Source organism: Pongo abelii, chromosome 18 (assembly GCF_028885655.2).
Source record: "Pongo abelii isolate AG06213 chromosome 18, NHGRI_mPonAbe1-v2.0_pri, whole genome shotgun sequence".
NCBI lineage: Eukaryota > Metazoa > Chordata > Mammalia > Primates > Hominidae > Pongo > Pongo abelii.
Window position 1 is genome coordinate 3,057,925 of NC_072003.2, and position 223,453 is coordinate 3,281,377.

Genomic DNA, 223,453 nt, shown 5'->3' on the forward strand with positions numbered 1-223,453 from the left:
TCAGTGTGGCACCATCGGGCCCCTCCTGCTGTTGCCTGGGAAGCCTTACCCGGCAGTGAGGGGTGGCTGTGGAGCAACAGGGCCGGGAGCGGGGGAGCATTTTTGGTGCCCCCTTAAGTGGAGTTGGGGGAACAACAAGGGTGCACCTGGGCCTGAGTCTTTCAGTGGCGCTGGCAGTCGGCCAGGAGGGAGATGCATACTGGGGAGCTGGAGCCTGCATGCTGGGCCTGGCCACATCACTGTTTTCCTCACCCTCTGGTTTTATTTTGAAACATTTGGAGCATAAAAGTTGCAGGAGCACTCAGTGCATACTGTGTAGCCCTGGCCTGGGTTCCCCGGCTCTCCTTCCCTCTCTCGCTCCTCTTTTTTCTGTCTCCCTCCCTCTGTCTCTCCTCCACACAATTCTCTTTTGCCAGACCATCCAAATGCAGGCAGCAGACTCCAAAACCATTCTGCCTCCACCTCTGAGCACACCCTTCCCAGTCATAGCCATGTTAACGCGAGTGTGCCTGAGAGGATCGCCGCTGGTTCCGTGGTGTCACCCAGCATCATCCACACCACATCCTAGTGAGCAGTGAGGACAAAAATGGCCAGGTTAGGACCCCATGTTGCCTTTTTTTGCCACCCATATCCCGGAGCCCCTCTCCTGTTCTTTATTTTTTATTTTTATTTTTATTTTTTTTTTTGAGACAGGGACAGGGTCCTGCTCTGTTGCCCAGGCTGTAGTGCACCAGAACTTCCAGGCTCAAGCAATCATCCTCCCACCTCAGCCTCCTGAGCAGCTGAGACTACAGGCAGGCACCACGAGGCTTGGCTACTTTTCTGAGTTTTTGAGGAGATGGGGTCTCGCTGTGTTGGCCAGGCTGGTCTGAAACTCTTGGGCTCAAGCGATCTTCCCATCTCGGCCTCCCAAAGTGCTGGGATTATAGGTACAAGCCACCGTGCTCAGCCCAGTGTTAGCAATTTGATATTAAAATTGAAATAATAGGCCAGGTGCAGTGGTTCATGCCTGTAATCCCAGCCTTCAGGAGGCTGAGGCGGGCAGTCCAGCTGAGGTCAGGATTTCAAGACCAGCCTGGCCAACATGGCGAAACCCCATCTCTACTAAAAAAAATACAAAAATTAGCCAGGTGTGGTGGTGGGTGCCTCTAGTCCCAGCTACTCGGGAGACTGAGGCAGGAGAATGGCTTGAATCCGGGAGGTGGAGGTTGCAGTGAGCTGAGATCACACCACTGCACTCCAGCCTGAGTGACAGAGTGAGTCTCCATCTCAAAAAACAAATAACTGTTTAAAAAATTGCAATTATGGCCGGGCATGGTGGCTCACGCCTGTAATCCCAGTACTTTGGGAGGCCGAGGCAGGTGAATCACCTGAGGTCAGGGGTTGGGGACAAGCCTAGCCAACGTCTCTACTAAAAAATACAAAAAATTGGCCAGGCGTGGCAGTGGGCATCTGTAATCCCATCTACTCGGGAGGCTGAGGCAGGAGAATCACTTAAACACGGGAGGTGGAGGTTGCGGTAAGCTGAGATCATGCCATTGCACTCCAGCCTGGGCGACAGAGTGAGACCCCATCTCAAAAAAAAAAACAAAAAAAGCAATTATGGATATCCATTCACATTTTAAATCCAAACATAAATTTAAAAACATTAATTTTTTAAATTAAATTGAAAATTTTAAAAATTCTGCCACTTTCTTGCTCCTTTACTTCCTGGGGACTTTGATGTACAGGCCCAAGCAGGGTTCCCGGGATCTAGTGGTAAACAGGTCACAACCCCATCCCCCGCAGAGCCACAGAGGAAACATACAAATCCCTGACTGATGAGTCTATGAACCTGAGGCTAAGGGCCACCGAGGAGTCTGGGTGCCCCGGGGTGTATGACAGAGGCCAACCCAGTGGGGGCCAGCCTGGGCAACATAGTGAGACCCTGACTTTACAAAAAAATACAAAAATTAGCTAGGTGTGGTGGTGCATGCCTGTAGTCCCAGCTACTGGGGAAGCTGAGCCAGGAGGATCACCTGAGCTCACCTATAGTCCAGCTACTCAGGAGGCTGAGGCTGGAGGATTGCTTGAGCCCAGGAAGTCAAGGCTGCAGTGAGCCATGATGGCACCACTGAGCTCCAGCTTGGGTGACATGATGAGACCCTGTCTAAAAAATGTATAGAAAGTGGATTTTTGGAGGAGGGGGTTGCAATAGGAGCTTACTTAGTTCACTCCATGCATCGACCTGGTATTGCAGTAGCTCCAAGAACGGTGCACCCCTCCCATATGTGTGGTTGCTGAGTGTAGATGTCATTAATTTTAATTTTGAAAAGGAGAGAAAAATTACAAATTACCTCCAGTAATTCCACTACTTAGAGGTAAATTTAAAATATATATATATTTTAGAAAATTATTTTTTATAAAATATATTTTTTATAAAATTAAAAAATGTGTGTATATATTATATATAATATATATGTTATATATATTATATATGTATTATATATATAAAAAATATATACATATAAATTTATATATATATATTTAGCCAGAGTTTTGCTCTTGTTGCCCAGGCTGGAGTGCAATGGTGTGATCTTGGCTCACTACAAACTCTGCCTCCTGGGTCCAAGTGATTCTCCTGCCTCAGTCTCTCCAGTAGCTGGGATTACATGCATGCACCACCACACCTGGCTAATTTTGTATTTTTAATAGAGACGGGGTTTCTCCATGTTGATCAGGCTGGTCTCGAACTCCCGACCGCAGGTGATCCGCCCGCCTCAGCCTCCCAAAGTGCAAGGATTACAGGCGTGAGCCACCGCGCCCAGCCAAAAAATACATATTTTTAAAATTTTTTTATTTTCAGAAAATCAAGATGATGCCACACATTTGTTGAGACAGAGTCTCGCTCTGTCGTCCAGGCTGGAGTGCAGTGGGGAGATCTCGGCTCACTGCAACCTCCGCCTCCCGGGTTCAAGTGATTCTCCTGCCTCAGCCTCCCGAGTAGCTGAGACTACAGGCGCGCGCCAGCATGCCTGGCTAATTTTTGTATTTTTAGTAGAGACGGGGTTTCGCCATGTTGGCCAGGCTGGTCTTGAACTCCTCACCTCAAGTCATCCTCCTGCCTCGGCCTCCTAAAGTACTGGGATTACAGGCATGAGCCACCGTGCCTGGCCCACATATGTTTTTTCATAATGTGTTACAAATGTCTTCCCTCTTATGAATGCTGCACAACATTCTTTTTGCTGCTTGATGCCCACTGCAGGGATGCGTGAAATCCACCAGCTCCAATGGCCAGACACATCCCAGTTGCTTCCAGGTTGTAAGCAATCCTGAAATAGCCTCGTATGTTCCTAGGACAGAGTTCTAGAAGTGAGATTGCACACTGGAAGAATGCAAGTTACATTCAACCCACGTCCTGCGAATGCCAAACTCTCAGGCATTTGTCAACACCTGGTTTTATCATCAAGAAGAAAACAGTAATAACGCATCCTCCGCTTGGCCCTTGCATGCACAGCCTCTGCGCTTTTCACCTCGAGGTCTCATTTTCCTTGGACAGCACCGAGCACTGGGCAGGGCCTCATCCGGGTTCAGGGCCGGAATCTGGAGACCTTCTGGCCGATGCTCCTGACTGCCGGGAGAGGGAGCGCGCGGACTCAGCGGCGGCCCAGCAGCCTCCTCAGGACCCAGGCAGTGCTGGGAGCCAGGAGTGCGGTTCCGCCCCGCAGCCTCAGTCCCGCTCCGCCCACCCGCCTGACCCCCACCCGGGCTCCTTACGGCCCAGACACCGGCTCTAAGGTGCCTTCTGCAGGGATGGGAGGTGGGCGACTGGGAGGGGTGGAGGGGGCCTGTGTGTTGACCCTGCGGGTGGCAGCCGTTGGGAAATTGCAATGGGGTCCACACTGTCGCTGCCCAGGGCGCGAGCCGCAGCCTCTCCTCCCGTCTCGCCTCCTCCGACAGGCGCCCGACTCGGACACACGGCGTCCCTGTGGTTACCACATCCACTGCTTTTTCGTCTCCTCACCCCACCCCTTAACATAAACTCGACACCAGGGAAGGCATCTTGGACGATTTTGGTCCCCGAGGGTCCCAGTGCGAAGGGCAGGGAGAGAGGGAGCGGTGTGGTGCAGGGGGATACAGAACGCGGAGGACACCTGGGGGCTGAGGATGCGGGGACGAAGAGCGCGCGGAAGAGCCGAGGTTCCGGAGTTGCGGGGTGCGGATTTCAGAGGAACCGCAGGGGATGTGGACGGACTCAGGGAAGGAAGGGGTCCCAGAGAGGACGCGGGCGGTTGCAGGACTCAAGAGGTGCGGGACGCAGGAGGCCGTGGGTCGTGAGGGAGCCCAGGGCACCTCGACATGGACCCGCCAGACCTGTGGCTCCTCCAGCGGCCGCTTTAGAGCGAGAGGAGGTGGGCAGGCCGTGAGGCGGGTCTCCCAGGGAGGAGCGGCGCCCTCCCCGAGCCAGCCGAGGACGCGCAGCCAGAGGAGGGTCGGGCGGGGAGAAGGGTGCGGGCGGACTGGGGCGACCCCGGGGTGTTAAGAGAGCCGCAGTGAGCCCAGGGCACGGTGCTGGGACCGCTCTGGCCGCCGCCGCCAAGCGTCACAGGAAAACAGCAACCAGGACCCCGCGGCTCCTGGCGCTTGGAATCAGCCTGCTACCGCACCGCGTTGCTGGAGAATGTGTCCTCGGCGCGCCGAGAGCCAGGGACGGACAGCGGGAAGGGCGGGGCCCGTGGGCAGGGGAGGGACCAGTGGGCGGGGACCGAATCAATTCGCGAGGGGTGAGCCAATGGTCGAGGGCTAAACCAATGGGCAAGGCCTGGACCAATGGGCGAGTGCTGGATATCAATGAACGGGGGCTGAACTAATGGGCGGGGCGGGGCCAAGGGGCGGGGCGGGGCCAGGGCTGGGCCAATGGGCGTGGCTGGACAAATGGGCGAGCGACGGGCTAATGGGCAGAGCGGGGCCAAAGGACGGGGTCTGAGCCAATGGAAGGGGGCGGTACCAGTGGGCGGGGCTGAACCAATGGACGGGTTGGACCAATGGCAAGGGCTGGACCAATGGACGAGGGATGGGCCGGGGCTGGACCAATGGCCACGGGCTGGGCGGTGGCTGGACCAATGGGAAAAGGAGGATTTCGCCTCGTGGAATGCTCAGGGGATGAAAGGAGTATTCCTTTGTCCAGCTTCTGCTTTGACATAATTTCTCACCTACAGAAAAGTGGCAAGAATCCCAAAAGGAGGCTGACTGGGGTGGCTCACGTCTGTTTTCCAGTGCTTCGGGAGGCCAAGGCGAGAGAATTGCTTGAGCTCAGGAGTTTGAGACCAGCCTGGGGAACATAGGGAGATCACGTCTCTAGTAAAAATTAAAATTAAGACCGGGAGGGGTGGCTTACGTCTGTAATCTCAGCACTTTGGGAGGCCAAGGCGGGCGGATCACCTGAGGTCGGAAGTTAGAGAACAGCCTGACCAACATGGAGAAACTCCGTCGCTACTAAAAATACAAAACTAGCCGGGCGTGGTGGCGCATGCCTGTAATCCCAGCTACTCGGGAGGCTGAGGCAGGAGAATCGCTTGAATCTGAGAGGCAGAGTGCAGGAACCAGCCCCACAGGGTTGGTGGGTCTCTCCCCGTGTGCGGCGACGAGAGAGTGTCGAAATAAAGACACAAGACCAAGAGATAAAAGACAGCTGGGCCCGGGGGACCACTCCCACCAATGCGCGGAGACCGGTAGTGGCCCCGAATGTCTGGCTGCGCTGTTATTTATTGGATGCAAAGCTAAAGGGGCAGGGTAAAGAGTGTGAGTCATCTCCAATGATAGGTAAGGTCACGTGGGTCACGTGTCCACTGGACAGGGGGCCCTTCCCTGCCTGGCAGCCGAGGCAGAGAGAGAGAGGAGACAGAGAGAAAGACAGCTTACGCCATGATTTCTGCATATCAGAGACTTTTAGTACTTTCACTGATTTTCTACTGCTATCTAGAAGGCAGAGCCAGGTGTACAGGATGGAACATGAAGGCGGACTAGGAGCGTGACCACTGAAGTACAGCATCACAGGGAGACGGTTAGGCCTCCGGATAACTGCGGGCGAGTCTGACTGATGTCAGGCCCTCCACAAGAGGTGGAGCAGAGTCTTCTCTAAATTCCCCCGGGGAAAAGGAGACTTCCTTTCCCGGTCTGCTAAGTGTCCTTGACACTTTTCGCTACCGCTAGACCACGGTCCGCCTGGCGACGGGCGTCTTCCCAGACGCCGGCGTCACCGCTAGACCAAGGAGCCCTCTGGTGGCCCTGTCTGGGCATAACAGAAGGCTCACACTTGTCTTCTGGTGACTTCTCACCATGTCCCTCCAGCTCCTATCTCTGTATGGCCTGGTTTTTCCTAGGTTATGATTATAGAGCGAGGATTATTATAATATTGGAATAAAGTAATTACTACAAACTAATGATTAATGATATTCATATATAATCATATCTAAGATCTATATCTGGTATAACTATTCTTGTTTTATATTTTATTATACTGGAACAGCTCTTGTCCTCGGTCTCTTACCTCGGCGCCTGGGTGGCTTGCCGCCCACAGCAGAGGTTGCAGTGAGCTGACATCGCGCCATTGCACTCCAGCCTAGGCATGAAGAGCGAAACTCCGTCTCAAAAAAAAAAAAAAAAAAAATTAAAAAATTAGCCGGGGTGGTGGTGCGCACCTGTAACCCCAGCTACTCGGGAGCCTAAGGCGGAAGAATCGCTTGAACCCAGAGGCAGATTTGCAGTGAGCCGAGATCGCACCATTGCACTCCAGCCTGGCAACAAAGCGAGAGTCCGCCTCAAAATAATTATAATAATAATAATTGCGGCCGGGCGCGGTGGCTCACGCCTGTAATCCCAGCACTTTGGGAGGCCGAGGCGGGTGGATCACAAGATCAGGAGATCGAGACCATCCTGGCTAACACGGTGAAACTCTGTCTCTACTAAAAATACAAAAAATTAGCCGGGCTTGGTGGCGGGCGCCTGTAGTCCCAACTACTCGGGAGGCTGAGGCAGGAGAATGGCGTGAACCCGGGAGGTGGAGATGGCAGTGAGCCGAGATCACACCACTGCACTCCAGCCTGGGCGACAGAGCAAGACTCCGTCTCAAAAAAAAAAAAAAAAAAAAAAAAAATTGCGGTGGTCTCAATGATGTAAAATTAAAGATAGTCATTCATTTTCACAAAGATTGACAAGAAAGATGACAATTGGAAACTCAAGAGACCCAGAGGTGGCAAAAGAATATTGAAAAGGAATAACAGGCAGGACGCAGTGGTTCATGTCTGTAATCCTAGCACTTTGGGAGGCCGAGGCAGGTGGATCACCTGAGGTCAAGAGTTCGAGACCATCCTGGCCAACATGGTAAAACTCCGTCTCTACTAAAAATACAAAAATTAGCTTGGAGTGGTGGCGTGTACCTGTAATTCCAGCTACTTGGGAGGCTGAGCCAGGAGAATTGCTTGAACCAGGGAGTCGGAGGTTGCAGTGAGCCGAGGTGGCACCACTGCACTCCAGCCTGGTGAAAGAGCGAGACTCCGTCTCAAAAAAAAAAAGAAAAGAAAAGAAAAGAAAAGGAAGAACAAAATTGGAGGACTCCACTCTCGGATTTCAAAATTTACAAAGCAACAGCAATCAAGACAGTGTGGTACTGGCATAATAACAGATACATCTGGCTGGGCACGGTGGCTCACGCCTGTAATACCAGCACTTTGGGAGGCCGAGAGGGCAGATCACCTGAGGTCAGGAGTTCGAGACCAGCCTTGCCAACATGGTGAAACCCTGTCTCTACTAAAAATACAAAAATTTAGCCGGGCGTGGTGGTGGGTGCCTGTAATCCCAGCTACTTGGGACCCTGGGGCAGGAGAATCACTTGAGCCCGGGAGGTAGAGTGCAGTGAGCCAAGATCGCACCATTGCACTCTAGCCTGGGCAAGAAGAGCAAGACTCCGTTTCTAAATAAATAAATAAGTAATAGATACATCAATGGAATAGAATCAAGAATCCAGAAACAAACCACATTTATGATCAATTGGTTGTCAACAAGGGTGCCAAAGGTAGGGCGCGGTTGCTAGCACTTTGGGAGACTGCGGTGGGTGAATAACTTGAGTCTAGGAGTGTAAGACCAGCCTGGGCAGGATAGGGAAGCCCCGTCTCCACAAAAAATATACAAAAATTAGCCGGGTGCGGTGGTGTGCACCTGTAGTGCCAGCTCTTGGGAGGCTGAGACAAGAGGATCAATGGAACCCAGGAGTTTGATTGCGGCTGCAGTGAACTGTGATCTCACCACTGCACTCCAACCTGGACGACTGAGGGAGATTCTGTCTCAAAAACCAAACCAAACAAACGAAGAAACAAAAACAGCATCCTGGCCCGGCATGGTGACTCATGCCTGTAATCCCAGCACTTTGGGAGGCCAAGTCGGGCGGATCACCTGAGGTCAGGAGTTTGAGATCAGCCTGGACAACGTGGTGAAACCCCGTCTCTCCTAAAAATACAAAAATCAGCCGGGCATGGTGGCGCACGCATGTAGTCCCAGCTATTGCGGAAGCTGAGGCGGACAATCGCTTGAACCGGAAAGCAAAGGTTGCAGTGAGCCAAGATAGCGCCGTTGCACTTCAGCCTGGGCATTGCAGTCAGACTCCTCTCAAAAAAAGCTGGGGAGGGGGCTGGGCGCGGTGGCTCACGCCTGTAATCCCAGCAATTTGGGAGGCCGAGGCGGGCGGATCACGAGGTCAGGAGATCGAGACCACGGTGAAACCCCGTCTCTACTAAAAATACAAAAAATTAGCTGGGCTCAGTGGCAGGTGCCTGTAGTCCCAGCTACTCCGGAGGCTGAGGCAGGAGAATGGCGTGAATTCGAAAGGCGGAGCTTGCAGTGAGCCGAGATGGCGCCACTGCACTCCAGCCTGGGAGACAGAGCGAGACTCCGTCTCAAAAAAAAAAAAAAAAACCCGGGCGTGGTGGCAAGTGCCTGTAATCCCAGCTGCTCAGGAGGCTGAGGCAGGAGAATCACTTGAACCCGGGAGGTGGAGGTTGCAGTGAGCTGAGATTGTGCCACTGCACTCCAGCCTGGGCGACAGAGCAAGACTCCATCTAAAGAAAAAAAAAAAAGTAATTAAGTTCTGCTACTTTTTTTTTTTTTTGAACAGGGTCTTGCTCTGTCGCCCAGCCTGGAGTGCAGTGGCATGAGCGCAGCTCACTGCAGCCTCCAACTCCCAAGCTCAAGTGATCCTTCCACCTCAGCCTCCTGAGTAGCTGGGACTACAGCGCATCACCACATCCAGCTAATTTTTTCTTGTTCCTCTTTTCTTTTTTTCTGTAGAGAGAGTCTCACTATGTTGCCTAGGCTGATCTGAAACTCCTGGGCTCAAACGATGTTCCTGTCTCAGCTTCCCAAAGTGCTGGGATTACAAGCAAGAGTCACTGTACCCGGCCAACATGGATGAACTCTGAAAGTGCTATGCTAAGGCTAGGTGAAAGAAGTCAGTCACAAGAGACCACATATTTGTTGCATGATTTCATTTATATGAAATGTGCGGAATACGCAAATCTATAAAGACAGAAAATAGATCATAATACTTAGGGCTGGGGTGATTAGCAAATTGGAGGGTGATGGCTAAAGGTTTCTTCTTGGAGTGATGAAGTTTTAAAACTGACTATGGTGCTGTTTGCACAACTCTGTGACTATACTAAATATCATTTATTTGTACACTTTAAATGGGAGAAATGCATGGTATATGAATTATATTTTTAAAGCTCTTGCCAAAAAAAAAAAGTAAACTGATTGTGTGTTCACATAGTTTTATGAAAAAGTACAATATTTTCCCAAAGAAATTTAGTGAGAAGAGTGACATAGTTATACATTTTTGCAAATATCTTTGTTGCTGGCTTAAAAGACTACTGGCTCTCATACCTGCTTCTACATTCAATGTGTTACATCACACGTCATGCAGACTTTGGAATACTATGTAATATTTCTGCCTTTTTTTTTTTTTAGACACAGTTTCACTCTGTCGCCCAGGCTGGAGTGCAGTGGCGCCATCTCAGCTCACTGCAACTTCCGCCTCTGGGGTTCAAGTTATTCTCCTGCCTCAGCCTCCCGAGTGTGGGTGGCATGCCACCCAGGCGCCGAGGCAAGAGACCGAGGACAAGAGCTGTTCCAGTATAATAAAATATAAAACAAGAATAGTTATACCAGATATAGATCTTAGATATGATTATATATGAATATCATTAATCATTAGTTTGTAGTAATTACTCTTTATCCCAATATTATAATAATCCTCGCTCTATAATCATAACCTAGGAAAAACCAGGCCATACAGAGATAGGAGCTGAGGGGACATAGTGAGGTGTGACCAGAAGACAAGAGTGCGAGCCTTCTGTTATGCCCGGACAGGGCCAGCAGAAGGGCTCCTTGGTCTAGCGGTAACGCCAGCGTCTGGGAAGACGCCCGTTGCCGAGCGGACGGTGGTCTAGCGGTAGCAAAAATTGTCAAGGAACAATACCCGCTACTTAGCAGACCGGGAAAGGGAGGCTCCCTTTCCCCGGGGGAGTTTAGAGAAGACTCTGCTCCTCCACCTCTTGTGGAGGGCCTGACATGAGTCAGGCTCGCCCGCAGTTATCCGGAGGCCTAACCGTCTCCCTGTGATGCTGTACTTCAGTGGTCACGCTCCTAGTCCGCCTTCATGTTCCATCCTGTACACCTGGCTCTGCCTTCTAGATAGCAGTAGAAAATCAGTGAAAGTACTAAAAGTCTCTGATATGCAGAAATCATGGCGTAAGCTGTCTTTCTTTCTGTCTCCTCTCTCTCTCTGCCTCGGCTGCCAGGGAGGGAAGGGCCCCCTGTCCAGTGGACACGTGACCCACGTGACCTTACCTATCATTGGAGATGACTCACACTCTTTACCCTGACCCTTTAGCTTTGCATCCAATAAATAATAGCGCAGCCAGACATTCGGGGTCACTACCGGTCTCCGCGCATTGGTGGGAGTGGTCCCCCGGGCCCAGCTGTCTTTTATCTCTTGGTCTTGTGTCTTTATTTCGACACTCTCTCGTCGCTGCGCACAGGGAGAGTCTCACTGACCCTGTGGGCTGGTCCCTACACCCGAGTAGCTGGGATTACAGGGATTACAGGCGCCCACCACCACGCCAGACTAATGTTTGTATTTTTAGTAGAAACGGGGTTTCACCATGTTGTCCACGCTGGTCTCGAACTCCTGACCTCAGGTGATCCACCCGCCTCGGCCTCCCAAAGTGCTGGGATTACAGGCGTGAGCCACCGCGCCCGGCCCAGGTATTTTTTTGTTGTTGTTGGCTTTCTGATGTAAGAAAGAACTGTCCCTTCTCCCCCGTTGACTTATTTCCATCAGTTTGGACTCGTATCGTAGTCAAGGTTATAATCCGTTGCTATCATTGTTTACTTGAATGTCACACTGGTTCCGCTCTGGGGTAGGGTCACTGGGGGCGTCAATGAGATGCATGAGAATCGCCTTCCCACGGGGTCAGGAAACTGACACGCCCAAGGGTGCATCTCAGCAAACGCTCCGCTTCCTGCGGGCAGCCTCACATACTGGGGACCGTCCTGAGGTCTCAATTAAGCGCCCCCTACTCCAGCCCCTTTACGCCAAGAGCGTCCTGTCCAGCTCCCCCATCCTAGCTCCGCCCCTGGACGCCTCCGTCCAGTCTCGGGATGGCCCCGCCTTTTCCGTGAGTTACGTCCCCGCCCCCATGCGCTGATAGGCCAGGCCTGCGGCTCGGCGCCGCGCAGGGAAGACCCGGAGGAGCGGATTTACCTAAGGAACGGGCCGCGCGGTCTTGTTGCGCATGCTCTGAAGGAGCCCGCCTGAGCGTTCCGCAAGGCCGGCTCCCCCGCGGGGTCGCGCGCGCGGTCACGGGGCTCGCTCCCGAGGGGCAGGTCGGGGCTGGGAGCGGGAGCCGGGGTCGGGGTGGCGGCGGCGGCCTGGGCCGCGAGGTCGACGCCCGCTGCTGCAGCGGCAGAGGCCGAAGGACCTGCCGCGGCTCTGTCGCCGGAGAGGGAGGGCCCCGCTGCCGTCGGTGAGGACAGGCCCCTGCGGGCGGGGAGAGTCCCGTGTCCCCGGCGTGGACGCGCCCCCAGCCCGGCTCTCCCGGGGGTCCCGAGGGCTGCGGGTGCCAGGGAGGGGGTCTGCGTCCCGGCCCTCAGGCAGCCTCCTGTGGGGTCTCCCGCGATTCCCTCCTTGCTCCTCGCCCCTCCATCCCCACCCCCCCGTCCCCTGGCCTAAGCCCGACACCCCCACATCAAGCATCCCCGCACTGGCCCGCGGTTCCCTGGCGGTGTCCGCCCCGCCCAGCGCTGCCTTCCTGGACCCGCAGCATCAGCCCCGTCCCACGGTTGCAGCTCAGGCGGTCCCAGTGACCTTGCAGTTTTGCGGCTCGGGACGCACCCCACTCCCGCTTCTGACCCGATAGATCTCCAGTGACGGCTTTCGAATTTTGTTGACCCACAGCCGACACTGAGAAATGCCTTTTACGCGTGTACTCTGTGCCTGTGGGTCTGGATGACTGAAGCACAAGTTTAAAGGGAGACGCTTGTTTAAGCTCACATGACGCAGCTGGATCTGTTCGGATTAAATTCCGTTCCATTCTCTTCCACCCCTTTCCAAAAGGCTGCTGCTAACCCATGGAGCCTGCACATAACGGGTCTGACGTAGTTGAAACCCTCGCTCTAAACCCTGCCTGTTGTTCCTTTATTCCTTGTACTGGGAGGAAGCTGGACTCCCATAGTCAGATAATCATGTGCAAACTCCAATTCCAAAGAAATGGCTTATTTTTATTTTCACATTTCTGCTTTCCAGGGCCAATATGCTTTCCAGGGCTTGATCTAGATTTCCTCGTGTGATTCTATCATGTTTGTCTTGTTCCTTTCCCAAGTGCTACTGGCGGGACGTGTGGAAGGAACGAGGCTGAGGTTGGGGCTAGATTGCGGAGCGTTTATGACGCCCAGCTGATGATGCACTAAGGCTGGAGATGGAGATGATTTAATTGGGGAGAGACATGCTGAAAGTTAAGCTTTAGGAAGAGTGGCTTGTCAGCACCCTATGTGGAGAATTGGAGTGGCTGCTTGCCAAAGCTGGCAAGATCGTTCAGAGGCTTTGGTTTAGGCTAAAGAGGTCGTGGTAAGGGATGATGTCCTGAGGTGGTGGGAGTGGAAAGGAGAGGGAAGATGGGTATATCAGGCATAAAGGGAGAGAGATTTGAGGACGTATTAGGCTATGGGAAGGAGTAAATAAACTTATAATAGAGGGTGATTGGGGAATACCGGGCTGGGGGGGGTCTCATTGGCCAAGCTCTCCCTTTCTTTGCCCTCTGATTTCTAAGTTGCTTTGGAGCTGTGGCTCTCGGGCAATTTTGTACCCCAGGGAACATGCTGCAGTGTTGATGGTCACAACGTGTGGTAGGGCATGACAGTGGGATCTGGCAGGTAGAGACCGGGGATGCTGCTGAACACTCCACGCTGGACAGGACAGCCGCCCACAGCAGAATCATCTGGCCCAAAATGTCAACGGTGCTGAGATTGTGAAGCTCATTTTTAGAGTAAATTTTAATTATCTGGGCATCTCTGCCACCTTCAACCTCTTGAGGAGGAATGTCTGTGTGCACCCACTGAGCGTGTGATGTCACTTTAGTGGTTCATGTCTGAGGCAAGTGCACCTCCAACGCTCATGGTTCAGTTGCGGGTAGGTGGGAGGTGGGTAGACATTGGAGTCATCCAGGAGCTTTTAAAAAAAAAATTGTAGAAATGGGGGGGCAGGTCTCAAACTCCTGGGCTCAAACAGTTCTCTCACCTGAGCCTCCCAAACTGCTGAGATGACAGGTGTGAGCCACCGTGCTACCGGCCCATTCAGAAGCTTTTTAAACAGAGGGCCTTCCCTCCTCCCGCTCCTATCACTCAGGACCCCTACTGCACCTGGATGCAGAACGCCTTGTTCTTGTGTAATGGTCGACAGGTCATGGAATAATTTCACTTGCAGTATTTCATTTGCCACTTTTCTTTCTTCACAGGTGAAACCAGCCCAGAGAAGTTACGGGATTTGCCCCTGGGTCTCCTGCCCAGCAAGCCAGCGCTGTGACCCAGGTGTGGGGGATGATGGTGAAACCTCTCACTCACATGTGAAGGTAATTCTGTTGCTCCATCAGCTGCCGACAGAGCCTCCTGGTTTTCGAGCCTTAGTGAATAGAGTTTGGACCCCTTGGTGTCTGAGAGACACCTGACAGCTGCTAACAAGTGACCCTTAGGTCTACACTGAGCCCTTGTGGTCACCAGCAGGACTGTAGTGTCCCAGCAGGCCATCTGGCATTGCATTCAAATTGCTTCGCACCCTCAATTCTGGGAGAAGGGGAGAGAGGATAAGAGAGTGATGCACCATGAACTGAGACTTTGGAGCTTTCCATGCAAATCTGCTGGCCTGTGCTCCATTCACTTAAGAAATCTGTACTGAGTGCAGCCAGGCATGGTGGTTCACGTCTGTAATCCCAGCACTTTGGGAGACTGAGGTGGGCAGATCACCAGAGGTCAGGAGTTTGAGACCAGCCTGGCTAACATGGTGAAACCCTGTCTCTACTAAAAATACAAAAAATTTAGCTGGGTGTGGTGGTGCACACCTGTAATCCCAGCTACTCAGGACCCTGAGGAGCAGAATCGCTTGAACCTGGTTCAAGGATTCAGTGGAGGTTGCAGTGAGCCAGGATTGAGCCACTGCACTCCAGCCTGGGTGACAGAGTGAGACTCTGTCTCAAAAAAAAAAAAAAATTTGTACTGAATGAAGATTGAACATTACAAAAGAAACACATTAGGGCCCCTGTATCTACTGCAAAACAATGGGTATCTGCTGTAAAAAAAAAAAAAAAAAAAAAGCACTTAAACTAGAGTAACAAAAGTTTCTCATTTTTATTAAATGAGAAATTTATTAAATTTATTAAATATAATATAAATGTATTAAAATATACTCATTTTTATTACATGCACTGAAATTTTTTTTTTTTTTCCTGAGACAGAGTCTCATTTTGTTGCCTAGGCTGGAGTGCATTGGTGCGATCTTGGCTCACTGCAACCTCCATCTCCCAGGTAGGTTCAATCAGTTCTGCCTCAGCCTCCTGAGCAGCTGGAATTACAGGCATGCACCACACCCGACTAATTTTTTTGTATTTTTAGTAGAGACAGGGTTTTACCATGTTGGCCAGGCGGTAAACTGGGATTACAGGCCTGTGCCACCAAGCCCAGCTAATTCTTGTATTTTTAGTAGAGACAGGGTTTCACCACGTTGGCCAGGCTGGTCTAACATTCCTGAGCTCCAGCTTACTGGCTGTCTAACGGTAAGTAAAATCTTTAACATGTGTTTGCTTTATATGGGTATAAAAGAGTTGTATTTCCTTTGTTTTTGTCTAGGGCACTGTTTTCCAAACTGCTTAGTCATTGGTCCTAAAATCATTAGGTTCCAGTCAGCAATTTTAAAATTACATGGGCTGGTCACGGTGGCTCACACCTGTAATCCCAGCACTTTGAGAGGCCAAGGTGGGCAGATCACGGGAGGCAGAGGCAAGAGAATGGCTTGAGCCCGGTAATCGGAGGTTGCAGTGAGCTGACATCTAGCCACTGCTCTCCAGCCTGGGAGACAGAACAAGACTCTGTGTTGAGAGAAAAAAAAAAAAAGAGAATCCAAAGAAGAATCTAGAAGATTCTAGATCAGGAATATTGAAATGAATGTGCAAATGGAGGCAAAACTGGCCTCTTCTACAGTGGCCAAGGAAACATATCTTTGATTATAAGACTGATCTCATCATATTTGGCCTGATTATGTAGTGCAGCAATAGTGCTGATTCACCAGATAAGCCTACCTGAGTTTGCCTGCCTGGAAGTCTCCATAAGGAACCTTAGACTTTTTAATGTCTGTTGTTTCGGCCAGGTGCCGTGGCTCACACCTGTAATCCCAGCATTTTGGGAGGCAAAGACGGGCTGATCACTTGAGGTCAGAAGTTCGAGACCAGCCTGGCCAACATGATGAAACCTCATCTCTACTAAAAACAAAAGTTAGCTGGGCGTGTTGGTGCATGCCTGTAATCCCAGCTACTCAGGAAGCTGAGGCAGGATAATTATTTAACCTAGGAGGCAGAGGTTGCAGTGAGCTGAGATCATGCCACTGTACTCCAGCCTGGGCAACAGAGTGAGACTCCGTCTCAAAACAAAAATAGAGGCCAGGTGTGGTGGCTCACGCCTGTAATCCTGCACTTTGGGAGGCCGAGGCAGGCGGATCACAAGGTCAGGAGATAGAGACCATCCTGGCTAACATGGTGAAACCCCGTCTCTACTAACAAAATTCAAAAAATTATCCAGGCGTGGTGGCAGATGCCTGTAGTCTCAGCTACTCAGGAGGCTGAGGCAGGAGAATGGCGTGAACCCAGGAGGCAGAGCTTGCAGAGAGCCGAGATCGCACCACTGCACTCCAGCCTGGGCTACAGAGCAAGACTGTGTCTCAGAAAAAAAAAAAAAGCAAAACAAACAAAAACGAAAAAAGAAATAAAAAAATCTGTTGTTTGATATCCTGAGACACAGAAGGCAAGTCCAAGATGCCTTCTTCATCAGATTTTACCTGTGGTACTTAAAATTTGGGCAAATTCCTCTCTTCTTGAGGTTCCCCAAAATACCCCTAAGGTTCCTGAAACTTGTTAAATTGCTAATACTTTCAAAAAAGAAGAAATTGGCCGGACATGGTGGGTCACTCCTGTAATCCCAGCATTTTGGGAGGCCGAGGTGGGTGGATCATGAGGTCAGGAGTTCGAGATCAGCTTGGACAACATGGTGAAACCCCATCTCTAGTAAAAAAAAATACAAAAATTAGCCAGGTGTGGTAGCGTGCACCTGTAATCCCAGCTACTTGGGAGGCTGAGGCAGGAGAATCGCTTGAAACCAGAAGGCGGAGGTTGCAGTAAGCCGAGATCATGCCACTGCACTCCAGCCTAGGTGAAAGAGCAAAACTCTGTCTCAAAAATAAAAAAAGAAAAAAAAAATTTAAAAAAAAGCCATGACTTTCCCAATGATACAAAGTAAGCCTGTTAATAATTTTTTTTTTTTTTTTTGAGATGGAGTTTCGCTCTTGTCACCCAGGCTGGAGTGCAATGGTGGGATCTCCGCTCACTGCAACTTCCACCTCCCAGGTACAAGCGATTTTTCTCCCTCAGCCTCAGCCTCCTGAGTAGCTGGGGTTACAGGCATGTGCCACCACGCCCAGCTAGTTGTTGTTGTTGTTTTTTGAGACAGAGTCTTGCTCTGTCACCCAGGCTGGAGTGCAGTGGCGTGATCTCGGCTCACCGCAACCTCTGCCTCCTGCGTTCAAGTGATTCTCCTGCCTCAGCCTTCCGAGTAGCAGGGATTACAGGCGACTGCCACCACGCCCAGCTAATTTTTTGGTGTTTTTAGTAGAGACGCGGTTTCACCATGTTGGCCAGGCTGGTCTTGAACTCCTGACCTAGTGATCCACCCACCTCAGCCTCCCAAAGTGCTGGGATTACAGGTGTGAGCCACTGCGCCCGGCTAGTTTTTGTATTTTTAGTAGAGACGGGGTTTTGCCATATTGGCCTGGCTGGTCTCCAACTCCTGGCCTCAGGTGATCCACCTGCCTCCCAAAGTGCAAGGATTACAGGCATAAACTACTGCGTCTGACTTTTTTTTTTTCTTTTTGAGATGGAGTTTCACTTTTGTTGCCCAGGCTAGAGTGCAATGGTGGGATCTCGGCTCGCTGCAACCTCCACCGCCCGGGTACAAGCAATTCGCCTGCCTCAGCCTCCCGAGTAGCTGGGATTACAGGCACCCACCACGACGCCCGGCTAATTTTGTATTTTTAGTAGAGACAGGGTTTTGCCATGTTGATCAGGCTGGTCTCGAACTTCTGTCCTCAGGTGATCTGCCTATCTCAGCCTCCGAAAGTGCTGGGATTACAGGTGTGAGCCACCATGCCTGGCTGTTAATGATTTTATGTGACATTAATGAGGAAACCTGTATGATATTAAAGATTAAATGAGATGATGTAGATAAAATACTTGAGGTATTTTAGTGCCCAGCACAAAGCAAACCTCAGGTGTTTCTTAGGTTCGTCACTTAGCTGCAGTCTTCTGTTTCCCAAGGGCATCTATTCTAGTGTTTGTCAAAGTCTAGTTCATAGGCTATCAGTATCAGGAGGATTTGTGAAAAATCTAGATTCTTGTTCCTCCCTCTTCTTTTGGCCTCCCTCTTCCCCTCCCCGATCCTCTTCCCACCCCCCAAAATCTGGAGTCTTTTTTTTCCCCCGAGAGATGGAGTCTCACTCTGTTGCCCAGGCTGGAGTACAGTGGCACGATCTTGGCTCACTGCAACCTCCACTTCCCGGGTTCAAGCAATTCTCCCTGCCTCAGCCTCCTGAGTAGCTGGGATTACAAGTGCCCACCACCATGCCCAGGTAATTTTTGTATTTTTTAGAAGAGATGGGGTTTTGCCATGTTGGCCAGGCTTGTCTTGAACTCCTGACCTCAGGTGATCTACCCGCCTTGGCCTCCCAAAGTGCTGGAATTAGAGGCGTGTGCCACCATGCCTGGCTTTGGATTCTTTTTTTTTTTTTTGAGACGGAGTCTCACTCTGTCGCCCAGGCTGCAGTGCAGTGGTGCAATCTCGGCTCACTGCAAGCTCGCCTCCCAGGCTCACACCATTCTCCTGCCTCAACCTCCTGAGTATCTGGGACTACAGACACCCGCCACCGTGCCCGGCTAATTTTTTTGTATTTTTAGTAGAGACGGGGTTTCACAGTGTTAGCCAGGATGGTCTCGATCTCCTGATCTCATGATCCACCTGCCTCGGCCTCCCAAAGTGCTGGGATTACAGGCGTGAGTCCCTGCGCCCGGCTTTTTTTTTTTTTTTTTTTTTGATAGGGAGTTTTGCTCTTGTTGCCCAGGCTGGAGTGCAATGGCGCGATCTTGGCTTACTGCAACCTCCACCTCCCGGTTTCGAGCGATTCTCCTGCCTCAGCCTCCTGAATAGCTGGGATTACAGGCATGCACCACCATGCCCATCTAATTTTTGTATTTTTAGTAGAGACAGAGTTTCTCCATGTTAGTCAGGCTGGTCTCAAACTCCCGACCTCAGGTGATCCGCCTGCCTCGGCCTCCCAAAGTGCTGGGATTAGAGGCGTGAGCCACCATGCCTGGCCTTAAATGTTTTTAAGTTATAAACATGTAAAATAAAATTCACCAATGAATAACAGATATGACCAGAATAGAAAGGAAATAGGAGGAAAGACCAGTGGATTGAGGGCTAGAAGGTAGTGTCTTGTCCAAGTAATATTTTGGTCTTTTTTTGGAAACAAAAACTTGTTTAGAAAGATAGTCTTTACTGAATTTGTTAATTGGATTTTGCTTCTTTTTTTTTTTCTTTTTTGAGGCAGAGTCTCCCTCTTTTTCCCAAGCTGGAGTGCAGTGGCATGATCTCGGCTCACTGCAACCTCCAAAGCAATTCTTCTGCCTCAGCCTCCCAAGTAGCTGAGATTACAGGTGCTCACCATCACTCCTGACTAATCTTTTGTATTTTAGTAGATGTTAGCCAGGATGGTCTCGATCTCCTGACCTTGTGATCCACCCGCCTCAGCCTCCCAAAGTGCTGGGATTACAGGCGTGAGCCACCGCACCCAGCCGCTCTCTTATATATGATTTATTCATTTGTTTTAATTTTTTGTTTCTTTTTTTTTTTTTTTTTTTGAGACAGAGTCTTGCTCTGTCTCCCAGGCTGGAGTGCAGTGGTATGGTCTCGGCTCACTGCAACCTCTGCCCCCTCTGCCCCCTGGGTTCAAGCGATTCTCCTGCCTCAGCCTCCCGAGTAGCTGGAGTAGCTGGGACTACAGGCACGCGCCACCACACCCAGCTAATTTTTGTATTTTTAGTAGAGACGGGGTTTCACCATGTTTCCCAGGCAGGATGGTCTCGATCTCTTGATCTCGTGATCCGCCCGCCTTGGCCTCCCGAAATGCTGGGATTAGAGGCGTGAGCCACCGCGCCTGGCCTATTTTTTGTTTCTTGAGATGGGTTCTTGTGATGTTGCTCAGATTGGCTTCAAACTCCTGGGCTCAAGCCATTTTCCTGCCACAACCTCCCAAGTAGCTGGGACTACAAATACGCACCACCACGCCCAGCTCTAAGTACTACTTTTTGTAAATATAACATTTTGGAAGTCCTCTTGAATTTTTTTTCCAACTTGGAAAAATTTCCAAACTCTTGTTTGAAAACATTGCCACCCGTGTAATTTTACCAAGGCAATAGGAACATTTCAGGAGCAACACCACCATCTTGTGGCCATGTCGAGTATTGCTTCTGAGGATTTAAATTTGCGCTTCCCCGTCCACGGGTGGTCCCGCCTTATGGAAAGACTCCAGGTGGCCTCTGGTGGGGGCTTCCTGCTATCCAGAGGGATACAGTAGCAGACATGATTGAACGCAGTGTGTGCTACAGAAAAGGAAGCGCCTTAAAGGCATTAATTCAACAATGGAAGTAGTTGTGCATTTGAGTGTCAGGATTGGGGTAATTTACTAGTATTATAGTCTTAACATTCTGAAATCGTTTCTATATATTTTTAGAATATGATATTAGAACTTAGAAAATTTCAAAACATATAATGCATGCCACCCCTTCTTTGATGAGTAAACCAAACCCAAGAACAAGAAGCTTTTGCTGTTTAGTAGAGCACCTGTAATCCCAGCACTTTAGGAGGCGGGTAGGTAACTAGAGGCCAGGAGTTCGAGAGCAGCCTGGCCAAAATGGTGAAACTCCGTCTCTACTAAAAATACAAAACAAAATTTAGCCATGTATGGTTTCAGGTACCTATAATCCCAGCTACTCAGGAGGCTGTGGCCTGAGAATCGCTTGACCCAGGAGGCGGAGGTTGCAGTGAGCTAAGATCACGCCACTGCACTCCAGCCTGGGTGGCAGTGAGACTCTGTCTTAAAAAAAAAAAAAAAAAAAAACTTTTTCACCAAGAGACCCTTGGAATCTGAGTCATTCCAACCATTGTTTTTTTTGTTTGTTTTTGTTTTTTCGAGATGGAGTTTTGCTCTTGTTGCCCAGGCTGGGAGGCCTCAGCCTCCCAAGTAGCTGGGATGACAGGCATGTGCCACCATGCCCAGCTAATTTTGTATTTTTAGTGGAGACGGGGTTTCTCCATGTTGGTCGGGCTGGTCTCAAACTCCCAACCTCAGGTGATCTGCCCGCCTTGGCCTCCCAAAGTGCTAGGATTACAGACGTGAGCCACCACGCCTGGCCTTTTTTTTTTTTTTTTTTTTTCTTCGAGACAGAGTCTCACTCTGTCGCCCAGGCTGGAGTGCAGTGGCGCGATCTCAGCTCACTGCAGCCTCCGCCTCCTGGGTTCAAGTGATTCTTCTGCCTCAGCTTTCCGAGTAGCTGGGACTACAGGCGCCCGCCACCACGCCCAGCTAATTTTCTGTATTTTTAGTAGAGACGGGGTTTCACGGTGTTAGCCTGGATGGTCTCGCTCTGCTGACCTCGTGATCTGCCCACCTCGGCCTCCCAAAGTGCTGGGATTACAGGCATGAGCTACCGTGCCCAGACAGGGATTGTTTTTCAATAACTTTCCTGAGATATAATTCACATACCATATGATTTCTCCATCTAAAGTCTACAATTCATTGCTTTTAATATATTCAGAAAGCTGTCCAAGCATCACCACCATCAATTTTAGGACTTTTTTTTTTTTTTTTTCCGCTTCTAAAGCCAGAGGGAGGATGGATGCTCCCTTTCTCTGCACAGGGAAGAGGGTGAGAAGAGCTTATAGAGGCATCCATCCTGTGCTTGGCAGGCTGAGGTGGGAGGATCGCTTGATCCCAGGAGTTCAAAACCAACCTGGAAATATAGCAAGACCCTGTCGTTACCAAAAAAAATTTTTTTTATTTAATTAAAAAACCAGGCTGGGCAACCTGGCAAAACCCCGTCTCTACAAAGAATACAGAAATTAACCGGGCATGGTAGTGTGCGCCTGTGGTCCCAGCTACTCTGGAGGCTGAGGTGGGAAGATGGCTTGAGCAACCTGGGAGGCAGAGGCTGCAGTGATCACGCCCACCACACTCCGGTTCAGGCCATAGTGAAATCCTGCCACTAAAATAAAAAGTAAAAGATACTCATTCTGGCAGGGCGTGGTGGCTCACACCTGTAATCCCAGCACTTTGGGAGGCCAAGACAAGCAGATCATGAGGTCAGAAGTTTGAGACCATCCTGGCCAATATGGTGAAACCCCATCTCTACTAAAAAATACAAAAATTTGCTGGGTGTGGTGGCACACGCCTGTAGTCCCAGCTACTCAGGAGGCTGAGGCGGGAGAATCACTTGAACCTGGGAGGCAGAGGTTGCAGTGAACTGAGATTGTGCCACTGCACTCCTGCCTGGGCAACTGGGTGACAGAGTTAAAAAAAAAGTCCATCTTAAATGAGTACATTTGGAATCAGATAAAAATCATATTCTGAATCATGGCGGGATAACTTTAGCTACTAGAAAATCTACCTTGTAGGGAGAACCTTATTCACTGATAATATTAGGGAAATGGGGTGTTTTGTGTATAGTTTGTTACAGATGGCTCGTGTGTGTGTGTGTGTGGTTAAATATACATGACGTAAAATTTACCATATTCGTCATTCATGTAAATTGCATCCTACAACCCTTGGTCTTTGTGAGCAGCTGCTCTCCCTGAGCCTCGATGTTGAAGTATCCAGGTCAGCGGTTCACGTTCATTGTTCAGTCGTCCCCACCGTCCATCTCCAGAAACTTTTCATCTTCCCCAACGGCTGCTCTGTGCCCATGAAACACTGGCTCCTCATCCTCCGGCCCCTGGCATCCCCATTCTACTTTCTTTCCCCATGAGTTTGCCCTGGGGACCTCATACAAGTGGAATCAGACAGTGTCCTGGCATGTCGTATGTTGGAGATTTTTTTTTTATGGTGAAAAGATATACATATATTTTGAATTAGCCAGCCGGACTTGGTTTAGATTATCTCCATTTTGTTGGCAACACCCAAAGCATCGTGATCAGGAGCCGGTGGAACATGTGCCTTCTTCTCTCCATCAGGCCCAGTCAGGGTGTTGACCTTGGCCACATCCATGTCACAGAGTTCTTCACAGCCTGTTTGATCTGATGCTTCTTGGCTTTAACATCCACAGTGAACACAAGTGTGTTGTTGTCCTCTGTCTTCTTCATGGCCGACTCAGTGGTCAGTGGAAAACTGATGATCGCATAGAGGTCAAGCTTGTTTCTCCTGGGGGCGCTCTTCCGAGGATATTGGGGCTGCCTCTGGAGTCGCAGTGTCTTGGGCTGCCAGAAGGCGGGTGACGTGCGGATCTTTTTTTTTTGTGGCTGTTGTGGGTTCTTTTTTTTTGTGGCTGTTGTGGGTTCTTTTTTTGTGTGGCTGTTGTGGGTTCTTTTTTTGTGTGGCTGTTGTGCGGTTCTTTTTTTGTGTGGCTGTGGACGCCTTTCAACTCTGCCTTCTTGGCCTTTAAAGCCTTTGCTTTGGCTTCAGCTTTACAAGGGGCAGGAACTCCCTTCTTCGCTTTCGGCGCCATCTTGTGAAGAGGCTGTTTTATGTTTATTTTTATTTTTGAGATGGAGCCTCGCTCTGTCGCCCAGGCTGGACGTGCAGTGGTGCGATCTCTGCTCACTGCAACCTCCGCCTTCTGGTTCAAGCGATTCTCCTGCCTCAGCCTCTCGAGTAGTTGGGATTAGAGGCGTCTGCCACCACGCCCAGCTAATTTTTGTATTTTTAGTAGAGATGGGCTTACCTATGTTGGCCAGGCTGGTCTTGAACTCCTGACCTCAGGTGATCCGCCCGCCTTGGCCTCCCAAAGTGCTGGGATGACAGGCGTGAGCCACAGCGCCCGGGCAGTGCAGATGTTTTAAAATGCGTAATTCTCCTTTGCTGTCCCTTTTACTTCATATTTTTGTTTCCCTCGTTACAATCCCTTTATATGCACCCATCTGGGGGATGTGGTGTTTGTGTGGCACAGCATATGGCACCCTGGAGCTCACAAATGGTTTTATGTCAGATATTTCATAACCGTTTGCATTATTCCATCTATTAAAAAGCCAGAATCGGCCCGGCGTAGTGGCTCACACCTATAATCCCCGCACTTTGGAAGGCTGAGGCGAGTGGATCACTTGAGGTCACGAGTTCGAGACCAGCCTGACCAACATGGTGAAACCTCATCTCTACCAAAAAATACAAAAATTAGCCAGGCATGTTGGCAGGCACCTGTAATCGCAGCTACTTGGGAGTCTGAGGCAGGAGAATAGCTTGAAACTCAGGAGGTGGAGGTTGCATTGAGCTGAGATTGTGCCACTGCACTTAGCCTGGGCAACAGAGAGACCCTGTCTCAAAAAGGTAAAAAGCTGGCCGGGTGTGGTGACTCAAGCCTGTAATCCCAGCACTTTGGGAGGCCGAGGCAGGCAGATCACGAGGTCAGGAGATCAAGACCATCCTGGCTAACACCGTGAAACCCCGTCTCTACTAAAAATACAAAAAATTAGCCGCGTGTGGTGGCGGGTGCCTGTAGTCCCAGCTACTCGGGAGGCTGAGGCAGGAAAATGGCGTAAACACGGGAGGCAGAGCTTGCAGTGAGCTGAGATCCGAGCACTGCACTCCAGCCTGGGTGACAGAGCGAGACTCCATCTCAAAAAAAAAAAAAAAAAAAAGTAAAAAGCCAGAACCCACTAGAGTCACTTACTTGCCAAGCTTATCAGCTATTGCTGTGTAGCATACGACCCATGATCTTACTGGCTTAAAATAATAGGAGTTCCCCAATGATCAGGGTTCTGTGGGGTTCCCAGGCTCCTTCATGTCTGCAGGCAGCTAAGAGACTGCTGGGCTGGAGGGTACAAGGTGGTTTCCCTGAACGTGGCCGTGCTCTGCACGTGGCCTCTCCTACAGCTGCCTTCCCTGCAGACTCAGGGCCCTGGCCCGTGAGGCATGGGAACGTGTACCCTGTGCTCCTGCCACGCTGTTGGTCACGCAACCCCCCCAGGCCAGTGAAGGTTCAGGCGGGTGGAGACAGAGCCCGGTTGCCAAGGGGCCTGTGGACTTTAACGGGCGGAGTGGTGGTGAGTCAGCATCTACTATCCAAGAGCCTAAACGGGCAAGAGTGGGAACGGGTCTTCAGCCTTCCACAAGCCGGCAGCCAGGGCCTTTTCTTGTATTGGAACTTCTTCCAGATCTGTTGAAGCACATGGGTCTTGGAAGCCCTTTAAACAGAAGTGGGAAGTGTTCGCCAGAGGACTGCGCTCTCTCCTGTCACCTCCTGTGACTCGGGTACAGCTCATGGGAATGTGGGGCTTTCCTTGTCAGGCCAAGCTTGACGCAGTCCCCACCTTCACTCGGACGGCCTGGGACGAGGCCCCTGCCCGCCTGCACTCCCATGGCACAGCAGCGTCCTGCAGGACCAGCTGGCGGGGTGAACAGTGTGCGAGTCACTGTGCCGGCCTGCATAGTCTGGGGGGGCCTCTGTCAGGAGCGACCTGGCGTCCCCATGCCTCGCCCTGGCTGGGAGGGAGTCCACAGGGAGGCTGGGAAGCACGGCAGTTCTCAGGGAGGTGCCTGACCTCCCCAGGAACAACGGGGACTTTCTCCAGAGGGTGGGGGCCTCGCGGGACCTGGGCTGGGGGGACCCAGGGAGGGTGCAGGGTCAGGGAACCGCCACGTCTATCGTCCATCCATTCCCATACATCCCCGTTCATCCTGTCCTGCCTCGTCCTGCCCTCATCCTCATCCTTCCTGGTTTAGCCTCACCTGGTCCCACCCAGTCCCATCCAGTCCCACCCAGTCCCACTCAGTCCCACCCAGTCCCACCCAGTCCCACTCAGTCCCACCCAGTCCCACCCAGTCCCACCCAGTCCCATCCAGTCCCACCCAGACCCACCCAGTCCCATTCAATCCCACTCAGTCCCACCCAGTCCCACCCAGTCCCACCCAGTCCCATTCAATCCCACTCAGTCCCACCCAGACCCACCCAGTCCCATTCAATCCCACTCAATCCCACCCAGTCCCACCCAGTCCCACCCAGACCCACCCAGACCCACCCAGTCCCACCCAGTCCCATCCAGTCCCACCCAGTCCCATCCAGTCCCACTCAGTCCCATTCAGTCCCACTCATCCCCGTTCATCCCTGGAGCGCAGAGCGAGGGAGCGGGAGGGGCGGGCTGCCGGTAGAAGGACTTGCGCCCAGGCCAATCAGCACTCGCGGGGGTGGGGTGGGGGTACGGGGCTTCCCGCCCTAACCTTTTCCTGCCTGGAGCCGCTCTGCTCGGGAGGCGCCTGCGAAGTTAGCTGGGGTTGCCCCTGCACCTCGTGTCACCCTGTGGGGCGGCATGAGTAGGCCCAGAAGGACGGCATGGAGGAACAGGCTGGGCCGGGGCTGGGGGAGGTGTGGTGGGACTGGCCCTCCTGGTACCTGTGATTTCCTGGGGACCGGGCCTTAATGGAGTTAAGGAGCCGACCAGGCCTTCGGGAGTGGAATGTGGGGCCCCAGGCCAGGGAACTTTGGATCAAAGTGGGCGACCAGTGGGAATTGGAGCTGCAACATGTGAGGTGGGGGTGAGGACGCTAAAAATGTCAGGGACTGCAGTCTCGATTCCAGGCTGAGAGGTGGGAAAGACCCCACCATCTGCCCATACTCAGTTGCCCCAAGAAAGTCCCACCCCACACCATGACTGCCACTGACTGCCCCCAGGCCCCTGCCCCGGCCCTGCTGGGTTCCCGGTTATCTGCCCTTTCTGCCTCTCCAGGCTGGAACCCGTGGTGACCACAGGATTAAGTTAGAGCCTGTATAGAAAATTTAATTATGCTGTTTCAAACAATAGAACAATTCTGCCAATGGTTTCCAGAACAAGGAACTTTAGATCTAAAGGATTGGGAAAAAATTGGCAAAGAATTAAAACAAGCAAATAGGGAAGGTAAAATCATCCCACTTACAGTATGGAATGATTGGGCCTTTATTAAAGCAGCTTTAGAACCGTTTCAAACAGGAGAAGATAGCGTTTCAGTTTCTGATGCCCCTGAAAGCTGTGTAATAAATAGATTGTGAAGAAGAGGCAGGGACAGAATTCCAGAAAGGAACGGAAAGTTCACATTGTAAATACGTAGCAGAGCCTGTAATGGCTCGGTCAATGCAAAATGTTGACTTAAACAAGTAAGGATTATTTGCCTCAGGGCCTGGGAAAAAATTCATGGACCCCGGAACCACCTGCTCGTCTTTTAATTCAATTAGACATGGCTCTAAAGAGCCCTACCCTGACCTTGTGGCAAGATTGCAAGATGCTGCTCAAAAATCTATTACAGATGATAACACCCAAAAGGTTATTGTAGAATTAATGGCCTATGAAAATGCAAATCCGGAATGTCAACTGGCCATAAAGCCATGTTGAATACAATCAATTACAGGAGGTAATACATCCTGAATCATCAAAATTGGGGGGAAAAGCTCCAGAATTACTGGGGCCATCAGAGTCTAAACCACAATGGCCAGCTTCTCCTCCCGTGGTTCAGATACCTGTAACATTACAACCTCAAATGCAGGTTAGACAAGTACAAACCCCAAGAGAATATCAAATAGAAAAGGATAGTCTCTATCTCGGTAATGCCAATCCAGATACAGTATCCACAATATCAGCCAGTAGAAAATAAAACCCAACCGCCGTTAGCTTATCAATACTGGCTGCCAGCTGAGCTTCAGTATTGGCCGACTCCAGAGGTCCAATACAGACCTCAAGTGGTGTGTCCCGTGCCAAATTGCACGGCATCGTACAAGCAACCCATGGCGGTGGTGGCTAATCCATCAGCACCACAGGGTGCGGTGCTATGTCCTCAGCCGCCCACTATGAGACTTAATCCAACAGCCCACCTAGTGGACAAGGTAGCACACTAGACGCGGTCATTGATGAAGCTAGAAAACAGGGAGATCTTGAGGCGTGGCAGTTCCCCGTAATTTTACAACCGGTACTGGCCAGGGAAGGGGCTTCAGGAGGAGCACCTGCGGTGGCTAATGCTAGATATGAACGCTTCACCATGAAAATGTTAAAAGACATGAAGGAAGGAGTTAAACAATATGGACCCAACTCACCTTATATGAGAACATTATTAGATTCCATTGCTCCAGCAGGAGTTGATGTAGCTACAGAATATGTGAAGGCTTGTAATCGGATTGGAGGAGCCATGCATAAAGCTATCCTAACGGCTCCAGCAATGACTGGGGTTGCTTTAGGAAGACAAGTTAGAACATTTGGGGGAAATGTTATAATTGTGGCCAAATTGGTCATCTAAAAAAGAATTGCCCGGCTAGCTCAGTCAGTAGATCATGAGACTCTTAATCTCAGGGTCGTGGGTTCACACCCCATATTGGGTGCCAGGTGAAGGAGGCCTGCCCCTCCACACCTATGGGTATTTCTCGTCAGGTGGAGATGAGACTGAGAAAAGAAGACACAGAGACAAAGTATATAGAAAACAGTGGGCCCAGGAGATGGGCACTCAGTGTGCGAGGACCCGCATTGGTACTGGTCTCTGAGTTCCCTCAGTATTTATTGATGACTATTTTTACTATCTTGGCAAGGGGAGTGTGGCAGTGCAACAGGGTGATGGTGGGGAGAAGGTCAGCAGGGAAACGTGAGCAAAGGAATCTGTATCATGAAAAAGTTCAAGGAAAGGTACTGTGTCTGGATGTGCATGTGGGCCAGATTTATGTTTCACTTTACACAAACATCTCAGTGTAGCAAAGAGTAACAGCAGTATTGCTGCCAGCATATCTTGCCTCCAGCCACAGGGCGGTTTTCTCCTATCTCAGAATAGAACGAATGGTCGGTTTTACACCAAGACATTCCATCCCCAGGGATGAGCAGGAGACAGAAACCTTCCTCTTACCTCAACTGCAAAGAGGTTTCCCTCTTTCACTACTCCTCAGCACAGACCCTTCACAGGTGGCAGGCTGGGAGATGTAAGGTTTTTCCTTTCCCATGAGGCCATATCTCAGGCTGTCTCAGTGGGGGGAGACCTCGGACAATACCTAGGCTTTCTTGGGCGGAGGTCCCTGCGGCTTTCCACAGTGCATTGTGTCCCTGGTTAATGGAGAATGGCGATGACTTTTACCAAGCATACTGTCTGTAAGCATATTGTTCACAAGGCACATCCTGCACAGCCCTAAATCCATTAAACCTTGATTCAACACAGCACATGTTTCTGTGAGCACACTGTTGGGGTTAGTTACAGATTAACGGCATCTCAAAGCAGAACAATTTTTCTTAGTGCAGATCAAAATGGAGTTTCTTATGTCTTCCTTTCCTACATAGACGCAGTAACAATCTGATCTGTTTCTTTTCCCCACACGAAAAGCCGCACCCCACACCATGACTGCCACTGACTGCCCCCAGGCCCCCGCCCCAGCCCTGCGCTGGTTCCCCATTATCTGCCCTTTCTGCCTCTCCAGGCTGGAACCCGTGGTGACCTCAGGATTCTTCATGCACCACCACAGCCCCGTCCCCGACCAGCCGAGGCAGCAACAGCAACAGCTCCAGCACAAGGTGGCTGCCACTGTGGGGCCCTGGCATCTCCTGAAGTGGGGGTGGCCTGGGGCCTCCAGGCTAGGATAGGGACTGGGTCTGCCTGAGCCCAGAAAGGGCTTTCTGCCTCCCAGGCCGTGATGTGGCGCTGTCCTCTGGAAAGGGCTCTGCGTGCCAGGCCCACGTGCCTGAGACAGGTGCCTGGCGTCCAGGCGAAGCACATGGTTTCCAAAAAGGTCGTGACAAGTCCCTGGGCATCTGAGCAGAAACGGGTCTCAGCTTCCCACCTCTTCAGCCTCAGGTGTATCACAGGTGTCTGTGCATCACTATCCTCATCTATAACTGGGTCAATAAGAACATCCTGCCATCATAATGTAGGGGCTGGAGGAGGGACTGGAAATGCAGGTGGAAACCCTTTGTCCGTGCTCAGCATGTAGCTGAGCTCTTAGTCCATTAGTCACTCTGATGGCCCCTTGTGGAGGGTGTTTATTGTGCACATTTTCCAGATGGGGAAAGTGGGGTTGGATGGGGGTGACGTACCCAAGGCTGCCAGGAGAGGAACTGGCAGAGCAGAAGCCTAGTTCCATCAGGCCCCCCGCCAGCCTTGGCCCCAGTGAGCAGTGAGGCAGCCCCATCTGTCCCACCTCCCTCCCAGATCCACATCTAGAGCCCCCCAAGGGCTTCCTCCACTGACGGGATTTTGCTTCCTTCCTTAGGACGGAACCGCTGGACTCCAGATTCCTTGCTGGGTGCTGAGCGTGGCCTGAGGGACAGGCCCTGGGTCCCAGGATGCCCCTGCCCGGGCCCAGCGAGCAGGAGGGCGAGAGTGTAAAGGCCGGCCAGGAGCCATCCCCCGAGCCAGCCACAGACGTCCCGGCAGCCCCCAGGGAGTTCTCCAAACTGGTCCTGCTCACAGCCTCCAACCAAGATGAGGATGGGGTGCGATCCAAGCCCCAGGAAGTGCACTGCGTCCTGTCCCTGGAGATGGCTGGCCCCGCCACCCTCGCCACCACCTTGCAGATCCTGCCAGTTGAGGAGCAGGGAGGGGTGGTCCAGCCAGCCCTAGAGATGCCTGAACAGAAGTGCAGCAAGCTGGACACAGGTGAGGTGTGGCCTGCTGCCCCTGCCCAGCCACCCCGTGGGTTCCAGTGCTCCCAGCAGGCCCTGTACACCCCGCTTCGAGCATAGTGTCTTGTCCTTGCTCCAAGCTGAGCCTCTTGGTCTCTGATCCTGAGCCTGTCCCAGGCTGCTGTGATGATCACACTCAGGTACCAGGAGCTTATGGGAGTTGCAGTGATGTGCAGAATTCCTTCAGCTCCCTAAAAACATCCACTACCACCCCCAAAATCAAAACCAGCCCTGAGAGTCTGCAGGAGGAGAAGGCACCTGCCACACTCAGGACCCCCACGCCCTCCCTGGCTCTCTGTGCCTGCGACCTTGAGCTTTGCTCTAGGTTAGCTAACCCAGACTTTCCCTTCCCCCAGCAGCCCCTCAGTCCCTGGAGTTCCTGAGGACACCATTCGGGGGCCGCCTCCTGGTGCTGGAGTCCTTCCTGTACAAGCAGGAGAAGGCTGTTGGGGACAAGGTGTACTGGAAGTGCCGCCAGCATGCTGAGCTGGGTTGCCGGGGCCGGGCCATCACCCGAGGCCTGCGGGCCACCGTGATGCGGGGCCACTGCCACGCGCCTGATGAGCAAGGCCTGGAGGCCCGGCGCCAGAGGGAGAAACTGCCCAGCCTGGCCCTGCCAGAGCGCTTGGGAGAGCCCCAGGTTCCCGAGGGCCCTGGAGGCCGAGTGGAGGAGCCACTGGAGGGGGTGGGCCCGTGGCAGTGCCCTGATGAGGAGCCACAGCCAGAGCCCACTCCTGGGCTGGTGCTGAGCAAGCCAGCCCTGGGGGAGGATGAGGCACCCCGAGCCCTGTCACTGCTGAGCCTGCCGCCCAAGAAGCGCTCGATCCTGGGGCTGGGTGAGTACAATCCACTCCCCTGCCACGTCCACTTGGGGCAGGGGACCCAAGGGCCCTTCCTGAGCCCAGATAGAAATGTGGAGTCCTACAGGGTCTTTTAAAATGTACTCGAAGCTAAAATGACTTTTAAAAATATAAATGTGGCCAGGCACAGTGGCTCACGCCTGTAATCCCAGCTCTTTGGGAGGCCAAGGCGGACAGATCATGAGGTCAGGAGTTTGAGACCAGCCTGATCAACATGGTGAAACCCTGTGTCTACTAAAAATACAAAACTTAGCCAGGCATGCTGGCGCACACCTGTAATCCCAGCTACTCAAGAGGCTGAGGCAGGAGAATTGCTTGAACCCAGGAAGCAGAGGTTGCAGTGAGCCCAGATTGCTCCACTGTATTCCAGCCTGGTGACAGACCGAGACTCCATCTCAAAAAAAAAAAAAAAAAATTTTATATATATACACATATATATGTATATATATAGTGGCTCACGCCTGTAATCCCTACACTTTGGGAGGCCAAGGCAGGTGGATCACCTGAGGTCAGGAGTTCAAGACCAGCCTGACCAACATGGTGAAACCCCACCTCTACTGAAAATAAAAAATTAGCCGGGCGTAGTGGCGGATGCCTGTAATCCCAGCTATTCGGGATGCTGAGGCAAGAGAATCGGCTGGACCCAGGAGGCAGAAGTTGCAGTGAGCCAAGATTGCGCCATTGCACTCCAGACTGGGCAACAGAGCAAGACTCTGTCTTGGTAAAAAAAAAAAAAAAAAAAAAACAGAAAAAAAAATACATAAATGGGGGCTGGGCACAGTGGTCATGCCTATAATCCTAGCACTTTGGGAGGCTGGGGCAGGAGGATCGCTTGAGCCCAGGAGTTCAAGACCAGCCTGGCCAATATAGTGAGACCCCATATCTACAAAAAATCAGCCAGCTGTTGTGGTGTGTGCCTGTGGTCCCAACCACTTGGGAGACTGAGGTGGGAGGATCACTTAAGCTAGGGAGACTGAGGCTGCAGTGAGTTGGGATCATGCCACTGCCCTCCAGCCTGGACAAGAGACCTGGACCCTGTCTCAAAAAAAAAAAATCAGAATTTTATCTGGTTCCCAGGCGATTCTGGTGTCCATTAAATTCAGTAAAGACAGCTAGGCCGGGTGCAGTGGCTCACGCCTGTAATCTCAGCAGTTTGGCAGGCTGAGGTGGGTGGATCATGAGGTCAGGAGTTCAAGGCCAGCCTGGCCAACATAGTGAAACCCTGTCTCTACTAAAGATACAAAAAACTAGCCGGGTGAGGCTGGGCGCAGTGGCTCACGCCTGTAATCCCAGCGCTTTGGGAGGCCGAGGCGGGCGGATCACGAGGTCAGCAGATTGAGACCCTCTTGGCTAACACAGTGAAACCCTGTCTCTACTAAAAAAAAAAAAAAAAAAAAAATTAGCCAGGCAGGGTGGCGGGCGCCTGTATGTAGTCCCAGCTACTCAGGAGGCTGAGGCAGGAGAATGGCGTGAACCTGGGAGGCAGAGCTTGAAGGGGGCCGAGATGGCGCCACCACACTCCAGCCTGGGCGACGGGGCGCGATCTGTCTCAAAAAATAAAAAAAATGGCTGGTGGGAGAGTCTTGGGTTTGGGGTCCTACGTTCAAATTTCAACCCTGCCTGATGGTAGCTCTGTAGCCTCAGAAAATTGGCTTCATTTCTGGAGTTTCAGGAGCTTTATCCTAAGGTGGCTGTGATAACCTGGATTGTTGTGTAAGTTGCACATTTGGGGCTTGGCAAGTGGCAGATGGGAGTTCTGGCTGTTTTATTACCAGTAACTAGGGGATGGGCTCGGGTTCGACGTCCTGACACAGGCTTAAGGATCTGAGGTGGCCCCTGCCCTGGGCACCTGGGGCGGGAAGGGAGTGGCAGGGAACAGGGAGACTTATTTTTCACTGTGATCTTTTGGAACCATTTGAGTGTATTATACCTTGGGTGTTTTATTCAAAAATGGGTAGATTTTTTAAACAAACCCTAAAAAAAATATGAGCAGGAATGACAGAAAACAGAGGCCACTGAGTCCGAGTCGAGGTTGGCCCCTCCAGGTGTGACCTCGCTGCAACATTGAGCAGGCCTGAGCCGGGGTGACTTCACTGACTGCTAGAAGAGGAATGAGACTCCCCGCCGGGGCCTGAGCCGGGGCGACCTCACTGACTGCTAGGAGAGGAATGAGACTCCCCGCCGGGTCGCTTGGTGGTAGGGGTTCAGTGGGAATGGGTTTGGGGCCTCTGACATACCTGGCTCAGGACGCCAGGGTAAATTTCAGCCTTAAAGGAGAAAGGCTCATGTCAGCCCCCAGAGTCTGCAGGGGCTGTCCCTCCTGGGCTCCTCTCCACCCCTGGTGATGTGACCACTTGGGTCCCTCCTCTAGGACAGGCCCGGCCCCTCGAGTTCCTGAGGACGTGCTACGGGGGCAGCTTCCTGGTACACGAGTCGTTCCTCTACAAGCGGGAGAAGGCTGTCGGGGACAAGGTGTATTGGACCTGCCGGGACCACGCACTGCACAGCTGCCGGAGCCGGGCCATCACCCAGGGACAGCGGGTGACCGTGATGCGTGGGCACTGCCACCAGCCCGATATGGAGGGCTTGGAAGCCCGGCGGCAGCAGGAGAAGGCCGTGGAGACGCTGCAGGCTGGGCAGGACGGCCCTGGGAGCCAAGTGGACACGCTGCTCCGAGGTGTAAATAGTCTGCTCTACCGCAGGGGTCCGGGTCCCCTGACTCTCACCCGGCCTCGGCCCAGAAAGCGAGCAAAGGTCGAAGACCAGGAGCTGCCAACCCGGCCTGAGGCCCCAGACGAGGACCAGGACATGAACGCAGACCCTGGTGAGCCGCCTTCCTTTGGGGCTCACCGCCCCTGCCTTGACTCTTGCCTCCAGAGGTCCAGGGAGGGAAGGGGGTGCAATCAGGCCTGCCCCAGCCCCTGCCCCCTCCCTTGACTGCCTCTTGAACCTCCCCAGGAGGCCCCGAGTTCCTGAAGACGCCCCTGGGGGGCAGCTTCCTGGTGTACGAGTCCTTCCTCTACCGGCGGGAGAAGGCGGCCGGGGAGAAGGTGTATTGGACCTGCCGGGACCAGGCCCGCATGGGATGCCGCAGCCGTGCCATCACCCAGGGCCGGCGAGTGACTGTGATGCGTGGTCACTGCCACCCGCCCGACCTGGGGGGCCTGGAGGCCCTGAGGCAGCGGGAGAAACGCCCCAACACGGTGCAGTGGGGGAGCCCAGGTACCTGGGGTTGGGTGGGGAGCTGGGTGCCAGGAAGCAGGCAGGAGCCCCACACTGCCTTTCCCTCTCCACCGTGCGGGTCCCACTGGCAAACGTCCTCTTCCCCTCTGTGAACATCCTAGAAGGAGCTATGGCCCTGGCCTCCTACTCCTTGGCCCCCTCGATGCCGCTTTCAATGGGTCTCACCTTCCTGCTTGGCCCAGCCTCACCCTTCCAGCCTGACCTGCCCCACAGTAGCAGCAGCAGGGATAGACCTCCCTGCCCTCCTCTTCCTCCGTTTGTCTTAAGAGTTCACAGTAGTAATACGGGGTGTTGACTGCACATGGCCAGTCTCGTTGCTGTGGTGTGAGTCTGTCTTAAGGTCTGAGTGGTTAAGGATTGAGGAGGTGATATTTACATGCAGCCGGTTTCTCCTCGGCCAGCGGTTCCATAGACACCCATAATGTCCTGAAACGCTGGCCCGAGGAGGGTCACGGCTGTCTCCATCTTTATCCACACGGTCGCCCCCCCGCAGCGCCTGGTGTTTTGACTTCACAACCACAGTTGCGTAAATGTCCCCATCCCGTCTGGCTCAGGAGCCTTTTCATCGTGGCCTCCTCCACTCACCTGCTTGTCCTTCACGGCCCCGCGGCGCTGGCCTCGTTCCAGTGGCTCTTCTCCATCCTGCAGCTTTTGGGTCATGTGAGTTGCCTCATGGCCCTGAAGTTCTCTCAGACTTAAGAGCTGTGATTCTCTTTTTGTTCCATCTCCAGAGAGAAGTGCTGCAAGGTACGCAGCTGTCCCCGCCTCGTCCTCACCCCTGCTCCTGACCCCACAAATAACTGAGCAATTGTTTCTTAGGGTCTTGGCTGCCCTGTTTCCTAAAATGTGCCTCCACTACTATTAATCGGTTTTTCCATTTCCTTGTCGGCCACTCAGGGCACTTCTTGCACAGGCTTCTTTTTTTTTTTTTTTTGGAGACGGAGTCTCGCTCTTTCACCCAGGCTGGAGTGCAGTGGTGTGATCTCGGCTCACTGCAACCTCTGCCTCCCGGGTTCAAGCAATTCTCCTGCCTCAGCCTCCTGAGTAGCTGGGATTACAGACACCCGCCACCTCGCCCGGTTATTTTTGTATTTTTAGTAGAGACAGGGTTTCACCATGTTGGCCAGGCTGGTCTCAAACTCCCAACCTCAAGTGATCTGCCTGCCTCGGCCTCCCAAAGTGCTGGGATTACAGGCGTGAGCCACCGTACCCGACCATGTTTGGTTTTACTTTAGCCTAGAAACCTGCTTGCGGCGACTTAGGGGGTGCTCTGTGGTCCCATCTTCCTAACACAGCTCTGTCTTCTCTGTGGGACGGCAGCTGCTGCGTTTGTTTGCCTGGTTTTGTGTGTCCAGGTCGACCCCACCTGGATCCGATCATCCACAACCGCAAGTTGCTGGAGCCGCCCAGTGCAGCCTGGCCTAGGGGCAGAGGCTGGGCCCAGCTGTCCCTCGGGGTTCACTGTGCCGACTCCCTGCTTCTGGGCCTGCCTTTCTCTTTCTTGGTTTTCTTCATGGTTTTGTGGTTGGAGAAGTCCTGCCTCGGGTCGTTTCCTGAGCCATTCCGGGAGGTAGCACGTTGAGGCCTTTCTTGTCTGAAATGTCTGTTGCCTCTCTCTGCCGGAGGGGCAGCTAGGCAGCCTGGCCTCCGTGGCGTCACAGGTGCAGAGCCTGCCCTTGAACGTCACTGCAGCTTTTGCGTGACTAATCCTGTGTGTGCCGTCAGCTTTGCTTGAGGTTGTGGGGTCTTTGCTCCCTCCCAGCTGCACCTGACTGTGCTGGGGGCACTAGGGGCCTTTTTAGGCTTCGGGCTTGTGTCCTTCATCGTGGGGTCATCCTCTCATGCTCTTCGTTAACTTCCCCCTCATCGTCCCTTTCTGTCGCTCCTGTTAATCAGATGTTGATCCTCCCAGATGAGGGGTCTTTTTTTTTTTTTTTTTTGAGACAGTTTCACTCTTGTCGCCCAGGCTGGAGTGTAGGGGCGTGGTCTTGGCTCACTGCAACCTCTGTCTCCCGAGTTCAAGTGATTCTCCTGCCTCAGCCTTCTGAGTAGCTGGGATTACAGGTGCGAGCCACCACGCCCAGCTACTTTTTTGTATTTTTTTTTTTTAGTAGGGATGGGGTTTCACCATGTTGGTCGGGCTGGTCTTGAACTCCTGACCTTGTGATCCGCCCGCCTCGGCCTCCCAAAGTGCTGGGATTACAGGCGTGAGCCACCGTGCACAGCCCCTTGCTGGATGTTTTCATCCGTGTGGAAGGGGACGAAGCGTGCCCCCTCCCGTGGCCTGGGGTCCCCACCTTCCTCCTGACCTGTTCTGTCTCGCGGTCCCCAGGCTCCTGTGCTGCTGTACCCTGCAGGGTCCTTCTGCCTCCCGAGCCTCCCCGCTCCACATGGCCCCTGCCCAGCCCTCTCCATCCCTCTTGAAGGTAGTTCCACAGCCAGACACCCTCCCGCCCCCGACCGGCCTGTCCTCTGGGGCTTGCTACCCATCTCCATCCCCTGCTTCCACTGCCACCTGATGTGTCCACGATGCCCCAGGCCGCCTCCCCACTTCTGTGGCCCCTGAGCCTGCACAGAGGAAAGGGCATCCTCTGGGCGAGGCACAGCCACCCGCCAGGGTCCTCCCTCTCACCACATCCAGGACAGTGGACGCTGCTCCCTGCCTCTTCCTCACAGTCCTGGGGTCACATCTCCACCCGCGCGGCTCTCAGGGGCCACCCCTCTCAGCCCCATCCAGCTCCTGAGCAGCTTTGTCCCCCGAGGGCCCTGGGTCATTCCTCTGACCAGCCAGGCACGGCGCACCCTGCATGTGAGCCTGGGCGGGTGCTGGGGACAGACGAGTGACACAGCAGACACTGCCTCCCTGAAGGCATCGCAAGGTGGGACGCTTGGCCTCCACCTGCAGGGGCCTCACCTGACCAGTCCCTAGCCTCAGGAGGGGGACCCCAGCAGCTGGAGCCCCAGAGGAGTTGGGAGGATGGTGGCATCTGTGTCCTGGGCTCCGGGGCCACCTCACTGTGAGGAGGGGGTGTGGGCGTTGGGGGAGGTCTCATCTCGGGGCCATGCTGATCTTGGCTCTGAGAGCTGGTGTCCGCTGCTCCTCCCCTCCCATTTCTCAACAGTAGGCCCCGAGTTCCTGAAGACGCCCCTGGGGGGCAGCTTCCTGGTGTACGAGTCCTTTCTCTACCGGCGGGAGAAGGCAGCCGGGGAGAAGGTGTACTGGACCTGCCGGGACCAGGCCCGCATGGGCTGCCGCAGCCGCGCCATCACCCAGGGCCGGCGGGTCATGGTCATGCGCAGGCACTGCCACCCTCCGGACCTGGGCGGCCTGGAGGCCCTGCGGCAGCGGGAGCACTTCCCCAACCTGGCGCAGTGGGACAGCCCAGGTGCGTGTAGAGGGCGCTGGACCAGGTCTCCCTGGTCTCCCAGGATCTGTGCCCCACACGCTGGCTGGAGGCTTCCCGTGGGATGTTGTGTGTTGTGCATGGTGGTCTGACAGCCTGGGCCATAAACTCCCCAAGGGCAGGAGGCTCCATCTGCAGGCTCCGAGCTCCTGCAGCTGGTCCTCTGGGCAGTGGGGACTGGCTGTCGGGTAGAAACCCACTCAGCTCTCTAGAGGAAGAGGGCGGCGGCCAGGGGCGGCACTGGCAGCCACAGAGAGTGCTTGGCATCTGCTGACGGGCCGTACGGTGGATCCCGGACACTCTTGGTCTACCCCCACGCCACCCACACTGCTTCTAGTCTCATGGGGTTCTCTCTGGCCACCCCAACATCATGTGACCTTTTAGTTCAGCTTGTTAAAAGTCAGATTCCAAATGGCTGAGGGGTAGGTGGACAGGGAGCCAGGAGGCCCTGGTGCCCAGCCCAGTAACAGCTCGGCCCCTGCCCTGGGGGTTGCGCCTGCAAGCATGCGGTCTGAGGGGTCGGGAGAGTCCTTCAGGAGCATTCAGGTTCCAGTGCTTGCCAGGCCACCTGCCCAGGCATCCCCAGAGCCCCTGGAAAGGGCCAGCCAGCGTGGGAGTTGGGGCTGCAGGGCCCAGAGGGGAGGAGGGCAGGGAACACCATGCGGACTGCTAGGGGATTGCAGATTCCTGGTGGGGCCTGGCTGGGGGGACAAATCAGACCCCCAACCCTGACACCCAGGCCCCTGTGGCCCCACTCACAGTGTCACTTTCCCTTTCAGATCCTCTCCGGCCTCTGGAGTTCCTGAGGACTTCCCTGGGGGGCAGGTTCCTGGTGCACGAGTCCTTCCTCTACAGGAAGGAGAAGGCGGCTGGGGAGAAGGTGTACTGGATGTGCCGGGACCAGGCTCGGCTGGGCTGCCGCAGCCGCGCCATCACCCAGGGCCACCGCATCATGGTCATGCGCAGCCACTGCCACCAGCCTGACCTGGCGGGCTTGGAGGCCTTGAGGCAACGGGAGCGGCTCCCCACCACGGCCCAGCAGGAGGACCCAGGTACAGACAGGGTGTGGGGCAGAGGCAAGGGTGTGGGCATCCTCATCTCTTCCAGCTCAGAACTGATGCCCCAGGCCAGGCACCCACTGAGGAGACTGTGCTTTTGTGCACACACAAATTATTCACATAAACAGAATGTAAAACCAGTCTTTGTTTTTTGTTTTTTGTTTTTTTTTTGAGATGGAGTCTGGCTCTGTCACCCAGGCTGGAGTGCAGTGGCATGATCTCGGCTCACTGCAAGCTCCGCCTCCCGGGTTCACACCATTCTCCTGCCTCAGCCTCCCGAGTAGCTGGGACTACAGGTGCCCACCACCATGCCCTACTAATTTTTTGTATTTTTAGTGGAGACAGGTTTCACCGTGTTAGCCAGGATGGTCTTGATCTTCTGACCTCGTGATCCGCCCCTCTTGGCCTCCCAAAGTGCTGGGATTACAGGTGTGAGTCACTGCGCCCGACCTTTTTTTTTTTCCCTTGAGTCAGAGTTTTGCTCTTGTTGCCCAGGCTGGAGTGCAATGGAGCCATCTCGGCTCGTTGCAACCTCTGCCTCCCGGGTTCAAGTGATTCTCCTGCCTCAGCCTCCCAAGTAACTGGGATTACAGGCGTGCACCACCACACCCAGCCAAAACCAATCTTTAGAAAGCATTGTGTGTCTCACTGTCATTCATGTGAATATTAAGGGCCGTGTCCTGTATAACAGTAACAAATCCAAGTTGGCCAGGCACAGTGGCTCACGCCTGTAATCCCAGCACTTTGGGAAGCTGAGGCAGGCGGATCACCTGAGGTCAGGAGTTCAAGACCATCCTGATCAACATGGAGAAACCCCATCTCTACTAAAAATACAAAATTAGCCGGGCATGGTGGTGCATGCCTGTAATCCCAGCTGCTTGGGAGGCAGGAGAATCACTTGAACCTGGGAGGTGGAGGTTGCGGTGAGCCAAGATCGCGCCACTGCCCTCCAGCCTGGGCAACAAGAGTGAAACTCCATCTCAAAAAAAAAAAAGAAGAAAAGAAAACAGCCTGGCCAACCAACATGGTGAAACCTTGTCTCTAAAAAAAAGTGTATAAATCAGCTGGGCGTAGTGGTGCACGCTTGTGGTCTGAGCTCCTCAGAAAAGGGGAGGATCACTCGAGCCCGGGAGGTTGAGGCTGCAGTGAGCCATGCACTGCAGTCCAGCCTGGGTGACAGAACAAGACCCGGTCTTTACAAAAAATTTTTTTGACAAAAGGATTTCTTTGAGAAAGTCACTATTTGGCTTACACAGAAAGTTGTGCTGGAGGCCTGGCCTCTCATCTTTGATGTCTAGTTGACCCCCAGTATTTTCCATGACAGCAGCTGAAGATCAACTCTTAGGAGCTCAAGTAGCTCCTGTTACCTGGGAAGGTAATTGATGCGTTGAATTCCCAGCGTTGCTTCACCCGGTTCTCTTTCTCCTCACAGCCTTGAGGGCATCGTTAACAAGGTGTGTCCTTGGTTCTGTCACCTTCAACAAGAGAAGAGTTATTAATTCATGTTTTCAATTTTTTTTCCTCAGAAAAGATTCAAGTTCAGCTGTGCTTCAAGACGTGTTCTCCTGAAAGCCAGCCGATTTATGGGTAATTGTATTAGTTATCTAATGGTGCGTGACCAATTACAACAAAACGTAGTGGGCTTTAAACAACAAATATTTGCTGTCTCGGCTTTTGTGGGTCAACATTATGGGAGTGGTTGGGCTGGGTTGCTCTGACTCCTGAGGTTGAAGAGAATTTGTCAGCCAGGGCGGCAGTCATCTGAAGGCCCAAGTGAGGCTGGAGGCCCTGCTCCTCACCATAGGGACCCCTCCTTGGGCCCACTTGAGCATCCTTCACATGACAGCCATGGGACAGAGAGAGAACAGGAGGGAAGCTGCCAGCAGCAGAATTCAGGTTTTTCTCAACCACAGTCAGGCCATAAAGCAAGAGTCCATTATTTTATTTTTTGAGATGGAGTCTCTCTGTTGCCCAGGCTGGAGTACAGTGGCATGATTGCAGCTCACTGCAAACTCTACTCTTCCGGGTTCAAGCAATTCTCCTGCCTCAGCCCCCTGAGTAGCTGGGATTACAGGCATGTACCACCACGCCCAGCTGATTTTGGTATTTGTAGTAGAGATAGGGTTTTATCATGGTGCCCAGGCTGAGTCTCAAACTCCTGACCTCAAATGATCTGCCTGTCTCGGGTCTCCCAAGCCCTGGGATTACAGGCAAGAGCCACTGCACCCAGCCTTGTTATTGGTTTGTAATTACATCCCACTATGGTCAAAGAACATACTTTGTATGATTTCAGTCCTTTCAGGGCTGGATGCAGTGGCTCCTACCTGTAATTCCAGCACTTTGGGAGGCCAAGGCAGGCAGATCATTTGAGGTCGGGAGTTGGAGACCAGCCTGGCCAACATGGTGAAACCCCGTCTCTACTAAAAATACAAAAATTAGCCAGGCGTGGTGGTACATGCATGTAATCCCAGCTATTTGGGAGGCAGAGGTTGCAGTGAGCCAAGATTGTGCCACTGCACTCCAGCCTGGGTGACAAACAAAAACCAAATCAAAAACAGAGAAATTTGGGAAACTCAGAAACATGTAGAAATTAAACAACACACTTATAAGAAACCAGTGAGTCAGACTGGGCACGGTGGCTCACGCCTGTAATCTCAACACTCAGGGAGGCAGAGGCAGGAGGATTACTTGAGCCCAGGAGTTTGAAACCAGTTGGGGCAACAGAGCATGACCCTGTGTGTAATTTAAAACAAACAATGAGCCAAAGAAGATAATTATAAAATACTTTGAAATAAAACTTATGGGATGCACTGAAAGCCGTGCTTAGAGGGAAATGTATAGCTAAAAACACTTCTATTAAAAAGGAAGAAGCCTGGGCAACATGGTGAGACCTCATCTGTACCAAAAACTCAGCCAGACATGGTAGCATGTGCTGGTAGTATCGCTTGAACCTGGGAGATCGAGGCTGCAGTGAAGCGTAATTGTACCACTGCACTCCAGCCTGGGAGACAGAGCAATATCCCGTCTCTAAGTGAATAAACAGGGCCAAGCACGGTGGCTCACACCTGTAATCCTAGCATTTTGGGTGGCTAGGGTAGGAGGATCGCTTGAGCCCAGGAATTCCATACTAGCATGGGCAAGACCCCATCTCCACAAAAAATACAAAAATTAAAAAAAAAAAGAACTAAAAGGCCGGGCATGGTGGCTTACACCTGTAATCCCAGCACATTGGGAGGCCGAGGGAGGTGGATCACGAGACCAGGAGTATGCGATCAGGAGTTCGAGACCAGCCTGACCAACATGGTGAAACCCCATCTCTACTAAAAATACAAAAATTAGCCAGGCGTGGTGGTGGGTGCCTGTAGCAGGAGAATTGCTTGAACCCGGGAGGCTGGAGGATGCAGTGAGTGGAGGATGCCGCCACTGCACTCCAGCCTCGGCAGCAGAGCAAGACTCATCTCGAAAAAAAAAAAAACTAAAGCAGAAGGAAGGACATAAATAATAAAAAAAACCAAAAGTTGGTTCTGTATAAGGATCAATAAAATTGACAAATATTTAGCTCTACCTAAAGATCAAAAAAATTGAAAAGCAAGAATACTGAAAATACTAAAATCAGGAATAAAGATGAGACCTAACTATGGACCTCATCCTGACAGAGTCTCGTTCTGACACCCGGGCTGGAGTGCAGTGGCGCCATCTCAGCTCACTGCAACCTCACCCTCCTGAGTAGCTGGGACTACACTCACGCACCACCACGCCTGGCTAATTTTTCTATTTTTAGTAGAAACGGGGTTTTGCCATGTTGTCCAGGCTCGTCTCCAACTCCTGGGCTCAATGAATCCACCTGCCTTGGCCTCCCAAAGTGCTGGAATTACAAGCATGAGCCACAATGCCTGGCCCCAGCTCATTCTCTAAGACCAGTATCACCCTGATACCAAAACCAAGCAAAGGAATCACAAAGAGAAAACTACAGACCAGTATTTCTTAGGAACACAGAATACCAGCAAACAGAATCCAGCAACATAAAAAAGGATTATATACCATGACCAAGTAAGATTTATCCCAGGAATGCATTAACATGCAAAACCAGTTAATGTAACACAGCATCTGTACAGATCAGCCTTAACATGGCAGGCCTAAGACTGCTGCCCTAAGAACAGCCTGTGTGCAAGGTTCACCCTTGGCTGGCATCTGGGAACTTTTTTTTTTTTTTTTTTTTGAGATGGAGTCTCACTCTGTTGCCCAGGCTGGAGTGCAGTGGTGTGATCTTGGCTCACTGCAAGATCACAGTGAGTGATCAGCCTCCCAAGTAGGTGGGATTACAAGTGGCGCACCACCACGCCCAGCTAATTTTTGTATTTTTAGTGGAGACAGGGTTTTGCCATGTTGGCCAGGCTGGACACCAACTCCTGACCTCAAGTGATCCGCCCACCTCGGACTCCTAAAGTGCTGGGATTACAGGCGTGAGCCACCACGCCCAGCTGGCATCTGGGAACTTGACCGGTAAAGAGCTCCTATGTGGATACAATACTATCCCCAAATAACAATTGCTCACTCTTTTCTGTACAAATCATGTGATATTTGCTGAACACTTGCTTTTCTTCTGAGCCTGGCATTTCGGTGACCATATTCAGTCACGCAGGCACAACGTACCTACATGACCAGCCCCCAGTAAAAACCCTGGACTCCTAGAATCAGGCAGCCTTCCCTGGTAGAGAACACTTTGCATATGTCACAGCTCGAGGCTGGACGATTCAGCACATTCTGTGGGAGGCGGGAGGCGACTCGGGCGGAGGGGACCCCAGGGGAGGGGACTCTGGGGGCTTGTACCTGGTTTCCTCTGGCCCTCACCCCAAACGCATTTTCCCGTTGCTAATTCTGCATCACATCTTTTCACCGTAGTAAATCTCAGCCGCTAGTATGATGGCAGCCTGAGTCCTGTGAGTCCTTCAAGTACAGTCACCAAGCCTAGTGTGTGATGGGGATGCCTGCACACCAGATCAGTAGAGAAAAGGACAACAGCCATGTGATCACTTAATAGACACAAAACATTTGACAACGTCCAACACCCTTTTCATGATAAAAACATTCAACAAACTAGGAATAAAAGGAGCTTCTTCAACCTGATCAAGAGCATCTGTAAAAACCCCCACAAGCAGGCCGGGCGCGGGGGTTCACGCCTGTAATCCCAGCACTTTGGGAGGTGGGTGGATCACCTGAGGTCAGGTGTTCGAGACCAGCCTGGCCAACATAGTGAAACTCTGTCTGTACTCAAAATACAAAAAATTAGCCAGGCATGGTGGTGAGCACCTGTAATCCCAGCTACTTGGAAGGCTGAGGCAGGAGAATCACTTGAACCCGGGAGGTGGAGGTTGCAGTGAGCCAAGATCATGACATTGCACTCCAGCCTGGGCAACATAGTGAGATCCCATCTCTACAAAAAATTTAAAAATTAGCTGTGTGTGGTGGTACATGCCCAGGTACTTGGGAGGCTGAGATGGAAGGGTCACCTGAGCCTGGGAGGTTGAGGCTGCAGTGAACTGTGATCATTCATCTCCACTCCAGCCTGGGGGACGGAGAGAGAACCTGTCTCAGAAATAAAAGTAGAGCACGACAGCTCCCGCCTGTCATCCCAGCACTTTGGGAGGCTGAGGCGTGCGGATCACCTGAGGTCAGGAATTCGAGACCAGCCTGGGGAACATGGAGAAACCCCATCTCTACTAAAAATACAATAGCCAGGCGTGGTAGTGCGCACCTGTAATCCCAGCTACTCGGGAGGCTGAGGCAGGAGAATCACTTGAAACTGGGAGGTGGAGGTTGTGGTGAGCTGAGATTGTGCCATTGCACTCCATCCAGCCTGGGTGACAAGAGCGAAACTCCGTCTCAAAAAAAAAAAATCACATACAATTATATATAGTACATAATATTTGATAATGATAATAAATGTTACTAGATTATTTACTATACTTTTTATCATTACTTTAGAATATACTCCTACTTATTTAAAAAGTCAACTGTAGGCCAGCCACAGCATTGGCTTACACCTATAATCCCAGTACTGTGGGAGGCTGAGGCAGGCAGATCACCTGAGGTCAGGAGTTCCAGACCAGCTTGGGAAACATGGTGAAACCCCGTCTCTACTAAAAATACAAAAATTAGCTAGGCATGGTGGCGCCAGCCTGTAATCCCAGCTACTTGGGAGGCTGAGGCATGAGAATCGCTTAACCTGGGAGGTGGAGGTTGCAGTGAGCTGAGATGGTGCCACTGCACTCCAGCCTGGGCAACAGAGTGAGACTGTCTCAAAAAAAAAAAAAAAAAGGTTAACTGTAAAACGGCCTCAGGCAGGTCCTTCAGGACTTTTTGGAGGTATCCAAAAGAAGCATCCAAAAGAACTCACTGTCATCGTAGGAGATGACAGCTCTAAGTGTATTATTGCCCCTGAAGACCTTCAGTGGGACAAGATGTGGAGGTGGAAGATGGTGACATGGATGACGATGACCCTGACCCTTTGCAGGCCTAGGCTAGTGTGTGTCTTAGTTTTTAAGCAAAAAATTCAAATCCTTGGCCAGGCACGGTGGCTCACACCTGTAATCCCAGCACTTTGGGAGGCTGAGGTGGGTGGATCACTTGAGGTCAGGAGTTCAAAACCAGCCTGGCCAACATGAAGAAACTCCATCTCTACTACTAAAAATACAAAAATTAGCCAGGCACAGTGGCTCACACCTGTAATCTCAGCACTTTTGGAGGCCGAGGCAGGCGGATCATGAGGTCAGGAGATGGAGACCATCCTGGCCAGCATGGTGAAATCCTATCTCTACTAAAAATACAAAAATCAGCTGGGCACGGTGGTGCGTGCCTGTAATCCCAGCTACTCAGGAGGCTGGGGTAGGAGAATCGCTTTAACCAGGGAGTTGGAGGTTGCAGTGAGCTGACATTCATGCCACTGCAGTCCAGCCTGGTGGCAGAGCGAGACTCCGTCTCAAAAAAAAAAAAAAAAAAAAAAAAAAAAAAGCCAGGCATGGTGGCACACACCTATAATCCCAGCTACTTGGGAAGCTGAGGCTGCAGTGCACTGAGATCGTGCCACTGCACTCCAGCCTGGGAGACTCCATCTCAAAAAAAAAAAAAAAAAAAAAAAAAAAAATACTGCCTCAAAAAATTAAACTCCAACTTAAAAATTTAAAAATCCTTAAAAATAAAAGCTTATAGAGGCTGGGTGCGGTGGCTCATGCCTGTAATCCCAGCACTTTGGGAGGCCAAGGTGGGCAGATCACGAGATCAGGAGATCAAGACCATCCTGGCTAACATGGTGAAATCCCATCTCTACTAAAAATACAAAAAATTAGCCGGGTGTGGTGGCGGGCGCCTGTAGTCCCAGTTACTCGGGAGGCTGAGTCAGGAGAATGGCGTGAACCTGGGAGGCAGAGCTTGCAGTGAGCCGAGATGGCACCACTGCAACTCCAGCCTGAGCGACTGAGCAAGACTCCATGTCAAAAAAATAAATAAATAACAGCTTGTAGAATGAGGTTCTAAAGAAAATATTTTTGCACAGCTGTACAATGTATTTGTGTTTTAAACCAAGTGTTATTAAAAAAAGAAGCAAAAAGTTTAAACATCAAGTTACAGTAAGCTTAGGTTAATTTATTACTGAAGAAAGTTTTTAAAAATGAGTGTAGCCTGAGTGTTGAGTGTTGTGCATTAAGTCTGCAGTGTATACAGTAATGCTTTAGGCCTCCACGTTCACTCACTCACCCACAGCAACTTCCCGCCCTGCAAGCTCCATTCATAATTCATGCCCTGTATAGGTGGACTGTACCTTTTTTTTTTTTTTTTTTTTTTTTGAGACGGAGTCTCGCTCTGTCCCCCAGGCTGGACTGCAGTGGCGAGATCTCGGCTCACTGCAACCTCCGCCTCCCATGTTCAAGCGATCCTCCTGCCTCAGCCCCCCTAGTAGCTGGGATTACAGGCACGCACAACCATGCCCAGCTAATTTTTGTATTTTTAGTAGAGATGGGATTTCACCATGTTGGCCAGGCTGGTCTCGAATTCTTGACCTCAGGTGATCCACCTGCCTTGGCCTCCGAAAGTGCTGGGATTATAGGAGTGAGCCACTGTGCCTGGCCCAGAATTCTTAACAACAATGAAGAGACAACCCAATTAACAAATGGCCAAAGGACCTGAATATACAGTTTCCCACAGAACATTTGATTTCTGCAATGAATTCAAAGATATACAAATGGCCAATAGAGATAGATTCTCAACATCATCAGTCTCAGGGAAATGCAAAACAAGACCACTGTGACATACCACTTCACACCCACTGGGATGGCTATTTAAAAAGACAGCTAACAAGTGTTGGTGAGGACATGGAGAAACTGGAACCCCCATACTCTCCTGGTGATGATGCAAAATGGTGCAGCCACTTTGGAAAACACTCTGGGAGTTCTTAATGTTCAACAGAGTTACCCTATGACCCAGCAATTCCACTCCTAGGTATGTACCCAGGAGAACTGAAAACACATGTCCACACAAAAATATATACAAATGTTCATATCAACATTATTTCTAATAGGCAAAAATTGAAAGCCCAAAATGTCTATCAATGAAATACAGTCTATTTATACGATGAAATATTGTCCATAAAAAGGAACGAAGTACTGACGCATGCTACAATGAGGATGCATCTTGAAAACACCATCTTAAATGAAAGAAGCCAGTCACAAAGCACACAGAGTGTATGTAATACTGTTCATATGAAATGCCCAGAATAGGCACATTTAGAGAGACAGAAAGATTAGTGGCTTCCTGGGGCAAGGGAAGCTGAGGAGTGACACTAAGGATTTGGGGTTTCTTTTGGTGGGAGGTGAAATGTTCTAAATGTGATTGCAGTGATGGTTGTACAACTCTGAATTGTACACTTAACAATGGATTTTATGGTATGTGAGTTATAGCTCAGTAGAGTTCTTAAACAAAAATCCCAGCCAGGTACAGTGGCTCATGCCTGTAATCCCAGCACTTTGGGAGGCTGAGGCAGGCGGATCACCTGAGTTCAGGAGTTTGAGACCAGCCTGGCCAACACGGTAAAACCCCATCTCTACTAAAAATACAAAAAATTAGCTGGGCGTGGTGGCACACACCTATAATCCCAGCTACTCATGAGGCTGAGGCAGGAGAATCGCTTGAACCTGGGAGGTACAGGTTGCAGTGAGCAGAGATTGCACCATTGCACTCCAGCTTAGGCAACAAGAGCAAAACTCCATCTCAAAAAAAAAAAAAAATCCCTTACAGTACTAGAAGAGAACCTGATCACATGAGTTCAGGAGTTCGAGACAAGCTTGGGCAACACAGGGAGAACCCCATCTCTACAAAAAAAAATTTTTTTTAATTAGCCAGACGTGGTGGCGTGTACCTGTGGTCCCAGCTACTTGGGAGGCTGAGGTGGGAGGATCACTGGAGCCCAGGAGGTCGAGGCTGCAGTGCGCTGTGATGGCACCACCGCACTCCAGCCTGAGTGACAGAGTGAGACCATATCTCAAAAAAGAAAATTATTAAAGGAGAACTTTGTGTTTCTTGATGAAGAAACTTGAGGCTTGGATGTGATACCCTGTGGCTTCCAGGGCAGGAATTGAAACTTTTTGGAAGTGTTGGGTGGTTCTCCCCCAAACATGCTGGTGTAGGAAGCAGGGAATTCCCCAAGTGTGTGTCACGAAGCAACCTCATGTTGTAAAGGAATCGATACGGATGGATGGATGGATGTGTGTGTAAAAATGATCAGCCAGGCAAGGTGGCTCATGCCTGTAATCCCAGCACTTTGGCAGGTAGAGGTGTGTGGATCACATGAGGTCAGGAGATCGAGACCATCCTGGCCAACATGGTGAAACCCCATCTCTAATAAAATAAAATAAAAAATTAGCTGGGCATGATGGCATGTACCTGTAGTCCCAGCTACTCAGGAGGCTGAGGTGGGAGAATCACTTGAACCCAGGAGGCAGAAGGTGCAGTGAGCCGAGATCGCACCACTGCACTCCAGCCTGGCGACAGAGTAAGACTCCATCTCAAAAAAAAAAAAATTAGCTGACCGGGCGTGGTGGCTCACGCCTGTAATCCTAGCACTTTGGGAGGCCAAGGTGGGTGCATCACTTGAGGTCAGGAGTTCGAGACCAGCCTTACTAACATGGCCAGACCCCGTCTCTACTAAAAATACAAGAAATTAGCTGGGTTTGATGGTAGGTGCCTGTCATCCCAGCTACCTGGGAGGCTGACGTGGGAGAATTGCTTGAACCTGGGAGGCCGAGGTTGCATTGAGCCAAGATCATGCCACTGCACTCCAGCCTGGGTGACAGAGCAAGATTCCGTCTCAAAAATAAATGATCTAGACTGTGGCATCCCCAGGAAAAAGGATTCCAGGAATCCTGAACTTTCTGTATTATCTATTTCCACCATGTTTTGATGTGTGCAATGAACATGTGTCTCTTTGTAATTAGGGACATCAAAGACGTCAGACTGGATGGCGAGTCCCAGTGAGGCGATGTGGGCAGAGGAGCTCTGAGCTGCCCACCCAAGGTGGCTTCACATCCACACAGGCGCTTCCCATCCACTTAGGTTTGGCTTGACAGAAACTTCTTTTCATTCTTCCAAAGCATCAATGGTCTTTGCGTCTCCTCAGGAGGTCTCCCAGGAGGAATTCTTGGATGGTGTCCTCGTGTCGGCGGAGAACAGTGCTCAGAGTTGGCGCTTGCAGACGCAGCTGTCGTGGGGCAGCGCACTGGCGCCTTCCTGACCTTTGGAAGACGTGACAAAGCTGCCTGGACACGGACGCCCCTGCTGTCTGGCCACAGCACCCCTGGGTTTGCAGAGCACGCAGTCTTCCCAGGGCTTTCCACCTGGCGAGGCCCCGCTCTGCTCAGCACGGAGCAGTGAATGCTGCTGTCTTGGAGCCTGGGCACGTTTGGGGAAGTTCCTGCTTCAAACTGAGCTGCCCCACATAGGCCAGGTCAAGCCACGCCAATCTTTTCTGGATAGGTGCTGGGTAGGCCTTCCTGGTCCCTGGCCGCCTGCTGCCAGGGTGCAGCCATCCCCAGCAACCCGAGCTGGCCAAACCAGAGGCCTCGCTCCGCGCTCCACACTTTACTTTCTGTGCTCCTTCTGAGTTAAATTAAACCCCCTCTCCATGATTCCCACGGCAGGCGTCATTCCCCGAGATGGGAGCCAGCCCAGGGGTCAGCAGGAGCCAGTGCTGGGCACACATGCCCTGGCTGAGGCCAGCGGCATCCTGGGTGGCCCAGGTCCATCCTGGGCAGCAGAGGCGTGTCCCCTTCTGTCAGGCAACTTCACAGAGTGTGGCTTCGCCAGTCAGAGGGAGCAGTCCGGAGAGGCAAGATGACCCCACCGGGACTGCAGAGCCTCCTGCTTACTAACAAGGACCTGTCCTCAGCCGTGAGGTCCTTCACTCCCACCCTGTAATTGTGGGCAGAATGCCAGCAACAGGGCTGTCCCCTGGCAAGGGGACACGGAGCCCACCATCCACTGCAAGGCTGTGACAACCCGGGCATCCCCGCTTCTCCTCTGCTTGTACGGTTCCCCCAATAAATCCTATTTTCCATCTCACCGTGTGGAGCTGGTACTTGTTCACATCCCCCTTGCCGCAACAGTTGGCCGCCGTGAAGCCACACTCTGTCATGTCTCCATGCCAGTGCCCAGGAGGAGACCCCTCCCCACGCCTGGGCAGTTGCGGTCACCTGGCCCAGACGTAACCTGGACCAAGAGTGGACGGAGACACCTGGAGTTGGGGCCTCTGGAAGGGCTGCTGAGGGGCCGGCTTCAGCCTGTGGCCTCTCCCAGGCCCGGATATGGCAGGACATTTGCGTCACATGTTGCTGAAAGAGGCAGCATGCTCTGTTCTGGCCCTTAGCCTGCGTTACCCCTGGACTCATTTGCATAAGCCTGGGCAAGTGGCACCCGGGGCCAAGGGCAGACTTGCCCACCCGTCCATCCTTTGCCTATGGCAGAGGACACACGACACAGTGGCTGCGCTTCGGGCAGTGTTTTCGGCCCTGAAGCATCCTGCACCGAGGCTGACCAAACTGCCCCCAGCTGGACTCATGGCCAAGGCTACAGACCCAGTACTCCAATCCCGACTCCTGCTGTGTGGTACAAATGTGCACGCCCACGGGAGGCAGCCATGCCCGAGGAAGGTACCTGCTGAAAGATGGTCCAGTTCATGCCGCCACCAGCTGGACCTCTGGTCTGCTCCCTGCAGAGGGGGAAGCTCCACGTGCCCAAGATACGAGAGAAACGCCCGGGTCCCAGCAGCCTGAGTCACTGCAGCCCCTGCTACCTGCCAAGCCTGCGCCCTCTGCACCTGTGGGCTCCTTGCCTCTGTGATGGAGCCTCCACGGCCAGCATCTTCCCGCCATAGTCACATGATGCCATGCCCTGTCACCTCGGCTGGGCTCTGGGCACCCCTAAGCAGGTATGAGGCGAATCAGAGGAAGGATATCGGCTTCTCTTCCCTTTTGGACATTTGCGTCATTGACCAGGGCTGGCCCACTCTTCCTCTGCCTCACGCCTGCTTTGACCTTAGAGGACAGATGGCAGCCCACGTTGCTGGGCTGAGATTCTCCAATGGACGTGAATTTGGATGATGCTGTTGCCTTGGGTGGCTTCACGGCCACCAACCCGCACCCTGGTGGCCACTCAGCCATGAAAAGGGCCTGACAGCCACTAAGTGAGCTTCAGAGCCTTCCCCTTGGAAAGTTCCAGGACCACCAGATGTCCCCTGCCCAGTCACTGTCACAGAGTTAAAGCGTGTGGGTGAACGCTGGCCGCAGAGTGTGCAGCCCAGCAGCGGCTCAGCGGGGCAGCTTCTGCTTCCAGCCCCGGCTGTGCTGGTGCTTCACCCACAAACCCTGCTGTATGACATTTGCACCACGTGGTGTGTGTCCGTGCCCTTTGACATGACAGTGCCCACAACGTCTCATGAAATTTAAAATAAATCCCCAAGGCATCAGAAAGGTATCAACAAAGAACTCTAAGTTTGAAAATGGGGGTGGGGCAGTGGCCAGTTCTGGGAGCCCCTGGCCCCCCGGGACCTGACCCACAGTCATAAGGTGGGCCCCAACCCCCAGTGGTCCCAGCCTAGCCTCCTGTCCCACCTCGTCTGCCAAGACAGAGTGGCACAGAACCCCTGTCACAAAGGCCAGCAGGTATGTCTCTGAGCTGGCTGTGGGCACTGACCGCCCTCTCAGGTCTGCTCCAGTGCCAGCTCCTCTGGCTTCCCGTCCCAGCCCCTTTCATGAGCGCCTTGATCCAGCCCAACCTTGGAGTTGGGGTTGGTGATTTGGGGGCTGGACCTCAGCCCTCTTCTGCTCTGCCACGTTTGGGGTTCACGGTTTGTCAGTCAGCCCTCCCTTCTGCAAATGAGACCTGGACGTCATGTCCAGCTGCCTCCTGGGCCCTGTCTGGCATCTCCCATGAGTACGATGCAGCGCAGGTGGAAGAGGGGATTGTCCCCCGTCCTCTTGTCTGAGGGAGGAGACCACGGATGAGTGAGACTGTCATCCTCGCTGCCCTGCCTATCCTGTGTCCCATCAGTCATCAGGGCCTGCCACCTGCCTGCTTTGTCTTTTTTTTTTTTTTAAGATGGAGTCTCGCTCTGTCGCCCAGGCTGGAATGCAATGGTGTTAGCTCACTGCAACCTCCACCTCCCTGGTTCAAGCGATTCCCCTGCCTCAGCCTCCCGAGTAGCTGGGACTACAGGCGCACGCCACCATGTCCAGCTAATTTTTGTATTCTTAGTAGAGACGGGGTTTCACCATGTTGGCCAGGATGGTCTTGATCTCTTGACCTCATAATCTGCCCGCCTCGGCCTCCCAAAGTGCTGGGATGACAGGTGTGAGCCACCGCGCCCAGCCCATCAGTGGCTTTTAATAAGTTCACAGGGTTGTGCATCCATCACAACTATCTCATTCCAGAACATTATCATCACCCTGAAAGGCATCCCCTTCCCCATTAGCAGTTCCTCTCCTCTGCCTGTTTTTATTTTTTTTAGTTTTATTTTTTTTGAGACAGTCTCACTCTGCTGCCCAGGTTGGAGTTCAGTGGTGTGATCTTGGCTCACTGCAACCTCCACCTCCTGGGTTCAAGCAATTATCTTGCCTCAGCCTCCTGAATAGCTGGGATTACAGGTGTATACTACCAACGCCCAGCTAATTTTTGTACTTTTAGTAGAGGAAGGGTTTCAAAACATTGGCCAGGCTGGTCTTTAACTCCTGGGCTCAAGCAATCTGCCCCCCTTAACCTCCCAAAGTGCTGGGATGACAGGTGTGAGCCACCACGCCCGGCCCCTCTGTCTGTTTCCTTCCCTTGTGTGCTAAAGGGGCTGATGGGGCCCCTTTCTCTAGAGTGTAATGCTGAGAGGATCTGGAGAATCCGGGGAAGGCACTAGGACAGCAAAGGAGACCCTTTCATGGGTCCCTGTATTCATAAACATTCCCATCCCTCAGCCCCTGACTCATGCAGGGCCCAGCCACTAGCAGGTGTGACCACAGCAGTCTCCAAGCCTGTCTCCCTGCCTGCATTGTTCCTCTGCAAAACCTGGCCCCATCATAGCTCAGCGAGAACAGGGCGCTTCCTCAGCGCACATCCCAGCACACACGCCTGCCCAGGCACACTTTCCCTGGCCTCCTTTTTGAAACAGTCTCACTCTGTCACCCAGGCTGGAGTGCAGTGATGCGACCTTGGCTCACTGCAGCCTCGAACTCCTGGGCTCAAGCAATCCTCCCACCTCAGCCTCCCAAATAGCTGGGACCACAGGTGTGCACCACTACACCCGGCTAGTTTTTTAATTTTTGGTTTTTTTTTGAAGCAGAGTTTCACTCTTGTTGCCCAGGCTGGAGTGCAGTGGTGCGATCTCGGCTCACTGCAACCTCCACCTCCCAGGTTCAAGCGATTCTCCTGCCTCAGCCTCCCAAGTAGATGGGATTACAGGCATGTGCCACCACCCCTGGCTAATTCTATAGTTTTGTTTTGTTTTTGTTTTTCATAGAGACAGGGTTTCACCATGTTGGTCTGGCTGGTCTCAAACTCCCGACCTCATGTGATCTGCCCGCCTCGACCTCACAAAGTGCTGGGATAACAGGTATGAGCCATGGCCTAATTTTTTAATTTTTTGTGAAGACAGAGTCTATGTTGCCCAGGCTGGTTTCAAACTCCTGAGCTCAAAAGATCCACCTGCCTCAGCCTCCCAAAGTGGTGGGATTACAGGTGTGAGCCACCGCTCCTGGCTCTAAAAATGCAAATCGAAGCACATAACACCTACCCCAGGTGTACTCTCCCTGTTTTTCGCATCAGGTGCGACTACCTGGTTCAAGGACCAGAAGCCAGACAAACCCAAGGGGGTTCTCTGGAGACAGATGGGATGACAGTCCCTGGCCTCAGGCTGCTAGCACCAGCCACGGTTGCCTCCAGATACCCGTTCCACCGGCCCTCCTGCCTCCAGCCCCCTGCTCTGCTTCCCAGCCTGCGTGGCCAACAGAAGACATCCGGCTGCCCAGGAAGGAGACCAATCACCCCGTCCCCATTCTGAAGCCCCAGAGGAATAGGCCCAGCTGGGGGCACTTAACCATAGCCCGGCCACTTTGTGCACACGGCCTACCAGGCCCCACTGACAAGGAGGGCGTTGGGCCTGAGCGGGCTGTCATTGTAGCCTTTGGGGGTCCACACCTTGCCTAATGAGCCTCGCCCCTCACCACCCCCCACCCTGCCAGCCCCTCTGCGCTCCAGCATAAAATTTCTGCAGAACAAATCACTAGAAATTTATCATCTCGAAACAACACCCACTTACCTCATGGCTTCTGTGTGGCAGGAGTCCGGGGAGGGGACTGCTGAACCTCTGCTCAGGGTCTCACAGGCTGCACTTAAGATGTCAGCCAGGGCTGGGATCTCAACTGAGGCCCGAGGTCCCCTCCTGAGCGCACGTCGTCGTGTGCAGAATCTATTTCTCGCAGCTGTGGAGCCGATGGCCACATGCTTCTTTGGCATCGGGAGGGGGCGGCTCCGTGGCGTCGAGCCTCTTTAAGGGTGCACCTGAGCTAGCCAGGCTCAGCCAGATCAACCTCCCTTCTGATTAGAAACCCCAGTCACACCTGCAGAGATCCCGTCACTGCAACCCCACAGGAGAAGTAAAAAGAAAAAAAGTAAAGTCCTTCCACCGGTGCCACAGAGCAATCCAATCCCAGGAGAGGTGGGCCATACTCCAGGGAGGGTGTCACGGAGCACAGAGACACCGAGGGGGGATCCTGGGGCCACCTCAGCATCCCGCCCGCCACAGCTCCCAGCCCACCCCTCGCTAATCACCAGTCTCCCTCCCTGACCTGGGAGGGGCGCCACACAGGGAGGCGGTGTTGGGGGCCCGCCTGTGGAAGGGCCTTGGCTCGGAGGGACCCCACTGGGCTGTGCCCCTGCCAGCCATGTGGTTCCAGACAAGTCCCTGTGGGCCCCACCCTCCCCTGTACTGCCCAGTCTAAGGCAGGAAGCCTCGGGGGCTGTGTAGGGTGCCCAAGTGGCCCTTCCTGGGGTCCTGAGAAGAGGCCTGCCTGGACCTCACAGATCTGCTGGGGAGGCGGGGGTCGTGGGAAGGCCCCCGGGGGGTAGGCCGGGGACCAAGCCGTGTCCCCTGTGAGGCCTGAGGACAGCATGGCAATGCCAGGACCCAGGGCCCCCACCTGCTCGGTGCTGCCCAGCCCTCTCCTCACCTGTTCCTGCTCCCACCAGCCCCTGAGCTTGCCTTTGAGGTGCCCATCCACCCCTGCAGTGGGGTGCCGCCCAGCGGGGAGGAGCGGCGTCTGCTGTCTCCCTCGGTGTCTCCCGGAAAGATCCCAGGCCCCAGGCCGGGGAGGGGCCGCTTCTGCCCAGTCCCTCCCTCCTCCACGCCTGACACCTGTGGGGCCAGAGCAGGAGCCCCACCTGTGTCTACACCGGCCTCCCCTCCTGGATTCACTGTCACTCAGGTGACAGGAACAGTTGTTCTGAGCACTTGTTATGTTCAAGGCAAACACTCCTGCCTTCTATGAAGCAATGTGGGGTGGGGGTCCTCCTTCTAGCCAAAGCTGAGGGCCCTTCTACTGCCCCCCTCAAGCCCTCGCGGTGGGCATGGCGGGGTAGGCGCTGGGGGGACTGGACCCCGCTGAGGGGGCTTCCAGTCACCCCTCATTCAGACTGAGTGGAGACCAGCTGCGGCCCTCCTGGGGACAGGGCACCCCCAGCCCTGCCAGTGAGCGAGCCCTCACCAGGCCTGCAGGCCTGAGGCAGGGGGAGCCGGGGAGCGGGGGGAGCCGCTGAAAGTCCGGAGGGTGGGCACTGCTTTTTAGGCAGCAGCAGGTCAAAGTCAGGAGGGTGAGGGTGGCCAGGACTCTGAGGGCAATGAGGGTCCCCGGGACATGCGAAGCCCCCCATCTGCCATGGTGCTGGGGGAGGAGCAAGTGGAGGAAGGGGTGGGTGGGGTTGGGCAGGTGGCTCACCTCCTTGTTCCGCCTTCCAGGAACCAGGTCATGGTCGTCCTCACTTGTTGGGAAGGGCAGAACTGGCTCTGCTCGCTCCCACACCAGCCCCCAGACCAGCTAAGGCTCTTGGTCTCTCACCTTCCAGTGGTGCCGTGCCCCCACACTCCGCTCAGGCCGTGCACCACTGACCAGGCCTGGCCTATCTGTGGACAGCCGCCCACCCCAGGGTGCAGGAAGGGGCCTCTCTCCATGGAAAGTGAAGCCTCAACCTGAGCGGGAGGAACAGGAAGAAAGGGCTTGGCTCACCCGCCCCCAGCCCCTGGAGCTGCCCGTGTGGGCCCCTTCCTGCCCCTGCACAAGAACACAGTGAGCTGTTCGGACAGACAGACAGAGAGACAGACTCCTGCATTCAGACAGAGCCCCAGCCCAGCCAGGGCAGGGCAGCTTCCAGTAACTCATGCAGACATTTTGGAGGCCGAGGCTGCTAGCGCCCCAGAAGCCATTCTGAGCCAGCTGGCCTGGGGCCCAAATGAAGCCAGCCAGCCCTGGGCACTCCCAGGCCCTGCCAGCCTTGGGGTCCTCATCTGAGAAGGGCGGGTCCTGCAGACCAAGCCACTGGGGTGACGGCCAGTCATCCAGCGTCCCCATGGGAAAACCCCTTCACATCCACCCAGGAGCTCAAGGGCTGAGTTGAACTCTGAGTTTCCAAATCAGGGCCCCTCCCTGGCTCTGCCCACGCTGGTGACCAGAGCATCTAGGACAAGCCGGCAGCAAGTGACCCCATCCCACTGGAATAAGCCTGGCTTTGGGCATCTCGCCCCCTGCTGTGTCCCACTGTCACCCATTCCCCAGGTGGTGGGGGAGGCGCAAAGGAACCAGGCAGCTCAGGAGGCAATGGCGGGTGGGGCAGACGGCAGCCTGGAGGGGTGGAAATCAAGGAAGGCTTCTCAGAGGAGGCAGCTCTGAGCTCCGCAGCACGAATTTATTAAGTGAAGGTGTAGGGAGAAGCACATCAGGCCGAGGGAACCGCAGTACAGCAGCCCAGAGCGGAGAAAGGACCAGACCTGGGGAACCAGGAGGAGATCACACTGGGGTGTGGGGGATGTGGTGGGGGTGAGGTCAGGGAGGGAGGCCTGAGCCAGCCCAGGCAGCACCTTGAAGTGTTCTGAGAGCTTCCAGAGCATTTTTTTCCCCCCTGCTCCCTCACCCAGCCTGGAGTGCAGTGGTGCGATCTCGGCTCACTGCAACCTCCGCCTCCCAGGGTCAAGCGATTCTTTTGCCTCAGCCTCTTAAGTAGATGGGATTACAGGCGTGTGTCACCACGTCCAGCTAATTTTCGCATTTTTAGTAGAGATGGTGTTTCACCATGTTGGCCAGGCTGGTCTCGAACTCCTGACCTCAAGTGATCCACCCACCTCGGCCTCCCAAAGTGCTGGGGTTACAGGCGTGAGCCACTGAGCCTGGCCAGTTTCCAGAGGATTCTTATCAGACCAGAGACACAATCTGATTTAATGTTTAATGACTCTCCAGTCATGTATCTGATAGTTCAGTGTTTAATTACCAGAGAAAAGACTGGTTGCTGGCAAGGATGGCAGAGGGTGAGTGTGAGAAGTTAGACGTCAATCGGGTGAGCAGTTGTCCAGGCAAGAGCAGGAGGTGCCAGCCAGGGCGGAAAAGAGACAAGAGATTGTTAAGAGATGTTACACATTAAGTTGTGTCCTCTAAAATTCACATGTTGAGGCAAGGTGCAGTGGCTCACACCTGTAACCCCAGCATTTTGGGAGGCCAAGGCAGGTGGATGACCTGAGGTCGGGAATTGGAGACCAGCCTGCCCAACATGGCGAAACCCCGTCTCTACTAAAAATACAAAAACTAGACGGATGTGGTGGCGGGTACCTGTGATCCCAGCTTCTCGGGAGGCTGAGGCAGGAGAATCACTTGAACCCAGGAGGCGGAGGTTGCAGTGAGCCCAGATGGCGCCATTGCACTTCAGCCCGGGTGACAGAGCGAGACTCTGTCTCAAAATATATATATACATATATATAAATAAATAAATAAAATTCACATGTTGAGGCCAGGTATGGTGGCTCACACCTGTAATCCCAGCACTTTGGGAGGCTGAGGCGGGCGGATCGCTTGAGCCCAGGAGTTCAAGACCAGCCTGGGCAACATAGCGAAACTCCATTTAAAATTAAAAAATAGGGGCCAGGTGCAGTGGCTCAAGCCTGTGATCCCAGCACTTTGGGAGGACGAGGTGGGTGGATCACAAGGTCAGGAGTTTGAGACCAGCCTGCCCAACATAGTGAAACACCATCTCTACTAAAACTACAAAAAATTAGCTGGGCGTGGTGGTAGACGCCTGTAATCCCAGAAACTTTGGAGGCTGAGGCAGGAGAACTGCTTGGACCCGGGAGGCGGAGGTTGCAGTGAGCCCAGATCACACCACTGTGCTCCAGCTCGGGCCATAGTGCAAGACTCTGTCTCAAAAATAAATAAATTAACTGAATAAAATAAAAAAATAAGGCCGGGCGCGGTGGCTCATGCCTGTAATCCCAGCACTCTGGGAGGCCGAGGTGGGTGGATCACCTGTCAGGAGTTCGAGACCAGCCTGGCCAATATGGTAAAACCCCATCTCTACTAAAAATACAGAAAAGTAGCGAGGTGTGGTGGTAGACGCCTGTAATTCCAGCTACTCAGGAGGCTGAGGCAGGAGAATCTCTTGAACCCAAGAGGTAGAGGTTGCAGTGAGCAGAGATCACGCCATTGCACTCCAGACTGGCCAACAAGAGTGAAACTCCGTCTCAAAAATAAATAAATAAATAAGCTGGCCGGGCGCAGTGGCTCACACCTGTAATCCCAGCACTTTGGGAGGCCAAGGTGGGTGGATCACGAGGTCAGGAGTTTAAGACCAGCCTGGCCAAGATGGTGAAACTCTGTCCCTACTAAAAATACAAAAATTAGCCGGGTGTGGTGGCACATGCCTGTAATCCCACCTACTCGGGAGGCTGAGGCAGAGAAGTGTTTGAACCTGGGAGGTGGAGGTCGCAGTGAGCCAAGATCATGCCACTGCATTCCAGCCTGGGCGACAGAGCGATTCTACATCTCAAAAAAAAAAAAAAAAAAAAAAAATTAGCTGAATGTGGCAGCACGCCCCTTTGGTCCTGGCTGCTTGGAAGGCTGAGGTGGGAGAATCGCTTGAGGCCAGGAGACTGAGGCTGCAGTGAGCCATGATCACACCACTGCATTCCAGCCTGGGCGACAGAGCAAGACCCCATCTCAAAAAAAAAAAAAAAAAAGAAAGAAAAGAAAGAAAAGGTGACGGGGGCAGGGGTGGAATTTGGACACAGAGCTGCACACAGGAAGAACACCATGTGAAGATGAAGGCAGTTAGAGCGAGGCTTCCACAACCAAGGAAGGCAACACAGAAGAAAAGAGTGGGATGCGCAAGGGAGGAGGGACTGGGCCAGGTGCCGTACCCGGCAAGCCCTGGGTCTTGGTGACGTAACCCACAGATGTTTGTTTTTCAGTCATTCAGAGATTTGTGCCGAGACTTCTGGTTGGCAGGCACCTTCCACCAGGTTACTCAGGGATTCAGCTCCTTCCACCCTCCCCTAGGTATCCCCTCCGCTCAGTTGGTGGATGGAGAAGAGAGAAGCTGAGGCTGTGGCAGGCCAGACCTGGCAGGGACTTTCCAGGGATCCTGTGAAAGTGTTCTAGCCCGATATGGTGTGGCTCACACCTGTCATCCTAGCACTTTGGGAGGCCAAGGTGGTGGATCACTTGAGCTCAGGAGTTCCAAACCATCCTGGGCAACATAGGTAGACTCTGTCTCTATTTAATTATTTGTTTATTTATTTTTATTTTCGTTTCTTTGAGACGGAGTTTCGCTCGTCACCCAGGTTGGAATGCAATGGCACCATCTCGGCTCACTGCAACCTCTGCCTGCCGGGTTCAAAAGATTCTCCTGCCTCAGCCTCCCGAGTAGCTGGGATTACAGGCGTACACCACCATACCCAGCTGTTTGTATTTTTAGTAGAGACGGGGTTTCACCATGTTGGCCAGGCTGGTCTCAAACTCCTGACCTCATGTTCTGCCCACCTCGGCCTCCCAAAGTGCTGGGATTACAGGCGTGAGCCACTGCACCCGGCCAAGAACGAACCAACCTACCTACCTACCTTCCTTCCTTCCTTCCTTCCATCCATCTTTGAGACGGAGTTTCACTCTTGTTGTCCAGGCTGGAGTGCAATGGCACGATCTCTGCTCACCACAACCTCTGCCTCCTGGGTTCAAGCGATTCTCATGCCTCAGCCTCTTAAGTAGCTGGGATTACAGGTGCGCACCACCATGTCCGGCTAATTTTGTATTTTCAGTAGAGATGAGATTTCTCCATGTCGGTCAGGCTGGTCTTGAACTCCCAACCTTAGGTGATCCGCCTGCCTCACCCTCCCAAAGTGCTGGGATTACAGGCGTGAGCCACTGTGCCCAGCCCAAGAGCCACATTTCTAACAAGCTCCCCAGTAATAATGGCGCTGGTTCAGGGACCGGACTTTGAGTACTGAGAGGTGTCACTCCTGCTATTGCCCTGCTAGCCACACCTCACGTAGGGGAAGTGGGGAAATGTCTAGTGTTTGTGCAGGAGCTGGAGGAACTGGGATCAGTAAACACAGGTAGGGAGTGCAGCTAGGAAGCAGGCAGGAGGAACACAGCTGTCCCAGGAAGGGGGACAGGACTAAGTATCATTGCTGCTGAGGATGGGTGAGGTCACAACTGGGACTTGCGGCCCCTCAGCAGGGGCCTCTTTCTGAACTCCTGGGAAGGCCCGGAAAGATCCCCCAGGGCTGCTCTCAGGGTCTCAGAGGGGCCCACGAACCCCTACCCCACCCATTCCTCATCCAGCTGTCACCCAGGAGAGGTGGTCCACTGACCCACCGCCCTCCTGAAGACAGAGTGTGGAGGTGAGGCCTGGCCTGGTTCATCTCTCCCAGGGCCTCCCCAGCGGCCTCCAGGGGGACCCCCTGCCCACAGATTTCTGGGGCCTCCTTTTGCCTTGGTGGCCCTGATGTGCCTCTGCCATGAGGAGTGGGCCCCAGATGGAACACTGTCCCCACCAGAGAGATGAGAAAAAGGAAGGAAGGGCCAGGCAAGGTGGCTCACGCCTGTAATCCCAGCACTATGGGAGTCCGAGGGAGGCAGATCACCTGAGGTCAGGAGTTCCAGACCAACCTGGCCAACATGGCAAAACCCCATCTCGAGACTGCAGTGAGCCAAGATGGCGCCAATGCACGCCAGCCTGGGCGACAAGACAGAGACTCTGTCTCAAAAAAAAAAAAAAAAAGTCTCTACTAAAAACACAAAAATTAGCCAGGAGTGGCGGCGCCCACCTGTAATCCTAGCACTTTCGTAGGCCGAGTTGGGGGCGGATCACCTGAGGTCAGGAGTTCGAGACCAGCCTGGCCAAGATGGCAAAACCCCGTCTCTACTAAAAATACCAAAATTAGCCAGGTGTGGTGGCACCCACCTGCAATACCAGCTATTCGGGAGGCTGAGGCAGGAGAATCGCTTGAACCCAGGAAGCAGAGGTTGCAGTGAGCCAAGATCACACCACTGCATTCTAGCCTGGGAGACACAGCAAGACTCCGTCTCAAAAAAAAAACAAAAAACAAAAAACAAAAAACAAGAAGACCAAGGGCAGCTGAGCAGCCCCAGGTGGAACCCAGGCGTCCTGACTGCACCGGGTCTGGCCCTGACCCAGAGCTCCCGGCAGGAAAGGGCTGGGCTCAAACACACCCACCCTGCACTGCCTTAAGAAGGGCAGGGCTGAGCCTGCTCCTCCCCTTCCTGGGGGGCTGACTGGGGCAAAGTGGCCTGGTCCCTCCTCTTGCCCAGGTCCCCCAACTTCTCACCTTCTCCCGACTTCGGCAGGGCAAATCCCGTGTTCCACCTTCCATAGGAGAGAAAGGCCAGGCTGGCCCCTGGGTTGCTTCCGCACCTACCTCTTTGGCTCCTTTCTCTCTGCCGCCCCCATGTGGTCAATATGAACCTGCGCACCTGCTTCCCTCAGAGATGACATGCCAAGCCTGTCAGGCCCTAGGGACCCCAGGCCGACCCCTGCCCCAGTCTGGCCTCAGTCTACCTGTCTGTGAAGTGGGCTGCTGGAGATCCTGCTTCCAAAGTGTCAGCTGGCGGCAACGACATTCGAGGGGTGAGGAGCCCCTCAGAGCAGGTGAGAGAGTATCTCTATGTACCCAGAGGTCCCTGAAGAATCAGAGACCCTGGAAGCGAGATGGAGGCATGAATCAGACCAAGCGGAGTTTGAAGCCCAGTTCCAACACTTAATAGCTGGTGACGCCCACGAGTCACCCAGTTACCACCTCTGCGCCCCATCTGCAGAATGGGGAGATGAGCCTGTCCCCCCTCGCAGGGCGTCAGGAGGGCAGACATGCCGCTGCTTGCAGAGCCCTGAGTGCCAAATGCTCGAGAAGTGGTGGGGGGTGGGCTTCTTAGTTCTGGAAGTTTCCATGAGTGACCTGAGACTGAAGTTTGCCGCAGGGATACTCCACCCCACTCCATCTCAGTGCCCCAGCCTCAGCACTGAGCACCCCCTTCCTCTCACCCCCTGCCCCCTCTGGAGGAGACAGGCCTGGGCCAACCGAACCGGGTGTCACAGTGCCAGGGACAGAGGGACAGTTCTTTCAGACCCCACTCTCTCAAGGGAAGGGGCTGATTCCTCCACCAGCGTCCCAACCCGGCCCCCTTTCCACACATAGAGTCCTTAATTGTCCCTGTCGCCACCTTGCCCCATCCTCAGAGGGCTGTGGCTGTGGGGGTGAAGCTCCCCACGCACCGCCATTGCCCAGGCCTGCCCCTAGGACATCCTCTGTGGACCGGAGCCTGGGAGGACTTCACTGAGCCCCCGCCAAGAGAAACCGGGCAGACAGGTGGTCCCGGATGCTCCCTCGTCGGGAAGTGCAGTTGGGTTCCAGGGAGCCAGCGGGTGCTGGAGGCCCCAGCTCAGGCCCCAGCTCAGTGAGCCGGGCCATCCTGGCCTCTGAGAGGGCTCCCGGAGGAGGCGACCAGGACCCTGGCCTAGAGTCTCAGCAAGTCCATCTCCTTCAAATGCCCCCACCTCGGCCCCACGCCCCTCCTCCAGAGCGCACTCGCGTGAGGCGCTAGCTGGAAGATCCTCGCGGGTCCCAGCACCGCAGTGGGTGCCTGGGCCTGGCAGAACCTCCCTGAACCCCATCTTTCTTCTCCATCGACACCGGGGCAGAGACGGTGTGGGGGCTGCAGGGCGGGGACAGGTCGGCCTGGGCTCGACAGCTTGGCGAGGGCCTGGTGCGGGCTGGGCAGGCTGGACTGAGGGGCAAAGAGGTCTGGTCTGGGTGGGGCGGGGCCGCTCTGGGCGCCCGGCCCCCACCAGTTCCTTCCCCCGGCCCCCGCCTCCGCCCTCCCACGCACCTGCGCTGGCCTCCCCCCAAGCCCTGGGGGCAGCGGGCGGGTGGCGCTGGGAGATCAGAGGACTCGGAGGAGTCGGGCCCAGGGGGAGGGGGCGGGGAATTTCCCCCCACGCCTGCCTGGGCCTGCTCCCCTCCCCCTCCCCCGCCAGGTGGGGGGCACCGCTGGGGGAATTCCACTGCAGTGTGAAGGCTCGGGAGAGCCTGGGCTGGGGGTCCCAGGGAAGGGTGGGGGAGGGGGAGGAGGAGGGGACAGACTGGGACCTGGGGCGCAGCTGCCTTTCTCCCCAGACACCAGCTGCCCCTGCCTGTCCCGGACTGAGCGTCCACGACTCCCGCCTGTCTCGTGGGCGCGGGAGCAGGGAGTGGAGCTTCCTCCGTCAAGCCAGCGGCATCTGGACCAGGGGCGGGAGGGGCGTGCGGATCCGAAGAAAGTGTGCGCGTGAGCGCCTGGCAATGAATGGGAGAGAGTGCGAGCGCGTGCGTGCACTGGGAGGAGGGCGCTTGTAACTCGGACATTCCGGGTGTCATGGGGCGCGTGCGGCCACGGGAGGTGATTCTGTATCTCCCATTTTAAGGGCCTTCCGTCCGCTTGCCCCGCCTGTCCCCCTCCGCACCTTCCCACTTGAACCCGCACCGACCTGAGGGAGAGGGGGCCGGGAGGCGCGGGACGCCCGGGGTCGGGGGAGCGGGCCTGGGAGGCGTCTGGACCTGCTGCCTCCGCTCCAGTGCTGGGCGGGGCTTCCCGGCCTCCCATGGGGGAGGGAGAGACCCAGGGGGAGGGACCCACGGAGGGATGCGAGGGGGGCAGGAGTCAGCGCGTTGGAGACCTCGGCGAGGGAGACGCCGAGAGCTAGGCGCAGTGGGAGGGGGCGGGTGTAGAGGCTGAGGCACCGCCCAGAGCTCGCTGAGACAGAGACTGAGAACGCCCCCGGCCAGATTCCCCCCGGAGAGACCCGGGTAGGGACAGGGACAGAGAGACGCCTCCAGGGGCAAAGGTCCTGGCAGGCAAAGACCCCCAGGAGAGATTTACCCACCCCAGACTGAAAGCGCGGCTCAGAGTCGGACGAGGGCAGACTGTCAGAGGACAACGCCCCCTAGGTCTCCTGAGAGACCCCGAAGCGACCCCGGGGGCAGACCGGGCCGTGTCCGGGCGAGGGTGACCTATCCTTGGTTGAGAGCGATGGGGACACAAGCCCTGCAGGGCTTCCTCTTTCTCCTCTTCCTCCCGCTGCTGCAGCCGCGTGGGGCCTCGGCTGGGAGCCTGCACAGTCCAGGTAAGTCCGGGCATGGCTGCCGGGCCGTGTTCACCAACCCCTCCTCGGCCTCCGCCCCCAGGGCCAGGCCCCCAAGGCTGGGGAGGGGGACAGAGCAGGTGGCCGGAGCAGCTGAGCAGCCCGAGGGCTCCCGCAGGGGCGGGTGCGAGATCGCTGGCTGGGGACCCAGGCGGGAGGTGGCGTAGGGGCGCGAGGATGCCCGGCGTGGGTCCGGACCTCCCCAGGCCCCGCCTTTGCCGTGCAGGCCTGTCCGAATGCTTCCAGGTGAATGGGGCTGACTACCGCGGCCATCAGAACCGCACTGGCCCGCGCGGGGCGGGCCGCCCGTGCCTCTTCTGGGACCAGACGCAGCAACACAGCTACAGCAGCGCCAGCGACCCCCAGGGCCGCTGGGGGCTGGGCGCGCACAACTTCTGCCGGTGAGGGGCGGGGCCTGCGCTGGGGGCGAGGCTGGGCTCACCATTGCAGGGATGGCCCGAGGCGGGGCCTCTGTGCCGGCGGGGTGCCGACTGGCAGCCCAGCCGCCTGGAGAACCTGGGGGCGGGGCCAGAATGAAGGGCGGGGCGGGGCGGGGCGCGCGGAACCCTGGCGCAAAAGGGGTCCTCCTCAGGTGCACAATTTCTGCAGAGTCTCAGTTCAGGGCCAGGAGAGAAACGGACCTGGGCACTCAAAGGACCCGTATGGGCGGGGCCTGGTCAGAGGGGGGGCCGAATGGTCAGGGCCTTGTCAGAGTGGGACTGTTGTCATACAACTTGTTTTGGGGTTCAGAGCCACAGCTACGGTCTGAGGCAGGATGGACCCAGCGGAAGGAGAGCCGCAAAGCTCAGGAGCTCACTTCTGCTTTTAAGTGGGGTTGGAGGCCAGGCGCGGTGGCTCAGCCTGTAATCCCAGCACTTTGGGAGGCCAAGGCAGGCGGATCATCTGAGGTCAGGAGTTCGAGACCAGCCTGGCTACCATGGTGAAACCCCATTTCTACTAAAAATACAAAAAATTAGCGGGGCATGGTGGCGGGCGCCTGTAATCCCAGCTACTCAGGAGGCTGAGGCAGGAGAATCGCTTGAACCCGGGAGGCGGAGCTTGCAGTGAGCAGAGATCACACCACCGCACTCTAGCCTGGGTGACAGAGCGAGACTCCGTCTCAAAAAAAAAAAAAAAAAAAAAAATGTGGGGTTTGAGGGACGGAAGTGGCTGAGGTCCATGCCGGGTGGGGGTGAAGACTACAGATGGCCTCAAAATCCTCATATATGGAGTCAAGTCTAGCAACAGCTGAAACCTAAAAACAGCTCTCAAGTCCCCTTTAATGACTTCCTGCTGTCCACTCGGAAGTCGACGTCCAGTTCCTTCATCAGACAGAGCTCTGCGTAGACAAAACTGGAGTTTGTGGGTGGACAGCAGGGAGCACAGCCGCTCACAGGTACAGAGCCTCGAAGGCCACTTTGAGCATAGGCTGCGGGGCCGGGCCTGGGTTTGCTATTCTTGGGGTGGTGGGACCCCCACCACCTCCCTCCCACCCGCAGTAACCCAGACGGTGACGTGCAGCCGTGGTGCTACGTGGCTGAGACAGAGGAGGGCATCTACTGGCGCTATTGCGACATCCCCTCCTGTCACAGTGAGTAGCGCGGGTGGACAGAGGTGGGAAGGCTGCTGCATCTGGGAGGAGGGTTGTTTTTGGAGTCACGGAAGTCTGACTCTGCCCCCTCAGTGCCAGGCTACCTGGGATGCTTTGTGGACTCAGGGGCACCCCCAGCCCTCAGCGGCCCCAGCGGCACCTCCACGAAGCTCACGGTCCAGGTGTGCCTACGGTTCTGCCGCATGAAGGGGTACCAGGTACTGCTCACGGGCCCAGACCAGTGACCCCTGACCTGGACCTAAAGACCCCACTCAACTCCCAACACTCGGTTGCCAAACCCAGCCACCGGTTTCTGAGCCTCCAGCCCGATTCCCACCCCGACCCCAGGCCCCCACCACTTCACCCCTACCCCAGCCCCTGCCCTGGGGTCACCCAGTCTGTGCTCCCAGCTGGCGGGCGTGGAGGCCGGTTACGCCTGCTTCTGTGGCTCTGAAAGCGACCTGGCCCGGGGACGCCTGGCCCCCGCCACCGACTGTGACCAGATCTGTTTCGGCCACCCTGGACAGCTGTGTGGCGGCGATGGGCGGCTGGGCGTCTATGAAGGTGAGGAGTGGGCGGGGACCAGGGGCCTGGGCGGGCCTCGAGGTGGGGCCTGGCCGGGCAGGGGAGCCGCCGTGTCGTGGTCCTCAGGGTCCTGACTGCCGGCCCCGCCCGCAGTGTCCGTGGGCTCCTGCCAGGGGAACTGGACGGCGCCTCAGGGCGTCATCTACTCCCCGGACTTCCCGGACGAGTACGGGCCGGACCGGAACTGCAGCTGGGCCCTGGGCCCGCCAGCCGCCGCTCTGGAGCTCACCTTCCGCCTCTTCGAGCTGGCCGACCCGCGCGACCGGCTGGAACTGCGCGACGCGGCTTCGGGCAGCCTGCTCCGCGCCTTCGATGGCGCCCGCCCACCGCCGCCGGGGCCGCTGCGCCTGGGCACCGCCGCGCTGCTGCTCACCTTCCGAAGCGACGCGCGCGGCCACGCGCAAGGCTTCGCGCTCACCTACCGCGGTGAGCCCCAGCTCGGCGCGCCCTGCCCGCTGTTCCCACCCCGCTCTCCCCACCCCGCCTCACGCCCCTCTCCGCAGGGCTGCACGACGCCGCTGAGGACCCAGAGGCCCCCGAGGGCTCGGCCCAGACCCCCGCGGCGCCCCTCGACGGGGCCAACGTGAGCTGCAGCCCCTGGCCTGGGGTTCCGCCGGCCGCGATGGGGGGTGAGGCGGGCGCGCGGGACGGGAGTGAGTCAGGGAGCCGCCCCCTCGCGCCCATCCTCACCGCAGCCGTGTGCCCGCAGCCCGGGTCTTCTCGACGGTGACGGCTGTCTCGGTGCTGCTGCTGCTGCTCCTGGGGCTGCTGCGTCCGCTGCGCCGACGGTGCGGGGCGCTGGGGCAGGGCCTGAGGGCGGACCCATGGTGGGGAGCTGGAGCCCCAGAAGGGAACAGAGCTAGGAAGGAACTCCTGGGTTCTTAAGGGAGAGAGGCTTTGGGTCCACGCACAGGATCGCGCGCGGGATCGCAGGTAGAGCAGGACGCTGCAGCGGCATTGGACGGGCTCGGCTGATGTCTGCTCCCTCTCTAGGAGCTGTCTGCTGGCTCCGGGAAAAGGGCCCCCGGCGCTGGGGCCTTCCAGGGGCCCCAGGAGAAGCTGGGCTGTGTGGCACCGACAGCCCCGAGGGGTGGCCTTGCCCTGCTCCCCCGGGGACCCCCAGGCTGAGGGTTCTGCCGCGGGCTACCGGCCTCTGAGTGCCTCCAGCCAGAGCTCCCTGCGCTCGCTCATCTCCGCTCTCTGACTCTGGGCCCCGAGGGTCCGCTGGACTCGCCACCAGCGAGATAGACACCTGAGATGCTGTGCTGCGCCCTACCTTGGTCTTGCGCCTGTTTAGGGGCAGCTCGGCCTCTGGTCGTCTTGGGGAGACCAGAAGTCGGACAGGAAATATCTGGTGCTATTATCTGGGACTTGGCCTGACCGTGGGGGTCCAGATGATCCAGGCCCTCTTCGTGGACCTTTATGTGGGGGTGGTCTCTGGTTTCAGAGGTCTTTGAACCCCTCTGGGGGTGGTCCTGGACTACCGTCCTCAGTGAGAGGTCACAGGTCAACAAAAACGGTCAAAAAGACCCCCACAGATTTTGAATAAAGGATCTACTTTGGTACGGGCCTCGAAAGCTCTTCCGCGGTGGGAGGAGCATGTTAATGACCATACAGGCGCCGAGGGTTGCGTGTGTCCATGCAAATGAAGGGCGTTGCACGCAGACTTTGGTGGAGCTGCCTGGAATGCAGAGAAGGACCGAGAACACAGACAGATGGGTGGGTGGGTGGAGTCCTGTAGAAGGCGGGGGTTGAAGGGGAGGAGGATCGTGGGCCTCGTTATGCTGAAGAAGGAGTGCCTTCCCGGTCCTGGCTCAGGGTGGACGGGGCGGAAGTCGACTTTGCTCCCCTGGTTTCCAATCTGTTTCCTGTCTATCCTGGGTAGGGCCCCGCAAGGGTGCGCCTTGTGGGCGATAACTGGGAGCGAGTTGGGCCGAGCCCACGCTCCGAGAAGCCTGGCGCGAAGGGCAGGGCCCCTCCCGACGGCTGCGGGCGCGTGAGGCACGCCTTCAGAGGCCTGGGTACCGTGGAGCGCCTTGCTGCACTCCGGAGTCCAGCCGGCGGAAAGATCACCTTGGAGCGGGGGCGTACCGGATCTAAGCCGGACCCGTCCGGCAGCACCTTGGACAGAGCCCGATCTGCAGGGTAGGGCTAGGTGGCAGGACTGTGCCCTCGAGGGTGGGTGCCCAAAGGTGCAGAGACCTGGGTGTCACGCGGAAAGCCCGGATGCACAGTTCTGAGGGACGCGAGGTGCCAGGGTCACTCTAGCGGAGCCCGCAGGACCCAGAACGTTGGGTCGCAAGCCCACAGCCACCCCATGCAAATAAGGCTGGGATCGCTCACACTATGCTAGCAGGCGAGGCCTGGGCGGCCTCGGGGCGGAGCCTCCCCGCCGGCCGCGCCCATTGGCTCTCGCTGCGCCGACGTCAGGAGCCCAGCGCGCGAAACGCTGGCCGGCCGGCGGGGACTAGGAGCCTGGGCGGAGCCTGGCGTCCCCTCCCGCGTCCGGCCGCGCCCGTCCTCCCAGCTGCAGAGAGACTACCGGCCACCGCCGCCGCCGCCGCCGCGAGCTGTCCCTGCGGCGCGTCTGCCTCGGCGGAGCCGACCGCAGTGCGCTCAGGCATCCGGTGCGTCCCCAGCCTCCGCCCCGGCGCGGGGGCGTCGGACTCGCGCGTGCGCAGCGCTTGAGGGGCGCGGGCTGGGACCCCCTAGCCAGCGCGTGCGCCGATCGAGCGCAGGGCGGTGGGTGGGCGCCGGGCGCTGGGCAGTGATGGGCCTTCCCGCGCTGCGGCCCCACTGAGGAGAAGGCTCGGGGACAGGAGGAGCACGGGCTGCCCGCGCGGTGCGGACCATGGCGTTCCTGGCCGGGCCGCGCCTGCTGGACTGGGCCAGCTCGCCGCCGCACCTGCAGTTCAATAAGTTCGTGCTGACCGGGTACCGGCCCGCCAGCAGCGGCTCAGGCTGCCTGCGCAGCCTCTTCTACCTGCACAACGAACTGGGCAACATCTACACGCACGGTGAGCCGCGTCCCGCAACGCGCTTCCCGCACCCGCGGCCGCCCTGCCCGCGTTGGGCCGGGGGCACTGAGGCCGAGGAGGGCCCCAGCGCCCAAGTCCTGGGCTGCCCTGGCCCTGGCACCGCCAGTGGCCGCGGTGACAAAGCTGCCATTGTCCCGGGTCGCGCTGCCAGCTTCCGCTTTCCCGGCGGGTGGGGGCCGGGTCAGGAGAGGGGAGCAGAGTGGGGTCTGAGCCTGCTTAATCCCTTTGAGCCCCAGGGGTAGGGAGCTTGGTGTCCCGCCTCTGTAATCCCGGCGCCCTGGGAACCCTCTCCCGCCAGCACCCAGCCGGGAGATGGTGTTGACTGCGGTGAGGAGGGCCCGGGAGGAGCCTCCCAGCGCCGCCGTCCTGACGCCCCCGCCCCAAGCCGCTCTGTCTTGGGGCTCCGCCTGGTGGCGGCTCCTTCTTCCCCCAACAGGCGCCCGGCCCCTCCTCCGCGCCCCGCGGAGCTCTGCTGACACAGCCCTGCCCGTCCTTGAGCTGCCCCAGGCGGGCAAGGGGCCCTGAGCGGCCGGGCCCAGCCTGGGTGCCTTTCCGGAGCTTTTGCCAGGCCACATTCCCACGAGGGTGGGCAGACTTCGGAGCCCCGTTTGGCCCCTGGGAGGCCAGTGCTAGAGGCCGGCAGGGAGGGGTGGAGACCTCCCAGAAAGGGCTAGGCTGGAATCAAACTCCCCAGGGAGAGGTCTGGGGAGATGGGACAAGCCCCTCGAAGCCCCCTTCCCTTCATTCTGCACTTGTCTTCCCCCGCCTGGCCTCACCCCTTTATAGAAGATAAAAAGGCCCAGTGCCTCCATTTGTCTGGACACTTATGGAGAGGGGAGGACTTGGGTTGGGAAGAGCAAGCCAAGTGGCCCCGGGCTGGCATCACTGCTCATGTGTCCTCTTCACAACTCAGCTTGAGGTTTCGCTGCCTTAGGCTTCTCCTGTGACCTGCTTGTGTGGGGAGAGCAGTGTGGGAGTGGGACGGCGCAGGCCTGTCCTCTGCCATTGTTTACCTGCTGGGCTCACCCGGGGCGGGTCACTCAGCCCCTCCAAGTCTGTTTCCTCACCTGCAAAGTGGGGATCATGGTCTCTACTTCCCAGACCATCCTGAGCCATGATAAGTAACCAATGCCAAAAGCCTTTTGCCCAGGACCTGCCTCTAGCCAAGGCCAGGCCGCCAGCTGGATGACAGCATTACCTGGACCTGTCTTGCTCTGTCCTGTGTTGTGTCTGAACCGTGGTCCCCTTGAGGACATGACTGAAGCCATCTGGTAGATGACTGTCTCCCTCCCTAGGGCTGGCCCTACTGGGCTTCCTGGTGCTGGTGCCAATGACCATGCCCTGGGGTCAGCTGGGCAAGGATGGCTGGCTGGGAGGCACACACTGCGTGGCCTGCCTTGCACCCCCTGCAGGCTCCGTGCTCTATCACCTCTTTATGTGCCACCAAGGGGGCAGCGCTGTGTATGCCCGGCTCCTCGCCCTGGACATGTGTGGGGTCTGCCTTGTCAACACCCTTGGTGAGTCAGGGCCCAAGGGATGGGAGCTGGAGCCACTGGCGGGCGAGGCACGGGGCACGCATCCAAGCCATGGGTAGGGAAAGGCGGGTGGACCCTCACACTGACGTGCCCTCTCCTGTTCTCTCCTCTTGTGCAGGGGCCCTGCCCATCATCCACTGCACCCTGGCCTGCAGGCCCTGGCTGCGCCCGGCTGCCCTGGTGGGCTACACTGTGTTGTCGGGTGTGGCCGGCTGGCGCGCTCTCACTGCCCCCTCCACCAGTGCTCGGCTCCGGGCATTTGGTTGGCAGGCTGCTGCCCGCCTGCTGGTATTCGGGGCCCGGGGAGTGGGTCTGGGTTCAGGGGCTCCAGGCTCCCTGCCCTGCTACCTGCGCATGGACGCACTGGCGCTGCTTGGGGGACTGGTAAATGTAGCCCGCCTGCCCGAGCGCTGGGGACCCGGCCGCTTCGACTACTGGGGCAACTCCCACCAGATCATGCACCTGCTGAGCGTGGGCTCCATCCTGCAGCTGCACGCCGGCGTCGTGCCCGACCTGCTCTGGGCTGCCCACCACGCCTGTCCCCGGGACTGAGCTTCCATGCCAGCCTGCCCACAGCAGCCTCCTAGAGTTAGCAACACCAGGTGTTCCTCCCAACTCGTCTGCAAGAGGCTGGCTCCCTGGATGCTTCCAGCTCACGAGATGTCTCAGCAGGAGCCCTGTTCACCCGTTCTTCCCTGTGGACTGACCTCTTCCACCCACGCCGTGGCACTCCAACTTCCTTCCCTGCCTTTTCCCTCCAAGCTCCTATTTTACTGTGTCAGCTGGAAGGAAACCTTTCCCTCTTGGGACCTCTTTACCCTCTGTGACCTGTGGGGTTGGACCAGAGGGACTCTGGGGTCATGTCTTGCTCTGAGAGTTCAAGTCCTGCTAGACTGCCAGCCCAGAGCCCTCACCCTATCCTGTTCCTCCCACCAGGTCTCTGGCCAGTCCCTTGGGCCCAGACTTCCTGATCTCCATCTTTCTGCCCTGCATACCAGCCCTCCCAGCAGCCACAAGGTTGCCCACCCTGGCTCCCTCTGCCCAGAGACTATGGAGTAGGGCATTCAGGGCAAAAGGACCAAGGGGGCATGGACCCTTCTTGTACCAGCTGGCCACAGGCAAAGGGCTGCAGCTGCTTCTTCCAGGAAACTGGTGCAGGGAGCTCAGTGACCTCGGATCCTGGGACCCCTGGGCCATGCCTGCCCTCCACCTTGAGTGCCATACTCCCAACAGCTCCAGGTGCCCACCGGGGGATGTGCCTGCTCAGGAAACCTCTTTGCTCCACACAGCATGGGGCTTCAGCTGCTGGCCCAAGGCCAGGAGCACTGGGTTCTGCAGCAGAGCTCAGCCTCAGGGGCCTAAGACCCTAGATGACATCAATAAAGGGACAGGAAGGGCCATGTTGCCACATGAGCAAGCTTGGGTGCTCCCAAGGTTCAAATACTTTTTATTAGACATGGCCAGGCAGAGAAGACCATGGGAGTTCCCAAGGGGCCCCAGCTTTCAAGGGCGATGGGAGAGACAGGATAAAAGGTTAAAAGTGCAGAGGCAGAGCCTGGGGCTCAGGTTGGGTCTAGGGTGTCCTCAAACAGGCTGAGGAGGTTCCGAGGCTCAAAGGAGGGGAAGGAGCCCCGAGGAGGCTCTGAGTCGATGTCACTTAGGTCCAGGGCATCCCTGGGAGGAGGGAGGAGAGAGTAGTGACACTCAGGATCCAAAAGCCAGCCCTGCCCACCCTAGCCCCTGGACCTGCTTACCTGGGTGTGCACCTGCTCCGGGGGGTGGAGGTGCTCCCCACAGTCCGGGACAAGACAGCCTCAGGGGAGAGTGAGGGCCTGCAGGAGGACAGGTGACACAAGGAGGATGTCCAGGGCTAGGGAGTACCGGATGAAACCAGCTCTGTCCCTGTGCAGGCTCCAGGCTCCCGCCTGACAGGCAGGGAGCCACGGTCAGGGACAATAAAAACTTGGTGCACTCTGAAAGCAGCACTTGGACAGCCTTCAAAGTCCTTCCATTTGGCTGCACTCCAAGGCCCCCTCTGTCCTTTTCAGAACACATGGACTTTGACTGAGGCGGATTTGAAGTAAACTTTTAGTAAATGTAAGCCTTTCTGGAACTTCTTGTCTGCTATCAAGTGCCCCCGAGGGATGAGGTGATGTAAGGAAGGGGCTAACGGCAGAGTCCCCAAGAGCTGTCTGCCCTGAGCGTGTGGTTTCCTAATTACAGCCTCTCACTCAGACACCAGGCCCCAGGGACCAAGGACTTGTTCCCGGGGCAGGGATCCCCAGACTCCAGAGGCTTTCTCTTCCCAGAGAAGGGACAATGTTTTATCCCTGGGCGCTGGCAGCCTCCACTGGGGTCGGGGCTGCGTGGCCAGCCACTCCCTGGGGTGCTGGTGCCCTAAGTGTGAAGCCATGCCTTGAACAGCCAGTCCACATGCCCAGCTGCATTGAGCCTGGCCAGGCCACACCCCACCAGTCTTGGTTCCCTTCCCCAGGTTGTGATGGGGGCCAGGTTTGTGGGAGAGGTCCCCATTCACCATGAATCTCCATGGAGCCCCGGTGATATCCCCCACCTTCCCCCCAGCCCCCCATACCCTGCACTTGAACCCACCCTAGGCTGTCGTCATCCCAGTTGCTGGAGAGGCTGCTGTCCAGGAGCAAGCTGCAGGGTGGTGAGCCAGGCGGGGTGGCTGGCGGGCCCAGGGGCTGTAGCCAGTTGGCAGGGTGAGCCAGCCCATGCCAGAGCCAGCAGAGCAGGGCAAGCAGGGCCTGTGGGGGAGAGGAGCTCAGGATGTGGGCGGGTGGACCCCCGGGGCTGGGGAGCAGGGCAGGCAGCTGCCACTGTTGGGAACTTACCTGCCACAGGGCCCACCCTCGGCTCAGGGCCTCCGCTGCCATGCACCACAGCACACCCCAGGCCCGCGGCTGCCTCAACACAGGCAGTGCCAGCAGGGCCTCGGCCGTAGCCCGCAGCTTGGGGTCCGGCTCCAGCATCATGACAAGGACAGAACGCAGCTCGGAAGACAGACCTGCCCAGGAAGAAGGGCCACATCGGGGTCCCAGAACACCGACTGCACCCTGAGCCCAGCAGCGCCTCCATGGCCAGCCACTATCTCCCCAGGAACCCATGGCAGCACCCCCTCCCACCCTCACCCACTCACCGGCAGTGAACTCAGGGGGCAGGTAGCCCTGGCGCAGCTGCTGCCAGCCCTCCCCACCGTGGGGCAGCTCCATGTTGCATGCCACTTCCAGGATGGTGAGGCCCAGACTGGAAGGGACAGCATGGGGACAGAAGGGGGCAGGGTTGGCCCTGGGACACAGACCCAGTCCTGGGCTGCCTCTTGGAGGTGGGTGGGAGAGGGCTGCTGTCTTCATCAGTCAGGGAGGGGCGGAAGCAGGGGGAAGGGAGGCCCCAACAGGCCTGATCATGAACCCTGGGCAGGATGGGGACATTATGGAATATGGGCTCCGTGCCCAGGGAGCCCACATGCCACAGTGGTGAGTCCTCCCAGTGCCCTGATGGACAGGCACCACAGTTACTGCTGGCAGGTATTACTATCCTGATGATCAGGGCAGTGGTTACCAGTGTGGACCCTGGAACCCAGCGCCTAGGGCCAGTCTCAGCTGTGCCACCTGCTAGCAGTGGGCTCCGGCAAGGCCCTTAACCTGGCTGTAAATGGAGTGACAATTGTTTCTCCTGTGGAGCTGTGAGGAGGCAGGTATAAAAAGTGGCTCTGGAGGGTTCGAGGCTCACAGGCAGCCTGACCAGAGACCCTCTCCACTGGAGGGCAGGGATGGCGTCTCAGCCTTGTGGCTCTGAGGCCGGGTGTCCTGGGCTAGGGTGGAGCTTCCCTCCTGGGGAATGGAGCTTCCGTCCCAGGAAGGGCCTCCCACAGCCTGCCAAACACCTGGCATGCCCTGGTCCCCACCTGAACACATCCGCTGCTGTCCCATAGGAGCCCTGCAGCAGCTCGGGGGCCATGTAGCGGGGGTCTCCCTCCTGGACCTCACCAGCTCCTGCTGTACCCAGCTCCACCAGCAGTCCGAAGTCACCCAGCTTGCAGCGGCCCCGGGGCCCCAGGAAGATGTTGGCAGGCTTGACATCAAGGTGCACCAGGCCCTGGCCGTGCAGGTGGGCCAGGGCAAGCAGCGTGTCCCGCAGGTAGCCCCAGACCTGGGCCTCAGGCAGGCTGGCGCCCCAGGCCTCACAGTGTTGCTGCAGGCTGGGCCCGCACAGCTCCGTCTGCAGGTACAGGATGCCGCCCTCCTCCCAGGCCTGCTCCAGCCGCACGCAGCATGGGTGCTGCCCCACCTTCTCGTGGCTGCCCACCTCGGCCAGCTTACGGGCCCGGTCCTTGGGGCCCCGGAATGGTGACATGGAACGCTTTACCGCATAGAGCCGGCCATCCTCCTTGGAGCGCACCTGGAAGGGAGGTGGTACCCACGCACAGAGTGAGGGTGAGCCACAAGTGGCGCAATCACGTAGGGGGACAACCTGGCAGACCCCATTAAGGGATCACACATGGGGCACAGTGGTGTAGCTGGCATCTGTCTCAGACCCCTGCCCAGGGCAATAGCAAAACCAGACAAACCTCCATCCCTGGGGCTGGGTCTGTGGAGACCCAGCAATGGAGGAGCCAGGGACGACCTGCACTGACCCCAGGGGACCTCTCAGATGGGTCATGAGGTGGAAAAACAGCTGCAGAGCAACACAGGCAGCCCGGGCTGTGGTGTGAAAAGCGGGCTCCCCTGTGAGAAAGCTGACCTGGGGGCCAATGTTGTTTGTACTTTTTAACGAAATTGTCTTCATATAGGACTCGTACAAGGGAAAACTACTCTTTAAAAGAAAATATAAATGACTGGAAACTGTGTTTAAGAAAAACAAGGTAGCAGGCAGGGGGTAGCTCAAAGCCTGCCAGCCTGGGGAGGGCTGGCCAGGCACTGCACTCAGGGCCGGTGCCAGAGGCTGGGGTGACTCGCCAAGGACCCTGCACAGCTGGCGCCAGGGCCGGAGGAGATGGCACAGGGGCTGCTGCAGGGCGTGCCAGGCTCTGGACAAGGGGCCAGTATGCACAGAGCAACCCCTGGAGGGGCCTGCATTGGGGATGATGAGAGCTGCCAAGTCAAATGTGGAGGGAGCCTGTGAGCCCAGCAGGGACAGGCTGTAGGGAACGGAAGGGGATCAGGCTGCCCAGGACCCTGTCCCGCCAAGGGAGGTGCAGAGACACAAAGGAGGTCCCCCAGATAGGCCTGGAAGCCGTCCCCTCACTCACCTTGAAGACCTCTCCGTAGGAGCCGTGGCCCAGGCGGCTGAGCCTCTGGAAGCTCTGCTGGAAGAAGGACTCTGGCCGGCTTGGGTCATACCCAGGGCTCTGCAGAGTCTCTGAGGCCTCGCCCCGGAATGACACCCGCCGGGGCTGCAGCTGGTGCCAGCCTGGGGTCCGAGGAGGGAAGAGGCGGCTGATGGGGATGCTGCCCTTGGCAGGGGGCGGAGGTGGGAGGCTCCGGCTCAGCCCCCTGGGCCTCTTGAGGGAGAATCCAGGTTCTGCGTGGCGGAAGTAGGCCGGGACTGGGATGGGGGTGCCACTCAGAGGTGGCGGGGTACCCTCCGTGGGCACGGGCATGGCCAGCGCAGGAGGCCCTGGGGGCAGAGACAGAGACTGAGTACAGGGCAGCATGTCCACTCTGATACCACCTGGCCCTGTGGCCCCAAAGAGGCCACAGAAGAGAGCTCTGTCTATACCACACACTTATTCTACTTTAAACGGCCATGGGAGCAATGAGCACCGACCAAGAAAAGGCAGAGGACAGATTCATACTTGCCTGCCCACCAGGCTGTTGTATTTTAGAGATGATAGAAACGTAAGAGGAAAACCACGGGGCCCGTGTTCTTAAGGGTCTTGCAGTCGGGTAGAGAGGTTAAGAGCAAGTCGGTTTGCAGTCAGACGGGCTGCGCCTGCATCCCTGCCCTTGTCACGGCCAGCTCTTTGACCCTAAACTACACAACCTCTTCTGAGACTACACGGGCCCACGATCCCTTATCTCCAATTCCAAAGTGAAAACCCAGAATCCCTCAAGTGTCTTTCTTTTTCATAACTGTCGTGCCAAAACCCAGTTAGTGGTGTCCACTTCCAGAATGGCAGTGTGTGCAGCTCCGTGGACCCCTGCCCCAGTGAAACAGCACAACTGGTGACGATTATTCAAAAGCAAGCACTGAAAGCCTTTGGGCATGGTGCCCAGGGCACACAGCAAACAAAGGTTTACACAAGAAAACCTGCCAAGGCCTGGGAATAACGGCAAGCCTGTTGGCACCTGAGCCATGACACTCCTGCCCTCCCACCTCCAGCACCCCTCTCCCCCCGCCTAGCACTGGGGGCAGGTGTGGCCAAGAAGAAGGGCTCCCTCTCCCCCAGCTCCCTGTCAAGGATTAGGGTGTTTGCCCAGGAGGGCCAGGTTCTCAGCACTTCTCAACCCTCCCGGCTCCACATGGCAAAGGCTAAATTCCAGCTGAGTGTGGCAGACAGGCCAGGGGCTCCTTTCTTCCACCTGCCCCCAAGCGTAGAATAGAGACTATATCTCAGGCCCGGCAGGCTGGGAACATGGAGCCCCAGCTCATTTGTAGGAAGGAGGGTCCACACTGGGAGAGAGCAACCAAGAAGGCCAGAGGCTCCTGCCCGACCCAGCGACCTTCTCCTAAAGCAACAGCAGCACGCAGAGAGGTGCCCCGCTGTCCTGCCCCCAGTTCCACAGCACGGCTCAGACAGAGATTTAGCCTAGGGGTAGATGTAGGTCATAAATAGAGCTCTCCCCACCCACCAAACCCCTGAAAATTGGCTTGATTTGAAACGGTGCGTAGGGAAGTTCAAGTTTAAAGGGGCTGTCAAAATCAGTGGAAGTTTTGGTGGTGAGCCGTTAAGAAGAGACTGGTACCCGCATTAGGGCAACCAGCTGAACCATAGGCCAGCTAGTTTACCACAGAGAAGTGGGGAAAGAGCTAGCTAGGAAGAGCCTGCCTGCAGTCAGAACAAACCTCACTGACCTCAAAAGCCACCCTGTCAAAGGAGCTCAAAATTAATTGGATCTGGCCAGGCACAGTGGCTCATGCCTGTAATCCCAGCATTTTAGGAGGCTGAGGTGAGTAGATCACCTGAGGTGAGGAGTTCGAGACCAGCCTGGCCAACATGGTGAAACCCCATCTCTACTAAAAATACAAAAATTAGCTGGGCGTGGTGGTGCGTGCCTGTAGTCCCAGCTACTCAAGAGGCTGAGGCAGGGGAATTGCTTGAACCTGGGAAGCAGAGATTACAGTGAGCCGAGATTGTGCCACTGCACTCCAGCCTGGGCAACAGAGCAAGACTCTGTCTCAAAAAAAACAAAACAAAAAAAAAGAAAATGTAATTGGATAGGACCGTGGAACACTTTATGCCACAAGGTATTGTTTGTTTGTTTTTGAGACAGGGTCTCACTGTGTTGCCCAGGCTGGAGTGCAGTGGTATGATCTCAGCTCACTGACGCTCCGACTCCCAGGTTCAAGTAATTCTCTTGCCTCAGCCTCCTGAGTAGCTGGATTACAGGCGTGTGCCAACACACTAGAATAATTTTTATATTTTTAGTAGAGATGTGGTTTCACCATGTTGGTGAGGCTGGTGCACCAAAGTATTATAAAAAACAATAAAGCGGCCGGGTGTGGTGGCTCACGCCTGTAATCCCAGCACTTTGGGAGGCCAAGGCAGGTGGATCACGAGGTCAGGAATTCAAGCCTGGCCAAGATGGTGAAACCCCGTCTCTACTAAAAAATACAAAAAATCAAAATTAGCTGGGCGTGGTGGCGGGTGCCTGTAATTCCAGCTACTCGGGAGGCTGAGGCAAAGAATTGCAAATTGCTTGAACCCGGGAGGAGGAGGTTGCGGTGAGCCAAGATCACGCCACTGCACTCCAGCCTGGGCAACAAGAGTGAGACTCCGTCTCCAAAACAAACAAACAAATAGAGCAACAAACTGGTCACTGGTGGAGCCTAATAGTTGGGTGTGATTGGGGGGAAAACATAGAGTGGGCCCTCCTAAAACTACACTTGTCCCAGGGTGGCTGTGCACATGCCCAAGGCTGCATCCTAAGGGGAGTGACATGAGAGGCCTTATAGTGCAGGGGACATAGGCTACAATACTACAGTCCAGCCAGCCACCAACAAATCAACAATCACAGACCCTGGAGGAGGGTGGAGAACCAGTATGCACAGTTACTACAACATATTCCCAAAAATGTCGTTTTCACCAAAAAAACTACAAGACATACAGACACAAGAAAGTATGACCCATACACATGAAAAAACAAAACAGGCAACAGAAACTGCCCAAATGTCACTTTTGTTTTTCTTGAGACAGGGTCACACTGTATCACCCAGGCTGGAGTGCAGTGGTAACATCTCAGCTTACTGCAACCTCTGCCTCCCAGGCTCAAGGTATCCTCCCACTTTTGCCTCCGGAGTAGCTGGGATTACAGGCTTGCACCATCATGCCTGACTAATTTTTGTATATCATGTAGAGACGGGGTTTCACCATGTTGCCCAGGCTGGTCTCAAACTCCTGGACTCGAGTGATCTGCCCACCTCAACCTCCCAAAGTGCTGGGATTACAGGGGTGAGACACCACATCCGGCCTCCAGATGTCAGATTTAACAAAGACTTCAAAGCAGGCTGGGTGAGGTGGCTCACGCCTGTAATCCCAGCACTTTGGGAGGCAAGGTGGGTGGATCACTTGAGGTCAAGAGTTCGAGACCAGCCTGGCCAACATGGTGAAACCCCATCTCTACTAAAAATACAAAAATTAGCCAGGCGTGCTGGTGCATGCCTGTAGTCCCAGCTACTCGGGAGGCTGATGCAGGAGAACTGCTTGAACCCAGGAGGTGGAGGTTGCGGTGAGCCGAGATTGCGTCATTGCACTCCAACTGGGCGACAAGAGCAAAACTCCATCTCAAAAAAATATATATAATAATAAATAACAAATTAAAAAGACCAGTCTCCAGTACCTGAGGGAGTAGAGGGGTGAGGGGAGCGATGCTACCTGGGCCTGGCTGGCAGGCTGCCCTCCATCTTGCGGAGACTCTTCCTCTGACTCTAATTACCTCAGAGTCCCAGCCCAGGGTTTCTCCAAGCCAGGAGCCAGGGTGTTGGGATCTTCGAGGTCACTAGTCACAAGCACAGCCTCCAGGCCCAACCCTGGCACACTCGGGGACCTGGGCCTGTGCATCTTAACCCAGTTCTCCCACCGTCCCTACGACTTACGTTCTAGCATGACTCGCCTGGCCCAACAGCCTCAGTGGTGGGATGGGGGAGGCAGGAGCAGGGGCTCCCACGTGAATCCAGGGTGTCCCTGAGCTAAGGCCAGGCGGGGGTGACCTCCGCAGCTTCCGGGGCCCTGGGCGATCGGGCCGTCTCGCCTCACCCTCTCACCAGGCCCGACACATCTGCTGGCCACCTTTCCCGGTAGACTGTAAGTTGTCCCAGGCAGGGCCGCGGCTGAGTTCACTCCGTGGGTGTGGGGAAACCCTGGCGAACAGAGCAGTGGGCGGGCTGTCACGGGAAGGGGCTGTCACCAGGGAAGAGGGGCTGTTGCAGAAGAAGAGAGGCTGTCCCGGGGGAGGGGCTGTTACCGGGGTAGAGCCTGTCACTGGGGGAGGGGCTGTCACGGGGGAGGGGCTGTCACGGGGGAAGGACTATCACGGGGAGGGCGGTGGCGCGGGGTTGATGGACAGCAGGCGGGGTCTCCGGAAGGGGCGAGTAGGGCGGGGCCGCCGCTGGGAAGGGGCTCGGGGCAAGGGAACCAGGAACTGGGGAGGACGGGAGGCAGGGGCTCGCGGGGGCGGGCCTGAGGGGACGCGAGAGGGCCGCCGGGGAGGCCTGAGGGGCAGGGGTAACGCCGACCGGGCGAGGCGGAGGGGAGCGGCGAGGTGACCACGCCGAGGCCCCCTCACGGCGGGGTCTGGGCTCACCTGGGGCGACTGGGCGGGGCGCGGGTCCGCGAGGGCCCAGATTCCGGGTCCGCGGAGGCCACGGGAGCCCTCGGGTGGCTCAGCGGGCCGGAGTCTGCCGTCGACTGTTCCGGACGCCCGGGCGGAGGACTCCCCTGAGGGGGAACGGCCCGTGAACGCGCGCGGAGCTGCTCGCGCCAAAAATTCCAAACCGGCCTCGAGGCTCCTCCCCCTCCCCAGTGCAGCCCGTCAGGGGTGCCCGGGCTCCAGGGCTCCTCCCCTCGTGCTGCGTGCGCGCCGCCGAGCCGCCCCGCCGCTCACTGCGCAGGCGCACAGGGTCTTCAGCGCTGGCCCGGGGCGTGGGCGGCGGCCTGGATCTGAGTCGCTGCGTGGGGCCTCACCCGCCCGGTCCCTAGGACGCCCACCGCCCTCGCTGGGCTGGCGTCGTGTTTGGGTCCATAAAAGGGACGGCCATCCCGGTGCTCGGAGCAGGCGTAGCCCCAGGGTTACTCCGGGTAGGACCAGGAAGTCCCTACGGCCTCCTGGGTTAGGGTTAGGGTTCTCACTCCGGCCGTGTTCTGAACCAGGGTCGCGATGGGAGGCCAGACGCCCGACTCCCAACCCCTAGTGCACGGCTTCGGGAGCCAGAAAAAGCCGCCTCTTCCAGGAAGCTTTCCAGATAAGCAGGACTCTGCTTGGCCTGACCTCGCCTGCCTGCAGCTTCCCTGCCAACAGGACTCAGCTACTTTTTTTTTTTTTTTTGAGACAGGGTCTTACTGTCACCAAGGCTGGAATGCAGTGGTGCAGTCGCCAGGTTCAGGCGGTTCTCCCACCTCAGCCTGCCGAGTATGTGAGATCACAGGCGCGCGGCACCGCACTCGGCTCATGTATTTTATTTTGAGACAGGGTCTCATTCTGTCGTCCAGGCTGGAGTGCAGTGGCGCGATCTCGGCTCACTGTAACCCGCCTCCCAGGCTCAGGCGTTCCTCCCACCTCAGCCTCCTGAGTAGCTGGGACCACAGGCGCGTGCCACCACACCCAACTAATTTTTGCATTTTTTTGTAGAGACGGTGTTTTACCATGTTGGCCAGGCTAGTCGCGAACTTCTGACCTCAAGCGATCCGCCCGCCTCGGCCTCCCAGAGGGCTGGGATTACAGGCGTGAGCCACCGCGACTGGCCGCAGGATCATAGTTCACTGCAGCCTCGAGCAGCCACTTCCGGGGCAGCTCCTCCATTCTCTTGAGTTTGAGACTTGCTCTCAGCTCAAATCCCTTCAGCGCCCTCCTGGCTGAACGACCTTGGGAATGCACTGAGCCTTTCTGAGCTTCGGATTAGTCTTCTCTCCTAAAAAAAAACAGCTGAGGACGCTGGGATGATCCCCTAAAGTGATTAGCAGGTGCCCTCGCCGAGCAAGCCGGGCTAGGGATTGTTCCTTCCCTCACCGAGGGGCTCTTTGTCTGTTTAACTGGGTGGGATGAGTACGCTTCCGGCCAACCCTCCCCCAAACGCTGTCCTCACCCACACCTCTCCTTCCGCCTTATTTTTGCTATTGCCCTGATCTCTGTCCGATGTTCTATCTTTTGTTTGTGAGTTTACTTGTTGACTACCTGCTCCTTCTAGCCCTGGCCTCCAGAACCACTCCCCCAAACCCTCCATCCCCCCTACAAGTCTCTGACAGGTCATGGACTGCAAAGCTTCCCACCCATTCAGTGCCTGCAACCTCTGTAAACATTCTGTGCATGGAGCAGCAGTGTGGGGAAGGATAGGCTGGGATCCTGGCTGGGGGCGGCAGTCCACCTGCCTGCACCTTTCCTTGTCCTTCGCATCTCTGGCAGCTGTGCCCCAGTGACTCAGGCAGGATCCTTGTTGATGACTCCAGACTGGCCCCCAGGAGGCCTGGGGCACACACAGGCCCCTCCCCAGCTGCCTAGGGCTACCTCTGCCAGCCCCATCTCCCCGACAGGTCCCCTTCCAACCGCCCATTTTTGAAAGTCTGATTCACAATGATAATTAAAAAAAAAAAAAAAAAAAAAAGCATGGAAACACATGCTTCTGATGTAAATTTCACTGTATGAGGAAAGGCTGTAATATAAATATATGTAAATGGAAATAAGTAGAGGGAGCAGGTAAGTGCGTGGGCTGTGGTGTGAGGGAAACTAGGGCTGTGATCCTGCCTGCCCCAGTTTCTGCGTGTGTAAAATGGGGATAAAAATAATAGTTTTTTAGCCTAGGCAACATAGCAAGGCCCTGTCTCAAGAAAGAAAAAAGAAAGGAAAGGAAAGGAAGGGAAGAAAGGCAAAGAAAAAGAAAGGAAAGAAAAGGAAGGAAGGAAAGGGAGAGAAAAAAAGAAAAGAAGAAATAAAGCAGTGAGGCACAGTGGTACACACCTGGAGTCCCAGCTCCTCAGGAGGCTGGAGTAGGAGGATCACTTGATCCCTGGAGTTAAAGGCTGCAGTGAGGGCCGGGTGCAGTGGCTCATGCCTGTAACCCCAGCAGTTTGGGAGGCTGAGGCGGGTGGATCACTTGAGGTCAGGAGTTCGAGACCAGGCTGGCCAACATGGTGAAACCCCTTCTTTACTAAAAATACAAAAATTAGCTGGGTGTGGTGGCAGGCGCCTGTAATCCCAGCTACTCGGGAGGCTGAGGCAGGAGAATTGCTTGAACCTAGGAGGCAGAGGTTGCAGTGAGCCCAGATCGCACCACTGCACTCCAACCTGGGTGACAAGAGTGAGACTCCGTCTCAAAAAAAAAGGCTGCAGTGAGCCTGGGCAACAGAGTGAGACCCTGTAAAAAATATAAAGTGATAATAATAGTAGTTCCTCCTTCCTCGGGGAGTATGAGCACCAAATGAGAAAATGCCTGTGAAGTGCTTAGCACAGAGCCGAACACACAGTAGGGACTTACTCATTGTTTTAAGAATAACAGGCTGGGCGAGGTAGCTCATGCCTGTAATCCCAGCAATTTGGCAGGCTGAGGCGGGCAGGTCACTTGAGCTCAGAAGTTAGAGACCAGCCTGGGCAATATGGCAAAACCCCGTCTCTACAAAAAATTCAAAAATTAGCTGGGCATGGTGGTGTGTACCTGTGCTCCCAGCTAGTCAAGAGGGTGAGGTGGGAGGATCGCTTGAGCCCAGGAGGTGGATGTTGCAGTGAACCGAGATGGCGCCACTGCACTCCAGCCTGGGCGACAGAGCGAGACTCGGTCTCAATAATAATAATAATAATAAAACAGTAAGACCCCCTCATCTGTACAGTCTGTTGCAGTTTTCAACGCTGCAGTCTGGGCCAAAAAGAGGCCCCAGGAGGAAAGAAGCCGGGACTCCTCTAACCACCTTGGGGTCACAGGGACCGAGGCACGGGCCCACAGGGTTCCGGACCAAAGCGCTTTGCCGACCTCCTTACGGGAGGAATCCTCCCAGCCACCGCCCAGGCACGTAGTTCCCGCGAGTCCCACCCGCGCGACCAGGCGCGGGCCGCGCGCGCCCCCGTGTGTCCCGTCGCCGCCACAGCACCCGCGGCTCCGCCCAGACTCTCCCAGGAAGACTCACTCATCCGGTTTCGGCCACAAAAGGAAAGGCGAGGCCGGGCGCGGTGGCTCACGCCTGTAATCCTAGCACTTTGGGTGACCGAGTCGGGCGGATCACCTGAGGTCAGGAGTTTGAGACCAGCCTGGCCAACATGGTGAACCCCCGATTCTACTAAAAACACAAAAATTAGCCAGGCGTGGTGGCGGGCGCCTGTAATCCCAGTTACACAGGAGGCTGTTACACAGGAGGCTGTTACACAGAAGGCTGAGGCAGGAGAATCGCTTGAACCCGGGAGGCGGAGGTTGCAGTGAGCCGAGATCGCGCGACTGCACTCCAGCTTGGGCGACAAGAGCAAGACTCCGTCTCAAAAGAAAAAAAGCGAGGGAATGACGACCACAAGTGCAAACGTGGCTATCCTAATGGGAGGGAGGGGACTGTGATGGGTGCTTCTGCGGAACTGGCTATGTTCTATTTCTTGACCCAGGTGCTGGGTGCATAGGGGTTTGTCTCATAAGTACGATTGCTGCTCAGCACATTCACATCTCATGTGCGCTAATCTTTGCATGCTATGCTTCACACTTGAATAAGGTTTTTTATTTTATTTATTTATTTATTTTCAGACGGAGCCTTGCTCTGTTGCCAGGCCGGAGTACAGTGGCGCAATCTCGGCTCACTGCAACCTCCACCTCCCGGGTTAAGCGATTCTCCGGCCTCAGCCCCCCCGAGTAGCTGGGATTACAGGCGCGCACCACCATGCCCAGCTGATTTTGGTATTTTTAGTAGAGGCAGAGTTTCACCATGTTGGCCAGGATGGTCTCAATCTCTTGACCTGGTGATCCGCCCGCCTGTCTCCCAAAGTGCTGGGATTACAGGCGTGAGCCACCGCGCCCGGCCTGTGTTTTGATTATTTTTGAGACAGGGTCTCACTCTGTCGCCCAGGCAATAGTATGATGACGATTCACTGCAGCCTCAACCTCCCAAGCTCAAGTGATTCTCCCACCTCAGCCTCCCAAGTAGCTGGAACCAGGGGGGTGCACCACCCAACCCTGGCTAATTTTTAATTTCTTGTAGAGAAGGGGGTCTCATTATGTTGCCCAGGCTGGTCTGGAGCTCCTGGGCTCAAACAATCCTCCTGCCTCAGCCTCCTGAAGTACTGGAATTATAGGCATGAGCACTGTGCCTGGCCACACTTGCATAAGGCTTTCATTTTTCTGACACTACACCAAAGGAATTGCATAAGGTTTGTTTTGTTTTGTTTTGTTTTAAGACGGAGTTTCACTCTTGTTACCCAGGCTGGAGTGCAGTGGTGCGATCTTGGCTCACCGCAACCTCCACCTCCCGGGTTCAAGCAATTCTCCTGTCTCAGCCTCCAGAGTAGCTGGGATTACAGGCATGTGCCACCACGCCCGGCTAATTTTGTATTTTTAGTAGAGACAGGGTTTCTCCATGTGGTCAGGCTGGTCTTGAACTACCGGCCTCAGGTGATCACCCCACCTTGGCCTCCCAAAGTGCTGGGATTACAGGCATGAGCCACTGCACCAGGCCTGCATAAGGTTTTAATAAACTGGCAGATGGGTGCGGAGAAGGAGTTTGTAGAGGCCAGCTTTGCTCGTGTGAGTTGCCTTGGGATGCCTAGGAAGGTATACTAGAGGCTCCGATGCTTGGGTTTGGGCTGAAGAGCTGCCAAGCAGAGTGGCCTGCAGGACGCTCAGCACGGCTGCGAGTGCAGAAGGTGTCTGCCCGGCTGGCGCCTGGCCACCGCTCCAGCTGTCCTCCCCAAATTCCTGCCCTCACGGGTGCCGCTGGTGTCAAGCAGCTGGCAGGGAGTCTCTTGCCATTTTAGGCAATGCACTTCCTCGGCCTGGGTCCTGCACTTCCAACACCCCTGTTCTCACCCTGCCCTTGGCCCTCAGCCCTAGCCCCTCACAGCTGCTCCTCTGTTCAGAGGCTGTGCTGCGTCCCCCTCAGGCCAGGGTGCCTAGGAGCAAAGGATAGCCCAGGTCAAGACTCCATCAGGGGCTCTCCCAGCCCACACGTAGTCTCTGTGCTGTCAGGCAGGCCCTGCCTGGATGGGTCTGGGGGTGAGCAGAGAGGACTGGCTGTGCTGGGAGTCGGAGTGGCGGCATTGCAGGGGCTGGGACACCCGACTGGGTCCAGCCTGGTCCTGAGTGGCTGTCAGGCTGGCCCGAGGCCCTGGGCTGGCTGGCATTTGCCAAGGCCATGCCAGCACCAGGCAGCCTGGCAGTGGTGGCAGGCACTGGTGTTCCCTCTGGCAGTGGCCAAGCAGGCGCCCATCCGTTACCTCCCACAGGGCGTCTCCTGGTTTCCCGCCTGCCTCCTGCTGGGCTATGCTTTCCCAGCGCCCTGCAGGGCAAGCCATGTGTCTGTGTAGGAGCTCTTAGCTGGCCCAGGTCTGAAGCAGACACCTCGTCCCATCTGGCATAACTGGGCTTACTGCCCACCTGTAAGCATGTAAGGTGCTTGAGAGCAGGGACAGCAGACGTGGGGACTGCCAGACTGCTGGGGTTCAGATCTCAGCCCCACTGCTCGGGAGTTGCACAATCTGAGCCAAGTCCCTTCCCCCTACCTCTGTTTCCCCATCTGCAAACGAGGATAAGCAGCAGTTCCTCCCAGTGGCCCCAACACAGAGTTGCTCTTATTGTCATTTGAGGGGAGAGTGAACACACTCAGGAAGGCCCCGAGCCACATGGAGTGGGTGTTTGCACCCTGTGTGAATCCAGCACCCAGCTGCTAGCCCCGGGGCTATTCGGCTGCCTTCCATGAATGTCCCCCCGTGTGGGGGACATGTGCCTGCTGCCATGGGCAGGGCAGGTGGCCTGGCAGGAAAGCCCCTCTCCGGGAGTCTGAATGGACCGTCCCAGTTACCTTGGGCACTCATAGGATGGATGAGGCCAGGGAGCATCCTTGAGCCCCTGTCAGCAGCCCACGAAGGTCCAGCCTCTGGGACCCCAACTCATGGCTGTCTGCCAGGCAGGACAGGAGGGGAGCGTTCAGGGCACTGTTCTGAGGCATTGGGCTGATGAGGCCTGCCGTGAGCAGACAGTCCTCGTGCAAAGGTGGGTCTGTGGTTGGGAGGTGGGCATCATAGTGTGCCTGTGGGTGTGAGCCCTGGGGGTGGCTTCATGTGTGGGGAGAGCAGCAGTGGGGCACAGCCTATGATGTGGGTGAGAGGGGAGGCAGAGAGGGAGGGGGCGCAGGGACCTCAGTGCTGGGCTGGCCTATGAGTCAGGGTACCTGGTGGTAATTAACCCTATAGTCTATTGGTGGCTGGACCTGGCCGCAGAGGTGTGGGCTCAGTAGCCTCTCTCAGAGAAGCCCCTGATGCCCCTTCCTCATTATAGCCCCTCTCCAGACCCCCAGCCTAGCTGGGCTGCCTGGCTTGGCAGGTTGGACTCCTTAGCCAGAGGTGCCAGGAGGGGCTGGCTGGGCCAGGGACAGGCCAGCAGACAGACAGGGTGTGGGGCCTTCTGGACCAGGGTGCAGGGGCTAGAGGTTGAGTCACTGCCGTCCCCAGCCAGCCTGGTGGGGTCTGCAGGCTCATTGGAGGGTGATGCCTGTTGTCCGGACCCCCATGCCCAGTGCCTCCCTGCCAGGCCCCCAGCACGGGGCCCCAGCTTCAAGTCCATCCACCCAGCCCCAGGCATGGAGAGCTGCTGGCAGCACCCCACATCCTCTCCTCAGCCTCTCCTGCAGTCCTGCCCCCCAACCCTGTGTGGTGGCTCCGCTAGTATGTGACCCCAAGTTAGAGTCACTGCTGAGGCGGAGATGAGGAAGGGCTGGAAGGCCTCCAGGGACTCTCAGAGAGGCTGGGCACAGCTGGCCCTGCCCCTCATGGAAGAAGGAGGGAGGAGGAAGGGGTGGCTCTGAAGCTGGGGGCTCTGGCCCATTCTGGCAGGCCGAGCCTCCATGAGGACAAACGCCCCCTAGTGGGGTCTGTGTGGTCTCAAGACTAGACGGGACGACGCCTGGCTTTTGTTGGGAACACCACCCGCCTGTCAGACAGGGTCTGAGATGCTGTCACCTCCACCCCTGCTGTCTGCAACACTCCAAAGCCCTGGTTCCCGCCCTCTCCCCAGCTGTGTTTGGGCTGGGCCTAGGGTGCCTGCCTGCCCCTTGCTGGGGGGACATCTGAGCCCTCTGGGCCTGGCGCCAGGGCCTGAGTCGCTGACAGGGATAGAGAAGTCTAGGGGGCCTATCCTGCTGTCAAGCGCCCATGATGGATGAGGGGCCAGAGCTAGACTCCTGCCACAGGGGGAGGTGGGGGTGACCCCCCAGGGTCTGCAGGCACAGCCTCTGCCTCTCGCAGCTGGGGGGCCTGGGTGAGGGTCCCCACCCAGCCAGGGGTGTTTAAAGGCCCAAAGGGTATGGGCCCTCCCACTCTGCCTAGAGTCATAGGCGCCTGGGCCTTCCCTGCAGCCCTTTTCCTTCTCTGCCTGACTTCCGAGAGGCTGCAAGTCGGTGAGGGCAGCTTGGGGCTGGGGGTTGGAGAATGGGCATCTGTGATGGGAGCTGGGGGTCCAGGTGGAGCCCTGGCCAGATGCTGGGGTTCTGGAGACAAGGAGGGCTGGGGTGTGGAAAGCCTGGTCTGGGCAGAGAATTCAGACAGTGAGGGTTTTTGGGGGCTGGAGGATAGATGCCTGGGCCCTGCCCCATCTCAGCCTCTGGGGTCCCTAGCCTTGAGTCAGCACTGTCTTGCTCCCCCAGGGCTGCCCCTGCTGCCTCCTGGCCTGGGGAAAGGTAGGTGGCCCCTCTGGCACTGCAGTCAGGAAGAGTCTCCCATCTCTCCTGCCCTGGGGGTGTGGGAGCTCTCTGGGACTCCCGATGGAGGGCCCAGGAGAGCTCAGGGCCCTTGCTGTCTTCCGGGCAGGGAGTCTCATCAATTGTCCACTCAAGGGTGGGGAGCACAGACACCCTGCACTCTCAGAAGAGTCCGCCAGGGCAGAACATGCAGCCCTGAGGAGGGGCCTGGGCTGGCTGAGAAGGGTGGGCGGGTGTGACAGGAGGGGCGGACCTACCGGCAGGCCAAAGGGGCCCAGAGGGGGAGAGGAGGGAGGGGACAAGGAGAGCTGAGCCTGCTGAGGGGCAGGAGGCGGAGTGTCATGGAAGGGTCTTTACTTCAGGGACCTGGGGGGTCCTAAGGGTAGGAGGAGGGGCTGCCCCTGAGCCCTGATGCATCTGAGCTTCAGGAGAGAAAGATGCGGGGCAGAGGTGGTGAGAGGAAGAGGAGGAGATTTCCAGGAAGGGAGAGGAGCCCAGTACTGAGAATGGATGGGAGAGGAGAGGAAGAGGGTGGAGTGGGCTCTGCCCCACAACCCCCCCAGAGCCCTGGCTCAGACACCTTCCTCCAGGCCCAGGGGCCCTCTAGCCTCCACTGCCCTGGCCCTAGACTGCTCACCTGCTCTGCCCTCTACCCTCCTGTGACAGCAGGGAAACCGAGACCTGGAGAGGGAGGTGGCATCCAGATTTGGGCCCCTTTGCCCCCTTGTAAGTTCCCCTGCTTCTCCCTGAACCCCACAGGCTTAGGGAGCCCAAATGGCTACAGATCTGGTAAAGCTGGTGGCAGGGTGCTTGGGGAGGGTGGCACACTGGCTCCCAGCTGCTCCGGCACCCTGGGCTCAACATCTCACTTCTCCCACAGTCTATGGCCCCCACAGTGGCCTGGGAGCAGGTGAGGCCTGGCATAGGGAAGGGAGGTGTCCGAGGGCAGGGCACAGGGCAGCGGGGAGGCAGGGCAGGAGCAGAGAAAGCTGGGCGGGGAGCAGGTAAAGGGGGAAGCAGTCATCTCAGAAATATGTGGGGACAGAGCATAGCCCCAGAGTGTCCCCCAGGCACCTTGGCTGGGGAGAGGGGAAGGCAGGCAGGAAGAAATGGAGCGGGGAGGGAAGAAAGGAAAGAGAGCAGAAAGGAAGGAGAGAGGGAAGGAGGGAGGGAAGGAGGCTGAAAGCACCCACCTGTGCCCCACAGCCCTCCACCCTCATGGGAGGGGACTGAGGTCCCACAGGCCCACTGCTTGGATAGGCTGTGGGCCAGGTGTGGGGTTCTGTGGAGATCCTGGGGGAGGGGTGTCCCTCACCTCCCTGTCTCTCCAGGCTATGATGGGGGCGTGAAGCCACAGAAGCCAGGTGAGCCCTGCCCCCGCCCCAGCTCTTTGTCTCCCCCTCTTTCTCTCACACTCCTCACCTCACTTCATCTGTCTCTCCAGGATTCGTGGTCAGGCATGGGCTGGGAACCCAGCCAGGTGAGAGCTGTGGGGTCCCCTCCTTCCCTCCCTCCCAGGCCTCAGAGGGAAGGGGCAGGATTGGAGAGTGATTGTTGGGAGGAAGTGCAGGGAGCCTCTCAGGTTTGCTGGTGTCTGGCTTAGTCCAAGGAGGGGTTCAAGGGTCTTGTACCCCCACCTCAGCTGGGACCCCAAACCTCCTCAGCTCACCTCTCCCTCTCCCACGAGCCCTTCCACTCAGAATGGCTACAGAGCAGGTAAAGGTGGGAGTGGGGGAGCTGGAAGCCAGGATTCTAGGGGTATCCCTGGGATGGGGATTCCTGAGCCCCTCATCTGATCCCCCTCTCTTTCCCAGACACTGAAGGGGGCATGAAACCCCAAAACCTAGGTGAGGCTCGCCCAGCCCCTGCCTGCCTCCCTCTTCCTAACTCCCTCCTGCCTTCTCGCCCCAGGGTTCAGGATCTTCCCAGGTGCTGCAGCCCAGCCAGGTGAGGTTGGGGGAAGCGGGTAAGGAATGGGAGGGGCCTGGGGGTGCCTAATCTTTGCCTGATACTGTGGGGGAGGGAATGCAGCCAGATCAGCATTTCCAGGGTCTTCGCCAGGCTCCCCCAGGCCTCAGAGAGGGCAGAACAGGTGGGTGTCTCACGGGAGGTGGACAGGAGGGGACCGTGAGGAGTTCTGATGTCTGGCTTGGCAGGGCCTCACCCCTGCCTCAGCTCAGTGTGGCTGTGGAGCAGAGAGCCCAGGGTGGGGAGGTGGGGCCCCTTCATCTGCCCATCTCTCTTCCCAGGCTTTGGAGGGGCTGTGAAACCCCGGAAGCCAGAGGCAAGCCCGCCCCATACCTGTCCCAGTGTCCACTTCTCGCCCTCTGTCTCTGTCTCTGCTCGACGCCCCATTCCCCGCTTCTCATGTCCCTCTGGCTCTATCTCCCCAGGATATGGAAACGGGCTGGGAGCAGCGGCCTTCCCAGTGGCCGGAGCCCAGCCAGGTGAGGAAATGTCGGGTGGGGCAGGACCTGAGCTTCCAGGAGGGAGGGGGAAGGGGTAGAGCAGAGTCAGGGCAGCAGGAGCTGGGAGAGCTGGGCTCTGGAGGGAGGGCAGGGCTCAGCCACTCTGTCCCTTCCCAGGCCTGGGAGTGGGCCTGGAACCTCCAAAGCCAGGTGAGGCACAGCCCTGCCCCGCCTTGCCCACTTATATCCAGGCGCCTCTGTGTCCCTCAAGCCTGCCCACCGCACCTCTCATGGCCCTCACCAATGTCTCCCCAGGAGTGGGGAGCAGAAGTGGTTTGGGTGTTGGCACTCTTCCAGGGACAGGAACCCCACCAGGTGAGGGTGGCTGGGCAGGGGCCGCAGGGAGGTGCGGGCAGGAGGGTTTAGGGTCCCAACCCTCATTCTTAGGGGAGGAGCTCTTGGGGTCAATGTCAGCCTCTTTCTAGCTCTCCCCCGGCCTGGGGAAGAGGGAACCTCAGAAGCGGATGAAGGGAGGACCCTGCCCGCGTGCCACCCCCATGCCATGCTCACCATGTCCTGTTCCTCTCTGTCCCCCTCTCAGTCTGTGTTACCCTCCCCAGGCACTGGTCCCTCTGTGGCCTGCCAATGCCATTCCTGTGGGTGGGGACTCCTGTGGAGGCCTCTGAGCTGCTCCCTGGGCATGCGCCCTTAGTGAACTGTCAGGGCGTGGGGCACAGCGGCCCTGGGTGGTGTTTGGACCATGGACCCGCACTCCACATGGCCTAACTCCAGCCTCTGCCTCCCTCACCCCACAGGCCCAAAACCAGGTCAGGGAGGGTAGGGTGGAGCTGAGAGCCTGGGCTTGGGTCTGGGGGCTCCAGGGAGCTGCAGGCTCCTTTAACTGGTCTCTCTCTCTATTCCTGGCATGGGGCGGAGGGTGAAACCTCTGAAGACAGGTGTGCCTGCCCTTTCCTGTGTCCCTGTCCTCCACTCCCCACACACACACATCCAGCCCCACCTTTGCTTCCTCCTTCTACTCGGTCTCCCAAGATCTGGTGATGGGAATGGGATGGGAGCTGGGTCCTTCCCAGGAGCTGGAGCCCAGTCAGGTGAGGGCAGCTGGACCACACTGGGATTCTAGGAGACACAGGGAAGAACCAGGGGATGTCAGAGGTCCAGAAGGCAGAAAGTTTATTTCTGGGGCAGGACAGGGGATGGGTGGGGTCCGTGAGCCCCTGCTCTCCCCTCCCCCATCTTGACTGTTTCCCTGCATCTATGGCCTTGTCCCACCCTCACGCCCTCCCCAGACCCACCCCTCACACACTGCTTCTCCTCCCAGGACACAACAATGGAAACGGACCGGGAACCCAGCCAGGTCAGGGCCGAAGGGGCTGGGGTGGCTGGGGGAGAGGTCAGGGGCCCAGGGCCACACTCTGGGTCCCAACAGATGGGCTCTTGGGGGTTCATTCATTCACCCAATCTCCCCTGAGCACCCGTCCCAAGCCAGGCCTCTGCTGGCTACGGAGGACACCCAAGCTGGTCAGCGGTGGCCACGGTCTGGACTCCCAGGCCAAGAACCAAATCCAACTTCGACTGCAGTCAGGCCTGGGAGGGAATTCACACAAGACAGAAAGGGAGAGGGCAGGGGTCACGAGAGATAGAAAGGGAGAGGGCAGGGCTCCAGGCTGCAGCTCATTCCCACTGCACTACCATCCACACTCCTGTGTCTGCCCTCAAACAGGTCCTGCCGCTCAAAATGGCTTTGGACCAGGTAAAGAGGGTGGGGACGGAAGCGGGGAGCCTGGGGCTGAGATTCTGGGCACAGGCCCAGAGGAAAGGATCCCTCACCCTCTCATCTTCCCCCCAGGCTTTGGAGGGGGTGGAAAACCCCAGAAGCCAGGTGAGCCACACCCTGTCCCTGTCTCCCTGCCCATTTCCTATGCATCCGCCGCTGCTTCCCTAGAGTCCCTGATCTCCCCATTCTCTTTGGCTCTGTCTCCTGGGATTTGGGAATAGGAATGGGTGGGGAGTCGGGGCCTTCCTGGGAGCTGGAACCCAGGCAGGTGAGGCCCTGGAGTTCTGGGAGCATGGAGGTCTTGGGGGTTGGGGGTTACTGATGTGGGGGCCTGGTCCTGGTCCTGAGCAGAGAGGAAGGGATGGGTGGACTCACAGGAAGTCTTTCCCCTTCTCTTCCCAGGCCTGGGAGGGGAACTAAAGCCTCAGAGAGCAGGCGAGCCCCAACCTCTAGCCTCCCAACTTGGTCTCACACAACAAACCTCATTCAACAAACCAATCCAGGCCTGGAGCAGTGGCTAAGACCTGTAATCCCAACTGTTCGGGAGGCAGAGTTAGGTGGATAAATTGAGCCCAAGAGTTCAAGACCAGCCTGGGCAACATTCCCAAGCTGGTCTTGAACTCTTGGGCTCAAGCAATCCATCTACAAAAAAAAAAAAAAAAAAAATACAAAACCTAGCCACTTGTGTTGGCACGTACCTGTAGTCCCAGCTACTCTGGAGGCTGAGAGGGGAGGATCACTTGAGCCCAGGAGGTCGAGGTAGTGGTGAGTGGAGATCTCGCCACTGTACTCCAGCCTGGGTGACAGAAGGAGATCCTGTTTAAAAAACAAACGGGCCGGGCACAGTGGCTCACGCCTGTAATCCCAGCACTTTGGGAGGCTGAGGCGGGTGGATCACAAGGTCAGGAGATCAAGACCATCCTGGCTAACACAGTGAAACGCCGTCTTTACTGAAAATACAAAAAAATTAGTCGGGCGTGGTAGTGGGCACCTGCAGTCCCAGCTACTCGGGAGGCTGAGGCAGGAGAATGGCGTGAATGCAGGAGGCAGAGCTTGCAGTGAGCCGAGATCGTGCCACTGCACTCCAGCCTGGGCGACAAAGCGAGACTCCGTCTCAAAAACAAACAAACAAACAACAAACAACCAAAGTAATCCGTGGACCACGCCTGTTCTGAGCCAACCAGGTGCTGGGGACAGGCCCTCCCCAACCAGGGCAACACTGGGGCACACAGTATGGGCTGAGGCTGCCCCAGAGCTGGGCTCTGGCCATTCTGGGTAGGAGGCAGTGGAGGCCAGGGAGGAGAGAGTGGCCCAACCCTCTGAGAAACTGAACCAAAAAGAGAGTTTTGAACAAAGAAGGTACAGGCTCCAGCAAGATCTCAGACCTGGCCGGGCGCGGTGGCTCATGCCTGTAATCCCAGCACTTCGGGAGGCCTAGGTGGGTGGATCACTTGAGGTCAGGAGTTCGAGACCAACCTGGCCAACATGGTGAAACTCCGTCTCTACTAAAAATACTAAAAATTAGCCAGGCGTGGTGGCAGGCACCTGTAATCCCAGCTACTCAGGAGCCTGAGGCAGGAGAATCGCTTGAACCCCGGAGGCGGAGGTTGCAGTGAGCCAAGATCACGCCATTGCTCTCCAGCCTGGGCAACAAGAGCGAGACTCCATCTCAAGAAAATAAAAAAAAGACCTCCGACCCAAGATGTGGCAGGAGCTGGAGCTTGACAGTTGGAGGCTGCTGAAGAAAGGAACCTGCCTTTCTGGCTGGTTGAAGTTGGGGGTAGGGACACCCCTGCCCGAGGTGGCTGGAGATGGCATCCAGGGCTCCGGAGGGCCTTAACCATTTCTCTCCTCCACAGGCCCCACCGCTCAAAATGACTATAGACCAGGTAGGGGCGGGGCTGGGGTTTGGGGAGGCCCAGAGCTGGGGCCCCAGGTTCCTCACCTGCTCCCTGTCTCTCCATCAGGCTATGGGGGGGCCATGAAACCCCAGAAGCCAGGTGAGCCCTGCCCCAGCCTGTCCCTCTGCCTCCCCAAACCCTGAGCTCCCTCCCCTCATTCATACCCCGCCTTGATCTATTCCCCCAGAATTCCAGTACAGGATTGGGCTGGGAGCCCAGCCAGGTGAAGGGGGTAGAGTCTGGGGTTCTGGGGTCTGCATCTGGGCGGCCTCTTCCTCCCAGGGGCGGGATTGGTGAACGATGGAGAGGGGTGACGGGGCGTCTCCAAGATCCTTGGCTTCTGGCTTGGCCCTGAAGGGGAACCATAGGCGCTGTGTCCCCAGCTTAGCTCAGCCCTCCCACCCCGACAAGCCCCCCACCTCAGAATGGCCCCGGAGCAGGTCCTGAGGGGATGAGAGGAGCTGGGGTCCAGATGCTGGGGTTCTGGGGTGGATCTGAGTTGGGGGCTCCTGGGTACCTCATCTGCTCCCCATTTTCCCAAAGGCTTTAGAGGGGACATGAAGGCACAGGGGCCAGGTGAGCCTGACTCTCCCCGGGCTTCTGTCTCCCCAACTTCAGAGCCCCCTTCCCCCTCTCATCCCCACCTCCATCCGTCCCCCAGGATTAGGGAATAAGAATGGGCTGGGTGCTCAGCCAGGTGAGAGAGATGGGGTCTGGGGGTCTACCCCTGGGGTGTTCTCTCCCTGCCTCCCTTCCCAGTCTCATGGGGGGCTGAGCTGGTGAATAACTGAAGGGCTGCTGGGAGGAAGCCTCCAGGATTCCCTCACCTCCACCTCAACCAAACCCCAAATCCCCACCCTACCCTCCTCTCCCCATAGTCTTGACAGCCCAGAACGGATTTGGATTTGGATTTGGAGCAGGTAGGAGCAGCGGTGGGGAGGGGCTGGGGGAGAACGTGGGTGGGGCCCCTCAGTCATTCACCAGCCCCCCTATATCTCCTCCAGGCCTTGGAGGGAATGTGAAGCCTCTGAAGCCAGGTGAGCCCCGCCCGGGTCTGCCTCTCTATGCACGAACCCCTGAAGCCATAAGCACTCTGCTCATGCTCCCTCCCTCTCCAGGATATGGGAAGAGGTTGAGAGCAGGGGCCTTCCCTGGTGCTGGAACCCAGCCAGGTGAGGACACCTGGGATAGGAGCCCAGGCTTTTTTTTTTTTTTTTGAGATGGAGTCTCGGTCTGTCGCCCAGGCTGGAGTGCAGTGGCGCGATCTCGGTTCACTGCAACCTCCGCCTCCTGGGTTCAAACCATTCTCCTGCCTCCAAACCATTCTCCTGCCTCAGCCTCCGGAGTAGCTGGGATTACAGACACCCACTACCACACCTGGCTAATTTTTGTATTTTTAGTAGAGACAGGATTTCACCATGATGGTCAGGCTGGTCTCGAACTCCTGACCTCAGATGATCCACCCGCCTTGGCCTCCCAAAGTGCTAGGATGACAGGTGTGACCCACCGTGCCGGGCTGAGCCCAGGCTTCTTAGAGAGAAGGGGGAAGGCAGAGAGCAGGCCAGGGGGCCAGGAGGGCAGAGTGTGGGTCTGAATCCTGGGGAATTAAGTGCCACTGGCTGGCCGGGTGTGGCTCCGCCTCTGTGTCTTTCTGTAGGCCTGGGAGGGGGAGCCAGGTGGAGGAGGGCCCTGGCCCCCCGCCGTGTCTCTAGGGCTGCCTCCTCCTGACGCCCCCTCCGAATGCCGCTGTCTCACACCCACCCTGTCCCTCCCCCTAGAATATGGTCTTGGAAATGGACCGGGAGTCCAGCCAGGTGAGGGCAGCTGGGCCTGGCTCCCGAGGGGTTGGGAGGTGGGGTGGGAAGAGAGAAGCTGGGGCCACAGGGATGGAGAGCTGGGGTCTGGGGATCAGCAGCACTGGCTGGAGTTGATGTCAGCCTCTCTGCCTCTCCCAGGCCTAGGAGCAGGGATGAAGCCTCAGATGCCAGGTGAGGGGACTGCCTGTGTCTGTGGCCCCACCTCCCCTGATCCTGGTGTTCTAGCTGGGTCTGCGTGAGACTCCCAGGGGAGGGGTGACCCCTGCCTCGTGAGTGAGGGGAGGTCTGTAGGAGCACTGAGGACCGAGGGGAGAGGAGGTGGGGGAGAGACTGAGAGCCCCTTTACTGGCCCCTGCCTCCCTGTCCCCCAATGGGTCAGCCTTACCACGTTCCCTTTTTTGCCCCACAGGCCTGGGAGCTCCAAACGGCTATGGACCAGGTAGGGGCGGGGCTGGGGTTCCAGGAGGTCCAGAGCGGAGGCCTTGGGTCCCTCACTTGCTCCCTTTCTCTCCACCAGGCTATTTGGGGGTTGTGAAGGCCCAGAAGCCAGGTGAGCCCTGCCCGGCCTGTCCCTCTGCCTCCCCCAAACCCTGAGCTCCCTCCCTCATTCATACCCCACCTCAGCTCCATCGGGATTCAGGAGGGGGCTGGGAGCCCAGCCAGTGAGGGGGTGTCAGGCTGCTGTCCCTGTCTCCCTCCCTGGCCTCCAGGGCAGGTGGGCACCAAAATGAGGGAGGAGAGGCGGCTCCAGGATCCCTGGTTTCTGACTTGACTCTGAAAGGGGATCCAAAGGCCCTTCGCCCTCTCCTTAGCTAGAATCCCAAACCCCCTGCTCACCCCTCCCTCCCCACAGGCCCCTCAGCCCAGAATGGCTACAGAGCAGGTACTGGGGGGCTGGAGTTGCTGGGAGTGCAGAAAGGAGGAAAGAGGTGGGGGCCTGGCTCTCCCCTGACCCTGTTCTGAGGGTTTTCTTGGGGGCTCCTGCAGCCTTAGACGGGGTAGAGTCTGGAGAGGAGGCGGCACAAGGTGGAGGGAGGTGCTGGGAGCTCCAGTTCCTAAATTGGGAGGAAAGGGGGGCCAGGCTCCAGCCCCCTTCTGTACCCCAACCTCTCCCTGTGCCGCCCCCACAGACCCTGCAGTTCCCACTGGTCATGGACCAGGTAAGGGAGGTTGGCATGGACACCGGGTGGGGGACAGTTGCCGGGTCTGGAAGAGGCCCCTCAGCGAGGAGTGGGCCATGGGTCCCTCACCTGCTCGCATCTCTCCAGGTGCTGGGGAGGGCATGAAACCTCAGAAGCCAGGTGAACCCTTCCCACTCCTCCTCACTCTCCCTACCTGCAGAAACTGCCTACCCCTCCACCCTTTTCCCCTCCCAAGCTGTACCCTGTCTCCCCAGGGTGCAAGAATGGGCTGGAGCTGGAGCCTTCCTGTGGGAAGGAGCCCAGCCAGGTGAGGGAGGTGGGTGGGACCTGGAGCAGACGGGAAGGAGGACAGGCTCCAAGGGACAGAGTTGGGTCTCAGTGGGGGAAAGGGTGGGGTGGGGTGGGCCTGTCCATTATTCTCCATGGGTCTCTGGGCTGGGAGGGAGCCAGAAACCTCCAAAGCTGAGTTCCTCTCTGTCCCTCTTCCTGCCTTCTCCAAGGTCCCCCACTCCAACCCCGCCCTCATGCCCTGCTCTCCCTCCTAGGATACACACCAGGGACCTGGCTGGGGCTCCTGCCAGGTGAAAAGGCGGGGCTAGGGGGATCAGCAGGGGAGAGAGGGGTTCACTACACCCCTCGGGTGGGCTCATGTCTGAACTGGCCTCTTTCTGTCTCTTCCTAGGCCTGCGAGGGACCTTGAAGCCTCAGAAGTCAGGCGAGTGGGGGACCCCTGGCTCTGCCCCACACCTCCTTCTAGCCCCCGCCCCCAGTGTTGCCACACTCATCTCTGCTTTCCCTCTCCAGGATATGGCCATGAAAATGGGCCCTGGCCAGGTGAGGCCACTGGGACCAGGGGTGGGGGCCCAGGAGGAAGGGAGAGGGAGGCTGCTGGAAGACGGAGGGGCCTCCATCAGGAGCCCCATCCCTGCCAGATCCCTACGTCCCTCTATCCCCTGCCTGGATCCCCAGGCCCCCCCAGCAGAGTGTGGCCCAAGGGAGCTGGGCTTTTTCCAGCCTGGCTAATGTCCGCCTTAGGTGCTGGGTCTGCCCTAGAAGCCACTACAGGCCGGTGGCTTGGCCAGGCCAAGGCCTCCTGGGTGGCGTCGGCGAGGACTGGCCTGGAGCATAGCCCCACCCCTCCCTTCCTTCCCATCGTAGGTCCCTGCAATGCGAGGGTCGCTCCGATGCTCCTCCCCAGGCTTCCCACTCCCAGGGTCCCTTCGGACAAAGAGGGTGGCTGGGGCCTGAAATCCCAGCCCCCTTCCGCAGTGCAGAATGGCAAGTTACCAGGTCAGTGTGGAGTGGGGGTGCCTGGGGGGCACTGGGAAGCACTTGGCCCTACGAGGGTCAGGGCCTGGCTGCCATGTCCCACTCTGTCCTCGGATGCCAAGGCTCAGAGAGGGCAGTGACTTGTCACACAGTGATCTGCTGAGGAGAAGCCTGAACTCTGGCCCTGGGACCCCATGTGGTCCCCAGTATGGGAGTCCTTTCCATCCCTGCCCCATGGCATCTGCAGTCTCTCAAGCCCTGGGCTGGGCTCACTCCTGCCCCAACTTTCCTCCTAGCACCAATGCCTGCCATCCAGTGGGGACTGAAACCTCAGAAAGCAGGTGTGAGTCTGTCTGCCCCCAGGCCCTACATCCCAGAGGGACAAACTCTCAGCTAGGTCTATCCTCTCTGTCCCCACCCCAGATCAGGGTCACCCCTCCATCACCCTTTTTCCCTAGGCTGCCTCAGCTATTCAGGCACCCTAAGGCCAGGAAGTCCCTCCCCGAGTCTACCCTCTTCTACTCTCTTGCTCTTTTTTTTTTTTTTTTTTTTTTTTTTTGAGACAGTCTCGCTCTGTCACCCAGGCTGGAGTGCAGTGGTGCAATGTTGACTCACTGCAGAATAAGCCTCCCAAATAGTTGGCATTACAGGCCTGCACCACCATACCTAGCTAATCTTTGTATTTTTGTAGAGATGGGGTTTTGTCACATTGGACAGTCTGGTCTCGAACTCCTGGCTTCAAGTGATCAGCCCACCTCAGCCTCCCAAAGTGCTGGGATTACAGGCGTGAGCCACTGCGCCCAGTCTCTTGCTGCTCTCTAAGTTTCTTCTGGTTCCATTCCCTGTGGACAGGAAAAGTCTCTGCTTCCCCTTCAGAGTCCCTAAGGTCGATCTTTGGCCCCCAAGGAGTCAGGGGAGGCCTGGGTCCTCCACACTGACTTCCTTTCTCCTCACAGGGCACCAGCCTCCAAATGGCTATGGACCAGGAGCAGAACCAGGTGAGGAGGCCCTTCCTGGAGTTCCTCCCCTCCCTTCCCCTCCTCTTCCCTCCTCTTCCTTCTGCCATCCCAGGAAGAGGGGAGGCCAGGACTGTGGCTCTCGCTGACCCCCATCTCTGAGTCGCAGTTTTCTCTCCCCCAGGTTTTAATGGTGGCCTCGAGCCACAGCAAATTGGTGAGTCCTCCTGGGCCCCCCACCCATGTAGGGCAGAAGCTGGCCTCTCCCTCATGCCTGAGTCAGTCTGTCTGTCCGCATCCCCCTGTCTATGAGCTGGTCACCTGGCCATCCTGATGCCGTCCCTGTTCCACTAGCCTGTCCCTAGCTCCTCTCCAATCTCTGTCCTGCAGGTTTAGGTTATGGGAATGGTGTCCTGGGAGCCAGGGTCTTCCCCGAGGCCCACCCACAGCCAGGTGCCTGGGGAGCAGGGGTGGGGGTGGGAGAGTTGGGTTCAGGGCCCCAGCCCGGCCTCTGATACCCTCTTTCCTTCTCCAGGGTTCCATGGGGCCAATGGTTTTAGGAATGGTGAGTCAGACCCAGGGGACAAAGTGCAGTGGAGTGGGGGAGACAACAGCCCGGGGGCTAGGCGGGAATGACCAGAGTCTCTTGCAGGGGATGGGGTGGAAGCTCTGGTGTACCCCAAAGCAGCAGCTCCAGCCCCTGAAGGAAATGGTAAGAAATGAGCCTTCAGGGAGCAGAGCCAAGAGCAACAGGGGCCGGGGGTCCCAGCTCCTGTGGGCTAGGGTACCCCTGCCAGCTCTCCTCTCCACAGGGCAGGCCGGGGTGCTGTGGAACTCTCGCTGGCCCACCCTCCAGGCCTGGGGGGCCAGCTTGAAGCCTGGATATCAGGCTGGAGTTGAATATGCTGAGGCCAGGAGCCAGCCAGGTAACGGGATGCCTGGATGAGTGTGTTGGGGCCATTAGAGGTGGCTTCAGCGAACTGGGCCCTGGGCCCAGGTCTACCCACAGCCCCACAGAGATGGAAGGTATAGCCCTCTTGGCGGAGGGGATGGAGTGAGTGGGAATAGACCAGGAGGGCATAGGCAGGAAGGAGCAGGAAGGAACGGGGCTGGAGAAGAGGCCAGCAGAGCCCGGGACCCTGAGAGCCAGTCCAGACACTGGACCAAGAAGGGGAGGTGATGGAGCTGGGAACAAGGGCCATCACGGACTCAGTTCTCCACACTCTGTCCCTCTCCCCAGGGTCCTCTGAGAAGCTGAGGCAGAGCTGAGCCCTGGGCCCTCTGGGGAGGGGGGGTCTCCCAGAGCCTGGGTTGAAGCTGGGGTGGATGGAAGCTCTCTGGTAACCTGAGTGCCCCTGGTCTGTCTGTCTGTGCCATAGGGGGCCCCGACGTGGAGAGGAAGCAATGGCCAGCTTGGAATTGGCTACAGAGGTGAGAGGGAGGCGCAATGGCCGAGCCGCCTGCCCAAAGGCACCCCGTGGTCACCCCTCCAGCCGCACTGGGGGACACCCAGCCCTTGGGAAGGATAGCAGGTTCTGCCACCTGTAGGTGGCTGCTGAGTGACTGACCCTAGAAGCTCAGGTCCCTGGGAGGGGAGGAGGGGGCAAGGCCTCACCAGGGCCCCGCCCCTCCCTAGCCCAGCTCTACGTCTTCCCAGGCCGCTGCCCTCTGGGGAAATGCTGAGCACTGCAGTGCCTCTGCGAGTCCTGAGGGCCTCTGCCTCACACCCTCACCTGCCCAGCAAGGAAGACAGACCCTCCAGCCTGGCCTCTGGTGCGGCCTGGCCGGGGGTCTCCTCCATGCTAGAACCACAAACATGCTTCCCTGCTTGCCCCGGCGTGGCATGCAAGGGGTTTGCTGACCAAGGTGGGAATGTCATGGGCCTGCAGCCACCACCCAGCACCTCATTCATTCATTCGACAAACATCAATGAGGCCATGTGCCAGGGACCATGTTCCCAACAGGAGAAACCATGAGAAGAAAACAGACTCGATCAACGCCTGCCCTCAGGGAGGGCATCACTTGGTCACCGCCTAGTGGGGGAACCACATCTAAGTTAGGGGACTTGTGCATGGAAAAGAACACTTCATTCTTTGTGTTTTCATTTATAACTGATTTATTAAAGTTGTTAGATAAAAATCTCATTTTCCTTAAGCCTTTATAGTGGCCTTCCAGATATTGTATTGACTAATAATTTGGATGTAAAACTCACTTTCACATTCTTTGATGAATGATCAATTAGTTTATAAATTTCACAGCTCGGCCAGGCATGGTGGGTCATGCCTGTAATCCCAGTATTTTGGGAGGCCAAGGCAGGCGGATTGCTTGAGCCTACAATTTCAAGACCAGCCTGGGCAATATAGTGAGACCCCCATCTCTATAAAAAATAACTAAGTAAATAAAAACAAATATGAATTTCACAGCTTGACTTTTCCCTAAATACTTTGCATGCCTTAAATGCCTGATTAACGAAATACCCTTAGACATCTCAAAAAACAATTAGAAACATAATCGACTTGACTCTCTTGATTCTCTCTTTTTTTTTTTTTTTTTGAGATGGAGTCTCGCTCCGTCGCCCAGGCTGGAGTGCAGTGGCGCAATCTCGGCTCACTGCAAGCTCCGCCTCCCGGGTTCATGCCATTCTCCTGCCTCAGCCTCCCAAGTAGCTGGGACTACAGGCGCCTGCCTAGCTAATTTTTTGTATTTTTAGTAGAGTCGGGGTTTCACCGTGTTAGCCAGGATGGTCTCGATCTCCTCCTGACCTCGTGATCCGCCCGCCTCGGCCTCCCAAAGTGCTGTGATTACAGGCGTGAGCCACCGCGCCCGGCGACTCCCATCTCCACAAATAAAAAAATTAGCCTGGCAGGGTGGCGCATGCCTGTAGTCTCAGTTACTTGGGAGGCTGAGGTGAGAGGATTACTTGAGCCAAGGAGGTCGAGGCTGCAGTGAGCCATGATGGCACTACTGCACTCCAGCCTGGGCGAAAGAGCAAGATCCTGTCTCAAAAAAAAAAAAAAAAAAGTTTCTATATTCCGATTTTGAATAGATTGACCATTTTGTCCTTTTTGTTCTGAGCTACCAGATTCTCACCCATCTGTCATTTACAATTGTTCTTAGGAACTTTAACACAAACGCTAAGTATATGATCACCAAACTTTGCTTTTGAATTGTGATATCGTTTTATCTTTGTTATAAAATAACTGAATGGAAATCTGTGCACCTTGACCCATACACACAGGATCCTCATACCTGAGTTGCAATGGGTAAACAGCAACGAGAGGACAATCTCACAATCCACATCGGTGGCGTCGGGGGGCGGGCGCGGTGGGTCATGCCGGGAATCCCAGCACTTTGGAAGACTGAGGCCGGCGGATCGCTTGAGCCCAGGAGTTCGAGACCAGCCTGGGCAACATGGTGAGGCTCCATCTCTATACAAAATATAATAATTAGGCCGGGCGCGGTGGCTCACGGCTGTAATCCCAGCACTTTGGGACGCCGAGGCGGGTGCATCATGAGGTCATGAGCTCGAGACCAGCCTGGCCAACATGGCGAAACCCCGTCTCTACTAAAAACACAAAAATTAGCCGGGCGTGGTGGCGGGCGCCCGTAATCCCATCTACTCAGGAGGCTGAGGCAGGAGACTCGTTTGAACCCAGGAGGCGGAGGTTGCAGCTGAGACTGCGCCAATGCACTCCAGCCTGGGGGATAAAACGAGACTCCGTCTAAAAAAAATTTTTTTTAATTTAAAAAGTATAATAATTAGCCGGGTGTGGTGGCGTGCACCTGTAGTCCCAGCTACTTGGGGAGGCTGAGGCGGGAGAACTGCTTTAGTCCGGCAGGTCGAGGCTTCACTGAGCCAAGACCGCGCCACTGCAATGTAGCCTGGGCGCCAGAGTGAGGCTCAGTCCCCAAAAAAGCCACCTAAAAAACAAAAAAAACACAAATTGGTGAGGCGGGGCGCCTCGGTGTCGCAGCGAATCCGCAGATCCTCAGGCCAGGTGGGGGCGCCCACCGCGCGTGTGCAGCGCCTGATATCCAGGCTAGCTGAGGGCGGGGAGCAGCTGCGGCACCTGGGACACAGCGATTGGCTGTGACCAGGAGAGGGCGGGAAGAAGAACTTGGCGGAGCGCGCTGATATCTCTGATTGGCTGCCAAGGGTAGCCCTTGACAGCTGCCGGGAGGGACCCGTAGGCGGCGAGCGCACTGGCCCCTGATTGGTTGAGTGCGGCGGCGGGCACCTGCGATTGGCTGGGCCAGTCGGAGCGCGGCGCGTGGCCACCTCCCGAGGTACGAGGTCACGGCGGGCGGCGCGCTCTGGGGCCCTGGGGTGGAGGCCGCAACTGGGGTGGCGGCCGCAGCCAAGCTGGCGGCGCGGCTGCCCCGCTCCAGCTCGAACCCGCGGCTCGCCCGCGCCCGCGCCCACTCGCGACTGGGCCGGGCCCGCTCGACGCTGCCGCCCACCCCGCTGCCCCCGCCGTCCCTGCCGCACCCGCCGCTGCCCGGCCTGCCGCCCGGCCTGAGCTCCGGGCCGCCGCCGCCGCCGCCCTCCGTTCTCGCCCTGGCCGAGCTGCCGCCGCTGCCCGCGCTCCCGCTGCGGCCCGAGCCGCTGGCGCCCTGGGGCGCCGGCGCGCATCTGGCACTGCCCGAACTGCCGCCCGAAGCCTGCTCACCCGCGCCCCCCGCCGCCGCGCTCGCACTGCAGGACCTGCCGCGCCTGCCTGCGCCAGCGCCGCCGCCCGCGCACCTGCCGCTGCCTCCGCTGCCCGAGGCCGCCGTAGCCGCATGCCCCGGGCCCGTGGGCGCGTGCGGCCGCCCGCCCCTGGTCTCCGAGCCGCCCCCGCAGCCGCTGCCGCCGCTGCCCGCGCGACCCACTCCCTTCAGCCTACTGGCGCCCCCCGAGACCCGCGACCCATGGCCGCTGCCCGCCTTTTCCCCGCCCCCGCCCCCGCCGCCGCCGCCGCCCCCGCCGCATTTCTTCCTGTCGCCGCCCTGCTGACCCGGCCCCTCCCGCGGCGGGTGAGTAGGCAGCCCCGGACAGGGCCAGTGCCCCTAGTCACCTTACCCGGGCATGGATTCAGAGGACGGGGGTTAGAGCCCAGTTTGGGGAAGAGAGAAGGGGACTCGGAAGCAGCCCAGGTTTGGTAGAGAAAGGAGCGAGTCTGAAAATAGACTCGTCTAAAGATTCGGGTCTTCCATTTTCACCTGCTGCCCTCCAGCAGGCCTCTTGCTAGGTTATTTGAGAATGTAACCTATCCCCTGGGCTGATAACCTGGCTAGTGATCAGGGCAGCGGGCGGGGCCCACAGCACATGTCCAAGGAAATGGGGATCAAGGGTATGAAAACAAAAGTTTAAAGTGCTGGGCCGGACGCGGTGGCTCACGCCTATAATCCCAGCACTTTGGGAGGCTGAGGCTGGCGGATCACCTGAGGTCAGGAGTTTGAGACCAGCCTGACCAACATGGAGAAACCCCGTCTCTACTAAAAATACAAAATTAGCCGGGCGTGGTGGCACATGCCTGTAATCCCAGCTACTCGGGAGGCTGAGGCAGGAGAATCGCTTGAACCTGGCAGGCGGAGGTTGTGGTGAGCGGAGATCGTGCCATTGCACTCCAGCCTGGGCAACAAGAGCTAAACTCCGTCTAAAAAACAAACAAACAAAAAAAGTTTAAAGTGCTTTAACTGTATCCAAATGTTTCATTTCTCTTATAAATAAAGGGTCTGGATGCCATGGCTAAGGCCATCCTCAGTGTATGGCTCTTGAAAATTCTGATCCTGCCTCAAAAGTCTTTTTTTTTGAGACGGAGTTTCGTTTTTGTTGCCCAGGCTAGAGTGCAATGGCATAATCTTGGCTCACCGCAGCCTCCGCCTCCTGGGTTCAAACGATTCTCCTGCCTCAGCCTCCCGAGTAGTTGAGTTTACAGGCATGCGCCACCACGCCCAGCTAATTTTGTATTTTTAGTAGAGACGGGGTTTCTCCATGTTGGTCAGGCTGGTCTCAAACTCCAGACCTCAGGTGATCTGCCCGTCTCGGCCTCCCAAAGTGCTGGGATTACAAGCATAAGCCACTGCGCCTGGCCTTTCAAAAGTCTTCAGAAGTCAAATTTTCAACTGAAACAGATCCAGGGGTCGGGCTGGCTGTGTGCACCAGGGAAGCAGCGGTGTGGATCGATACTGGACCCAAGGGTCACATGCAAGGGCTGTGAAGTCATCCCCACGGGACAGGAGAGCGTTCCCCACCCTCACCCGCGCTGGGCCCTGAGAGGAAGCTCCTGTTCTCTCCAGCTTTACCTGCACCCCACCCGCCAGTTTCTGTGCAGGCTCTACAACTTAATAAAGTTCTCTTTGTTCCCTAGGTGGCCTGACCTCAGGTAATCAGGCGAAAATTCTATCTCAGTGGGCTTTTCTCCAGCAGCCCAGGACTGGTATCAGAAAGCCAACCTTGACCCTGGGGGACCTCGGAGAGCCTGGGACCCACCACCAAGAAGGGCAGTGTACTAGTTCTTTGTGACTGCAGTAACAATTTTATTTTTAAATTTTTTTTATTTTTAGTAGAGACGCGGTTTCACCGTGTTAGCCAGGATGATCTTGATCTCCTGACCTCGTGATCCTCCCGCCTCAGCCTCCCAAAGTGCTGGGATTACAGGGGTGAGCCACCGCGCCTGGCCTGAACCGCAGTAACAAATTTATACACACTGTGTGGCTTCAAACAACACAAATGTATTCTTTACAGTTCTGGAGGCCAAAAGTCAAAAATAAAGGTGTGGGCAGGACCTTGTTACCTGCGCAGGTGCCAGGGGAGGATCCCTCCTGCCTCTTCCAGCTCCTGGTGGCTTATGGCTGCATCACAGGAGTTCCTGCCTCCATCTTCACGTGGCCTTCTCCCCATGTCTGTCTCCAGTCTCCCTGTTTTTATGTTGTAAGAGGTTGGATTGTCGTTGAATGTAGGACCCGCCTGAAATCTAGGATAATCTCATTTTGATATCCTTAGTTTAATTACATGTGCAAAGGCCCTTTTATCAAGTGAGGTCACATTCACAGATTCCAGGGCTTAGAGGGTGGAGGTATCATTTTGTGTGCCCCCATCCGGACATGCAGTGTCCTCTCCCCTTTGGGGCTGACCTACCTTCCTAGCTGTCTTCCCAGAACGTAATGTGTCTTAAATCCGTCTTGCTGACCTGGAGCCCGGGGTGCCCTTGGGCAGGAGCTGATGGCACTAGTACCTTGATAAAGTTCTTACTGGCACCGGGAGAGAATAAAGTGACTCTCCTTCCCCTTCTCTGACTTATGGCCAGGTGCCCATTCCCACTGGCTTGCTGCTCCCCAGTTCCCTGCACTTTATATTGTTGAGGCCTCCTCTCTCAGCTAAGAAACAGGAAGTACACAGATGTGTGTTCTTAAAGACAGCATTAGCCGTGGGGCCCCCACCCTCAAAGGGTGGGAGCGATAACTGCTGCTGGTTGAAACTGACAATTACTACTGATAATAAAGTTAATCGTTACCCAGTCAGTGGAGTCTGCCCAGGTTTACAAGTGAAACCTCCGTTATGCTTTTGACAAAATATGCTTGCCTTGAGTCAATGCCTACCTCGATCCCCAAGGCGCCAGTCCAGGGATGTGCCAGGGTTGAAGCAGAGCTGTCTCCTCTCTGCTTTACAGCCAGGAGGCACCTGAGGTTTGGGCAGCTGTGACTTGCCCAGGGAGCCCTGGGGTGGGGCTCACACGAGGTTCTGGGAGTCCAGCCTGCTGCCCCCTGCAAGTGGGGAGCAAAGGGCACTTCCCTTGCCAGGGACATGGCAATGAGAGTGAGCCAGCAGGTGGAGGGGGCCTCTTCCGTAATCAGATCCAGATGCAGTTTTCTGCAGAGGTTTCCCTGTACTGGGAGCCTCAAAGAATTTGGGACAAGGAGGAATGGGATGATGCTTGGGAGGCCCAGAAGAAGGAGAGGCCCTGCCCCGCTGCCCTGTCGGGAAAGAGGTTCAGGAGGCTCTTTTAGTCCACCCAGGGGGCTAGCTCCAAAGTCAGGGTCTGGGTTGGTGTCAGGTGTGTCCTGCTTCCCGCTGTGCACTTGGTCAGGTTCGCTCAGCTCCCTGAGCTTGTTCCTGTCTGTGAAGGTGGGCAGCAAGCCCATGAGGGTGACGGCTGCACCACCGAAATTTAGCTGCACTTTTTGGTTTGGGAGCTAGGGGACCGGCTTCTTTACCTGTAAGATCTGGGTCTTGGCTCCTCTGGGCACAGTGGGTGACTCTGCCCTTGGGGTTCTTAGTGTGCAGCCCCCACACCCACCCCCGCACTGTTCCTGGCACATGGTAGCTCCTGGTAACTTCCTTTCCTTTGTCGTCAGGCCACACTTCCCCCTCTAAGAGGCGCGGGTTAACCCACTTCGACCCTATCTAAGCTGATCTCTGGTTTCTTCTGCCCACCTGAGCCTCCCTGCCCCTCTTTCCTCCTAGATGGAACAAAAACGAGGTCCATTTTGTCACTCCAGGAAGGGACTGGTGGAGGGCCGGCTTCCTTTCCTCCCAGGGTAGTACGGTGGGGAAGGTTCCCCTCCCCCACCTCTTTTCCCAGACGTGGCGGATGGGGGAGGGGACTTTGCTGGACGTGTTAAAGTGCCATTGAGATGGTAACCACACCAAGGGGCCCCCACTTTTCCATATCAATGGCATTCCAGTCCCTGATTAGGCCCCAACCTTAACCCTTCCGTTCCCAAGATCCAACTGAATCCAGGTGCACGGGGGGCCTGGGAGAGGGTCTGGGACCTCCCAGCCTAGGTCTAGTGAGAGCTGAGGACAACAGGCTAATTGCTGCCCGTGTGTCCTGGGAATCCTCCCACCGTGGGCAGCTCCCCAGCCACCCTCTTCCAGCCTCTCCTAGGCTCCGAGATGTTTCCCCACTTTTACTCTCCCCAAGGGGCTTGGGGAGATACTTTGTTTTGGAGACTTGGGGTGGGAGGAGGCTGCAGCCACACAGGGCCACTGTGAAGGCAAGTCCAGTGGGTTGGTCACTGAGGTGGGTGTGTGCGCATCTGCTGAGCAGATGCCACCCACGCTGCTGGCTAGTCCCTGGAGTGTGGGCTTGCTTTCCTTCTTGCTCCGGTATGGAGATGTTGGGCCAAAGAGGAATTGGGGTCTTAAAAACCTGGGGTCGGCTGGACACGGTGGCTCACACCTCTAATCCCAGCAGTTTGGGAGGCCGAGGCAGGCAGATCACGAGGTCGGGAGTTCAAGACCAGCCTGGCCAATATGGTGAAACTCCGTCTCTAATAAAAACACAAAAATTAGCCAAGTGTGTTGGCGCATGCCTGTAGTTCCAGCTACTCGGGAGGCTGAGGCAGGAGAATCACTTGAATCCAGCAGGCAGAGGTTGCAGTGAGCCGAGATCACGTCACTGCACTCCAGCCTGGGCAACAGAGTGAGATTCCGTTTCAAAAAAACAAAACAAAACACAAACCTGGGGTGCGGTGGCGCTTGCCTGTAATCCCAGCACTTTGGAAGGCTGAGGCAGGCAGATCACCTGAGATCAGGAGTTCGAGACCAGCCAGACCAACATGGTGAAACCCCGTCTCTACTAAACACAAAAAAAGAAAAAAATTAGCCGGGTGTGGTGGCGCATGCCTGTAATCTCGGCTACTTGAAAGGCTGAGGCAGGAGAACAGCTTGAACCCAGGAGGCAGAGGTTGCTGTGAGCCCAGATTGTGCCATTGCACTCCAGCCCGGGCAACAAGCGCAAAACTCCGTCTCAAAAAACAAACAAAAAAAACCCCTGGGGTCCTTTTATGCCCTTTCTGGGCACGACGCTCACCGGATGTGTGCAGCCCGCCACTGGGCTACAACGTAGGGGTTTAGAGCTGACTGTGGAACCGGTGAGTCACCGAGGCAGGGCCCGACGGCAAGTGGACCAGCCGTCTGGGTTTCCCTGGAGGACCCAATATTCAAACTGGGAATGTCCCTCAAAAAAGTGGGATGAGCCGATCACCTTAGGCCCTAGGACGAGGAGGACTTGTTCCGGCCCAGGGAAGAGAATAGCCCCTGGGTTGGGGGGACTTCCAGAGAGCCAGGCTTGCTGCTGCCTCCTGACAGCTGCCCAAACCTGTGCGGCTGGATTCCTGGAGGCCCCTGGAAGGCTGTAAGGGAGCCCACTGACCGGCTTGCCTCCGTCTGCAATCTCTGCTCTCCCCACCCCCACCCTGTGAAATCTGAGCCCCAGGGGCTGGGTGAGCTGGACAAACCCGCCACAAGATTCCCTGAGTCCATCAATGGCCATTTTCCAGCCCCTGTATCACCCATCTTCCAGACTCTGTGGGGCCACCAGGTCAGCCCCCCTAGTACTGGAGGAGCCCCCCTCAGTGGAGAAGTCTAGAGGGTGGTGAAGAGGAGGCTTCTGTTTACCTTACAGACCAGCTGATTGGCACTGGCCTGTCTCTGTGTTTGCAGGGGAGGATCTTAAGCTGTTTTGGGTCAAGGCCCCTTTGCAAATCTGAAGCAAAGTATGTATCTCTCTTCCAAAAGTATCATTTTTTTTTTAAGAGACAGGGTCTCACCTAGGATGGAGTGCGGTGGCATAATCATAGCTCACTGCAGCCTCCAACTCCTGGGCTCAAGAGATCCTCCTACCTCAGCCTACCGAGTAGCTGGGACTACCGACAGGAACCACCTAACTCAACTAATTTTTGTATATATATATATATATATATATTATTTTTAGAAATGGGGTCTCACTATGTTGCCCAGGCTGGTCTCAAGCTCCTGGCCTTAAGCAGTCCTCCCACCTTGGCCTCTTACGCGCTGGGATTACAGGAGTGAGCCTCAGTGCCCAGACCCAAAAGATGCCAAAACCCTTTCGCTGAAGTGATGCTCATACCCCTAGGTTTGAACCCTGACCGCTCCTTGAGGTTAGAGCCCTTTATACACAATGTCCCACCGACTAGGTGAGGGGCACTGAGCAGGGGTGTGCCTGGCCACTGGCTCCCCAAAGGCAGTGCGGTGAAGTGGTGCAGCCACCAGATGTGTGTGGTGGTCACCTCCATCCCTGCCCACACTGACCAGTGGGCTCCAGCACACCCCAGCCCTCCCAGCACCAGGCAGGTGAGAGGCAGTCCCAGGTGAGGGCCCACTCTGAGGATCCTCTGTACCTCCCTGGAAAGTGTATGGAGAGAATCTTCCTCACATCCCTTTTCCTTTTTTTTTTTTTTTGAGATGGAGTCTCCCACTGTCACCCAGGCTGGAGTGCAGTGGTGCGATCTCGGCTCACTGCAACCTCTACCTCCGGTTCAAGCGATTCTTCTGCCTCAGGCTCCCAAGTAGCTGGGATTACAGGCGCCTGCCACCACGCCTAGCTAATTTTTTTTTTTTTTTTTTGAGACGAGTCTCGCTCTGTCGCCAGGCTGTAGTGGAGTGGTACGATCTTGGCTCGCTGCAACCTCTACCTCCCGGTTTCAAGTGATTCTGTTGCCTCAGCCTCCAGAGTGGCGAGTGGCTGGGACTACAGGCTTGTGCCACCATGCCCAGCTAATTTTTATATTTTTAGTAGAGACGGGGTTTCACCATGTTGGCCAGGATGGTCTCGATCTCTTAACCTTCTGATTTACCTACCTCAGCCTCCCAAAGTGCTGGGATATCTAATTTTTTGTATTTTTAGTAGAGACGGGGTTTCACCATGTTGGCCAGGCTGGTCTCGAATTCCTGACTTCGTGATTTGCCCACCTTGGCCTCCCAAAGTGTTGGGATTACAGGCGTGAGCCACTGCACCTGGCCGTCACACTCCTTTTTCAGACAACAATCCTCAGAGGTTCTTAGCACCCAGGCAGGGGCTTGAGGGAGTTCATGAACCCTCCCTCACAAATGAGGGGCACATGTTTGTGGGTGCATGTTCTGTGAGTCCCAGGGGGTTTCTCAAGTGGGTCTTTGACCAAAGGAGGTTAAGGACCTCGACCTTCCATGATCTGTCCCAGGTAGGGGTCAGGATTTGAGCTTTGGTCAGTGGGACTCCCAGGCTGTCCCCATGAGTGGAATCACAGGCTCTGAGGGGGGTTTTCTGGAGGTAAGGCTTTCCTGCAAACTGGAAGGCAGGTCTTGGGGACACTTGAGTCCCTGGACTTAACCCCCGTGCCCACCTCTGGGGTGTTTTGGCCCGGGAGGCCTGACTGGCTACTCACTCACCCACCCATGGAACATAACCGGGTCCTGGGCTGTGCCCCACCCTGGATTCCAGCCCCAGCCCCTCCTGCCTCCATCCCCCTTCCTGAGTGGCCCCCAACCTCCACAACAGGCCCCTCATCCTCTGGCCTCTGGAGATCTTAGGCAGCTCAGCTCAGCCTCGGTTTCAGCAGCAGGGGTGGCAAGAGTGCACCTGAGCTGAGGTTGAAGTGGGGGGTAGTTTTCTAGGCCGTTGCCAGGGTGATGCCACCTGAGCTGGGCGCCAGGCACCTGTCATCTGGGGAACAGTGCGGGCGGGGCCCTTCCCCCGGGAGCTAGCGGGGCCACTGGGCTGAGACGGGGGATGGATCAGATTCCAGAGAGTCCCAGGCGGGCGGGAGTGTGCGATACTCAGGGAGCTGGGGCATGTTTGCATCACGAAACTGGGCCGGGGGAGAGCAGAGGCGGCTGGGGAGGGGCTGCGGGAGGAGGAGGCTCAGGAAGGCAAGCCGACACCCCCTGTGTGCGTTTCTGTCCTGAGCCTGTTACTTTTTTGACCCCCGATCCCTCTCTTCTTCCTCAGCTTGTCCTCCATCTTCCCCTCCTTCACCCTTGGTTCCCACAAGCACAGATGCTATGGACGCTCTTCCTCCCCTGTCCCCACTTAGCCGCGGAGTCCCCCGCTGGCCCCCAGCCCCTCATCCATCCGCTGCCCACGAACCCCCAGCCCCGCACCCACCCCGTGGCTCAGGTCTCCCCTATCCCGGCCTCCCTGCACTTCACTCTGCTCCTCCCCTACCTGGGCCTTAAAACCCCGCCTGCAGCCGAGAGCCCGCAGAGTCCCCAGGTGGCACTGTCAGAGTCGCTCAGTGGGAACCTGCACCAGCCGGCAGGAGACGCAGATGTCCTCAGCCTGGCAGTGCGTCCGGAGGGCCCGTGCGAGCTTAGCCCAGGTGTAACAGCGGGGTGGTAAGAGCAGCAGCACCCTCAGGGCATCCGATGGGCGGAGGCCTCTCGAGGTGACACCCACCACTCAGCCGAGTGGGACTAGGAGTCTGCTTTGTGCTCCACGAGGACCAGAAACACCTGCAAGAGGCACGGAGAGGAGGCGCCTTTCAAGAGGTTCACGGAACTGAGGACTGGCCTGGCTTGGGGACACCAACAAGCCTTCCCCCTCCTGCTGGACACAGAGACACCCACCCAGCACACCAGACACACCCTCTGAGTCACCTAGGCTGCCTGCGGCTGAGAAGACCTAACCGAGGGGCCTGATGGCTTCGACCGGCTTAGAACTGCTGGGCATGACCCTGGCTGTGCTGGGCTGGCTGGGGACCTTGGTGTCCTGCGCCCTGCCCCTGTGGAAGGTGACCGCCTTCATCGGCAACAGCATCGTGGTGGCCCAGGTGGTGTGGGAGGGCCTGTGGATGTCCTGCGTGGTGCAGAGCACGGGCCAGATGCAGTGCAAGGTGTACGACTCACTGCTGGCGCTGCCGCAGGACCTGCAGGCTGCACGTGCCCTCTGTGTCATCGCCCTCCTGCTGGCCCTGCTTGGCCTCCTGGTGGCCATCACAGGTGCCCAGTGTACCACGTGTGTGGAGGACGAAGGTGCCAAGGCCCGTATCGTGCTCACCGCGGGGGTCATCCTCCTCCTCGCTGGCATCCTGGTGCTCATCCCTGTGTGCTGGACGGCGCATGCCATCATCCAGGACTTCTACAACCCCCTGGTGGCTGAGGCCCTCAAGCGGGAGCTGGGGGCCTCCCTCTACCTGGGCTGGGCAGCGGCCGCACTGCTTATGCTGGGCGGGGGGCTCCTCTGCTGCACGTGCCCCCCGCCCCAGGTTGAGCGGCCCCGCGGACCTAGGCTGGGCTACTCCATCCCCTCCCGCTCGGGCACGTCTGGACTGGACAAGAGGGACTACGTGTGAGGTGGAGGCTTCCCCTGGGAGCCCGCTGCTCGCCACTGCTCCGCCCCTTCAACCTTGGCCTGGTGACCAGATGCCCTGCTCCATCACAACCTCCTTCCCCAGGAAAACCCACTTTCCAAAAGCCCAAGCTACACCTGGCTGCAGGGCTGGGTCAGCTGGCCTGGCTGAGCTCTTCTCAGCGGGGTCCCTTTTGATGTTCTCCCCCAAGTTGGGCAGCCCAGAGGTGTTGGGAACCCTGGCCTGCCTCCGTCTCCCCAGTAATTGTTTTCTTCCGTTGCCCAGGACACTGGCTGGCCTTCCTTCTCTTCTGAGCCTTCCCCTGCCCCAGGAATTCTGGCCTCACCAAAACAGCAGCAGCTCATTGGCTCCAAAACCAAGGAGCAGACCATGCCCTCCCAACCCTGGAGTTGTCAGGGAGGGCCTACCCATCACCTCCCTCTCCCCAACATCCCCACCCTCCAGTTGGAAATAAAGAGCATTTGTAACTGGGCTCCCTCTAATCTGTGCGCCGCCGCTGGGGCTGGGCAGGGACAGCCAGACGGCCTCCCTTGGTGGCTGTCAGGCCAAGGTCTGGCTCCAGGTTCTGCCTGGTGGGTATGCTCACTCAAGCCACGGGCAGAGGGGATCCTGACTCACTTATGCCCACCTCTTCCCCTAGCCAGGGTGGGCACTCAGTAACCCCCTGCAACACCAAACACACTAACAAAACATGCTTTATTTGGTAAAAATGTGAGTGTAAAGGGGGTGAGGCGGGGCGGGCAGGGCAGAAGGGTGCAGTGTTGGAGGTGGGGGCGGGGGTCTACATAGCTGGGACCTGGCTCTGGGGGGTGGACGTCCCATCAGGATGGAGGAGCCAGAGGTCAGAAGTTCCGGAGGTGGGCAGTCCTTTGTTAACAGATCACTTGCTTTTCCAGGGGTGAAGAGAGGAGCTCCAGAGGCCTGAGTAGGATGGGGGGGCAGCTGTCCAGTGACATCTAGGGAAGCCCAGCCCCCAGCAGCAGCAGGAACTCTTGGGGACAGTCTGTCTTGTTGCAAAGGCCAGCACAGCAAGCAGCCTCCACATTCGTTCCACAGCTCGACTGGCTTCTAAGATGGGCATGTCAAGATCCAGAATCTCAAACCATCCCCTCTTTGGCTCCATCATCCAAGGGTGAGAAACAGCAGAGCCTAAATGGGAGTCTGAGTCATCATCTTGGTTCAGTTTTCAAATGAATTTTAAATATCCTCAGTCAAAAGAAAAATAGCAGGAGGCAGAAACAAAAGGTACGAACACATCCCAAAGCTGTTGGGCACTGCCACTTCTGGATGGCTCTAGCGCCAGTGGAGCCCCCATTCCCCTCCATGTCAGACGTAATTCTTGGTGGGGTACTCAGAGGGCCCCCGAGAGATGGCAGGGGCAGATGTTGAGTAGCGGGCCATGTAATGGCTGGGGCCCCGGGACCCCCCCAAGGGGCAAGTGCAGCACAGCAGCCCCCCACCCAGCAACAAAAGGCCTGAGGCCGCCCAGCCCAAGTAGAGGGAGGCCCCCAGCTCCCGCTTTTGGGCCTCAGCCACCAGGGGGTTATAGAAGTCCCGGATGATGGCATGCGCCGTCCAGCACACAGGGATTAGCGTCAGGACCCCTGAGATGACAAAGACAATCCCAGAGGTGAGCACCAGGCGGGCCTTGGAATCCTTCTCCTCCACACAGGTGGTACACTTGGCCCCAGCAAGGTAGACCAGCAAGCCAAACAGGGCCACAAGGAGGGCGATGACACAGAGGGCACGTGCAGCCTGCAGGTCCTGCGGCAGCGCCAGCAGTGAGTCGTACACCTTGCACTGCATCTGGCCGGTGCTCTGCACCACGCAGGACATCCACAGGCCCTCCCACACCATCTGGGCCACCACGATGCTGTTGCCGATGAAAGCGGTCACCTTCCACATGGGCAGGGCGCAGGAGACCAGGCCATTTACCCAGCCCAGCAGTGTCAGGACGACTCCCAGGATCTGCATTCCGGCAGAGGCCATGGCAAGGTTGAAGGAGCTGCACTGTGTTAGGGACAGAAGCACAAGGTGAGGCCTGGCGGGCCCAGACCTCAGGCCACATGTGGACAGGACACTAGGGGCATGCACCCTGGAAAGTGGTTATCACATCCTGGAACTCAGTCAAGACATGCTCCCTGAGCCTCACGTCTCGTGGGCAAAATGAACACTTAATACTTTAGCATTTATTATTCTTTCTAGTTATGTGACAGGCACTGGCTCATGACAGTGAATGTGCAAGCAGCCCTGCCCTGGCTATTCTGAGTGCAAATGAAAGATAACAGGATGAAACCTGTGCAATGACAGTGCAAGGCCAGAGCCAGTGATCAGGCTGCAAGGCAGCAAAAAGCAGGATGAGAACACGGTGCGATTTCCAAGCAGTTTCCGTGTAGAATGGTTCAGTTCTAGCCTTGAGTTTAAGGCTCAAAACTTGTCCATTTCTTTTTTTTGTTTGTTTGAGACGAGGAGTCTCGCTCTGTGGCCCAGGCTAGAGTGCAGTGGTGCCATCTCGGCTCACTGCAACCTCTGCCTCCCAGGTTCAAGAGATTCTCCTGCCTTAGCCTCCCAAGTAGCTGGGATTACAGGTGCACACCACCACGCCCGGCTAATTTTTTTTTTTTTCGAGATGGAGTCTCGCTCTGTCGCCCAGCCTGGAGTGCAGTGAGGGGATCTCGGCTCACTGCAAGCTCTGCCTCCCGGGTTCACACCATGCTCCTGCCTCAGCCTCCCGAGTAGCTGGGACTACAGGTGCTCACCACCACGCCCGGCTAATTTTTTCGTATTTTTAGTAGAGATGGAGTTTCACTGTGTTAGCCAGGATGGTCTCAATCTCCTGACTTCGTGATCCTCCCGCCTCGGCCTCCCAAAGTGCTGGGATTACAGGCATGAGCCACCGCACCTGGCCTTAATTTTTGTATTTTTAGTAGAGACAAGGTTTCATCAAGTTGGCCAGGCTGGTCTCGAACTCCTGACCTCAGGTGATCTGCCCGCCTCGGCCTCCCAAAGTGCTGGGATTACAGGTGTGAGCCACTGTGCCCAACCAAAACTTGTTAATTTCAACACTAAGATTGGAGATCCTAAGCTTCCTCCCACCACCCAATGTCCCTCACAACTTTGGTTCCACACCCCAGGCTGGCAGACACCAGGACCAGGAGAGATGAAGAAAAGCATCATTAATCCCCCACCTAAAAGCAGTTCCTTCCCCAAAGCCACTGGATAACTCCCTGGTCCCACCCTTCTGACCTCCCCTAGGGGCTGGAGAGCATAGCCTCAAGGCTGAGGGCCTTTTCCTGTGAATTCTAGACCAAAATGCCGTGCTAGACTCCCCTCGACACCAGTTCTCCCACCACCACCTGGCCTGCACCTGTGTCCCCTCAGTGTTGGAGGTTGCGGAGGGGATCACTTCTGTCTAGGGCCGGGCTGTGGCCTCCCACTGCCCAGAGTTCTTTCATTGTACGGCTTGGACCTAAACTTATCCCGGCCGGCAATAGACGGAGGGCAGGCTCTACTCATTAGCCAGGGGCCCCAGGCCTGGGCGGAGCAGGCCACCTTGGGGAGACTGGCTGGGGCAGGGTGCCCCAGCGCCCCGGTCTGGCCCTTAGGCCTCTGGCTGAGTTAGGGGCCACGCTGGTCTAGGCGCCCAGGCCTCTCCCCTCTGAGTGTGCCCCTGCCCCTTTCTTTTTCATGCACTGCATGAAAAAGACTGTCCGAGGGTGCCCCGGCCCACCCGACTCTGTCCGAGGGCGCCCCGGCCCACCCGACCACCCCAGCCTGGCAGCCGCGCGCCCAGGAGGGGTTCTATAGCTGCAGTGGCCGCAAGGTCCGCTCCCCCAGGTGAGGGGGAGGGGGGAGGGGCGCCCCGCCCCGAGAGGCAAGGCAGGTGGGGGAGGGGCGCCCGGGGTTTCGGAGTCTTTGTCCCTGGGGAGGGGGGAGGGGCGTTTAACCCTTGGGAGCCCCGAAGGAGCCTATCACCTCGGAGGCTTGGGCGCAGACCGCCCGACCCCCTCAGGGACTCGTCCATCCAGGTGGCCGCAGCCCGAGTTCGCACGCACCCCTACCCACGCCGCCACCACCCTGCACCCGGCCCCAAAAGGCGTCTCTCCAACACGCACACTTGCCCCGGACTCACCTGCGAAGGAGATAAGGGAAATTCCTAGGCCGAGTGTCGGGACAGGGGCGGGGGCGGGGGGTCTTAAAGGAGCGGTGACGTCACTGGACCACCGCCCCGGAGGAGGGGCAGAGACCCTGTCCCCGACGGCAGCGGGCGTGCGAATCCCAGGCTCGTCAGAGGGGGGCGCTGGAGGCTGGGGTCGCTGCGCCCGTCTCGGGCTGGAGGACGTTCAGACTAACCCTGGATGAGGGCGCCAGGCTTAGGGGAGAACAGAGCTTGAGACTCCGCATCACCACTTAAGCAGCGCGGTGATATGGGGAACTCACCTAACCTTCCCGAGCCTTCGTTTCCTACTCTGCAAAATGGAGATAACAAGTCTGCATTTTATTATGTAACTACGTCCTAAGGTACAAATTAAAGGGCATACTATTGGTATTATTTTAGAGAAATATTTTCACTGTGTCACCCAGACTGGAGTGCAGTGGTGCGATCGCGGCTCACTGCAGTCTCGACCTTCCGGGCTCAAGCGATCCTCCCGCCTCAGCCTCCTGAGTAGCTGGGACTACAGACGGCACACGCCACCGTGCCCAGCTAATATATGTTTTGTTTTGTATAGACAGGGTCTTGTTATATTGCCCAGGCGTCTCGAAATCCGGGACTCAAGCGATCCGCCCGCCTTGGCCTCGCACTGCGCTGGGATTACCGGCTTAAGCCACCGCGCCCGGCCAGATAATATTATTTTTATGTTGCTATGTTTTTTTGTTGTTGTTGTTTGTTTTTGAGATGGAGTCTCGCTCTGTCGCCAAGGCTGGAGTGCGGTAGCACGATCTTGGCTCACTGCAAGCTCCGCCTTCCGGGTTCACGCCATTCTCCTGCCTCAGCCTCCCGAGTAGCTGGGACTACTACAGGTGCCCACCACCACCCCCGACTAATTTTTTGTATTTTTAGTAGAGACAGGGTTTCACCGTGTTAGCCAGGATGGCCTCGATCTCCTGACCTCGTGATCTGCCCGCCTCGGCCTCCCAAAGTGTTGGGATTACAGGCGTGAGCCACGGCGCCCGGCCCGTTTTGTTTTTTTGAGATGGAGGCCCTCTCTGTCTCCCAGTCTGGAGTGCAATGGCGCTATCTCGACTGACTGCAACCTCCGTCTCCCAGGTTCCAGCAATTCTCCTGCCTCAGTCTCCCGAGTAGCTGAGATTACAGGCGCCCACCACCACACCCAGCTCACTTCTTTCTATTTTTTATTTTTAGTAAAGACGGGGTTTCACCATGTTGGCCAGGCTGGTCTCGAGCTCCTGACCTCAGGTTTAATTGTTATACCCCCCGGGCCCTTAAGAAAGCTGTAGTGGCCAGGCTAACCTGGGCAACATAGTAAGACGCTGATCTCTACAAAAAATACAAAAATTAGCCGGGCGTGGTGGCGCAGGGCCTATGGTCCCAGCTACTTGGGAGGCTGAGGTGGGAGGCTCACCTGAGCCTAGAGAGCCGTGATCGTACCACTGCACTCCAGGCTGAGCAAGAGTGAGACGCAATCTCAAGGGGGGGAAAAAAAGGAAGCTGCAGTGATCTCTGCATGGATTGGTCGTGTGTCTGATTTCTTTTTATTGTGTATTTATTTATTTATTTATTTATTTGAGACGGACTCTCACACTGTCGCCCAGGCTGGAGTATAGTGGCACGATCTCGGCTCACTGCAACTTCCGCCTCCCGGGTTCAAGAGATTCTCCTGCCTCAGCCTCCTGAGTAGCTCGGATTACAGGCGCGTGCCACCACGCTCGGCTAATTTTTGTATTTTGAGTAGAGACGGCGTTTCACCACGTTGGTCAGGCTGCTCTCGAACTCCGACCTCGTAATCCGCCTGCCTCAGACTCCCAAATTGATGGGATTAAAGGCGTGAGCCACCGCGTCCGGCCGTTCGTGACTGATTTCTGTATGTGCTGCCGAAGCGAGCAATTGTGTCTAATTTTTGATTTCCCCACACCACGCGCGCTGGACTAGATCACCGGCTGGGCAAGGAAGGGGTCTGCGTCCCTGCGGGGTCCTGGCAGCTCCCGCGCCAGGACTTTGTTGAATGAATGACTGAACTGAGCGGGCGCCGCGGGGCGGGGCGTCCCGAAGCGGACCTCAAGGCGGGCAGAGGCGAGAGCTCCGCCCCGGAAGGCGGGGGCGGGGGCGGGGCGGCGGCCGTGGGTCCCTGCCGGCCGGCTGCGGGCGCAGACAGCGGCGGGCGCAGGACGTGCACTATGGCTCCGGGCTCGCTGCGCCGGTTGCTGCGGCTCCTCATGCTGGGGCTCTGGCTGGCGTTGCTGCGCTCCGTGGCCGGGGAGCAAGCGCCAGGTACGCGGGACTCAGGGATCGGGGAACCCCAAGCCGGGGCTCGGGAGCCGGATTGGGTGTCTGGAGAACAGCGCGGAACTGGGGGAACAGGCGGATGTGGGGATCTGGGGTCAGGTGGCCTTCAAACAACTCTCTCCCGGCTGTGGGAACTTCCATCACTCTCCAAGCTTCATTCACAATCCGGGCCTCAGTTTCTCCCACCGTCCAATTGGGGTTGGGGGGGTCTTCAGTTCCGAAAGTCCGAAGTACTTCGAATGGAGAGAGAAAGTGAGTGAGGGCGGGATGTTTAGTCTAGGAAGGGGCACGCCCCCAGCCTGGTCCGTACAGGGTCTAACTAGCCCCAGTGATCGACGAGTTGGGGAGGCCGTCGAGAGGCACTAGGGTCTGTGCCCTCTATACCATGTGGGGTGCCCCCTTCCATCCGGTGACTTCAGTGCCCAGCTATGCGGGGGGAGGGACCGGGGTCGGGCCCTGTGCCCAGGAGTGAGTCACCCGCCGGCGGCAGGGGGGTTGTGGGGACCTGACCCCCCCACCCCCAGCGTCCCGCGCTACGCCCTCCCTCCCGGAGCTGCCGTGTCCCGGTCGGGCCGTGCGGTCACCTGTGAGGAATGCGCGGGGAGGGCGCCAGTGACTCACGTTATTCGAGCCGGCCGACCCTGACCTCAGACCCCAGAATAGCCGAGTCCCGCCCCCAGCCTCTGACCCGAGGCCCCCTCCCCAGGCACCGCCCCCTGCTCCCGCGGCAGCTCCTGGAGCGCGGACCTGGACAAGTGCATGGACTGCGCGTCTTGCAGGGCGCGACCGCACAGCGACTTCTGCCTGGGCTGTGAGTGGGGGGCAGAGCCAGTGGCCAGCGGACCCCAGACTGGGAGAGAGGGTGGCTGGTGCGGAGAGCGGGGCCGAGAGCTTTGCATCTGGGAAATCAATCGGGAGGAGGTGGGAGTTGGGAGGGGGCTCGGGTCAGGGAGGAGGCCACGTTTGGGAGAAGGCTGAAGGCTCAGTCTCAGGGGGCGGGGCTGGCCTGGAGAGGGGCGAGGTCTGACTCCGAGTCCCGCCCCCAGGCGCTGCGGCACCTCCTGCCCCCTTCCGGCTGCTTTGGCCCATCCTTGGGGGCGCTCTGAGCCTGACCTTCGTGCTAGGGCTGCTTTCTGGCTTTCTGGTCTGGAGACGATGCCGCAGGAGAGAGAAGTTCACCAGTAAGTGTGCCCTGGCCTGCCCAGCCCTGTCAGCACTCGACCTTTTCTCTGCTGCTGACGACCCCACCTCTTATCTTGCAGCCCCCATAGAGGAGACCGGCGGAGAGGGCTGCCCAGCTGTGGCGCTGATCCAGTGACAATGTGCCCCCTGCCAGCCGGGGCTCACCCACTCATCATTCATTCATCCATTCTAGAGCCAGTCTCTGCCTCCCAGACGCGGCAGGAGCCAAGCTCCTCCAACCACAAGGGGGGTGGGGGGCGGTGAATCACCTCTGAGGCCTGGGCCCAGGGTTCAGGGGAACCTTCCAAGGTGTCTGGTTGCCCTGCCTCTGGCCCCAGAACAGAAAGGGAGCCTCACGCTGGCTCACACAAAACAGCTGACACTGACTAAGGAACTGCAGCATTTGCACAGGGGAGGGGGGTGCCCTCCTTCCTAGAGGCCCTGGGGGCCAGGCTGACTTGGGGGGCAGACTTGACACTAGGCCCCACTCACTCAGATGTCCTGAAATTCCACCACGGGGGTCACCCTAGGGGGTTAGGGACCTATTTTTAACACTAGGGGGCTGGCCCACTAGGAGGGCTGGCCCTAAGATACAGACCCCCCCAACTCCCCAAAGAGGAGAGGAGATATTTATTTTGGGGAGAGTTTGGAGGGGAGGGAGAATTTATTAATAAAAGAATCTTTAACTTTAAATGGTTTGGAGAGGCAGTGATCCCCGACTGACTCCCCTGAGCATGAGGGAGGGAGTGAGTCAGCCAGCCGCGGGGGCGGGGGTGAGGCTCTGACTCACACATTCTCAATGCCTGGAACTCAGCCGGCCAGGACCTGGCTGGCCCTAACAGTTTTCCAGGGAAGATCTTGAGGAGAAACCCCAGCATCCCACGCCTCTGCCCTCTCCACCATCCCCAAAAGCCCCAGGTTCCAGACTGAATCCTTCCTTTGCTCAGTGATCTTTATTTAGTTCTTCTTGGGGGTGGGATGCCTCCCTTCCCATGCTCCCACCTCTCCCATCCCAGAACTCCGTTGGGCTCAGTGTCCTCTGTTGAGGGAAGGTCTTGGTGCCCAGATGCCTGGTCTGCAGGAAAGGGAGGAACCTTGTCCCTTTGCGGGAGTCGCTGGTCTCTTCTGTTGTGGGGAAGAAGGAAGGTGGGAGGGGCACTGTCCACCAGCACTCAGAGCTCCATTATGTCCCCAGCTGGGGTTGCAGGGTAAGGGGGACTGGGGGTGTCCCCCAGCCTCAGCAGACGGAGGGCCTCAGGGATGAGGCTGCCAGGATAGCGCCAGAGAAGCAGCTCAGAGCAAGGGCTCCTAGAAGAGGAAATGACTGTCAGGGCATGGGGCTGAGGCTGGCCTAGCTGAGCACCTCCCACCAGGTCCAGGTCCCCAGGGGCTCCTGGGTTCTCAGCACTTTCCAAAGAGCCAAGATGGGAAACAACCCAGAGGTCAGCTAGAGCTAAAAATGGCACGATGAGGCAGGACCTGAGGTCAGCTGTGAGGACCGCCTGTGATTCTGCAGAAGGCCTGGCCAGTGGAGGAGCCTACCTGAGCGGGGGCAGGGCTGGGGAGAAGGTCATGGGGGGGCTGCAGTAGGGGTGGTCATTGTGCAGGCTGAGTTGAGAGAAGTGGGTGGCCATGTTCTCCTCAGACAGAAACTGCTTGCGCAGAGGCTCCCTGGGGAGAGATGGGAGAGAGGCAGGCTGGGATATTGAGACAGGAGGCAGCCTGTTGGGAACCAGAGGTGACAGAGATCTTGTTGGGAGTCCCTCCCTGCCCCCAAACTCACTGCTCCTCCTCCAGGCGCCGCTTGGTGCTCATGGGCACAGCTCCTCGGAGAGGGGAGCTGGGAAAAAAAGAGAGCCTGGTGCACCCCACCCTCTTGGCCCCTTCCCAAGGATCTGCCCGCCTGAGCCTGCAGCATCAGCCAGGAGCCCCAAGCCCATTCCTGTCTCAGCTGGTGCCGGTCCCCCCTCTCCTGGGCCATCCAGCAGCGTACCTCGGAAGTCTCGACCCTGAGCCGCAGCCCCAATCCCATCTCAGATCACGCCTAAGCCCCGCCGATTCGCCCCACCCCGTGTTCATCCTGCAGACCAGCCCTGAGCACCCACCCAAAGCTCCTGCGGCCCTTGGTCAGGCCCACCCTGGTCCCTTACACGCACCTGGCGTCCAGGCCCCGAGTCACCCCCAAGGCGGCCCGTGGGAGGCGCTGGGCCCCTCCCTGGGGGCCTCGCTCCAAGGGCTGCTGCAGGATCATTGGGTTTTGGGGTCCTGCGGGTGGGATCTGGGCGACAGGGGAGGAGTCTCTGAGGGCGTGGCCAAGCGAGGATGGGCGTGGCTTTAGGCGGGCACAGCGGCGAGGTTCTGCGCGGGTGCGGAAGACGGGCGGCGCGTGGCGGAAGGCAGGCTTGCTCCTCGGGGTGGGGGAAGGTATCCGGCTTAACGGGGCTGCAGTGGACGCCACTTCTTAATGTCGGGGGTCTTCGCGGCGCTCACCTCGGCTCCTGGGGTTCGGGACGGTACGCAGCAGACACCTTCGCGCCGAAGGCGGTAGGGCGCCACGGAAAGGAACCGCTGTAGGCACGTAAGGCCTCGTGAGGTTGCGTCGCGCGCGGAGCCCTCTGGGACTTGTAGTTCTGGAGATGGAGCGAGCTGTGCCGCTCGTGGTGCCTCTGGGTCAGGTGAGACGGACGTGGTGCGCGTTGCCTTCTGGGGTTTGTAGTCCACGCATGGCTGGGACGGGGCGGGCAGGGAATCCTGCCCTGATCCCTGTTTTGCCTGGGCTATTTGTGGAACTCAGACTCTGACCAGGGGGGCGGGATAGTAACCCAGAAGTGCTTCAGGGGCTTAACGCAAGTCAGAGAGTATGAATTATAAATCAGTACGTTTTTCTATGTTGGGGTGGTAGAGCCACTTTTTTTTTTTTTTTAATTTTCTAGTTCTTGCAAAGCCCTTTTTTTTTTTTTTTTTTTGAGACAGAGTCTCACTCTGTCACCTAGGCTAGAGTGCAGTGGCGCGATCTCAGCTCACTGCAACCTCCGCCTCCCAGGTTCAAGCGATTCTCCTGCCTCAGCCCCCCGAGTAGCTGGGACTATAGGCGTGTGCCACCATGCCCAGCTAATTTTCGTGTTTTTAGTAGAGACAGGGTTTCACCATGTTGACCAGGCTGGTCTTGAACTCCTGACCTCAGGTAATCTGCCTGCCTTGGCTTCCGAAAGTGCTGGGATTACAGGTGTGAGCCACCACGCCCGGCCAAATTTTTTTTTTTTTTTTTTTTTTTGAGATGGAATTTCACTCTTGTTGCCCAAGCTGGAGTGCAATGGCTCCATCTCGGTTCACCGCAACCTCCGCCTCCCAGATTCAAGCAATTCTCCTGCCTCAGCCTCCTGAGTATCTGAGATTACAGGCATGTGCCACCACTCCCAGCTGATTTTGTATTTTTAGTAGAGACAGGGTTTCTCCGTGTTGGTCAGGCTGGTCTTGAACTCCTGACCTCAGGTGGTCCACCTGCCTCGGCCTCCCAAAGTGCTGGGATTACAGGAGTGAGCCACTGCGCCTGGCCCCACATTTTTAAGTTTTTTGTTGAGACAGAGTCTCACTATGTTGCCCAGGCTGCTCTCAAACTCCTGGCCTCCCAGAGCGCTGGATGCCAGGCATGAGCCACCACACCCGGCTTAAGCACTGAGTGACAGCCCCATGCAAAGCTCTTGTCTATACACTAGCTCATCTAATTGTGATGGAATCTTCTGTGAGCTCCATTTGTCAGTTGAGGAAGCTGGTAGGAGAGGCCTGGGTGCTTGCTCAGAGGTCCCTGAGGCATCACCTCAACTCTCCCCTTCTTCAGTGTTTTCTTGGAGCCATCCATGGGGCTGCATGGGCAGGTGCTGGCTTGGGGCGGGGCCGCCTCAAAAGAAGGCTGAGAAGTCAGGACAGTGGGAGGCCTGGCAGGTGTTGGGGGAAGCAGGGAGGAATCTGTGGATGGGAGGTTTCATACGTCCCAGGCAGGCCTCATCCAGTCTTTCCCTGCAGACAGAGGTGTTCCAGGCCTTGCAGCGGCTCCATATGACCGTCTTCTCCCAGAGCGTCTCACCATGTGGGAAGTTTCTGGCGGCTGGCAACAATTATGGGCAGATTGCCATCTTCAGGTACCCTCTGCCGCTGTCCACCCATTAGCCCTGGCACTTGGCCCTCATGGGACAGATGCCCCTGTTTCTGACTCCTGGGTCCCCTCCGCTGTCCCCTGCAGCTTGTCTGCTGCTTTGAGCTCAGAAGCCAAAGAGGAAAGTAAGAAGCCGGTGGTGACTTTCCAAGGTGGGTATAGCTGTGGAGTCTGGCTTCAGGACTTTGGGTGGGATTGGCTCACTCAGTTCTGCATTTCTCTTTAGCCCATGATGGGCCTGTCTATAGCATGGTTTCCACCGATCGACATCTGCTTAGTGCTGGGGATGGGGAGGTGAAGGCCTGGCTTTGGGCGGAGATGCTCAAGAAGGTAAGGAGTCGAGCTTGGGAAAGGGCTTGGGTGCCTGGACCCAGAGAGAGCCTTTGAGGTCACCTGGTATTTTCCCTTTTGAAGGGCTGTAAGGAGCTGTGGCGTCGTCAGCCTCCATACAGGTGAGCCAGGGCCACGTGGATAGAGGGTGCATCAGGGTGAAGCCACTTCCTCACTGACCTTGCCTTTCCTTCCCCAGGACCAGCCTGGAAGTGCCCGAGATCAATGCTTTGCTGCTGGTCCCCAAGGTCTGAGCCCCATGTGACTGTTCTTGGTCCAAACTTTGATCCTTCACCCTCTGCCTATCCTGATTTGACATTGACTTCCTGCCTCACCCTGCTCCTCCACAGGAGAATTCCCTCATCCTGGCTGGGGGAGACTGTCAGTTGCACACTATGGACCTTGAAACTGGGACTTTCACGGTGAGCAGGGTCTTGGAGCCCTAGAGCAGGTCCAGGTCAGGGAGAGGCACTCTTCCTAGGTCTCATCCTGACATCGCCCCTCTACATGCAGAGGGTCCTCCGGGGCCACACAGACTACATCCATTGCCTGGCACTGCGGGAAAGGAGCCCAGAGGTGCTGTCAGGTGGCGAGGACGGAGCTGTTCGACTTTGGGGTAAGCAGGTGGCTGGTTGGAGGGCAAGATGGCAGTGAAGGAGGCTGAGGTGAGTGGGGCACCACTCACAGTTCTTTCCCCGCAGACCTGCGCACAGCCAAGGAGGTCCAGACGATCGAGGTCTATAAGCACGAGGTGAGGGTGTGACGGTGGCCATTGTCCTCTTCTCCCCCAACTCCTTGAATCCTCCAGGTCTTCACCTCTTTCCCTCCTCCCCTCCCCCTCCCAGGAGTGCTCGAGGCCCCACAATGGGCGCTGGATTGGATGTTTGGCAACTGATTCTGACTGGATGGTGAGCTGGGCAGACTGTGGGATGGGATGGCAGCTCCGGGCCCTGTCAGCTATGGGCCTGTAGTTCACAGCTGGGGACTCCCACCTTTCTGTCCAGGTCTGTGGAGGGGGCCCAGCCCTCACCCTCTGGCACCTCCGATCCTCCACACCCACCACTGTCTTCCCCATCCGGGCGCCACAGAAGCACGTCACCTTCTACCAGGACCTGGTGAGTCCCTGTGTCTCACTTCTGCCACCCCCACTGACTCTTCCCTTCAGTCCTGACCCCTGAGCACCTTCCCTGTCCTCTGCAGATTCTGTCAGCTGGGCAGGGCCGCTGTGTCAACCAGTGGCAGCTGAGCGGGGAGCTGAAGGCCCAGGTGCCCGGCTCCTCCCCAGGGCTGCTCAGCCTCAGCCTCAACCAGCAGCCGGCCGCACCGGAGTGCAAGGTGGGTCCGGCAGGGGCTGCGGGGCGGCTGGGAGGCAGGGGTGTGGGCAGGCCAGTCATGCCTCTCTTTCCTCCAGGTCCTGACAGCTGCAGGCAACAGCTGCCGGGTGGATGTCTTCACCAACCTGGGTTACCGAGCCTTCTCCCTGTCCTTCTGATCTCCGACGACACCCCCAGCCAGCGCAGGGTTTTAGAGTGTTTTTCATTTTCTTTTTCTTTTCTTTTTTTTTTTTTTACAATAAAGTATCAGGCTTTTTTACCATGCTCTTTCTTTCCACGAATGGGGACCAAATTGGTGGAGTGATTTATATATTACTCTGTCCTATCTTGATACATAAATACCCAGCCCCATCCCTGCCCTAGGAAAGATAGACCTATATTGATTCAGAAAATAGCTCTGTTCACCTGCCCCTGCCACCCACCTGGGGCTCCTGCCCCACAAAGCTGACCCCTGCTCCGGATGAGCCCCTGCTCCCGATGAGCCCTTGCCCAGCATCCTGGGGCGGGGAGGGCATCAGCTCCTTTTGGAAGACAATCTGGGCCCTGTCGCTCCATTGGACAGAAGAGGAAAGTGAGCCCCTAAGTGGGCAAGGGCAGCCCTCTGGGCCCAGCCGTCAGGTCCTTCGGAAGAGGTTGCTGAGAAAGCCACCGGCGGGCCCGGGGCCCAGGCGCAGCGAGAAGCGGGGCACGGCACGGCGCGGGGTCGACGACGACGCGGCGGCGCTCAGCTCCTTCTGGCGCTGTGAGCGCAGCTGCTGCCCGATCACCACCTGCATGTCGTCCTGCGGGAGGCCGCGGTCGGCTCAGCGCCGGTCCCGCCCCCTGCCCAGCCCCGCACACGGGCCCCGCCCCTCACCTGCCAGGCCTCCAGCTCCTGCGTGAGCGCCACCTTCTGGCGGATGGCGCGCAGCAGCTCCCGGGACAGGGAGTCTCGCTCCAGCGAGACGCGGTTGAGCTCCAGGGACAGCTCCAGGGCCCTAGGCGGGGAGGGGCGGAAGACACGTTTGAGGGCGCTAGGGCCTCAGGGAGCCGGGGTGGCGGGTGACTTCTGGACCTGGGCTGGAGGAGGGCTGCCAACACCTAGATCAAGGAGGTCAGTGGGTCCCTGGGTGGGAATGGGGATCATATAACCCGTATCAGAAGAGGAATCAGGAGCCCAGGAGGGCCCAGAGGGCGCTGGGGCGGTGGTCAATGGCTTGAGGCTTACTTGTTCACGGCCTCGTCCCGGTCTGAGAGGGCACTGTGCAGGGCCTCCCCAGGGTCTTCCTGCGCCCGCAGCTCCTTCTGCCTCTGAAGCTCTTCCCGCAGGGACTGCAGCTCTGCCTGCTGCAGCGAGATCTGTGAGCAGAAGGGCCGTGCGGCAGATGGGCCAATGGGCCTTCCAGTCGCTGCTTCTCCCAGCAGCCCCGACTCTGGCTCTCCCCAGCCCTCTGCCTGCGACAGACACCCCAGGCAGCTGTGGCCCTGTGCTGGAGACTCCGAGATGAGCCCTCTGAGCCCCTCAGGCTGGTGCGGGGTGGGGTGGAGCAGGGTGGAGCAGGGCTAGTTGGTACAACCCTGCAGGAGGGATGCAGGGAGAAGCATTGGGAGTGGAACTAAGCGGAGAGGTGCTGTCCAGGAAGTCTTCCTGGAGGAGGTGGCATACAGGCTGGCTCCTGAAGTAAGTTTGTTGAGATGAAGGCCGATCCAGGTATAGGGAGCTTAGTGGGCAAAGGCTGGGAGGTGGACATGGGAGACAGAAACTGACAGCTGGAGGGGCCCTGCATCCAGCACCGTGCTGTCTCCCCCACCTCATCTTGCAGCTTGGCCACTTCCGCCTCCTTCTCCTCCAGTATCTCCGCTGGACTGAGGGATGCTCGCTTCTTGGGGGGCTCTAAGATCTCTTCCGGGGGTGAAGGCTGGGGGCTGGACGCCTCTCGGGTCTTTGGGGACCGGGTGGTCTGTGGGCCAAAGAAATGGGTTAGTGGTATGGAGTCTATTGGGGAAAGGAGGAAAGGTGGAGCCTGCAACCCTCTCGATGGCACAGGTAAGGGGGCTGGGGCCCCACGAGCTCACCGGGGCGTCTCCGCGTGCGTCCGCGCCCTGGCCCTGGTCGCCGTCGTCGAGGCTGTGGGCCAGTTCTGACTGCAACGAGGCACCCGACACGTCGGCGTCCTGGAGGCGTGACTCCTCCTCCAGCTCGGAGACGCGCCGCTGCAGCCTCCGCAGCGCACTCAGCGCCTCCCCAGCCTCTGACCGTGCGCGTTCCAGCTGTGGACGGTCCCGCAGACAGAAGCGCGGGCGGTCAGCGGGACGCACCCAACGCCGACATCCCGCGGCAGGTCCACACGGGGGCGCCGCGGAGGGCCCCGCACCCCAGCGGCCCAGGCTGTTCCCGTTCCTGGATCGCTGGCCGCCTTGGGCGGTGCACCTCCCTCAGCAGATACACAGTTTCCTCGCCTATACAGCAGGGCCGCACCTCGAAGAGCCCCATCCCCTCCCCTGCCCAGTCTATCTCCTCATTCAGTAATTGTTTGATGCAGCATTTATTGGTGCTACTGAGGCTGTTTGTCCCACAGTAGTAAGAAGGGACACTGGGATGCGAAGGCAGGCAAGCTGACCCCAAAGTGCAGACTCCTTTGATCTCTAACATCAGACCTTGCGTTCTCTTTTCATTTCTTTTTCTCCATCTCCATTGCCCAGCCATGGTCTAGGGGCTGTCATTCCTGGCCTGAGCTCTGGCATCAGCCCCCTCCCTGCTCTTTCAGCTTCCAGCTTCCTGCTCTTCCATCTTCTGATGCACTCTAAGAGCATGCCTCCCCTGCTCAACAGCCTTCCGTAGCTCCCACTTGCCCATGGGCTAATGCCCATGTTCTTGTGGGCCAGCCTCTGGGCCTCCCAGTGATCCAGCTCTGGCCTCATCTCCCAGAAAGCCCTGAAGCCATTGCTAAGGGTCCAGGCAGTTGTAGTCCCCCAGTCGTGCAGGTCACCTCCAGGCTGTGCTCCCGCCGCTCCCGCCTCAGCAGCAGCAACTCCTCATGGGTGGTCTGCAGTCTGCCCTGGCCCTTCTCCACCTCCTCACGCAGGCCTCGGATCTGGGCCTCCAGGTCCTGCCGGCGGCTCTGCAGCATCTGGTTCTGGGGAAAGGCCTGAGAGCTGGGGAGGGGGGCAGCCCCCTCCCCGCCCCCAGCCCGGCTTTTTTGGCTCAGATAATCCGCCAGCCCCAGCTGACACTCACTTCCCCCTGCAGACTCTCCAGCCTCGTCCTCAGCTCTGCCCCAGCCAGTGCCTGAGCCTGGCACTGTCCCCGAAGGGTGTCCAGTTCCCTCTGAAGTTCCTGTTCAGTCTGGGAGGCCTGGGGAGGTGGAAGGAGGGGCAGAGGAGCCTCAGCACAAAGCCCAATGCACCTACTCCCCACTGGGGACCCAGGCATCCTCCCCCACCTTGTCCAGGGCCTTGGGGTCAGGGCCATCCCACCTGAGCCAGCTGCTGGCTGAGCCGGAGGTTCTGCTCGCTGAGCTCGCTGAGGGCCCGTGCCCGTTCTCGCCCACTGTCCTGCTGCTCCGAGCGCTGCTCCCCAAGCTGGGCCCGCAGGGCCTCCACGTCCCCTTCCAGCTCCACGGCCCTGGCCTCCCACTCGGCTCCTCGGGCTGCCAGGCCTCGCCGGAGCTCGTGGTTCTCCTGCTGGAGCCGCTGTGGGGGCCAGGGCAGAGGGACAGAGGCAGAGAGGCACCGATGAGACTGGGCAGGCACAGAGAGATGGGGATGGAGGGACAGACACCTAGGGAGAAAGCCTAAGGGGGCCTTGTGTCCAAGACAGACACAAAGGCAAGGGAGAGTGAGGGAGGAAGAGTGAGAAAGACCCAGAGATTTAGAGGGAAGGTTCCGAGCAGACAGGACGCGTGGGCCCGGGGCAAGGGTGGGGGTGGGGATCTCTGATGACCACTCACCTGCAGCTGCTGCCTGGGCTTCTGGACCCGAGGTCGCAAGCGCCGTTTTTGGCGCCTGAGTCTGGCAGAGTTCAAGCCCCGGCCCATAGCAGCACACACCTGCTGTGTTCCAGGGGCTCTGGAGGCCTGGACTCTGCCCAGCCCCCTCCCCAGCTCCTCCTAGCCAGTTCCCTCTAATTAACCCTGGTCAGCCCCGCCCTGGCCCAAAAACCTGTCTGACCAGCAGGGGAACGCCCTGGCACACCCAGATGCCCAGCGTGGGGAGGCAGATGAGTCGGGGGTTAACCTCTGGCCCACTCTCTCTAGGCCCTCAAAGCGGGATGGGCCTGGATGAAGGTGACAATTGCCACAGCTGCTGCAGTGACTGGCAGGTACCCTGCATTAGGGCTCTATCTGCATTGCTTCATTTCATCCACTAGAGGGAGAATCGCTAACGTCCTGGGTTTACAGATGAAACTGAAGCTCAAGAGTTGCTAAGTGCCTTGCCTAAGGACACACAGTCATTTATTTTTGTTTTTATTATTTATTTATTTATTTATTTATTTTGAGACAGATCTTTACTCTTTGGTCCAGGCTAGAGCGCAGTGGCACTATCTCGGCTCACGGCAATGTCCGCCTCCCAAGTTCAAGAGATTCTCCTGCCTCAGCCTCCCAAGTAGCTAAGATTACTGGCGTGCGCCACCCTGCCCGGCAAATTTTTTTGTTTTCTTAGTAGAGACAGGGTTTCACCATGTTGGCCAGGCTGGTCCTGAACTCCTGGCCTTAAGCGATCCACCCTCCTCAGCCTCCCAAAGTGCTGGGATTACAGGCATGAGACACCGTGCCCAGCCGACACACAATAACTTCACAAAGCAGGGATGCCAACTCAGGCAGCAGAACTCTTAACCGAATACTGTAAAGGCAACACAGCTTCAGGATTAAGCTGTCAGGTTCACGGTCATTTTGTCCTGGCTGATGCTCGGCTCTGCTGATATCTCTAAGTCTATTCACCCACACTACTATCAATCCTCCCACATTTCCTGAGCTCCACTTGTTCTGGGGTCTGCTGTCAGCGGCTCGTGAGACCACCAAGTTCACTGCTTCAAGCAGCTTACAGTCCAGAGGGCATGGACACATGCCGGAGCCAGGTAGTTTCAGGGAGACAGTAAGGGCTGTAAAGAGACCCGGGAAATGATAGAGAGTAAGGAGTGGGGTGGGGGTGGAGGGTCCTTCAAGGAGGATGTCATGTTTGAGTTGACTTCTGCAGGACAAGAAGAGCCACCAGAAAGAAGGCTAGGCATTAAGGAACAGCAAGTGCAAAGTTCCTGAGGGAACAAGCGTGAGTTCCTGGAGGAACTGAAAAGAGCCCTCGTTGTCGGGGAGAGGGTTGTTCGGCTGCCCTTCTTGGAGGAGGGGAGAAAGGGGTGGTGCTGCTGTGATGAGGTCGGGGAGGAACCCAGTTCTCCGGGACTTTTAGGCTGTGGGGAAGGGTTTTGGTTTCATTCTAAGTGTGAGGGGGAGATTCTGATTGAGGAGTGAAATGATCTGATTTGCAGTTTTTGAAAATCCTGGGCTGTCCCTTACAGAATGGGCTGCAGGGGTCAAAGGTGGAAACTGGGGGCTGGGCGCGGTGGCTCACACCTATAATCCCAGCACTTTGGGAGGCTGAGGCAAGTGGATCGCCTGAGGTCAGGAGTTCAAGACCAGCCTGGCCAATATGGTGAAACCCCATCTCTACTAAAAATACAAAAATTAGCTGGGCTTGGTGGTGCACACCTGTAATCCCAGCTACTCGGGAGGCTGAGGTGAGAGAATCACTTGAACCCAGGAAGCAGAGGTTGCAGTGAGCCAAGATCGCACCACTGCACTCCAGCCTGGGTGACAGAGCGAGACTCCATCTAAATAACAATAATAATAAAAGAGTGGAAGCTGGGGACTCAGGAGCAGGTGGCTGGAGTGTCTGGGGCAGAAGTGATGGAGGCTGTGATCTGTGATCCGCTTGGAGGTTGCATAGCCGACAAGTGGGTGGTTGGAGTTTAGAAGAATCAAAAGGGCTTGTGGATATTGGGGGGAGTTTGTACACTCAAGAAAGGTTGGCTGAGCGCATTGACTCACACCTGTAATCCCAACACTTTGGGAGGCTGAGGCAGGCAGTTTGGTTGAGCCCAGGAGTTTGAGACCAGCCTGGGCAACATGGTGAGACCCCATCTCTACAAAAAATGCAAAAATTAGCCAGGTATGGTGGTGCATGTGTGCCTGTAGTCCCAACTACTCAGGAGGCTGACATGGGAGGATTGCTTAAGCTTGTGAAGTTGAGGTTCCAGTGAGCTATGACTGCACCACTGCACTATAGCCTGGGTGACAGAGGGAGACCCTGTCTCAAAAAAAAAAAAAAAAAAAAAAAATAGAGAAAGAGTCCAAGGAGGTGCACAGGCTCTGGTCCTCAAGGTTGGGAAGGCAAGGATGGGGACAGCAGGTGATGGGGGCATGGAATCGAGTGCATGGAATCAAGTGCCACTTGTGTTGAGATGCCCACTAGGTGGCCTGGTGGAGAGGGTTAGCTACCCAGGTCAGTGGTTGGGGCCGATGCAGCAGATGAAGGAGGGTGTTCAGGAGACCAGATATGAGCCCCAGAGCAAGAATTTGGCCAAAAATAGAACCTGGGCAGAGGGAACTGTTCCTACCTCACTGGGCTGGGCAAGAATCAATGGAGAGTCATGGAAAGCACTCAGCCCAGTGCCAGGCAAGGAATGGACACCCATAACTGTTGCCTGGTGTTCCGCTATACTGCTGAGGAGCTGGACACAAGATCCAGGGAGGGCCAGCAGCTGACCCACAGTCACACAGCTGGACAAGGGTCTGAACCCAGTTTTTTTTTGTTTTCGTTTTTGTTTTTTGAGATGCAGTCTCGCTCTGTCACCCAGGCTGGAGTGCAGTGGCATGATCTTGGCTCATAGCAACCTCTGCCTCCCAGGTTCAAGTGATTCTCCTGCCTCAGTCTCCCAGTTAGCTGGGACTACAGGCACACCCCATCACGCCTGGCTAATTTTTTTTGTATTTTTAGTAGAGACGAGGTTTCACCATGTTGGCCAGGCTGGTCTTGAAGTTCCGACCTCAAGTGATCCAGCCACCTCAGCCTCCCAAAGTGCTGGGATTACAGGTGTGAGCCACCATGCCTGGCCTGAATCCAGGTCTTAATCCTCAGAGTTCATGCCTTTTTTTCTTTCCTTTCCTTTCCTTTTTTTCTTTTCTTTCTCTCTCCTTCCTTCTTTCTTTCCCCTTCCTTCCTTCCTTCCTTTTTTTTTTCAGGATCTCACTCTGTTGCCCAAGCTGTAGTGCAGTGGATCATAGGATCATAGCTTACTGCAGCCTCAAACTCTAAAATTCCTGGGCTCAAGTGATCCCCCTGCCTCGGCCTCCTGAGTAGCTGAGACTACAGGTGCCACCACCACATCCAGCTAATTTTCTTATTTTTCGTGGAGACAGAGTCTCACTATGTTGCCCAGGCTGTTCTTGAACACTGGGCTAGTGATCTTCCTGCCTTGGCCTCCCAAAGTGCTGGGATTACAGGTGTGAGGTAGTGTGCCCGGCACCCAGAGTTCATGTTCTTTGCCACTGGGCAACACTGCCAGGGGGACTGGGCCCAGCTCTGTCCTGTTCCAAAGTCCCCGCCTCGCCCGGCTGTCCTCCCCAGCTCCTCTCTCCTTCCCTTGCCTGACTCCCTTCCGTCGTCCTCTCCAGGCCCACCCGCCAACCCGCCCCGTCCAGTGCTAGCTCACTTCCTCACGCTCCAAGTGCTGGGCGCTCAGCATCTCCAGCTGCCGCCGCAGCTCTTCATTTCGCTCCAGAAGCATCTTGCCGAGCTCCGCGGCCAATAGCAGGTCTTTCTCCTTCTGCTGCAGCTGCAAGGCTAGGTCCTCGGGCTCCTCAGGCCCTGGGCCCCCTCCCAGGAATGAGTCCCGCCGCTCCAGCACAAAGGGGAAGAAGCCCTCGTCGCCGCTGGGAGAGGCGCCCCCTGAGAGCAGCCCCGACGGGAAGCTGGGCCCATCTGGAGAGCTCATGTCACCTGCAGCATCTGTGGGGACAGGTGGCTGCGGGACACTCTACTCTGTAGTCTGACAGGGGCTCACCCTCCACCAAACACCTGGCCCTCCAGGAATTATCCACCTGCTGCCAGCCTGCCCGGTCCTGCAGCCAGGGCTTCCTGGGCCACAAAGGGTTAATGACCTGTGTTTTGGCTACCCAGTTCCGTTAATATCCCTGGGGTAAACTGAGGCAGGAAGCAGAAGGAAATGACCTGCCCAGCCTTTGGCCTCTGCCAGACAATCTCTGTTCCCAGGAAAGCTCATTCCAGTGCTCCAGGGCCACAGGCCACCTCCGCTCCCTGTCCCCTCTCTTCCCAGAACCAGCAGTTTGGCTTGTAGCCCCTCACCATCTGAGACAGTTCCCAGAACCCAGGTTCTCAGGGACTCAGCAGTTGGAGTTGAGCCCAGCCCCTTCTCCTCCCAGGAATGCAGGACCCTAAGGCTTGGGAACTGAGGTATCTTCGCCCCCAGGAATCCAGCTCCTTCACCTGCCAGAAGCCCAGATCCCAGCCCCTGACTTCCCAGGTCTCTCGCCCTCACTCTCCTGTTACCTCCTGAGCAGGTGCTTTCACTCCACCCTCCAGACTCAGAGGTCCCCACCTCCAATGTCCCCCACCAAGGATTCCCACCCCAGTCCCCATTTTCCACGGACTCAGGCATTCATGCCCCCACCGCTCCGGACTCAGGAGCCCTGACCCTCAGCCCCCCAGTTTCCCAGAGCCCTGGCGTGGGGCCCAGGACAGGGCGAGGTAACAGGTTGTGCCGGCCGCAGCGCGGCTCGGAGTTTCTGTTTACTTCCAGGTCCGCCCCTGGGGACGGGATCCCTGGGCTCCCCTAGGGCTGCTCAGGGGCTGGGGTTCAGGGGCTCGGGTCAGAGGGCCCGACACAACAGCTTTACCAGCCCCAGCCCTCCAGGGGGTCACCACCCACTAGGCACACACACCCGTGCTCTCCCTCCTCCTCTCGCCCGGTGTCCATGTGCAGCCCTGCTCGCAGGACATGAGTGTCACGGTGGTCCCAGCCCAGCCGCCCCCGGGCCGCTCCCGGGGATCTCCCTGACTTGGCCCTCGCGGGCCCCGCTCCCCCGCCCCCCTCCACGCGAGAGACCCGGACCTGGAGACCGCTCCCCCTCCCCTTCCGCACCTAGCTGCCCAGGTGTTGGGGCCTCCAGCCCCCCGACCCCCAGCCCCAGGCGTCGGAAGCCCGGAGAAGCGGCTGGGCTCACCCCCGACGGCTGAGTTCCTGCCGGCGCCCCCGGTTCCCCTGCCCCCGCCCCGGCTCCCCCACCTTCTCCGCCGACGCGGCCGGACCAGTCCCTCCCCAGGCTCGAGGGGCCCGGCCCTCGGCGTCCCCCAGGCTCTCACCCGAAGCCGCCGGGCTCCCTCCGAGGTCCCCGCGGTCTCCGGTCCCCTCTTCCGGAGGCGGCTCCAGGTGTGCGGCCGACACAGGTGAAGGGGCGGGGCCGCGGGCGGGGCCGGGGCGCTCCCTGGCTGCCTGAATGGCCGGGCGGGGTCGAGGGAGAGTCGCTTCCACCTGGGTGGGGGGCACTGGCCCAACCTGCTGCGGTTGCAAATGGCCCGGCCAGTTAACTGAGCCATCTACTGTTTGCAGATTCTACATTGAGGTAGCCGCCGCTCCTTTCCCGTCACGACTGCCTTGCTCTGTGGGGTAGGAAATTATTAGCAATGACAACAACAGCGAATCTGACATCTTAAGCATTCTGCTAAGTAAAGTCTTTTTTATTTTTTAGAGATGGGATCTTGCTCTGTCACCCAGGCTGGAGTGTAGGGGCACCATCACTGCAGCCTCGTCCTCCCAGGCTCAAGCGATCCTCCCACCACAGCCTCCCCAGCAGCTGGGACTACAGGTACATGCCACCATGCCCGGCTAATTTTTGTACTTTTTGTAGGGATGGGGTTTCACCATGTTGCCCAGGCTGGTCTCAAACTTCTGGATTCAAGCAATCCTCCCGCTTCGGCCTCCCAAAGTGCTGGGATTACAGGCATGAGCCTCTGCTTCTGGCCAAGTAAACTCTTTTATAGGCATAACTTGTTGACCTTTTTTTTTTCTGAGATAGAATTTTACTCCTCTTGCCCAGGCTGGAGTACAGTGGTGCCATCTCAGCTCACAGCAGCCTCCGTTCCCAGGTTCAAGTGATTCTCCTGCCTCAGCCTGGAGAGTAGTGAGTACTATAGGCGTGCACCACTACATCCAGCTAATTTTGTATTTTTAGTAGAAATGGTGTTTCAATGTGTTGGCCAGGCTGGTCTCAAACTCCTGACCTCGTGATCTGCCCACCTCAGCCTCCCAAAGCGCTGGGATTACAGAGTGAGCCACCTCCCCGGCTCAACTTGTTGACTTTCATGATGACCTGATGAGGAGGAACTGCTGTCATCCCCATCTTACAGATGAGGAAGCTGAGGCTCGGGGGCGGAGGGGGGTCCTCCATCTTGTTTGGGGTCCCCTGGTCAGAACTTGAAGGTGAACAGCACAAGTGTGGCTTTAGGGTCATGCTCTTTGCTGATTCCCTTGCTGCAGACAAGGTCACTGTAGCCCAGGCAGTGAAAGTGACTTGCCCAGAGCCATGCCCGAGTCCGTGTGGCTCCACACCTGGGGTTCTCAGTTCCTGAGTTATGTAGAGCTGGGGACCATGCTCTTGTCTGGGACAGGGGCCTTGGTGTGGAGATGGGAAGGTCCGGGGCTGGGGACCCAGGGTGGCTTGGGCAGCAGTGATGCCCCATCCACGGCCTTGTGTCTTGTCACGATTTATCTCCAGACTCCAGGGCTCCCTGGACCTCATGACAGGGGCTCCTGGCCTGGAGAGCAGGACAGATGGAAAGCTGGGAGCAGCGACGTGCTGCTGAGCGTTTAACAACAGGCTCCCTGGTTAAAACAAAAGCCCTCGCTCGTTGCATTTGCCAATTTCCATGATGCAATACCCGCTCCTCGGCTGACTTCCAGCTACTCACCTGGCGTCACGGAGTGCAGAGGTAGAAGGGTCTGTGCACATCAGCTCTGGCTGGCCGGTGTCAGCTGGGTCCGTGCACCTCTGGCTGGGGGTCAGGACTCCTGAGTCTTGGGGGTCTAGGGGCTACTTACTTGGGTTCTAGAAAAATAGGAGGAGGGTGGGGGCTGGGACTCCTGGCTTGTGGGAAAAGGGGAACAAGGACTCCTTGGAGGGGGGACTTAGGAACTGGGAGTCCTGGGTCCTGGGGCTGGGACAGGGTTTTCTGCCAGCAGAGAGTAGGGGAGCCAGAGATTTGTCTTAGAGCCACATTGCCCAGCAAGCCTGACACTTTCTCCCACTGCCCCTGTGGGAGCAGCCTGGTAGTCACTGGAGGACTGAAGACATCCCAGCCTCCCCTGGATGCTGCTATGTGATCCTCTGGAAATATAAGCTCAGTGTCCCCTCCAAATGCCACTCACCCTGGGCCCCACTCACACCCACACTTAGCACATCTTGAGCGCCTCCTGCCAGGCTGAGCTCATCCCAGGATGAAGTGATTACAGCCCTCGTCCCAGAAGGTTCACAGTCCACCTGGGCCATGGGAGGGAGCGTAGACCTATAAACCAGAAACGAACCAATAAAACAGTACAGTAAAGTGCTTGGCCCATGGGTGCTGGCATCACATGGCTTCGGTCCAGGATCCAGTTGGCCACATACCAGATGTGATGTGTGTGCCTGTGCCCTTCAGCTGATTAACCTCTGCAGCCCTCAGTTTCCCCATCTGTAAAATGGGGATGATAGTTCCTAGCTTATAGGGATGTGAGGATTTTTTTTGAGACAGAGTCTCGCTCTCTCCCCCAGGCTGGAGTGCAGTGGTGAGATCTCGCCTCACTGCAACCTCTGCCTCCCGGGTTCAAGCGATTCTCCCGCCTCAGCCTCCTAAGTAGCTGGGATTACAGGCGTGCGCCACCACACCCGGCTAATGTTTGTATTTTTAGTAGAGACAGGGTTTCACTGTGTTGGCCAGGATGGTCTTCAACTGACCTCAGGTGATCTGCCCGCCTCGGTCTCCCAGAGTGCTGGAATTACAGGCGTGAGCCACTGTGCCTGGCCAGGTGTGAGGATTAAATGACTGTGAAGCGCCAGCACTTAGTCCTTGCTGGTGATCTCCGCGTGGCCACCAGAGATGACTCACCTGCATGTCACACTCTATTTCATCCTCAGAGCAACCGTATGAGGTCACGCCATTCACAGGTGAGGAGCCCAGCTCAGAGAGGCTAAGTCATTTGTCTGTGGGTACACAGCAGAGCCTTGATCCCAGCTTGCCTAGATCTCAGCCTCAATCACTCTTGGGAAATTTGTGTTGTTTTTGTTTTTTTCGGAGATAGGGTCTCACTCTGTCATCCAGGTTGAAGTACAGTGGCATGATCATAGCTTACAGCAGCCTCGAACTCTTGGGCTCAAGCGATCATCCTGCCTCAGCAGCCTCGAACTCTTGGGCTCAAGCGATCATCCTGCCTCAGCCTCCTGAGTGACTGGACTACAGGCAGATGCCATCATACCCTGCTAACTTTTTTATTTTTTGTTTGTTTGTTTGTTTTTTTGAGACAGTCTTGCTCTGTCACCCAGGCTGGAGTGCAGTGGCACGATCTTGGCTCACTGCAAGCTCTGCCTCCCGGGTTCACACCATTCTCCTGCCTCAGCCTCCCGTGTAGCTGGGACTACAGACAGGGTTTCATCGTGTTAGCCAGGATGGTCTCGATCTCCCGACCTCATGGTCTGCCCGCCTCGGCCTCCCAAAGTGCTGGGATTACAGGCGTGAGCCACCACGCCCAGCCTAACTTTTTTATTTTTTGTAGAGATGTGGTCTTGTATGTTGCCTAGGTTGGTCTCGACTTCTGGCCTCAAGCAATCCTCCTGCCTTGGCCTCCCAAAGTGCAGGGATCTGAGACATGAGCCAGTGTGCCTGGCTTTGAATATTTGAATCTGGTCCTCAGTCTCCTCCGGACCTAGGAGTCCTGGCCTCCATCTCCCTGTTGGCCCTAAGAGTCCTGGCCACCCAGCGCGCAGGGGCCCTCAGCCCTCCCTCACCCCCAGGCTCCCTGCCAATCCCAGGAGAAAGATGAATAGGAGGGACAGAGTGACCTCAGGGAAGTCCCAGGGAGGCTGGGACATGTCTGGTTAAGAAGGGAGGGATTGGCCGGGCACGGTGGTTCATGCCTGTAATCCCAGCACTTTGGGAGGCTGAGGTGGGTGGATCACGAGGTCAGGAGCTCAAGACCAGCCTGGACAAGATGCTGAAACCCCATCTCTACTAAAAATACAAAAATTGGCCGGGCGCAGTAGTTCACGCCTGTAATCCCAGCACTTTGGGAGACCGAGTCAGGTGGATCACGAGGTCAGGTGATTGAGACCATCGTGGCTAACATGGTGAAACCCCATCTCTACTGAAAATACAAAAAATTAGCCACGTGTGGTGGTGGGTGCCTGTAGTCCCAGCTACTCAGGAGGCTGAGGCATGAGAATCGCTTGAACCCGGGAGATGGAGGTTGCAGTGAGCCAAGATCGCGCCATTGCACTCCAGCCTGGGAGACAGAGTGAGACTCCATCTCAAAACAAAAACAAAAAAAACAAAACAAAACAAAACAAAATACAAAAATTAGCCGGGCATGGTGGCACGCGTCTGTAATCACAACTACTCAAGAAGCAGAGGCAGGAGAATCAGTTGAACCCGGGCAGCAGAGGTTGAAGTGAGCTGAGATCGCACCACTGCACTCCAGCCTGGGTGACAGAGCAAGACTCCATTTCAAAAAAAAAAAAAGAAGGGAAGGATGATCACCCAGCCTCACCTGCTCTCCAGTCCAAACAAGCCAGCTTCCCTGGTGCTTAGTTTGGAATGCCCTCCCAGCCTTTCCATCCACCCACTGAGCCCTGGGGGGTTCTGAGTCTTGGCTGGGAGTTGAGGAGGGGTCTCGTCCCTGGGGAAGCCTTCTCAGATCTCACAATGCCTTAGGAGTCTATGCTGGGCATCCAGAGGCCAGCAGAACTCCACTCTCCTCTTGCCCTTCCCCAGAAGCAGCCTGGTAGAAATAACTTGCGTCCAGACCCAGGTGCCTCCAGGCTTTTATGACGTATGCTAAGTCCATGAATAGTAGGTAGTATTGTTTGGAGCATTTAAAACCTTTATATAAAATATTTCACACTGAATTCATTGTTCTGCAACTTGTTTTTTTGATGTATGCTTATGTTTCCAAGTGTTTTCTCCCACTTATTAAAAAACAAAATCAGGGCAGGCACGGTGGCTCACGCCTGTAATCCCAGCACTTTGGGAGGCTGAGGAGGTGGGCGGATCATGGGGTCAGGAGTTCAAGACCAGCCTGGCAAAGATGGTGAAATGCCCTCTCTACTAAAAATACAAAAAATTAGCTGAGCATGGTGGCAGATGCCTGTAATCCCAGCTACTCGGGAGGCTGAGTCAGGAGAATCGCTTGAACCTGGGAGACAGAGGTTGTAGTGTGCCGAGAATGTGCCACTGCACTCCAGCCTGGGTGACAGAACAAGACTCCGTCTCCGGAAAAAAAAAAAAAAATCAGCTTTGGCTGAGCACAGTGGCTCACACCTGTAATCCTAACACTTTGGGAGGCTGAAGCGGGCAGATAACTTGAGGCCAGAAGTTTGAGACTAGCCTGGGCAACATGGCAAAACCCCGTTTCTACAAACAAATACAAAAATTAGCAGGCCATAGTGGCGTGTGCCTATAGTCCCAGCTACTCACAGGGCTAAGGCAGGAGGATCACTTGAGTCCAGGAAGTGGAGGCTGCAGTGAGCTGAGATTGTGCCACTGTACTCCAGCCTGGGTGACAAAGTAAGGCCCTATCGCAAAAAAAAAAAAAAAAATTCAACTTTATTGAAGTAGGTATTAGCTTCCTAGGGCTGATGTATGTAACAAAACATCCACCAGCAGGGGAAACAGAGCAAGACCCCGTCTCTACAAACATAAAGAATAACTAGTGGCACACACCTGCGGTCCCGGCTGCTTGGGAGGCTGAGGTGGGAGGATCCCTCGAGCCCAGGAGGTCAAGGCTGCAGTGAGCCATGATTGCATCACTGCACTCCGGCCTGGATGAGAGAGCGAGACCCTGTCTCAAACAAAAAAAGAGAACCAAAAAAACCACAAACTGGGCTTACACAACAGAAAATTATTGTATTACGGTTCTGGAGGCCAGAAGCCTGAAGTGAGGGTTGGTTCCTTCTGGAGGCTCTGAGGATGAATCTACTCCATGCCTCTCCCTGGGCCGTGGTGACTATAGATGCTCCTTGGTGTTCTGTGCCTTGTGGCCACATCGGTCCAGTCGCTGCGTCTGCTTTCACAAGACCTGCCCCTCTAGGTCTTCTCAGTCCGTGACTGAAATTTCCCTCTTTTATAAAGATGCCAGCCATTGAATTTAGGGCCCACCCTAAATCTAGGATGATCTCATCTTGAGATCTTTAGCTTCTGTCTGCAAAGACCCATTTTTCTTTTTTCTTTTCTTTCTTTGAGACAGAGTCTCGCTCTGTCACCCAGGCTGGAGGGCAGTGGCACGATCTCAGCTCACAGTAACCTCTGCCTCCCGGGTTCAAGCAATTCTCCTGCCTCAGCTTCCCGAGTAGCCGGGACCACAGGTGCGAGCCACCACGCCCAGCTAATTTTTTTATTTTTAGTAGAGACGGAGTTTCACCATGTTTGCGACTGGTCTCGATCTCCTGACCTCGTGATCTGCCCACCTCGGCCTCCCAAAGGAGGCCGCTGAGCCCAGCCAGCTTATGTATTTTTAAGACAGGGTCTCACTCTGTCACTTAGCTGGGATGCAGTGGTGCAGTAACAGCTCACTGCTGCCTCAATGTCCCGGGCACAGGTGATCCTCCCGCCTCAGCCTACCAAGTAGCTGGCACTATAGGTGTGCACCACCACTCCCAGCTAATTTGTGTATTTTTTGTAGAGACAGGGTCTCACTATATTGTCCAGGCTGGTCTCGAACGCCTGGGCTCAAGTGATGTGCCTGTGTTGGCCTCCCAAAGTGCTGGGATTACAGGCATGAACCACCGCGCCTGGCCTAAAGCGTAGGCTTTAATTTATACTAGGTAATAAAGTGCCTGACTCCCATTTTGATGTTTTACAGCTGACAGCTTTAAAGCCCCGTGCCTACCTCTTCTCCTTGTGCCTACATCTGGGCAAGCTGATCTGAAGGCCCTGGTGCCCTCTCCCTCACTCTATAGAGAAATTTAAATTAGGAAAGTCCTGGCTGGTTGGAAGGGACCCTCATCCCACTTTATCCCCTAACCACAATAAAAGCCCCTCCTTGAATTACTTGAACCCGAGAGGTGGAGGTTGCAGTGAGCCCAGATCGTGCCACTGCACCCCAGCCTGGGCGACAGAGTAAGACTCCATTAAAAACACACACACACACACACACACACAACAACAACAAAAAAAAAACCCTCCTTGCTCTCTTAAACCACTTTCAGAGCTGCCTGGGAGCCCACTCTGCTCTCCCAGAAAGCCTCATCGTTGAGTAATCAAACTCTTCTTATTCTCTTGGTGTGTTTGTGGCCTTATTGGTCTCTAATATGAACCAAATTTGGGACATAGGGTAAATCATAAAACGTGCTTCTATCTGCAGATGGTGAATATCTTTTTATTTATTTATTTTATTTCTATATGAACAAACGCTGCATCTCCTGCAGAGCATCAATTTCTCTCTTTCTGTTTTTGGTAGAAATGCGGTCTCAGTATGTCACCCAGGCTGGGTCTCCCTCAAATTCCAGGCCTCAAAGGATCCTCCTGCATTGGCCTCCCAAAGTGCTGGGATTACAGGTGTGAGTCACCACACACCTGGCTGGAGCACGAATTTCATCTGGGTCACACTTGGCCCATACTTGGCATTGTCAGACTTTAAAATTTTGCCAATCTGATGACAATCATGGGATCTGTTATGGAATAAATTGTGCCCTGTCAACATTCCTATATTGAACCGGGGATGGTGGCTCACGCCTGTAATCCTAGCACTTTGGGAGCCTGAGGCAGGAGAAATGGTTGAGCCTAGGAGTTCAAGAAAGCCCTGAGCAACACAGGGAGGCCCCGTCTCTACCTAAAAAGGAAAAAAGAAAAAACATGGGCATGGTGGCTTGGGCCAGTAGTCCCAGCTACTTGGGAGGCTGAGACAGGAGGATTGCTTGAGCCTAGGAGTTCCAGGCTGCAGTGAGCTATGATCATGCTACTGCACTCCAGCCTGGGAGACAGAGTGAGACCCTGGCTCAAAACAAACAAACAAACAAAAAAACCAAAAAACCAAAACCAACCAAACAAACAAAAAACAAACCAGAGAGAGAAGAAGAATTGTATGTTAAAGCCCTAACCCCCAATACCTCAGAATGTGATTGTAGTTGGAGATAGAGCTGATAAAAAAGTGATTAAGTTAAAATGAGGCTTTTAGGGTGGCCCCGATGATTGACTTCTTACAAGAGGTCAATGACCCGGCGCAGTGGCTCACACCTGTAATCCCAGCACTTTGGGAGGCCGAGGCGGGCAGATCACGAGGTCAGGAGATCGAGATCATCCTGGCTAACACGGTGAAACCCCGTCTCTATTAAAATACAGAAAAATTAGCCGGGCGTGGTGGTGGGCGCCTATAGTCCCAGCTACTCGGGAGGCTGAGGCAGGAGAATGGCGTGAACCCGGGAGGCGGAGTTTGCAGTGAGCCGAGATCGCGCCACTGCACTCCAGCCTGGGCGACAGAGCGAGACTTCGTCTCAAAAAAAAAAAAAAAAAAAGAGGACGAGACATCTGGGGTGTGCAGGCGCAGGGGGACGACCATGTGGGGAAACAGCAAGAGGACGCCCATCTGCCTGCCCAGGAGGAGGCATCAGGAGAAACTAGCCCCTCAGGCACCTTGATCTTGGCCTTCCAGTTTCCAGAACTGTGAGAACGTAAACTTCTGGTTGAGCCTCCCAGTCCTTGGTGTTTTGTTCTGGCGGCCCCAGCGAGCGGGCGCGGGATCGCAGTGTTTGCCTTTGCATCTCCAGCTCCGCATCCTGCTCGCTGTTTATTTTGTGAGCAGCCCCGGCGGCTGCCCCTCAACTGCTCCCAGACTGAGCAGTTTAACTCACACTCGCCCACCCGCCCTCCCCAGGAAGCCTCCCGCCCGCTTCCTCCAGTTCCTTCCCCACCTGTCCGGCCTCCTAGCCCGGTGCTCTCGGCGCGGGAGGGGGCGGCTCGCAGACCCCCAGGTCTCGGCTTCCCGGATCTCCCCCGCCCACTCACTCCCCTGTCCCCGGCTCCCGGCACTGGCAGGCGCTGTGGCTTCCGCGCAGTAGTTGCTGCATTTAAATGTCCGGCACCTAGGGAGAGGGGCGCAGTCGCGGAGCAACCCCTGCTCCGGGCATCTGGAGGGGCCCAAACCCCCGCGTGCCCAGGCCGAGCCCCGCGCGCAGCCCACGTGGGCTGAGGGACTGAGTATTGGCCCTCGGGCAGCCGCAACCGCGCACAGCTGGAGCTGGCGGGGCGGAGGGCGGGCCGGGACCCCCAGGGGAAGGAGGCTTCCTTCCCAGCCTCCTGCTGCCCGGAAATCCCCCCGGCTCTCAGACAACCTGCCCCACGGGGTCCTGGGGGGAAGGAGAGGGGCGGGATACAGGGATGGGGAGGGCTGGCTGAGCCGGAGGCCCGGGCCGCCCTCCCCCAGGCCGCGCGGCTTCGAGAAAGCAGAAGCGAGCCCTGCCCCGGGGAGTCCCACAGGAGCGGGGATCTGGGAAGAGAAACTTCCGGACTAGGGAGCTGGAGCCGTGGACCCCCGGCCCCCGCCCGGGCGTCCTGCGTCGGAGGAGGGTCTCTGCGTCGGGCAGGGGCCACCTCTTGGCCCGCCCCTTGTGGCTGGACGTCCGAAGATTGGGCCATTTCCCTTGCCGCGCCCTTACCGCTTATCGGGGTGCGCCCGGCCCGGCCCGCCCCACCCAGCCCTCCCCTCGCGCCCGGAGAGGAGGGACCGCTGGCGCAGCGCCCCGGGACCCCGAGAGGCCGCCGCGGCACATCCAGACCTCCGCCGCTCCCGCGCCCTCTCAACCATCCTGGGATTCCCTGGCCCACCCGACCCAGCGGCGCGACCCTGGCCCTCCGGGACCCTCCGCTGACTCTACCGCGCACTTCCCGGGGCCCCCAGACACATCCCAGCCCTCCAGCGCATCCCTCCCTACTCGGTGCCGGGTGCCCCCGGCCCTCTCCAGGCCCGGATCTGTTCCCCCAGCTCCCCGGGGCGGCCCCAGCCAGGCCCTCTTCGAACCCCGCCGGCGGCTCGGGCTGGGGCGCACCATGCGGCTGCGGGTGCTGCGGCTGCGGCTCCGGCTTCTGGCGCTGCTGCTCCTGCTGCTGCCACCGCCCGCGCTCGCCCCGAAGCCCTCGGCGCAGGACGTGAGCCTGGGCGTGGTGAGCGCGGGGTCCGCAGGCTCCTGGGGTCTGCAGGGAGGTTGGGAGAGGGAAGCCGGGCCCGGACTCCTGGGTCCGGAGGAGGCAGGGGCCAGATTCCAATATCCAAAGAGTGACTGAGGATGGGGTCTTTGCTCCCGGCTTCCTGGGTCTGTCGGGAGGTTTGGGGCTGGGATTTGGAGCTCTGGAAAGTTGCTGAGGTGCGGAGCTGAAGTCCAGACAAGACTGGCAAACCCGGGACTGAAGCGGGGACCTCCGGAGGGGAGCAGGCAGGCATCCGGGGCTGGGGCCCTGGGCTCTGGGTGCCTGGGAGGGGCAGGGCTGCCAGGATGGTGGTGGGCAGAGAGAGCCCATACTTTTCACCCAGCCCGCTTCACCTGTCCCCTCCGATGCCTTAGGACTGGCTGACTCGCTATGGTTACCTGCCGCCACCCCACCCTGCCCAGGCCCAGCTGCAGAGCCCTGAGAAGTTGCGCGATGCCGTCAAGGTCATGCAGAGGTTCGCGGGACTGCCGGAGACCGGCCGCATGGGTAGGTGGCCCCCACCCCTCCCCAGCCCTGCCTCTGCACCCAGCCTGACCATCGCCCAACAGTCTTTAGACCTCAGCGTGCTCCTGGAACACGGAGCTGTGAAGATGCTGATCTCAGGCCCCAGCCCCAGAGGGCCTCAGGCATTCATCTTTCCATAAGCATTTATCAAGAAGCTGGTGGCTCATGCCTGTAATCCCAGGGCTTTGGGAGGCGGAGACTCAGGGACTGCTTGAGGCCAGGAGTTTGAGACCAGTTTGGCCAACAAAGTGAGACCCCCCACTCTCCAAGGATTTTTTTTTTTTTTTTTGAGACGGAATTTCCCTCTTGTTGCCCAGGCTGGAGTGCAATGGTACCATCTCGGCTCACCGCAACCTCTGCCTCCCAGGTTCAAGGGATTCTCCTGCCTCAGCCTCCTGAGTAGCTGGGATTACAGGCACGCACCACCACGCCAGGCTAATTTTGTATTTTTAGTAGAGACGGGGTTTCTCCATGCTGGTCAGGCTGGTCTCGAACTCCCGGCCTCAGGTGACCTGCCCGCCTTGGCCTCCCAAAGTGCTGGGATTACAGGTGTGAGCCACCGTGCCCAGTCCTCTAAGGATTTTTTTAAACTTAGCTGAGTGTAGTGGCATAGGCCTGTGGTCCCAGCTACTCAGAACGTTGAGGTGGGAAAATTGCTTAAGCCCAGGAGTTCAAGGCCGCAGTGAGCTATATGATTGCACCATTGCACTCCAACCTGGGCAACAGATGGAGACCCAGTCTCTAACCAAATATACTTTGAGCATCTCTTAGATGCCACGCCCTTTCAGCTCCAATGGTACAGTGATAAATAAAGTAGGTACGGTTCCTGCTCTCATGGAGCTAACTTTCTCGAGGGAGAGAGAGACAGATCAAGAACATAAATAGGCAAGATAATTTCAGATAGCGGTGAGTGTTTGGAAAAAAATAAAATGCTATTGGCATCGAGGGGCTGGTCTGGTTAGGGCAGGTCCCTCTGAAAAGTGTCATATGAGCTGAGACCACAAAGAGGAGGAACCAGCCATGGGAAGATGTGGAAGAAGAGTGTCCCGGGCAAGTGCAAAGACCCCACGGCACGCACAAGCTTGTGTGCCTGGAGCGAAAGGAGCATTGAAGAGCTCTGGTGAGAGGCCTCAGCCAAGGGCCCTGAAAGGTGATTAGGGTTGATTCCAAGGGTGATTAGCAACCACCCAAGTGTTCTCAGAAGGGAAGCATCTCAGAACTTGGTATGACTTGCAATTTTTTTTTTTTTTTTTAGACAGAGTCTCACTCTGTCGCCCAGGCTGGAGTACAGTGGCGCAATCTCGGCTCATTGCAATCTCTGCCTCCCGGGTTCAAGCGATTCTCGTGCCTCAGCCTCCTGAGTAGCTGGGACTACAGGCATCCGCCACTATGCCCAGCTAATTTTTTTGTGTGTTTAGTAGAGACAGGGTTTTGCCATGTTGGCCAAGCAGGTCTCAAACTCTTAGCCTCAAGCGATCAGCCCACCTTGGCCTCCCACAGTGCTGGGATTACAGGCGTGAGCCACTGTGCCTGGCTTTGACTTGCAGTTTTAAGCTTCCTCTGGGTCCTGATGGAGAATGGAAGGCAGGAGCCCTGAGACCAGGCAGAATGCAGCTGCAGAGTCCACACGAGGGATGGTGGCAGGAGGATGGGTGGCATATGTGGCCAGAAGTAGCTGGATTCGGGATGTATATTCTGGAGGCAGGGCCGAGGAACTCTTCTGTGGGGTTAAGTGGGTAGGAAGAGGGAATTTGAAGGATCTGGCTCACTACAAGGAAAAGTAGGCCCTGTCTCTGTCCTGTGACTCATGAACAGCCTAGAACAGCGTGTGGCATCTATATGTCTTTCATCACTATTTGCCGCCTCAACAAATGAGGCGCAGTTTGACCTTAATTTGGAGATGAGGCTACTGGGGATGGAGCCTGGCTGGGAAAGGGGACCCCGGAGAGACCTAACCCGGGAGGGGGTGGCTTGCCACAGAAGGCCAGAGACCCAGCCGGCCTGGGCACTTTGGACTTAATCTGGGTTTGAGGAGAACTTGGCAGTGATGGTGTGAGGCCTGCACAGCTCCCAGGGGGTTCCAACCTCAAAGGGTCCTCGCTGCATACCCAGGGCTCCTTTCTCCAGAGTCTGCTCACCAGGTCCCAGGGAAGCTGGATGCAAAATCCTGGCCTGAGCCTCTGAGCACCACCTGCATGCAGCCAGTTTGTCCCAGGCCAGGTGACGCCACTCCAAAGGGCAGTAGGAATGGCTTGGTAGGAGCTGGCTTCCAGAGACAGACTGCCTGGGTTCAAATCTGGGCTGTGGGGCCTTCGAGGGCACATTTCTTAAGCCCTCTGAGACTCAGTTTTCCCATGTAGAAAGTTGACCGGTGCTATGATTAAGGCAGGCTCTTCTATTGTGGACCCACCCCCCCACCGCCAAATGTCTCCCGCAGACCCAGGGACAGTGGCCACCATGCGTAAGCCCCGCTGCTCCCTGCCTGACGTGCTGGGGGTGGCAGGGCTGGTCAGGCGGCGTCGCCGGTACGCTCTGAGCGGCAGCGTGTGGAAGAAGCAAACCCTGACATGGAGGTAGGTCCTGGGGCCCACTCGCACCCTGGGCCTGCCTGCTGGGCTCTGGCTTTGAATGGCTGCCTGCTCCCTCCACGTCCACGCTGACGCCTCACTCCCCTGTCCCCAGGGTACGTTCCTTCCCCCAGAGCTCCCAGCTGAGCCAGGAGACCGTGCGGGTCCTCATGAGCTATGCCCTGATGGCCTGGGGCATGGAGTCAGGCCTCACATTTCATGAGGTGGATTCGCCCCAGGGCCAGGAGCCCGACATCCTCATCGACTTTGCCCGCGCCTTCCACCAGGACAGCTACCCCTTCGACGGGTTGGGGGGCACCCTAGCCCATGCCTTCTTCCCTGGGGAGCACCCCATCTCTGGGGACACTCACTTTGACGATGAGGAGACCTGGACTTTTGGGTCAAAAGGTAAAATCTCCTCTCTTATGAGAGATCCTTCTGTTGTGTGTTTTGTTTTGTTTAAGAAACAAGGTCTCGCTCTGTTGCTCAGGCTAGAGTGCAGTAGTGCAATCATAGCTAACTGCAACCATGAACTTCTGGCTCAAGCAATCCTCCCACCTCAGATTCCAGAGTAGCTGGGATCACTGGTGCACACCACCATACCTGCCTATTTTTTTTCTTTTTTTACTTTTTGTAGAAACAAGGTCTCATTATCTTGCTCAGGCTGGAGTGCAGTCGCACGATCACGGCTCACTGCAGCCTTCACCTCCTGGGCTCAAGTGATCCTCCCTCCTCAGCCACCACGTAGCCAGGACCACAGATGTGCACCACCACATCTGGCTAGTTTTAAAACTTTTTGTAGAGATGGGGCTTCACTATGTTGCCAGGGCTGGTCTTGAACTCCTGGACTCAAGGTCTCTCAAGGCATTGCGATTATAAGCATGAGCCAGCACTCCTGGCCAATAATTAGGTTTAAATTATATTTATCGATGGAGGCTTTATCACCTGGGGGGTCTCCAGAGAAACAAAACCAATAGGATGTGTGTGTGTGTGCATGTGTGTGTGGGATGTGTGTGCATGTGTATGTGTGTGTGTGGGGTGTGTGTGTGCGTGTGTGTGTGTAAAGAGATTTATTTTAAGGAATTGGCTCACGGGATTGCAGGGGCTAGCAAGTCCAAAATTTGTATGGCAGGCTGGCAACTCAGGATTTCAGTGACAGTCTGGAGGCAGAATTCCTTCCTCTTCAGGAAACCTTAGCTTTAGCTCTCAAGGCCTTGAACTGATTGGCTCTGCCCCCACCCCACCCCCAGCCACACTATGGAGCATGAGCTACTTAAGGTCAACTGATGGTAGATGTTAATTGCATCTACAAAGCACCTTCACCATAGTATCTAGACTGGTGTTTCACCAACCAGCTGGGCACAACAGCCAGGCCAAATTGACACACAAAATGAACCATCACAGAGGTCTAGCAGGTGCCTAGCTCCAAGCCAGAGCTGGGGGCTTACAGAGACGAAAACAAATCTTTACCTGGCAGCTGAGTCAGAAGAGTGACTGGCAATGACAACACCCACGGTGACACAGCTCCACAGAATCCCAGCAGAGGAAGTCCTCAAGCCTGCAGGGGCTCAGAGATGTTGGCCCAAAGCTCTTGGGCAAGGGGAGGCTTCCTAGAAGAGGTGACTTCATTCCCTCAATATATATATGAATATAGGCTGGGCGCGATTGCTTTCACCTGTAATCCCAGCACTTTGGGAGGCACAGGCGGGTGGATCACCTGAGGTCAGGAGTTTGAGACCAGCCTGACCAACATGTTGAAACCTCGTCTCTACTAAAAATACAAAAAATTAGCCGGGTATGGTGGTGCACACCTGTAATCCCAGCTACTGGAGAGGCTGAGGCAGGAGAATCGATTGAATCCTGGAGGCAGAGGTTGCAGTGAGCTGACATTGTGCCACTGCACTCCAGCCTGGGCAACAAGAGCAAAACTCCATCTCAAATATATATATATACATGATATATATCATGTATCTCATGATACATGAGATCCAACGGGAAAGCAGCGAGCCAGCTGAGTCAGGGATATGAGGAGACAGTGAGCAGGGAAATGACCCAGGACATCTGAGGCCAGAAGCCAAAACTATGGCATCAGTAGGGAGACTGCAGAAGGAGGCAGGTCTCGGATCACCAAAGACCTTGAAAGCATGTGGAAGACTTTGTTCAATGGGGGAAACATTAAGGGGTTTTGCTTTCTGGAACTATCATCAGCTTCAGCGGGGGGCAGGGGGTAGGGTAGAGGCAGGGAGGCAGGAAGTTCTCGCAGGGTCCAGGCAAGAGATGGTGGAGTGTGGTCCTGGGGAAGGGGGCAGTGGACGGATCTGAGGGAGGCTCAGTTAGGATGGGCAAGGATTGAGATCTGGCTGGATCCTGGTGACAGGGGACGTGAGGCTGGGGCCCTTGGAGGATGGCGTCCTGGTGCTGCTAATGCAGGTGGGAGAGTGGGAGGGGGAGGAGCAGGCTGGCAGAAGGCAGGCACGAGTGCAGGTCTGGGCGGGAGTCTGCGGCGCTCCTGGCTGGCCACACAGGTGGGGCAAGGGAAGCTGAGGATCCTGCCCTAGAGCTTGGTCTCCTCTGTCTGAGGTCAGGTTCCCCAGAGGTGGAGCTCCAGAGGGAAATTCTTGTGCAAGCAGTTTCTCAGGGACCATGTGCTGAGGGGGAAGCAGGAACAGCCTAGAAGCTCAGTGAGGATGTGGTCTCAGCTGGAGAGGAGCCTGATCGCATGGGAGCTCTGCAGCAGGGATGGCAATGCCGGGGAGGCAGTCCCGCCTGAGGCCAGGCCCAGCTCTTTGTAGCCCCATATTAACTACATTGTCTGCTGGGGAGCCTGAGTGAGGGGGGAAGGGGGCAGCCAGGGAGGGTGCCTAGACCCTGCGGAGGGCTTGGTGAGGCAGAGGCTGGGGAGGCTGTGTGCCTCAACATTCAGATATGGGCTTCGGCCAGGCGTGGTGGCACAAGCTTGTAGTCCCAGCTACTCAGGAGGCTAAAACAGGAGGATTGCTTGAGTCAGGGAGGTTGAGACTGCAATGAGCTGTGTTCACACCACTGTACTGCGGCTTGGGTGACAAAGTGAGACCCTGTCACACACACACAAAAAGAGAATGTGGGCTTCAAAGTTGAATTCAAGTAAGTCAGGGTTCTTCCACTTGTAATGAACAACTTCCTTAACCTCATTGTCTCAGGTTCCTTACCTGAGAAATGCGAGGAGAATGGCGCCTGCTGGTGGCGTGGGCTTGCCGATGAAATGAGCCATTCACCCATACCTCTCAGCACAGGGCCTGCCCCGGGCCGCATGCTGTGCATTGTCAGCTGCTGTAGGACTGAGAGCCAGCAGTCTGCGGGGTTGGCGAGCTTCTGGGAGGAAAGGGTGGAATGTTGACAGTCAGGTACAGAGCTACAGAGAACCCCAGCATGAAGGGGTAGGTGGCGGGGAGAAGGACTCAACAGAGATGGAGAAAGACTGAGCCCAAAGGTTATCAACAACAAGAGTGAAGGAGGAAGTGGTCAGCCGTGGCTGGGGCAAAACAAGCCCAGTAAGTTACATTGGCCTGTGTTTGGTCCTCCAGGGACAAGGTGCACTTTTTAGTGCCTGTAGACCCAGCGTGTTGGGGAAGAATTTAGAACGCAGTGGGGATAGGTGTGAGAGGAGCGGGGGAAGTGAGGATTGAGTTGAGACCTGTGGCTGGAGAACTTGACCGGGAAGGGAGGGCAGAGAGCGGCATGGGGTGAGAGGAGGGAATGGATCCAACGAGCATCTTAGGATGAGGGAGTTGTGAGCGCTCAACACTGATACAAAGAAGGGATCGGGGATTGATAGACTGACAGATGCGTGCACAGAGGCAGGGATGGATGGACGGACAGATGCATGCCCAGAGGCAGAGATGGATGGGTGGGTAGATTGGACGGACAGATGATGGTAGGTTGTTCTTGTCCTGGAGGAGGTGATCCAGGCTAAGTCCTCACACTGGGCAGAGCAAGAGGCAGGAGGTGAGCATGGGGAGATGCAGCTGTGTGCCCCAGTGCACCGGAAGTTACAGATGACATCGATGTCCTTTCCTGATGAAACAGGAAACACATTTGTCATTTGAGAGTTAGTGGCTGGGGCTGACTGGAAGCTTGAGGGGCTGTGGGTCTGGCATGGGGCTGAGGGGAGCGTGCAGGAGCTGCCTGCCAAAGCCTGGGGCAAGGATGATAGGAGGTGCCGGGGCCCCTGTGGACTGCCCTCTGGGAATCTCGTGGGGCTGGGGCTGCACAGTTGTGGTTGTGTAACTTCCCCCAGATGCATGGCGTGACAAGGGTGCAGGAAGGGGTGCAGGGCCCGGAAGCCCAGTATGGCCAAGGAGAGACAAGGCAGGGAAGAAGGTGAGCGATGAATGATATCGCCCTGATTGAAACACCAAACTACCCCAGTTTCTCAGAAAAAGGACTCAGAGCAACAAGAGAACCTACAGTCGACAGGGAAATTCATCAGCGCACATGTGATTTGAGCAAGACCATTGAAGCCCCTGCTGAAAGGCAGGCTGGCAGAGCCAGGGTACCTGGCCACCTACCTTGAAGTCTCTGTGCCTCAGTTTCCTCCTCTGTAAAATGGACGTAGGAGACAGGTTTGGTGAGAAGTGAATGAAAACGTGTTTGCTACCCCTCTTAGGAATCACGTTTCATGCTTAGACGCTCAGCGAGTGGCTTTAGTGACGGAGAGAAATTTGCTTTTCAGTTCACCAGGTCGTTACCTATGAACCTGCCCTGAACAGTGCTGACCTTAGTTAGAGGTGGCCATGAAACTCATCCGCATGGGGTAATTGGGGCCTCCCTGTGGTGCTGCGGGGCTGTGTCTCTGTCTTAGTCACTTCAGGCCTCTCGGCAGCCAAAGCAGGAGCTGGCAGGCGGCTCACCGGTTGATGAGGAGCTGGGCTTCAGCCGGGGCTGGCATGTGAATCCTCTGGGTCCTGGCAGTTCTGAGCACCTGAGCTGAATCCGGAGGGAAGAGGCTGCTGTGGTGGGAAGAGGCTGGGAGCAAGACCGGGTGATGGGGCCAGCAGGCTGTGGTCTGAGAGTGCCTGCTAGAGGAGATCTGTGTTCCCAAGGAGATGGAGGAAGACCTCGGGTGGGGGTGGTACAGGGAAGGAGAGGACAGGCAGAGGCTGTGGACAGGGAGATGGGGGAGGGGGGATGGAGGACTCAAGGGATGTAGTGGGTGTGGCTTGAGGAGGGATGGGGGCAGGAATGAGGAAAGGTCATGGGTCAAGGACGTGGACCTACATCCCCAGCAGATGGGGGTGGCAAGGGGGAGACGCGTGGTGGTCGCTGACCATAGACTGTAGCTGGGAGGAGGGTGTGCTCCCAAGGCTGGGGCTGCCTGCAGAGAATGGCAGAATGGCACGCACCTTGTAGGCTCCTGCCCTCACCCCACCGCCCCCTTAAGTTTCTTTTATTTTCTTTTTCTTTTTTTTTCTTTTTACTTTTTTTGAGACGGGGCCTTGTTCTGTCGTCCAGGCTGGAGTGCTGTGACATGGTCATGCGTCACTGCAGCCTCGACCTCCCGGGCTCCAGCAATTCTCCTGCCTCCCTGCCTCAGCCTGGGACCTGAGTAGCTGGGACCACAGGCGTGCGCCACCACTCCTGGCCAATTTCTACATTTTTTTTGTAGAGATGGGGATCTCCTTATGTTGTCCAGGCCAGTCTTGAACTCCTGGGCTCAAGCGATCCTCCCACCTGGGACTCCAAAAGTGCTGGGTTTACAGACGTGAGCCACCACATCCAGCTCCTCTCCCCTCAAACTTCTGTGCACAAAGTGCTCCCTTCCCAGAGGAGGGGCTCCATCTGTGTGTAAGGTGGCCTATTTCTCTTTGTGTTCTCTGGATCTTTTCAGCCCTGTGGTCCAGTGTCCATCATAGCCATGCTGACTGGGTGACTGGAGATAGGGATGATGGAAAGTTCGGGGGAGGGCTGGGCAGAGGAGGCTGGGGCCACCTCTGGAGGGTGTCCTGCTGTTCCTGTTGGCCCCATCTGCACTCGCAGGGCCTTCCTGTGTGCCCTTTCACCATGCAGGGGCGGCCGCAGCTCCCACCCACTTTCTCCTGCAGACGGTGAGGGGACTGACCTGTTTGCCGTGGCTGTCCATGAGTTTGGCCACGCCCTGGGCCTGGGCCACTCCTCAGCCCCCAACTCCATTATGAGGCCCTTCTACCAGGGTCCGGTGGGCGACCCTGACAAGTACCGCCTGTCTCAGGATGACCGCGATGGCCTGCAGCAACTCTATGGTAGGGGGAGAGGGACCTGCCGCGAAACCATCATTGCCCCATTCAGTGTCCTCTGCAGCAGGCCAGGGGACCCACACCTTCCTGACTCTTTCCTTACAGGGAGGGCGCCCCAAACCCCATATGACAAGCCCACAAGGAAACCCCTGGCTCCTCCTCCCCAGCCCCCGGCCTCACCACCAGGCAGGTGAGTTCCCCACCAACTGGGTGACCTTGGGTGACCAGCTGCCCAGCTTCAGTGTCCTCTGAGATGGGGATGGTGGGGGTCCCTGCCTTGGAGGAAATGAATCCCCCTCTCTGCTCACCTCTCCTTTCCTCCCCAGCCCGTCCTTCCCCATCCCTGATCGATGTGAGGGCAATTTTGATGCCATCGCCAACATCCGAGGGGAAACTTTCTTCTTCAAAGGTGAGTCATTTCACGTGGCCTCACGTATGTTGGCTTCCTGCCCACTTCAGTGACCACTGGGGCTGTGGGCTTACCCTGGAAGTGGAACTTTTTTTTCTTCTTGTTGAGACAGGGTCTTGCTTTGTTGCCTGGCACCAAGTGCAGTGGTCTGATCATGACTCACTGCAGCCTCTAAATATGGGGCTCAAGCGATCCTCCCAACTCAGCCTCCCTCGTAGCTGTGACCACAGGCACATGCCACCACGCCTTGCTAGTAATTTATTTTTTATTTTGTAGAGATGGAGTCTCACAATATTGCCCAGGCTGGTCTCAATCTCCTGGCTCAAGTGATTCTCCGGTGTCAGCCTCCGAATGTGCTAGCATTACAGGTCGGAGCCACCAGGCAGGGCCCTGGCACTTTCAGTGCTAAAAAGGGAAAAGTCCCAGGCAGGCCAGGATGGGCTGGTCACCCTAGATCCATTGCGCTCTTGATTTCCAGATGGGACCCCTCCCCACCCAGCCACACACCCTGGGGGAGGAGACCTCCTGCTGTCTCATGTCTTCCTGCGAACCCCTTTGTCCCCTGCAGGCCCCTGGTTCTGGCGCCTCCAGCCCTCCGGACAGCTGGTGTCCCCGCGGCCCGCGCGGCTGCACCGCTTCTGGGAGGGGCTGCCCGCCCAGGTGACGGTGGTGCAGGCCGCCTATGCTCGGCACCGAGACGGCCGAATCCTCCTCTTCAGCGGTGAGTGGGGCGGGCGGCGGGGCGCTCTGGGGCCGGCGCAGGGAGCCCACCCTGACCTCCCGGCCTCCGCCCTGCAGGGCCCCAGTTCTGGGTGTTCCAGGACCGGCAGCTGGAGGGCGGGGCGCGGCCGCTCACAGAGCTGGGGCTGCCCCCGGGAGAGGAGGTGGACGCCGTGTTCTCATGGCCACAGAACGGGAAGACCTACCTGGTCCGCGGCCGGCAGTACTGGCGCTACGACGAGGCGGCGGCGCGCCCGGACCCCGGCTACCCTCGCGACCTGAGCCTCTGGGAAGGCGCGCCCCCCTCCCCCGACGATGTCACCGTCAGCAACGCAGGTGGGGAGCGCGGTGACCTGCGGGTTACTGGGCCTGGGGGTGGGGAGAGGGATGTGGGGAATGGGGACATGGAGGCCACCCTGCGGGGATGGGGGTCCTTGGGCATCAGGGAGGGGCGGGGCAGGGCGGGGCAGGGCGGGACTGGGACTCAAGCTCTGCTCCCCCAGGTGACACCTACTTCTTCAAGGGCGCCTACTACTGGCGCTTCCCCAAGAACAGCATCAAGACAGAGCCGGACGCCCCCCAGCCCATGGGGCCCAACTGGCTGGACTGCCCCGCCCCAAGCTCTGGTCCCCGCGCCCCCAGGCCCCCCAGTGCGACCCCCGTGTCCGAAACCTGCGATTGTCAGTGCGAGCTCAACCAGGCCGCAGGACGGCGGCCTGCTCCCCTCCCGCTGCTCCTCTTGCTCCTGCTGGTAGGGGGTGTAGCCTCCCGCTGATGGCGGGAGCCATCCAGACGGAACAGCGCCCTCCACGGCCGAGTCCCCCGCCGCTGGACCTGGTCGGGGGTTGTGAGGCGCTGCGGAGACCCCTTGTCTGTTCCCCACGGACGGGGGCTCGGGCGCGGACTAAGCAGGGTGGATCTACCGCGCAGGGGCGGTGGCGGCGGGGACCGGTCGCCTGGCGCTGGGCTCGGTCTCCGCGGGGTCTGAGACCCCGGCGCTGCCACCGGAACCCGCCGCCAGGGGCGCACGCGCGCTGGGACCATGTGTCGGTCGCCGCCCCCGTCGTCCCCTCGCGTCGGTCGCCAGGGGGCGATCGGACCCTGCCTCCCGAATCCGGGGAGGGGCTGGGAGGACAAGGGGCGGGCCTGCGGCCTCACCCGGAGGGACTGCAGCCCCGGCCGCGCGCTGCCCCTCCAGGACGGTCCTTTTCCAGGAAGAGCCAGCTTTTCTCGGAGAGCAGTCCTGGGACTCTTCGCAGCCCCGCCCCGCCTGGCCACTGCGCCTGGCGTTCCTGGGTCGTTAGAGGACAGGCCTGACTGCGAAGCTGTGCCTTGCCCCTCTCCCACCCGCCGTTTCTCACCCGGTTCTGCTGCCACAACTCCCCTCTACAGTCACTGCCACATTGGTGGGGACCTGGGACCCAGACCCGGAACCAGCCCAGATATCACCCCTGAGGACCCATGCGCCGCATCCTAGGTGGTGGAATCAGTGGCTGGAGGGACGACCCTTGCTCTCCAGACTGTTAACCTTTTCCGTTCCTCCCCCGCCATCCGCCTCCTCCTCCCCAGGCCACCCAGCTTGGGCGCCTCCATGGGCCCAGAACTGCCTTCCATTCAATGGGGAACCCTTCTATCCCCAAGAACCGCTTCCCTGCTTGCACCCTGGAGAGAACAGCTTGGCTCCCATCAACTCAACGCTGGTGGAAAGACAGGGACCGAACCCTGGCTCAGGCCTGGTCATTGCCTCCTCAGCACTCCCTCCTGGGAGGCCCTAGTTCTAGAGTGAGGGGTGGGTGGAACCTGGGGGCACCTCGTTCACCCTGTCCCCACTCCCCACAGTTTTAGGATCTAAATGATTGCCTCTGGAACTATTCTTCTAGACTATCCCACAACAGAATCACTGGGAAATTTAAGTTTGCAGATCCCACACCTCACCCTGAATCCTCACTCAGGGTGAGGTCAGGAATCTGCATTTTAACTAGTTGCGGGGATTGTGGGGGGCAGTAGCTGGCTGTCTTGTGGCATTTCCGTGGCTCTGCAGTGTTCCCCCACCCCAGGACCAATATCTTCAGGCCACACTGACGGCCTGACCCCCATGGGTAGAATCACTTAGGGGCCACTTCCTAAGTTGCTGTCCAGCCTCAGAGACCCCCTAGTGCTTCCTGGAGCTGAGGCTGTGGGCAGCCATCCCAGCGACCAGGGAAGGGATTTCCGCAATTTCTCATACAAACAGATCATCATGAGGACAGAGGGCAGGAGACTTTGGTCAGTTACCTGGGAATTCTGGGCTGCCGGGAAACGATTTGGGCCTCTGTCAGTTTCTTTTTCATGTATAAGGAGGGGTAAATTTGTATATTAGAAACTTATTCATCCCACTCAGGACAATAAAAATGAATGGACAAAAAGCCTTTACATTTTTCTGAGCATTGATGGACCTGGGGAGAAGTGTGGTGGTGGGAACTGGACCGACCTGAATCTCCCTGCTTTGCAGGAGAAGGAATCCAGGGTTGATGGGGAATCTAAGAAGGAAGAGTGGGCCCGGGCGTGGTGGCTCACGCCTTAATCCCAGCATTTTGGGAGGCCCAGGCAGGTGGATAATTTGAGGTCAGGAGTTCGAGACCAGCCTGGCCAACATGGTGAAATCCCATCTCCACTAAAAAAAGAAAAAAAATTTAGCCAGGCATGGTGGTGCACGTCTGTTATCCCAGCTACTAAGGGGGCTGGGACAGGATAATCACTTGAACCTGGGAGAGGGAGGTTGCAGTGAGCCAAGATCTCATGATTGCACTCCAGCCTGGGCAACAGAGCGAGACTCCGTCTCAAAAAATAAAAATAAAAATAATAAGAAGAAAGAAGAGTGGGAGGACGAAGCAGAGAGGAACTCAAAAGTTGGTTATGGGGCACCCGGAGGACGGATGGCCACTGTGGAATTGAGACTGCCGCATGGCTCCAAGTAGACTTCCAGAGCCTTTAAAATTTTATGACTGCTACACAAAAATGTCATGTCAAAGTGATTATTTTTATTTTTTAAGTGGTATCGTTTAAAAATGGCATGGTCTCATAATCAAAATTTAAAACTTTTGTGCTTCAAAGGACATCATCCAGAAAGTTGGAAAGAGGCTGGGCACAGTGGCTCACACCTATAATCCGAATAGTCTGGCAGGCTAAAGTGGGAAGACGGCTTGATCCCAGGATTTCAAGACCAGCCTGGGCAACATAGTGAGACCTTGCCTCTACAAAATAATCAAAAAATTAGCTGGGCACGGTGGCAACACGCGTCTGTAATCCCAGCTACTTGGAAGGCTAAGAGGAGAGAATCACCCGAAGCCGGGAAGTCTTGGCAACAATGAGCCGTGATCACGCCACTGCACTCCACCCTGGGCAACAGATGTGTCTCAAAAAAATAAAAATAAAAATAAAATTGGCTGGGCATGGTGGCTTATGCCTGTAATCCCAGCATTTCCGGAGGCTGATGCAGACGTTTGAGAGGCAGGTGTCACTTGAGGTCGAGAGTTTTAGACCAACTGGCCAACATGGTGAAACCCCGTCTCTACTAAAAATACAAAAATTAAGCACAGGGGTGTAGCTCAGTGGTAGAGCGCGTGCTTAGCATGCACGAGGCCCCGGGTTCAATCCCCGGCGCCTCCAGTTCTTTACACCGGGCGCGGTGGCTCACGCCTGTAATCCCAGCACTTTGGGAGGCCGAGGCGGGTGGATCACGAGGTCAGGAGATCGAGACCATCCTGGCTAACACGGTGAAACCCCGTCTCTACTAAAAAAATACACAAAAAATTAGCTGGGCGAGGTGGTGGGAGCCTGTAGTCCCGGCTACTCGGGAGGCTGAGGTAGGAGAATGGCATGAACCCCGGGGGGCGGAGCCTGCAGTGAGCCAAGATCGCGCCACTGCACTCCAGCCTGGGCGACAGAGCGAGACTCTGTCTAAAAAAAAAAAAAAAAAAAAAAAAAATTAGCCAGACGTGGTGGTGCACGCCTGTAATCCCAGCTACTTGAGAGGCTGAGGCAGGAAAATCGCTTGAACCCGGGAGTCGGAGGTTGCAGTGAGCCGAGATCGTGCCATGGCACACCAGCCTGGGAGACCAAGTGAGATTGTATCAAAAAAAAACAAAACACAAAAATTGTCACATGATACCATTTCAGCCCACTAAGATGGCTAGAATTAAAAAGACACAGAGCATAACAAATGTATCTGGGGATGTGGAGAAACAGGAACCCCCGGACACTGCTGCTGGGAATGTAAAATGACAGACACTTTGAAAAATAGTCTGGCTGATCCTCAAAAGGATAAAAACACATTTACCATGTAACCCAGCTATTCTTCTCCTTCATACATATCCAAGAGAAGTGAAAACATAAGTCTGCACAGAAACTTGTGCATGAATGTTCACAGCAGCGTTATTCAGAATAGCTAAAAAGTGGAAAGAACCCAAATGTCCTTCGAGGGGTGAATGGAGAAACCAAATGTGCTCTATCCACACACAAGAATATTATGCAGCCAGGAAAAGGAATGAAGGACTGGTCCATGTTACAACACAGATGAACCTCAAGAACAGCATGCTCAGTGAAAGAAGTTAGAGACAGAAGATCACCTAGTGTATAATTCTACTTATAAGAAATGTCTGGGAGAGATGCATCCATTGAGAGAGAAAGTAGATGAGGCCAGACGCAGTGGCTCATGCCTGTAATCCCAGCATTTTGGGAGACCGAGGCAGGCAGACAACTTGAGGTCAGGAGTTTGAGACTCCTTGGCCAACATGGTGAAACCCCGTCTCTACTACAAATACAGAAATTAGGCCAGGTGTGGTGGTGCACGCCTGTAATCCCAGCACTTTGGGAGGCCAAGGTGGGCGAATCATCAGGTCAGAAGATTGAGACCATTCTGGCTAATGTGGAGAAACCCCATCTCTACCAAAAATACAAAAAATTAGCTGGGTGTGGTCGCATATGCCTGTAATCCCAGCTACTGAGGAGGCTGAAGCAGGAGAATCACTTGAATCCGGGAGGTGGAGGTTGCAGTGATCCGAGATCGTGCCACTGCACTTCAGCCAGGGCAACAGAGCGAGACTCCATCTCAAAAAAAAAAAAAAAAAAAGAAAGTAGATGAGTGGTTGTCCAGGGAAATAAGGACTGGTGGTGATGTCTCAGAGGGGCAGAATTTCTCTTAGAGGTGATGAAAATGTTCTAAAATGGGTTTTGGTGATAGCTCCACAGTTCTGTGCTTTGAATTGTACAGCTCAATGAGTGAATTGCATTGCCTGTGAATTGCGTCACCATAAAGCTATAAAAACAGGATACAGTCTGGATGGATCCCAAGATGCCTTCAGATGGTGGCCTCTGAGAGAGTCATGAGGGGCTAGGGTTGGTGGGCTGGAGAGACAGTCTCTTGGAGCTGAAGCCTAGAGCATGACTTTTAGCTGGTGCAGGAGTGGCTTCCTTCTCTCTCCCATCTACAATTCAGAGATGGCTCAGGGAAAGATCTGGACATCCTGGCTGTGGAAAGGCGGTTGTGCAGAGTGGAATGGACTCCTAAGTGGCAGGCAGGTGACAAGCGGTGTCTAGTTCACCCAAGGGAAACTTTCACCAGGGAGCATGGTTTATGGGTTCTGTCTCTCCAGGACTCTTTGGAGAATGTACTGGGGTACACTGCATCCATGCTGAAGTCCTAAGCCCCAGGACCTCAGAATGCGCCCTAATTTGGAAATAGGGTCTTTACATAGCTAATTAAGGTACAGTGAGGTCATTGGGGTGGACCCTACTTCAATATGACTGGTGTCCTTATGAAAAGGGGAAAGGTGGACAGTCACACCCAGACAGAACGTGATGAAGATGACGATGGCCATCTACAATGGCAGGAGAAACCTGAACAGAATCCCAGCTCCTGGCCCTCAGAAGGACCCCACGCTGCCCACGTTGACCTTGCACCTCCAGCCCACAGACTGTGAGGGGAGAGATGTCTTGGACTTAGGGCCCCTTGTCGTAGTACTTCCTTAGGGCGACCACAGGAAACCGTCCCAAGGGCAAGAGCGTGGTTGCGCTCAGCTGGGGTTGGGGAGGGGGCCCATGAGGAGGAGGTGGGAGGCCCAGCCAGGTTGGAGGGTCAGAACCGGGTCAGAACCCGTGGAGCTAGAGAAGCCCATAGGGGAGCCTCAGGATTGCTGAGACCAGTGACCTTCGGCCCCCGGTGGCCTTGCCTTGGCCCACAAGGGTCAGAAAAGCCTGGTCAGCCAAGCTCAGACAGCCGGCAGGATGCCTTCCAACCTGCAGAGGGTCCTATCTTGTCCCACAGGCAGACCTACATCACCACTAGCCACCCCTCCAACGTGCACAGGCCCCTGCCCTCATGGCCCCCCTCTTAGGTCCGGCAGGTCCTGCCTCCTTCTGATGCAGAAGCTTCTCTGGCCTCTGGAGCCAGGGCACACCTCATGCAAGGACAGAGTCCAAATTCCTTTGTCCTTGGACTCCACTTGGCTGACGTCACCTTCCTGTGCTCAGGGAGTTTCCCCAGCCTGCTGTCCCAAGTCCGGGCTTTCCCTCCGCCCCTCCCCACTCTCAGGCTGGTGGGGTGGGGAAAGCAGCCCATTCCTGGGCTCAGAGACTCCCACCCCAGCTCAGAGGGAGCAGGGGCCCAGCCAGGGACGGACCCCCATTCCTCCCGGGGACCCCAGACCTCTGTCTCTCTCGGGTAAGTCTCCATCTCTGTCTGTCTGTCTCTGTCTCTGCCTGTTTTCCACGCGCTCAGCAAGGCCTCCTGCCCTGAGAGAGGCTCCGCCCACTACTCCCCCTTCCCCCATAAAACCAGCTGAGTCTCCGTGCCAGGAAGGCTGCGTGCACTGGAGCTGGGTCATCTCAGGTGGGGAGTTGGGGTCCCCGAAGGTGCGGACCCTCTGGGGAGGAGGGTGCTTCTCTGAGACACTTTTCCTCACACCTGTTCCTCGCCAGCAGGCCTTGGCTCCTTGAACTTTTGGCCGCCATGTGCTTCGCGAAGGTGAGTGAGAGGCTGCGCGTGCTTTTGTGGGCATGTCTGAAAACAGACCTTAAGGGCGCGGGTGCCTCAGTATTTCCCGAGGTGCCCGTGTGTCAGGGCTCAGTCAGGGGCGCCCAGTGGCAGGAGGATAGTGATGGGGCGAGAGAGTCACTGGAGGCGCGGGAGGTCACATGTGTCGGGGCGCTGGAGAATGGCAGGGGTGCGGATGAGAGGGAGCACCTGTCCCAGGAGCCCCTCACAGCCCAGAAAGCCCGGAGCAGGGGTGGGGCAGGGCTGTCCTGGAAACGACTCAGAGAATGCTCCTCTCAGAACCCGGCTCAGCTGGGCGGGCCCAAGAGCAGGGCCTGTGTGGGTCCGGGTGTCTCTTCCTCCTTTCCTGGGTTCCCTCTGACCTCCCATCCTCTACCGCTGCCCCACCGCAAATGTGAGGCCCACCACACCCTCCAGGGAGCTCTGCAGCCTGTGACAATGGGGTTTCCATGATGTGGCCTGGCCCAGGTTCAGGACAGTGACCCGGAGGACGCATGGCTCCCACAGGCCGGCACGGTGCTGCTTTCACCCTGGCTCATGGGAAATCGGGCTGGCGGGATGGGACCATCGCTGCCTGAAAGTGTGCAGACAGCTGCCCTGCCCCGGAATATGTCCCCAGGCCCTGCGCACTCTGTGGGTGACTCTCACCAGTCTGTGGTGGGGGAAACCAGGCATGTCACCCCTGAGACTAGGCCCTTCACATGGGGGCTCAGCGGGGGATTCTGTGGGGTGCCTCTGGCCTCTGTGGATGCAGCCACCTGTCTGCAGGCAGGAACGGCCCGGGCCCTGTGGGCCTCCATGTTGGCAGTCGGGAAGAGTGGCAGGTTGTAGGGTGGACCTACCTGGCACCCCTGAATATTAATCAGCTCATCAGAGAGGAACGGCCGCTGTTACCTTCTCAATCGTCATGTCCCTAAACATTTTTTCCTCGGTCAACCCTCACCTGGGACCATGGTGCTTGTGGGAAACCCAGCTGAGCCAGCCTGCTCCAGGACAGTGTCCATCCTCCCGTGTGTGTACATGGAGGGGTGTGTGTGTGTGCAGGGAGGACACCCCGGCCCACCCAGGCCCTGCTCTTGGGAGGAAGGGTCACCTAGGCCCATGCCAGCCCTGCTCTTGGGCCTGCCCAGCTGAGCCGGCTCCTGAGAGAAGCGCTCTCTGAGTCGTTTCCAGGACAGCCCTGGCCCAGTCTTTCCAGGCTGTGAGGGGCTCCTGGGACTGCTGCCTCCTCTTATCCTGCACCTCTGCTGTGTGTGTGTGTGTGTTTGTGTATGTGTGTGTGTGTGTGCAGAAAGAGGCGTGTGTGTGTGTGTGTATATAACTTATCCTGGGAGAAAGGTTAAGGTCACACATGGTGCCTGAGTGTCACCGTTATTTCCGCAGGTCCACTCTGCTGCAATTAAAGATCTGAGGGCCGGAATGGTAATGCCCCTCCCTACTTCTGCTCAGGGATTGGGGGCCTGGGTCTCAGCCTGTGACACTGAGGACACTATGGGACACCTGGGACCCTGGAGGGACAAGGATCAGGCCCTTTGGTGCCAACACTGCCTCTCTTCACAGCATCAAGCCGTAGACAGATATTGTGATAAAATGGAAAATGCAGAATCAGGACCTGGACAGGTGGGTGGATTTGCCCTTAGGCGCCAGTTCACATGTCCCCGCCCCCAGGCTCTCCACCCTGTGAGGGGCTCAGGGTGAGAAGGATGAAGAGGGACCCACAGGCTCCCTCATCCCTTACCCTGGGCAAATGCTTGCACCTGGGTGGCAGTGAGTGGGCGGGTGGGGGATCTGGACGCCCGGGGAGACTGAGGGAGGCGTTCAAGCCCCAGGGCTCCTTGAGGAAACAACAGGGTGCCAGACGTGGCCCAGGCTCCTGGCTGGACCCAGTTCGGGGTGTGTGGGAGCTGAGGACTGGCTGGGCTTGAGGACTGGCTGATGTGGAGTGCAGGGCAGGCTGGGGCCTGGAACCGAGTGCTTTGCTCCTAACAGGTGATGTCGGGCCTGGCAGAGCTGGAGGTGAGCCGTGGCCTCCCCCTCCACCAAGCTTAGTCTCTGGGTCTTAGGCTCCACAGGACACTGGGTCTGGGCTCCGGGTCCCCTTGGGAATCACCTGGACCAGTGGAGGCCACCGTGGGGAGGGGGCAGCCAGGAGCAGCGTGAACCCCCTGTGCCCTCCTCTCCCCAGGACAACTTCAAAGAGAGCTACCTGGACACAATGGAGGCTCATTATCAGGAACACCACCCAGTGAGTATGACGCACCCATCTGGGCACCTTGCCTCCCTTCACCCCTGCTCTGTCTTTTCTTTCTTTCTTTTTGTTTTTTTGAGACAGAGTCTCGCTCTGTCGCCCAGGCTGGAGTGCAGTGGTATGATCTTGGCTCACTGCAACCTCCAAATCTCGGGTTTAAGCGATTCTCCTGCCTCAGCCTGACGAGTAGTTGGGACTACAGGCACCCGCCACCATGCCAAGCTGAATTTTTTTTTGTATTTTGAGTAGAGACCGGGTTTCACCATGTTTGCCAGGCTGGTCTTGAACTCCTGACCTTTTGATCCGTCTGCCTTGGCCTCCCAAAGTGCTGGGATTACAGGCGTGAGCCACCAGTCCCGGCCAACCCCTGCCCTGTCTTGATGTGGGTGTGGGCAGGGTGTGACCAGCCCCTGAGCTTGGGGTGCAGGGCTGGGAGTGACAGCCTAGCTGGGACCTGCCCACGGCCTCACTCCTCACACAGTGGCAGAGCCCTAAAGGCACGATGAGGGCCCTGGCCTGGTGACCAAGCAGACGCAGCCATCGTGTCACTGCCATGGAGGTGAATGCAGAGGAGTGGGACTCTGGGAAAAGTCCCTCTTGTCCATGGGGCTGTGGTCAGGAAACCAACACCTGTGGGTCTCCATCTCCCAGGGTCAGGAAAAGGCTGAGAGGCCTGGGTGTGGCCAGGGCCTGGGGCTGACACCCCCACCTACAGACCCTGAATGGTGCCCCCATTGCACAGAAGCTCATTCCTCTACTTGAAAAAGAAAGAGATGGATTACGGTGCCGAGGCAACAGGTCCCCTGTCCCGGATGTTGAGGATCCCGCAACCAAGGAGCCCGGGGAGATCTCTTGGGAGAAGGTCATGAGACAGTTCCAGGCCATGCTGCAGCGGCTGCAGACGTGGTTGCACAGGGTTCTGGCCTGGGTGAAGGAGGCGGCCGCCCTGGTGCTTGAAGTGCAGGCCCTCTGGAAAGAGTTCGAGAGTTTCTGGTGCTGTCTGTCAAAGCTCTTCATGTCCTCTTTCGAGTCCTAAGGAGTCCCACAAGTGGGGGTTGGAGGAGCTGACAACCCAGAAGTGCTCTGAACCCCACTTTTCAAGATGAAGATACTGACACCACCTTTGCCCTCCCTGTTACCGCGCACGCACCCTGACCCCTCCCTCAGCTCTCCTGTGCCCCGCTCCCCTCCCACACACTCAGTCCCCCTGCCTGGAGTTCCTGCTGCAGTTCTGACCTGGGGCTGTCACCCTGGCATCTTAATAAAACTTGCTTATACTTACCTGGCAGGGGAGATACCATGATCACGGAGGTGGGTTCCACAGGACAAGGCTGATCCGTTGCTGTATTAGTCCGTTTTCACACAGGTATAAAGAATGCCTGAGACTGGGTAATGTATAAAGAAAAGAAGTTTAACTGACTCACAGTTCCACACGGCTGGGGAAGCCTGAGGAAGCTTACAATCATGGGGGAAGGCGGAAGAGAAGCAAGGCATGTCCTACATGGCAGCAGGAGAAGCAGGGTGGGGGGAACTACCAAACACTTTTGTGTGTGTGTTTGTGTGGTTTTTTTTTCTTTGAGACAGAGTTTTGCTCTTGTCTCCAGGTTGGAGTGCAATGGGGTGATCTTGGCTCACTGCAACCTCTGCCTCAGCCTGCTGAGTAGCTGAGATTACAGGCATGCGCCACCATGCCAGGCTAATTTTGTATTTTTAGTACATTTGGGGCTTCACCATGTGGCCAGGCTGGTCTTGCACTCCTGACCTCAGGTGATCCGCCCACCTCGGCCTCCCAAAGTGCTGGGATTACAGGCATGAGCCACCGCGCCCGGCTGCCAAACACTTTTATACCACCAGAGCTTGTGAGAACTCAATCACTTACACCAGAAGCGCATGGGGGAACCGCCCCCACGATCCAATCACCTCCAACCGGGCCCCTCCCTCAACATGTAGGGATTACAGTTTGAGATGATTTGGGTGAGGACACAGAGAAAACCATCTCATTCTGCCCCTGGACCCTCCCAAACCTCATGTCCTTCTCACATTTCAAAACTCAATCGTGCCTTCCCAACAGTCCCCCAAAGTCTAAACTCATTCCAGCATCAACTCAAAAGGCCAATCCAAAGTCTCACCTGAGACAAGGCAAGTCCCTTCTGCCTATAAGCCTGTAAATTCAAAAGCAAGTTAGTTACTTCCAAGACACACTGGGGGTACAGGCATTGGGTAAATGTTCCCTTTCCAAATTGGAGAAATTGGCCAAAAAAGGGGGCTACGGGCCTCAGGCAAGACCCAAATCCACCAGGGCAGTCGTTAAATCTTAAAGCTCCCAAGCGATCTGTTTGGCTCCATGTCTCACATCCAGGGCTCGCTGATGCAAGGGGGGTTCTCAGGGCCTGGGGCAGCTCCGCCCCTGTGGCTCTGCAGGGTGCAGCCCCGGCAGCTGCTTTCATGGGCTGGTGTTGAGTGCCTGCGGCTTTTCCAGGCACACAGAGCAAGCGCTTGGTGGATCTACCATTCTGGGGTCTGGAGGAGAGTGGTCTTCTTCTCACAGCTCCACTAGGCAGTGCCCCAGTACAGAGTCTGTGTGGGGGCTCCAACCTCACATTTCCCCTCTGCATTGCCTCAGTAGCGGTTCTCCATGACAGCCCTGCCCCTGACGCCAACCTCTGCCTGGACATCCAGGCATTTCCATACATCCCCTGAAATCTAGGCGGAGGCCCACAAAGCCCAGCTCTTGTCTTCTGCAGACCTGCAGGCCCAACACCATGTGGAAGCTGCCAAGGCCTGGGACTTGCACCTTCTGAAGCAAGTCCTTGGCCTTCTTTAGCCACAGCTGGAGCTGGAGTGGCTGGGGCACAGGGCGCCATGTCCCGAGGCTGCACAGAGCAGCGCGGCCCTAGGCCAAGCTTGAATTAATCCCAGAAAATGGGTTTTCTTTTCTACTGTATGGTCAGGCTGCAAATTTTCCAGTCTTTTACGCCCTGCTTCCCTTTTAAGTATAAGTTCTAATTTCAAACCATCTCTTTCTGAGTGCATATAACCATATGCTTTCAAGAAAAGACAGGTGACTTGTTGAATGCTTTGGTGCTTAGAAATTCCTACTGCTGATGGAGTGCAGTGGCTCATGCCTGTAATCCCAGCACTTTGGGAGGCTGAGGCCGGAGGATCACGAAGTCAGGAGATCAAGACCATCCTGGCCAATATGGTGAAACCCTATCTGGACTAAAAATGCAAAAATTAGCTGGGCATGGTGGCGCATGACTGTAATCCCAGCTACTTGGGAGGCTGAGGCAAGAGAATCACTTGAACCAGGGAGTCCAAGGTTACAGTGGGCCAAGATTGCGCCACTGTACTCCAACCTGGTGAAGGACTGAGACTCCATCTCAAACAAACAAACAAACAAAGGGACTGGGTCTTGCTCTGTTGCTGAGGCTGCAGTGCAATGATGCAATCATAATTAACTGCTATGGATGGACGGACAGATGCGTGCACAGAGGCAGGGATGGATGGACAGATGCATGCACAAACACACTGAGCGCCTACTAGCACAAGACCAGAAATACAGGGTTCTGCTCTCCCCGGGTACACAGGGTTGAGATCCAATAGGAAAGCAGCGAGCCCGCTGAGTCAGGGGTACGAGGAGCCAGTGAGCAGGGAAATGACCCGGGACATCTGAGGCCAGAAGCCAAAACTGTGGCATCAGTAGGGAGACTGCAGAAGGCGGCAGGTCCCAGATCACCAAGGGCCTTGAAAGCACGTGGAAGACTTTGTTCAATGGGGGAAACATTAAGGGGTTTTGCTTTCTGGAACTATCATCAGCTTCAGCGGGGGGCAGAGGGTAGGATAGAGGCAGGGAGGCAGGAAGTTCTCGCAGGGTCCAGGCAAGAGATGGTGGAGTGTGGTCCTGGGGAAGTGGCAGTGGACGGATCTGAGGGAGGTTCAGTTAGGATGGGCAAGGATTGAGATCTGGCTGGATCCTGGTGACAGGGGAGGTGAGGCTGGGGCACTTGGAGGATGGCGTCCTGGTGCTGCTAATGCAGGTGGGAGAGTGGGAGGGGGAGGAGCAGGCTGGCAGAAGGCAGGCACGAGTGCAGGTCTGGGCGGGAGTCTGCAGCGCTCCGGGCTGGCCACACAGGTGGGGCAAGGGAAGCTGAGGATCCTGCCCTAGAGCTTGGTCTCCTCTGTGTGAGGTCAGGTTCCCCAGAGGTGGAGCTCCAGAGGGAAATTCTTGTGCAAGCAGTTTCTCAGGGACCATGTGCTGAGGGGAATGGGAAGCAGGAACAGACTAGAAGCTCAATGAGGATGTGGTCTCAGCTGGAGAGGAGCCTGATCGCATGGGAGCTCTGCAGCAGGGATGGCAATGCCAGGGAGGCAGTCCCGCCTGAGGCCAGGCCCAGCTCTTTGTAGCCCCATATTAACCACATTGGCTGCCGGGGATCCTGAGTGTCAGGGGAAGGGGGCAGCCAGGGAGGGTGCCTAGGCCCTGCGGAGGGCTTGGTGAGGCAGAGGCTGGGGAGGCTGTGTGCCTCAACATTCAGATATGGGCTTTGGCCGGGCGTGGTGGCACATGCTTGTAGTCCCAGCTACTCAGGAGGCTAAGGCAGGAGGATTGCTTGAGTCAGGGAGGTTGAGACTGCAATGAGCTGTGTTCACACCACTGCACTGCGGCCTGGGTGACAAAGTGAGACCCTGTCACACACACACAAAAAGATAACGTGGGCTTCAAAGTTGAATTCAAGTAAGTCAGGGTTCTTCCACTTGTAATGAACAACTTCCTTAACCTCATTGTCTCAGGTTCCTCGCCTGAGAAATGCGAGGAGAATGGCGCCTGCTGGTGGCGTGGCCTTGCCTATGAAATGAGCCATTCCCCCGTGCCTCTCAGCACAGGGCCTGCCCTGGGCCGCATACTGTGCATTGTCAGCTGCTTTCAGAGCTGGGCTAGTGGCCGCCTTGAGAGCCAGCAGTCCGCGGGGGTTGGCGAGCTTCTGGGAGGAAAGGGTGGAACGTGACAGTCAGGTACAGAGCTACAGAGAACCCCAGCATGAAGGGGTAGGTGGCAGGGGAGAAGGACTCAACAGAGATGGAGAAAGACTGAGCCCAAAGGTGATCAAGAAGAAGAGTGAACAAGGAGGTGGTCAGCCGTGGCTGGGGCAAAGACAAGCCCAGTAAGTTACATGGACCTGTGTTTGTTCCTCCAGGGGCAAGGTGACCTTTTTAGTGCCTGTAGGCCCAGTGGGTTGGGAAACAATTTAGGCTGCAGTGGGCTTAGGTGTGAGAGGAGCGGAGGAAGTGACGATTGAGTTGAGACCTGTGGCTGGAGAACTTGACTGGGAAGGGAGGGCAGAGAGCGGCGTGGAGTCGGGGGAGGGAATAGGTCCCATGAGCGTCTTAGGATGAGGGAGTTGTGAGCGCTCAGCACAGGATGAGCTGATACAAAGAAAGGGATGGGGGATGGATAGACTGACAGATGCATGCTCAGAGGCAGGGATGGATGGACAGACAGATGCATGCACAAAGGCAGGGATGGATAGATGGACAGATGCACTCACAGAGGCAGGGATGGATGGACAGATTCATAGGCAGATGCAGAGATGAATGGACGGACAGATGCATGCACAGAGGAAGGGATGGATGGATGGATGGACAGATGCATGTACAGTGGCAGGGATGGATGGACCGATGCAGGCACAGAGGCAGGGATGGATGGACAGATGCATGCAGAGAGGCAGGGACAGAGAGACAGATGCATGCACAGAGGTGAGGATGGATGGACAGATGCAGGCACAGAGGTGAGGATGGATGGACAGATGCAGGCACAGAGGCAGTGATGGATGGGTGGGCAGATTGGGTAGATAGATGCCGGTAGGTCCTTCTTGTCCTGGAGGAGGTGATCCAGGCTGAGTCCTCACACCGGGAGGGGCAGGAGATGAGCACCTGGAGATGCAGCTCTGTGTCCCAGTGCACCGGACGTTACAGGTGACATTGATGTCCTGTCCTGATGAAACAGGAAACACAATTGTTATTTGAAAGTTGGGGGCTGAGGGCCGGGCGCGCTGGCTCACGCCTGTAATCTCAGCACTTTGGGAGGCTGAGGCGGGCGGATCACCTGAGATTAGGACTTCAAGACCAGCCTGGCCAACATGGTGAAACTCCATCTCTACTAAAAAGACAAAAATTAGCTGGGTGTGTTGGGGGGGCGCTTATAATCCCAGATACCCGGGAGGCTGAGGCAGGAGAATTGCTTGAACCTGGGAGGCAGAGGTTGCAGTAAGCCGAGATCATGCCATTGTACTCCAGAGTCTGGGCGTCAGAGGAAGACATCGTCTCAAAAAAAAAAAAACGGAAAGAAAGTTGGAGGCTGGGGCTGGGGGGCTGGGTGGAAGCTTGAGGGGCTGTGGGTCTGGCATGGGGCTGAGGGGAGGGTGCAAGAGCTGCCTGCCAGAGCCTGGGGCAAGGATGATAGGAGATGCCGGGGCCCCTGTGGACTGCCCTCTGGGAATCTCGTGGGGCTGGGGCTGCACAGCTGTGGTTGTGTAATTTCCCCCAGATGCATGGCGTGACAAGGGTGCACGAAGGGGTGCAGGGCCTGGAAGCTCAGTGTGGTTAAAGAAATGCAAGGCAGGGAAGAAGGTGAGAGATGAAAGATATCGCCCTGATCAAAACACCAAACTTCCTCAGTTTCTCAGAAAAAGGACTCAGAGCAACAAGAGAACCTACAGTCAACAAGGACATTCATCAGCGCACATGTGATTTGAGCAAGACCATTGAAGCCACTGCTGAAAGGCAGGCTGGCAGAGCCAGGGTACCTGGCCACCTACTTTGAAGTCTCTGTGCCTCAGTTTCCTCCTCTGTAAAATGGGCATAGGAGACAGGTTTGGTGAGAAGTGAATGAAAACGTGTTTGCTACCCCTCTTAGAACTCACGTTTCATGCTTAGACGCTCAGCGAGTGGCTTTAGGGACCGAGAGAAATTTGCTTTTCAGTTTACCAGGTCGTTACCTATGAACCTGCCCTGAACAGTGCTGACCTTAGTTAGAGGTGGCCATGAAACTCATCCGCATGGGGTAATTGGAGCCTCCCTGTGGTGCTGCGGGGCTGTGTCTCTGTCTTAGTCACTTCAGGCCTCTCAGCAGCCAGAGCAGGAGCTGGCAGGTGGCTCACCGGTTGATGAGGAGCTGGGCTTCGGCCCGGGCTGGCATGTAAATCCTGTGGGTCCTGGCGGTCCTGAGCACCTGAGCTGAATCCGGAGGGAAGAGGCTGCTGTGGTGGGAAGAGGCTGGGAACGAGACCGGGCACTGGGGCCAGCAGGCTGTGGTCTGAGAGTGCCTGCTAGAGGAGATCTGTGTTCCCAAGGAGATGGAGTAAGACCTGGAGTGGGTATGGTACAGGGTAGGAGAGGACAGGCAGAGGCTCTGGACAGGGAGATGGGGGAGGGGAGACAGAGAACTCAAGGGATGTAGAGGGTGTGCTTGAGGAGGGATGGGGGTAGGAATGAGGGAAGGTCTTGGGTCAAGGACGTGGACCTACATCCCCAGCAGATGGGGGTGGCAAGGGGGAGATGGGTGGGGGTCGCTGATCATAGACTGGAGCTGGGAGGAGGCCATGTTCCCAGGGCTGGGGCTGCCTGCAGAGAATGGCACGCACCTTGTAGGCTCCTGACCCTGCCCCCACACCCCCTCAAGTTCAAGTTTCTTTTCTTTTCTTTCCTTTTTTTTTTTTTTTTTTTTTTAAAGATGGCGTCTTGTTCTGTCGTCCAGGCTGGAGTGCAGTGACACAGTCATGGCTCACTGCAGCCTCAACCTCCCCAGCTCAAGCAAGCCTCCTGCTTCCCTGCCTCAGCTTGGAACCTGAGTAGCTGGGACCACAGGCGTGCGCCACCACGCCTGGCTAATTTTTTAATTTTTTTGTAGAGACGGGGTTCTCCTTATGTTGCCCAGGCTGGTCTTGAACTCCTGGGCTCAAGTGAACCTCCCACCTGGGCCTCCCAAAGTGCTGGGTTTACAGACGTGAGCCAACCCACCCAGCTCCTCCCCCTCAAACTTCTGTGCACAAAGTGCTCCCTACCCAGAGGAGGGTCCCCATCTGTGTGTAAGGTGGCCCCTTCCTCTGTGTGTTCTCTGGGTCTCTTCAGCCCTGTGGCCCAGTGTCCAGCACAGCCATGCTGACTAGGTGACTGGAGACAGGGATGATGGAAGATTCAGGGGAGAGGCTGGGCAGAGGAGGCTGGGGCCACCTCTGGAGGGTGTCCTGCTGTTCCTTTTGGCCACAGCCCCACTCTCAGGTCCTTCCTGTGCCCCCCTTTCCTGGTGCAGAGGCAGCCTCAGCTTCAGCCCACTTTCCCCTGCAGAGGGTGAGGGGACCGACCTGTTTGCCGCGGCTGCCCGTGAGTTCGGCCACGTCCTGGGCCTGGGCCACTCCTCAGCCTCCAACTCCATTATGAGGCCCTTCTACCAGGGCCCGGTGAGCGACCCTGACAAGTACTGCCTGTCTCAGGATGACCTCCATGGCCTGCAGCAGCTCTTTGGTGGGGGGAGGGGGGCCCACCCCAAAACCAATACGTGCCCTGCCCAGTGTCCTCTGCAGCACAGCCAGGAGACCTACACCTGCCTGATTCTTTCCCCACAGGGAAGGCGCCCCAAACCCCATATGACAAGCCCACAAGGAAACCCCTGGCTCCTCTGCCCCAGCCCCTGGCTCGCCCACACACAGGTGAGTCCCCCACCAACTGGGTGACCTTGGGTGACCAGCTGCCCAGCTTCAGTGTCCTCTGAGATGGGGATGGTGGGGGTCCCTGCCTTGGAGGAAACGAACCCCCCTCTCTGCTCACCTTTCCTTTCCTCCACAGCCCGTCCTTCCCCATCCCTGATCGATGTGAGGGCAATTTTGACTCCATCGCCAGCATCCAAGGGGAAACTTTCTTCTTCAAAGGTGAGTCATTTCACGTGGCCACTGACCTCACGTATGTTGGCTTCCTGCCCACTTCAGTGACCACTGGGGCTGTGGGCTTACCCTGGAAGTGGAACTTTTTTCCTTCTTCTTTGAGACAGGGTCTTGCTTTGTTGCCTGGCCCCAAGTGCAGTGGTCTGATCATGGCTCACTGCAGCCTCTAAATACGGGGCTCAAGCGATCCTCCCAACTCAGCCTCCCTCGTAGCTGTGACCACAGGCACATGCCACCACGCCTTGCTAGTAATTTATTTTTTATTTTGTAGAGATGGAGTCTCACAATATTGCCCAGGCTGGTCTCAATCTCCTGGCTCAAGTGATTCTCCGGTGTCAGCTTCCCAGTGTGCTAGCATTACAGGTCGGAGCCACCAGGCAGGGCCCTGGCACTTTCAGTGCTAAAAAGGGAAAAGTCCCAGGCAGGCCAGGATGGGCTGGTCACCCTAGATCCATTGCGCCCTTGATTTCCAGATGGGACCCCTCCCCACCCAGCCACACACCCTGGGGGAGGAGACCTCCTGCTGTCTCATGCCTTCCTGCGAACCCCTTTGTCCCCTGCAGGCCCCTGGTTCTGGAGTCTCCAGCCCTCCGGACGGCTGGTGTCCCCGCGGCACACGGGGCTGCACCGCTTCTGGGAGGGGCTGCCCGCCAGGTGACTGTGGTGCAGGCCGCCTACCCCCGGCACCAAGACGGCCGAATCCTCCTCTTCAGCGGTGAGTGGGGCGGGCGGCGGGGCGCGCTGGGGCCGGCGCAGGGAGCCCACCCTGACCTCCCGGCCTCCGTCCTGCAGAGCCCCACTTGTGGGTGTTTCAGGACCGGCAGCTGGAGGGCGGGGCGCGGCCGCTCTTGGAGCTGGGGCTGCCTCCGGGGGAGGAGGTGGACGCCGTGTTCTCGTGGCCGCAGAACCAGACCTACGTGGTCCGCGGCCGGCAGTACTGGCGCTACGACGAGGCGGCGGCGCGCCCGGCCCCCGCTACCCTCGCGACCTGAGCCTCTGAGAAGGCGCGCACCCCTCCCCTGACGGTCAGCAACCCAGGTGGGGAGCGCGGTGACCTGCGGGTTACTGGGCCTGGGGGTCGGGAGAGAGGTGTGGGGAATGGGGACATGGAGGCCACCCTGGGGAGATGGGGGTCCTTGGGCATCGGGGCGGGGCGGGACCGGGACTCAAGCTCTGCTCCCACAGGTGACACCTTCTTCTTCAAGGGTGCCCACTACTGGCGCTTCCCCAGGAACAGCATCAAGACCAAGCCGGACCCGAGGGGCCCAACTGGCTGGACTGGCCCCGCAGCCCTGGACCCCCGCGCCCACGCCCCCCAAACCGACCCCCGAGTCCGAAACCTGCGACTGTCAGTGCGAGCTAAACCAGTCTGTAGGACTGCGGCCCGCGCCCCTCCCGCTGCTCCTCCTGCTCCTGCTAGTGAGGGGTGTCGCCTCCCGCTGATGGGGGGCCCATGCCGACGGAACAGCGCCCTCCACGGGCGAGTCCCCCACCGCTGGCCCTGGTCGAGGGATGGGAGGCGCTGCGGAGGCCCCTTGTTTGTTCCCAGGGAGTGGGGCTCGGGCGCGGACTAAGCGGGGCAGATCTCCCACGGAGGGACGGCGGGGGACTGGTAGGCCCCTGGCGCTGGGCTCAGCCTCCACGGGGTCTCGCGCTGCCGGCGGCGCCTCCGGACCCCACAGCAGGGGCTCCCGCTCGCAGGGACCACGTGTCTGTCACCGCCCCTGTCGTTCCCTACCGTGGTCGCCAGGGGGCGATGGGACCCTGACTCGCGAGCCCGGGGAGGGGCGGGAGGACAGGGGCGGGCCCGCGGGCTCACCCGAAAGGAATGGCGGTCCCTGGCCGCGCGCTGCCCCCGCAGGATCGTCCTTTTCCAGGAAGAGCCAGCTTTTCTCGGAGAGCAGTCCCGGGACTCTCCGCAGCCCCGCCCCGCCTGGCCACTGCGCCTGGCGTTCCTGGGTCGTTAGAGGACGGGCCTGACTGCGAAGCTGTGCCCAGCCCCTCTCCCACCCGCAGTTTCTCACCCCGTTCTGCTCCCACAAGGCCCCCTACAGTTACTGCCACATTGGTGGGGACCTGGGTCCCAGACCCGGACCAAGCCCAGAGACAACCCCTGAGGACCCATGCGCCACGTCCTGGGTGGTGGCATCGGGGGCTGGAGGGATGACCCTTGCTCTCCAGACCCTGTTAACCTCGCTACCCTTCCTCTCCCCCGCCCCCTCCCCCAGGTCACCCAGCCTGGGCACCTCCCTGGGCCCAGAGCTGCCTCCCATCCAATTGGGCACCCTTCTATCCCCAAGAACTGCTTCCCTGCTTGCACCCTGGAGAGAACAGCTTGGCTCCCATCAACTCAACGCTGGTGGAAAGACAGGGACCCAACCCTGGCTCAGGCCTGGTCATTGCCTCCTCAGCACTCCCTCCTGAGAGGCCCTACCTCTAGAGTGAGGGGTGGGTGGAACCTGGGGGCACCTTGTTCACCCTGTCCCCACTCCCCACAGTTTTAGGATCTAAATGATTGCCTCTGGAACTATTCTTCTAGACTATCCCACATCAGAGTCACTGGGAAATTTAAGTTTGCAGATCCCACACACACCCTGAACCCTCACTCAGGGTGGGGTCAGAAATCTGCATTTTAACTAGTTGCGGGGATTGTGGGGGGCAGTAGCTGGCTGTCTCGTGGCATTTCCGTGGCTCTGCAGTGTTCCCCCACCCCAGGACCAATATCTTCAGGCCACACTGACGGCCAGACCCCCATGGGTAGAGTCACTTAGGGGCCACTTCCTAGGTTCCCGTCCAGCCTAAGTGACCCCATAGTGCTTCCTGGAGCCAAGGCTGTGGGCAGCTGTCCCAGCAACCAGGAGAGGGGTTGCCCCAATTGCTCATACACACAGATCAGCATGAGGACAGAAGGCAGGAGACTTTGGTCAGTTACTAGTGAATTTCTGGCTGCTAGGAAAGGACTTGGGCCTCTGTCAGTTTCTTCTCCATCTATGAGAAGGGGGAAACTTGTATTTTAGAAGCTTATTCATCCCACTCAGAGCAATAAAAATGAATGGACAGAAAGCCCTTCCATTCTTCTGAGCACTGATGGACCTGTGGAGAAGTGTGGTGGCGGGAACTGGACTGACTTGAATCTCCTTGCTTTGCAGAAGAAAGAATCCAGGGTTGATGGGGAATCTAAGAAGGAAGAGTAGGACAAGGCACAGTGGCTCACGCCTGTAATCCCAGCATTTTGGGAGGCCCAGGCAGGCGGATCATTTGAGGTCAGGAGTTCGAGACCAGCCTGACCAACATGGTGAGACCTCGTCTCCACTAAAAATAGAAAAAAAAATTAGCCGGGCGACGGGGTGCACGTCTGTTATCCCAGCTATTAAGGAGGCTGAGGCAGGAGAATCCCTAGAACCCGGGAGAGGGAGGTTGCAGTGAGCCAAGATTGCACCACTGCACTCCAGCCTGGGCAACAGTAAGACTCCGTCTCATGGGCCGGGCACAGTGGCTCACGCCTGTAATCCCAGCACTCTGGGAGGCTGAGGCTGGTGGATCACAATGTCAGGAGATTGAGACCATCCTGGCTACCACAGTGAAACCCCGTCTCTACTAAAAATACAAAAAAAATTAGCTGGATGTGGTGACAGGTGCCACACGGGAGGCTGAGGCAGAAGAATGGTGTGAACCTGGGAAGCGGAGCTTGCAGTGAGCCCACATCCCGCCACTGCACTCCAGGCTGGATGGCAGAGCAAGACTCCATCTCAAAAAAAAAAAAAAAAAAAAAAAAAAGTCATGTGATACCATTTCGGCCCAGTGGGATGGCTAGAATTGAAAAGACACAGAGAATAACAAGTATTGCTGAGGTTGTGGAGACACGGGAACCCTCGCACACTGCTGCTGGGAATGTAAAATGACAGACATTTTGAAAAATAGTCTGGCTGTTCCTCAAAAGGATAAAAACACATTTACCATGTAACCCAGCTATTCTTCTGCTTCATACATATGAAGTGAAAACATACGTCGGCACAGAAACTTGTACGTGAATGTTCACAGCAGCATTATTCGGAATTAGCCAAAAAGTGGAAAGAACCCAAATGTCATTCGAGGGGTGAATGGAGAAACCAAATGTGGGCTACCCACACAGTAGAATATTATTCAGCCAGAAAAAGGAATGAAGGACTGATCCATGTTACAACACAGATGAGCCTCAAGAACAGCATGTTCAGTGAAAGAAGTTAGACAGAGAAGATCATCTAGTGTATAATTCTACTTATAGGAAATGTCTGGGAGAGATGCATCCATTGAGAGAGAAAATAGATGAGGCCAGACGCAGTGGCTCATGCCTGTAATCCCAGCACTTTGGGAGGCCAAGGCGGGCAGATCACTTGAGGTCAGGAGTTTGAGACTCCTTGACCAACATGGTGAAACCCCGTCTCCACTAAAAATACAAAAGTTAGCTGGGTGTGGTGGCACATGCCTGTAATCCTAGCTACTCGGGAGGTTGAGTTAGGAGAATTGCTTGAACCCAGGAGGCAGAGGTTGCAGTGAGCCGAGATCGCGCCACTGTCCTCCAGCCTAGACAACAGAGCGAGACTCTAAGAAAAAAAAAAAGAGAAAGAAAAAGGAAGTAGATGAGTGGTTATGCAGGGAAACGAGGACTGGTGGTGATGTCTCAGAGGGGCAGAATTTCTCTTAGAGGTGATGAAAATGTTCTAAAATGGGTTGTGGTGATAGCTGCACAGTTCTGTGCTTTGAATTGTACAGCTCAATGAGTGAATTGCATTGCCTGTGAATTGCGTCACCATAAAGCTATAAAAATAGGGTACAGTCTGGATGGATCCCAAGATGTCTTCAGATGGTGGCCTTTGAGAGTCATGAGGGGCTAGGGTTGGTGGGGTGTAGAGACAGTCTCTTGGAGCTGAAGCCTAGAGCATGACTTTTAGCTGGTGCAGGAGTGGCTTCCTTCTCTCTCCCATCTACAATTCAGAGACGGCTCAGGGAAAGATCTGGACATCCTGGCTGTGGAAAGGCGGTTGCCCACAGTGGAATGGACTCCTAAGTGGCAGGCAGGTGACAACCATTGTCTAGCTCACCCAAGGGAAGCTTTCACCATGGGGCGTGTTTTATAGGTTCTGTCTCTCCGAGTCCCCTTTGAGAATATAATGGGATACACTGCATCCATGCAGAAGTCCTAAGCCCCAGGACCTCAGAATATGCCCTGATTTGGAAACAGGGTCTTTATGGAGGTAATTAAGGTACAATGAGGTCACTGGGGTGGATCCTACTTCTTTTTTTTTTTTCGAGAGGAATTTTCATTCTTGTCCCCCAGACTGGAGTGCAACGGCACCACCTCAGCTCACGCAACATTCGCCTCCCGGGTTCAAGTGATTCTCCTGCCTCAGCCTCCCGAGTAGCTGGGAATACAGGTGCCTGCCACCACGCAAAGCTAATTTTTATATTTTTTGTAGAGACAAGGTTTCACCATGTTGGCCAGGCTGGTCTAGAACTCCTGACCTTAGGTGATCTGCCCACCTCGGCCTCCCAGTGCTGGGATTACAGGCATGAGCCACTGCGCCCGGCCTAGGGTGGACCCTACTTCAATATGACTGGTGTCCTTATGAAAAGGGGAAAGGGGGACAGTCACACCCAGGCAGAACGTGATGAAGATGAAGATGGCCATCTACAAGGGCAGGAGAAACCTGAACAGAACCCCAGCTCCGAGCCCTCAGAAGGACCCCACGCTGCCCACATTGACCTTGGACCTCCAGCCTGCAGATCGTGAGGGAAGAGATGTCTTGGACTTAGGGCCCCTTGTCGTGGTACTTCCTTAAGGCGGCCACAGGAAACCATCACAAAGGCAAGGGCGTGGTTGCGCTCAGCTGGGGTGGGGGAGGGGGCCCATGAGGAGGAGGTGGGAGGCCCAGCCAGGTTGGAGGGTCAGAACCCATGGGGCTAGAGAAGCCCGTAGGGGAGCCTCAAGATTGCTGAGACCAGTGATCTTCGGCCCCAGATGGCCCTGCCTTGGCCCAGAAGGGTCAGAAGGACCTGGTCAGCCAAGCTCGGACAGCCAGCAGGATGCCTTCCACCCTGGAGAGGGTCCTATCTTGTCCCACAGGCAGAGCTACATCACCACTAGCCACCCCTCCAACGCGCACAGGCCCCTGCCCTCATGGCCCCCCTCTTAGGTCCGGCAGGTCCTGCCTCCTTCTGATGCAGAAGCTTCTCTGGCCTCTGGAGCCAGGGCACACCTCATGCAAGGACAGGGTCCAAATTCCTTTGTCCTTGGACTCCAATTGGCACTTTCCTGTGCTCAGGGAGTTTCCCCAGCCTGCTGTCCCAAGTCCGGGCTTTCCCTCCGCCCCTCCCCACTCTCAGGCTGGTGGGGTGGGGAAAGCAGCCCATTCCTGGGCTCAGAGACTCCCACCCCAGCTCAGAGGGAGCAGGGGCCCAGCCAGGGACGGACCCCCATTCCTCCCAGGGACCCCAGACCTCTGTCTCTCTCGGGTAAGTCTCCATCTCTGTCTGTCTGTCTGTCTCTGTCTCTGCCTGTTTTCCACGCGCTCAGCAAGGCCTCCTGCCCTGAGAGAGGCTCCGCCCACTACTCCCCCTTCCCCCATAAAACCAGCTGAGTCTCCGTGCCAGGAAGGCTGCGTGCACTGGAGCTGGGTCATCTCAGGTGGGGAGTTGGGGTCCCCGAAGGTGAGGACCCTCTGGGGAGGAGGGTGCTTCTCTGAGACACTTTTCCTCACACCTGTTCCTCGCCAGCAGGCCTTGGCTCCTTGAACTTTTGGCCGCCATGTGCTTCGCGAAGGTGAGTGAGAGGCTGCGCGTGCTTTTGTGGGCATGTCTGAAAACAGACCTTAAGGGCGCGGGTGCCTCAGTATTTCCCGAGGTGCCCGTGTGTCAGGGCTCAGTCAGGGGCGCCCAGTGGCAGGAGGATAGTGATGGGGCGAGAGAGTCACTGGAGGCGCGGGAGGTCACATGTGTCGGGGCGCTGGAGAATGGCAGGGGTGCAGATGAGAGGGAGCACCTGTCCCAGGAGCCCCTCACAGCCCAGAAAGCCCGGAGCAGGGGTGGGGCAGGGCTGTCCTGGAAACGACTCAGAGAATGCTCCTCTCAGAGGCCGGCTCAGCTGGGCGGGCCCAAGAGCAGGGCCTGTGTGGGTCCGGGTGTCTCTTCCTCCTTTCCTGGGTTCCCTCTGACCTCCCATCCTCTACCGCTGCCCCACCGCAAATGTGAGGCCCACCACACCCTCCAGGGAGCTCTGCAGCCTGTGACAATGGGGTTTCCATGATGTGGCCTGGCCCAGGTTCAGGACAGTGACCCGGAGGACGCATGGCTCCCACAGGCCGGCATGGTCCTGCTTTCACCCTGGTTCATGGGAAATCGGGCTGGCGGGGTGGGACCATCGCTGCCTGAAAGTGTGCAGACAGCTGCCCTGCCCCGGAATATGTCCCCAGGCCCTGCGCACTCTGTGGGTGACTCTCACCAGTCTGTGGTGGGGGAAACCAGGCATGTCACCCCCGAGACTAGGCCCTTCACATGGGGGCTCAGCGGGGATTCTGTGGGGTGCCTCTGGCCTCTGTGGATGCAGCCACCTGTCTGCAGGCAGGAACGGCCCGGGCCCTGTGGGCCTCCATGTTGGCAGTCGGGAAGACTGCTGGCACCCCTGAATATTAATCAGCTCATCAGAGAGGAACGGCCGCTGTTACCTTCTCAATCGTCATGTCCCTAAACATTTTTTCCTCGGTCAACTCTCACCTGGGACCATGGTGCTTGTGGGAAACCCAGCTGAGCCAGCCTGCTCCAGGACAGTGTCCATCCTCCCGTGTGTGTACATGGAGGGGTGTGTGTGTGTGCAGGGAGGACACCCCGGCCCACCCAGGCCCTGCTCTTGGGAGGAGGGGTCACCTAGGCCCATGGCAGCCCTGCTATTGGTCCTGCCCATCTGAGCTGGCTCCTGAGAGAAGCTCTCTCTGAGTCGTTTCCAGGACAGCTCTGGCCCAGTCTTTCCAGGCTGTGAGGGGCTCCTGGGACTGCTGTCTCCTCTCATCCCGCACCTCTGCCGTGTTTGTGTGTGTGTGTGTGTGTGTGCAGAAAGAGGCGTGTGTGTGTGTGTGTGTGTGTGTGTATAACTTATCCTGGGGGAAAGATTAAGGTCACACATGGTGCCTGAGTGTCACCGTTATTTCCGCAGGTCCACTCTGCTGCAATTAAAGATCTGAGGGCCCGAATGGTAATGCTCCTCCCTACTTCTGCTCAGGGATTGGGGGTCTGGGTCTCAGCCTGTGACACTGAGGGCACTATGGGACACCGGGGACCCTGGAGGGACAAGGATCAGGCCCTTTGGTGCCAACACTGCCTCTCTTCACAGCATCAAGCCGTAGACAGATATTGTGATGAAATGGAAAATGAAGAATCAGGATGTGGACAGGTGGGTGGATTTGCCCTCAGGCACCAGGTCACATGTCCCCACCCCCAGGCTCTCCACCCTGTGGGGGGCTCAGGGTAAGAAGGATGAAGAGGGACCCACAGGCTCCCTCATCCCTTACCCTGGGCAAATGCTTGCACCTGGGTGGCAGTGAGTGGGCGGGTGGGGGATCTGGACGCCCGGGGAGACTGAGGGAGGCGTTCAAGCCCCAGGGCTCCTTGAGGAAACAACAGGGGTGCCAGACGTGGCCCGGGCTCCTGGCTGGACCCAGTTCGGGGTGTGTGGGAGCTGAGGACTGGCTGGGCTTGAGGACTGGCTGATGTGGAGTGAGGGGAGGCTGGGGCCTGGAACCGAGTGCTTTGCTCCTAACAGGTGATGTCGGGCCTGGCAGAGCTGGAGGTGAGCCGTGGCCTCCCCCTCCACCAAGCTTAGTCCCTGGGTCTTAGGCTCCACAGGACACTGGGTCTGGGCTCCGGGTCCCCTTGGGAATCACCTGGACCAGTGGAGGCCACCGTGGGGAGGGGGCAGCCAGGAGCAGCGTGAACCCCCTGTGCCCTCCTCTCCCCAGGACGACTGCAAAGAGAGCTACCTGGACACAATGGAGGCTCATTATCAGGAACACCACCCAGTGAGTATGACGCACCCATCTGGGCACCTTGCCTCCCTTCACCCCTGCCCTGTCTTTTCTTTCTTTCTGTTTGTTTTTTTGAGACAGAGTCTCGCTCTGTCGCCCAGGCTGGAGTGCAGTGGCATGATCTTGCATCCTCACTGCATCCTCCAAATCTTGGGTTTAAGCGATTCTCCTGCCTCAGCCTGACGAGTAGTTGGGACTACAGGCATCCACTACCATGCCAAGCTGATTTTTTTTTGTAGTATTAGTAGAGACGGGGTTTCACCATGTTTGCCAGGCTGGTCTTGAACTCCTGACCTTGTGATCCATCCGCCTTGGCCTCCCAAAGTGCTGGGATTACAGGCATGAGCCACCGGGCCTGGCCAACCCCTGCCCTGTCTTGATGTGGGTGTGGGCAGGGTGTGACCAGCCCCTGAGCTTGGGGTGCAGGGCTGGGAGTGACAGCCTAACTGGGACCTGCCCACGGCCTCCCTCCTCACGCAGTGGCAGAGCCCTAAAGGCACGATGAGGGCCCTGGCCTGGTGACCAAGCAGACGCAGCCATCGTGTCACTGCCATGGAGGTGAATGCAGAGGAGTGGGACTCTGGGAAAAGTCCCTCTTGTCCATGGGGCTGTGGTCGGGAAATCAACACCTGTGGGTCTCCGTCTCCCAGGGTCAGGAAAAGGCTGAGAGGCCTAGGTGTGGCCAGGGCCTGGGGCTGACACCCCCACCTACAGACCCTGAATGGTGCCCCCATTGCACAGGAGCTCACTCCTCTACTTGAAAAAGAAAGAGATGGATTACGGTGCCGAGGCAACAGGTCCCCTGTCCCGGATGTTGAGGATCCCGCAACCGAGGAGCCTGGGGAGAGCTTTTGTGACAAGGTCATGAGACGGTTCCAGGCCATGCTGCAGCGGCTGCAGACGTGGTGGCACGGGGTTCTGGCCTGGGTGAAGGAGAAGGTGGCGGCCCTGGTCCATGCAGTGCAGGCCCTCTGGAGAGAGTTCCAGAGATTCTGCTGCTCTCTGTCAAAGCTCTTCAGGTCCTCTTTCCCCTCTTTCCAGTCCTAAGGAGCCCCATGGGGGACAAGGAGGAGCTGACACCCCAGAAGTGCTCTGAACCCCACTCCTCAAAATGGAGATACTGACACCACCTTTGCCCTCACTGTTACTTCGCAGCCACCCTGACCCCTCACTCAGCTCTCCTGTGCCCCGCCCCCCTCCCACACACTCAGTCCCCCTGCCTGGAGTTCCTGCTGCAGTTCTGACCTGGGGCTGTCACCCTGGCATCTTAATAAAACTTGCTTATACTTACCTGGCAGGGGAGATGCCATGATCACGGAGGTGGGTTTCACAGGACAAGGCTGATCCGTTGCTGTATTAGTCCGTTTTCACACAGCTATAAAGAATACCTGAGACTGGGTAATGTATAAAGAAAAGAAGTTTAATTGACTCACAGTTCCACATGGCTGGGGAGGCCTGAGGAAGCTTACAATCATGGGGGAAGGCGGAAGAGAAGCAAGGCACGTCCTGCATGGCGGGGGAACTGCCAAACACGTGTTTTGTTTAGTTTTTTTTATTTGAGATGGAGTTTTGCTCTTGTCGCCCAGGCTGGAGTGCAATGAGGTGATGTCGGCTCACTGCAACCTCTGCCTCCCGAGTTCAAGTGATTCTCCTGCCTCAGCCTGCTGAGTCGCTGGGTTTACAGGCATGCGCCACCATGCCAGGCTAATTTTGTATTTTTAGTACAGATGGGGCTTCACCATGTTGGCCAGGCTGGTCTTGAACTCCTGACCTCAGGTGATCTGCCCACCTCGGCCTCCCAAAGTGCTGGGATTACATGCGTGAGCCACCGCGCCCGGCTGCCAACACTTTTAAACCACCAGATCTTGTGAGAAGTCACTCACTTACACCAGAAGCGCATGGGGGAAACCGCCCCCATGATCCAGTCACCTCCAGCCGGGCCCCTCCCTCGACATGTGGGGATTACAGCTTGAGATGATATGGGTGAGGACACAGAGAAAACCATCTCATTTGGCTCCTGGATCCTCCCAAACCTCATGTCCTTCTCACATTTCAAAACTCAATCATGCCTTCCCAACAGTCCCCCAAAGTCTAAACTCATTCCAACATCAACCGAAAAGGCCAATCCAAAGTCTCACCTGAGACAAGGCAAGTCCCTTCTGCCTATAAGCCTGTAAATTCAAAAGCAAGTTAGTTACTTCCAAGACACACTGGGGGTACAGGCATTGGGTAAACGTTCCCTTTCCAAATTGGAGAAATTGGCCAAAAAAGGGGGCTACGGGCCTCAGGCAAGACCCAAATCCACCAGGGCAGTCGTTAAATCTTAAAGCTCCCAAGCGATCTGTTTGGCTCCATGTCTCACATCCAGGGCTCCCTGATGCAAGGGGGGTTCCCAGGGCCTGGGGCAGCTCTGCCCCTGTGGCTCTGCCGGGTGCAGCCCCGGCAGCTGCTTTCATGGGCTGGTGTTGAGTGCCTGCGGCTTTTCCAGGCACACAGAGCAAGCGCTTGGTGGATCTACCATTCTGGGGTCTGGAGGAGAGTGGTCTTCTTCTCACAGCTCCACTAGGCAGTGCCCCAGTAGAGAGTCTGTGTGGGGGCTCCAACCCCATATTTCCCCTCCGCATTGCCCCAGTAGCCATTTTCCATGACAGCCTCTGTGTGGTCATCCAGGCATTTCCATACATCCCCTGAAATCTAGGCGGAGGCCCCCAAAGCCCAGCTCTTATCTTCTGCAGACCTGCAGACCCAACACCATGTGGAAGCTGCCAAGGCTTGGGACTTGCACCTGATGAAGCAACGGCCTGAGCTGTACCTTGGCCTTCTTTAGCCACAGCTGGAGCTGGAGTGGCAGGGGCACAGGGCGCCATGTCCCAAGGCTGCACAGAGCAGTGGGGCCCTAGGCCTAGCTTGAATTAATCCCCAGAAAATGGGTTTCCTTTTCTACCCCATGGTCAGGCTGCAAATTTTCCATCTTTTATGCTCTGCCTCCCTTTTAAGTATAAGTTCTAATTTCAAAGCATCTCTTTGTGAGTGCATGTCACCATACGCTTTCAGGAAAACATAGGTCACTTGTTGAACACTTTGCTGCTTAGAAATTTCTACTGCTGGCTGGGTGTGGTGTCTCATGCCTGTAATCCCAGCACTTTGGAAGGCCGAGGCGGGCGGATCACGAAGTCAGGAGATCGAGACCATCCTGGCCATCATGGTGAAACCCCATCTGTACTAAAAATGCAAAAATTAGCTGGGCATGGTGGCTCATGCCTGTAAACCCAGCTACTAGGGAGGCGGAGGCAGGAGAATCACTTGAATCAGGAAGTCTGAGGTTGCAGTGAGCTGAGATTGCACCACTGTGCTCCAGCCTGGTGAAGGACCGAGACTCCATCTAAAAAAAAAAAAAAAAAAAAAAGGGACTGGGTCTTGCTCTGTTGCTGAGGCTGCAGTGCAATGATGCAATCATAATTCACTGCTACGGATGGACAGACAGATGCGTGCACAGAGGCAGGGATGGATGGACAGATGCATGCACAAACACGCTGAGCGCCTACTAGCACAAGACCAGAAATACAGGGTTCCCCTCTTCCTGGATACACAGGGTTGAGATCCAATAGGAAAGCAGCGAGCCAGCTGCATCAGGGGTACGAGGAGACAGTGAGCAGGGAAATGACCCAGGACATCTGAGGCCAGAAGCCAAAACTATGGCATCAGTAGGGAGACTGCAAAAGGCGACAGGTCCCGGATCACCAAGGGCCTTGAAAGCATGTGGAAGACTTTGTTCAATGGGGGAAACATTAAGGGGTTTTGCTTTCTGGAACTATCATCAGCTTCAGCGGGGGGCAGGGGGTAGGGTAGAGGCAGGGAGGCAGGAAGTTCTCGCAGGGTCCAGGCAAGAGATGGTGGAGTGTGGTCCTGGGGAAGGGGCAGTGGACGGATCTGAGGGAGGTTCAGTTAGGATGGGCAAGGATTGAGATCTGGCTGGATCCTGGTGACAGGGGAGGTGAGGCTGGGGCACTTGGAGGATGGCGTCCTGGTGCTGCTAATGCAGGTGGGAGAGTGGGAGGGGGAGGAGCAGGCTGGCAGAAGGCAGGCACGAGTGCAGGTCTGGGCGGGAGTCTGCAGCGCTCCGGGCTGGCCACACAGGTGGGGCAAGGGAAGCTGAGGATCCTGCCCTAGAGCTTGGTCTCCTCTGTGTGAGGTCAGGTTCCCCAGAGGTGGAGCTCCAGAGGGAAATTCTTGTGCAAGCAGTTTCTCAGGGACCATGTGCTGAGGGGAATGGGAAGCAGGAACAGACTAGAAGCTCAGTGAGGATGTGGTCTCAGCTGGAGAGGAGCCTGATCGCATGGGAGCTCTGCAGCAGGGATGGCAATGCCAGAGAGGCAGTCCTGCCTGAGGCCAGGCCCAGCTCTTTGTAGCCCCATATTAATTACATTGGCTGTGGGATGCTGGGGAGCCTGAGTGTCAGGGGAAGGGGGCAGCCAGGGAGGGTGCCTAGACCCTGCGGAGGGCTTGGTGAGGCAGAGGCTGGGGAGGCTGTGTGCCTCAACATTCAGATATGGGCTTCGGCCAGGCATGGTGGCACAAGCTTGTAGTCCCAGCTACTCAGGAGGCTAAGGCAGGAGGATTGCTTGAGTCAGGGAGGTTGAGACTGCAATGAGCTGTGTTCACACCACTGCACTGCGGCCTGGGTGACAAAGTGAGACCCTGTCACACACACACAAAAAGATAACGTGGGCTTCAAAGTTGAATTCAAGTAAGTCAGGGTTCTTCCACTTGTAATGAACAACTTCCTTAACCTCATTGTCTCAGGTTCCTCGCCTGAGAAATGCGAGGAGAATGGCGCCTGCTGGTGGCGTGGCCTTGCCGATGAAATGAGCCATTCCCCCGTGCCTCTCAGCACAGGGCCTGCCCCGGGCCGCATGCTGTGCATTGTCAGCTGCTTTCGGAGCTGGGCTAGTGGCCGCCTTGAGAGCCAGCAGTCCGCGGGGGTTGGCGAGCTTCTGGGAGGAAAGGGTGGAACGTGACAGTCAGGTACAGAGCTACAGAGAACCCCAGCATGAAGGGGTAGGTGGCAGGGGAGAAGGACTCAACAGAGATGGAGAAAGACTGAGCCCAAAGGTGATCAAGAAGAGTGAACAAGGAGGTGGTCAGCCGTGGCTGGGGCAAAGACAAGTCCAGTAAGCTACATGGGCCTGTGTTTGTTCCTCCAGGGGCAAGGTGACCTTTTTAGTGCCTGTAGGCCCAGTGGGTTGGGAAAGAATTTAGGCAGCAGTGGGCTTAGGTGTGAGAGGAGCGGAGGAAGTGAGGATTGAGTTGAGACCTGTGGCTGGAGAACTTGACTGGGAAGGGAGGGCAGAGAGCGGCGTGGAGTCGGGGGAGGGAATAGGTCCCATGAGCGTCTTAGGATGAGGGAGTTGTGAGCGCTCAACACTGGATGACCTGATACAAAAGAAGGGATGGAGGATGGATAGACTGACAGATGCATGCACAGAGGCAGGGATGGATGGACAGACGGATGCATGCACAGTGTCAGGGATGGATGGATGGACAGATGCATGCACAGAGTCAGGGACAGATGCACAGATACAGGCACAGGGTCAGGGATGGCTGGAACAATGGAGGCACAGAGGCAGGGATGGATGTACAGATGCATACACAGAGGCAGGGATGGATGGACAGATGCAGGCACAGAGGTGAGGATGGATGGACAGATGCAGGCACAGAGGTGAGGATGGATGGACAGATGCAGGCACAGAGGTGAGGATGGATGGACAGACGCAGGCACAGAGGTGAGGATGGATGGACAGTTGCAGGCACAGAGGCAGGGACAGACAGATAGCTGCAAGCACAGAGGCGGGTATGAATGGATGGAAGGATGCATGCACAGAGGCAGTGATGGATGGGTGGGGAGATTGGATGGATAGATGTCGGTAGGTCGTTCTTGTCCTGGAGGTGATCCAGGCTAAGTCCTCACACCGGGAGGGGCAGGAGGTGAGCATGGGGAGATACAGCTCTGTGTCCCAGTGCACCGGAAGTTACAGATGACATTGATGTCCTGTCCTGATGAAACAGGAAACACAATTGTCATTTGAAAGTTGGGGCTGAGGGCCAGTCATGGTGGCTCATGCCTGTAATCCCAGCACTTTGGGAGGCTGAGGCGGGCGGATCACCTGAGGTCAGGAGTTCGAGACCAGCCTGGCCAACATGGTGAAACCCCGTCTCTACTAAAAAGACAAAAATTAGCTGGGTGTGTTGGGGGGGCGCCTGTAATCCCAGATACTCAGGAAGCTGAGGCAGGAGAATCCCTTGAACCTGGGAGGTAGAGGTTGCATTGAGCTGAGATCACGCCATTGCACTCCAGCCTGGGTGACAGAGGAAGACTCTGTCTCAAAAAAAAAAAAAAAAGAAAAGAAAAGAAAGTTGGGGGCTGGGGCTGGGTGGAAGCTTGAGGGCCTGTGGGCCTGGCTTGGGGCTGAGGGGAGCGTGCAGGAGCTGCCTGCCAAAGCCTGGGGCAAGGATGATAGGAGGTGCCGGGGCCCTTGTGGACTGCCCTCTGGGAATCTCGTGGGGCTGGGTCTGCACAGTTGTGGTTGTGTAACTTCCCCCAGATGCATGGCATAACAAGGGTGCAGGAAGGGGTGCAGGGCCCGGAAGCTCAGTGTGGTTAAAGAAATGCAAGGCAGGATAGAAAGTGAGAGATGAATGATATCGTCCTGATCAAAACACCAAACTTTTTCAGTTTCTCAGAAAAAAGACTCAGAACAACAAGAGAACTTACAATCAACAAGGACATTCATCAGTGCGGATATGATTTGAGCAAGACCATTGAAGCCACTGCTGAAAGGCAGGCTGGCAGAGCCAGGGTAACTGGCCACCTACTGTGAAGTGTCTGTGCCTCAGTTTCCTCCTCTGTACAATGGGCGTAGGAGACAGGTTTGGTGAGAAGTGAATGAAAACTTGTTTGCTACCCCTCTTAAGACTCACGTTTCATGCTTAGACGCTCAGCGAGTGGCTTTAGGGACCGAGAGAAATTTGCTTTTCAGTTCACCAGGTCGTTACCTATGAACCTGCCCTGAACAGTGCTGACCTTAGTTAGAGGTGGCCATGAAACTCATCCGCATGGGGTAATTGGGGCCTCCCTGTGGTGCTGCGGGGCTGTGTCTCTGTCTTGGTCTCTTCAGGCCTCTCAGCAGCTGGAGCAGGAGCTGGCAGACAGCTCACCGATGGATAAGGAGCTGAGCTTCGACCAGGGCTGACGTGGGAAGTGTCTTGGTCCTGCCGGTCCTGGCGCCTGAGCTGAATCCGGAGGGAAGAGGCTGCTGTGGTGGGAAGAGGCTGGGAGACAGGCCAGGAGCTGGGGCCAGCAGGCTGTGGTCTGAGAGTCCCTGCTAGAGGAGCTCTGTGTTCCCAAGGAGATGGAGGAAGACCTGGGGTGGGGGTGGTACAGGGTAGGGAGAGGAGGGGCGGAGGCTGTGGACAGGGAGATGGGGGAGGGGGGATGGAGGACTCAAGGGATGTAGTAGGTGTGGCTTGAGGAGGGATGGGGGCAGGAATGGGGGAAGGTCTTGGGTCAAGGACATGGACCTACATCCCCAGCAGATGGTGGAGATGGGTGGGGGTTGCTGACCATAGACTGGAGCTGGGAGAAGGGTATGCTGCCAGGGCTGGGGCTGCCAGCAGAGAATGGCACGCACCTTATAGGCTCCTGCCCCTGCCCCACCGCCCCCTCAAGTTCAAGTTTCTTTTTCTTTTCCTTCTTTTTTTGAGACGGGGCCTTGTTCTGTTGTCCAGGCTGGAGTTCAGTGACACGGTCATGCGTCTCTGCAGCCTCGACCTCCCCAGCTCAAGCAAGCCTCCTGCCTCCCTGCCTCAGCTTGGAACCTGAGTAGCTGGGACCACAGGCGTGCACCACCATTCCTGGCTATTTTTTTATTTTTTTGTAGAGAACGGGGTTCTCCTTATGTTGCCCAGGCTGGTCTTAAGCTCCTGGGCTCAAGTGAACCTCCCACCTGGGCCTCCCAAAGTGCTAGGTTTACAGGAGTGAGCCACCACACCCAGCTCCTTCCCCTCAAACTTTTGTGCAAAAAGTGCTCCCTTCCCAGAGGAGGGTCCCCATCTGTGTGTAAGGTGGCCCCTTCCTCTGTGTGTTCTCTGGGTCTCTTCAGCCCTGTGGTCCAGTGTCCAGTACAGCCATGCTGACTGGGTGACTGGAGGCGGGGATCGTGGAGGATTGGGGCGGGGGAGTGCTGGGCAGAGGTGGCTGGGGTCACCTCTGGAGGGTGTCCTGCTGTTCCTGTTGGCTGCAGCTGCACTTGCAGGGCCTTCCTGTGAGCCCCTTTCCTGGTGCAGGGGCACCCTCAGCTTGCCTAGACCAGCTCGGTCGGGGAGACCCTAACCCAGCAGCGCTAGAAGAATTAAAGACACACACACAGAAATACAGAGGTGTGAAGTGGGAAATCAGGGGTCTCACAGCCTTCAGAGCTGAGAGCCCCGAACAGAGATTTACCCTCATATTTAGTAACAGCAAGCCAATCATTAGCATTGTTTCTATAGATATTAGATTAACTATAAGTATCCCTTATGGGAAACAAAGGGATGGGCCAAAATAAAGGGATGGGTTTGGCTAGTTAACTGCAGCAGGAGCATGTCCTTAAGGCACAGATCACTCAGGCTATTGTTTGTGGTTTAAGAACGCCTTTAAGCAGTTTTCCGCCCTGGGTGGGCCAGGTGTTCCTTGCTCTCATTCCGGTAAACCCACAACCTTCCAGCGAGGGCGTCATGGCTATCATGAACATGTCACAGTGCTGCAGAGATTTTGTTTATGGCCAGGAAACCAACACCTGTGGGCCTCCCTCTCCCAGGCTCAGGAAAAGGCTGAGAGGCCTGGGTGTGGCCAGGGCCTGGGGCTGACACCCCACCTACAGACTCCGAATGGTGCTCCCATTCCACAGGAGCTCACTCCTTTGTTGAAAAAGAAAGAGATGGATTACAGTGCCGAGGCAACAGATCCCCTGTCCTGGATGTTGAGGATCCCGCAACCGAGGAGCCCGGGGAGAGCTTTTGTGACAAGGTCATGAGACGGTTCCAGGCCATGCTGCAGCGGCTGCAGACGTGGTGGCACTGGGTTCTGGCCTGGGTGAAGGAGAAGGTGGCGGCCCTGGTCCATGCAGTGCAGGCCCTCTGGAAAGAGTTCAAGAGTTTCTGCTGCTCTCTGTCAAAACTCTTCAGGTCCTCTTTCCACTCTTTCCAGTCCTAAGGAGCCCCACGGGGGGATGGAGGAGCTGACACCCAGAAGTGCTCTGAACCCCACTCCTCAGAATGAAGATACTGACACCACCTTTGCCCTCCCCCTCACCGCACACCCACCCTGTCCCCTCCCTCAGCTCTCCTGTGCCCCGCCCCACTCCCGCACACTCAGTCTCCCTGCCTGGCGTTCCTGCTGCAGCTCTGACCTGGCGCTGTCACCGTGGCATCTTAATAAAACTTGCTTATACTTACCTGGCAGGGGAGATACCATGATCACAGAGGTGGGTTTCCCAGGGCAAGGCTGATCCATTGCTGTATTAGTCCGTTTTCACACTTCTATAAAGAATGCCTGAAGGCTGGGCACGGTGGCTCACGCTTGTAACCCCAGCACTTTGGGAGGCCAAGGCGGGCGGATCACGAGGTCAGGAGATCGAGACCATCCTGGCTAACACGGTGAAGCCCTGTCTCTACTAAAAATACAAAAAATTAGCCGGGCGTGGTGGCGGGCGCCTGTAGTCCCAGCTACTCGGGAGGCTGAGGCAGGAGAATGGCGTGAACGCAGGAGGAGGAGCTTGCAGTGAGCTGAGATCGTGCCACTGCACTCCAGCCTGGGAGACAGCAAGACTCCACCTAAAAAAAAAAAAAAACAAAGAATGCCTGAGACTGGGTAATTTATAAACAAAAGAAGTTTAATTGACTCACAGTTCCACATGGCTGGGGAGGCCTGAGGAAACTTACAATCATGGGGGAAGGCGGAAGAGAAACAAGGCACGTCCTACATGGCAGCAGGAGAAGCAAGGTTGGGGGAACTGCCATACACATTTCTTTTTTTTTTTAAGATGCAGTTTTGCTTTTGTCGCCCAGGCTGGGGTGCAATGGGGTGATCTCAGCTCACTGCAACCTCTGCCTCCCAGGTTCAAGCGATTCTCCTGCCTCAGCCTGCTGAGTAGCTGAGATTACAGGAATGCACCACCATGCCAGGCTAATTTTGTATTTTTAGTACAGATGGGGTTTCACCATGTTGGCCAGGCTGGTCTTGAACTCCTGACCTCAGGTGATCTGCCCACCTCGGCCTCCCAAAGTGCTGGGATTACAGGCGTGAGCCACTGCGCCTGGCTGCCAAATGCTTTTAAATCACCAGATCTTGTGAGAACTCACTGACTTACACCAGAAGCGCATGGGGGAACCGCCCCCATGATCCAGTCACCTCCAACCGGGCCCCTCCCTCGACATGTAGGGATTACAGCTTGAGATGATTTGGATGAGGACACAGAGAAAACCACCTCATTCTGCCCCTGGACCCTCCCAAACCTCATGTCCTTCTCACATTTCAAAACTCAATCGTGCCTTCCCAACAGTCCCCCAAAGTCTAAACTCATTCCAGCATCAACCCAAAAGACCAATCCAAAGTCTCACCTGAGACAAGGCAAGTCCCTTCTGCCTATAAGCCTGTAAATTCAAAAGCAAGTTAGTTACTTCCAAGACACATTGCGGGTACAGGCATTGGGTAGATGTTCCCTTTCCAAATTGGAGAAATTGGCCAAAAAAGGGGGCTACGGGCCTCAGGCAAGACCCAAATCCACCAGGGCAGTCGTTAAATCTTAAAGCTCCCAAGCGATCTGTTTGGCTCCATGTCTCACATCCAGGGCTCCCTGATGCAAGGGGGGTTCTCAGGGCCTGGGGCAGCTCTGCCCCTGTGGCTCTGCAGGGTGCAGCCCCGGCAGCTGCTTTCATGGGCTGGTGTTGAGTGCCTGCGGCTTTTCCAGGCACACAGAGCAAGCGCTTGGTGGATCTACCATTCTGGGGTCTGGAGGAGAATGGTCTTCTTCTCACAGCTCCACTAGGCAGTGCCCCAGTAGAGAGTCTGTGTGGGGGCTCCAACCTCATATTTCCCCTCTGTATTGCCCCAGTAGCGGTTCTCCATGACAGCCCTGCCCCTGACACTGACCTCTGTGTGGTCGTCCAGGCATTTCATAGGTCCCCTGAAATCTAGGCGGAGGCCCCCAAAGCCCAGCTCTTGTCTTCTGCAGACCTGCAGGCCCAACACCACATGGAAGCTGCCAAGGCTTGGGACTTGCACCTTCTGAAGCAATGGCCTGAGTTGTACCTTGGCCTTCTTTAGCCACAGGTGGAGCTGGAGTGGCTGGGGCACAGAGCGATGTCCCAAGGCTGCAAAGAGCAGCAGGGCCCTGGGCCTAGCTTAAATTTCTCCCCAGAAAAAATTTTTCTTTCTGCTACATGGTCAGGGTGCAAATTTTCCAATCTTTTATGCTCTGCTTCCCTTTTAAATGTAAGTTCTAATTTCAAACCATTTCTTTGTGAGTGCATATAACCATACGCTTTTAGGAAAAGACAGGTCACCTGTTGAATGCTTTGCTGCTCAGAAATTTCTACTGCTGGCCTGGTGCAGTGGCTCACGCCTGTAATCCCAGCACTTTAGGAGGCTAAGGCGGTCAGATCACGAGGTCAGGAGATTGAGACCATCCTGGCCAACATGGTGAAACCCCGTCTCTACTAAAAATATAAAAATTAGCTGGGTATGGTGGCGTGTGCCTATAATCCCAGCTACTTAGGAGGCTGAGGCAAGAGAATCACTTGAACCAGGGAGTCAGAGGTTGCAGTTAGCCGAGATCAAGATCATGCCACTGCACTCCATCCTGGTGACACAGAGAAACACCCTCTCAAAAAAAAAAAAAAAAGAAAAAGAAAAAAAGAAAAGAAATTTCTACTGCAGGACATGCTGTCATCTCTCTCAAGTTCAAAGTTCCAAAGGGCAGGAGCAAAATTCCTTCAGTCTCTTTGCTAAAAGGGTCTCCTTTACTCCAATTCCTAGTAAGTTTCTTATCTGCATCTGACACCACCTCAGCCTGGACTTGATTATGCATATCACTATCAGCATTTTGGTGAAAGCCATTCAACAAGTCTCTGGGAAGTTCCAAACTTTCCTATATCTTCCTATCTTCTTCTGAGTCCTCCAAACTGTTCTAGCTTCTTCCTGTTACCCAGTTCCAAAGTTGCTTCCACATTTTCAGGTCATCTCTATAGCAGTGCCCCATGCCTGATACTAATTTTCTCTATTAGTCTGTTTTCACACTGCTGTAAAGAATACCCAAGACTGGGTAATTTATAAAGAAAAAAGGATTAATTGACTCACAGTTCCAAAAAACTGGGGAGGCCTCAGGAAACTTACAATCATGGTGGAAGGTGAAGGGAAAGCAAGGCACGTCTTACATGGCAGCAGGGGAGAGAGAGAGAAAGCAGGGAACTGCCAAACACTTTTAAAACATCAGATCTCAGGCTGGGTGTGGCGGCTCACACCTGTAATCCCAGCACTTTGGGAGGCCAAGGTAGAACAGGAATTAAAAGAAATTTAAAAATGTGTAAGCAAAAACTCAGGTGTATGTAAGAAAAAACCAATTCCCGCTGAGGAAGAAAAAGAGCTAAAGTCCTTTAAAAATTGACTGCCTGTTTTTCTGTGGCTAGTGAGCCTTCTCTCTCCCTTTCCCAGGCATTGTGAAGACTCTGTTTCTCTAGCTGTGCAGCTGCAAGGTCACTAAATAGATAATCTTAAGTCATAAAATATGTTGTTCCTTAAAAAGTAAGAAATAATGTAATGCATGTCTTGATTGAATAACTACCTTTGTTTCTCGCTTCTGTAATATGCTTCCCCCAGCACAAATCTCCCCCCACCCCCACAAAATGCTTAAAAGGTAACCGTTCTCTTAGTTCAAGCCTCAGTCCTTTGGATGTGAATCCCACTGGGTTGGTGCACCTAAATAATTAAATAATTCCACCTTAACCCCTCGGTCTCTCTGATTCCTTAATTATCATGCTGCAGAGGTGGGTGGATCACCTGAGGTCAGGAGTTCGAGACCAGCTTGGCCAACATGGTGAAACCCCGTCTCTACTAAAAATACAAAAATTAACCGGGCATGGTGGCGTGCACATGTAATCCCTGCTGCTAGAGGGGCTGAGGCAGGAATCACTTGAACCCAGGAGGCGGAGGTTGTGGTGAGCAGAGATTGCGCGACTGCTCTCTAGCTTGGGCAACAAGAGCGAAACTCTGTCTCAAAAAAACAAAACAAAACAAAACGAACAAGAAAAACATCAGATCTCGTGAGAACTCACTCACTTTCACCAGAACAGCATGGTGGAAACCGCCCCCATGATCCAATCACCTTCTACCAGGTCCTTCCCTTGACAGGTGGGGATTACAATTCCAGATGAGATTTGAGTGGGACACAGAGCCAAACCGTCTCAATTGCACCCCGGATGTGCTGACCCCTGTGATTTCCCCAAGTGTGGGACACTCGGCTGCATAATTTGTGGTAGTGGGGGACTGCATTCATACTTTCCCCTGAAAACAATAAAATAAAATAAAAGTTGCTTAAATAGAATCAGGTGGCTGTCTCCAGGCTTCTCTGACAGGCGGGCACAGGGAGGCAAGGGGTCCAGTAGTGACAGCAGAGACTGTGGCTCTGATGGACCTACCCACGTTCCAGATGTGGAAGAGCAAGGCCAGGCCCCTGACTTTCTTATTGATAATGTGCATGGGTCTCCATGTCCTGATGGGTTGGTTGAGGACTAGAGGATTTCAGCCTGGTGTGTCCTTGATTACAGAGCTGAAAGCACAGAACCACTCCCTGATCGCCACCCCTGGGCCTCCGGCGTGAGGGGACTTTGGCCCTGCAACTTTCTTGTCATGACTCCCTCTTCCGTCCTCATCCCCCGGGCAGGGCTGGGGCCACAAAATCTCCTCGGTTTTCTCCCAAGATCAAGGGCCCCAGGGGCTGAGGCAGAGGGGACTCAGGAGTCCCCCACTAGGCCCTGGTTTCAGGGGAGAGGCAAGAAGGCAGAGGTCAAATCTCTGGGCCTGAGGCCTCAGCACCGTGCAGTTGCAGAGCCTGGGGCAGCCAGGAGGAACGGCTGGGAGGGCACTTCTCACCATTTCAGAGGCCACGTTCAACTGGCCCTGCAGAGCCTCCCGTCTTCCTCCACTTCCTGTCTCCGCTGACTCGCACAGACCACCCTCCCCCATTCAGGGGAGGCTTGGCAGCCAGCAGCAGCCGGTGAGATAAAGATGGGGCTGGGGGCCCTGTCCTGTTCTGTCCTGTCCTATCCTGGGGTTCCATGACTCCTGTCTTTGGGCTGAGCAGGAAAGAGGAAGGGGAAATGGGCCACGGCCTGGGGAGGAGCAAACACCCACAGGGGAGGCTCCCTGAACAGCTCTCCTAGGGCTGAGTCCGTGGTCTGGGAGGGACACTGGGGTGTGCTCGAGGGTGTGGGGGGCTTGGGGACCAGGAACATTGCTGGGGGTCAGTATGCCCCTCCCTGGTCTGCCCTTTTGGAGCATTGGATGCACTCTTGAGTTTTGGAGCAAGCCCTCCTTGGTGCCAGCCTAGAGTCCAGCAGGGGAAACAGCTGGACAGCGACTCTGACAGTCGCCTTTGGTGGCCTGGTCACCCTGAGGGCCCTGCTTGCTTCCAGCCCCTGTCCCAGCAGCTCCTGCAGGGCTGAGGGAGGTGACCAGTGGGAAGGAAGGGTGTTGCCAGGCTCTCTGGGCCCTGCTGCCCCCAGCCTTCCTGAGGAAGGAGGCAGCTGGATCCGGAGTTCTCTCTGCAGAGCCTCAAAGAGCCCCACAGGCTTTCCTCCTTTGCATCCTGCAGAAACCTCTGATGTCCCTTTATCGTGGAAGGACTGTCTCTGGCCTGAGACCCCAGCTCTGAGGGGCCGCCCATGGCCCGACCCTGGTCCCGCCTCTCCTTACCCTGGGCCACATGCTGGGATCTCCCCTCTGCCACTGCTCAAGTTTTTTGTTTTGTTTTGTTTTTCTGAGACAGAGTTTCACTCTTGTTGCCCAGGCTGGAGTGCAATGGCGCAATCTCCGCCTCCTGGGTTCAAGCAATTCTCCTGCCTCAGCTTCCCAAGTAGCTGGGATTACAGGCATATGTCACCACGCCTGGCTAATTTTGTATTTTTAGTAGAGATGGGGTTTCTCTATGTTGGCTAGGCTGGTCTCTAACTCCTGGCCTCAGGTGATCCGCCCACCTCGGCCTCCCAAAGTGCTGGGATTACAGATGTGAGCCACTGCGCCCGGCCGCTCAAGTTCTTTCTACCATTTCCCCAACCTCTCCAGTGACCCCGCATCCCCCTCGACTTATCCCTCATGTCCCCCTTGGCTTCCTCTTACCTAGAAATCCCTCCTGCTGTGCTGTGGTCCCCAGGGGCTCTGTCACCCCCAGCCTGGACAGCAGCCTCCGCCTCCTAGCTGGTGTCCCTGGCCTTGCCATTTCCATGCAGTAGCCAAAGCTGAAGTGATTTTATTTTTTTATTTTTTTATTTTTTCTTTTTTTTTTTTCTTTTATTGTAATTATTATTATTATTATTATTATTATACTTTAGGTTTTATGGTACATGTGCCCAATGTGCAGTAAGTTACATATGTATACATGTGCCATGCTGGTGCACTGCACCCACCAACTCGTCATCTAGCATTAGGTATATCTCCCAATGTTATCCCTCCCCCCTCCCCCCAACCCACAACAGTCCCTGAAGTGTGATGTTCCCCTTCCTGTGTCCATGTGTTCTCATTGTTCAATTCCCACCTATGAGTGAGAATATGCGGTGTTTGGTTTTTTGTTCTTGCGATAGTTTACTGAGAATGATGATTTCCAATTTCATCCATGTCCCTACAAAGGACATGAACTCATCATTTCTTATGGCTGCATAGTATTCCATGGTGTAGATGTGCCACATTTTCTTAATCCAGTCTATCATTGTTGGACATTTGGGTTGGTTCCAAGTCTTTGCTATTGTGAATAATGCGGCAATAAACATACGTGTGCATGTGTCTTTATAGCAGCATGATTTATAGTCCTTTGGGTATATACCCAGTAATGGGATGGCTGGGTCGAATGGAATCTCTAGTTCTAGATCCCTGAGGAATCGCCACACTGACTTCCACAAGGGTTGAACTAGTTTACAGTCCCACCAACAGTGTAAAAGTGTTCCTATTTCTCCACATCCTCTCCAGCACCTGTTGTTTCCTGACTTTTTAATGATCGCCATTCTAACTGGTGTGAGATGGTATCTCATTGTGGTTTTGATTTGCATTTCTCTGATGGCCAGTGATGGTGAGCATTTTTTCATGTGTCTTTTGGCTGCATAAATGTCTTCTTTTGAGAAGTGTCTGTTCATGTCCTTCGCCCACTTTTTGATGGGGTTGTTTGTTTTTTTCTTGTAAATTTGTTGGAGTTCATTGTAGATTCTGGATATTAGCCCTTTGTCAGATGAGTAGGTTGCGAAAATTTTCTCCCATTTTGTAGGTTGCCTGTTCACTCTGATGGTAGTTTCCTTTGCTGTGCAGAAGCTCTTTAGTTTAATTAGATCCCATTTGTCAATTTTGGCTTTTGTTGCCATTGCTTTTGGTGTTTTAGACATGAAGTCCTTGCCCATGCCTATGTCCTGAATGGTATTGCCTAGGTTTTCTTCTAGGGTTTTTATGGTTTTAGGTCTAACATTTAAGTCTTTAATCCATCTTGAATTGATTTTTGTATAAGGTGTAAGGAAGGGATCCAGTTTCAGCTTTCTACATATGGCTAGCCAGTTTTCCCAGCACCATTTATTAAATAGGGAATCCTTTCCCCATTTCTTGTTTTTCTCAGGTTTGTCAAAGATCAGATGGTTGTAGATATGTGGCATTATTTCTGACGGCTCTGTTCTGTTCCATTGATCTATATCTCTGTTTTGGTACCAGTACCATGCTGTTTTGGTTACTGTAGCCTTGTAGTATAGTTTGAAGTCAGGTAGCGTGATGCCTCCAGCTTTGTTCTTTTGGCTTAGGATTGACTTGGCGATGCGGGCTCTTTTTTGGTTCCATATGAACTTTAAAGTAGTTTTTTCCAATTCTGTGAAGAAAGTCATTGGTAGCTTGATGGGGATGGCATTGAATCTGTAAATTACCTTGGGAAGGATGGCCATTTTCATGATATTGATTCTTCCTACCCATGAGCATGGAATGTTCTTCCATTTGTTTGTATCCTCTTTTATTTCCTTGAGCAGTGGTTTGTAGTTCTCCTTGAAGAGGTCTTTGACATCCCTTGTAAGTTGGATTCCTAGGTATTTTATTCTCTTTGAAGCAATTGTGAATGGGAGTTCACTCATGATTTGGCTCTCTGTTTGTCTGTTATTGATGTATAAGAATGCTTGTGATTTTTGCACATTGATTTTGTATCCTGAGACTTTGCTGAAGTTGCTTATCAGCTTAAGGAGATTTTGGGCTGAGACAATGGGGTTTTCTAGATATACAATCATGTCATCTGCAAACAGGGACAATTTGACTTCCTCTTTTCCTAATTGAATACCCTTGATTTCCTTCTCCTGCCTAATTGCCCTGGCCAGAACTTCCAACACTATGTTGAATAGAAGTGGCGAGAGAGGGCATCCCTGTCTTGTGCCAGTTTTCAAAGGGAATGCTTTCAGTTTTTGCCCATTCAGTATGATATTGGCTGTGGGTTTGTCATAAATAGCTCTTATTATTTTGAGATACGTCCCATCAATTCCTAATTTATTGAGAGTTTTTAGCATGAAGGGTTGTTGAATTTTGTCAAAGGCCTTTTCTGCATCTATTGAGATAATCATGTGGTTTTTGTCTTTGGTTCTGTTTATATGCTGGATTACATTTATTGATTTGCGTATATTGAACCAGCCTTGCATCCCAGGGATGAAGCCCACTTGATCATGGTGGATAAGCTTTTTGATGTGCTGCTGGATTCTGTTTGCCAGTATTTTATTGAGGATTTTTGCATCAATGTTCATCAAGGATATTGGTCTAAAATTCTCTTTTTTTGTTGTGTCTCTGCCAGGCTTTGGTATCAGGATGATGCTGGCCTCATAAAATGAGTTAGGGAGGATTCCCTCTTTTTCTATTGATTGGAATAGTTTCAGAAGGAATGGTACCAGCTCCTCCTTGTACTGAAGTGATTTTATTACTAGAAAAGAAATCCCTCCCTGCCTGAGCCCTCTGCAGGTCTCCCATTGCACATGAGCCCAGGGCTGGCGTGTCAAGCCCCAGTCATTGGGAGCTTTTGTGTCCCCCTCTGGGACAGATGCTGTCCAGCTGCATCTGGGGCTCCTCCCTTCCCCAGGCCTGGCTTCCTGCTACTCCCTCTGCCTGGGCCGCCCCTCCCACATCCTTCCCAGGCCGCCTTCCCCTTATTCCCCTCAATAACCCAGCACCTTCCCTGGCACACAGTAGGCACTCAATACATCAGGAGGGCTTCCCGTGCTTCAAATGTGGCCTCTCCCAACTCCTCACCCTCCATCTCTCAGTTTACTGATTCCTCCTCCTTGAAATGTCCTTTCCTGGGGTCTTCCACGAGAGGAATTTCTCCTGCAACATCTGGTGACATAGTCTCGCTCTGTTGCCCAGGCTGGAGTGCAATGACATGATCTAGGCTCACTGCAACCTCTGCCTCCTGTGTTCAAGCAATTCTCCTGTCTCAGTCTCCCAGGATGCTGGGACTACAGGCAGACACCACCACGCCCGGCTAATTTTTGTATTTTTTGTAGAGACAGGGGTTTCACCATGTTGGTCAGGCTGGTCTTGAACACCTGACCTCAGGTGATCCACCCGCCTCGGCCTCTCAAAGTGCTGGGAGCATGGGCACCATGCCCAGACAACTTAAGGAGCCTTACGTGACTAGTGAGTACTTACTGCACAGCACAGATCAAGGGTAGACTCCAGAGGAGTCACTCCAGGGTCAGACTTCTTGGCTCTCCCCACAGCTGGCTGTGAAGGCTGACATCTCCCCCTTCTCCCCCACTCTGGGTGGCGACACTCTCCCCCCACCTGCTCCCAGGCAGCATGCTCCAGAAGGTGCAGCTGTGTCCCTGTGCCCCAGAGGGAAAGCTGACAGTTCGAATTTTGGTGGGCTTGTAAAGAAATAAAGAGGGGCCATTTTGGAGAAGGCCATTTTACTTCGGGCGTTTTAATTACATTGCTGAGGCCAGAAAGCAATGCCTCGGGCAAGGAAGGACAGCCGTGAAAGTGGAAGGAGAGGGAAGTGGGGTGTGGTGGGAAGGGACATTCCTGCAGACCTCCGCTGTGGAGGACCCCGGGTAGGTGGCGCAGGGCGCGGCTGGTGGAAGGCGGGCCAAGCTAGTACAGCGTCTCGCGGGCGTGGGTGCGCAGGTGGCGCAGCAGGTGGGAGTTGCGGCTGAAGCTGCGGCCACATTGCGTGCAGGAGTAGGGCCTGGCGCCCGTGTGCACCAGCAGGTGTCGCAGCAGATTGCAGCTGCGGCTGAAGCTCTTGCCGCACTCCACGCACTCCTGCGGGGGCTCGGCCTGCTCCTGCCCGGGCTCCGCATGGGTAGCCAGGTGCCGCCGCAGATGCGCGTTGCGCCGGAAGCTGCGACCACACGTCTGACAGCTGTAGGGCCGCTCGCCCGTGTGGCTGCGGCGATGGCGGGCCAGGTTGGAGCTATTGCGGAAACGGTGGCCGCAGGTATCGCAGGCGTGGGGCTTCTCCCCTGTGTGGATGCGCTGATGGCGCGCCAGGTGGGCGCTCTGGCTGAAGCCCTCACCGCACTCGCTGCAGCGGCAGGGCTTCTCGCCCGTGTGGCTGCGCTGGTGGCGGGCCAGATCCTGGGTCTGGCCGAAACTCTTCCCGCACTGGGTGCAGTGGTGGGGCCGAGGGCCACCGTGGGTCAGCAGGTGGCGGGCAAGGCTGGCCCGGCGCACGAAGCGCTTCCCGCACTGCAGACATGCATAGGGCTTCTCGCCCGTGTGCACCCGTTGGTGGCTGACCAGCTGCGAGCTCTGCGTGAAGCTGCGGCCGCAAGCCTGGCAGGAGAAGGGCCGCTCGCCCGTGTGCACCCTCCGGTGGGCCACCAGATGCTCGCTGCGCCGGAAAGCCTTGCCGCAGTCGCTGCACACGAAGGGCCTCCGGTCGGAGTCCCGGCGGCGACTGCCGGAGCCTTCGGAGGACCGGTGGTCCTTGTCCCTGGCGTGGATCCGCAGGTGGCGCTTGAGGCTGGAGCGGCGCTGGAAGCTCTGGCCGCAGTGGGAGCACAGGACATCGGTCAGTGGCGGTGCTTCGGCCTTACTCTCAGGAGCGCAGGGCGGCTTCTGGTCCTGGGCGTGCGCCAGCAGGTGCTGCACAAGGCTGGCGCGGCGCTGGAAGCCGCGGCCGCACTCTGCGCACAGGAAGGCGGGCTCGGAGGAGTGGGTCAGTAGGTGCTTGCTCAGGTGCGAGCTCTGGCGGAAGCGGTGGCCGCACAGGTGGCAGGCGTGCGGCCGCTCGTCCGTGTGAGTGCGCATGTGCAGCTTGAGAATGGAGCTGCGGCCGAAGCTCTTCCCGCAGCAAAGGCACAGGAAGGAACGCCCGGACGGGTGCGAGCGCAGCTGGTGCGCCTTCAGGCGAGACAGCTGCGGGAAGCTCACCCCGCAGTCCGCGCAGATGAACTGCAACTCCGGATTGGGCTCGGGGACGCCCTCAGCCACTTTGACCTCCAAAATTTCACTGCTGCCAAGAAGGGACCTATCTTCACCAGGGCCGCTCGCCGCAGCGCCCTGTCCGAGCGTCTGGGCGCAAGGCTCTCCCGGCACCCCAGGACTATCTGCCTGGGACTCTGCTAAGATGGGAGTGGGCCAGGCAGCCCCTTTGGGCTCTTCTTGTTTAAATTCCTCCTTGTCTGGGGTTCTGCTTCCGAATCCTGGGAAACAAGAGAAAACAGAGACGGTCAGGCCTATTCCCAGGGCCCCTATCAATCACCAGAACCTGATTGGCCTGGAAGTGGAAAGAAACCCAGGATCCTGTAAAGCTGGTAGGTAAAAGGCCGGGCACAGTTGTTCACGCCTGTAATTTCAGCACTTTGGGAGGCCGAGGCGGGCGGATCACTTGAAGTCAGGAGTGAGTTCGAGACCACCCTGGCCAACATGGTGAAGCCCCGTCTCTACAAAAAAAACACAAAAATTAGCTGGGTGTAGTGGCGCGTGCCTGTGGTCCCAGCTACTCAGGAGGTTGAGGCAGGAGAATCGATTGAACCCGGGAGGCGGAGGTTGCAGTGAGCCGAGATGGTGCCACTGCACTCCAGCCTAGGCAACACAGTGAGACTCTGTCTCAAAACAAACAAACAAACAAAAAAACCTTGTAGGTGGGTAGAGAGGGTGGAGGTCAAACAAGGGTGCCCCTTTATTTGACCTCTCTACAAAAAGTTAGCTGGGCGTGGTGGCACACACCTATAGTCCCAGCTACTCGGGAGGCTGAGGTGGGAGGATTACCTGAGCCCAGGAGGTCCCGGCTGCAGTGAGCCATGATTGTGCCACAGTCTGGGCGAGTAACATCCTGTTTCAAAAAACAAAAAGGCCAAAAAGTCAGGTAGGGTCTGGAGCTTCAGGCAAAGAAAGAGGTGTTGGCCGGTTACGGTGGCTCATGCCTGTAATCCTAGTACTTTGGGAGGCTGAGGTGGGAGGATCACTTGAGCCCAGGAGTTGAGACTAGCCTGGGCAACATAGCGAGACTCTATCTCTTAAAAAAAGACAAAAAAAGAAAGAGGCATCAGTGGTCACTTCTCCAGGGAAGGGTTGCTTACCCAGGGGGTGTGTAGGCCACGCCTTATTGTCTGGCACATCCTCAAAGGTCAGGGACTCCTGTATCAAGAGCAGAAACCCTTGGTGAGTGAGGAACATGCCTCAGGAAACTGTGGCGAATGAAACGCTTCCCAGGACTGAATCAGGGAAGGTATGGATTTGCTAAAACTACAGTGGTAGAGAAGTTCCTGGGGCTTGAGGACACCCTGGGGTGCAGCCCAGCTCACCAGCACAGCCGCCAGCTCCTGATCTCGGGAACTCTCCTCTGGCCATGGTGAGGGGCCCTGGGGACCTGACGGCATTGGGGAAGAGGGGAGGAAGCACTGTTAGAAGGCAGCCCTGCCTGCCATGTGGGTGCAAGAACACGCACCGCATCATCTGGGCCCTGTGAAGACACCTTGGCGCTCTCCTGTCCTGGTCACCTGGGGAGGCCCCACTTCTCACCCCACCCCAGACATCCAGGCCCCTCCCCAACACCCAGTCTTGGGTCTCCTAGGGCACAAGCTCCTCACTGCTTTCTTGCAGGGCCTGGAGTGTCTTCTGGGGCCCCGGGCTCAGCGGCTGCTTTGAACTTGGGGGAAGTCTCCACTGTCCCAGCTCAGCAGGCTTGGCAGGCCTTGGCTGGGGTTGGGAAGGCTCATCCGATGGGCCCAGCACTGAAGGTTCTTCTGCAGGCAATTCCTTCTTGGGGCTGTGGTTGTTGACCCGGGAAGCACACCCCTTTTCCTCCAAGGTGACGTCTGCACGGGGACAACTCTTGCCAGCATTACAACTGAAATCCTGTTCAAAACACATTCAAGTTAAGTGACTCCCGGGGTGGCAACCTGTGTCCTGACTCTGAGGGGACATGGGACAGAAACGAGGTGAGAGTCAGCCAGGGGAGGAGTTAGGAGGTGAAGAAGGAATGGTCAGGTGGGGGAAAGTAGAGTTTCCAGAGATTCCTCACTGAGGGGATCAAGTCCCCATCATCCGCGTGCTGCTCAGCCCGCTGCGCCACCCTCTCACCAGCGGCCCCGCATGGCTGGGCTCCCGGTGGATGCCCTCCAGCAGCAGGACCACCTCCTCCCCGTCCCTGAGGGGCTGCCCCTGCAGGCGGCCCAGGAGGTGCGGAGGCAGCACACTCAGGAACTGCTCCAGCACCAGCAGCTCCAGGATCTGCTTCTTGGTGTGCAGAGCCGGCCGCAGCCAGTGGCCGCAGAGCTCCCGGAGCCGGCTCAGGGACGCCCGTGGCCCCATGTCCTCCTGATACTGGAAGCATCTGAACAGCTGGTGAGCCACCTCGGGCCTCAGCCTGGACTCTGGCCGCCTGGGGTCCTCTGGGCTGACAGTCTCCTCCTCCTCCAGCTTGACTTCCCCCAGCTGCTCCTGCTCCAGGCCAGCTGAGACTGATTCTTCAAGCATCCTTCACTGTGGGGATGCCTCCCAACCGCCGGCCCCGCTCTTGGGTCTCTCCCCTCTCTTCCCACACCTGCGAAGGTGAACACCTTGGGTTAGGATCTGCTGCAAGGAAGCTGGCCCCATACCTGGGTCATCCATGTTAAAAGGCTCCCAATACGCAGACCCAGAGGAATTGCTTTTCTCACTGGGTAATGGCTCACGAAGGCAGGACGGCCCCCGGTCTCAGGGTTACCAACAAAGCAAAGGCCAGAGAAAACTGACAGTTCTGTATTATCATCCCTCCTTAAAGCATTTAGAGATTTACATCACTTGGCCAGGCGCGGTGGCTCACGCCTGTAATCCCAGCACTTTGGGAGGCCGAGGCGGGTGGATCACGAGGTCAGGATATTGAGACCATCCTGGCTAACACGGTGAAACCCCATCTCTACTAAAAATACAAAACAATTAGCCGGGCTAATTTAATCCCAGCTGCTGGGGAGGCTGAGGCATGAGAATGGCGTGAACCTGGGAGGCAGAGCTTGCAGTGAGCTGAGATCACGCCACTGCACTCCAGCCTGGATGACAGAGCGAGACTCTGTCTCAAAAAAAAAAAAAAAAAGAAAAGAAATTTGCATCACTTTTCCCAAGTAATTAAAGTGACCATCCCTGAAAGAGAAACACCCTGCCCTTCCCTTCTTCCTGATGTAGCCACTGGGAGCACATGGCACCATCAAGATGGATCCTGGCCAAAAAAGTTTGTTTTTGAAAGCATTTTTTTTGCAATGGAGTCTTGCTATATCACCCAGACTGGAGTGCAGTGGCATGATCTCAGCTCTCTGCAGCCTCCACCTCCCAGGTTCAAGCGATTCTCATTCCTCAGCCTGGGTTTACAGTAGCTGGGATTATAGGCCTGTGGCACCACGCCCAGCTAATTTTTGCATTTTTAGTAGACACAAGAGTTTCACCATGTTGGCTGGGCTGGTCTTGAACTCCTGACCTCAAGTGATCAGCCCGCCTCAGTCTCCCAAAGTGCTGGGATTAAGGCGTGAACCACTGCACCAAGCCTGTTTTTTAAATTTTTAATTTAATTAAGTAATTTATTTATTTTTTTGAGACAGGGTCTCATTCTGTCACGCAGGCTGCAGTGCAGTGGCGCAATCACGGCTCACTGCAGCCTTGATCTGCTGGGCTCAAGTGATCCTCCTGCCTCAGCCTCCTGAGTAGCTGGGACTACAGGTGCATATCACCATGCTGGGTTAATTTTATTATTTTTTGTAGAGACGAGGTCTCATTATGTTGCCCAGGCTGGTCTCAAACTCCTGGGCTCAAGTGATCCACCTGCCTTAGCCTCTCAAAGTGCTGGGATTACAGGTGTGAGCCACTGTGCCTAGCCCAAAAATGGCTAATCTCAATCCAACCGGCCTTTATTTATTTATTTATTTGAGGTGGAGTTTCACTCTTGTTGCCCAGGATGGAGTGCAATGGCAAGATCTCGGCTCACTGCAACCTCCACCTCCCGGGTTCCAGTGATTCTCGTCCGTCAGCTTCTCGAGTAGCTGGGATTACAAGCACGCGCCACCACACCCCGCTAATTTTGTATTTTTAGTAGAGACGGGGTTTCACCATGTTAGCCAGGATGGTCTCGAACTCCTGACCTCAGGTGATCCGCCCGCTTCGGTCTCCCAAAGTACTGGGATTACAGGCGTGAACCACCCCGCCCGACCTATTTGTGGCCTTTAGATCCAACTTCCGATGTTTAGGGCCTTGCAGGGAATACGGAACAAGTCAGACCATCTCTCAAAGAAATTGGCCTGAGTTACTCAGTGTCATAAAAAGTAAGTGCCTGTAGGAGGCGCTGGTGGACAGGAGCCCAAAGAGGCCTCACAACCAAGTGGGTGAACCTAGATTGGATCCTCATTCATTTTTCTTAAAGGCTTTAAAAGACATCCTGGGGCCAGTCGGAAAATTGTGAGTATGGTGGGGATACTAGATGATAATAGTATGACTACCCATTTCTGAGATGAAAGTCTAGTCTTGTAATGTATAGGAAATGGCTGCGTTCTTAGAAGACGCTGAAGAGTTTGGAGAAGGGGCCTGATATATGAGATACGTATATGAATGTTCATTTCACTGCTCTTTCAAGTTCTCTGGATGTTTTCGAATTTTCAAAATGAAAGGTTAGCGGGGCTGGGCTCATGCCTGTTATCCCAGCACTTTGGGAGGCTGAGGCAGGAGGATCACTTGAGCCTCAGGAGTTCAAGACCAGCCCTGGGCAACATGGCAAGACCCCCGTCTCTAAAAAAATTAAAAATGTAGGGCAGGGTGCAGTGGCTCACACCTGTAATCCCAGCACTTTGGGAGGCTGACGCAGGCAGATCACAAGGTCAGGAGATCGAGACCATCCTGGTTAACATGGTGAGGCCCCGTCTCTACTAAAAATACAAAAAATTAGCCACGGGTGGTGGCGGGCACCTGTAGTCCCAGCTACTCGGGAGGTGAGGCAGGAGCATGGCATGAACCCCGGAGGTGGAGCTTGCAGTGAGCCGAGATCATGCCACTGCACTCCAGCCTGGGCGACAGCGAGACTCCGTCTCAAAAAAAATAAAATAAAATTAAATTAAATTAAAAATTTAGCCAGTTGCCGGGCACAGTGGCTCACGCCTGTAATCCTAGCACTTTGGGAGGCTGAGGGTGGATCACCAGGTCAGGAGATCGAGACCATCCTGGTTAACACGGTGAAACCCCGTCTCTACTAAAAATACAAAAAATCAGCTGGGTGCAGTGGTGGGTGCCTGTGGTCCCAGCTACTCAGGAGGCTGAGGCAGAAGAATGGCGTGAAACCGGGAGGTAGAGCTTGCAGTAAGCCAAGATCGCGCCACTGCACTCCAGCCTGGGCGACAGAGCCAGACTCCATCTCAAAAAAAAAAAAAAAAAAAATTTAGCCAGTCATGGTTGTGTATACCTGTGGTCCTAGCTACTTGGGAGGCTGAGGTGGGAAGATTGCTTGATCCCAGGAGGTTGAGGCTGCAGTGCAGTGAAGTGTGACTGCAACATTGCACTCCAGCCTAGGCGACAGTGCCAGCCCGTCTCAAAAAATAAAAAATATAAAATAAGTCATCTATAGCCACCAGGGGGCACTGACAACCTCCCCCAACCTCCTCTCAATCTAGGGCTGTGGGGTTTCTCCTTCCTGGTCTGGTAGCCCAGCGCTACCCATGGGGAACCTCCGAAATTTCGGCCCCACCCACAGGGGACTCAGTTCAGCCCTGCTCAACTAATTGAGGCTGGATGATTTAAGCTTTTCTGAGCAGAGCAGGCTCATATTTTTGTTAGATCTCTGAGGCTCTTTTACATTTTATTTCAGGCAGGGGTCATTTTATAGACATGGAAATCCAGGCTCCTGCCCTCTGCTTTCTGCCCTTCCTGTTCTCTAGCCTCAGGGCTACAAGTGAACCTTTCCTAGAGCCTCCCACCCTCCACTCCCAGATGGCACCCCAGGTAGGGGGATGTGAAGAAAGTCTGAAGCACCACTCCACCCACCTGAATGGCACAGGGCACTGTCCAGCATGCAGTGGCTGGCACACAGTAGGCATCCATGAGCACGAGCTATTACTGTTCTCATTGCTGCTGATTACAACACCAAGCACCACAGCAAACAGTGATTCACAGTTCTGTTGGGCCCATCACTGACCCATTCTACAGCCGAGGACACTAAGGCTTAGCAAAAAGGTAACCCAGTGGCTGGGTGCAGTGGCTCAGGCCTGTAATCCCAGCACTGTGGGTGGCCGAGGTGGGTGGATCACCTGAGGTCAAGAGTTCGAGACCAGCCTGACCAATATGGTGAAACTAAAATGGTCTCTTGTCTCTACTAAAATTACAAACATTAGCCGGACGTGGTGGCATGCGCCTGTAGTCCCAGCTACTCAGGAGGCTGAGAGAGGAGAATTGCTTGAACCTGGGAGGCGGAGGTTGCAGTGAGCCGAGATCACACCACTGCACTCCAACCTGGGCGACAGAGTGAGACTCCGCCTCAAAAAAAAAAAAAAAAAAAAAAAATTATCCGGGCATGGTGGCGTGCATCTGTGGTCTCAGCTGCTTGGGAGACTGAGGCAGGAGAATCGCTTGAACCCGGAAGGCAGAGGTTGCAGTGAGCTGAGATTGCGTCACTACACTCCAGCCTGGGCGACAGAATGAGACTCTGTCTCCAAAAAAAAAAAAGTAACTCAGCCTTGGGCAGCCTCTCCCTGGTAACGATGGCCTAGTTGAGAGCCTTGGACAGTTCGGTGTACCCCCTTAATATGAGCCTGAGGGTTCTCTGAACCTCCTCAGGTGGGGTGGTGTTGTGGTACAGAATGGGGGATTTTGAGCTAAGCCGCTGAGAAGGAGGGGGAGGTGATTCTAGAACATGACCCATCTCTCCCAACCTCCCCCCAACACACAGTATCTTCCAAGCCCCTCACCCCCACCCCGGCTCCCCTGCACCTCAGCCACCTGGGGAAGGACTCCGACAAAATGGAACGGGAAGTTCCCTGCCCCAGTCCCATCCCAGCCAGGTGTTGAGGGGCTTCCTAGCGTTAACCCTTAAGCTCCCAGTTTGGGAGCTGGATGGGGACAGGGTGGGGCCAGATAAGCGAAGACAAAGTGAGAAATCCAGATTTCAACCCCTGCATGTGTGAGAGTGTAACCACCCCCGAGCCGGAACTACGCTTTCCTGCCCTCTGGCATCCACTCCAGGCAGTCCCCATCCCCCCACCCCATCTCTCCCTACTAGGGCGATGTAGTGCCTCAATCACAGATGAGTGTATTTCTCTGCCTGGCCTGGGAGTAGGAGCTGTGTCTAGTTCAATGAGTGTTCATCCAGCGCTTGAAGTTGCTTCAATGTCTGTTAGCAGAAATTAGGAAATGGCAATGATTCTGGCCATCTCGAAGGAAAGCATGTAACAACGTCTAGGGCAGAAAAAGTCTGTGATAAATGATCAGAAAAATGGTGTTGTGAGTCTGGATGCGGTGCCTCATGCCTATAATCCCAGCATTTTGGATGGCCAAGGCAGAAGGATTGCTTGAACCCGGGAGGTCAAAGCTGCAGTGAGCCATGTTCGCGCCACTGCACACCAGCCTGGATAAAAGGCGAAGACCCGGTCTCAAAAAAAAAAAAGAAAAGAAAAGAAAAGAAAAAAAGGGTGGGGGAGGGGGGAGAAAACGGGATTGCGTTTCACTGGTTTTTAGTAGCATGCACAAAATAACAAGAAAACTAATCACTGCTCATCCATTGCCCTGCAGGAGCAGCGGGCAGGTACTGAGTGTCTGGTGATTAGGCTCATTTCATCCCGGTCCAGCCCATGCACTAAACAATCATTTCTCCCTTTGCCAAGTGCGAAGACCAAGCTTTGCACTTGGTGACGTGCTCAGGGTCACACCAGGTGGAGCTGAGATTTGCTTTAGGCTGAGAACGTAGGTCTAGAACACAGTGCCAAAGCTCTGAAACAGAAAAGGAACTGATATCCATCCTGCTCTGTGCCATTTTCCTAGCCTTAGCTGAAATATCACAGCATGAAACAGAAAAAAAATGAGGATTCCAAATTTCAGCCCTCAGGGCGAGCCACACGGGGAGGCCGGAATCTCCAGGTGAGATCTCTCCAAGAGGTTTCAAAGAGGTGGAATTCGAGACAAGTTGGCTTCAGAGAATCTCTCCCTCCCCCCAGATATCCAGGACAAAAGCTCTGTTAATATGCACCTCTGTTGGGGGTGGGCTGGGTAGGGAGGCAGGCAGAGGCTCTACAGCCACCATCCAACATTTGACCAGCTTAATTTGGAGCCCGGAGTGGAGGTGCTGCCACGAGACCCACCCAGGTTACGTGAGAGCCCAGAGTTGGGGAAGGGGGCAAAGGTGGAGTCCTCGGCCGGGAACACTCCCTTTCTCCCTGGACACAGTTGGCAGCTGCCTGATTTGTTGTTTGTTGGTGGGCTTCCCTCCGCGTGCTGGGCTGAGTGGACAAGGCCCATCAGTCCACCTGGGAGCACGTGAGGCCAGCCTTCTTCAGTGTCACAGGAAGTTCTGCGATCTCCCTCGTCCCCAACGCCCCCATCGCGACGGGTCCACCAAGCTGGCTGGCACGAGGCTCCTTAGCAGACCCTCTATATCCTCCCAAGACTCTTCCAGCCCCCACCCCAGCACCAAGGCCTGGAGCCTCCCCTGCTCTCTCCAAGCTGCTGTGAGCTCCTAGCACCCGTCCTGGCAGCCTGCACCCCGACTTCCCTCCAACTCACCACTCGGAGTCCCCACTACACAGGCAGAGATGCTGGGGGGTTCTCTGAGGACTCCAGGGCCAAAGCCAGCCTCCGCCAGCCTGGGGAAGGGCTCTGGGAAAATGGAACAGGAAGTTCGTTGCCCCAGTCCCATCCCATCCAGGTGATGAGGGGCTTCCTAGAGTTAACCCTTAAGCTCCCAGTTTGGGAGCGGGATGGGAAGAGGGCGGGGCCAGTGACATGAAGACAAAGTGAGAAAGCCAGATTTCAATCTCAGCATGTGTGAGAGTGTAACCACCTCCCAAATCAAGACTGGCCTGGTGCCCCTTGCAGGTCTGCCCGTCTTTCTTTTGGGCTAAGAGCTGCCATTTTTAAGTGCCCACAGTGTGCTGGCTTCTTTGCTAGGCTTTTCATTCACGTGACTACTCTTTGCAATGGCCTCCTGTGTGCCAGGCACTGTTACAAAGCAGGGGCTAAGGACACAGAGAGAAACTGAAGGAATGAGGCCCTGCTCTCAGGGGCTTACATTCTAGGGCAAAGGAGCAGCGACGGTGCTAGGAAAAAATGGAAGAGGAGGATGTGATGGGGCAGAGGCTGCTCCATCTACACGGTCACCTAAAGTCCTCCCGAGTCCTGCCAGATGGCTTTTGTCCCAACTTTACCGATGACGAAGCAAGGGCTCCCTGGGAGGGAAGTGACCTCACCAACAGCGTTTGGGCCCAAACTAATTCCATCCCTGTGCTTAAGGTGCCTTCTTGGGTTGTGCCCTTGGCTGCAGCTGGTGCCTTCCTGAGCGTTCAGAGCCCCCGGGGAGCCAGGACCACCTCTCAGGTGTTGGCCGTTCCCCCGGCCTAGACCCCTCGGTCCGTTGGGGCCAGGACCCGCCTGACTGGCTCATCTGACGGGTCTTTGTTTTCCTGCACTTAACACCTGAGCTCATCCTGTTCCTATTTCAGTTGTCTAGTGCTCCCTTCGTACGACGGTCTTTCTCCTCGGTCTGCTCTGCATTCCCCGCGTCCCGCGCGTCGCTCTCCCAGTCGCGGGCTCCTCCCGCTCTATAGTTTGTCCAGGGGCGGGGCCAGAAAACCCCGCCCCCAGGGAAGTGGGCCTTAAGGCCAAGGGGCGGGGCGGGGCGGGGTTCTGTAGGGACGGAGGGGGCGTGTCCGGGGCGGGGCGGGGTGCTGTAGCGCCGGAGCGGGTGTGGCCTTGGCGGGACCAGGCAGCCACTACAGTCTCGGAAGCGAGAGGCGTGGAGCGTCTCTCATCATGCCCGGTTCATTTTTTTTTTTTTTTGGTATTTTTTGTAGAGATGCGGTTTCACCATTTTGGCCAGGCTAGTCTTGAACTCCTGAACTCAGGTGATCCATCTGCCTTGGCCTCCCAAAGTGCTGGGATTACAGGCACGAGCCACCGCACTCAGCCTCTTTAATCACCTGAAGTCAGGAGTTCAAGACTAGCCTGGACAACATGGTGAAACCCCATCTCTACTAAAAATTTTTGTTTCTTTTAAAATTGTAATTCTCCCAATTCCACTTATTTTATTTTATTAGAGACAAGGTCTTGCTATATCTCCCAGGCTGGACTCAAACTCCTGGGTTCAAGTGATCCTCCCACCTCGGTCTACCAAGGAGCTGGGACTACAGCTGGGACTCCATGCCATCGAGCGTTCTTTCCCTTTCGTTGCTGAATGATTTTACTCATTACATCAGTTATTCATTCTGCTATGGGTAGCCAGTGGGCAGTTTTCAGTTTGGGGCTATCTCTAGTGGTTTTCATATGTCTCTGGTGACCATATATGGGACAGCAGTCTGAAGTAGGTGAAGAGCAGAGTGGGAGGTTAGGTTTATCTTTGGGAGGTAAGGACTGCACGTGTGTACTCCGAGGTCTGAGGCCACCGAGGTAGCCTCAGGGACTGGTCTCCGTGCAGAGCTGCTCTCACTGCCCTGGGCATTGGGGACAAGGCCAGGACAAGCAGGACCCCGTGCGTGTTTTCCTCGAATGGCTTATGGTCGCTTCAGAAAGATGCTGGGTGTTTGTTGGCGTTCGGGCTGCCAGGGACATCGAACCCGGTTGTCTGCCAGGTGTGCAGGGGGAGTGGCGCTTTTCAGGTGTAGGAAGAGCTCTGGAAATAAACGAGGGATGGAAAAAGGAGACAGACTAGGCCCTTCACAGCCCAGCTGCATGTGTCCTTGGCGAAGTCACTTTTCATTTGAAAACCATCACTGCCTCCTCTGTAATACGTGAACGATGATCCCACCTCCCAGATGTATTGCAGGAGAGGGTTGTAGAAGAGAAGGTTTGCAAAAGCACTGACCTTAAAGATAATAAACGTGTATGAATCCGTACCTGACGCTAGGGGGCGCTAAAGAGAGTGTGGTCCCTACTGGGTTGGGGTGAACTGTGCGGAGCCGGACGGGGAATCTTTGGAGTAGTGTCCTCCAAGAGAAGTGTGGTGCCACCCACAGCCGCAATTTTAAATTTTCTGGTAGCCACCATTAAAGAGGTAAAAGGAAACAGATGCGATTTTTTTTTTTTTTTTTTTTTTGAGACGGGAGTTTCGCTCTTGTTGCCCAGGCTGGAGTGCAATGGCCCGATCTCGGCTCACCACAACCTCCACCTCCTGGGTTCAAACAATTCTCCTACCTCAGCCTCCCGAGTAGCTGGGATTACAGGCTAATTTTGTATTTTTAGTAGAGAAGGGGTTTCTCCATGTTGTTCAGGCCGGTCGCGAACTCCCAACCTCAGTTGATCCGCCCGCCTCGGCCTCCCAAAGTGCCGGGATTACAGGCGTGAGCCACCGCGTCCGGCCAGCGATTAATTTTAAAAATACGATTTAGTCAACTCGTTATATCCAAAATATTATTTCAACAAATACAGAAAATTGTTAATGAGAGGCTGCACATTCTTTTTTCTCATAAAAGTCTTCAAAATCCAGTGTGCATTTTACAGCGAGAGCACATCTGAGCTCCGACTCGCCCCATTTAAAGCACTCAATAGCCTTTTGTGGCTTTGGGGCGGTTCTGGGACCTCAGAGTTGCGGTGTTTCCTGCGGGGAAAGACTATTGTGGCTGCTGGAGGGCGGAAGAAGAATAACAATAGGCGGAGTGCAGGGCACTGGGGTGCCTTAGGACCTCGCCTTTCCCCTGGAGAACACAGCTGCTTCCTGAAATGATTAGGAGCCTAAAACCTCTGCAGGGAAGAAGAGGAGATGGGAAGTGAGGAAGGAGCCCCGGGGGACACTGGGGAAGGGAGAAAATGGAGCCGGGGCAGCTTGATTTGCAGCAAATTTATGATTTTAAAGGCCCGGCAAGGTCAGGCACCGTGGCTCACTCTTGTAATCCGAGCATTTTGAGAGGCCAAGGCAGGCGGATGACCTGAGGCCAGGAGTTCAAGACCAGCCTGGCCAACATGGTGAAACCCCCGTCTCTACTAAAAATACAAAAATTAGCTGGGCTTGGTGGCGGGCGCCTGTAGTCCCAGCTACTCGGGAGGCTGAGGCAGGAGAATTGCTTGAACCCAGGAGGCGGAGATTACAGTGAGCTGAGATCGCACCACTGCACTCCAGCCTGGTGACAGAGCGAGACTCCGTCTCACAAAAAAAAAAAAAAAAAAAAAAAAAAAAAAAAAAAAAGCCCTGCCCAGAAGGTAGGTCACTCCCAGTCAGCAGAATTTTTGTTGATTTGGGATTTGGGAGGGTGAGCACTTAGAACCACAGTCCAGGCCAGTGCAGTGGCTCACACCTCTAATCCCAGCACTTTGGGAGGCTGAGGTGGAAAGATCGCTTGAGCCTAGGAGTTTGGGACCAGCCTGAACAACACAGTGAGATCCCGTCTCTACAAAACATTTTAAAATTAGCTGGACATGGTGGTGTGTGCCTGTAGTCCCAGCTACTCAGGAGGCTGAGTCAGGAGGATCACTTGAGCACAGGTGGTTGAGGCTGCAGTGAGCCATGATCCCACCACTGCACTCCAGTCTGGATGACAGAGCCAGACCCTGTCTCAAAAACAAACACACACACACACATACACAAACAAACAAAAGAACCATGTTCCAGCTGCAAAGACTGAACAGCGCTAGGAAAGTATTTTGGTCCCTATACAGGCCACAAAAAAAGAGAGAGTGTTGAACCTACATCCACCGTTTGTCCTGGGGGTGGTCCCAGCATGGCATGTTCAGGACCATCTTGGCCCTGCTCTGAGATGTCTATAAGGAGTGAGGCCCTTCTAACTGGTTAAGCACCTTAGTTTTCTTACTGCAAGGTGGTGCCAAAGCACTTGATTCTGAATAACTCCCAGCATAAGCCAGGTGCAATGGCTCACATTTGTAGTCCCAGCTCCACGGGAGGCTGAGCCATTGGCTCACTTGAGCCCAGGAGTTGGAGGCCAGACTGGGCATCATATCAAGATTCTGTTTCTAAAAAGAAAAAACAAACATACAACATAAAATATTTGCATGTCAGTTCCTTCTCAAAGGACCTTGAACTTTCTGCTTTGTGATTCTCTCTGAAAGCTCTATTGCCAGTAGCAATCTTCAAGGTGATTGCTTAAAGAGTGGCAGTACATCCGTTTCTAGTATTTACATATTATTGATTCCAGCAAGACCTGCAGAGAGTTCCCTGTTTGGGGCATTCCCCTTTGCAAGTGCAGAATCGTGTACTGCAGGGAAAGCCAGGGCACTGGGCACCCCCGAGACATAATAGAGTTTCCACAGCGCCAACTGCTTGTAGGATGCTCATTTGGGCAATTCTGCTATTACTTAGAAATATACTATTAAGAAGGAAGTAGGGCTGGGTACAGTGGCCCACAGCTGTAATCCCAGCACTTTGAAAGGCGGAAAAATTGCTTGAGCCCAGGAATTTGAGACCAGCCTGGGCAACATAGTGAGACCTCGTCACTACAAAAATTTTTGAAAAATTAGCTGGGTGGCCGGGCGCGGTGGCTTATGCCTGTAATCCCAGCAGTTTGGGAGGCCAAGGCGGGTGGATCACCTGAAGTCAGGAGTTCAAGACCAGCCTGGCCAACCTGGTGAAACCCCATCTCTACTAAAAATACCAAAATTAGCTGGGTGTGGTGGTGCGTGCCTGTAATCCCAGCTACTTGGGGGGCTGAGGCAGTAGAATCATTTGAACCTGGGAGGCAGAGGTTGCAGTGAGGCGAGATTGCACTACTGCACTCCAGCCTGGGTGACAGAGTGAGACTCCGTTTCAAAATAATAATAATAAGAATAATAAAATAAATAAATAAAAATAAATAAATGAAAACATGCCCCATAATTAACTTTTTTTTGTTTTGTTTAGCATTCCTGTCCTTCCTGGCACTACTAGATTCTCCAGGCTCATCTCTCACATTTCTTACCAGAGTCCTAGAATTGGCCATTTATCTAAGGAGCCCTGGTTTGGTTCTCATCCTTAATTGGTTTCTTAAAAAAAAAAAAAAAAATATATATATATATATATATATATATATATATATATATATACACATAAAGCATTCACAAAAACAGAATTTTATTTATTTAGAGATGGAGTTTCACTCTTGTTGCCCAGGCTGGAGTGCAATGGCATGATCTTGGCTCACTGCAACCTCTGCCTCTCGGGTTCAAGCAATTCTCCTGCCTCATCCTCCCAAGTACCTGGGATTACAGGCATGAGCCACGACGCCTGGCTAATTTTGTATTTTTTTTCTGTAGAGATGGGGTTTCTCCATGTTGGTCAGGCTGGTCTCAAACTCCCGAACTCAGATGATCTGCCCACCTTGGCCTCCCAAAGTGCTGGGATTACAGACATGACCCACCGCGCCTGGCCACAAAAACACAATTTTTAAAAGAATGAGATGGAAACATGTAAGTTCTACATTTTTCACACCCAAGAGAGTGAGAAGAATGTGATAGAGATTCATGGGAAAGAATGGAGAGGCCAGGCGCGGTGGCTCACGCCTATAACTACGGCATGCACCTGTAGTTCCAGCTACTGGGGAGTCCAAGGCTCCAGAATCACTTGAAACCAGGAGGCAGAGGTTGCAGTAGGCCAAGCTCGCACCACTGCTCTCCAGCCTGGGCGACAGAGTGAGATTCTGTCTCAAGACAAACAAACAAACAAATACCCATCTCTACTAATACAAAAATTAGCAGGCGTGTTGGCATTTGCCTGTAGTCCCAGCTACTGGTGGGCTTAGGCAGAAGGATCACCTGAGCCTGGGAGGTCGAGGCTGCCACGAGCTGTGATCACGCCACTGCACTTCAGCCTGTCTCAAAACAAACAAACAGGCCGGACGTGGTGGCTCACACTTGTAATCCCAGCATTTTGGGAGGCCAAGGCGGCCAGATCACGAGGTCAGGAGATCGAGACCATCCTGGCCAACATGGTGAAATCCCATCTCTTCTAAAAATACAAAAATTATCTGGGTGTGGTGGCATGCGCCTGTAGTCCCAGCTACTCGAGAGGCTGAGGCAGGAGAATCGCTTCAACCCGGGAGGCGGAGGCTGCAGTGAGCTGAGATGGGGCACTACACTCCAGCCTGGCCGACAGAGCGAGACTCCGTCTCGAAAACAAAACAAAACAAAACAAAAGAAGCACCTGGGGTTGTTGCCTAGGGATGCTCTTCCTGTCCTCCCGGGGTTTGTTCAAGACGGGAATAGGCTGTTTTTCCCAACTGTGAGAGGCAGGCTGCCCCAGCTGAGATTTGTGAGCCAGGTTTAGGCCAGGAGCCTGGGGCTGAGGACACTCCTGCGGGAGCATGAGGATAGCCTCCCTTCCCGCCCTATTTGCAAGCTCAGATGTCTGTTCATTCACTAGAAAGCCACCAAGGCTCCATGGTAGTAGCTGTTGGGGTGGTTCCTGTTACTGCAAGGCAAGGGTGTCAAGACGTGGGTGGTGAGTAGAAGCCTGGTTAAGGAAATTGTAACAGACCCATACAAGAGAATGCACCCTAGTTTAAAAAAAAAAAAAAAAGAGCAAGGCAACGCTGCATTTTTTTTCTATTTTTCTCCTTTTCTCTATGTTTTTTATTTCGAACAATCTCTAAGATATATGTCACCCACACAGAGGCGGCAAGACCCAGGTAGAACATATAGTATAGTCCCATTTTTTAAACAAAACCAAACACCCGAAGCAGGGGAGTGTGAGGCCGACCCTCGGCCGGGGAGGCTGGACCCGGGCGCCCGGGCGGGGGTTGGCGCCTCATGGATCGGGATCCTCGCCCGGGAGGTTGGACTCTCCCTTCATTAAGACCCCCGGGTCCCAGGCATGGAGGAGGCCTCGGCGCTTTCCCGTGGAGGCCCTCGACCAGGCAGCCTCAGTTTCCCCACGGGCGGAAGCCGACTCGAGGGTGGGGTGCCCTCGCCCCGCCTGCTCCTCACGGCGATTGCCCCAGCGCCCCGTGCTGGACAGGTGAGGCGCCGCGAAAAGGCCCGGCAAGCCGGAAGTTGCAATGGGGCAGCCGGACGCAAAACGCTGGGA

The 223,453-nt window shown here is 56.1% G+C and overlaps 17 protein-coding genes, 2 long non-coding RNA genes, 1 other non-coding gene and 4 pseudogenes across 58 annotated transcripts; 15 read left to right on the forward strand and 9 right to left on the reverse strand.

The window, feature by feature from the left end:
- The first annotated feature begins 11,831 nt into the window (after nucleotides 1–11,831).
- FLYWCH1 (FLYWCH-type zinc finger 1) lies at nucleotides 11,832–50,889 on the forward strand. 12 transcript variants are annotated; one of them, XM_054534636.2, is made up of 12 exons: nucleotides 11,877–12,056; nucleotides 14,043–14,156; nucleotides 15,036–15,105; nucleotides 29,517–29,610; nucleotides 30,306–30,691; nucleotides 31,074–31,553; nucleotides 33,949–34,401; nucleotides 34,536–34,799; nucleotides 37,943–38,206; nucleotides 39,004–39,276; nucleotides 40,809–40,869; nucleotides 49,767–50,889. In XM_054534636.2, the coding sequence occupies exons 5-12, from the start codon at nucleotides 30,379–30,381 to the stop codon at nucleotides 49,804–49,806; spliced, it is 2,148 nt and encodes a 715-aa protein (XP_054390611.1). In that variant the 5' UTR covers nucleotides 11,877–12,056; nucleotides 14,043–14,156; nucleotides 15,036–15,105; nucleotides 29,517–29,610; nucleotides 30,306–30,378; the 3' UTR covers nucleotides 49,807–50,889. The 12 variants fall into 12 exon arrangements, with proteins under 12 accessions (XP_024089489.2, XP_024089494.2, XP_063573596.1 ...); XM_054534638.2 differs by having other exon boundaries at nucleotides 37,946–38,206; XM_054534639.2 differs by having other exon boundaries at nucleotides 31,077–31,553.
- Nucleotides 23,037–23,615, reverse strand: LOC129050902 (large ribosomal subunit protein uL23-like; annotated as a pseudogene).
- Nucleotides 50,890–65,032: 14,143 nt separating the features above from the next.
- Nucleotides 65,033–69,820, forward strand: KREMEN2 (kringle containing transmembrane protein 2). Of its 2 annotated transcripts, XM_024233507.2 has the most exons (9): nucleotides 65,033–65,514; nucleotides 65,759–65,933; nucleotides 67,032–67,123; nucleotides 67,217–67,341; nucleotides 67,534–67,687; nucleotides 67,802–68,134; nucleotides 68,212–68,337; nucleotides 68,418–68,496; nucleotides 68,702–69,820. In XM_024233507.2, exons 1-9 carry the CDS (start codon nucleotides 65,421–65,423, stop codon nucleotides 68,910–68,912), a joined length of 1,389 nt encoding a protein of 462 aa, XP_024089275.1. In that variant the 5' UTR covers nucleotides 65,033–65,420; the 3' UTR covers nucleotides 68,913–69,820. The 2 variants fall into 2 exon arrangements, with proteins under 2 accessions (XP_024089275.1, XP_024089277.1); XM_024233509.2 differs by lacking the exon at nucleotides 68,418–68,496 and having other exon boundaries at nucleotides 68,702–68,865.
- Nucleotides 69,821–70,164: 344 nt separating this feature from the next.
- On the forward strand, nucleotides 70,165–74,382 carry PAQR4 (progestin and adipoQ receptor family member 4). 3 transcript variants are annotated; one of them, XM_002826029.5, is made up of 3 exons: nucleotides 70,165–70,725; nucleotides 72,042–72,263; nucleotides 72,400–74,382. In XM_002826029.5, the coding sequence occupies exons 1-3, from the start codon at nucleotides 70,560–70,562 to the stop codon at nucleotides 72,831–72,833; spliced, it is 822 nt and encodes a 273-aa protein (XP_002826075.1). In that variant the 5' UTR covers nucleotides 70,165–70,559; the 3' UTR covers nucleotides 72,834–74,382. The 3 variants fall into 3 exon arrangements, with proteins under 3 accessions (XP_002826075.1, XP_054390617.1, XP_054390619.1); XM_054534642.1 differs by having other exon boundaries at nucleotides 70,165–70,335; XM_054534644.2 differs by lacking the exon at nucleotides 72,042–72,263 and having other exon boundaries at nucleotides 70,186–70,725.
- PKMYT1 (protein kinase, membrane associated tyrosine/threonine 1) lies at nucleotides 73,684–82,553 on the reverse strand. Of its 3 annotated transcripts, none has more exons than XM_002826028.6 (9): nucleotides 82,268–82,553; nucleotides 81,561–81,824; nucleotides 77,554–77,921; nucleotides 76,210–76,703; nucleotides 75,442–75,548; nucleotides 75,137–75,309; nucleotides 74,892–75,049; nucleotides 74,036–74,113; nucleotides 73,684–73,955 (listed from the first exon to the last, which is right to left on the reverse strand). In XM_002826028.6, the coding sequence occupies exons 2-9, from the start codon at nucleotides 81,568–81,570 to the stop codon at nucleotides 73,844–73,846; spliced, it is 1,500 nt and encodes a 499-aa protein (XP_002826074.2). In that variant the 5' UTR covers nucleotides 81,571–81,824; nucleotides 82,268–82,553; the 3' UTR covers nucleotides 73,684–73,843. The 3 variants fall into 3 exon arrangements, with proteins under 3 accessions (XP_002826074.2, XP_054390616.1, XP_054390615.1); XM_054534641.2 differs by having other exon boundaries at nucleotides 74,036–74,151; nucleotides 82,268–82,502; XM_054534640.2 differs by having other exon boundaries at nucleotides 73,684–74,151; nucleotides 82,268–82,503.
- Nucleotides 82,554–90,868: 8,315 nt separating this feature from the next.
- GREP1 (glycine rich extracellular protein 1) lies at nucleotides 90,869–103,636 on the forward strand. The gene is given in 33 exon segments (XM_054534645.1): nucleotides 90,869–91,278; nucleotides 91,433–91,462; nucleotides 91,884–91,916; nucleotides 91,997–92,032; nucleotides 92,464–92,499; nucleotides 92,946–92,999; nucleotides 93,276–93,335; nucleotides 94,300–94,335; nucleotides 94,702–94,731; nucleotides 94,828–94,860; nucleotides 96,615–96,644; nucleotides 96,723–96,755; nucleotides 96,844–96,879; nucleotides 97,200–97,232; nucleotides 97,535–97,576; nucleotides 97,661–97,693; nucleotides 97,775–97,828; nucleotides 98,435–98,470; nucleotides 98,612–98,644; nucleotides 98,883–99,023; nucleotides 99,742–99,774; nucleotides 100,298–100,330; nucleotides 100,420–100,449; nucleotides 100,774–100,905; nucleotides 101,841–101,882; nucleotides 102,025–102,057; nucleotides 102,231–102,293; nucleotides 102,376–102,405; nucleotides 102,493–102,552; nucleotides 102,653–102,766; nucleotides 103,220–103,232; nucleotides 103,234–103,271; nucleotides 103,498–103,636. Coding segments are annotated over 33 exon segments (1,755 nt in total). The 5' UTR covers nucleotides 90,869–90,989; the 3' UTR covers nucleotides 103,524–103,636.
- LOC129050904 (uncharacterized) lies at nucleotides 94,135–105,526 on the reverse strand. Its single transcript, XR_008514791.2, has 4 exons — nucleotides 105,090–105,526; nucleotides 96,821–97,007; nucleotides 95,454–95,551; nucleotides 94,135–94,565 (listed from the first exon to the last, which is right to left on the reverse strand). It is a non-coding gene; the product is annotated as an uncharacterized LOC129050904 (long non-coding RNA).
- Nucleotides 105,527–105,715: 189 nt separating this feature from the next.
- LOC134760449 (uncharacterized) lies at nucleotides 105,716–112,487 on the forward strand. The gene is made up of 3 exons (XM_063717819.1): nucleotides 105,716–105,720; nucleotides 106,098–106,856; nucleotides 108,194–112,487. Exons 1-2 carry the CDS (start codon nucleotides 105,716–105,718, stop codon nucleotides 106,834–106,836), a joined length of 744 nt encoding a protein of 247 aa, XP_063573889.1. The 3' UTR covers nucleotides 106,837–106,856; nucleotides 108,194–112,487.
- Nucleotides 112,488–113,175: 688 nt separating this feature from the next.
- On the forward strand, nucleotides 113,176–116,389 carry CLDN9 (claudin 9). Its single transcript, XM_063717531.1, has one exon. It carries the CDS (start codon nucleotides 115,245–115,247, stop codon nucleotides 115,896–115,898), a length of 654 nt encoding a protein of 217 aa, XP_063573601.1. The 5' UTR covers nucleotides 113,176–115,244; the 3' UTR covers nucleotides 115,899–116,389.
- A 1-nt stretch (nucleotide 116,390) lies between these two features.
- CLDN6 (claudin 6) lies at nucleotides 116,391–120,155 on the reverse strand. Its single transcript, XM_009250372.3, has 2 exons — nucleotides 120,049–120,155; nucleotides 116,391–117,926 (listed from the first exon to the last, which is right to left on the reverse strand). Exon 2 carries the CDS (start codon nucleotides 117,903–117,905, stop codon nucleotides 117,243–117,245), a length of 663 nt encoding a protein of 220 aa, XP_009248647.1. The 5' UTR covers nucleotides 117,906–117,926; nucleotides 120,049–120,155; the 3' UTR covers nucleotides 116,391–117,242.
- Nucleotides 120,156–122,187: 2,032 nt separating this feature from the next.
- On the forward strand, nucleotides 122,188–124,257 carry TNFRSF12A (TNF receptor superfamily member 12A). The gene is made up of 4 exons (XM_002826034.4): nucleotides 122,188–122,367; nucleotides 123,089–123,193; nucleotides 123,429–123,563; nucleotides 123,645–124,257. Exons 1-4 carry the CDS (start codon nucleotides 122,274–122,276, stop codon nucleotides 123,698–123,700), a joined length of 390 nt encoding a protein of 129 aa, XP_002826080.2. The 5' UTR covers nucleotides 122,188–122,273; the 3' UTR covers nucleotides 123,701–124,257.
- A 236-nt stretch (nucleotides 124,258–124,493) lies between these two features.
- On the reverse strand, nucleotides 124,494–125,910 carry HCFC1R1 (host cell factor C1 regulator 1). 3 transcript variants are annotated; one of them, XM_009250374.3, is made up of 4 exons: nucleotides 125,721–125,910; nucleotides 125,348–125,404; nucleotides 125,107–125,235; nucleotides 124,494–124,872 (listed from the first exon to the last, which is right to left on the reverse strand). In XM_009250374.3, exons 1-4 carry the CDS (start codon nucleotides 125,813–125,815, stop codon nucleotides 124,737–124,739), a joined length of 417 nt encoding a protein of 138 aa, XP_009248649.1. In that variant the 5' UTR covers nucleotides 125,816–125,910; the 3' UTR covers nucleotides 124,494–124,736. The 3 variants fall into 3 exon arrangements, with proteins under 3 accessions (XP_009248649.1, XP_009248650.1, XP_054390623.1); XM_009250375.3 differs by lacking the exon at nucleotides 125,348–125,404 and having other exon boundaries at nucleotides 125,721–125,904; XM_054534648.1 differs by lacking the exon at nucleotides 125,348–125,404 and having other exon boundaries at nucleotides 125,107–125,286; nucleotides 125,721–125,842.
- A 144-nt stretch (nucleotides 125,911–126,054) lies between these two features.
- On the forward strand, nucleotides 126,055–129,640 carry THOC6 (THO complex subunit 6). Its single transcript, XM_002826036.5, has 13 exons — nucleotides 126,055–126,239; nucleotides 127,588–127,703; nucleotides 127,805–127,869; nucleotides 127,944–128,047; nucleotides 128,132–128,169; nucleotides 128,247–128,295; nucleotides 128,398–128,469; nucleotides 128,561–128,663; nucleotides 128,749–128,798; nucleotides 128,893–128,955; nucleotides 129,052–129,162; nucleotides 129,248–129,382; nucleotides 129,459–129,640. The coding sequence occupies exons 1-13, from the start codon at nucleotides 126,201–126,203 to the stop codon at nucleotides 129,537–129,539; spliced, it is 1,026 nt and encodes a 341-aa protein (XP_002826082.3). The 5' UTR covers nucleotides 126,055–126,200; the 3' UTR covers nucleotides 129,540–129,640.
- BICDL2 (BICD family like cargo adaptor 2) lies at nucleotides 129,577–138,787 on the reverse strand. Of its 2 annotated transcripts, none has more exons than XM_054534647.1 (10): nucleotides 138,739–138,787; nucleotides 137,069–137,380; nucleotides 132,838–133,053; nucleotides 132,599–132,715; nucleotides 132,351–132,497; nucleotides 131,437–131,631; nucleotides 131,172–131,321; nucleotides 130,589–130,719; nucleotides 130,238–130,358; nucleotides 129,577–130,163 (listed from the first exon to the last, which is right to left on the reverse strand). In XM_054534647.1, exons 2-10 carry the CDS (start codon nucleotides 137,348–137,350, stop codon nucleotides 129,996–129,998), a joined length of 1,527 nt encoding a protein of 508 aa, XP_054390622.1. In that variant the 5' UTR covers nucleotides 137,351–137,380; nucleotides 138,739–138,787; the 3' UTR covers nucleotides 129,577–129,995. The 2 variants fall into 2 exon arrangements, with proteins under 2 accessions (XP_054390622.1, XP_002826081.2); XM_002826035.5 differs by having other exon boundaries at nucleotides 137,069–137,364; nucleotides 138,739–138,779.
- LOC100433099 (putative uncharacterized protein FLJ46214) lies at nucleotides 137,980–138,612 on the forward strand (annotated as a pseudogene).
- Nucleotides 138,788–147,957: 9,170 nt separating the features above from the next.
- Nucleotides 147,958–161,680, forward strand: MMP25 (matrix metallopeptidase 25). The gene is made up of 10 exons (XM_024233832.3): nucleotides 147,958–148,776; nucleotides 149,175–149,307; nucleotides 151,763–151,898; nucleotides 152,008–152,300; nucleotides 157,973–158,149; nucleotides 158,249–158,333; nucleotides 158,470–158,552; nucleotides 159,121–159,273; nucleotides 159,351–159,608; nucleotides 159,776–161,680. Exons 1-10 carry the CDS (start codon nucleotides 148,663–148,665, stop codon nucleotides 160,045–160,047), a joined length of 1,704 nt encoding a protein of 567 aa, XP_024089600.1. The 5' UTR covers nucleotides 147,958–148,662; the 3' UTR covers nucleotides 160,048–161,680.
- LOC129050905 (uncharacterized) lies at nucleotides 158,547–160,063 on the reverse strand. Its single transcript, XR_008514794.2, has 3 exons — nucleotides 159,945–160,063; nucleotides 159,479–159,641; nucleotides 158,547–158,957 (listed from the first exon to the last, which is right to left on the reverse strand). It is a non-coding gene; the product is annotated as an uncharacterized LOC129050905 (long non-coding RNA).
- A 1,168-nt stretch (nucleotides 161,681–162,848) lies between the features above and the next one.
- TRNAA-AGC (transfer RNA alanine (anticodon AGC)) lies at nucleotides 162,849–162,920 on the forward strand. The gene has a single exon. It is a non-coding gene; the product is annotated as a tRNA-Ala (tRNA).
- A 2,837-nt stretch (nucleotides 162,921–165,757) lies between these two features.
- Nucleotides 165,758–169,834, forward strand: LOC103892616 (interleukin-32). 9 transcript variants are annotated; one of them, XM_024233836.3, is made up of 7 exons: nucleotides 165,758–165,972; nucleotides 166,233–166,275; nucleotides 167,689–167,727; nucleotides 167,866–167,925; nucleotides 168,295–168,321; nucleotides 168,491–168,550; nucleotides 169,296–169,834. In XM_024233836.3, exons 2-7 carry the CDS (start codon nucleotides 166,261–166,263, stop codon nucleotides 169,587–169,589), a joined length of 495 nt encoding a protein of 164 aa, XP_024089604.2. In that variant the 5' UTR covers nucleotides 165,758–165,972; nucleotides 166,233–166,260; the 3' UTR covers nucleotides 169,590–169,834. The 9 variants fall into 9 exon arrangements, with proteins under 9 accessions (XP_024089604.2, XP_063573236.1, XP_063573234.1 ...); XM_054534650.2 differs by having other exon boundaries at nucleotides 165,783–165,972; nucleotides 166,230–166,275; XM_063717166.1 differs by lacking the exon at nucleotides 168,295–168,321 and having other exon boundaries at nucleotides 165,762–165,972.
- A 5,759-nt stretch (nucleotides 169,835–175,593) lies between these two features.
- Nucleotides 175,594–179,119, forward strand: LOC112129442 (matrix metalloproteinase-25-like; annotated as a pseudogene).
- A 4,240-nt stretch (nucleotides 179,120–183,359) lies between these two features.
- Nucleotides 183,360–187,832, forward strand: LOC100460404 (interleukin-32). 9 transcript variants are annotated; one of them, XM_054534658.2, is made up of 8 exons: nucleotides 183,370–183,662; nucleotides 184,043–184,153; nucleotides 184,243–184,288; nucleotides 185,675–185,713; nucleotides 185,852–185,911; nucleotides 186,281–186,307; nucleotides 186,477–186,536; nucleotides 187,284–187,832. In XM_054534658.2, the coding sequence occupies exons 3-8, from the start codon at nucleotides 184,274–184,276 to the stop codon at nucleotides 187,587–187,589; spliced, it is 507 nt and encodes a 168-aa protein (XP_054390633.1). In that variant the 5' UTR covers nucleotides 183,370–183,662; nucleotides 184,043–184,153; nucleotides 184,243–184,273; the 3' UTR covers nucleotides 187,590–187,832. The 9 variants fall into 9 exon arrangements, with proteins under 9 accessions (XP_054390631.1, XP_054390634.1, XP_054390630.1 ...); XM_024233839.3 differs by having other exon boundaries at nucleotides 184,246–184,288; XM_054534657.2 differs by having other exon boundaries at nucleotides 183,379–183,525; nucleotides 184,246–184,288.
- Nucleotides 187,833–191,718: 3,886 nt separating this feature from the next.
- Nucleotides 191,719–192,584, reverse strand: LOC112129443 (guanine nucleotide exchange factor subunit RIC1). The gene is given in 4 exon segments (XM_063717443.1): nucleotides 191,719–191,967; nucleotides 191,969–192,240; nucleotides 192,243–192,482; nucleotides 192,566–192,584. Coding segments are annotated over 4 exon segments (780 nt in total).
- A 1,530-nt stretch (nucleotides 192,585–194,114) lies between these two features.
- On the forward strand, nucleotides 194,115–195,858 carry LOC112129444 (interleukin-32-like; annotated as a pseudogene).
- A 9,880-nt stretch (nucleotides 195,859–205,738) lies between these two features.
- Nucleotides 205,739–217,031, reverse strand: ZSCAN10 (zinc finger and SCAN domain containing 10). 4 transcript variants are annotated; one of them, XM_054534663.2, is made up of 6 exons: nucleotides 216,019–217,031; nucleotides 209,653–209,842; nucleotides 208,887–209,154; nucleotides 208,602–208,666; nucleotides 208,066–208,129; nucleotides 205,739–207,497 (listed from the first exon to the last, which is right to left on the reverse strand). In XM_054534663.2, exons 2-6 carry the CDS (start codon nucleotides 209,773–209,775, stop codon nucleotides 205,942–205,944), a joined length of 2,076 nt encoding a protein of 691 aa, XP_054390638.1. In that variant the 5' UTR covers nucleotides 209,776–209,842; nucleotides 216,019–217,031; the 3' UTR covers nucleotides 205,739–205,941. The 4 variants fall into 4 exon arrangements, with proteins under 4 accessions (XP_054390638.1, XP_054390639.1, XP_054390637.1 ...); XM_054534664.2 differs by lacking the exon at nucleotides 208,066–208,129 and adding an exon at nucleotides 208,377–208,434 and having other exon boundaries at nucleotides 216,019–217,030; XM_054534662.2 differs by having other exon boundaries at nucleotides 209,380–209,842; nucleotides 216,019–217,030.
- Between the last annotated feature and the right edge of the window lie 6,422 nt (nucleotides 217,032–223,453).

What these genes read in the sequence shown, in the direction of transcription:
- BICDL2 (XM_054534647.1), bottom strand. Translation starts at nt 137,350, where the DNA reads ATGAGCTCTCCAGATGGGCCCAGCTTCCCGTCGGGGCTGCTCTCAGGG. An exon ending in ACGCACGCGGAGACGCCCCG is followed by an intron (nt 131,322 to 131,436) that starts GTGAGCTCGTGG and finishes TTTGGCCCACAG; the next exon opens with ACCACCCGGTCCCCAAAGAC. An exon ending in AGGAGCTGGAGGCCTGGCAG is followed by an intron (nt 130,164 to 130,237) that starts GTGAGGGGCGGG and finishes GGCCTCCCGCAG; the next exon opens with GACGACATGCAGGTGGTGAT.
- LOC100460404 (XM_054534655.2), top strand. Translation starts at nt 183,553, where the DNA reads ATGCCTTCCACCCTGGAGAGGGTCCTATCTTGTCCCACAGGCAGAGCT. An exon ending in CGGGCCTGGCAGAGCTGGAG is followed by an intron (nt 186,308 to 186,476) that starts GTGAGCCGTGGC and finishes TCCTCTCCCCAG; the next exon opens with GACGACTGCAAAGAGAGCTA. An exon ending in ATTATCAGGAACACCACCCA is followed by an intron (nt 186,537 to 187,283) that starts GTGAGTATGACG and finishes CCCATTGCACAG; the next exon opens with GAGCTCACTCCTCTACTTGA.
- PAQR4 (XM_002826029.5), top strand. Translation starts at nt 70,560, where the DNA reads ATGGCGTTCCTGGCCGGGCCGCGCCTGCTGGACTGGGCCAGCTCGCCG. An exon ending in GGGCAACATCTACACGCACG is followed by an intron (nt 70,726 to 72,041) that starts GTGAGCCGCGTC and finishes CTCCCTCCCTAG; the next exon opens with GGCTGGCCCTACTGGGCTTC. An exon ending in CTGCCTTGTCAACACCCTTG is followed by an intron (nt 72,264 to 72,399) that starts GTGAGTCAGGGC and finishes CCTCTTGTGCAG; the next exon opens with GGGCCCTGCCCATCATCCAC.
- LOC103892616 (XM_063717164.1), top strand. An exon ending in CAGAATCAGGACCTGGACAG is followed by an intron (nt 167,926 to 168,294) that starts GTGGGTGGATTT and finishes TGCTCCTAACAG; the next exon opens with GTGATGTCGGGCCTGGCAGA. An exon ending in ATTATCAGGAACACCACCCA is followed by an intron (nt 168,551 to 169,295) that starts GTGAGTATGACG and finishes CCCATTGCACAG; the next exon opens with AAGCTCATTCCTCTACTTGA.
- KREMEN2 (XM_024233507.2), top strand. Translation starts at nt 65,421, where the DNA reads ATGGGGACACAAGCCCTGCAGGGCTTCCTCTTTCTCCTCTTCCTCCCG. An exon ending in GCCGCATGAAGGGGTACCAG is followed by an intron (nt 67,342 to 67,533) that starts GTACTGCTCACG and finishes CTGTGCTCCCAG; the next exon opens with CTGGCGGGCGTGGAGGCCGG. An exon ending in GCGGCTGGGCGTCTATGAAG is followed by an intron (nt 67,688 to 67,801) that starts GTGAGGAGTGGG and finishes CCCCGCCCGCAG; the next exon opens with TGTCCGTGGGCTCCTGCCAG.
- MMP25 (XM_024233832.3), top strand. Translation starts at nt 148,663, where the DNA reads ATGCGGCTGCGGGTGCTGCGGCTGCGGCTCCGGCTTCTGGCGCTGCTG. An exon ending in AAGCAAACCCTGACATGGAG is followed by an intron (nt 151,899 to 152,007) that starts GTAGGTCCTGGG and finishes CCCTGTCCCCAG; the next exon opens with GGTACGTTCCTTCCCCCAGA. An exon ending in CCGGCCTCACCACCAGGCAG is followed by an intron (nt 158,334 to 158,469) that starts GTGAGTTCCCCA and finishes TTTCCTCCCCAG; the next exon opens with CCCGTCCTTCCCCATCCCTG.
- PKMYT1 (XM_002826028.6), bottom strand. An exon ending in CCTACGGAGAGGTCTTCAAG is followed by an intron (nt 76,704 to 77,553) that starts GTGAGTGAGGGG and finishes CCTCCCTTCCAG; the next exon opens with GTGCGCTCCAAGGAGGATGG. An exon ending in CGGAGCAGGTGCACACCCAG is followed by an intron (nt 73,956 to 74,035) that starts GTAAGCAGGTCC and finishes CCCTCCTCCCAG; the next exon opens with GGATGCCCTGGACCTAAGTG.
- CLDN6 (XM_009250372.3), bottom strand. Translation starts at nt 117,905, where the DNA reads ATGGCCTCTGCCGGAATGCAGATCCTGGGAGTCGTCCTGACACTGCTG.
- HCFC1R1 (XM_009250374.3), bottom strand. Translation starts at nt 125,815, where the DNA reads ATGATCCTGCAGCAGCCCTTGGAGCGAGGCCCCCAGGGAGGGGCCCAG. An exon ending in CGGCGCCTGGAGGAGGAGCA is followed by an intron (nt 125,236 to 125,347) that starts GTGAGTTTGGGG and finishes ATCTCTCCCCAG; the next exon opens with GGAGCCTCTGCGCAAGCAGT. An exon ending in CCAGCCCTGCCCCCGCTCAG is followed by an intron (nt 124,873 to 125,106) that starts GTAGGCTCCTCC and finishes TTCCTCTTCTAG; the next exon opens with GAGCCCTTGCTCTGAGCTGC.
- THOC6 (XM_002826036.5), top strand. Translation starts at nt 126,201, where the DNA reads ATGGAGCGAGCTGTGCCGCTCGTGGTGCCTCTGGGTCAG. An exon ending in GGGCGGAGATGCTCAAGAAG is followed by an intron (nt 128,048 to 128,131) that starts GTAAGGAGTCGA and finishes TCCCTTTTGAAG; the next exon opens with GGCTGTAAGGAGCTGTGGCG. An exon ending in CGGAGCTGTTCGACTTTGGG is followed by an intron (nt 128,664 to 128,748) that starts GTAAGCAGGTGG and finishes CTTTCCCCGCAG; the next exon opens with ACCTGCGCACAGCCAAGGAG.
- ZSCAN10 (XM_054534662.2), bottom strand. Translation starts at nt 209,775, where the DNA reads ATGCTTGAAGAATCAGTCTCAGCTGGCCTGGAGCAGGAGCAGCTGGGG. An exon ending in AGGAGCTGGCGGCTGTGCTG is followed by an intron (nt 208,130 to 208,601) that starts GTGAGCTGGGCT and finishes TTTTTGAAACAG; the next exon opens with GATGTTACTCGCCCAGACTG. An exon ending in CCGGGACCTCCTGGGCTCAG is followed by an intron (nt 207,498 to 208,065) that starts GTAATCCTCCCA and finishes CTTGTTTCCCAG; the next exon opens with GATTCGGAAGCAGAACCCCA.
- FLYWCH1 (XM_024233721.3), top strand. Translation starts at nt 30,379, where the DNA reads ATGCCCCTGCCCGGGCCCAGCGAGCAGGAGGGCGAGAGTGTAAAGGCC. An exon ending in GTGCAGCAAGCTGGACACAG is followed by an intron (nt 30,692 to 31,073) that starts GTGAGGTGTGGC and finishes CCCTTCCCCCAG; the next exon opens with CAGCCCCTCAGTCCCTGGAG. An exon ending in GGCGCAGTGGGACAGCCCAG is followed by an intron (nt 38,207 to 39,003) that starts GTGCGTGTAGAG and finishes TTTCCCTTTCAG; the next exon opens with ATCCTCTCCGGCCTCTGGAG.
- TNFRSF12A (XM_002826034.4), top strand. Translation starts at nt 122,274, where the DNA reads ATGGCTCCGGGCTCGCTGCGCCGGTTGCTGCGGCTCCTCATGCTGGGG. An exon ending in GGCCGGGGAGCAAGCGCCAG is followed by an intron (nt 122,368 to 123,088) that starts GTACGCGGGACT and finishes CCCCCTCCCCAG; the next exon opens with GCACCGCCCCCTGCTCCCGC. An exon ending in CAGCGACTTCTGCCTGGGCT is followed by an intron (nt 123,194 to 123,428) that starts GTGAGTGGGGGG and finishes TCCCGCCCCCAG; the next exon opens with GCGCTGCGGCACCTCCTGCC.
- CLDN9 (XM_063717531.1), top strand. Translation starts at nt 115,245, where the DNA reads ATGGCTTCGACCGGCTTAGAACTGCTGGGCATGACCCTGGCTGTGCTG.